Source organism: Giraffa tippelskirchi, chromosome 7, assembly GCF_054371585.1.
Source record: "Giraffa tippelskirchi isolate mGirTip1 chromosome 7, T2T-mGirTip1v1.2.pri, whole genome shotgun sequence".
In the NCBI taxonomy this organism is placed as follows: domain Eukaryota; kingdom Metazoa; phylum Chordata; class Mammalia; order Artiodactyla; family Giraffidae; genus Giraffa; species Giraffa tippelskirchi.
In genome coordinates this window covers 78,428,107-78,675,209 of record NC_137281.1, presented here as the reverse complement: position 1 = coordinate 78,675,209, position 247,103 = coordinate 78,428,107, and the positions used below count along the sequence as shown (strand labels likewise).

Sequence of the window (247,103 nt, the reverse complement as noted above, 5' to 3'; positions counted from 1 at the left end):
TTATTTATTTTAGTTGGGGGCTAATTACTTTACAATATTGTAATAGTTTTTGCCATACATTGACATGAATCAGCCATGGGTTTACATGTGTTCCCCTTCCTGGACCCCCCACCCACCTAAACTGGGTTTTTCATAGTCTCTGAAGCAAAGATTGAAGTCTTGGAGGCAATTGGACTTAGAATGGATAACTATGAAGAGCAGCGGACACTTTTCAACTTCATTAACTTATTCTTGCCAGAATCTGGTCACCAGGATTTGAATGGTGTTCTTGGAAAATTATTATTTACCATTTTCCAGGTACAATGTTAAATGCTGGAGACATAAAAAGGGGGCAAACATAGGATTCCTGCCTTCTTGCAGTTAGTCTAGAGTAGAGAAGTTTAATGATTATACAAGATAATTGTAGTCAGTTGTAATTGTGATATGCACTACAAAGAAACAGTATTAAGTCACAAATTTATATTTTTCATTGTTCAAATTTTTTTAAGTGCCTGTTGATGCTCAGATAATTTGCTAAGTACAGGGGCTATAATGGTGAGCAAAATACCAAATACTCCTGAACGAGTACAGGTTTTAAGGGAGATAGATATTCATCCAACAATCATAAAAAATGGGTCCAGTGCTTTGAAGAAGAGCTATGGTCCCCCCCTCTTTTTTTTCCCCCCAAACCGAGTGTTCTGTAATGCTTTTAGGTGAAATAATACAAAATATCTGTGTGTCACACAGTAAGTGTAAGAATTATCATTCAGTTTATGTATGTATTTACTAGGTTTCAAAGTCAAATGTATTTCATTCCATGGGTCACAGTAGAAAAAAAAACTTGAAAGCCACTGTACTAGTGGGACCAATTCAAGTTTGGGGGTTAGGGAAAGCTTTTTGGGGGACATGATGTTCCGATAGAGCTCTGAAGAATTAACTAGTGGGAAGAGACAAAGAGGAACACTGCAAGTATCTGGAATAGTGTATGTAAAGACCCTTTGTGGGGCTGAGAGGGCAATGCAGTTGAAGGCCTGCATGGTGAGAACAAGACAGCAAGTGATGGAGTAGGGGCCAGACACTGCAAGGCACTGGAATTCCTTGTCAGGAGTCTGATTTTATTCTGACAGTAGAGGGGAACCATTGGAGGCTTTTAAACATCGGAATGGCTTGGAATGATCAATGTCATCCCAGTGTGTGTAATAGAATGATAAGGCATGAGAAGATACACAGACACCAGTTGTCCAAGTGAGAGGAAGGGGGCTTGGATTCCAGTGGTAGCAGTGGAGGTAGCGTGAAATGGCTAGATTCCAGAGATTTAGGAGAGAGAATCCGGTGGGAATTTAAGATGGGTGGTGGTGAAAGGGAAGAAAGTGTTGGGGGTGAGTCTCAAGCTTTTGCGTGTATCTTAGATATTCCTAGAGATAAGGAATCCTGGAGAAGAGGAGCAGTTTGGGGGAAGGGAACATCAGAGTTTACCTTGGGTATGTTGAGTTTGAGGCAGCCTTGAGACGTCATGGAGGAGATGCAACATGTAGGCAGTTGCATTTATAAGTTTGATCTTAGAAGGGCCTAACTGGAGAATTTAATGTGTGAGTACTGGCACATAGATTATTGACGCTGTGGGCAAGGAAGAAGTCATTTTGAGAGTATAGTGGAGACCTATAATACTAATATCATTGCTGGGGCTCCATGTAGATCAATTACTACAATCCTTATCACCCAGCCCCTAGCCCAGGCTCAGAAACAGCCACGTGGGCACAGACCCATGCACTGATGTTGGAAAGGTCCTGGGTTATGCAGTTTGTCGGAGCATGCATAGACTGGCTTGCTTATTATCCCCCAAACCCACCCTCACCCCACCTCTTCAGATCCCTTCAGGGCTTTCTCCACTGCTGACTGAATGGTGTTAGCACTCAGCCCAAGTTCAGCACCCTCCCCAGCTCCACCTCAGTGCACCCATTTAGTCTTACTGCAGACTGCTTCTCAACAGAAACCATATACGTGACTCAAGCAGCCTGTTTCCTTCTCTCTCTGCCCTGCCCCTGCTCCCTGGCTTAAGCTATTCTCTCCCTGGAGTTATGTTCTCTCTCTACCTCATCTTCTCCCTGCTCTGCAGGCTTTTCTCCCACCCTCCAGGGTCCAGATCAAGTCCTATCGTTCCTGAAGTTTCCCCAACCCCCATGAGGACTGGAATACTCCTCTTCCTCTGAAGAATATCATCACTTAATGATCTGTGCCTCTTATTTTGTATTTAGCAGAGTGACTGTCACTTCAGAATATGGTCTAACTAGATCATGTCTTACGTTGTAGTCCTGGCTGCTATTAAAATGTGTTTCCAGAATCCTCAAACTGTTAAAGAACTCCAGAAGCAGATATAATGCTGAGAATATCATTAGGATGCAGATGTTGGAGTGGAGGGAAGGAAGCAGGAGGGGGGCTCTATACTTGCTCATTGGACGCGCAGTTCACACTTGTGTCTCAACGAACTGTGGTCCTTCCCCATAGCTAAAAATTCTAATGACGGCCAAAAATGTAAACAATAAATCTGAGACTGCCAAAACTTCCTCACTTTCATGTGTCCCCTACAACTCCTTATATCTCAAAGGTCCCCTGTAGGAAAGGTTGATGGGGTAGAAAACTTAGTGATCACACTGGAAGCTGTCTGAACCTACAGTATGAAGTGAAAGTGAAATAAAGAAAGTGAAGTCACTCAGTTGTGTCCGACTCTTTGTGACCCCATGGACTGTACCCTACCAGGCTCCTCATCCATGGGACTTTCCAGGCAATAGTACTGGAGTGAGTTGCCATTTCCTTCTCCAGGGTATCTTCCCGACCCAGGGATTGAACCCAGGTCTTCCGCATTGTGGACAAACGCTTTACCATCTGAGCCACCAGGGAAGTCCTTGAAGACTCACTCCCAATATGCTGGGAGACTGTCTCCCAACATGGGGTGGAGAAGCCTTCCAGCCTTCTGTACAGTAAGACAATGACAAGAGAGGGCAGACAGCAGAAATGAAGGAATTAAAGGATTTGCCCATCTGGCCTCCTTTGACCTCTATGCCCTCAGATTATCCACTCTTCCTCTTCACGGGATGTTCTGTGTGTGTGAGGATGACCCCAGTTACCCCGAACAGCAGGACTTTGAAACCATCCTGATAGGGATGATGTTGTATTGAGCCAGAGGTACTCCCTGCTAAACCCTGATTGTTGGCAAAATGCCTGTGGTCAGGAGTCTAGATTTAAGTGTATATTATAGGCAGTCATGAAACTGAATTCTTTATGAATGAATTTTGCTTTTTTTTTTAATGCAACTGCATTTAATGTGGTCCAAAATATGTAAAAAAGCAAATCCTTAGCTGCTGTATTATTAAACTGATACTGCACTTGATCTTAACCAAATGGTTCAGTGGCTATGTGTGAATTTTTAATTTTTAGATTTCAGCTTAGCAGATATTGTTGACTAATATTAATTGACTTTCTCATCAACAGTGCATGCGAGTTCCAGATGTTCCACAACATCATCAACACTTGATATTGTCAGGCTTTTTAAAATTTTAACTCTTTCTCTCTCTGTGTGTGTGTGTGTGTGTAGTGACATCTCATTGTTTCATTTTGGAACTCCCTGATGGCTAATGAGGTTAAACAACTTACATGTTTATTGGCTATTTTGATGTCCTCTTTTGTGAAGTACCTGTTAAAAATCTTGCCTACTTTGGGATCTTATTCTTATTGATTTGTAGAAATGTTTTTATTTTGGATATGACTCCTTTGTCAGATACGTGTACTACAAATATCTTCTTCCTCTATGTGATTTGCTTTTTCACTCTCTTAACGGAATGTTGTGATGAGTGGAAGTTCTTAACTTTAACGTAACCCAATTTATCAGTATTTCCTTTATGGTTAGTCTTTTTTGTAACATTTTACGAAATGTTTGCCTTTTGTAAGGTCATAAATATATTCTCCTATTTTATCTTCAAGTTTTTTTCTTAACCTTTCACATTTAGGTTTACAGCCTACCTGAAATTGATTTTTGTTTATGTTATGAGGTAGAGGTCAAGATTTTTTTTTGGAGAATATCCAATTGATCCAGAGCCATTTGTTAAAAAGACTTTCATTTTCCTCCTGCTCTGAAGGGCCAATTTTGTCATAAATCAAGGGTCTGTATATGTGTGGCTCTGCTTCTAGACTATCTTTTCTATTCTGTTGGTCTTTTTGTAAACTCTCAATATCACACTGTATTAATTGCTTTACAACATAACATATTCTTCCTTTGGATTTTCTACATATAAATATGTCATAAAGAAATAATGGTAGTTTTCTTTTTTCCAATCCTTATACTTTTTTTTTTCCCCCTTTTTGCACAGGCTAGTACCTCCAGGGCAGTGTTGAACAGAAGAGATGAGGGGGACATCTTTGTTTCATTTCCAATATTAGGGAAATCTTTTAATATTTCACCATTAAGTGGGATGTTTGTTTTAGATGTTTTAGAGACATTCTTTGTTAGGTTAATGAAATTCCCTTCTATTCTTAAGTTGCCAAGTAGAGTTTGTTTATTGTTTCTTAAAGTCATGAATGGATATTGATTTTAGCAAGTGCTTTTTCTGCATCATAATTATACACTTTTTTATTTTTATTCTATTGACATTTATCTTTATTCCCACTGATTAATTTTAGGATGTTAGACCTGTCTCTCATTCCTGGAATTAAACTCAACCTGGAAGTGTTGTATTTTTTCTATCCATAATTATTTTTGGTAAGATTTTTGCATTTATGTTCATGAAATATCTGCATCTCATTTTCTTGTCAGGTTTGGTTTTAAGGTGATGCTGAAATCAAAACAAGTTAGGACATATTCCTTTTTTTTCCTTCTTTTTCGGAAGAGTTTGTGTAATTTGATAGCTCTTTCTTCACCATTGGGGTGAATACTCTTGATGAAATCCTTTAGAACTAGTGTTGTAGACTGTTTTGGGAAACAGTGGTCTAGAGAGCAAGACTTAAACACGAAAAAATCAATTGCTCTCAGTTTGAAGGCTCTTGGTTTTATTCATTTTTCCTCCTTTATGCAGCACAAGTCACTTCACCTTTCCCTTCCTGGCTGTGTGGGGCTCGGCCAAGTCATCACACAGGAGAGCAGTGAGCCTTCTGAGGCCTGAGCCTGGTCCTCAGGGACTTGCTCTTTCCAGCCCTGCTCAGCCATCTCCACACTCCTCTGACAGAATGAATGCCCTGGATGATGTCCCCTTCAAGGTGCCCAAGGGCTTTGTGATAGATACAGAGCCCCTCCCTGGGCCAGATCTCAGTGTTCCAGACTGCAGGGAACTTCTGCTGGGTTCTATGGTAAGTGCCTCTCTCTATCTGTCTTCTCATCCCTGGGTCTGTGGGTCTGATGCTGAGCCTCATGAGGCCCCTTGTTCCTTGATTTTAAATGGCAGCCACTCCTGTTCTGATATATTCTAGGAAGTGTGAAAATAACCCAAGAGGAAAAGATATTCCATGAAGTCTAGAGACTTGGTCATGGGGCTATTTAGAGCATCTTAAGTTTAGAATAACCAGAAGGTTGCCTGTGTGGAGTTACTGAGAGTCCTAGCAAGGATACTCCAATTCCAATTCCTCTCTTCTCCATCAGACTACTGCCAAGTCTAAAGTTCCACTGTTAGAATCACTCCACTGGGCTAAGATGCTATCTTGAGATTACAGTGCAGACAGTTACACAGGACACATCAGAATGGATTACTGTTCCACAGACACAACGTACATCTATCCATGGGGCACCTTTGAAGCACCCCTTGCTCCATGGCTCACACTGAGGTATGCCCTCAGTGTATATGGTGGCATCACATACCCTCAGGATAAACATGATTATTTAACTTCTAAGTGAGTCAAATTTATTTGAAGATTTAGGAGGAAACCTATTGCATTTGTATTATAACACAGATATGTAATGAGGTAGAAGGCAAAATTTGCATGAATTTTAAAAAATGAAAGAGAAGGATTGCAAACAGCTGTGAAGCTGGTAGTGGATCTCTTGGGACTGAGTCCTCGGGATCTTGTGTGCTCATTCAGCACTGTCTGCGGGCTACTTAGTAGGAAAATTTGAGGATCTAATTCAGCTTACACTCACTTTGCACATGAGGAACCTGAGGCTCAGAGAAGGGAAAAGATCTGTCCAAAAATAGTGGCAATGGTGGGACTAATACCCAGGCCCTGGGCTTCCCTGTGGTCCAGTGGTTGAGAATCTGCCTTGCCAAGGGAAACTGGTTGGATCCTTGGTCCAGGAAGAGCCCATATGCTATGGGGCAACTAAGCCTGTGATCCACAATTACTGAGCCCATGTGCAGCAACTACTGTGCACCTGAGAGCCTGTGCTCTGCAACAAGAGAAGCCACCACAATGAGCCACCACAAATAGAGAGTAGCCCCACTTGCTGCAACTAGAGAAACCCTGCTCATAGCAACGAAGACCCAGCACAGCCAAAAATAAATAAATATATTAATTTAAAAAATTATATAAAAAATAAAACCCAGATCTTGATTCCAGATCATTTCATGATAGCTAAGAGAAGGACTGGAAAGTGAGAGACATCAGACACATAATGTTTGAGGGCAAAAAAATACAGGGTTATGGGAAGTTAGGTGCAGAGAAACCAGTCCAGGAAGGAGAGGTTTGGAGAGGGTCAGGTAGAGAGGCTTGAATAGGTTGGAGGCATAGGAGCTGGAGACTTCATCTGCAGCCCCTGGAGTTGCACTTAAGTTCCTCAGGACCCAGAAGTGGAATAAGCTTCATAAAGTCCTGAGTACAGTGTTCAGGGGCCCCCACTTGGTGCGGCAGGAGCGCTTGCTTTCCCCAGAGAACCAGTGCTATGGGCCCTTACTCTGGCAGTAGGGCCTGTATATCTGGGAAAAGGAAATTGCTTTACTAAGCTCCAGTGGAGGTAGACAAACTAACATAACTATTCCCTCTCTGCTAAGCCAGGAGGAGGCTATTCTGAAAGTTACTTCTCCTAGAAGCAGAAATAGATACCCTTCTGCCAAGTCTATGTCTTGTGTCCCAGCCCACGTGTTGGCCCTGGCCCTGCCTCCTGTTCTCAGAGTGGGCACTCCACACCCACTCATCTCCCTTGAGTCTATTTCCCTTCATTTCTTTTACTGCTGTGGCCAGCTATCAAATAGAGGAGCATGGGACTCCACGTATGATTTATAGCGTCTCTTGGTCAGTCTTCCAAGTTTACTGGGCTATACTCCCAGTGTTTGGAACTTGAAACACATTTTCCCATAGCAACAATGTTATAGATAGTGGTTAGATTACCAGATGAATCTGTAGCTGCCTAAAAAAGAAAGAAAAAAAAATACCTTCCATTCATCGAGCACCTGCTATGTACCAGGGCCAGGCTACGTGCTCTTCATACGTTCACTCTTCTCTCTCATTCTTATGACCCTTGTAGCAGGTGGGTGTTCCTTCCCCATGGCACAGGAAACCAAAGTTCCCACCCATGTGACCAACAGGGCCGTATGGCTGTGAGTGGCACAGCCAGGATTCCAACATGAGTGTGTCAATCCCTAAAGCCCATGTCTACCTCCTGCACCTACTGCTTTCCTGAGGAGACTCGGCAAGTCTGTGTTTTGTTGTTTCATCATAGTTTTCCTTTAATTAGAGTTAATTTCCCTTTTGTCAGTTAAATTTTTTAGAAAGAATATATATATATATATATATATATATATATATATATATATATATATATACACATATACACATATATATATGTATATATGTATAGAGCAAGGGTCAACAAACATTTTCTGTAAAGGGCCAGATAGTAAAAACTAGCAATCACTCAACACTACTACTATTGTAGGGAGAAAAGGCCATAGACATTACAGAAAGAAGTGAGTGAGTACAGCTGTGTTCCAAAACAGTTTATTTAAAAAACAAGGTTGGAGGTCAGTTTGACTCCCAGGCAGTTTACCTGTCCTAAGAGAGTAAAAAGCCTTCCGCTGACACTTCCTTATCTGTACTGTCCCCACATGCCCTGGTAACTTCTGTTACTTGTATTTTAAAATGTATTCTGGAGATTCTTATGTGTGTATATATAAGCAAATACAGCTATTTCCTCCTTTTTCACACCAAAAAGGTAGCATTTTCTATACATTATTCTTCTTGATTTTTTTCACAACATATTTGAAGACTTTCCATATCAATACACAGAATGCTTCTTCAGTTTGTTTTTCACTGCATGGTATTGTATTATATGGATATATTGTACTTTACTGAATGAATCCCCTCTTGATGGACACTTAGGTTCTTCCCAGTCTTTTGTCATTACAAGCAATGCCGCAGGGAAAGACTATATGCAGATGTCCTTTTGAATTAAATCACATTGCTAAATTGCCTTCCATAAGGGTTATTTTGTTTTACATCCAACCAGCACCCTACAAGGGCTTCCCAGGTGGCACTGCTAGTGGTTAAGAACCCACCTGCCAATGCAGAAGACATAAGAGATGCAGGTACGATCCCTGGGTCGGGAAGATCCCTTGGAGATCTTGCACGCCACCTACTCCAGTATTCTTTCCTGGAGAATCCCATCGACAGAGGAGCCTGCTGGGCTGTGGCCCAGAGGGTCAGAAAGAGTTGGACACAACTGAAGTGATTTTAGCATGCACAGCACTCTACAATGGGCTTATACCTCAGCTGCAGTCCTCAACAAAGAAGTCATCAGATGTTGCATCTTTGCTGAGGGATAGGCAAATGGTATCTCAGTATAGTTTTATTTTCCTTTCTTTTATTGTGAGTGAGATTGAGCAGCTTTTCATGTGTGTAAGAGCCATTTGTAGTTCCTTTTCTGTGGACTGTTCATATCTTTTGTTCATTTCCCTGTTGGGCTTGTGGTCTTTTCTTATCTATTTCTAGGCACTCCTATGTCTGTGTTATCAGTGCTGTTTTCCCGCTAGTTTGTTATTTGCCTTTGACCTTGCTTATGGGGTGTATTTGCCATGCAGATTTTCACATGTGCATGTGTGTACTTTCACGGCTTCTCAATTTCAATTCAGAGTGAGAAATGTTTTCCCTACTTGAGATTATAAAGGATTTCTCTCCTCTTTTCTGCTAGTACTTTTATAGTTTCATTTCAAACAACTGAATCTTTGATCTTTTTGGAATTTCCCCTTGTGTATGATGTGAGAATGGATCCAACTTTATTTGCTTTCCGCTAACATCATTTATTGACCAGCCCCTCTTTTTTCCCATGGCTTGAGATGCCATCTTATTATCTACTAAAGTCCCATAGATAACATCCATTTCTGGACCTTCTGTTCTTTACCTTTAGGCTATCTGTGCAGTACCTTAGCTTTAATTATTGAGGTTTTATAATATATATTAGCAGCTGGTAGGGCCAGTCCCCTTTATTTCTCTTTTTGTCCCTAGAGGTTTTTAGGCTATTCTTTTTTTTGGTGTGTGTGTGGGGGGGCTGTACAGGGTCTTCGTTGCTGTACTGGTTTTTCTCTAGTTGCGGTGGCAGGCTTCTCATTGCAGTGTCTTCTCTTGTTGCAGAGCACGGGGTCTAGGGTGTGCAGGCTTCAGGAGTTGCGGCCTGTGGGCTCAGTAGTTGTGGTGCACAGGCTTAGTTGCTCCGTGGCATGTGGGATCTTCCTGGACCAGGAATCGAACCCGTGTCTCCTGCACTGGCAGGTGGATTCTTTACCACTGAGTCACCATGGAAGCCCTTGGCTATTATTTGTTTATTTTTCATATGAATGTTAGCATCATCTTGCTTAGATTCCACAAATCACAAGTGCTGGTATTTTTATTGGGTCTTTGAATCCTTTTATCCCCTAAGTTCCACTGTCTGTTTGATTATCTCTTAGTCTCTTTCCCTCCATGATGGTCTCCTCAGCTCTGAAGTGGTCTTTTCACCTCCTCTGTCCTTCCCAACCCATTCATTTTGCTCCAGTCTCTTTGTATAATCATTTATTCTGCACACTCTTACAAGTATCCCCTCAGAGCCAGAACTGCCCTGGGCCCCAAAAACAGAGAGAAATAAGATACACTCCCTGACCTCAGTCGGGGAACCACACTTAGAACAGCTAAATTCTGTTCCTCTCCCCAACTTAGGGTCATGTCAGGAGTTGGGTGAGGGGAGAGGCAGTTCCTGTCTGCCTTTCTGCCTCCCACACCGCCCGCCCCCGACTCCCCCAGGCTTACCTGGCCATCACAGAGCACTGAAGTTGCCTTTTAAGAATATTTATATTTTTTAATGGAGTTTTATATTTCCAGTTCTTAATAGTAGTTAACGGGAATATTTTATTTTTGCTTCACATAAACCCTCAATTTACATTATTTATGTGGGCTCCACATTTATTTTTTAGGTGGCTTGCTTAGTCAGATGGACAGCAATCCCAGTTCATCTACTCACCACTGATCTGACCTCGAGCAAACTAAATTTCCTGGGCCTCCTTTTGATAATCTGGTAATGGGAATAACATTAGGACCAACTAAGTAGAGTTCAGGGAAAAAAAAACACCGAACGACTTTTACATTTCCTGGGCCCCCAAGTAAGCTGGAAGGCAGCGAATGGGATAGGGGCAAGTACTACTCCATGCAGAGGTTTGTGTGTCTGGGCCGGCCTCCAAGGCCAGCTGCTCAGTGGCAAATGGTGCTGAGCTCAAGTGAAAGCTTCTTGGTGAACGAAGTTTTGTTGAAATTAAAAAAAATTTTTTTTGGCTGCACTGGGTCTTTGTTGGGTCGTGTGTAGGCTCTCTATTTGCTGCATGCATGGGCTCTCTAGTGGTGCAGGCTCTGCAGCCTGTGGGCTCAGTAGCTCTGGGTGCCCTGGCTTCCCTAGTTGTGGTGAAGAGGCTGAGTTGCCCCCACTGGCATGTGGGATCCTACTTCTCCCACCAGGGATCCAACCCTCATCCTCTGCATTGGAAGGCAGATTCTCAACCACTGGACCACCAGAGAAGTCCCCTGGAGAAACTGTTTAGGCCACTGTTGTTCAATTATATGCAAAATGGCAAAGGGACTTAGACTTTCATTCTACTAACCTATTCCTCACGTTGTCCTGTCTGCAGAGTTTGCTATTAAATTGTTTTTGACAGCCATCCACTCCAATGCTAGCTAAAACCGATGGTGAGGGTGGCCTGCGATGAATGCCTGGGGCTTAGAATCAGAAGCTGTCTAGGCCTGGAGAGTCTATGACTGAACAGGTTCCCTGGGGGCCAGGAGGTAGGGGTGTGCCCCCAGACCCCGGTTTGCCTGGCGGAGCCTCCCCTGGCCTTGTCTCTGCAGCACGACTTCAGCCTGGAGAGAAGGACACTCTTCTGGGTGGAGGCTGTCATCCGGGAACCCTGCCCAGTCCATTGCGATGCTCCGGGGGCAGCTTCCGCCCCTCCCGCCTGGCTCTTGCTGGCCAGCCCCGAGCAAGGGCTGGAACCCGTGCCTGCCGCAGCTGAAGATCCGGAGGCCGCATACCAGGAGCAGCCTGAGGAGGAGAAGGAGGAGGAGGAGGAGGACCAGGAGGAGGAGGCAGCCTCCTCTGCTGTGGAGGAAGAGCCGGAGCCCTGCAGCCCCCAGCCCAGCTCCGCGACGAGCCCCCGCCTGGGCCAACACCGGTGCTCGCTGGACGTGCTGCGCGGCGTGAGGTCGGAGCTGGCTGGGGCCAGGCGGCGGCTCTCCGAGGGCAGGCTCGCCTCCCAACCCCGCAGCCTCTTGCACCGCCTCCGCCACCGAGCTCTGAGCCTCTGCCCTGGCCCCGCGCCGCCCCTGGGCCCTGCGCCTCCACCCTCGAGTGCTCCCACGCAGTCCCCGCCGCCCCCTGTCTCCGAGGCCTCGCTCCCCAGCGCCCGCACGCCGCCCTTGGGCCCCAAGCCGTCGCTCCCCAGCACCCCTACGCTGCCCCCGCGGCCCTCCACAGCCGGCGCCATGCCCCCGCTGCGGAACCACAAGCCCACAGTTGCGGTAAGGAACCTGCCCCCTTGGCCAAGGCCACAACTCAGCAGCGAGGCCCCCATATCTGGGTCCCCTGCCTGGTTGGGCACCTCTCCCTACCAGCTCTCACCTGGCCCTGTACCACGCTGTCCTTCCTGCAGCCCTATGCCTAGAGTATTCCCTGCTCCGAGGTCCCCTTCCCTGTTTCTCGCTGTGTCTCCTTTGTTTCTATTAGGGCATCTGTTACGATAATTGTAATTAACCAGTATTTGTCTCTTCCAATGGAATATGACTTCTCTTAGGGCAGTGATTGGATTGCATTTGTTTCCAGAGCACACTTGGCCCATAGGGGGAGCTCAGTGAATATCCCTTGAATCAATGAACGTGGCTCAGATCTAGGGCTTCCCACTGTTCAAGGATTGGGTGAGCTGGAGGCTCAATCAAGGAATCTTCACAGCGCGGTTACTTCTTGCAAGAGACTGGATTGGAAGAGACAAAGTCAAAAGCATGCGACGAGGAGATTGGCGAGGAAGTGTGAGACACGGCAGCACTGCAGAGTGGGAGGGATCAGGTACTGAGGAGGAGGCGAAGGCTGCTGCAGGCTGGGACGGCTTCAGGAAAAAGGACGTGCACCCAGAACTGGGAGCAGATGTGAACGTACGGTGAAACCAGTAAAGCTTAAGCTTCAGGCTTAGATCCTCCCAAGGCTTTGAGCATGTGTGCTCAGTTGCTCAGTCGTGTCCTTCTTTGGGGCCCCCCTGGACTGTAGCCTGGGGCCTCCCAGGTGGCACTAGTGGTAAAGAACATGCCTGAGATGTAAGGGACATGGGTTCTATCCCTGGTTTGGGAAGATCCCCTGGAGAAGGGCATAGCAACCCACTCCAGTATTCTTGCCTGGAGAATCCCATGGACAGAGGAGCCTGGCGGGCTACAGTTCATAGGATCACAAAGAGTTGGACACCACTTAGCATGTGTGCGTGCACGGACTGTAGCCTGCTAGTCTCCTCTGTCCATGGGTCTAATCCTGACAGGAATATTGGAGTGGGTTGCCATTTCCTCCTTCACGGGATCTTCCTGATCCAAGGATCAAACCTGAGTCTCCTGTGGCTCATGAATTGGCAGGAGCATTCTTCACCACTGAGCCACCTGGAAGCCCTTCCAAGGATTTGTGCACTGTTTTATGGATATGTTTATGCTCCTGTGTCTTTTTCCTTTAAGTAGTCTACATTGTATAAGTGTCAGACTCCATAAAATCTAGGTCTGGAACAGATACGTTAGGCTAGATTAGTAGCAGGAGGTGACATTTAGGCACAGCTTTCGGAAGCAACTCCACAGTCAGGCCAGGAGATGCAACAGAATAAGGCCAAGGTGAAATTAAGTCCAAAAGACAGACTCAAAGTCTGGCTTTTCCCACTCAATGCTGTGTGAGCTTAGGCAAGTCACTGAACTGCTCTGAGGCATCCCTTCTCTACCTGTAAAGCAACCCTCTACATAACACAGTTATGTAGAGCAAACAGAGAAGAGGTTATTTAAACAGTACAGGCCACACCCGCATCACCGGCTAGATGCTGATGCTAGGAGGGCTCTTCCCTGATCCCAATTAAATTTAACTCTAGCAACATCTCTGTAGTGGGGTGGGGGAGAGATGGGGGCAGATGGGACAGGTATTCTGTAGAGGAGGAAGCTGGGGCAGAGAGCACCTAAGAATCTTTTTCAAGGTCACAAGGGTAGACTCAAATCCTAACACTTACATGGTTTTCATTCTAGGAGTAAAGAGTAGATGCTAAGGTGAGGTCATGGCAGGGAAACCGCTGAGAAGATGAGGACATGTAGGGAATTCACATGTCACATGCACTCTGCTCCTGGAGCCAGGGAAGCACGTAGGCTTTCCTGCTGGAGGAGGGGACAGGGTTAGCAGTTGGATGCTTCTTCATGGGGAATGGGCTAGGGATGATGCTAGCCAAACCTATTGAAATGCCGTCAAGCCACTATAGTGTCCAGGGTCTCTGTGGGTTTCCCCAGCACCACAGCCTTACACAGTTCCTATCCTGCTCCTTGCCTAGCCAAGCCCCAGTCCAACCAGACTCAAGAAGGAAGTTCTGGCTAGGAAGCTCAGTCCTGCTACCCCGCTCCCTAAGGTATGGGGTTGAGAACCCTGCGTTGATTCTGAGTAAGGTACAGATCCCAAAAGTGTGTTGTTTGCCAGGTCATTTACCAGCTTCTCTGAACCTTGACTTCAGTAGCTATAAAATAGAATGAGCCTATTGTATTTCTCTTGCAGGCTTGTTCTAAGCAATAAATATTATCATCTACTGGAAGTTTCTTTATGCCAAACCCTTTGCTAGTCACTTTTCTCACCTTGTCTTATTTAAGCCTTGTAGCAACCCTGTGAGGTATCTGGTATGATTACATCCATTTTACACATGAATAAACTGGCGTCCGTGGTGGCTTAGTGGTTAAGAATCCACCTGCAATGCAGGAGACTCAGGTTCGATCCCTGGGTTGGGAAGATCCCTTAGAGAAGTAAATGGCAACCCGCTCCAGTATTCTTGCCTGTGAAATCTCATGGACAGAGGAGCCTGGTGGGCTTCAGTCTATGGGGTCACAAAGAGTTGGACATGACTCAGCAACTAAACAACAAACTGAGTAGACAGTAGAAAGCTGGAATTTGAACCCAGGTCTGCAGGACTCCAAGATCCTCACAATATTAGCCCCTAGTCTCTGTAGCGAAGGCACCTTTAAAAATGTCTTGCCCAGACAGGTGTCACCTCCAGTGGTAACTGACACTTCCAGCTTGTCTGTGTTTCAGTCCCTCAGCCCGTACACCTGCCTGCCACCTCCTGGACAGGTGCCCCAGCCTTGTGCTGCCCACAGATCACACCCTGATTCTGCTGACTTGCTGTCTGCCCTGAGCCAGGAGGAGCAAGACCTCATCGGGCCAGTGGTTGCCCTGGGGTACCCCCTGCACAGGGCCATCGTGGCTCTGCAGAAGACAGGGCGGCAGAGCCTGAGCCAGGTGAGTGGGGGACCCAGAGCTGGGGGGCTGTGGAACTGGAGTCGGGTCAGTGACCACATTGTTTTTATCTTCAACTTGAAGTTATTTTGTGTTTTTCTTTGGAGGCAGAATTTCAGCTTTGAATTAATTATTGGGGGTTGTGATCAAGTTTCTAGATCCTAAGGCTGCCATCTCCATGGGAGTTTAGCAAGACTCCCCATGCCTACTTGATGAGTCTCAATATTCTATTCCTGTCCAAGTCTCTGCCCCTAAAGTAGGACTGAAGCTTTGGGCAGTCACAAAACTTCCCAGAGCTGCCCAATAGCACTTTCTGCAACAGGAGAGATGTTTTATTCCTGTTTTGTCCAATATAGTAACCACTAGCTATATGTGGTTACTTGAATGTGGCTAGTATGACTGAGAATTGTTATTAATCATGTTTAAATGAAATTAAAAGTTAAATAGCCACATACAGCTACAATATTGGATGGCACAGCTCTGACCACTTCCCTCAGCAGTTAATCCATACCCATATCCATCTCTCTTTCCATCTACCCATCCATCAATCTGGTCATATGTATTTGCTGGATGCTTCCTTGGTGTTTAGATGCAGCTAGGAGCTACGAGGAAACCAGTGTTGTGGGTTGGGTTCCCAGGAAGCAGACTCCAGTGGGGTTTGGCATATGGAGATTTATTAAGAAGACCCTTGGGAACAACTTCTGGGAAGGGAAAGGACAGAAGCAGGGATAGGTAGAGGGAGAGGTTGAGCTTTATAGATCCAGTGACAGCCAACCCCATGGCTCTGAAGCATATATGGCCCTTTGGAGTTGTCCTAATTGGGGACGAGATGGTCAGGCCTTCATACCTCTGCCTTAATGAGTCACTAGATGTAGAAAGTGGGTGACTCGAGAGAAGTGACCTCTGCAGCTAAGGCAGCCCCTGAAGGGACAGATAGCTGATGATTTCTACCACCTCTACCACCATCTACAATAAGACCTTCAAGAAAGGTGTATCTAGAAGGGGTATCTCAGAGTCTACCACACCAGGTTCCATTTTTAAGGACTCCACTCTTATTGGAAGAAGAGCGGATACCAGTAATAACAAGGGTAGGTAGCACCCCAAGCTGCTCTAATATTTGGGAGCAAGTCTTGACCCCCCCCCCCGTACAAGCTAAGAATATGAGAACACCTGCAGGAGAGTGAGAACCCCTGAATTGCCAAAAGAGAGGTGCTAGTGAGAAGATGCCTGGGAGCAGAAGGAACAGGAATGATTCAGGGGTGTTTCTGTTATCTGTTGCTGTGTGACAGTCACCCCAGCACTTAGTGGCTTAATACTACAACCATGTGTTCGTTCATGAGTCTCTGGGTTGGCAGTGTGGGTGGAGTCAGCAAGGAAGTTCCTTTGCTGGTCTCACCTAGGATTTCTCGTGTGGCTATAGTTTGGTGACCCAGCTAGAGCTAAATAGTCTAGGATGACCTTGATCACAATCCAGTGGTTGGTGAAACTTGTCAACTGGACCACATATCTCCAGCAAGCTAGCCCACATGTTCCCAAGAGTACAGGAGTGGAAGATGCAAAGTCTCTTGAGGTTGAAATTATAGTCATTTCTGCATTATACTGTTGGCCAAAGCATGTCATAGACCAGATCAGATTAAAAGGGTAGAAAAATAGACTCTACTTCTTGATGGGAAAAGCTGCTAAGAGTATATGATCGTTCTTAATCTACCATGGGGAGGTTTCAGTAATTGAGAAAGGTTTCATGAAGGTATAAAGCCTTGAGTTGGACTTTAAGAATGGATAAGACCTGAATTTGAAGAAAGGAGAAGGATGATCTTCCAGGCAGGAGGAACAATATCAGCTGAGAGGTAGAGGCAGGAAGGACTTCGGAGGCCCTGATCCAACAGTCTCACTGAATATATGACGTGGGCTGGTGGGAGATAGGACAGGAAGGGGAATAGAGGGAAGATTAAGGGTGCCTTGAAGGCTGGCCTGAGAGTTTTCTCAAAGACCCCACAGCAGAAGGGAAGCGTGAAAGGACTGTGAGCAAGGGCAGGAGGTGGGCATTGAATATCATCATCTGAATCCCTTCCCCCACCTGAATGCTGCATCCCTTTTTGCGTTGTTTTCTACGCACCAGGGTTATTTGAGGTTGGAAAGCTGAGCCACAGGTATTGAATGGCACGTATTTCTTTCTCCTGTCCCTGCCACACCACCATCAGAGGACTTGGAGACCCTCTCCCTAGTCACTGATGGTGGCCATATGTTGAGTCCCTAAGGTCTGGAGCTGTCTGCTCCTGGGTGAGGGAGTGACACAGGGAGAGTGGCTCAAACAGGAGCCAGATCAGGATGTGCTGCTGCAGGTTGAGGAGATGGGAAGGCACTGGGTCCTCTTTCCCACCCACTCCTGCTCCCGCCTACTCGGTTCATCAGTCTAAGCCTTGTCCTAGAGGAAAGCTTTCGATATGGTGACCCCCACATATGGTGGCTAACATGGTGGAGGATATGGCAGAGGTGCTACTAATATTTACTGAGCACCTTTGTGCCAGTCCCTCAATCTGAGAGTATTCATTTAGGTCTTCTAATTTCTGCAAAGTTGCTTTTACTGTTCCCACTTTGCAGATGAGGAAACTGAGGTCAGGGAGGTTCACATAATTAGTCAGTGGTGGCACCAGGGTAGACGCCAGGCTGGTGTGGTTCTGAATTTTGTTACACTGTGCTTTTCTCTCATTTTCTGTGTGAAAATCTTCCAGGGAAGCACCTTAGGTTGATCTGAGATTTAAGAGTAGATTTAAAGTTGCCTCCACCTTCAGCTGCTGCTGAAAAGCCAGGACCTTGGCCAAGAAGCAGTCCAGAAGCACCGTGAGGGGCCAAGCCCATGGTGGGGACTCTGACATGCCTGCCCAACCCCTCCAGACCCTGTGACAAGGCTGAGGTCTCAGGTCATCACTGTGGGGATCTGAAGATTAGCTGGGGGCAGCACAGGGCATTGGCCTCCCTTTGGGTAGGCTGGAAGAATCTCACTGCATCAGGAACACTGTGTTTCCAGACACAGACTGACCACCTGCCTGGTGGGCTTTCTCCCAGTGAGCATTCAGGGGCCAGGCTCTATGGGGTGGGCCTGAGGGCCACTGGATGACTTTATCTTCATCTCCCCGACCACGTTAATGTTCCTCTCTGTTCTGTGAAGTTCCACCATTAACTGAACATCTCTTTTGGGTTCACAGCCCTTTTCCCCATGAAAGACAAATACTACAATAAATCATCTTTGGTCAGAGATGAACAGCAGATGGTCCGGGAGGTTGGGGATCAGGCAATGGAGACAGGTCACTTGGAAAAACCAGGGAGAGAGGAAGAAATACAAAACCTAAGCTTTGTCCATCACTCCTTCCTTCCTGCCCCAGGATCATTGTGCCCACTGGCTGCCTGCAGGACAGGCATGGGTGGCACTTTTGAGGGTCCATATGCCAGACCCAGGCTTACCCTTAGGCTCTAGACACATCATGGCCCTCTCTGAGCCTCATTTTCCCCATTCACAGAATGGAGGAGAATATGTTTATGATCAGTGATTGCTGGGGGTCCCATCCTGGGGTCTGAAAGTGACATCCTCACCCACCCTGGGGCCTGAGCTAGGCCTAGTTACTGACCAAGCAGCAGAATCCTTATAAATGCAGATTCTCGGAACCTACTCTGCAGGATCAGTAGATTTCGAGTGGGCCCAGGGGCCTATCATTTTAAAAGATCTGCAAATCGTTCTAACATGCAGCCTGGCTTGGGTCTACTGGGTTGGACTGAGTCAGAGACCCTTAACCTTGGCTGCACACAAGAATCACTTGGAAAGCTGTAAAAATCCCAGTGCCAGGCTCCCCCACACCAGTCACATCAGGGCCTCTGGACGTGGCCATCATCAGCAGGGTATGGGTAGTGATACTGAGACACCAGTGTTTCGTTGCTGTTGTTTTGTTTTGTTAACTTTTTATTTTGTATTGGAGTATAGCTGATTAACAGTGTTATGATAGTTTCAGGTGGATAGCAAAGGGACTCAGTCATACATATACATGTATCTATTCTCCCACCTAATTCCCTCCCATCCAGGCTGCCACCTAACATTGAGCAGAATTCCATGTGCTATACAGTAGGTTTTTGTTGGTTATCCATTTTAAATATATCAGTGTGTACATGACCATCCCAAACTCCCTAACTATTCCTTCCTCCATGCTTCTGCCCCTCTAGTAATCATAAGTTCATACTCTAAGACTGTGAGTCTGTTTTGTGAGTAAGTTCATTTGTATCATCTTTTCTTTAGATTTTACATATAAGCGATGTCATAGGATGTTTCTCCTTCTCTCTCTAACTTACTTCACTGTATGACAATCTAGTTCCATCCATGGTGCTGCAAATGGCATTATTTCATTCTTTTTAATGGCTGATTAATATTCTACTGTATATATGTACCACATCTTCTTTATCCATTCCTCTGTCAATGGACATTTAGGTTGCTTTCATGTCTTGGCTATTGTAAACAGTGCTGCAATGAACACTGAAGGGCATGTGTCCTTTTAGACCATATTTTTGTCTGTATATATGCCCAAGAATGGGATTGCAGGGTCATATGGTAGTCTATTTTTAGTTTTTTAAGGAATCGCCATACTGTTCTCCATAGTGTCTCTACCGATTTACATTCCCACCAACAATGTAGGAGGATTACCTTCTCTACACTCTCTCCTGAATTTATTGTTGAGGCACCGTAGTTTTAAAGCTCCCAGGTAGCTACAGTCGGCACTGAGGCTGAGAACTTGTGCTGAAGATGAACAGACCTTCAGAAACTCTGTCTACTTGCAAGCCAGCTCAAAGTTTCTCCTCTAGTGGCGGGACCCATGGACAAGGCATTGGCCAAGAAGTCAGGTGATCAGGGCCCTAGTCCTGGGACCCTGGTCAACCCTGCCTGGACCTCAGTTCCCTCAACTGTGCAAGGAGAGCTGAGTTGGTTGGTTTTCAAAATGTGCCCAGAGCAAGGTTCCTGGGGTGAGGGCCCTGGACTCTGGGCTCCCTCTATCTCTTGTGCCCAGTTCTCCCAGAGCAACTGCAACCTCCCCCTGTTAACTGTTGAAGCCCCCTGGTGCTTGGACAGTTCAGAGGCTAGAACAGTTTGAAAGCCACTAGTCTATGTGGACTGTTTTTTGCTCCATTCCGAAGGTCTGCAGAAATCCAACTTGCTTCTCCTTCACTGGTGCCCATATTTTAATCGTCTGGAGCCTTCATTTGGCACCAATTTCCTGTAAATCCTGCTTTGATTTGCCCAGCACTCGTGTTTTCCTGTATCTGGTTTATCTCCCCCAAGGAGCTATGAGCTCCCGGAAGGTAGTTCTTAATTTAGTTTATAAACACAGCTTACATTTACTGAGCTCCTTCTGCCTGCCTGCCGTGCTGGATGCTGGGACACAGTGGTATCCTCCTGTGGGACAAAAACTTGGTGGATGAGAAAGCTGAGAAAGATAGTAGGCAGTTACAGAGCTGTATGTGAGGGGAAGCCTTGAGTGCTGTGGGAACACCTGGAGGAGATGGAGGTGGGAGTGGGGGTAGGGAGAGCCTACCCGGGAAGAGGAGTGAGGCTGGCCTTGGCCTTGGCCTTGGAGCCAGATAGGCAGGAGTCTGGGGTGCTGAGGGAAGCAGCCAAGGCTGCTGACAGAGCAGGCAGGTCTTTGAACATGGGGTTGGAAGGCAGAACTTTATCCGGAGGGCAAAAGCAGCCCCTGGTGAATAAGCAGGGAGTGGCTGGAAGAGGTGCTTAGCCCTGTGGGCCCTTGGCTGTCCCCTCCCCTTCCAGCCTTGGTGCAACACTGCTGTGGGGTGGGGGCCATGGAGTCCTGGATCGCAAAGATGTTATGTGTCTGGAGGAGGGATGGGGGTGCACAGGGGTGGGTGGAAAAGGAGGCACCCTCACACGGGTGAGTGCTCACCAGGAAGGGTGAGCAGGCTGGGTGGATGGTGGATAGACACCCGTGCTTGAGGCCTGGTCTGTTCCCCACTTAGGTTCTGGGAACACCTTGACCCACCCCGACAGCTCTCTTCCTGGATTCCAGCCCCCAGCTTGCATAGTTGGTGAGGCTTTGTTGTCCACCTGTCCCCAGGGGAGGCCTCTGACCCTCTTCTGTTGGCTCATGGATCTCTGGGGCCATAATGTGTATGGCTGGTTGCCCAGTCAGCCTGGCTCTGAGCTCAGCCCTCACGAGGGCCTTGGTTACCTCCTCCACCACACCTGCTGTCCTGGTCATTCCTCTTACTGTCCTTCCCTCTGTGCCCCTTTCCTGCCCAGTTTCTCAGCTACCTTAGCGCCTGTGACCGACTGCTGCGACAGGGCTACGAGGAGGGCCTGGTGGATGAGGCCATGGAGATGTTCCAGTTCTCCGAGAGCCAGGTCAGCAGAGCCTCCTGCCCGGGCCCTCGGCGAGGGGAGGGGTGGGGTACCCATGCGGGTCTGGCGTGCAGGGGCCAACCAGCACCAGAGACAGCCTGGGGGTCTCAGGAGACAGCCTGCTTGCTGAGCCCTGGGGAGAAGGAGACAGCCTAGGGAGATGAGACATGGAGAAGGCAAGAGGACCCAAGGGGAAGGGTGGGGAGGAAACAGAAGGCAGAACTTTGTGCCAAGTCGCTTCAGTCGTGTCTCACTCTGTGCGACCCCATGGACTGTAGCCCACCAGGCTCCTCTGTCCATGGGATTCTCCAGGCAAGAATACTGGAGTGGGTTGCCATGCACTCCTCCAGGGGATCTTCCCGACCCAGGGATTGAACCCATGTCTTCCGTGTCTCTTGCATTGGCAGGCGGGTTCCTTACCACTAACACCACCTGGGCAGAGCTTTATAGCTGAATCAATACAGCAAATATTGACTGGCTCCTCTTTGTCGGACACCCAGACAGGAGCCAGGCAGGAAGCATGGTGATACTTGAATTCTACCCAGAGGTGATACTTGAACTCAAACCCAGAAGGCTTGAGGTTGTGGCCCCAGTAAGAGGACATTCTGAGCGCCCAGTGAATGTGACCTGTCTGCAATCGGCATTTGGCCCGGGCAGAGCAGACTTCCTGGAGACTGTGGGAGGGATGGTGGGGTGGGAGGGATGCTGAGGGGTGGAGGGAGAGGCAGGGAAGTTTTGAGCAGTGGGGTCAGAGGAGGCAGGCAGAGGCTGTGGTGTGTGAGGGTTTGGGCCCTGGACAGAGACCCTGTGCTGTGCATCCTCTGGGCACCAGTATGCAGCCTTCTCTTCCTGCCCCAGTGCAGGGCACCAGCACAGGGGGTCAGGAGGGAGTGGGAGAGGGGAAGTAAAGGCAAGACAGAGAGAGCCAGCAGCCAGGCTGGGGCCTCCTTCCTTGGCACAGGAAGTGAGGTTTGAGCCCATGTCACCTCATGTCATTGAGATACAGGAAAACCATAGGTGCTGGCCAGGATCAGGCTCACCTGGCCTGTGGGGTCACGGCTTTCTGGGGGTATGTAGAGTGGGTACTTGGGAGGGGACTGCCCAGGCCAGAGGCCCAGCCTCCCAGAGCGCCCCATGCCCTCTCCGCCTCCTCTTCCTCAGGCAGGGGAATTTCTACGCCTCTCGGAGCAGTTCAGCGACATGGGCTTCCAGCAGGACCGCATCAAGGAAGTGCTGCTGGTCCATGGCAACCGCCGCGAGCAAGCCCTGGAGGAGCTGGTGGCCTGTGCCCAGTGACCCCCAGGACATCTAGCAGTGTCTGTGCATCCTGGTCCTGACCCAGACCTGGCAATCCATCCTGACTGTATCATGAAGACTACATGAGAATAACAAAGCAGTGCATGCTTATTGTAAAAATGCCAAGAGAGGGAGTAAAAACTATAGAGGAGGCAAAACTTTACCTCTGAGAACTTCCTAGGGGCTCTTTAACAAAAAGACAGATTAACAAGAGAAAAACCAAAATGTATTAATGCAGGTGGCACGCGTCGTGCCTAAGACACTTCGATGAAAAGTAACTCAAGATAGCAGTTTAGACCTCTGGCTGGGGAAGATCCCCTGGAGAAGGGAAAGGCTACCCACACCAGTATTCTGGCCTGGAGAATTCCATGGACTGTATAGTCCGTGGGGTTGCAAAGAGTTGGACAGGACTAAGTGACTTTCACTTTATATAGCATTTTCAACAAACAACAATACATTTGTAGAGAAATGATAGGACAAAGGAAAATAGTTTCAGGCTTCCAAGGATGGCAAACTGTAGGGAGGTAAATATATGAAGGGAACTAATGGAATAAGATGTATTTGCAGGTTCCCTGGTGCACTGCTGGGCTGACAAGAATCTGTCTCCAGAAAAGGAGAATGTATATCCTGCCTCAAGGCAGAAAAGAGGGAAAGGGAAGAGAGAACTTTTCTTGCATTTTCTGCTTAATTGCCTTCAGCTTAGTTATGTCAAGGGTTTCCCAGATGGCTCAGTGGTAAAGAATCCACTTGACAATGCAGGAGACACAGGAGACACAGGTTCAATCCCCGGGTTGGGAAGACCCCCTGGAAAAGGAAGTGGCAACCTGCTCCAGTATTCTTATCTGGAAAATTCCTGTGGACACAGGAGACTGGTGGGCTACAGTCTGTGGGGCCACAAAGAGTTGGATGCGACTGAGCAGAATTATGTCAAAGAGGCATATTTTGGGATGACATTCTGGTTTCCTTCAATATCAGAAGAAGCAGCTTAAAGAGGTGAAAGTGGTTTCTTGTGAGGAGGGCCAGATGGGGTGCATAGGCGACGAACTGCGTGTTTTCATATAAGCCTTGTAAAGTGATCTATATTTGATTCTTTAAACTATGGGCATTGGTAACTTAAAGAAAATTAAAACAAATAAATATTGTGTAGTTCTTTGGGTCCTGGTTTCTGGTCTTGGTGTGGAAAGGATATCTCACTGTGGGTGAGAGGACCTAATTCTGATTTTGGTTCTGCTGATGACTGGCTCAAGGCCTCTTTGGGCTTAAGTTTCCCCAGGGAAAGTGGAGTGACTGGACCTGACTGCTATCCATAAGAGTGCCCTGGGGAGTTTGTTAAAATGTCCAAAGCCCCACTCCTGGATAATCTGATTCAGAAAGGCCAGCTTGGCAGCCCACAGGAATCTGTTTTGTTTTTATAAGAAGCTCTCTGGAGATTCTTTTGTTTTCCTTTTTATTTTTTAGATCACTGTTTTGGTTATGTTGTTGACCCTCTTCATTCATTTTCCCCCCGTCCCATCCCCCACCTCTGGCAATCACTATCTGTTCTTTGTATCTGTGAGCTCACTTTTGTTTAGTAGTCCACATATAAGAAAGATCATACAGCGTTTGTCTTTCTGTGTCTGATTTATTTCACTTAGCATAATGCCTTCAAGGCCCATCCATGTTGTCACAAATGGCAAGGTCCCATTCTTTCTTACGACTGAATAATACTCCGTTGTACATACACACCGCAGTTTCTTTATCCATGCATCCATCAATAGACACCCAGGTTGTTTCCGTTATCTCGGTTGTTTCTAATAATATGGCAGTGAACCTTTGGGATGCAGATACCTTTCAAGTTAGTGTTTTCATTTTCTTCAGATAATATCCAGAAGTGGAAGTGTTGGCTCATATGGTAGTTCTATTTTTAATTTTTTGAGGAACCTCCACACTGTTTTCCTGTTCTCCATAATGGCTGCACCACCTCACATTCTCACCGTGTGCGTGACGGTTCCCTTTTCTCCATTTCCTCACAAACACTTGGATTTCTTGTCATTTTGATAATAGTCATTCTGATAAGCGTGAGATGGCATCTCATTGTGGTTTTGATTTACATTTCCCTAATAATTAATGATGTTTTCATGTGCATGTTGGCCTTCTGTATGTCTTCTTTGGGAAAAACTCTATTTAGATCTTCCCATTTTAAAATCATAATGTGTGGGTGTTTTTTTTTTTTTTTTTCCTGTTGACTTGTATGAGTTATTTTTCTAAAATTTACTTTTAATTTTTTATTATTTTTTGGTCATACCATGGGGCATGCGGGATCTTAACTCCCCAACCAGGGATCCAACCGTACTCTCTGTGGTGGAAGCTCAGAGTCTTAACCACTGGACCACGAAGGAAGTCCCTGAATGAGTTATCTATTTTGGATATTAGCCCCTTATCAGATATATGATTTGTAAATATTTTCTCTCATTATGTAGGTTGCCTTTTCACTCTGATGATGGTTTCCTTTGCTGTACAGAGCTTTTTATAATAGTTTGATGTAGTCCCACTTGCTTATTTTTGCTTTTGTTGCATTTGCTTTAGGTGTCAGATTAAAAAAGTCCTCACCCAGACTGACGTCAAGGAGCTTACTGCCTATGTTTTCTTCTGGGAGTTTCACGGTTTCACATCAACATTCAAGTCTTTAATTCCCTTGAGTTAATTTTTGTGTGTGGTGTGAGGTAGTGGTGGAATTTTATTCTTTTGCATGCAGCTTCCCAGTTTTCACAGCACCATTCATTGAAGAGCTGTTGTTGTTCAGTTGCTCAGTCATGTCTGACTCTTTGTGACCCCATGGACTGAAGCATGCCAGGCTTCACTGTCCATCACCAACTCCCGGAGCTTGCTCAAACTCATGTCCATTGAGTAGGTGATGCGATCCAACCATCTTGTCCTCTGTTGTCCCTTTCTCCTCCTGCCCTTAATCTTTCCCAGCATCAGGGTCTTTTCCAATGAGTTAGTTCTTTGCATCAGGTGGCCAAAGTATTGGGGCTTCAGCTTCAATATCAGTCCTTCCAGTGAATATTCAGGACTGATTTCCTTTAGGATGGACTGGTTTGATCTCCTTGCAGTCCAAGGGACTCTCAATAGTCTTCTTCAACACCACAATTCAAAAGCATCAGTTGTTCAGTGCTCAGCCTTCTTTATGGTCCAACTCTCACATCCATACATGACTACTGGAAAAACCATAGCTTTGACTAGACAGACCTTTGTTGGCAAAGTAATGTCTCTGCTTTTTAATATGCTGTTTAGGTTTGTCATAGCTTTTCATCCAAGGAGCAAGCATCTTTTAATTTCGTGGCTGCAGTCACCATCTGCAGTGATTTTGAAGCCCAAGAAAGTAAAGTCTGTCACTGTTTCCATTGTTTCCCCATCTATTTGCCATGAAGAGATGGGACCAGATGCCATGATCTTTGTTTTCTGAATGTTGAGTCTTAAGCCAGCTTTTCACTCTTATCTTTCACCTTCATCAAGAGGTTCTTTAGTTCCTCTTTGCTTTCTGCTATAAGAGTGGTGTCATAAGGGTGTCATTGAAGAGACTGACTGTCTTTTCCCCATCGTCTAGTCTTGGCTCCTTGATTGTAAATTAATTGACCACATATATTTGTGGGTTTATTTCCTCACTCTCTAGTCTGTTCCATTCATCTGTGTGTCTGTTTTTATGCCAATATCTTGGGGGATTTTTAGTCAATGTAAAGGGCCCATGGCCAGTGTGTCTGGCTTCTGCTTTCACAGTCTGTGATCCTATGTCAGTTTTCCCTCGCTTGGGGATTGGGACCAGAGTTGTCTTCAGTCATCCCAGGCCTATCTTCTGGAGGGAACAGGGACTGAGGGGACAAATTGCTGGAGCTGCCCATGACAAGCAAGTGGAGGTCAGAGGACAGGACGCTGATGCCTCTGTCCTTCCCAGTTGCCCTGAGCACTGACCTGGAGTAGTTAGTGCAGAAGTGAAATCTCTCAGCCCCCTCCACCCAACAAACAGGGCTGGACCTGGAGCTGAGGCCTGTGAAAAGACAAAATCTTACTTGAACATGCAGTGAGGACCTTAGCAGGCCTACACAGGCCTGAAAAGAACCCGCGTCTTCTGAGGCCCATCCAGTCCCTGAGTACTTTCCACTAAGCCTCAAGGCCTGCCAAGTTGAAATTACATTAAAAATATTCTTTGCCCTTAAAAATCTGCTTTAAATAACTTGCAGGCAATATAAAACTCTTTGAGAAATCCATGAGATGGCATAAAGTTAGTAAAAATATATAACTGCACTTGGAAAAGACAGGAAAATTAAAATTCAATTCTAAGATGCAATGTTAAATCCAAAGTCATTTCTGTTTTGATTAAGGTAATCTGGCCTTCGTCTGCTGCTTTATTAAGTCCCCTTGATTAGAGGCGACCAGTTGGCTGGCCCCTCCCCCACATTGCAGGGCCTTCCCCTGTATCACTCCCCCATCCTTCTGCCATCTACCCCAAACCTTCCCATCCCTAGAAACCGGGGTTTGATTACAAATGAAACATCAATGGGCACATTGTTAGTTTACATTATTTTTTAGGAGGTAGAATAGTGTCATAGTTAAAGGCATGGGCTCTGAAGTCAAATTTGGGCTGAAACTACAGCCCTGTTACTAACCAGCTGTGTGAACTTTTGAAAGTTTTAACCTCTCTGTGCCTCAGTTCCTTATCGATAAAATATGGATACTAAAACTTCCCAATTAGAATGATTAAACAGAGAATGCACAGGAAGCTTATGACATGGTATCTAGTAGCTATTTACTTATTTATTCATATTTATGCCCTATTTTGTTCTATAATCACTACTACCTTTATTCTGTCATCCTTCCCATTATTGTTATGGTTAAAAAATCTCCAGCATTTATCATCAAACTCAGAAAACCTGGGAGAACTTCACCCCCAGTGACTTAGCCTCTTGGTCAGCAGGATTTAAGAAGGTGGCCAGAGCAGAGGATTGTGGGAGAAAAACAATCTCTACAACTAACAGAAAGGGTCATTGGTGGCCCCTTGAAACAGCAGCAGGTGGCACATTCAGCCATCTGAAGCCAGGGTTTAGACAACATGACCCTTGGAGAGGAAGCCGGGTGATGGTGGAGTCCCCCGAGGGGACCATTCTGACGCAGAGGTTCAGAATGAAGTAAGTTCTCCCTGAGGCTTTGCTTTGCTTCTGTCCCCACACTCTGTCTCCTCGTCTGTGTCCCCACCATGCTCCCTCAGAGACCCAGTGCCAGCGGTTTGGAGAGCCTGACTGATGGGGAGGGTGCGGTGCAGGGTGGGGAGGCCCTCAGAGACTATTTCAGGCTGAAGCCCCAAGTTCTTCATGTGCTCCCTTCCCAGGGAGACGCGTGCCCTCTAATTAGCTGACCCTTCTGCCTCCTCATAAGGACCTTTGTGATTACATTGGGCCTACCTGGATAATCCAGGCTATTCTCCCACTTCAGAATCCATAATCACATCTGCAAAGTCTCTTGTACCATGTCAGGTAGTTAACTCCAAGGATTAGAACATGGACACCTTTGGGGGACCATTATTCAGTCCCACACAGGGGGCAGTGATCAACCCCAAATAATGAGTGTCTAATGGTAGCCTTTCAGGCAGTCACATAAGGGGGTTTTGTTATGGTTTGCAGTACTCTTTACACAAAGAGCATTTCTATTTTGGAACAGAATGACAGTAGGGCAGGCCTTACCCAGGGGTCAGGGTCTCAGGCGAGGCCAGGCCCTCACCAGGCTCAGACCCACACAGCTGGATCTGCTCCCCTCTCGCCTCTAACAGGAACCTCTGGGGCTCTAGCTTCAACTTGAGTCAGCCTTCTATAGCTGACAGTATTCTCCTGGTACCCGGAGCAGTGCCAGCTGAGAGGCTGCCAGAGGCTCCTGTTGGCCCTGACCCTTCCACTCAGGGACAGTGGAGGGGCACACATCCTCTGGGCACAGGTGGCCTCCGGGGATCACGGGGACTCAGGGGCTTCCTCTTCCTGGGCCCTCCTCCCCTCTGGGCCCCTTCCTTCCCGCTTCCTCCCTGCCTCTGCCCCCGTCTGACCCCTCACTGCCCTGTCCTTCTGTCTTATCTAGTGATTAGACAGGTGACTGTCGGCCCCTGCAGAGAAATACTCTTTGCCTTTTATAAGAGGATTTAGGGCCAGAGCGATGCTTCCCTCATGAATAGTGGCTCATAAATGATAAACTCTAGGCCAAGTAAGAGCCGGCTGAGGGATAGGGTGGCTCCCCCCGTTTTCACCTTATTTGACTATCCATTCTGTCTCTTTTAAGACTCACTTAGTGGAGGATTTGGGGCTTTTGAGGGTGCTGGAAAAAGTCTTTCCTAATGAGAACTGGGGGAGGCTTCCAGAGCCCCTTCCTCAGGACAGGGTCGCCTGGCACACACCTCCCCCACCTTCCCACACCAAGGGTGAGGGCTTTGTTCTCGTACATGCTGAGTTCAGATGAACACTTAGACAGTCGGGAATCTCCTAGAAAGGCCTCCCCACCCCTACTCTCTGTCTTACTCTCTATCACTTGTTTATTTGGTTGCACTGGGTCTTAGTTGTGGCATATGGAATCTAGTTCCCTGACGAGGGATCAAACCCAGGCCCTCTGCGTTGAGGGCACAGAGTCTTAACCACTGGACCACTAGGGAAGTCTCTCTCTCTCTTATAACTGCCCCACCTCACTGTCCTGCAGTTGGGGTGGGGGGCGGGGTTGGAGGGGTTGGGAAATGAAGCCCCATCCCAGGCATTCTCTGGAACAGCTGTGGAGCATGCGTGCCTTCCTGCTTAGGACAAGGTAACCCTGAGTGAGGTAAGAACTGATGGCTCAGCTCGACTCAAAGGCAGGGGCACCCAAGCACCAAGTTCTTTCTTAAGCACCCACTTAGCTGTGTGCTTGTCTCCCTATGAAGGCCCTACCTGTGTTCTAGGGGCTACAGCCTAGCTGATGAGCCAAAACCACCATTGAACAACCATTCACTTAATAATTCTTCTACCCAACAAAGCTTTACTGCATGCCAGCTGGGAGCCAGGACCTGCTGGGCCACAAGTGTAGGGAGTTGGGAAGGAAAATGAGCCATGGCCCATCCTGGGGTGGAAGGGTTCTGGGTGCCAGGCTGGTGGTGTGGGTCAGCGTGGCAGCTGGCTGTGAGTGGTCAATGTCTGTGCTGCTGCTGATGGCAGGGCAGGCGGAAAGACAGGCGGGCTTTGGCCCAAGCAGGGCCTCTGGAGATGGTACGTGTCCAGATCTTCCTGTGGAGCTGGGTCCTCGCCAGCACCCCTGCTGGCCCCACTCCCGGCCCAGCGATGGGGCACCCACCCCCACCCCACCTCCCTGTCTCCTGGCGGGTTGCTCTGCCTCTTGCCCATTCTCCTCCTGAACCTGCCCTTATAAGGCCACCCACTCAGGAGACGTGTGTTCTGTGTCCTCTGGGAAGTTGCCCACACAACGTCATCTGCTGTTTTATTGCTTGAGACTGTTAACCTATGATTTTATTTATTTATTTATTTTTTGTCTTTAAGAAAATGTTTCCAGGCTGAATGGGGACATTAACTGGGTGAGGGTGGAAGGAGGGAAGCCAGGGGGCTGGGGAGCCAGGGGACCCAGGACAGGCCAGCCCCAGGGCAAGGCTTAATCACAGAGTTTGAGAGCCTCAGCAGCCAGGCAATTTCACGAATCTCAGCCGGCCCTGTGCTGGGCACAAGGAGGACATGGGGGTGGTGGGGAGGGTGTCAGGGGCTCTGCCAAGGGGACAGATGGCTCCTAAGCCATTGAGGCTGGTGCAGCGAGGGCAGCCTCCAGGCAGAGGTGAGCCCCACCTGCAGGAGCTCCCACCAGGCTGAGGGAAGAGCCTTAGGCTGGCAAGAGGCATCTTCCAGGAGGGGGCACAACTGAACTGGGTCTTGCAGGGTAGGTAGGAGTTCTTCATGTGGAGAAGGAGAAGAAGGGTGTTCCAGGCTGCTGTCACCCAGGCAGGAGACAACCTGGGGTGGGAAGGGAGAGGCGAGGGCCCCAGTGTGCCTGGAGCGTCGTGGCTGGGCCCTGAGGGGTTCGCACTTAACACTGCAGCCAGGGAGCTGCAGAGTTGACACAATGGTGCCAGCGAGGGGGATAGAAGGGAGACTGGAGTGATCACTGCTGCTTTCTGGCCACCCAGCTAGGGGCCTTTCCCCCTTCTTCTTCTTCTTTTTTTTAATAGCATACCTTTTAAAAATATTTAGCTATTTGGATGGAGCAGGTCTTCGTTGTAGCACATGGGATCTTCAATCTTCATTGCAGCATTCAGGATCTTTAGTTGCAGCATGTGGTATCTAGTTCCCTGGCCAGGGATCGAACCGGGGCAGCCTGCATCGGGATGTAGAGTCTTAGCCACTGAAATAGCAGGGAGGTCCCCCCCGCCCCGCCCCACTGCCGCCGCCGCTGCCTTATTTTTAACTGACACCCAGTGAACTTGGAGGAATTACCTCCCCCAGCTGTGGGTCATCTTGTTGTCAAAGTGCCCTGTCCTTCCCTGACCAGGCGGATGGGCTCATGTCACCCGCACTGGGCCTGGCTGACTCTGGCGTGTCACCTTGGAACCTTGGGCACACTCATTCTGTCCTTTCTCAGCCAGTGCTCTGACCTTCCCTGGGAGCCTGGAGCTACCTGATGTCCTTCCACTAGAAGCCTGCTCTCCTTAACTTAGCTAAAGGTGGGTTCTCTGTCAGAACCCAAAGCATCCTGCTGATGCAATGAGAGAACATGAGTAAAGGCAGCCCCAAATGGGGCGGAGAAAAGCCTAAGAGTATAAAGCAAGCTGAGGGAAATATGGGCCAAGGTGTGGGCTGTCTCCATCAGGGACACCCTGAGGTCTTGTAACTGCTGACAGGTGCTCCCGCCTTGCCTTGTGAAGACCTGGAGGGGGGCGGGCGGGGACTGAACCTCCTTTGTCACTCTGCCCCTGTGCCTGACACAGCTTGTGATTAGAGGAGGTGCGCCGAGTATTTGCTGAATGAAGAAGGAGGAAGGAAGGGAAGGAGGGAAATGATGAAAATTAGCCCTCTGGGGAGGGTCTATGCCAAAGGTAACTGGCTTCCAAAGAAGTGTCATCGATTTGCCAGATGAACGACTCACCAGAAGGTGTTAGGGAAGCTCTGGGTACTTGTGATGACACTCTTAGCACAGTGATCTCGGGGGACAAAGGTAGCCAGCCCCAATTCCCTAGTGCCCAGCCCCTCAGAGCCTGGAGGGACCACGTGGCTGGCACCAAAGTGAGTAAGCCATGCCGGTGGCTGCTAGGAGGGTCCCATGGAAGGGACAGAGGCTCAGGTTGGCTCACGACCCCTATGATGTGCTCCCATGGGGACTGCATGGCCCCTTTTTGATGGCAGCAGGGCTGGACAGAGACAAGAGAGGGTCAGTGTCCCTGAGCAGGCCGGAAGAAGTGGCCACACTGTGGTGGATCACGCTGAGCTCTGAGGAGAGGGTGGGCGCTGCTGGTCAAGGAGGTGACCAGCCCTGACCCTGTGATGAGGGGCTTTCTTCTGTCTACCCCAATGACAGGTGATGTGGGGGCAGGTGGCCAAGGACACAGCTGAGCAATAGTTGTCTCAGGGCTCAAGGCAGGTCACTGCTGCTGAAGCTAAGTGTTTTGAGCTCCCCAGGGTAGCAGGGCTTTCAGTACAGGGGCTGGGGTCCTAGGATCATAGGGATGACACCGTCTCAGTATCTGGTGAGAGATCTCATATGCCTGCCCTACCACCCCACCAGGTCTACGACCCTAAGATGGTGCAGGGTCCAGGTCTTACACTCTGGAGATAATGGCCAGCTGGGAGGAATGGTGGGAGAGGCTTTCAGGGTTTCCAGTCACACCACGTAGTCATTGCCTTCTCCATCTGAAGCCAGTCTGACTGCTACTGACCAGATAACCCACTGCCCTCGCCTGAGGGTGGAGAGTTTTCTGGGGTTTACTGACACTTGCTGTGGGCCTGGTACTGACTTTGGCTCCTTTTGTGTACTATTTTGCTCACCTCCCAACAGTCTTCATTGAATCCTACCACCTGAGGCTCAGAGAGGCTAAAAGCTGCCCAGGGTCCTCTGGTCAGAAAGTGCTAAAATTGAGTTAGAATTCAGAAAGTCTGAGTTAGAAGCTGGAGCACCAGGCTCCCCTCATCATGGGCCTGCACACACATCCCTTCACCTGACCATACAGCAAACATGTGCACCAGACTGGGGCTGTGTCTTCAGTGACAGATGCAAAGTGGGTCTCAAACGTCACCCAGCACATGGGTGGCAGGGCCGGGCCTGGAATGAAGGTCTCTAGGGCTCCTCAGGACCCCTTGGTTGAACCTGGTAAAAGTCAGGTGTGACCAGGACAGTGGAGAGCTAGGCCCTACCTAGAGGCCAGGGCTGCAGACCTGCCTGGTCCCTCACTTGGGAAGGGGCAGCAAAAGCTGTGTTCCCTGGAGCTCATGCACTTGGTTCTGTTTTCATTCCCAGCCACTCCACTGAGAGCTTCTAAAGGTCACTTTTTTCCCCTCAAATTCAAGTGGTTTGTTAAGCAAGTCCCTAGCTTCCGGTCACTGAGGCACCACCCCTTCTGGTAAGATGTTTCTCTGGTTCCCATCACTGTGTAATCAGACCAAGATAGTGAGATGGACGTTTTCCAGTCCAGGCATATCTTGGAGATATTGCAGGTTCTGTTCCAGGGCGCTACAATAAAGCAAATATCACAATAAAGCGAGTCACATGAATTTTTTGGTTCCCAGTGTAAAAGTTATGTTTACATTTATGCTATATACTATAAAGGGCTTTCCGGGTGGCATTAATGGTAAAAAATTCCCCTGGTTCAATCCCTAGGTCGGGAAGATCCCCTGGAGGAAGGCATGGCAACCCACTCCAGTATTCTTTTTTTTTTTAATTAGTTATTTTATTTTATTTATTTATTTTGTAATTGAAGGATAATTGCTTTACAGAATTTTGTTTTCTGTCAAACCTCAACATGCATCAGCCCTATGTTTCCCCCCTCTTGAACCTCCCTCCTATCTCCCTCCCCATCCCACTCCTCCAGGTTGATACAGAGCCCCTGTTTGAGTTCCTTGAGACATACAGCAAATTCCCATTGACTATCTATTTTACATATGGTAATGTAAGCTTCCATGTTACTCTCTCCATACATATCACCCTCTCCTCCCCTCTCCCCGTGTACTTAAGTCCGTTCTCCATGCCTGTTTCTCCATTGCTGCCCTGCAAATAAATTCTTCAGCACCATATTTCTAGATTCCATATATATGCTTTAGTATATGATATTTATCTTTCTCTTTCTGACTTACTTCACTCTGTATAATAGGCTCTAGGTTCATCCACCTCATCAGAACTGACTCAAATGCATTCCTTTTTATGACTGAGTTATATTCCATTCTGTATATGTACCACAACTTCTTTATCCATTCATCTGTCGGTGGACATCTAGGTTGCTTCCATGTTCTAGCTATTGTAAATAGTGCTGCAATGAACATTGGGATAGATGTGTCTTTTTCAATTTTGTTTTCCTCAGGGTATATTTCTAGGAGTGGGATTGCTGGGTCATATGGTGGTTTTATTCCTAGTTTTTTTTTTTTAAGGAGTATCCATACCATCTTCCATAGTGGCTGTATCAATTTACATTCCCACCAACAGTGCAGAGGATTCTCTTTTCTCCACACCCTCTCTAGCATTTATTGTTTGTAGACTTTTTGATGGTGGTTATTCTGACTGGTGTGAGGTGATATTTCACTGTAGTTTTGATTTGCATTTCTCTAATAATGAGCTATGTTGAGCATCTTTTCATGTGTTTGTTAGCCATCTGTATGTCTTCTTTGGAGAAATGTCTGTTTAGGTCTTTTTCCCACTTTTTGATTTGGTTGTTTGTTTTTCTGGCATTGAATTGTATGAGCTGCTTATATATTTTGGAAATTAATTCTTTGTCAGTTATTTCACTTGCTATTATTTTTTCCCATTCTGAGGGTTCTCTTTTCACCTTGTTTATGGTTTCCTTTGCTGTGAAAAAGCTTTTAAGTTTAATCAGGACCCACTTGTTTACTTTTGTTTTTATTTCCATTACTCTAGGAGGTGGGTCATAGAGGATCTTGTTTTGATTTATGTCATCAAGTGTTCTGCCTATGTTCTCCTCTTAGGAGTTTTATAGTTTCTGGCCTTACAGTTAGGTTTTTAATCTGTTTTGAGTTTATCTTTGTATATGGTGTTAGGAAGTGTTCTAATTTCATTCTTTTACATGTAGCTATCCAGTTTTCCCAGTACCACTTATTGAAGAAGCTGTCTTTGCCCCATTGTATATTCTTGCCTCCTTTGTCAAAAATAAGATATGCATAGGTGTGTGGGTTTATCTGTGGGCATTATATCTTGTTCCATTGGTCTATATTTCTATTTTTGTGCCAGTACCATACTGTCTTGATGACTGTAGCTTCGTAGTATAATCTGAAGTCAGGAAGGTCGATTCCTCCAGCTCCATTCTTCTTTCTCAAGACTTCTTTAGCTATATGGGGTCTTTTGTTTTTCCATATGAATTGTGAATTTTTTTGTTCTAGTTCTGTGAAAAATGCCATTGGTAATTTGATAGGGATCACATTGAATCTGTAGATTGCATTTGGTAGTATAGTCATTTTCACAATGTTGATTCTTCCTACCTAGGAACATGTAGTATCTCTCCATCTGTTTATGTCATCTTTGATTTCTTTCATCAGTGTCTTATAATTTTCTGTATATAGTTCTTTTGTCTCCTTAGGTAGGTTTATTCCTATGTATTTTATTCTTTTTGTTGCAGTGATGAATGTGACTGATTCCTTAATTACCTTTTCTGATTTTTCATTGTTAGTATAGAGGAATGCAAGTGATTTCTGTGTATTGATTTTGTATCCTGTGACTTTGCTAAATTCACTGATTAGCTCTAGTAATTTTCTGATAATATCTTTAGGTTTTCTATACATATTATCATGTCGTCTGCAAACAGTGAGAGCTTTTCTTCTTTTCTGATCTGGATTCCTTTTATTTCTTTTTCTTCTCTGATTGCTGTAGCTAGGACTTCCAAAACTATGTTGAATAGCAGTGGTGAGCCCATTCCAGTATTCTTGTCTGGAAAACCCCATAGATAGAGGAGGCTGGTGGGCTATGATCGATAGGGTTGCAGAGTTGGACACGATTGAGTGACTAAGCAAGCACACATACACTATAAAGTGTGAATTAGTGTAATAGCTTAAAAAAGACTATCAGTTCAGTTCAGTCTCTCAATCATGTCCAACTCTGCAACCCCATGGACTGCAGCACACCAGGCTTCCCTGTCCATCACCAACTCCCAGAGCTTACTCAAACTCATGGCCATCGAGTCAGTGATGCCATCCAACCATCTCATCCTCTGTCATCCCCTTCTCCTCCTGCCTTCAATCTTTCCCAGTATCAGGGTCTTTTCTAGTGAGTCAGTTCTTTGCATCAGGTGCCCAAATTATTGGAGTTTCAGCTTCAGCATCAGTTCCTTCCAATGAATATTCAGGACTGATTTCCTTTAGGATCTCCTTGCAGTCCAAAGGACTCTCAAGAATCTTCCCCAACATCACAGTTCAAAAGCATCAATTCTTCAGTGTTCAGCTTTGTTTAGAGTCCAACTCTCACATTCATACATGACTACTGGAAAAACCATAGCTTTGACTAGACGCACCTTTGTTGGCAAAGTAATGTCTCTGCTTTTTAATATACTGTTTGGGTGATCATAGCTTTCCTTCCAAGGAGCAGCATCTTTTAATTTCATGGCTGTAGTCACCATCTTCAGGGATTTTGGAGCCCCCCAAAATAAAGTTTCTCACTGTTTCCATTGTTTCCCCATCTATTTGCCATGAAGTGATAGGACTGGATGCCATGATCTTCGTTTTTTGAATGTTGAGTTTTAAGTCAACTTTTTCACTTTCCTCTTTCACTTTCATCAAGAGGCTCTTTAGTTCTTCTTTGGTTTCTGCCATAAGGGTGGTGTCATCTATATATCTGAGGTTATTGATATTTCTCCCGGCAATCTTGGTTCCAGCTTGTGCTTCATCCAGCCCGGTATTTCACATGATGTACTCTCCATATAAGTTAAATAAGCAGGGTGACAATATACAGCCTTGACGTACTCCTTTCCCGATTTGGAACCAGTCTGTTGTTCCATGTCCAGTTCTAACTGTTGCTTCTTGACCTGCATACAGATTTCTCAGGTCAGGTGGTCTGGTATTCCCATCTCTTCAAGAATTTTCCACAGTTTGTTGTGATCCACACAGTCAAAGGCTTTGGTATAGTCAATAAAGCAGAAGTTTTAAATAAATAAATAAAACTAAAGGCAACAGAGAAAAAGAAAGATATACCCAATTGAATGCAGAGTTCTGAAGAATAGCAAGGAGAGGTAAGAAAGCCTTCCTCAGTGATCAGTGCAAAGAAATAGAGGAGAACAATAGAATGGGAAAGACTAGAGATCTCTTCAAGAAAATTAGAGATACCAAGGAAACATTTCATGCAAATATGGGCTCGATGAAGGACAGAAATGGTATGGACTTAACAGAAGCAGAAGATATTAAGAAGAGGTGGCAAGAATACACAGAAGAATCTATAGAAAAAAGACCTTCACGACCCAGATAATCATGATGGTGTGATCACTCACCTAGAGCCAGACATCCTGAAATGCGAAGTCAAGTGGGCCTTAGGAAGCATCACTGTGAACAAAGCTAGTGGAGGTGATGGATTTCCATTTGAGCTCTTTCAAACCCTAAAAGATGATGCTGTGAAAGTGCTGCACTCAATATGCCAGCAAATTTGGAAAGCTCAGCAGTGGCCACAGGACTGGAAAAGGTCAGTTTTCATCCCAATTCCAAAGAAAGGCAATGCCAAAGAATGTTCAAACTTTCGCACAATTGCAGTCATCTCACATGCTAGCAAAGTAATGCTCAAAATTCTCCCAGCCAGGCTTCAACAGTATATGAGCCATGAACTTCTAGATGTTCAAGCTGAATTTAGAAAAGGCAGAGGAACCAGAGACCAAATTGCCAACATACGTTGGATCATTGGGAAAAAAAAACAGTATAGCGACCTTAATTTTAAAATATTTTATTGCTGAAAAATGCTAACCATCTTCTAAGCCTTCAGTGAGTCATAATCTTTTTTTCTGGGTGGTAGGGGTCTTGCCTCAGTGTTGATGGCTGCTGATCGATCAGGGCGGTGGTGGCTGAATGTTAGCGAGGCTGGCAAATTTCTTTAATACAGCAATGAAGTTTGCCACATCGATTGACTTCCTTTCGTGAATGATTTGTCTGTTGTATGTAGAGCTCTTTGATAGCATTTCATGCACAGTAGAACATCTTTCAAAACTGGAGTCAGTCCTCTCAAACCCTGCCATTGCTTTACCAACTAAGTTTATGTAACAGTCTAAATATTTTCTTGTCATTTCAACAACTCATTAAGTTCACCATCTTTTATGAGTGCAGCTCAAGGCACCCCCAAACAAACTTACAACAGTAACATCTGATCACCATAACAAATACAGTAACAATGAAAATGTTTGAAATACTTACTGCAAGATTACCAAAATGGGACAAAGAAACAAAGTGAGCAACTGCTTATTGGAAAAATTGTCCCAGGGCTTCCCTGGTGGTCCAGTGGTTGAGAATCTGCCTTGCAGTGCAGGGGACACTGGTTCGATCCCAGGTCCAGGCTAAGATCCCACACGCCACTAAGCCCATGTACCGCAGCTACTGAGCCATTACTCTAGAACCTGTGAGTTGCAACTACTGAGTCTGAGTGCTGCAACTACTGAAGCCTGTGCACCTAGAGCCTGTGCTCTGCAACAAAAGAAGCCACTGCAACAAGAAGCCCATACACCACAACTAGAGAAAGCCTGGGTGCAGCAACAAAGACCCACCACAGCCAAAATAGAGGTCAATAAACTAAATTTAAAAAAAAAGAAATAAAAATGGCAGCAACACTTGCTCAGTGCAGGGTTGCCACAGACCTTCAATTTGTAAAAAAAATGCAACATCAGCAAAGCACGATAAAGCAAAGCACAATAGCACAAGGTAAGCCTGTATCCTTTGCTGTTGCACACCAAGGCACTTGATGACCAATGCCCAGAGAGACGAGCGCCAGAGGGGACAGGGCATGTATCTTGGCAGGAAAGTGATGGCAAGTCAAATCAGGTCACTAGAGGAGACTTGAGTGAAGAGGCTGTTTACCAAGGACAGAGGTTACTGCTATGGGGCTGGTGCAGGGCTAGCGCCAGTGGTGCTCTCGCCATTCCCAGGCCTGCAGGGGGAGGGGAGAGGTGGCCACCACAACCAAGAGACTGACAGGGCTGCAAGGGAAGGGCCACCTGACAGGAGCTGTGACTCTGGTCAGTGGAGGAAAGAAGTAGGTGCAAGGCAGCCGGGCAGGGAGGGAGATGGCAATGAAGTCCCCAGACTCCTGCTCCCCCTTACCCCTCAACTTCTGCTGCTGTCCCCATTGGAGTCAGAGTCAAGGGAGGCAATAATACGACACAAAGGGCACCCTCCCAGGGCAAGAGACAGGAGAGGGGAGAGTGGCTCTGAAGGGTAGGTAGGACAGCCGAGGGGCTTGTTCTTGGAATTTGAGAAGCATAGCATCCATCTTCCATATTAATCACCCCAAACACATGCTGTGGCTCCCTCTTCCTATAGAATGAGACCCACGATCTCAGCCTGGTGTTCAAGGCTCTTTGCGCCCAGACTCCAACCTCCCTCCTTCCTGGGAGAGATACAGGTGCTTCACGGGATCTACTTGCACAACAACTCTGGGTACAATGAGCCTCATTATCCTCGACATTTTATAAACAGATGGAGTTTGCACCAGATGACAGAGCTGGCAAGCAATGGAGCTGGAATGTGAACCCAGGTCCACTGATGCTGAAACCGATGTGTACCCACGCTGCCATGCAGCCTCCTCACTGAGGGATAAATGCCTAGACCGCAGGACTGTGTGCATCCCACCCCTGCCTGCCTCTCAGAAAGGGTCTCAGTGGAGAAGGGGAGGGAGGAGAAAGGAACATGGATAGTGAGCATAACCTGTGCTGGCTTCTAGATCCTCATTCCACTCTCATAACCACTCTCCAGGGAAGGAATTATCCTCCCTGTTCAGAGTTGAGACATCTTAATATCAGAAAGGTTAAGGAACTTTACCATGGTCAGAAAGCAGAGCTGGGCCTTGACCTTGAAACCAGCTGCCAGCTCCCGGCAGAGCTGGCCCTCTGCAGAGCCTCAGCCCCTTGTCTCCACCCCAGACCAATGCTCGCTCCCTCTTTGAGCCCCTGAAATCTCCTCTGCTAATCAGGACCATGGAGCTAGGACTATCCACAGAAGGCCCCAGTTAGAATGAAGATATGTTACTTGAGAGAGAATGCATAGTGGGCCAGTGTCATAAGGCCACCCTTAGAGTTGTCAAAATCGTGTGTGTGTGTGCGTGTGTGATGTGAAGGGCCCAGGTGCTCAGATACTACCATTACAGACCAAGTCCTTTGTCTCTATCTGCTGAATAAAGCAGAGTGCTAAAATAATGTGACACAAGAGGGTTATATTTCCTAGAGTGAGGATGGAGGTCCGGAATCAGGGCAGACCGGATGGGTCATTTTGGAGACCTCCCTCATGGGTGTCCTGGAAGGCAACACAAGAGATGCAGCATGGTGTGATGGGAAGAAGATTCTAGAGATGTGGGTTTTAGCTCAGAGTGGTCCACTTCGTTGCTGTGTGCCTCCACACAAGCTATTTGCCCTACCTTTGCCAACTTTCCTTTCCTCTCTGTTCCAAGACCCTGTGACCTGACAGAAAGACCTCTTTACCTTTTGCTAATTGCTAAGATGCCAGAGCAGAGAAGGCAATGGCACCCCACTCCAGTACTCTTGCCTGGAAAATCCCATGGATGGAGGAGCCTGGTAGGCTACCGTCCATGGGGTTGCTAAGAGTCGGACAGGACTGAGCGACTTCACTTTCACTTTTCCCTTTCATGCACTGGAGAAGGAAATGGCAACCCACTCCAGTATTCTTGCCTGGAGAATCCCAGGGATGGCGGAGCCTGGTAGGCTGCCGTCTATGGGGTCGCACAGAGTCGGACACGACTGAAGCAACTTAGCAGCAGCAGCAGCAGCAGCAAGATGCCAGAGAGAGAATCCCCATTCCAGCCGGAGCAGAATCTTGAGGTTTGCAGGGACATTGCTGGGAAGAGACCCAGGAGAACCCCTCCATGGGGGTCCTGCATCCCACACCCACAATGTGCCTGCTCAGACGTAGCCTGTCTGCCTACAGCTGTGTCTCCCACCAGCACAGTTAACTTGCCACCGTTCCTGGGAAGTGACAGCAACTGAAGCAAAGCAATTAGGATGAAAAAGAGGCCCAGATGCTTGGGGCCAAAGGAAAATAAACAGACCAGCCCTGTGTGTATTCCACTGCCAAGAGGAGCAATTCTTCATGGGATGATTAGCACTTCAATTCCCGTCGCCTCCCCTCCACGAGCCTCTGGGCTGCTGCTGTTTTCAGACCCCACTCTTCCCACAGTGTACTGTGCACCCCACAGCGCATCACCTCATCATGAAGGTCTCCCCTAGTCACCTGCCCACGCTACCCCCTGCCAGAAATGATACCCCTCTCCTCTGAAATCTGACAGCCTCTCTCTATGGGTTTCCCTTTGATTGATCATGTGATGGATTCATTTATTCTTTTGATATCCACTGAGCACCATTCATTCATTCAATATCAATATTTATTAAGCCCCTACTATGTTCTATTCACTGTCCTGGTGATACAGGAGTGAACAAACAGACACAAATCTCTGTCCCTGGAGCTCAACTTCAGTAGATGGAGGATGAAATCAGGAGGAAATGGGACAGGGGATCTGGAACGGACTTGGCTCTCACTCAAGAGAGATGAGACACACCCAAGGGTCTAAGCAGAGAAGCAACAGTTTATGGCTGGTGGGTCATTAGGACAGCTCTGCCCATGTGAGCATGCTGGAGTGGCCAGCAGGGAAGCAGGCCCTGGATGGAGTGTGGGAAGGGCTGGTGTCTCCTCCTGCCTCTGTCGGGCAGGCTATGTAAGCAAACCAGGAAAATTCCCAGGGAGAGGAACGTGTGGGGTGCAGGGCATCCAGCGTCAGGGTCAAGGAGAAAGTTTACAGAAGACTGGAGAAAGCTCCAGAGAATGGAGCTGCAGGGCTCTCGTGGAGGTTCAGGGAAATGTACCTTACTGCATTAAGCTGTGTGTGTGTGTAGATCTCTCTGGAAGGACAAACTTCTTAGAGTGTCCCTCTGGGTGGGCACAGAGAGATTTCAAACTCAGCCTTCTGGGCTCAGTAACCCCTAATATCTCTGTAACTTGCCTTCCTGCACCTGGCCTGCTCCCCCAGACACCTACATGCAGTCTGGATGCCAGGGCATGAGAGGTTGAGAGTCCCAAATCTTGGTCACAGGTCCTTGCTCTTCCACTTTACTGACTGTGTGACTTTGCGTGAAAGCCGAAGTTCTTTCAGGATCCCCTAACCCATCTCCTCCCAGACTTCTGCTTTCTGCAAACCAGACATGGTAACCATCTTTGCCAAGGGCGGCAGGCTGTAGGAAGAAGTGATGGAGCCTGACCTGTGAGGCCAGAAGTGGAGGTTGGCTGGATTATTAAAACCGCCCCCACACTGAGGATGTCCACATATGTCAATGTGTCAATGCCCGCCCCCGGGTCTTCACCAGTCATTAACACCCTTTTGTTAATTAATTAACACCCTTTTGAGTGGTAGGAAGCCATTCACTTCCCAGCTAGATCCTAAGGCAAGAGAACCCAGGACAGTTCATTTTCTTATCTCAGGAGTTAGAGAGAAAGGGCTGAGTCCAGGGGGGCAGATGAACCGACAGTGAAGAGGTGCAGGGAGAAGGGTAACAGGGAGGGGAGTGTAACTGAGACTGGCACAACCACTCTGTCCATCCCAGTATGTCAGCGGAACAGGGAGGGGACGCGGCAGCAGAAAACAACGCACAGCCCTGGGTTCAAAGCCGGGATCTGCTACTTCCTACTCAGGCCCCTTCTAGTCCCCGTGACTTTTAGGTGTTTGGGTTTGTTTTTTTTTTTCTCTAACTTTAAGAAGGGAGTGCGGATGTTGCCCAGCTGCCTACCACTTAAAATTCTTGCAAAGCTTAAATAAGTCTACTGTGGGAAAACTCTCTGTGAATACTGTGTTATTATTACACACAAAAGGCATCTCAGTAAGGGCTGCTCTGGACCAGCGGACAACTGAACCCTGGAGCCAGCAGGCCGGTCTGGGCTGGTTCATGTGGTCAACTGCAAAAGCTGACGAAGTTCTGTGGGCTGAGAGAGCTGAGGAGCTGGTGGGTCTGGAGACTAGAAGTGTGTTCAGCACCGGTCAGGAGGAGTGAGCAAGGAGGAGAGTGTTCTGCGCTTTAAGAAAAATTATCCGTAACTTGGAAATAGGCAAAAGGAGGACTGTGTGTCCTTTCAGTGTCATTCTGGGGCAGGGTTGGAGCACTCACAGTTATTTAATTCTCCCTGGGTTGGGAAGATCCTCTGAAGGAAGGCATGGTAATCCAGTCCAGTATTCTTGCCCAGAGAATGCCAAGGACAGAGGAGCCTGGTAGGCGACGTATGGTCCATAGGGTTGTGAAGAGTCAGACATGACTGAAGTGACTTGGCAAGGGACTGTACCTTTGTTCTACAATTTACTATTTTTAAAAAATATTTATTTGGCTGCATCAGGTCTTAGTTGTGTCACATGGGACTTTTCGTTGCAGTGCAGGTTCAGTTGCTCTGCAACATGTGGGACCCTAGTTCCCTGACCAGGGATCAAACCTGTGTCCCCAGCATTGCAAGGCAGATTCTTAACCACTGGGCCACCAGGCAAGTCCCAACAGTTTACTATTGATTAGGGTCCTGACTTTGTAGAGTTATATGGTAACTTGTAACTGCATATACAAGTATGTATGTGCATGTACGTGAATATGAAAAGGAATTTAGCCCAGTAGAGAACCACAAAATTCATGGTATTATTCCCTATAAGATATTAACCAGCTTCACCTCTACCTTAACAAACTTATTTTGGTGTATCTTTTCTAACAAAATATACAGATCCTTTGCCTCTCAAATAGACCACTGAACCAGCCTTACTATTTTTTGGTTCCCTTATTAATGAGTTAGATAAATCTTTGACATATGAATAAAATTACACTTTGATAGAACAAAAAAGTGAAGGGCTCTGTGGCATGGGTCAGTCACTTGGTCACTGAACCTCACATATCTCATCAGTTGGGAGAAGGTACCCAACTCTCAGGCTGAGGCAGGGCTGGAGTGGGAAGACAGATGAGAAAGTACTCTGCACATCATTCACAAGATGTAAAAGTCAGGATTTATTATTGTGACTCATCAGATTAGGTTAATCCAGGCCTGAAAGGTCCCAGGCTTCTAAGTCAGCATTCTCCAGGGTTTGGGACATACTTCAGGGGAAAGGCAGCAAGGGGCAGCCCAGACACTAGGTTCCATGCCCAGGAGGTGCCCAGCTGATGCCATACTCGCCATTTGTGATGAAGCCAGGATTTCCCACAGGCCTTGCATATTGGAGGATGGAGACCATTTAGGACCACGCAAAGAAGTCTGCCCAGGGGCATGGAGCAGCTGGACGACTGAGCTGGGCATCTGACCAGAGACCAGGGTAGGGGTATGCTAAAGGAGAGATAAAAGTCCTAACACCAGAGGTCAGCACCAAGTCCCTAACTAGTGGTCGGTACAGCCTGGGGTCTTTTAGGACCTCATGTTTTTCTTTTTTAAAAAAATTTTTATTGAAGTATTTACAATATTGTGTTAATTTCTGGTGTACAGCACAGTGACTCATATATACATGTCTGTATATATATATATATTTTTTTTTCTTCTTATTCTTTTCCATTATGGTTTATCACAGGATATTGAATATAATTCTCTGTGCTATACATAAGTAGGACCTTGTTGCTTATCCATTTTGTATATAATAGTTTGTATCTACTAAACCCAGACTTCTAATCTTTCCCTCCCAAGCCCTCCTCTTCCTTGTCAACTCCAAGCCTGTTCTCTATGTCTGTGAGCCTGCTTCTGTTTCATAGATATGTTCATTTGTAGGACCTCATCATTTTATTCTGCAGGTAGAAAAGTGCCCCAGCTCAGCTGACAGCACAGTAAGATCTCTTGCTATCTGCATATGTGCACAGCTGCACGAATGTGCACATACACACACGGACAGTGATGTCAGCCAGGGATCCAATGAGCAATACAGGCAGTCAAGGTTGGGAAAAGCCAACCCTGCACAGAGGAGGTAGGTACAGAGGCAACAGAGAGAAAGAAAGGCATTCCAGGTCCAGGGAATGGCAGCAATGGAGGCTGTTTGTTTAGTTACTAAGTCCTATCTGACTCTTTTGCAACCCTATGGACTGTAGCTCACCAGGCTCCTCTGTCCATGGGATTTCCCAGACAAGAATACTGGAGTGGGTTGTCCTTTCCTTCTCCAGGGGATCTTCCCGACCCAAGGATCAAACCCGCGTCTCCTGCATTGGCAGGCAGATTCTTTACCAGCAGAGCCACCATCAGACCTGCTCTAAATTGGTCTCATACTTTGAGTAACCTGAAGTCATGAAAATTAACACAGTCCATTGCCCCTGGGGTGATGACAAAAAAGGCAGTGGGTAAGACTTCCGACTGGGTTCTCCCCTGTGGGCCCACATCCCATTAAATGGTGCGGGGATCCCTTTCTCCCTCACAGGTCTTACTCCAGGTGCAGCTGTTTCTCTCTCCACAGGCCAGGCCAGCCTTGATGCCTCCCCAGAGGCCTCCATCTACAGCTGCTCTGCCTCAAGGGCAGGGCTCACAGACTCTTCCCATCTGCCCAGCCTTCCCTGTCTCTCCTCTTCTGAATCTCCCCCTTTAGCAGCTAATTATCCTGTCCGTCTTAATACAGTTTGTTTACTACCCTCCTGACTGGAATAACATATTTTCCCTCTCCCTATTTTCCCTTTGTCCTGATTTCTTCAGTACTTTATTATATTGCAGGGTTTGTTTCTTGTTGTTTGTTTTTGTAAGTTGCCTCTAGCCCTCTGTGGATCCAGACAAGTGCATGTAAACCCTTTGTTGTCCTGGGCTAGACTCTAAGCTTTTGAACCCCTGTCTGGTAACTACAGTCACATTAGGCCCAGTGCCGTGCTGAGCACACAGTAGGTGCCTAATTCTTACTTGACTGGCAGTTTCGTTAACATCACTTAACCCACTCCCAGCCGGTCCTCAATTACTGGCCCTTTCACACACAAGCCTGGATTATTGAAATCCTATCCCCCATCCCTTCCACTAACATTGTGACCCACCAGCTCTCAAGAGAGCCCAAGTAATTTGAGGGTTGAGATCCCGAGTCGATGCTTCCTGAGATTCTTGGATACCTTCACACAACCAGAAGTCACAAGACCCTGGACATGTCAACCAGGGCCAGAAGTTCCCGGCAGCTCCTAAGGTCAGTCTCATAGACTCAGCCATAGCTCACAGAAGACTCGGAGCATCTAATCCGAAAGTCCAGCCCAAGGATCACAGTTCTGGTGTTGTCGAGGCCACAGGCCCCCGGGCACCGGGAGGCAGCCTCAGGAGAAAGGTCTGCAAGGAACCGGGCCGTGGGAAGCCGGCCTTCTCCCTAAGCAGCCGCCAGGAGCCGCCCTCGATGGCATAGAGCAGTGTGAACATGCGGTTGACCGTATAGACCGTGTCGCCGCGCACCACGGCAGTGAAGAGCGCGCCTTTGCTGTTGACGAACTGACCGGGCAGCGCTGTCCACTGGCCCGTGGCGAGGTTGAGGCAGTCGATGGCGCAGTGCAGGAAGTCATCCTTAGGTCCGTTACGCACCACATAGAGGCTGTCGCGGTGGGCCACCATGCAGTGGCCATAGCTCTGCGGGCGCCGCAGCTCGGCCACGGGCAGCCACTCATCAGCCCGCACAGTGTATTCCACCACGGCCGTCGTGTCTGCCGGCTGCCACAGGCACACGAAGAGGCGGCCGCGGGCGTGCGCGCAGGGTGCGCCGGCAGCTGGCTGCGGCAAGTCGGCCATGAAGCTCCAGCAGCCCGAGGCCGGGTCATAGCGCTCCACCGAGCTCATGGCTGTCCTCTGGAACTCACCCCCGATGGCATAGAGGTGGCCCTCGAAGCCGGCCAGGGCGGTGTCGTAGCGCGGCTGGTGGGGGCTGGGGAACTCGCGCCACGTTCCGCCGTCGGGGTCGTAGCAGAAGCCCAGGTCCACCACCTCCTTGTTGGGGCCCCGCACACCCCCTACAATGTAGAGCTTGTTGCCCAGCGTGGCCACGCCGGCCAGGAGCGTGCTGGCCTCCAAGGGCAGCGCGGCCAGCGTGCGCCAGGAGTCCTCCTCCTCATCCAGGTAGCACATGGTGCGCGAAGGGTCCTCCAGGAAGCCGGGCGCCGGCGCATGTGTGCTCACGGCCACGTAGCTGCTGGGCCGCAGCGCTGCCACGTAGGTGCGGGCCTCGGGCAGCGCCAGCTCTGCCTCCAGCTCGCGGGCGCCGTCGCGGATGAAGAGCGCAGCGCTGTGGAAGACGTCGTGCAGGCCGAAGGCTGCGGCCGCGTCGCACAGCAGCGCGCAGTTCTCCGACGTGAGGCAGTGCTCTAGGAAGCGCGCCAGCGCCGGCGCCTGCAGGAAGGCGGCGCACTCCACGGCCTGCAGCAGCTCGTCGGCAGCCGCCAGCGCTGGACGCTCACCGCGCAGCACCCGCAGCGTGGTGCGGAAGCCGTCCGGGCTCAGCACGCCCAGGTGCACCTCGGCAGCGCGCGCCTCCCGCATGCCCGAGCGGAAGAGGCCGCGGAAGAAGCCGCAGTGCTCCACTAGCAGGGCCCGGTCTACCTGGAAGAGTTGGCTGCCCACCCACACCTGCACCGGGGTCTCTGGGCCCTGCGGCATGGCGGGCTCGAGGGGCAAGAGGCCGCCTCCGGGGGCCTGGACGCAGCGGCCACCCACACTGGGGCTCCCCCGCAGCGACAGAAACTTCCCCCAGGGGATATAAATATCTCCCTGGCTAAAGATAGTAGGGCTCATGTGATGTGGTGGCCAGCGGGCTGGATGGCCGAGGGCCCGGAGGGCATCTGGACACCTGCCGGGTCACTCACTTCCGTGTGATAAATAATAATAATAGTGACCATACAGTGGGCACCTACGGGCCTTAGGGCACCGTGAGGACAGTTTACAAAGATATCGCATTTAACCTGCACTAAATCAGTTGTAACCCCTTGTGCAGATACCCTAACTCTGACCCTCTGCCTCCTCAAAATAGGGCCAATAATTAACACCTATTGCACGGTATTTGGACAATATCTAAAGTGCTTGGAATGAAGGTCGGAGAATTTATATGGCTTTTCAAGGTCATTCAGCTGGAAAAGTGCAAGAACAAGGTTAATACCTGGCTCATGCTTTGGTTGGTGGGGCAGGGGTACTTGGGCACCAGAGGGACAGACAGGTAGAGTTTGTCCAGGGCCAGGCTGGGGTCCAGGGCAGATTCTCCTTTGCCTTGGGTCTCTGCCCCTGAATCCGGCTAGTCCAGTCTCTTTTTGAGCCTTGATTTCCTACTCTGTAAAATGGATGGGTAACAGGTGAACGTTCAGTAAGTCCCTCGAGTGTGGAAGTGGTCTCTGACTGGGGATGGGAATGGGAAGCTGATGTCTATTCCCCACTTGGTACTCCCTACTCGTCCATTGCTGTATAGCTCAGATCTTGGGGAAGAGAAAAGTGGCACTGCTAAGGGCACTCTGTGTCTGTGGATGGAAGAAGACAGGCTTCTCCTGTTTAAGTGAAGCCTTAAACTGCGCTGCAGGCCTTTTTGTGAGCACTTTAACTTTTATAATCCTTACAACAGACTGATGAGTAGATACTGTTATTTTCCCTCAGCTGATAGATGTTATACATTTATTACTTATAGCATGCATGAGTCAAATATTATTAAACTCATAGATGGGGAGACCAAGAGGTTTGCCCACCTGGCTGAGGTGACATGGCCAGAGAGCAGCACAGCTGGAGTGCAGCCAGGCTGACCCCAGAGCCCATATCCCTAACCGCTGTGCTCTCTTTCCTCTCTGTGCTACAAATGCTGGGCAGTCACTTTGTGCCAGGAGGTCACAGTTGGAAGGAATTTCGGTCTCCTATGATTCAACCCCTTCATTTACAGTGTGGAAGTGAAAGTGTTAGTTGCTGAGTGGTGTCTGACCCTTTGCAACAGCCTGGATTATAGCCCACCAAGCTCCTCTGTTCATAGAATTCTCCAGGCAAGAATACCAGAGTGGGTTGCCATTTCCTTCTGAAAGGGATCTTCTTGACCCAAGGATCCAACCCGGGTCTCCTGCATTGCAGGCAGATTCTTTACCACCTGAGCCACCAGGGAAACCTCAGAAAGGGAATTGCCCAGGATTGTGTAGCCGGTAGCAGAGAGCCCCAGGCCTCCTGCTACCCATCTTGCCTGGACCTTTCCTGCTGCTACTGCTAAGAGGTTACCAGCTAAGACTCTGGGTTCTAAAATGTCAACCGGAGGGAGCTTAGTGGTTAACTTCTCTGCTCCTTAGTGCTACAAGTGGGTTAACTGGGGCCCAGCCCTGTGTAGGATGTATCTTCCCCTCAGGGGATTTTCAGCTGCAGGTCTTCTTCAGGAGGATGGAGTGGCTCAGTGGCTCACGGTGATAAAGCTGTACTTGGGAGGGGGGCTGGGGAACTTCCCTCCCCCCAAGACACACGCATGCATAGATCCTCACGTATCAATCTGTAGATCCAACACGAGTGTGCCTTTCTTGCCAGGGAACTCTCAGCCAGTTCACCCCATCAAAGCAGGGTTGGGGTGCGGGGACCACTTGTGTGAGCCTGGGAAGCCTGAAGCCTGGAGGCAGCAGCCAGAAATAGCCAAGACTCTCTGCCCCAGAGACCTGACAGGAAGAAGAGGAGGAGATAGGAGGGGTGGGCCAGAGTCCCCATGGATACTATACCAGGCCCTTTGTCAGCTTTTCTCCTTCCCTGAGGCTAGATGTTGGCTATAGGCATGACAGTCCCCCTCTTGAAGGAAAGTGGGCTCTGCAGTGCCCAGGCCTGACTCTGACCTTGCTAGTGGCCTCAAGGACAGGAAGAATGTCTCTGTTCCCATTTCATGGATGAGGAAAGGGAGGCCTAGAGATGGAATGGGCCTTTCCTTGGTTATGATTGAAGATGTGGGATGGATTGAACCCCGTCCACTTGACTCCAGGCCCCGGCCCAACTGCCCCTCCTCACCTGTACTAGCCTTGTCTTTGGGAAGGGTAGCAGCTGCCTCCTGCCAGGCTCAAACAAAGGGGAAGGGGCTGACCCCCAGGGGACCACAGTTCCCTCCCCAAATGGCTGATTCCTGGCACCTAGTAACTGGCAGACAGGCAGAACCCCTGCTGGCACCTCTCCTGAGAGCACAAGCCCCTCCAGGCTGAAGTTTGCCCCCAAGCCTAGTTTTTCCACAAGTCCAGCCCTGGGTCAGTGAGTTGGGCACTAGTGCACACACCCAACTCCCACCCTTACAGCCAGAGGGGAAGTGAGGAGGAGGTCACCCAAGGTGGGGGGTCTTGATTCTGAGACTAGATCCAGGATCTGCTCTCTGGCTCTTTGCCCAAGGCCCCAGTGGGGTGTTTTCTGCAGCTGGTGCGAGTTTCCTCCACCCGGACAAATGTCCCTCTGGGACTTGGAGAGGACAAGGAACTGTCATGGCTGTGGACAGCCCACGGAATTCCCAGGCCCTGCCCGACCCCACACCAACCTCCCTCTCTACTTTGTGAGGTTGGGGGTGGGAGCAAGGAATGGGGCTCTGTGTCAGACTCTGAGCTTTTCCAGAGTGCACTCTGCCTTGTTTGTCTCTTTCTCTGCAGTGACTGCGCCCTAACCTGAGGAAGAGTCCCCAGTCTGATGGAGAAAACAGAACCCCTGACCCAGGAGACCCTGCAGGCTGGTGGAGGACTGGGCTCAGCTCCTTCCATGCTGGGCAATTCCCTTTGATCCTCCACTGTAAATGAAGGGGTTGAACCGTATGAGACTGAAGTCGTTTCCAATTGTGACCTCGTGGCCTTCCTGCCTGATGAGTGACTCCTGGCCTTTGCCACCCACAGTAATGTTTCCGCACACAGGGTAGTGATGTGCTTGCCTGTGCTTGAAGAAGAGCACTGTACTAGGAGTCAGGATTCCTGCTGGGTTTTGATGCTGGTATTATCTCTGACTTGGAAAAGCTACCCAAGTTGTCCAGGCCTCGGTTCTTTGTAAAGTGGAGCTTGTATCTGACTTCTAAGGTTTTGTTCAGTTTTCACATCTGACTTTATAATTGAAAAATCACAGAAGAGGTTATCATATTGTGCCTCCAGGGAATGCAGTGACATCTCAAAGGGACCCATCTCTAGGGGTGGGGTGGGTGGCAAGGGCAAGACCTAGTCCTACCTGTCCAGACCTGTCTAGATGGGGCTCATGCGCTCTGGAGACATCTACTGAGCATCTGTCGAGCCCATTGCTGGGTGAGGAGCCACATCCTCTGCATTTTGAGCGCCTGAGGGCCCCTTGTAAGAGCCACAAAGTGGGGGAGGTAGTGATAAGGAGGGGTGGGATACTGCTTCTAGTAGAATCACCTCTCTCTTGACCTAAAGTGCCCAGACTTCTGGTCATTAAACAGTTTTGACTTCTTGGTAGTTGGGCAAGAAGTGTGAGCTATTTGTGTCTGGGTGAGTTCAGGAAACTATCATTTGCTGTTTGGGGCTATGGGCCAAGCTCTGGGTGGAACATTCTCATGTTATCTCATCTAATACTTAATATTATCCCTATTTTAAAGATGAGGTGTCTCTGTAACTCTTCCACTATGAAATGGGTGTGATAACCATCTCTTAGGATGATAATAAGGAACAGATGGATAAAAGCAGAAAGTGTATTGCAAATAATTATAGGAGATTATTAACATATTGGCTTAGTCTAATAGATATTTAATTATATTGCAGCTCTGGGAATTCTGAATGAGTTTTGGGGTCTTTGAAAAATAGACCAAGAAGGCCATCTGAAAATCAATGATGATTTCTCATTGATAGGAATTCCAAACACGTGTATTTCAAATCCTTTAACTCAAAGAGTCCTTTTAGTTCAACACTGTTCATAGATTTTTACAAAATCCCCAAGACAGGTTAATAATTTGGTGATGGTATTTGCATACACAAATAGTGAGTATTCCTATTCAATAAATTCTACCCTCCAGGGAATGACATAGGTGGAAAATGTTGAGATTTTTATATTTCAACCTGATAGGTCTCATCCAGTACTTCATATTTCCTGTGTCAATTTCCATAATTATTTGACTGTATTTTTGGTTGTTTTGTTTGGTTTGGTTGTTTTGTTTTGGCCACGAGATGTCACACTCTAGTTCCTCAATCAGGGATTGAACGTGTGCCTCTGGCAGTGGAAGTGCAGAGTCTTAACCACTGGACCACCAGGGAAGTCCCTTGACTGTATTTTTGGATAGATTTTGGAACTGCTGGTAGTGTTTGAGAATATAGTGATGTGTGAGAAAAAAACATGCAGAGAGTAATATTCTTAAAAAAAAAGAAAAATGATGAATTGAGGCCCAGCTTATTCTGTGGTTTGACAGTAAATGATGATTCCAAGGGCCTTTCTGGTCCAAGTGGGCACTTCTGGGTGCTGGACAAGCAGCCCACAGATGAAGAGGCTGAGGATGGAGAATGGGAGTGGTTGCAGCTGTGAGGTGGGCAACTGTTTTCCTCCTAAACCTCATAGGAGGGGCAGGTTTTGAGCACTTAGCAGTCATAGCTGAGGGCCTGAGCAACCAGCTGGCAACCAGTTCAAATAATCTCTGAACTAGAAGGGGATTAAGGATCATCTCATCCCATCTTGCAAATCGCAGTGGTATCTTCTTACAACAGCAGTCCCCAATATTTTTGGCACCAGGGACTGGTTTTGTGGAAGACAATTTTTTTCCACAAACCCAGGGGTGGGGATGGTTTCAGGGTGATTCAAGTGTACTACATTTATTGTGCAGTTTATTTTTATTATGATTACATCAGCTCCACCTCAGATCATCAGGCATTAGATCCCAGAGTTGGGGACCCCTGCCTTATAACACCTTGAAATCTCACCCCCCGATTGCCTTCAGTGTCAGGAGGTTCATTTCCTCCAAAGACAGTAGTCCCTTCTAACTATGGACAGCTCAGGTGGTTAGAGTTCACAAAATCACTGAGCTGGAACCTGCCACCTTGAAGCTCCCATCTACTAGTTGATCTGAGTCTTATAAGGACAGTAACTCCCCCAAAATCACGTAAGTAGAGAAGTAGCAGAGCCCAAGTTTATTCTCTGTTGTGCCTCTGGGGGTCCACAGCTTGCCCTCTCTCCAGCAGTCCTCCCGTGAGACTGAGTCTCCCCATAGCCCCAACCAGAACTAGTCTGTCCTCCCAGGACTCGGGCCAGCCCAGGGATGTGGCCAGAACTTGCCTCCCACTTTTTCTCCTTCTACAACTCAAAGGCCATTAGCTATGTGAGCGATTCTGGCCTGTGGGTGTAATCTAAACAAATTCCTCCCAACACCTTAGAGTCTTAATAACACAGCTGCTTTACCATGATCTCCCAGAAACAATTAGGCTGAGTCACTATTCATGTCCTGTCCTGGAAAATAATTTTCTCTCTTGGTTGAGAAGTAATTACCATCAGGCAGCGACTTCACTTTCACGCATTGGAGAAGGAAATGGCAACCCACTCCAGTATTCTTGCCTGGAGAATCCCGGGGACGGGGGTAGCCTGGTGGGCTGCCATCTATGGGGTCGCACAGAGTCGGACACGACTGAAGCGACTTAGCAGCAGCAGCAGCAACTGACTCCAGTCCCTCCATCTGCTGACCTGGACTTTCCTGGTTTCTTTTGTGCATAGGTGGGTAGATTAGCTGTGGAAGGATAGGGGGATTGGGGTTGGAGGGGGAAGAGTTGCAGTGAGAAGTCTCTTGAGACACCCACATCTTTCCCCACTCTGGTCTGGTGTGTATTTCAAAAGAGAGATCCCACAGGGTTCTAGAAAGTACTTAGACCTGGAATCCAGGGTTGATTTTTGTCACTCTCCATTGGGCCTGAACCACTCATGGAATTTTGGATTCATTTCCCCCTTCCTTGAGCATTATAGATGGGAATGTGTGTGTGTGTGTGTGTGTGTGTGTGTGAGTCACTTAGGTCGTGTCTGACTCTTTGCAACCCTATGGACTGTAGCCCATTAGGCTCCTCTGTGCATGAGATTCTCCAGGCAAGACGACTGGAGTGGGTTGCCATGCACTCCTCCAGGGAATCTTTCCAACCTAGGGATCTAACCTGTGTTTCCTGAGACTCTAGCATTGGAGGCAGATTCTTTACCACTAAACTACCAGAGAAGCCCATAGATGGGGTCACCAAAGCCCAAAGAAGTGAGATGACTTGCCTAAGGTCACCCATTTAGGATCTGGCGCTAGATCCTAAATGTCCAGATTCCTCACGTTGGTCCTTTGCCCTTTCTCCAGCAGGTCCAGATTTTTCCCTGAGTTTCAAGGACAATGACAGGTGACCCCTGCCAGGTTCATCCATCAGTCCTAGAATCATAGGCAAGAGGGAGTGCCAGATTTTAGAACAAATAAACGCACCTTTTGCATGCTAGGCCACTCATAAACTCCTATCAGGGAGAAAACCATAATCCCGGTTGGGTTAGGTTTCTTGAAGCTGGGCCCAGGTTGGCCATGAAATCTTAGTATGGAGATCTTCCCCTGCCCTTTCCCAGAAGCCAGGGTCCTTTACGGGTTCTGCAGTTCCCACATCGAAGGGGAGGGTAATGTGGCTGGGGAAGTTGAGCGCCAAGGCTGAGGGGCCTTGCGATCCAGAGAAAGCATATGGCTTGGAGTTGAACCCGGCAGGCTTCCCGGAGGAGGAGGCGGGGCCGATGGGTAAGACAAAGGGAGGGGTGGATCTTCTTGCTGATGGGACGTGACTGAGTGGAGATTCAGACCAGGCTGCAAACATCCTTCCCCCAGTCCCTCTACCCCTTTCCTCCCTCTCTCCGGTCCTTGCCCTTTCCCGTCGGGTCTCGGGGGGCGCTGCGGGCGGTGACGGCTCCTAACCTTCGAGGCCCAGCACAGCTGTGGGGTGCGCGGCGGGCTGGGAGCAGGGTGAGCGCGCCCCGCAGGGGTCTCCTCGGCCCTTACAAGGAGTCGGCGGCGCTCGGGGCGGCCCCGCCCCCAGGCACCCCCGCCCCCCCGCCCCCCCGCCCCCCCGCCCCCCCGCCCCCCCCGCCCCCCCCGCCCCGGCACCTCCTCCCCGCCGGGTCTGGCGGGGCCGCGGGAACGCCGCCCGCTGGGCGCCGGGCCCGGGAAGCGGACGCCGACGCCGCCGGGCCCGCGAGTGCCAGGGGGCCCGCCACTCGCTCCCGAGGCCCCGACGGGCGGGCACGCTGCTCGGGGCCCTGAGGCGGGACCCGCGTCTCTCTCCGCAGCGTCGCCATGTCCTCGGTGTTCGGGAAGCCCCGCGCGGGCGGCGGGCCGCAGAGCGCGCCCCTCGAGGTCAACTTGGCCATCCTGGGGCGCCGCGGGGCGGGCAAGTCCGGTGAGTGGGGTGCGGGCGGAAGGGAAGGGGGTCGGCCGGACGGGGGACACGGGGAGCGGTGGAGAGAAGCGGGAGCTCCGGGTGTGCTGGCAGGCTCTTCCACTGTCTGTGCGGGCTTTCTGCGCCCAGGTGAGCTAGCTGAGACACCGTGATTTTCTTCTTTGCCTCAGTTTCTCTGTTGCTTGGCTTTGTTTTCAGCTCCTCCGTGTCTCAGCTGTCTTGTGTTCCTGGCCTGTCTGTCTCTCTGTGTCTCCCCACTGACTGTGTCCTCCTTGTCTGTGATCCCAGCTGTCTCCTCTGTGTCTCCGGTCCTCTGCTGGTCTCCTCTGTGCCCTGTACCACCCTCCATCTCCTCTTCCGGGCCAGCAGACAGCCCTGGTGACTGGCTCCAAAGGGACCTGTGAGGTACTGATTCCGAGCCCCGTGCCCCTATTAGCTTAGTCGCAGCCTTGCAGATTCTTGATTTCCGCCAGGGATGAAGGGGCCCCAGACCCCTGAAGGGAGGCCATAAAAGGCACTGACTTCGGGGATTTCCCAGGGGGAGAGTGGCCACTCCCCACTCCCCACCTCAGTTCCCTGGAATTCTGGAACAAAGTGTGAATTCTTTTCAAATGTATTTGTTTCAAGCCAGACCCTTCTCTTGACTTTCTGGAAACACATTGGACTGTAATCTCAGGTGCCTCGGACTGAGCCTTGATGAACAAAGCTCTTGGATTTCCACTTAGGCCATTTCTAGCAACACTGAACAGCCTTCATCACTTCTGGTAGCTATCACCCAGCTGGAGCTCAGGTGGTGGGGATGTCACCATAGGCAAAGGTCCAGAAAAAGGGTTCACGGCCCTCTTTGCCACTCTCAGTCCCAGGCGGCTGAAGGTGGGAGGGCCGAGGGGGGCTCCTCCACTGGCTGTTTTCCAGTTACAGCCATTAGTGAATGGCCATCATGGACTCCGCTATGAGTTTCCTTCCTTCTTTGAGAGTCACCGGGGGCCTCCTTTCCACTTTTGAAGCCAGCCCCCTGACTCAGGCAGGGCAGCCCCCTGACGCAGAGGGGGCATTCTGAATCATGCTGTCCTACAAAAAAGACTTCCCCTCGTCCCTTAGAAAATCAAACTGTTATCCGCAGCTCTGTCACTGGTACATTAGCCAGTGACTACATGAATGAAGGAATTTAAAGGTTAAAATATGTATTCCCTGGATAATTAGTTTGCAAACTGACACTATTAGGAATCCTGGGATAGAATTATAAGGATTTTCTTTCTAATATTGTGCCACTTTTTAAGAGTCCAGTATAGTGGTGGGCTGGCCGTTGGGTTTATGTGGCTACAGTTCTGAAAAAAATCAGTCTTGTGAATGCATTCCACCTGGAGACAACTTCCCTGGCTTTTATGTTCTGTGAGACTTGCATGATGAGTGTGGAGGCCTTAGAGGCAAGACTTGAGGACTACGGACTAGAGTGTGTTTACTTGGGACTCAGAGGGCTCATACCCCTCCCAGAGATTACCCACTGATCAACTCAACTTGTACTCTCTCTTTGGCTTATAGCCAAGACTGGCATACATGCCCCCATGCTTCAGAATCTCTATGCCTCATCTCTGAAGGGGATGTCTCTCTTCAGTTTCAGTCTCACTAGGCTGACCCTATGGTAACTGGTTGCATGGTTCCAGACCCCTTAATTAGGGTCTTCATAAACACAAACACCCCTTAGGCTTGCCTCTCATTTCTTTTCTTGATCCCTCCCCCCAAAAAAAATGCAGCTGGGAAGGACGTGTTCCTCATATTTCTGGTTTCATCTGAGCCTCTCAAACCAGCTACCCAGCCACATTCCCTTAGAGAGCAAAGGGGTTACAGCACCTAGAAAAGTCTTCTCTAAAATGAGAGGAGCAGCCTCCAGTGTCCAGCAGCCAGACACAATGGGGATACTAAGCCAACTACTTTCTCCTTCTTGCAGCCCTGACCGTGAAGTTTCTGACCAGGAGGTTTATCAGCGAATACGACCCCAACTTGGGTAAGGACCCACCCACTCCTCCCTGTTCCTCTGGCTGTGTCCCATTGGACTCTCCCCTGCACACCCACATACACCGTGGTAGGTCCAGGCCTGACCAGAACCACGCAACTAGGGGCCAAGGGGAGGAGCCATCAGCATAACCCAGGCCATGGGCAAAATATTTTAGGTTCCAGAAATGTACCCTTCCACAGCACACGCCAGATAGCTTGGGGGTTAGCCCAATTAAGAGAACTGAGAGAAGTTGATTTGCCCTAAAATATTAGGTGTGATGAGACTTGAAAAAAAAAATCAAACATTGCAGAACATCCACATCCATTAAGTGTTATCCTTCCAGATCATCATTCAGTGTACTTTTCCAGAAAAGCTGGACAGACAATTTGGAAAATTCCCTAGTGATACTGGGTTCTAAACCAGTTTTTTAACCACACAAGAAAACTAGTCTGGTTTGGTGGCTCTCTCATGGTATATTGGGAAAAGGGATGCCCTGGTATCAGTCAGAGCTGAGTTTGAATCCTGGCTCTGTCACTTATTGGCTATGCACCTTTGAAGCAGTCATTTAACCTCTCTGAACTTTTGTTTCCTTATCTGTAAAATGAGCATAAAAATAGCTATCTCAGAGAATTACTGTGAGGATTAAAGAAATAACATATGTAAAAGATCTAGCCTAAGACTTGACCCACAGGAGACACTGAATGCATATTTTCTTCTCCTTCCTTCTTCCTTCTCAGATGGCTTCCCATCTGTGGTGGCTGAGATTCCCCCAAGTTAATCAAATCAGTGTTTCTGAAAATTAATTTTAGCAGCAGAACGCTTTCCTCAAATAACTGCTTAATGGAACCCCAATATCTAAATAAATACAGAATTTTATTAGTATAAATGTAATTTAAAGCTCACATTTATAGAATTTCTTTATGGTCAACTTTCCACTGAGAAAAATGGGGTGTCTGGATGTTCTCTGCTTTTTGGAAATGGCGACTGCAGTCTTAGATTATTTTCCCCATTCATGAGAATTGAATAAGCTTTTGTGGAACCCCTGAAGGCCCTCTGAGGAAATCCAAGGCTCTGGGAGGACCCTCGGGGTCCCACATATTGAAACCTCCACAGTGAAGCACCACCCAGAGCAGGCCTCTGATGGAATGCCCCTGTGACACCAAGAGGAAAGAGCTCTTTAGCCCTTAGGTATCCATCAGCCCCTCAGTCCAGTCTGGGATATTGAATCCCAGTGTCAGACCAGGAAGGAGGCGTCATGGCTATTTGGTCCAATGGCTTTTAGAATTTATTCCTTAAACAGCAGAATCTCTTCTTCCAAGGAGGTCTTACACAAAACCCCAGGGTGTCAAACAGAGAAAGCAAAAGGGGTCCCTGGCTAAGTCAGGAGTGCAGGGCAGGCAACTCGCTGACAGTCCCTAAGGAGATTTATTCCTCAGAGTTTGGGGTGACCACTTGCGCTTTGACACACCCCTCCACTGCAGTGGAGGAAGTAGACCCAAGGAAATTTCTGGGCCAAGGTCATCAGTAGGTCTGAGGGGATCCCATTGATTAGTGGAGGTCAGTGACCTCCAGAGTGCGACACAGGATGCAATTGCGAGGGGTGGTGTTGGGAGAGGCCGGAACCTGAAGTTGGTCACTGAGGGGAGTAGGGAGGGAGAAAAGTCACACAGCAGGGATGTCTGGGAAGGAAAAATGGAGATGCCCAAGGACAGTGCCTCAGAAGACAGATTCTGTCTGCCTCAATATAAGTATGGGGTGTACTTATAATTATTGGCTGTTTATCTGAAATTCATATTTAACTGGTCATCTTGTATTTTATTTGACAACCCACCTCCAGTCTCTCTCCTTCCTGTCCCCCAGTTCATACACTTCAGGCAGGGTCCCACCAGGGGCGCCTATTACAGTGGTAGTTTGAGCTTCCTGATTGAGTAATTTTGGAGTTCTGAGCTGGTGGAGGATGTGAAGTCAGATGGCTGAGGGGGTGGCAGCTGCGCAGTGGTTAGTCACCTCAGCCTTTGGTCTCTCACCCCACCCTCAGAGCTTCTGAGCTGGAGAGATGGCCGGATGCTCTCCTGTCAGCTATTGTGGGAGGCCAGTGCTGCTCCTTGGGGATCCTGTCCACTGTCTAAACATTCCAACCACTATCCCGTGTCTGGTTCCAGCAACAGCGGGGACTCTCTGACCAGATCCTCTTCTGTGCAGAAAGGTCTGAGCATCTAAGAGAGAGTTAGCCATGTGGAGATGTAAAACCACCCTTTCATCTTTTCAAATACCTTCTGAGAGCTTGAGCCCAAAGAGGCCTCTTGGGGGTAGAGACCTGTGTTGTTCATTCCTGTTTCCAGCTTGGAGTGCAGTGTAGGCACAACATAGATGAGATTAAATATGGGATTTGAAGTTGGGTTTTAGGATTACCCTTTAAAAAATACCTCCTATTAGTGGATGTGTTAGTTGCTCAGTCGTGTCTGACTCTTTGTGACCCCATGGACTGTAGCCTGCCAGGCTCCTCTGTCCGTGGGATTCTTCAGGCAAGAATACTGGAGTGGGTTGCCATTCTCTTCTCCAGGGGATCTTCCTGACCCAGGGATCAAACCTAGGTCTCCCACTTTGCAGGCAGATTCTTTACTATCTGAGCCACCAGAGAAGTCCAGACCTCCTATTATTATCCTCATTTTACAGGTAAAGAAACTGAGGCAGAGAGGGCTGAGTGTTTTGCCTAAGATCATGGAGAACTTCAGGTGTGAAGGAAGATAAGGCACCACTCCAGTTGTCCTCCATTAAGGGTAGCCTTATGCTCTTGAGGACTTCCCAGGTGGCTCAGTAGGTAAAGAACCTGCCTGAAATGCAGGAGATGCCAGAGATATAGGTTCGATTCCTGGGTTGGGAAGATCCCCTGGAGGAGGACATGGCAACCCACTCCAGTATTCTTGCCTAGAGAATCCCCACGGACAGAGGAACCTGGCGGGCTATAGTCCATGGGGTCAAAAGGAGTCAGACACGACTAAGCATGCATGAGTAGTATGTGATCGAGGGCCTGAAGTCAGAAGCTGGTGGGATCTCTGAGCCTCAGTTTCCCCATCTGGAAGATAGGACTAATAGACTGTGCTCTGTGTGTGAGTTGTGCCTTGTTCAGTTCAGTTCAGTTCAGTTCAGTCGCTCAGTCGTGTCTGACTCTTTGCGAACCCATGAATCACAGCACGCCAGGCATCCCTGTCCATCACCAACTCCCGGAGTTTACCCAAACTCATGTCCATCAAGTCGGTGATGCCATCCAGCCATCTCATCCTCTGTCGTCCCCTTCTCCTCCTGCCCCCAATCCTTCCCAGCATCAGGGTCTTTTCCAATGAGTCAACTCTTCGCATGAGGTGGCCAGAGTATTGGAGTTTCAGCTTCAACATCAGTCCTTCCAGTGAACACCCAGGATTGATCTCCTTTAGGATGGACTGATTGGATCTCCTTGCAGTCCAAGGGACTCTCAAGAGTCTTCTCCAACACCACAGTTCAAAAGCATCAATTCCTCAGTGCTCAGCTTTCTTTATAGTCCAATTCTCACATCCATACATGACTACTGGAAAAACCATAGCCTTGACTAGATGGACCTTTGTTGGCAAAGTAATGTCTCTGCTTTTTAATGTGCTGTCTAGGTTGGTCATAACTTTCCTTCTAAGGAGTAAGCATATTTTAATTTCATGGCTGCAATCACCATATGCAGTGATTTTGGAGCCCAGAAAAATAAAGTCTGACACTGTTTCCACTGTTTCCCCATCTATTTGCCATGAAGTGATGGGACCAGATGCCATGATCTTAGTTATTTGAATGTTGAGCTTTAAGCCAGCTTTTTCACTCTCCTCTCTCACTTTCATCACAGGACTAATAATAATAAGTTGTGCCTTGTAATAGGACTAATAAACTGTATTCTGTATGTGAGTTGTGCCTTGTTATGGGTTGGGAGCTATTGGAGCCAAGAGACTCAGTGCCTGTGTGCCTGTGCCGAGCACTCTAGGAAGGGAGCAGGGTCTCCAGGAGAACACCCTCTTCTCACAGAGGGACTGGGGGAATCTTAGCAGGTTTGCCTAGGGCAGAATGACAGCTTCTTACCTCTCTTCCCCCTCATCCTGCTCCAACAAGGATACAGGTACCATATCTGAAGCATCATCCTATACATACTCTGACAAGAGCTCTTTTGGTGGTGCTTTAAAAATTATTAGTGTAAATGAGAGAAAAACACTTTGGGGAAAGAAACTTCTCTCAGCATTAAAGTCCTCAGAATTTAATTTAGAACTAGGAGTTGTGCTGTGTGCTCAGTCACTTCAGTCGTGTTGGACTCTTGTGACCCCTTGGTCTGTAGCCCACCAGGCTCCTCTGTCCATGGGATTCTCCAGGCAAGAACACTGGAGTGGGTTGCCATTTCCTTCTCCAGGGGATCTTCCCGACTCAGGGATTGAACCTGCGTCGCTTATGTGTCTTATTTCTCCTGCAGTGGCAGGCAGGTTCTTTACCACTAGTGCCACCTGGGAAACTGTAGGAGTTATGAAGCCCCTATTTATTAAAGGACTCCAGAATGTCCTGAGAGCAGGGAATTTGTGACAGGAAGGCAGGACATGACTACATCTTGAAAAGGAGCCCCTACCCCACCCCCAGCCCCTGGAGTCACCTCACTTGCAAGGGAGCGAGGGAGCTGGATAAGATGATCTCATGACCTCTGAGCCTTCTTCACTCACCCATGTATGTTCCACAGTTGTGGCTGGACAGGGAGCCTCTGCTCTGCCCAGACAGAGCTGGAGAGCTGGCGGGTCCACTGAACAGAGGGAGTGAGAGGGTCTCACCATAGAGCCCTGAGTTCACGTTCTTTCTGATAGGGCGCTGTGTGGCTGTGAGAGAGTTCTCTCCTTCTCTGGGCCTCACCTCCTTGTCATCTCTCTTCAGCAAAGCTAACAGGAATCTCAAAAGGCTATTGTGTTGTATGGGGCTACAGTAGACCAAGCCTGGGCTGATATTTCCCCCCAGGCTGGGCACAGCAACGGTGCCTCCTTGGGCCCAGGACTTGGGAAGCACCTAAAAGGCATGCATCAGACAACTCTGGCAGGAAAATAAAGACAAATCTGAATGAGACGTAGGCATCCACTCTTCTTGCACCAAATATAGTTAAACATTTGGGGCATATTTTCCATTAGATTTTTTTTTGTCTTTGAATAAGAGCGGCTATTTATCCAAGTCCCCACAGCAGGCTGGGGATGGGAGCTGTCTGCGATTTCTGCTGGCTGCTAGTGGACCTGGCATGTGTCCAGGCCTGGCTTGTCTGCCAGTGACCCTCAGAGAGAAGTGTTTGTGAATTCTGCCAGAGTTGGGGGGGACTATTCTCACAGTGGATTCTGCCAGCAAGGCAGAGAGGACCCCAGTTCTGCCCAGAGGGTTCTTTTTGGGGGTCATCTGGAGGCCTAGGGCCCCCCAGGGAAAGGTGAGGGCCAAGTGCACCCCACATGTGGGCCAGTGGCACAGAGGAAATTTGGGGGTGGGGAGAGCAATTGCCTGTGACAGTGAGGTCCTCTTTGCAGGCCCAGCCACTTGACTCTTTCTCAGGTTTGAGGTCATGAGAACTTTGAAAAAAATATATAAAAACTAATTTGAAATCCAAATAAGATCAGTGGTTCAGTTCATAGTATGGTACCAAAGTCAGTTTCCTAGTTTTGATCCTTGTACTGTGGTTATGTAAGGTGCTAACACTGGGGGGAGAGGGGTGGGGGATAGGGTACACAGGAACTCTATGTACTGTTTTGCAACTTCTACATGAGTCAAAAATTATTTCAAAATAAAAAGTTAAAAAAATATCACCTAGGAATGTGAACCTGCCCTGGAAACTTTGGAGCACCATGTCCCCAGCATCCTTTCCCAGGCATTTGTGGAGGGCCAGGTCCGTGCCTAGGGGCCCATCCAGTCCTCCCACAGCCCTTTGAGATGGTGCAGGGACAAGCCTTTAGTACAGTGCCTGACACAGAGTAAAAACTTGAAAACTGTAAGCCAGTGTTATCACGTTATTCCTATTTACTTTTAACTTTTTTTATTTGGCTGAGCCAGGTGTTAGGTGTGGCATGTGGGATCTAGTTTCCTGACCAAGGGTCAAACCCAGGCCCCCCTAGCCACTGGACCACCAGGGAAGTCCCACATTATCCTTATTTTAAAATTAGAAAACAGAGCCTCAAAATGTTGAAAAGACTTGGCCAAGCCACACAGCTAAAAAGTAGCTGACATTGATTTCCATATCGCCAACCTAAAACTTTCAACTCTACTAGATTCCTCTGCATTTATTTTGACAAAGATTATGTGTAAAACTTGCTTGGAACTTCTAAACAAGATCTGACTCCCCAGCCTCAATCACGTTGTGTGTTTCTCCTTTCATGTCCCTTCCCCTACTGAGTGCGAGAGGATTGTCCTGACTGTCCTTGAGGGGCTTACTGTGGGCAAGTGCTGTGCTTGGAGAAGAGGGTGGAGAAGCTTGGGGATCAGGAGGAAGGGGCTAGCAGTGTAGTTCCCGAGGCCTCTGCTGCTCACTGGGCCCAGGAGCCGCACACCTCCTTCTGCAGACATGGTGGGTGGACCCAGCACACAGTCCCGTCCTCTGTGGCATGTTCTGTGAGTGACCTCTGATGCTCTGAGCCCTGACAGGTGCAGCAGCATCTCCTTGGTGGGAGGTTCTGCCCATGTTCTCTATGTGGTTGAGAGCCAATGCCTTTCCAGTGGTCCCAGCTCAGCCAGCCCCCCAGGGGTGCACAGGATCTAGCAGAAAGGCAAGCTGGGAGTCAGACCCAGCCCACCCTGGAGTGGCTGGCCTGCCTCTGACTGGGCTGACCGTCTGTGTTACAGAGGACACCTACAGCTCCGAGGAGACTGTGGACCACCAGCCTGTCCACCTGAGAGTTATGGACACTGCAGACCTGGTAACATTTTTCCCCATTACCCCTGAGGAGCTGAGAATCAGTGCATCCTCTGGAGGAGTCCTGCTTCCAGAGTGGGGGCCTTGGATGGGAATCTGTAAACCTTTTCAGCTGCAATCTGTTTTGTGTCCCTGACTGAGGTGCTGACCTCTCTGGGCCTTAATCCACTGATTTGCCAAATGAGAAGGGATAGGACAGGGCCTGGGGAGAACTGATGATTGCTGGTGTCAGCTCTGAGATCCTGTGCTCCGGGGTTTGGGGCCTGTGTTCACAGGTGCACACATGTGTTTACAGATGCTCCTCTGACTCCAACTCCCCCTCCCTACCCAGTACATACACTTCCCTATGTTCTCACCACCCCCTACCAATGCCTGATGCCAGTTCTTCTCAGAAGCCAAAGGGGCACCATGAACCTGACCCAAACCAGCAGTGCCCATGCACAGCCAAGTCTCAGTAGGGGCCATGCCAGAGTCTTGGCTCTGTGCCTCAGAGGCCAAGGTCTCCCAGTCTGTGGTTGGTGGTGGGAGTGAAGCTCAGAGACAATGTCTCCTTTCACATCAGGCCAAATCCACACTCAAGTGCCCCTTTGAAAAGGGCCCTGCTGGGGAACAATGTACAAAGACCCAGGGAGCAGGGAGGTGGGGAGAGGCAGCTCAGGTGAAGTCCTTTACCCTCACCTGTTCTGCCCCTGACTGAGGCTGCCTGCTTTGTCCCAGGACACCCCCAGGAACTGTGAGCGCTACCTGAACTGGGCCCACGCCTTCCTGGTGGTGTACAGCGTCGACAGCCGCCAGAGCTTCGAGGGCAGCAGCAGCTACCTGGAGCTGCTCGCTTTGCACGCAAAGGAGACGCAACGCAGCTTCCCGGCTCTGCTGCTGGGCAACAAGCTGGACATGGCCCAGTACAGGTGAGCACGCACTTCGTCCCACAGCCCGGAGCTCACTTTCTCCATCCAGGCGGTGTCATCTTTGGGGATTATTTGGCTGCTAAGAAGAGTGATCCCCTCTGATGTAGGTGGAAGGGAGGGGGCATGTCGTAAGAGTACAGGGTGTGCAGGTCTTCCAGGCAGTGCTGGGCAGGAAGGGAAAGGCATCCAGGCTGCATAGGGGCTGGATCCTGAAGGTCAGAAGAGAGGCCACTCCTTACATCCTCCCGGGGCTCTGAGGTCTCTCTTGGCTTCACCCTTTCTTGCCTGAGACTATATGACCTTCTGTTTCCACTCCCTGAAGCTGGTTGGTCATCCAGGGCCCAATTCCAGTTCTGGAGAGAGAGGCTCTAATAGGCGGCCTGAGTCAGGCCAGTCTGCTCTGGTTCAGCTAGCTCTCGCCTCCCCCAAGTGAGGTCCCCAGGCTCACTCCCACCGTTGGCTGTGCTGAGGGCAGGAGTCTCTTAGAAAGGGCTGGACTTCAATCAAAGGCCACAGACTGGGCGAGGGGGCAGATGACCAGTAAGTACTGCAGTCATATTTTGTTTGGCCGGCACAATGTTTTAAAAGACCTGGAACTGGAATGCTTTAGGGCGGGGTATGCTCCCTCCAGCTGACCATGGGCCTCACAGTCCCCATGGCTTACCGCTCCCCACACATTCAAGTTGCCTGCCTGGCCCCTGAGGTTTTGAGACTATGACGCCTTCACCTGATGAGTGACCCCACTGGCCCTCTCCAGCATGGACATCCATCCCTTGTTGCCGGTCTTCTTGGGAGGTAGGGCAGCCTTCCCCCTCCTCAAGGCCAGTCACCCCTGCTTCCCAGGTGCCAAAGGCCCACTGACTGGTGTTAGAAAGGAGAGGATGCTTGATATAGATCAGGGCTGATGCGCAGTGGGGAAAAGAGGTGTGGTCTCACGAAGGAGATTCATAGTAGGAGCCTTCAAAGGCAGGCATGCCCTCACACCCAGACAAATTCCGTCTCAGGGAATGAGGGAAGTTGTGTGAACTTAAAGCAAAAGGTAATCTTTGTGGAGTCAAAGAGCCCCCAGAGCCTAGAGGAGGAATCAGAAGACTGGATTGAGAATAAACCAGTTTTAAATATGAAGGAAAAAACTAGGCCACTATTTTGGTCCCAATATTTGCCCATGGGATTGTCTGAAAGTGGTTTGGGAGCAAAGAGCAAAGCAGCATCAGTTCCCTAAGAAGGAGTCATGATGATTTATCTCCATTTCCTTCTTTGGTTGAGTCCCGAGGTTGGTAGGTCAGGATTTGACAGGGACAGTCAATCTAACTTTGCTGAGCAGTGGCCCGTGTCTCCCATGATTGCCTTGCAGCTGAAGGGTAAAATGTGGGTTAGGGCAGTGGTTCCCAAACCACTGATACCATTTTTTCTAGGCTATGCCAAAATAAGCAAAAAGGGTAATAATGTTACATGCTGGGTCAGCCGTTCACACACATGCATGCGCACATGGGGTCCTTGTTTCTGAAAGCTCATTATTCAAGCCCCACAATGACAAAGTTTCAGATTCATGTTCATCACAAATACATGTAATACCAAGTATTCTTTCAAAAGGAGCTCCTCAGGAAACTGAACTGACAGGACACCAGCCTTGGATGGGGGATGGATTCTGTGCTGTGCCCTGACCCTTTTTGTCCTAGACACTCTCCCTGTCTGATGGGCTAACTTGCTCCTAGCTTTTGCTTCTGCCAGATGACCCTTGGCTCAGAAATCTTTTCCCTCCATACTCGCTCTGGGGTCTCCTCTAATTTAACAGGCTGTGCCATTTTCCTCATGGATGGTGGGTGAGGCTGCTCAGCAGTGGGATTCAGCCATTGAAACCTTGGTCTCCAGCCCTCAGGGGCTGCCCCCACTCCATCTCTTCTGGACATCTGGTCTACCAAAGGGCCAGTATTTTTCTCTCACCCGATGTCCATGCTTTCAGGACCTTCCTGAAACTTACAAATTCTTGATCCCACCATCATGAGAGGTGGTTACAAATACTTGATTCCACCATCATGAGTTGTTATTCAGTCATCCAGTCGTGTCTGACTCTTTGAGACCCCATGAACTGCAGCACACCAGGCCTCCCTGTCCCTCACCATCTCCTGGAGTTTGCCCAAGTTCATGTTCATTGCATCGGTGATGCCGTCCAGCCATCTCATCCTCTGAAACCTTCTTCTCCTCCTGCCCTCGTTCTTTCCCAGCATCAGGGACTTTTCCAATGAGTTGTCTGTTCACAGCAGATGACCAAAATACTGGAGCTTCAGCATCAGTCCCTCCAGTGAATATTCAGGGTTGATCTCCCTTAAGATTGACTGGTTTGATCTCCTTGCTGTCCATGGGACTTTCAGGAGTCTTCTCCAGCCCCACAGTTTGAAGGCATCAATTCTTTGGTGTTCTTCTTTCTTTACGGTCCAGCTCTCACAACTGTATGTGACCACTGGGAGGACCATAGCCTTAACAAAGGACCTATATGGACCTTTGTTGGCAGAGTAATGTCTGCTTTTCAACATACTGTCTAGGTTTGTCATCGCTTTCCTGCCAAGAAGCAGTCATCTTCTGATTTCATGGCTGCAGTCACCATCCATAGTGATTTTGGAGCCCAAGAAGAGGAAATCTGTCACTACTTTTACCTTTTCCCCTTCTAGTTGCCATGTAGTAATGGGGCCGGATGCCATGATCTTAGTTTTTTTAATATTAATCTTAAGCCGGCTCTTTCACTCTCCTCCTTCACCCTCATCAAGAGGCTCTTTAGTTCCTCCTCGCTTTCTGCCTTTAGAGTGGTATCATCTGCATATCTGAGGTTGTTGATGTTTCTCTCTCCTATCTTGATTCTTTGGGCGGAAAACTCCCTTGATGTTTCCAATTTTCCTGAAGAGATCTCTAGTCTTTCCCCTTTAGTTGTTTTCTTCTATTGTTAAACACTGTTCATTGCAGAAGGCCTTCTTGTCTCTTCTATTCTTTGAAACTCTGAGTTTAATTGGATGTACCTCTCCCCCTTGCTTTTCGCTTCTCTTCTTCTGCTATTCCTAAAGCCTCCTCAGATAATCAGTTTGCTTTCTTGCTTTTCTTTTTATTTGGGATGGTTTTGTTCACTGCCTCCTATACAATATTATGGACCTCTGTCCATAGTTCTTCAGGCACACTGTTATCTAGATCTAGTCCCTTGAATCTATTTGTTACCTCTATGCGAATTCATATAGGATTTGATTTAAGTCATATCTGGCTGGCCTAGTGTTTTTCTCAGTTTTCTTTAGTTTACGCCTGAAGTTTGCTATAAGAAGCTGGTGATCTGAGCCACAGTTAGCTCCAGGTCTTGTTTTTTGCTGACTGTATACAGCTTCTCCATCTTCAGCTACAAAGAATGTAATTGATTTGATTTTGGTATTGACCATTTGGTGATGTCAGTGTGTAACGTCATCTCTTGTGTGGTTGAAAAAGTATTTTCTATGACTGATGCATTCTCTTGGCAGAATTCAGTTAGCCTTTGCCCTGCTTCATTTTGTTCTCCAAGGCCAAACTTGCCTGTTTCTCCAGGTATATCTTGACTACCTAGTTTTGCATTCCAATCCCTGATGATGAATAGAACATCTTTTTTAGGTGTTAGTTCAAGGAGGTCTTCTAGGCCTTCATATAAATGATCAATTTCAGCTTCTTCGACATCAGTGGTAGGGGGATAGACTTGGATTATTGTGATATTGAATGGCTTGCCTTGAAATGAACTGAGATCATTCTGTCATTTTTGAGGTTGCACCCAAGTACTGTATTTCAGAGTCTTTTGTTGATTACAAGGGCTACTCCATTTCTTCTATGGGATTCTTGCCAACAGTAGTAGATACAATGGTCATCTGAATTCGCCTATTCCCATCCATTTTAGTTTGCTGATTCCTAGGATGTAAATGTTTATTCTTACCATCTCCTGCTTGACCATGTCCAATTTTCCATGATTCATGGACCTAACTAACATTGCAGGTCCATTCATGGGCCTAACTAACTATACAATACTGTTCTTGAAAGCATCGGATTTTACTTTCATCACCAGACACATCCACAACTGAGTGTCATATCTGCTTTGTCCCAGTCGCTTCATTCATTCTGGGGATATTGGTAATTCTTTTCCACTCTTCCCCAGTAGCATACTGGACACTTTTAGACCTGAGGGGCTCATCTTGTGGTATCATAATTTTTTGACCTTTTATACAGTTCATGAGAGGTGGCTGCAAATACTTGATCCCACCATCATGGGAGGTGGTACAGGGTAAACTGGGAATAGGTGCTGCTCCCTGCCTTGCTCTCTCTGGGAAGGCAGACAAAAGTTCCCATGAGCCCTGAGAACTCTGCTGACCACAGGCATCCTGAGTCACGACCATAGCCCACCAGGCCTCTGTAGACACCATGGTCTCACGTCCTTCTGACCAAACCACCGCTTCTCTCCAGAGCTTAACCCACACGCCAGGGCTGAGGGTGGCTCATTTCCTGACCAAGGAAATGAGCCGAAGAGACGTGGGGCTGAGAACGGCCATTTTCCTCTGGCCACAGGCAGAGTCTAGCCAGGGACTTTGGGCCAGCTTCTCCCTTCCCCTCAGTCTCATTCTGACATTCTGGCTTAGGTGACATCAGCTGCCATTTACTGTGCAGGCCCTGTGCTAGGCCCTTGACACAAATCGTCTTTCTTAATCTTCTTAACAACCCTGAGAGGCAGCTGTCATTCTCCCGTTTTACTGATGAGTAAAACTGAGCCTCAGAGAGATGAAGATGGCTCCAGGTCATGGAGCTGGTAAGTGAGGAGCCAGGAGTAGGGCCGGGCCTGCCTGACTCGGATGTTCCTGACCCTGACTCCCCCTGCTTCCTCGCCAGGCAGGTCACCCAGGCAGAGGGCGCCGCCTTGGCGGGCAGGTTCGGGTGCCTGTTTTTCGAGGTCTCTGCCTGCCTGGACTTTCAGCATGTGCAGCATGTCTTCCATGAGGCAGTACGGGAGGCGCGGCGGGAGCTGGAGAAGAACTCCCTGGCCAGGCCTCTCTTCATCTCGGAGGAGAGAGCTGTGCATCACCAGGCCCCACTCACGGCCCGCCACGGGCTGGCCAGCTGCACCTTCAACACACTTTCTACCACCAGCCTGAAGGAGATGCCTGCTGTGGCACAGGCCAAGCTGGTCACTGTGAAGTCATCCCGGGCTCAGAGCAAGCGCAAGGCACCCACCCTGACACTATTGAAGGGCTTCAAGATCTTCTGAGGGCCCCTGCCCAAGACCCCAAGCTTGGCACTGTGCAGTCTGCCAGGCAGGGGCTGGCTTCTCACCACCGGCTTTCCTTCTGATGGAATAGTAGCCCTCACCCTCTGGCAGACAGCTGACCCCTCCTCCAGTGCCAGACAGTGTCTCTGACACCCAGATCACTGCAGGAGCCATAGGGACAGATGGGAATGCTGCTCCTGTTCCCTCCAGCCTTAGTTTCCATGGTAACCACTGTATCCCTCACCCTGAAGGAAACACCAATGCGACAACGTAGAGACCTGGGGTCAGCCAGAAATGGAAGAAAATTGCAATATCCATCATGGTGCCATCACCCCCTTTCCTGCTTCAGCTACAGCCAGGCCTGACGTGGCCCCTAGGGGACGGCTCTGGGTGGACAGCTTCATGAGGCCTTCATGAGGCTTGAGAGCAGTCCACCCTAAAGTCCCAGCACCTCCTGGTGGATGGGCAAGGCAGGGCGGGGACAGGTTTTGGAGGGCTGGAGCCTGACCCTCCCTTTGTCTTCTGACCTCGCAGAACCCCCAGGCCACAAACCCCACAGTTTATTCAAGTAAAATCTAGTTGAGAAATCCTACTCAGCCTGTGAGAAGCAAAGGTGTCTGGGGAAGGGCTATTTCCAGTGCTTTGCCTCTCAGTGAAGGTGGAGGGAAAGCACTGCAGGCCAGCCAGTGCAGGGAGCCTCCAGGGTGTTTCACTGGGAGGCAGGGCCCCTGTATTTTCCAACCTTAAATCAAGGACTCTGTCCACAGACCCTCAGGACCAGCCTTCTCAAGGGACTGATCAAAACTGCAGAACAAAGTCATCCTCTCCAATGACAATCACCCAGGACTCCAGGGAGCCCACACTAGGTGTAGCAGGCATCCAGTAAGGAGAAACAGTGTTCTGTGTATTCTGTGTCTAGTCTGGGACAGCAGGACCTAGGACTTTTGGCAACGGGTCTGTGTGTTCCCCTTTTGTAAGACAGAACCTACAGCATTTTGGGTTCATAAATTTTGCATAAATTATTTGGGGTTGCCACCCCAGCTTGTATTGCAACACGGTGGCTCACACACGGGATCAAGACACTCCTTTGGGATCCCATGGTTAGAAAGAGAAAGGCCTCAGAGGCAGGGGGTTTCATAGTTTTCTAGCTCTGTTTACCACAGGGCCCCTGGCCCAAAGGAAGTCTTTCATGGACCCTCGGCAGATCAGCACGTAAAGGAGAGGGCTGCAGTGGAGGGAAGGGAGTGTATACATGCTAAGTCACTTCAGTCGTGCCCGACTCTGTGCGACTGTATGGACTGTAGCCCACCAGGCCCCTCTGTCCAGGGCTTCCCTGGTGGATCAGATGGAGGGAAGGGAGGGGAAAGGAATTCTGAGCCCAGAACCCTGCCCCTTCTTCAGTCAGCCCTTCCAGGAGCTTGGATTGAAAACAAGAGCTCCAGCCCAGGCTTCAGCCACATTCTACAGATGGAGAAGCTGAGGTCAGAGGGAGGCTGGGAACTCCTCAAGACCACGTGAGGAATCTGACCAGGCTTCCTGACCCACAGGCTGGCTTTGGATTTCGCACTTTCACTCCAAGCCACTTATGTGTGGCCCACCGCCAGTTGAACAAACTATGCAATTCCAACTGCCCACATCCAGAAGCATTTTAATAAAAAGATTTTGTTTGTTTTTTTCAAACAGGGTTTTAGTTTGATTGCAGTTCACTCACTCTGTCTGCTAACACTCCGGGGGCACTGCCCTGCACCCTGACTAGCTTTCAGATTCTTGTGGGTCTGGAAGACGGACCGGTGGCACATCCCCATATTTTGCCTCCATTTCTCCCTGGGCCAAAGTTGGCTTTTCAGAGAGCAAAGTCTCTGTTAGGATGGTCAGGTTCTTGTCATCTTTGTTTCCGCCCTCAGCCAAGTACAGGACTTCTGGAGTTTGTTTTTCCAGTGGCAGCTTCTTTTGATTTCTGGGAGGAGAGAAAACACTACTGAATGTGGGTTCCCTGCGTGGGGGTACCAAGTGGTTGGAGCAGTGGTTGGGGCTCCCAAGTGGGTTAGCAAGTTTGAGGGGGTAAATCCAGTACCCAGATCTGAGAACAGTCTGGGGAGAAAGCTGAGACGGTTTGATGGGGTTTTGGCAGAGAAACATCTTAGACTTCTCCATGTATCATCTTACCAAACCCGCAGTGCCACCTGTGAACTCAGCTACTGTTGCCTCTCTTGCAAGTGACATAATATGGCTCAGAGGGGCCTGAGGAGTCCTGTGTTCTTTTCACCAAGCTACACTTTCATCCTGCTTAGTGTAGGTCCTTATTACCCCATCCCTACCCTTACTCCACTCCATCCCTAGACAGACTGTAGCAGGAAATTCCTACCTAATCCTTCTGCCTCTAGGTGCTTATGTCTCCAAACTGGCCTGCACACACCAGCCATGATTCCAGAGTCCTCAGCTCAAATACCTTCACTGGCTCCCCACTGCCCACTTCTGGAACCTGGCATCCAAGATCTAGCCTTCCTACCAGTGACTTACCCAAATGTCTTCCCTCTGAGGTGGTTCTACTCCAAGTCCCCACCCCTAGATCTCCTAGCAATAGTGGAGGGACCCCGCCAGGGTTTGAGCTGACTGCCCAGACCATCTGTTTGGGTCACAAGGGAACATCTGAGGGTCTGCTGCTCCTGAGGACAGCTGCCTTGTCTCCGAGGTGACTTTGACAAGGCGGATGCTTCCTGACAGGCTGAGAGAGGAAAAGTCACCTTCTCAGAGGCACTGCCCCTCTGGGTCCTTCTAGCAGACTGATTTGCTAAAACATAAAATTTTCATGTCCCTTGCAAAGCTCTTCTCTGGCTCCCCAGTGCCCATGAACTAGAACCTGAAAACTCCTTAGGATGCCCCCAGGGCCTGTACACTTTGGGCCCTGCTGCCTCTTGACCTCCCTTTCCTCCCGCCCCCATAGTCCACACTACAGCCCCTTGGGCCCTCCTGCTCCTCCCTTGAACTTGGGGCGTGCTGAACCTTGGGCAGCCCAGCCTCCCTTTCTTTTTTGCCCTCAAGGCCCTAGATCCCACCTCTATATATCCCACAGTCATCACTTGTCATTCTCAACTACAGTTGTCTCCCCACCAAACTGTCAGCTCCATAAGACTGGGGCTGAATCTGTACAGTGGGAATAAGTAACTTGTGCCAGCCCCACCTTACAGGGCTGGTTTGATCAAGTGAGAGAATGTGAAAGTGCCTTCAAAATTGCAAACCATGATACAGATCTGAGGAGGGATTCTCAGTGTTACTGTTTAAAAGTTACGGCTAGTTACTAGGATATAGTAATTATTGAATGAATGAATGGGAATGAGTGAACCAAGTATTTGTTGAATAACTTCCAGAATCTGACAATGTGCCAGTTGCTTGGGGAAGCAAAGTTGAGTCAAATGTAGTTTTCGCCCTCAAGGAACTTTGAAAAGTTAGTCCTGGACTCATCCAGAGAGTTTAACAAAATGCCAGTGCCCAGGTTCCCTCCCCTGCAGACCCTCTGCATCAGAATCTTTAAGGTGAGGCACAGATTTCTGTGTTTAACATTCTTCCGCAGGTGATTTGTTTGTTCATCCAGGGTTAAGGAGTATTGTTGTTATAAAAATGTCAGAATTACCCAGGAGCCCCAAATGATCTCAGGTCTCTGTCCATGCCCTGCATTTGGCCTTGGAGTAGCACAAGGTTTTCCCATTTAACCACATCCCTAATTCTGCAAAATCCCCCACTGAGCACTCCCCACAATCCTAGGAGGAAAGAATCCATCACAGTTGACATTTATAGAAGGAGAAGCCAGCCTGGAGGTACTGAGTGTCTTGCCCAGCTAGTGAGTGACAGAACTGGAATCTGAACCCAGCCTGTATGACTCCAGAGCCAGTGATCCTGATTTCTGAGACACACCAGCCCCTGCGCTGCTTGCTGGCCAGGGAATGGTCATCGGGGACAGCTGCTAGTTTTTCTACAGCTTTGGGTTCTCAAACAAACAAAACCCTGCAGGCTGCATTTTGCTGACTCAAAGGGTGGACAGCCAAGGTCTCTAGATGACCCCTCTAGATTTCCCCACACTCCAGAGACCACCCCTAGACCAGCTCCTCACCTGTTTCCCTGGATGTTCCTTCCCAAGAGGATGAAGCTTATCATGACCACCAAGGCTGCCAGGACGAACATGGAACTATTCCAAGGGGTTGCTGGGGAGGGACACACAGGATGGAGCCTTGAGGACAGGCCAGGTGCCCCTCAGGCCCCTAACAGACCAACTCACAGCATCAGCTTCCCCCTGCTGTGGGTCACATATTGTAGAGAGAGACTAACCAAGCTGAAGATGAGCCAGGGAACTCCTGGTCCAAAGTAGGGGACAAGCGGAGAAGAGATCTCTGCTCCAAAGAAGTTCTCATCTACCTGGGGAAGACAGCACTGTAGTGGGATAATAATAGTGGGGAAAGGAGGTGTGTAGTGAAGATAAACTTCACCATCTTCAGAGTTTTGCTAGGGCCTGGCCAAGTGCAGTACAAGGGGAAGAGGAAGGGAGGGAGGAAGTGAGGAAGAGAGGGAGGAAGGGAAGAAGGAAGTGAGGGAGGGAGGAAAGAAGCAAGGGAGGGAAGAAAGGGTGGCAGTTAAATTAGATTTGACAAGCTGCCTGCAGATAATACATAAAGTAGCTAATCTGAATTTGGATAATCAGGATCTGTCTATACTGTACCCAGATGAGGCAGCATCTAGCTTCAGAGCTTTTGCATCTACTGTTCCCTCCATCAGGAATGCCTTTCCCCACATAATCTGCATGGCTAATTCTGTCACCTCCTGCAAGCCTTTATTCAAACATCAGCTTCTGACCGAGGCCGTCCTTGACCACATTACATTCCCTGGCTGCACACTTCCTATTCCTTTCTTGGCTTACATTTTCTCCTTATTACTCATTTCACCAGCACGCTATGCATTTTAGTCATTTGTTGGTTTTTCTCTTTCACTAGAAGGAATGCTCTATGAGGGCAGAGATTTTTGTGTGTTTTCATTTCTGTAACCTCCATGCTGAGAACAGTCCCTGGTGTACAGAAGGAATTTAATAAATATTTGTGAATGACAGGATGGATGAGTAAATGAGTGACCAGCCCTGAGGAAAGGAGAGTGCAGTTTAGCCAGGCCCCTCTGGGTAGTGAGACCCTCAGCCCCAGTTCTTGCCCTGGAGGAAATGTACAGCCTGCCACGGAGGAGGGGACCATGATGGGGGCTTCAGCCAGACTCTTCTCTTTGTGTTGAGAGCACACCTCCACCATCCATCCCCGCCACTTACCATCTTCTACTCGGAAAAACCAAAGCATTTCTTCCAGCAGCTCCTGAGGCACCTCGGTGATGGGTGGAGCTCCGGTTAGCTCCTCACTGTAGTTCATGCCCCTGCTCCTGGTTGGGATATGCTTCTGACAAGGAAGTTCTCAGACCCCTTCGCCCGCAACTGCTCTCCTGGCCTACTAAAGTTATGGCCCTCGGCAAACGCCTGAAGACTCCTGGAAACGAAGAACGGAGCATGAATGGATATCCCACCCAATTTACTCTCCCCTCCCTGCCCAAACCCAGCTCTCCCTGGGCCCAAAGTTATAGGACTGAAATAGCTGGAACTCCTGGAGCAGGTGGGGCCTGAAGCAGCAGAGACCATAGAAGTGGGAGCCACTCAAATCTTTATTAAAACTCATTACACGTGGGGAGGAGCACTGATGCGGGTGTGGGGAGGACCGAGCCACTGATGGGCTGTGGGACCAACCCTTGCAGGGTCTCTCCAGTTCTCGCCTGCCCAGCATCCCCTCCAACTTCTGCAGTCCACCCCACTCCTTCACCTAGTTTCCTTAGCAGCGGATTTTTCTGTGCTGGCCAATCACAGGTGCCTGTCTCCCCCACGTGACGAAGGCTGGGCCTATCACAGTCTCTCTCCCGGATATCGACATACCCAGGACCCAGAGTGGAGAATGGTGAAGTACCAGACAAAGGTAGCTGCTGGTTAAATTTGGACCATTACAGTTTAACATAGTCCTAGAGGTCCTAGCAAGTGCTATAAGGAAAGAAAAGGAAGCATAAGACTTGATAAGAAAGAGTTAAAACTCATAATTTTCAGATGACAAGATCATCTATTAATACCTAGCAAAATAAACAATACAACTAATAGACGCATTCACTGAAATTGTTGTATACAAGCTCGAAATAGTATTTCTCTCATTGTTAGTGAAATTGGAAAATTAAATAAAAATAAGATCATTCACAGTAGCATCCCAGAATCCCACAGTAGCACAGTAGCATATGAAGAATTTTTTTGGTGGGTGGGGGGGCTGTGCTGCAGGGCATGTAGGATCTTAGTTACCTGAACAGAGATAGAATCTGTGCCCCCTGCAGTGGAAGCATGGAGTTCTTAACTCCTGGACCACCAGGGAAGTCCCCTGAAGAACATTTTTCTAACTCTAGAACAAGATAATAATAATAGATGATCTGAATAAATAGAGATTTATGTTTTCAGACAGGATAAACTTACTAAGATATCAGTTATCTCCAAATAAATCTGTAAATTCAATACAATCTCAGCCAAAATTCTAACTGGATGTTTTTTGAGGACCTTGATATACTCATACTAGTATTTATATAGACAAAGTAAACTGCAGAGTCAGACAGGACTGAGCACCTAAACATCGAAAAAAAGACTAAGAGGGGAGACTGGCCCCACCAGATGTTGAGATGTTCAGTTCAGTTCAGTTCAGTTGCTCAGTCATGTCCGACTCTTTGCGACCCCATGAGCTGCAGCACGCCAGGCCTCCCTGTCAAATACCAGCTCCCAGAGTCCACCCAAACTTATGTCCATTGAGTCAGTGATGCCATCCAACCATCTCATCCTCTGTCGTACCCTTCTCCTCCTGCCCTCAATCTTTCCCAGCATCAGGGTCTTTTCAAATGAGTCAGCTCTTCGCATCAGGTGACTAAAGTATTGGAGTCTCAGCTTCAACATCAGACCTTCCAATGAACACCCAGGACTGATTTCCTTTAGGATGGACTGGTTGGATCTCCTTGCAGTCCAAGGGACTCTCAAGATGTATTATAATAAAAAATGTGGTTTTGACATAAAGTCAAGTCATTATACCAAGGCATGGGAACAGAGATTACATAGAGACCTATATTCACATAGAAACTTGATATTTCTAAGGTAAGGATAGCTCTGCTGACCAGTAGGGAAAGGAGGAATTGTTTAGTAGATGGTGTCAGGAAAACTGGCTCACTCTATGGAGAAAAGGAAGACCAGTTTGCACATCTAGGGGTTTCCCAGGTGGCTCGAATCCACCTGCCCATGCAGGAGACACAGGTTCAATTCCTGGGTTGGGAAGATCCCCTGGGGTGTAAATGGCAACCCATGCTAGTATTCTTGCCTGGGAAATCCATGGACAGAGGAGCCTGGCGGGCTATAGTCCCTGGGGTCACAAAGAGTCGGACACGACTGAGCACACATCGTGCACAGATGCACATGTAGCAAACAACACACACAAAAACAGATTCCAATATTAAAGGCCTAAATGTAAGAGGAAAAAGTGCAAAGTTAATAGAAGTAGGGTAGCACTTCTTAAAACCATGCAAGCTTAAATCGTTGAATAACAACAGAAAACTGTTGAATTTGATTATATCAAAATAAGATGATCCATTCTAATGAAGAATACTATTGATACAGTAGTAAACACATTTCTGATTGGGATAAGATACTTGTGATGCTTAAATCTCAGAAGAAACTGATATCTAAAATGTACAAAGAATTCTAACAAATTAACAAGAAAAAGACTAGGATCCTAATAGATAATATAAACAGGCAGTTTACAAAATAGGAAATTCAAAAGGCTAGCAAGCATATGAAAATATGCTTAAACTCTTTGAAAATCTGAAGAATGACAATTAAAATGAAATGAAACACCACTTGACATCTATTAGACTGGCATAGTTTGGAAGGTGGATAATGCCAGGTGTTGGTGTGGTTCTGGGGCTGTAGCCTTATGCACTGCCAGGGTGTATAGGCTGGGTCAGCCATCTAGACAGCAAATTAGTCAAAGTAAGTGTACACATGACCCAGCAGTTCTACTCCTGAGTGTATTCATATCCCAAAGAAAGTATCCCCAAGGATCATAAGGGAGTATGCAACACCATTTATGAAAATTCAACATATATGCATACAAAACAATAACACACATTTTACAAAAACACATTTTAAAAAAGACACATTTAACACATTAGATAATTATCTCTGGTGTGAGGGTGGGCGTGGGAGGGAGAGGGGAGGAAAAGGGAACAGAAAAGGAGATCAAAATAAAGGGTTTTGAACAAACCAATTATGAAAACATGTCATAGGGCTAAGAGGACAACAAGGCAAAGAGAGGCCAGAGGCCATCTCAAAATCCCCCTACTTTTGATGTCCAATCCAAAATAGCCTTCGCAGGCTCAGCCAGGAACATCCCAAAACAACTGGATGGCAAGCAGCCAAACAAAAAACCAAGGTACTAATAAAAAGACTGACATCAGAGTTTTCTCCAACTCTAAATGCTCTGAGAAAACTGAAGAAACATCTATAGATTTTGAAGGAAAATATTTTGATACAAATATAATACTGAGCCAAGTTTTTCATATATGGATCATCATTCATGTGCCAAGGACTTCCTGGGTGGCTCGGTGGTAAAGAATCTGCCTGCAATGCAAGAGATGCGGATCTGATCCCTGAGTTGGGAAGATCCCCTGGAGAAGGAAATGGCAACCCATTCCAGTATTCTTGTCTGGGAAATTCCATGGACAGAGGAGCCTGGCGGGCTACAGTCCATGGAGTCACAAGAGTCGGATGCAACTTAGCAACTAAACCACCACTAAGTCAGGGAAAAAGAAAGATTTTTTTTTAAAGAGTTTCAAGGACTCAGATGCCCACTACCTACTTACTCATTTGAAGGATATATATATATATATATATACTGAATAATGGAAAGACAAATTACAGGGATGGCCAATCGATGTGATCTTGGGTTCTAGCCCCAACTTTTCCAGAGCACTTGTTAAGGGTTGTGATCTTCTGTCCAGTCTCAGATGCAGCAATGCCTGGATTAATTAGTAATATTGGCCACAGACCCCTGTTGCATATGCAGAACACCCACCCCCTCCCCTAACATACACCTACAGAGAAAAGAACATGGAGGTCAAGATGCCAACACCAACTACCTCTAGAGAAGTGGGCTGGGGTCTAGATCCACGGGACATCCACTTTGAACCCTTCTGTACTGTATACATTTCTCCTGAGTACATACTAACTTTGTGAAAACGATACATGTAATTACATTTTTAAATGTATATATTTTGTATGTATATTCTAAACATATATTTTGTGTATTTGTGTGTATTTTAAATGTATGCCTATATTAGCCAAAGAAAATAAAAACACCAATTCAAAAGATACATTCACTCTGATGTTCATAGTAGCATTATTTACAATAGCCAAAATATGGAAGCCACCTAAATGTCCATTGACAGAGAAATGGATGAAGATGTGGTACATCTGTACAATGGACTCAGTCATAAAAAAAGAATGAAATATTGCCAGTTACAACAACATGGATGGACTTGGAGGTATTAGGCTAAGTGAAATAAGTCAAGCAAAGAAAGACAAATACTGTATAACATCACTTATACATGGAATCGAAAAAATAAAACAAACTAGTGAATATAACAGAAAAGAAACAGACTCACAGATAGATGGAGAACAAACTAGTGGTTACTAGTGGGAAGAGGGAATGGGGAGGGACAAGAGAGGGGTAGGGGATTCAGAGATACAGACTGCTAAGTCGCTTCAGTCGTGTCCGACTCTGTGCGACCCCATAGACGGCAGCCCACCAGGCTCCCCCCGTCCCTGGGATTCTCCAGGCAAGAACACTGGAGTGGGTTGCCATTCCCTTCTCCAATGCATGAAAGTGAAAAGTGAAAGGGAAGTCACTCAGTCGTGTCCGACTCCTAGTGACCCCATGGACTGCAGCCTACCAGGCTCCTCCATCCATGGGATTTTCCAGGCAAGAGTACTGGAGTGGGGTGCCATTGCCTTCTCCAGAGATACAGACTACTACGTATAAAATAAATAAGCTACAAGGATATATTGTACAGCACAAGGAATACAGGCAATAGTTTATAATAACTATAAACAGAGTACAACATTTAAAAATTGTGATCACTATGTTATATACCTGAAACATATAATATTATAAGTCAACTATACCTCAATAAAACAGTATATATCTATTGTATTTATACATTTCTGGACAACAATTCCAATTTTGAACTAATCAACATGTCAGTTCTTCCCCGTGTGATCTATAGATACAGGCAACCCAAATCAAAATCCCAGCAAGTTAATTTATGGATATTGACAAATTGAATTTCAAGTTTATAAGGAGAAGCAAAAGGCCCAGAATACTCAACACAGTATTGAAGGAGAAGAACAAAGTCAGAGGACTGATGCTACCTGACTTCAAGACTCACTTTAAAACTCCAGTTATCAAGACAGTGTGGTACTGGAACTAATCAGAAAAGTGTACACATTTGCATGTGGACTGATGCCCACAGTGGAATGTATGTTTTAAACATGCATAATATTGTTATAATAAAAATATACCAACAAATGAAACAAAATGATAAGATGGATACACGTTGGCCCTCTCTACACATTCCCCTCAAAGCACTTATCCAGTTTTTTTCTGCAGAGAGCATAGTATTAATATCTCTGAATTTTTAAAAAATTATTAGCTAAACGTCATGGTTTATTTGCATTTCCCTTTTCTGTTATTGTCTTTTTCGTGCTTCAGGTTCCCATGCAGGATATCATATTGCATTTAGTTGTCACATGCTCTTAGGCCCCTCCAGGAGATTCCTGCTTTATTTATATTTTTATGTTTTCATTTTTATTTTTCTTTTGAACTTTTAATTTTGTATTGGAGTTGATAGCTGATTAACAATATTGTGACGGTTTCAGGTGGACAGAGAAGGTACTCAGCCATACATAACATATATCCTCTCTCACCCAAACTCCCCTTGCATCCAGGCTGCCACATAGCATTGAGCAGAGTTCCCTGTGCTATACAGTAGGGCTTTGTTGGTTATCCATTTAAATATAGCAGTGTGTACAGTGTCCATCCCAAACTCCCTAACGATCCCTCCCCCAGGCAACCATAACTTCTGTTTTCTGGTCTGTGAGTCTGTTTCTGTTTTGTAAGTAAGTTCATTTGTATCATTTCCTTTTAGATTCCACAGATACGGGATGTCATAGGATATTTCTCCTTCTCTGTCTGACTTACTTCACTCAGTATGAGATTCCTGCATTTTAATCAGAGCTTAACCATCTGCCCTTGGACATGATTCCTGCCAAAGACCTGGCACCCCCCACCCCATTCCCGCGGCAGGTTGAAGACACTCACCCTGGGTCCGGGGTTCCGAGGATTTGTCTGGTCTGCTGGTGGGAGCAGCACTGATTTCTCTCTTCCTCCTCCTCTTTTCAGGGGACACTGGATGGTCTTTGCACCTGAGCTTCCTGCACAGCTGTCACCCGGGGGGCGGTGCGGCAGAGCCTGTGGCAGCCGGCCCATCTGGGAGCTCTGCATTTAGCACACGCCCAGGCCTGGAGCCTCCTCTGTCACTCGGGGGTGACTGACCTCTTGAATGAGTGGCCGCTGATGGCAAACAGGCTCCACCTGACTTTCACAGTCAGCAAGAACCAGGAGCCCAATACTTTCCTTCTCATCTGTTGGCCTCAAGTAACAAGAAAACATCCAAATCTTCCTGCCAGCCCAGAGGAACAGGCTGGGGAGGACCCTCTGTCTGGAGCTCCATCAGTGCAGGGGGATGTGTGGTATGCCCACTCTGGGCCTCTATTTCCTGGAGTTATCAATATTTAACCACAAGCAGGGAGCCAAGGCTGACCTTTTACAGCCTCTGCTTTCTCACAGCAAGGGTCATGGCCTCATGTGATATCCTCACAGGAAGCTATAAAATAAGACCTTTGGAGGGCTGGGGGTGGGGAGGCAAGGCACATGAGGCTGTGTGGGTGACCCAGAGAGGAGGAAGCAGGTCGGGCTGAACAGCGCTGAGTAGCAAGGGCTTGGTGGGGAGGCAGGAATGAGGTGTCCCCCCTCCAAGCCAGACACATTCAATTCTGATCATCAGTGGGCTTTTCTACCCACCAGCTCCTTGCATCTCCAACAACCCTTGGAGTTGGCTTAGCAAGGAGTAGGGTTCCCATTTCCCAAATGACAAAAGAGGTTGAACAGAAGTCACATGACAGGTGCAAGCTCCTCTATGAGTTAATACTGGCCACCAGTGTGGACAACAGAAAAAAGGAGGTTCAACGAGGACCTAGGGCCTGAATGGAACTCCAGCTCCTCCTCATTCCATCACTCATTCATTCAATAAATATTACTTGAACACCTACTGTGGACACAAGGTAAGCAGACAGGCAAGGTCTCTAGTCTCCTGAAGCTCATACTCTAGGGGACAGACAGCCCACAAAAAAGTAAGTAAAACATAAATAATTTCAACTAGTGACAATTTCTGTGGATAATTTCAACAGCAAAATGATACAGAAATAGATGGGGGGCTATGATTACTGTATTACTTAACTGAAAACTGAATGACGAAGAATTAACTATGCAAAAACCTGGGGCAGCAGGTGCAAAGGTGCTGAAGAAATAATGAGATTCACGAGTCTGAGAAACACACAACAAGGGGCAAGGCAGCCGAAGCACGGTGATGATGGGAGGTGGCATGGAATAGTTGGAGGGTAGACAGAAGCAGATCATGCCGCAAAACAGGATAAGGAGTACGGATGTCGAGAGAAATCACTGGAGGTGACATCATTGGACTGACATTTATCCAGGATCAGTTGGCCTACTGGGTGGACAGTGGTTTGTCAGGGAGCAAGAGAGGAGATGAGAGTCTGTTGCATTCATCCAGGCAAGAGACAGTGGTGGTTTGGACCAGGTTAATGCAGCGGAGATGGTGAGAAGTGCTCAGATTCAGGATGTATTTTGGAGAAAAAGGCGGCTCATAGATTTCGATAAAAGGACCTCAATTCTAACTTTCTTAAGCACAAAAGGAACTTAAAAGGAATTCATTGGCTTGTATAACTGGGAAGAGCAGAGTGGAGCCGACTTTAAGGATAGTTGGAATCAGGAGCCTGAAGATCCTTCACTCTCTCTCTAGGTCTCCCCCTGTTCTCTCTGGATATCAGGCTCTTTCCTACAGGCTGGCCATCTCCTGGCAGCTGGACCAGACTGTGGGAAGTCCAGGCTCACACCCTCACAGCCTGAGGGGGAAGGAGTCTCTTTTCTCAATTCCAGTTTGACAATTCCTGGGACAGGACCCTAATTATCCAGGCCTGGGTCACAAACCCTCATTTTGGATCAGTTATTGTGGTCAAGGGTGAAGTACTATGAATGCTGGCTCAAATCTCATGCCCACCGAGTAGCCATGCCCACCGAGTAGCCAAGAGAGAAAGGCTGTGAGCTGGATAGGCATGCCAGTGTGGGTCCCTAGAGTGACCCTTGACCCTAGTCGTCTGAATCTGCCCTGGGGGAGCATCACTGGGATCGTGTCCCCTTCAAGAGGTGCCTGCTCCAGCCAGCCAGGGTTTTCCACTCTCCTGCCTGTGTCTCTTTTCTTCCTCCTCTCACTTCAGTTCTTTCTGCTATAACGTATCCAATAACTATTATTCCATGTCTGCTCTGTGCCAGGATTTATGCTACTAATGAACAATCACAGGCATTGTCCCTGACCTCATGGAGACTGCAGTCTTGTGGTCACACCAGGGATGATGCAATTGATTGCTGTGTGATAAGTGTCATGAAGGAAAGGTACACACAGAGATGTGAATTCATTACCAAGCCCTCCCTTCCACATAGCGTCAAATGTCACCTCTGGACAAATCAATCTTACCTTGAACTCTCCTGACCTCTCCAGCCCCTAGTCTCCCTTCCTGGAAGATGGTGGGCAATTAGTGGTGGAAGGCAGTAGAAGGGGCTTTGGACTTTCCCCTGGTACTCTATCTGCCACCTCATAATCTGTCTAGTCTCAGCTTAAATATTATCTTGTCAGGGAAGCTTTCCATATCAGTTAAGAATTGTGTATGCCCAGCAGCGGGATTGCTGGGTCATATGGCAGTTCTATTCCCAGTTTTTTAAGGAATCTCCACACTGTTCTCGATAGTGGCTATACTAGTTTGCATTCCCACCAACAATGTAAGAGGGTTCCCTTTTCTCCACACCCTCTCCAGCATTTATTGCTTGTAGACTTTTGGATAGCAGCCATTCTGACTGGCGTGAAATGGTACCTCATGGTGGTTTTGATTTGCATTTCTCTAATAATGAGTGATGTTGAGCATCTTTTCATGTGTTTGTTAGCCATCTGTATGTCTTCTTTGGAGAAATATCTGTTTAGTTCTTTGGCCCATTTTTTGATTGGGTCATTTATTTTTCTGGAATTCAGCTGCAGGAGTTGAAACCAGAATTGAAAGAGACGCGTGTACCTCAGTGTTCATCGCAGCACTGTTTACAATAGCCAGGACATGGAAGCAACCTAGATGTCCATCAGCAGACGAATGGATAAGGAAGCTGTGGTACATATACACAATGGAATATTACTCAGCCATTAAAAAAATACATTTGATTCGGTTCTATTGAGATGGATGAAACTGGAGCCCATTATACAGAGTGAAGTAAGCCAGAAAGAAAAACAACAATACAGTATACTAATGCATATATATGGAAGTTGAAAGATGGTAACGATAACCCTATATGCGAGACAGAATAAGAGACACAGGTGCATAGAACAGTCTTATGGACTCTGAGGGAGAAGGTGAGGGTGGGACGTTCTGGGACAATAGCATTGAAACATGTATATTATCATATGTGAAACAGAACACCATTCCATGTTCGATGCATGAGACAAATGCTCAGGGCTGGGGCAATGGGATGACCCAGAGGGATGGGATGGGGAGGGAGGTGGGAAGGGGGTTCAGGATGGGGAACACATGTAAACCCATGGCTGATTCATGTCAATGTAAGGCAAAAACCACTACAATATTGTAAAGTAATTAGCTCCCAACTAAAATAAATAAATTTATTAAAAAAAAAAAGAAATGTGATTGGCTTCGGGTAACAAAGACCCAATTTCAATGGTTTAAATACATAAGGGGTTATTTTTTCATATAGAATTTGAGAGGTAACTAATGACTAATTTAACTGCTCAAAAGCTCAAGGAAATCAGTGCTTATATTTCTGAGATTTCCCTCATGACTGATGCAGCCCTTGTGATGATTTTCAAGTTCTGAGGAGAAAAAGAAAAAGAGAAAAAAGACAAAAAAAAAAAGGGCCAAGTCTAATCTGCTTTTGTAAATACAGTTTCATTGGAACATGGCCATTCCCATTTGCTTATGTAATGCCTATGGCTGCTTTTGGGCTTCCCAAGTGGCTCAGTGGTAAAGAGTCCACCTGCAATGCAGGAGACTTAGGTTTAATCTGTGGGTCGGGAAGATCCCCCGGAGAAGGAAATGGCAACCCAATCCAGTATTCTTGCCTGGAAAATCCCATGGACAGAGGAGCCTGGTGGGCTACAGTCCATGGGGTCACTAAAGAGTTGGACACAACCTTAGTGACTAAACAACAACAATATGGATGCTTTTGCATTACATTAGCAGAATTGGGCAGTTGTGACAAAGATTGCACAGCCTGCAAAGCCTAAAATATTTACTATTTGGATCTTTACAGGAAATGTTTGTGGACCCAGACAACAAGTTAGAAGGACCTGGGTCCCTGGATGACCTCATGGAAAAGAGCAGCCTACCTGCCCTGGATCAGTTGTCCACCTCTGGAGTGTTATGTGTGAGAGAGGTACACTTTGGTATGATTTGAGGCACTGTGTTTGAGATCTCTTTGCTACAGAATCTTAGTCTATCCTGTAACTAATACATACATTATTTATGCTCAGTAACTGCTTAATTAGTGAATGCAATGGCATCAGAAGAACTTAGTTCTAGTCCAGTTCACTTTTACTATGACCAGTCATACATCCTTGGACCTTGGACTTCTTCTTATCAAACCATATAAACTTCGAAGAGGAGTAAAAAGAAAAGGTATTTTATTTTATTTTATTTTATTTTATTTTTTAAAATTTTTATTCCCATTTTCAGAATTTTCAGGTAAAACGCAATATGAAGAGGGGAACCCTTTGCCTAAGAACGAGGGTAGTGAAGGTAGGGAAACGCCAATTGAGCTGTCCAGGGTCCTGATCCCTCAGTTCAGGGCACTTCAATATGCGCCCAGGATTAAAGTGCCAGGTAGGGTCCTTCCCTGAGCTCAAGGACTTAGGGGTGAACATCTTTCTGCTTCTCAGCCTCCTTACTCCTTCCTCCCCACATAAAGATGTGATGCTTGCCAAGGCTGACAGCCAGCTAAAGCTTCAAGGTGGTGGAGGCTGCTCTATATTTTCAGATCAGACTGTTCTGTTCTTTGGGGTGAGCCATTCATTATCAGCTGAAGCCAAAAGAGATGGTCATGCCCTTGACTAGCTGTTTGTTCTTTCCTTCATTTTCACAAACATCGCTTAAATTCAGAAGCCAATTTAATCATTAAAACAATAATTTTTCCAAGTCCGCCAAAGCAGCACATTCTCTTCTCAGTAAACTTCACAGAAAATGAAATGAAGTCCAGAGGGAAATGATAACACACAAGATAATGCAGTAGAGATATATGTACAAAGATTTTCACTGCAGCATCGTTTAAAGAGGTTTTTAAAAATCTAAATGTCCAAGAATAAGGGAGAGGTTAAACTATGGTACAATTGGAACCAATATTTCTTCTAAGGGCCAATGTTTATATTAAACTCAGAGGAGGGAAACACGTAGTAGAATCAGTGAGGAGATTTTCTGAAAAGACACAGCAATTATTAAATGTCCAAAACTATTGGTGCTTAATCACTGACCTGATGCCTCTATCTGCAGTAAGGTGACTAGAAAGAAGATCAGTATCCAAAGGGAAGCCACTGTTACACTGAAATAAAATCATCTCAGTGAGTAAATGCTTTTTCAACAGACATAGATTTTGCTGGAAGTATTTCAGGAACATTTACAAAGTATTGGAAGTTTGGGCAGAAACTGGTGTGAAACAATGGCACAAAGTTTATGCTTTCTCCAAGAAAGGACATTCTGTAGCCAGCACTTTTACCTTAGCTATAACACTGGAAACTTTCTATGTCATTGACCCGCAATTCTATGTCATTGACCCCTTGCTCCTGGTTATAGTATAACCAAATATCTTCTTCAGTCTCTGAATAAATCAAAGTCCAAGAGTAGAATAAAGCCAAAGTCTATCAGCCTTTCATTTTAATCATATGAGGTACGTGAAGTTTAATCATCCCCCTACACAGAACACTGAATAGCTTCATCTTGAAGAAAGGTGCTCAATAATCTGTTCAAGAAATGTCTAACAAGTTAGTCAATAAGCATTGTGTGTTACTTTGTCTGAATTTTGTGGTTCTCACCTTCATAAGCAGGTAAACATTCTTTCAGGAAACTAAGTAGAATACAGTTGAGAACTCTTGAGACTGCTTAGTTAGGACTATAGTTAAAGTTTTATCACCATCTTGCTGTCAGGGGAAAGGCCTCTGGTAGTCCCAGTTTAGAGGTGTACTTTTGGTGAGTAATTAGATAATCATTGTGAGACTAGATTTAAAACCAAAACCAAAACCATGTTCAATTAGAAAGTCACTAAGACTCTTGACTGATGTCAGTTGTGTGGGTAAGTGACTAAGGTTTCCAGAATAAGTCTTAATCCTCTTAAGTTTATCAGAAAAATTTCTAATTTTTTTTATCAGAAATTATAATTTATTTCCATAAGGAAGCTATGTATTAAATCATTCAAAAAGAAAAAAATTCTATCCTGGACCATATTTGGGACAATTTTTCTCTTGCACAACTCCTCCTTTGGGCTCAGATAAGTTTTAAAGATCTGCCTTGGTTAAAAAAAAAGACTCTATGTCCATTAAGTTTCTTACCTAGTTGATGACTTTTTACTTTTTTGAGAAAATGGAGGCAAGTAGCCATATAAAAATATAACCATTGATGGAAATATTTGTATCCACATTAACATTATTCCTTTAAACCAGCTTCCTATATTTGGAAGGAATTTCTTTTTATTTTTAATTTTTTTCTTGAAATGTAATTGATTTACAATGTGTTAATTTCTGCTGTATAGCAAAGTGATTCAATGTATATATATATTTTTTTCATATTCTTTTCCATTATAGTTTATCACAGAGTATTGAATATAATTCCTTGTGCTTATACAGTAGGACCTTATTGCTTATCCATTACGTAACACTAGTATGCATCTGATAACCCTAAACTCCCACTTGATCCCTCCCCCAGTCCTCTCCCCTTTGGAAATCCAAGTGTCCTCTATGTCTATGAGGCTGTTTCTGTTTCATAGATCAGTTCATCTGTGTCATATATTAGATTCCACATATAAGTGATATTATATGATATTTGTCTCTCTCTCTCTGACTTACTTCACTTGATGTGAATATCTCTAGGTCCATCCATATTGTTGCAAAGGGAAGCAACATCCATTTAGTTCTTTTTCATGGCTGAATAGTTTTCCATTGTATATTTGTACCACATCTTCCTTATCCATTCCTCTGTTTGTTGGTAGACACATTGTTTCCACATCTTGGTTATTGTTAATAGTGCTGCTATGAACATAGGGGTGCACGCATCTTTTTGAATTGTAGTTTTGTCTAGGTATATATATATGCCCAGGAGTGGGCTCGCTGGATCATATGGCAACTCTATTTTTAAATTTTTGAAGAATTTCCACTGTTTCCATAATGACTGTACGAACAGTGTAGGAGGGTTGAGAGGAATTTCTAAACAAATATGGTATGGTGTTTCATTCAGTCTGGTGGTAGCTACCTAATGTAGTTTATGAACCTGAATTATATAAGTATTATTCTACGTGTCAGCTCAAGTTCATCAGTGTTTCTGGCCTGCCTAGTAGTGGCAGCCTTCATGACATGTAAGCTTGTGACTCCGTAAGTCATTTCCCTGAAAGGTTTTGTAGCATCATTTCCATATATAAGATGCAGTGCTTGTTTCTTATCCATGGGAAGGTTTAAACCGCATAAAAAGAGATTAATCTCTAAATATGACCCTCCTGACTGGATTTACATATGTGGATCTTCCAATCATACTTTGGTGAGAAGGAGAAACAATTCTAATTGAACTTACTACTGGAAAGCAAGGGCCTTGCAGACCTCTCTTCTGGATGGTGCTGCAGAGAAGGACACTTTGTACATCCTAGTCTCTAATGCAGTGTGATGGTGGGCCACGTATTCTGAGGCAACTAGTCCCTGGCTTCTGAAGACTGGATGATCTGAAGTATACAATATTATTTCTTTCATGAATTTTGATGGGTCACAATAGGAATAGGATTTATCTGGGAAGTAATTAAAATGTTCTAAAATTGACTGAAATAAAACACAAACTTATGGGAAGGATTCACAAAGCTAATAATCAGGGAGATTTAGGGTAATAGTTCCTTTAACTATGTGTGTTAAGGGAGTGCATTCCTGGACTTGCTGGTTGGTCCAGTGGTTAAGACTGTGCTGCTAATGCAGGGAGCACAGATTCTAGCCCTGTGAAGAGAATTAAGATCCTGCGTGGTACAGTCTGAAAAACAAAAGAGTATATCTTTCAGTTTGAACAGTTAAAGCCTGCTAAACTGAAGGTTAGAGATGCAATAAAAATGCCCTTAATCAGTCATATGTACAGCAGAGTACAGAACAGAAAAAAAATACCAAAAACATTCCAAGACAATGCCATCCACATTCCATCACTGGTTTCATTCAGTCCTACATGATGAATTCTCTGTAGGCAAACATGGGATCACCTGTCCAAATTTACAGATTTATCTGCTTCTAGGTAAAGGAGTTTCAGAAGTTTTAGGATTTAAGTGCTCTGGTACATACTGCCAGGCAAAGTCAACTCACACCAAAAGGCCAGAGCTCATGAGTTAATTCTCTGTAGTATTAATAGTTAAAATTGCTGGCACACTATTGTACACTGCTGGTGGAAATATAAAACAGTGCAGCCACTTTAGAAAACGCCCAACAGTTCTTCTAAAAGAAGAATGTGAAACTATCATATGACCCAGCAATTCCACTCCTAGGTCTGTACTGAAGAAAATTGAAAACATACGTTCACACCAAAATTTGCACATGAATGGTCACAGCAGTATTATTCATAATAATTAACAAGTAGAAACAACCCAAATGTCCCTCAACTGATGATGAATGAGCAATGGAATATTAACCAGCTATAACAAGCAATGAAGTACTGATATTTACAACAGATGAACCTTTAAAACTATATAGTGAAAGAAGCCAGTCACAAAAGACTACATCTGATATGATTCCATTTACATGAAATGTCCAGAACAGGCAAATACATGGAGACAGAAAATCAATTAGGGGTTGCCTAGGGGCAATGGAGCAGTTGAATAGGGGTAATGGAATAGGATTTATATGGAAAGTAACTAAAATGTTCTAAAATTGACTGAAGTAGTTGGTGCACAACTCTGAAAATATACCAAAAGCCACCAACTTGTACATTTTAAATGAATGAATTGAATAATATGTGAATTATATTTCAATAAAACTGTTAAAAATAATGAGTATCTGATACAGTCCTTAGGCTTCTCTTTGTGGCTCCATGGTAAAGAATCTGCCTGCCAATGCAGGAGACACAGGTTCGAACCCTGGTTTGGGAAGATCCCCTCAAGAAGGAAATGGCAACCCACTCCAATATTCTTGCCTGGAGAATCCCATGGACAGAGGAGCCTAGTGGGCTACAGTCCATGGGTCGCAAAGAGTCAGACACGACTTAGTGACTGAGCACACACACACGATACAGTCCTTACCACCAAGGTTATAAGATTTTCCTTTGACATTTCTTCCAGAAGCTATGATCTCTGACTTACGTACAAGGGCATTTAGAGAAATGTGAAGAGAAAGCAAAACCCACATGTTGATGACAAGCCTACATATTAATAGCTCTGCTTTCATTTATTATTACAGTGTCAATTAAATACATCAGAAGGAAGAGAATGGAATTCCCTTCTGGAGAGTAGGATAGAAGCAAGGGGCTTTTCCATAACTCTTATAGAAAGACTTAATTGATCATCAGTCCCAGAGGGAAAGATGTATTACAGACAGTGAAAGTTTTGACAAATCTCCAGGATATGACCCTCTGTTTGTAAAGTGTAGAGTGGATATCACAATCACCTCCAACTGACAAAGTTATTATCATTCTAAGAGAAACCTTCTTAGGAATAAATTTATTGACAACCTTTATTCATGGACAGAAATATGCTACTATCCAACACAGGCTCTATAATAATATAGCCACAGTGATACTTTACCTGTAGAAACTAATAGGGTAGTAGCTTGTACTTCCTGGACTTCTCTTTTTAATTAGGCAGCTTTCTCCATATTCTGAATCGAATAAATAGAGAAGCATGCTATTGAGGTAACTGAAAACTCTGGAGCGTAACTCCATATGCAACTTATTCTTAGCATCTCTCTTCTCTGTGCGTGATATCTGAGGGTAAAAGGTGAAAGAGGCTTTGGTGCTGTCTAGGAAATAAAAAAGATGGTTTGGGTGTAAAATCAAGCTAGCTATTTTATTACTTCAGATGTGGGACCCAATTTCAGGGAAGAGCAACGTCAAAAAGAACCCAGGTGTCCAAGAACAAGAAAGGGCCATTGCTTTAGCTATTTTACTAACCAGACTTTTGCAATGCTTTGAACACTACAGAAGAAGACAACACAACAAACAGGAATTCCAGCTGCTCAAGAAGCAAGGAATCCTTTACAGTTCTGTTTGTTTGCTTACAGTCATTTACAGATTTTATATTTCCAAAAGTTTCATGAAAGTTAATAGACTCTTTTAGGATTTCTCCAGTGGTGCAGTGGATGGGAACCCTCCTGCCAATGCAGGGGACACAGGTTTGACCCTTGGTCCAGGAGGATTCCACATGCCATGGAGCAACTAAGCCTGCGTGCCTAGAGTCCATTCTGTGTAACAAGAGAAGCTACCACAATCAGAGGCCTGATCAGGGCAATTAAAGTGTAGCCCCTGCTTGCTGCAACTAGAAAAAGGGCAGAAAAAAGGAACAAATTCTCCAAGCCAGGCTTCAACAGTACATGAACCAAGAACTTCCAGATGTTCAAGCTGGATTTAGAAAAGGCAGAGGAACCAGAGACCAAATTGCCAACATCTGCTGGATCATTGAAAAAGAAAGAGACTTCCAGAAAAACATCTACTTCTGCTTTATTGACTATGCCAAAGCCTTTGACTGAGTGGATCACAACAAACTGTGGAAAATTCTTAAACTGTGGAAATGGGAATACCAGACCACCTGACCTGCCTCCTGAGAAATCTGTATGCAGGTCAAGAAGCAACAGTTAGAACTGGACATGGAACAACAGACTGGTTCCAAATTGGGAAAGGAGTACGTCAAGGCTGTATATTGTCACCCTGCTTATTCAACTTATATGCAGAGTACATCATGTGAAATGCTGGGCTGGATGAAGCACAAGCTGGAATCAAGATTGCCGGGAGAAATATCAATAACTTCAGATGTGCAGATGATACCACCCTATGGCAGAAAGTGAAGAAGAACTAAAGAGCCTCCTGATGAAAGTGAAAGAGGAGAGTGAAAAAGTTGGCTTAAAGCTCAACATTTAAAAAATGATCATGGCATCCGGTCCCATCGCTTCATGGCAAATAGATGGGGAAACAATGGAAACGGTGGCTGACTTTATTTTGGGGGGGCTCCAAAATCACTGCAGATGGTGACTGAAGCCATGAAATTAAAAGATGCTTGCTCCTTGGAAGAAAAGCTATGACCAACCTAGACAGCATATTAAAAGCAGAGACATTACTTTGCCAACAAAGGTCCATCTAGTCAGAGCCATGGTTTTTCCAGTAGTCATGTATGGATATGAGAGTTGGACTATAAAGAAAGCTGAGCGCCGAAGAATTGATGCTTTTGAACTGTGGTGTTGGAGAAGACTCTTGAGAATCCCTTGGACTGCAAGGAGATCCAACCAGTCAATCCTAAAGGAAATCAGTCCTGAATATTCACTGGAAGGACTGATGCTGAAGCTGATATTCCAATCCTTTGGCCATCTGATGCAAAGAACTGACTCATTGGAAAAGACCCCGAGGCTGGGAAAGATTGAAGGCAGGAGGAGAAGGGGACGACAGAGGATGAGATGGTTGGATGGCATCATCAACTCAATGGATGTGAGTTTGAGCAAGCTCCAGGAGTTGGTGATGGTCAGGGAAGCCTGGCGTGCTGCAGTCCACGGGGTTTCAAAGAGTCGGACATGACTAAGGGACTGAACTGAGCAACAAAGACCCAGGGAAGCCATAAACAAATAATTTTTTAAAATAGACTCTTTTAATAGTATACATTTGGGAAGTTACAGCAAAAACTTAAAACCTACGCAGAAGAAAAATACAAATCGATTTCACTACTTCACGTCAAGGACAGACCATATACTCATGATCAGGTATGTGACTCCTATATCAAGCTAGATTTTTTAGTAATTTATTATACGTGTGTGCGCCTGCGCACTCACTCGGTCTCATCCAACTTTTTGCGACCCTCTGGACTCTGGCCCACCAGGCTCCTCTCTCCGTGGGATTTCCCAGGCAAGAATATTGTAATCTGTTGCTACTTCTTCCTCCAGAGGATCTTTCTGGCCCAGGGATCCAACCCCCATCTCCCGCATCTGCTGCATTGCAGGCAGATTCTTTACCGCTGAGCCATCAGGGAAGCCCATTTATTACACATAAGCTTACCAATATAAGCTTTTAATGTAGCTCTATACATATATATTTTGAATGTGCAGCCTAAATGATAGGTTCAATGTTATTTAAAGTTTAAAATTTTGGCTTTAAAAATAAAATTAGCCTAATAAACATACTTTAGGACATTTTTTACTTCATTGATTTTATTCTTACAATTTGAATCTAATGAAAAAGTACATTCCATACAGACCAGAGTATGTAAAAAACATGTTTCAATAATTTTATTGAAATATAATTGATGATTATAATTGATAATAAATATATATAATCAATATATATATAAATAAATATAATTGATGATTCATTCATTTAAAATGTGTGCAAGTCAATGACTTTTAGTAAGTTCATAGAACTGTGTCACCATCAATGCAACCAGTTTCAGAGGGTCTTTTATCATCCCCCAAAGAAACTCTGTGTCTATTAGTGGCATTCCTCAACTGTCCCAACACCCACCTCTGCCCTACTTTCTGTCTCTACACATCTGCCTATTTTGGATATTTGGGTATATGGAATTGTATACTTCTTTGGTCTTTTGTGATTTTTTTGTGACTGGTTGTAAAAGGGATTGTGTAACATTCAAGAACTTGGATGCTGTCTGTTCTTTTTAATTTCTTTAGTTTTTTTCAGATAACCAAAAATAATTTATTAATTACTTTAATATGTCTAAGCTCTTAAAGTTAACTAGTGGTCTGGGAATTACTATTTAAACTGACATTAAATAATGAAGTAATCACTGTTGATATTAAATACACACCCTAACTTTTACTGAGGTATTGCAAGCAGAGCAATACTGTGGTTCCACATGGTTTGCAGTGTTGCCTAAATTTTACGTATCACACTAGTCATTATAATTGCATTTAGTTGCGATGCCATGTTTATGTCTACATAGTTTTATGTTCTTGGTGTAAAGAATAATTAGTCATGTAATCTATAAGATAAGCATGAGGAACTTAGAGAATTCCAATTAATTAGGCTTATCAGAATATAAATCCAAGCCTCCCATGAATTAAAATGCTACGTTGGCATTTTACCCACATGGTGATCAAATCTGAGTCTTTAAAAAAATTGAATTATACCACACACAGAACCCATAAATCATAAAATTAGAACTTGATGAATTTCCACAAACCACTCACACCTGCGTCATCAGTCCCCAGATAAAGAAATGAAGCCTGACCGAACTCTTAGAAGCCGCTCTGTGATCCTTCCCCAGTCACCACCACCAAACCCCCTCCAAGGGTAACAACTATCTTGAGTGTTTTTTTTGTTTGTTTAATGAGCATGCACTTGGCCAGCTTTAGTATCCAAGCTTAGTCTTTAAAAAAAATATTTATTTATTTTTGGTTGCACTGGGTCTTCGCTGATGCTTGTGGGCTTTCTCTCATTGGGGTGAGTGGGAGCTACTCACTGTGGTGGTTTCTCTTATTGCTCTAGGCACAGGGCTCAGTCGTCACTTGGCATGTGGGAATCTTATTCCTGGACCAGGGATTGAACTGGTGTCCCCTGCACTGGCATGTGGATTCTTAACCATGACCGCCTGGGGTGTTCACAACTATCTTGATTCTAACACCATGGGGTCGCAAAGAGTCAGACACGACTGAGCAACTGAACTGACCTGAAATGGCTTTACTATCTTGTCAATTTCCTTGTGGCTAAGCAAGGGTAGTTTATGAAAAGACATGATACTCTCCCTTTGTTAATACTACACAGTTGTTTTGCTTGCGGGAAGGGGCTGAGAAACAAACCAAAGATTTTATGATTTCATCTCTTTAAGCCTGTTTCAATATTTCTCTTGGTTTCCTAGGTTGACAGTGGGCAGCACAGAGAAACTTTCTTATCCCTCTCTCTTATCCCTAAGCTGCGTCTGATTCCTGTAGTGCCTCATCTGGCTTCCCTCCCTGGGACTGTGGCATTCTCCAGCTGCCATGTGACCTCTCCAGTCTCTCTCCTCCAGGGCACTCAGTCCTGTGGGCCCACGATGCTTCTTAAGCTCTCTCCCGAGGTGGAAAGACACACAGATGTTGCATAGAATAGCCTCTTCAATATTTGTGTATTATCTGTAAGAGCTGAGGGCTTCCCTGGTGGCTCAGATGGTAAAGAATCTGGCTGCAGTGCAGGGGACCTGGATTCGATCCCTGGCTCGGGAAAATACCCTGGAGAAGGGAATGGCAACCCACTCCAGTATTCTTGCCTGGAGAATTCCATGGACAGAGGAGCCTGGCAGGCTACAGTCCATGGGGTCGTACAGAGTGGGACACAACTGAGCGACTAACACTTGTAAGGGCTGGGGCAGGTGTAGGGATGTGGGGTGGTCAGCAGGTCCCCGTCCTTCCCCAGAGGGTGGCCTTGCAGACCCAACCCTGCTTTACAGAGCGGCTAGACAGATTAGGAAGTGACATCTACTAAGAACAAATGGCACTAAGAACAAAGCCAAAGCCGAAAGGGAGTCAGAAGCACGTTCCCGCACGGGAAATTAGTGCGCAGCGCACCCTCGCGGACTTCTGATGCAACCACAGGCAGTAGATGGTAGGATACGAATCTTCGCACTAAGGGGCTGCATCCCCAAAGGCACCACTGGGCTGCGTCCCTCGGTTCAGTGCGCGCCGTTCACAGCGGCGCGATGCTTATATGTGGCAAACCTCCCCCTGGTTACATGTGGCACGGCCTCCCGGGCCACAAATTCTTGTGAACTAAAGCATCGGCCACCTTACTAACCAGAGCTCTGACCATTTTCCTCTTGGGGGCCTCAGCTCCATCTTTCCTAGGGCTCTGACTGCTCCTGGTTTTGACTCTCAATGCCATGCCAACGGGCTAATTTTTACACACACGCACACAGAGTCTGTGGCAGGTCTCCTGACTCCTCAAAAACCACGTACACAATAAGAACAAGGGACATTTCCTTCAACTCCTGGATCACCTCTCCCACCAGCCATAGTCATGGAAGCCAGTCCCATATTTTAGATTTCTACCAAACATCTCCACTTGCTTGTCTCATCACTTCAGTTTCAAAGCATTCAAAGCTGAAAGGTTGTCATGGTTACCACCAGGCAATTCTTTCTCTGTCAACCACACTGCTCTCATCTTGTCACCCAGACTCAGAACTTCAAGTAATTTCACTGATTCAAATGCACACATACTCTATTCATCAGGGGAGAGAAATTTCTGGAAACTGAAGCACCAGCCAAATTAGCACTATCTGGGTTCTATTATAGCCCAGTCCTCTTGGATGTGCTTTCTGGACGTCTTAATTTATTACCTAAAACTCCTTGCCATTAGGGGCTGATGTCCTCATCTTCGTGTGCTTCAGCCAAGGATGTGTCTGGGGTTGGAAATGGATTTCACCCCCCTCCTGCCCCCATACATCACCAGTTTACCATCAAGAATTTCGGAAAGATTTCCATGTTAGCATCCTGGGAAAATGTCAGTTGTTACAATAACATCATGTTCAGGTTTTTTTTCTTTTAAAGAAATTTGCTAAAAATGAAAAGAACGCCTACTAGAAACTTAGTTGTCAGTGGTTCAGTTCAGTTCAGGTGCTCAGTTGTGTTCGACTCTTTGTGACCCCCATGGACTGCAGCACACCAGGCTTCCCTCTCCATCACCAACTCCCGGAGCTTGCTCAAACTCATGTCCATTGAGTCGGTGATGCCATCCAACCATCTCATCCTCTGTTGTCCCCTTCTCCTCCTGCCTCCAATCTTTCCATCAGGGTCTTTTCCAATGAGTCAGTTCTTTGCATCAGGTGGCCAAAGTATTGGAGTTTCAGCTTCAGCATCAGTCCTTCCAGTGAATATTGAGGACTGACTTCCTTTAAGATGGACTGGTTGGATCTCCTTGGATTCCAAGGGACTCTCAGGAGTCTTCTCCAACACCACAGTTCAAAAGCATCAATTCTTGGCACTCAGCTTTCTTTATAGCCCAACTCTCACATCCATACATGACTGCTGGAAAAGCCATAGCTTTGACTAGATGAACCTTTGTTGGCAAAGTAATGTCTCTGCTTTTTAATACGCTGTCTAGGTTGGTCATAGCTTTTCGCCCAGGAGCAAGCGTCTTTGAATTTCATGGCTGCGGTCACCATCTGCAGTGATTTTGGAGCCCCCCCAAAATAAGGTCTCACTGTTTCCATTGTTTCCCCATCTATTTGCCATGAAGTGATGGGACCATATGCCATGATCTTAGTTTTCCGACTGTTGAATTTTAAGCCAACTTTTTCACTCTCCTCTTTCACTTTCATCAAGAGGCTCTTTAGTTCTTTGCTTTCTGCCATAAGGGTGGTATCATCTGCGTATCTGAGGTTATTGATATTTCTCTCGGCAATCCTGACTCCAGCTTGTGCTTCATCCAGCCCAGCATTTCACATGATGTACTCTGCATATAAGTTAAATAAGCAGGGTGACAATATACAGCCTTGACGTACTCCTTTCCCGATTTGGAACCAGTTTGTTGTCCCATGTCCAGTTCCAACCATTGCTTCTTGACCTGCATACAGATTTCTCAGGAGGCAGGTCAGGTGGTCTGGTATTCCCATCTCTTGAATAATTTTCCACAGTTTATTGTGATCCACACAGTCAAAGGCTTTAGCATAGTCAATGAAGCAGATGTTTTTCTGAAATTCTCTTGCTTTTTCTACAATCCAACAGATGCTGGCAATTTGGTCTCTGATTCCTCTGCCTTTTCTAAATCCAGTTTGAACATCTGAAAGTTCTCTGTTTACATACTGTTGAAGCCTAACTTGGAGAATTTTGAGCATTACTTTACTAGTGTGTGAGATGAGTGTAATTGTGCGGTAGTTTGACATTCTTTGGCATTGCCTTTCTTTGGGACTGGAATGAAAACTGACCTTTTCCAGCCTGTGGCCACTGCTGAGTTTTCCAAATTTTCTGGCATATTGAGTGCAGCACTTTAACAGCATCATCTTTTAGGATTTGAAATAGCTCAGCTGGAATTCTATAGCTTTGTCTAAGGCCCACCTGACTTCGCATTCCTGGATGTGTGGCTCTAGGTGAGTGATCACACCATTGTGGCCATCTGGGTCATTAAGAGCTTTTTTGTATAGTTCTTCTGTGTATTCTTGCCACCTCTTCTTAATTATCTTCTGCTTCTGTTAGGCCCATACCGTTTCTGTCCTTCATTATGCCCATTTTTGCATGAAATATTCCCTCGGTACCTCTAATTTTCTTAAATGGATCTCTAGTCTTTCCCATTCTATTGTTTTCCTCTTATTTATTTGCATTGATCACTGAGGAAGGCTTTCTTATCTCTCCTTGCTAATCTTTGGAACTCTGCACTCAGATGGGTATATCTTTCCTTTTCTCCTTTGCTTTTCGTTTCTCTCCTTTTCTCAGCTATCTGTAAGGCCTCCTCAGACAACCATTTTGCCTTTTTGCATTTCTTTTTCTTGGGGATGATTTTGATCACTGCTTCCTGTACAATGTCACAAACCTCCATCCATAGTTCTTCAGGCACTCTATCAGATCTAATCCCTTGAATCTATTTGTCACTTCCATTGTATAATTATAAGGGATTTGATTTATGTCATACATGAATGGTCTAGTAGTTTTCCCTCAGTTCAGTTCAGTTCAGTCGCTCAGGCATGTCCAACTCTTTGAAACTCCGTGGACTGCAGCACGCCAGGCCTCCCTGTCCATCACCCAATTCCCGGAGTTTACTCAAACTCATGTCCATTGAGCCGGTGATGACATCCAGCCATCTCATCCTCTGTCATCCCCTTCTCCTCCTGCCTTCAATCTTTCCCAGCATCAGGGTCTTTTCAAATGAGTCAGTTCTTTGCATCAGGTGGCCAAAGTATTGGAGTTTCAGCTTCAGCATCAGTCCTTCCAGTGAATATTCAGGACTGATTTCCTTTAGGATGGACTGGTTTGATCTCCTTGCAGTCCAAGGGACTCTCAAGAGTCTTCTCCAACACCACAGTTCAAAAGCATCAATTCTTCGGTGCTCAGCTTTCTTTAGAGTCCAACTCTCACATCCATACATAACTACTGGAAAAACCATAGCCTTGACTAGATGGACCTTTGTTGGCAAAGTAATGCCTCTGCTTTTTAATAAGCTGTCTAGGTTGGTCATAACTTTCCTTCCAAGGAGTAAGTGTCTTTTTATTTCATGGCTGCAGTCACCATCTGCAGTGATTTTGGAGCCCCCAAAATAAAGTCTGCCACTGTTTCCACTGTTTCTCCATCTATTTGCCATGAGGTGATGGGACCGGATGCCATGATCTTTGTTTTTTGAATGTAGAGCTTTAAGCCAACTTTTTCACTCTCCACTTTCACTTTCATCAAGAGGCTCTTTAGTTCCTCTTCACTTTCTGCCATAATGGTGGTGTCATCTGCATATCTGAGGCTACTGATATTTCTCCCAGCATTCTTGATTCCAGCTTGTATTTCATCCAGCCCAGCGTTTCTCACGATGTACTCTGCATATAAGTTAAATAAGCAGGGTGACATTATACAGCCTTGATGTACTTCTTTTCCTATTTGGAACCAGTATGTTGTTCCATGTCCGGTTCTAACTGTTGCTTCCTGACCTGCATACAGATTTCTCAAGAGTCAGGTCAAGAGGCAGTAGTTTTCCCTACTTTCTTCAATTTAACTCTGCGGAGAAAAGCCAAGGGATTGGAAACGACTCTTCAGACTGAGCAGTCGCTATGTAATCAGCAGAGGGCGCTGTGAGCGACTGAAGGCAGCCCGGTGGGGCGGGGCTATCAGGTGAATTGGGGTTGCTGAAAATTAATTGGATCATAATGCAGCCTCTCTAATTCAAGGAGAAAAATTACATAAACACAAATATGAAGTCACACTTTAGACAGCAGCCAGATTCTAAGGTGAAAACCCAAATGACTATTTGACTTGTATTTATAGGTCATGTTGTATGGGAAAAGACCATTAAATAATATTAGAGGAAATTCCCTGGGTGGCTAAGTGGCTAAGACTCTGTGCTTTCACTGCCCAGGATGCAGATTAAATTCCTGGTTGGAGAACTTAGATCCTGCAAGCCCTGCAGTGTGGCCAAAAAGAAAAATAAAAAAATTCCACTTACCATGAGAGGATATTAGAAGATAACTTGATCGAAGGAATAGAAAGTTGAGATCCTATCTCCATCCCCTTCTCATATGCAAACAGATGAGCAGAATCACTGGAAAATACAGTCCTTCCCTTCCTCTTTGCTTATCTCTTTTCTATTCAGCACACAGGTGAATTTGTCAATGTCTATGCATACATCAGACAACTTCCCTCAGTAATTCCAAACTGTGAGAAGCAGAGGTCCCTACAGAGCATTAAAAGGATACATAGAGGTACTTCCCTGGTGGTCCAGTCGTTAAGATTCCACCCTTCTACTCCAGGGGACACCGGTTCAATCCTTAGTCGGGGAAATAAAATGCCACACGACCAAAAAGTAAAAACTAAAAATAAATAAATTAGGCCAAGATATTAAAAAAATACTATTAAAAAGGGTACATAGAGAAAAACACTAAATCCATACAGGCAGGAGCTCAAGGCTTCAGAGAGGATATCTGACGTTGACATTGAAGAATGGATAGCATTCAGAAAGGAAGTGGGGAGGGGAACATAAGCTAAGGCACTGAAGCAGGGATGTGCAGAGCTCATAATTTAGGAAAAAGGACTGGCCTAGGGTCATTGAGCCTGAGGTTGTGTGATGGGGAAATGTGGTGACAGTAAGTCTAGGAAGAAATCTGGTCTCCACTCTACAGTCAGGTTGCATAGGCCACTTGACCTCAGAAATACAGAATCTAAGCGCTAAAAGCTTTTAGATTCTTCTGAAGACAGCTTCCCCTGCCTATAGTCCCTGAGAATCTCTTCTGTGTTATCCCTCTGTGCGGAATGGTACCCAGAAGGTATGGGAAAAAGTGGGCCTTTGAGTCACTAGAGTGACTACAAGCAAGAATTGGGGACACTGACTTCCCTAGTACTTGGGATTGCTGTGAAGGTTAGGATAACAGATTTTGGAGCCACACGGGGTAGCTGTGAGGACCTTACATAGGTAACTACCCTAACTTCACAGAATCTCAGATCCTCTTCAGTAAAATGGCTGTAATAATATCTACCTGGTGTGGGTGATATGAAGGTTAACTAAACAAAGGGGCTCTAAGAAATATTAGTTATAATGGCTGAGAAATAAATAGAGATTTCGTCATCTGAAAACATATATGATTTGTTTCTAAAAAGAGTTGTTTGGGGAGATTGGCTAAATAGTGCAAACAAATGCAACAAATATCACGCGCACTTTTGAACCTGCAAATTGCTTTTCCAGCTCCAACACAGATGGGCCACGCCTCCAATCAGGCAAGCCACGCCCCAGTGGCGGAAAGGCCTCGCCCGACGAGTTTCCCCCCTGGCCCCGCCCCTCCGGCCCGGCGCCGGCTCCTGCACCCCTACGCGCCTGCGCAGGGTAGGCCGCCCGCGGAAGAGATGAGGGTGCTGGTGCGGTGCTGCTGCGGACCCCTGCCAGTCGGGGGCGGCGCGGGCCGGAGGCCGAACCCACGCTGGCGAGCGCTGGCCAGGCTGAGCGCGTCCGCTGGCTGGGAGGACGGCCAGGGCGCTCGAGTCCGCGAGAAGCCGCCTTGGAGGGTGCTCTTTTTCGGCACTGACCAGTTCGCCCGCGAAACGCTGCGGGCGCTGCACGCCGCCAGGTACCGGGGCCGGGGATTGGGAGGCCCGGGTGTTGAGGGCGCAGCTCTGGAAACTGCGGCCGGCCTCGAGGATTTGGGCTTCTCGTCGGGAAAAGCAGACGAGCGGGAGGAGTGTGGGCCCAGATCTCGGCGTCTCGGGCGCCCGGAAGGTGCGTCGTCCCGTCGGTCAGTCCTTGGGTGCCCGCCTGGTCCCGGCGGATCTACACGCCCCGACTCTTAACGCGCTCTGAGCGCTACAGGGCAGCCCGTGGTGTTGAGGCCTTGCTGCCTGCTTTACCTGCATCACCTCTGCCTTGTCCCATCACCTCCCTGCCCGCTTTGCATGTAAACCGTCACTCAGAGAGGTTAAGAGATTGCTCAAGGTCATCAGCTGAGCAGGTTGGGACTAAGATGGGGTCTGACTTCAAAAACCTCCCCTTTCCACTCGCTCCTACTGCCTCCTACTCAACACGATTTGTACCCTTTAATCCTTTGGGCTTCTTACTAGACACAGGCATCTCTCAGCACACGCTTGCCTTACACTTTCATTACCTATCTCCTCCCTGTATACAACCAGATCCAGTTTTCTGGGACTGAAATGAAGACACAGTCCAAAAGCGAACTGCTTTTCCAGTGAATAAATTTATAAATCAAAACTCTTAGGTACACATTTAATATTTATTCCTCAGGGGGATCCTAGTTCCCCGGCCAGGAATCAAGCCTGGGCTCCCATAAGTGGGAGGGCAGAGTCCCAACCACTGAACCACCAGGAAATTGCCTACATTTAGTATTTCCAAAATTCAACAAATTGTGTTCCCTAGAGGGAAGAATTATTTGAGATCTAGCCTGTCCGGAAAGTCCACGGTATGTGATGGCTATACCCATATACACTGCCCTGCCTCCTTTCCCCTAGTCTGCATTTTTTGTCTCCCCATTCCTTGTTTTCTCCATGCACCCAAGTCTCAGTTCTGTCATCCCCTTCCATCACGTCTTCCCTGCAAGTACTTCCCAGCAGACCCCCATGTTGACTCCTTCATGAATCCCCTTGTATTCCCCCGTCCACACACTCTGCTCTGTAACACGCCCTGAAACACTGCCTTCACGTGTCCCCTTTGTACACAGTCTGTAATGTGCTGTCTGCATGCTGCTTTCCCTGCGTGGTCTCCTGCATCTCTCACTGCATGTGTCCTGATCCTTCTGCTGTTGCGTCACTTGGCAGCTCCAGTACTCCTGCACTTTCTGTTTTGGGCCCTCCTGTCTACTCCTTTTCTCATAACTCCTTAACATTTGATACGATACCTGCTAAGTAGATGAACAGCCCCTGGCACTGGAATACTATGCAGCAGGTAAAAAATGGAGATAGTGCTACATACAGTGTCGTGGAATGATGCCCATGGTATGTGTGTGTGTGTGTGTGTGTGTACACAGAAATATATATAATACATATATATTTTTAAGATATCTATTGTTTGAATAATATGTGATTATAGTAAAAAAAGAAAATTCAAAAAATTTAGAAGATACACAATGAAAAGTCAGTTCCTTCCTTCTCATTCTCCCAGTTCCAATTCTTCTCTTCAATTTCTTATTCTAGAAATGTTTGATGCATACATAAGCAAATGTATGTTTAACCTTTTTTTTTAAAAGACTCACATCACACAGTGTTAGAGAAAAAAACAAAATGCAGGACAGTATATATAATATTCCAGTTGTGTAAAATGTCTACTGTATGTGTTTCAGTGTGCACAGGAAATTTCTAGAACCGTAACAGTCCGAACAGTAGCCAGTAGCCACTTGTGGCTCTTTGAATTTAAACAATTAAAATTAAATAAATAAATCAAACTTTAGTCTCTCAGTTGTACTAGTTTTAACATTTACCCTTAAATGCTTCGTGAATGAATCAGAAAAATGCCTTAGAAATGTATGAAGTAGTTTAACATTCTGTCATTATCTTAACCCTCTCATACTTTCTTCTAATCTTTCCACCTTAGGGAAGACAAAGAGGAAGAGTTAATTGAGAAGTTGGAGGTGGTCACAGTGCTCTCCCCATCACCAAAAGGACTGCCAGTGAAGCAGTATGCTGTCCAGTCTCGGCTTCCAGTGTATGAGTGGCCAGATGTGGGATCTGGAGAATATGACGTTGGAGTGGTAGCATCATTTGGCCGACTTTTGAGTGAGGCTCTTATTCTTAAATTTCCCTAGTAAGTTTTATTTGTAAGGAAATACAGTGCACAGACCTTGGTCTTTATATATTGGACCTGGTATCTAAGGTGCAGTACAGCGTGACTTGAACTCTAATTCTGCTTGCTTCAGTATTTTCTTACAAAGTAAAAGATTTCATTAGTGGCCTGAATTGTTTTGTTTGTTTTGTGGTTCAAAACAACACAAGTTTGTTGCCTTATAGTTCTTTAGGTTGGGAGTCTACCTATGGCTCACGAGGTTAAAATCAGAGTGTTAGCAGGGCTTCATTCTTTTTTGGAATCTCTAGGGGAGAATCTACTCCTTTGCCCTTTCCACCTTCTAGAGACCACTGACTTTCTTTGGCCCATGGCGCCCTTCCTCTATCTTCAAAGCCAGCGATGGAGGATCAAGTCTTTTTCTCTTCACATCTCTCCATTCCATTATCACTTTCTGACCTTCAGCTAGGGAAGGTTTCCTGCTTTTAAGAATTCATGTGATTAGATTGGACCTACTGGATAATCCAGGATACTCTATCTCGGAGTCTTTTACCTTAACTGTATCTACAAAATGTGTAAGGTAACAAATTCACAGGTTCTGGGGATTAGGACATAAACATCCTTGGAGATCCATTATTCAGCCAACACTGGAGGAGATGCTATGATTGGTTTCATGAGTCAGTGAGCACTGGAAATCCTAACACCACTGAAATCCTCTCTGTGTTCCCATATTTTTAAGATACATTGCACAGTAATTTGATCAGTTCAGTTCAGTCGCTCAGTTGTGTCCAACTCTTTGCGACCCCATGGACTGCAGCACACTAGGTTTCCCTGTCCTTCGCTGTCTCCCAGAGTTTGCTCAGACTCATGTCCATTGAGTTGGTGATGCCATCCAACCATCTCATCCTCTGTCGTCCCCTTCTCCGCCCCGCTTCAGTCCTTCCTAGCATCAGGGTTTTTTCCAGTTAGTCAGTTCTCTGCATCAGGTGGCCAAGTATTGGAGCTTCAGCTTCAACATCAGTCGTTCCAATGAATATTCAGGACTGATTTCCTTTAGGATGGACTGATTTGATCTCCTTTCAGTCCAAGGGACTCTCAAGAGTCTTCTCCAACACCACAGTTCAAAAGCATCAATTCTTTGGCACTCAGCTTTCTGTATGGTCTAACTCTTACCTCCATACATGACTGCTGGAAAACCCATAGCTTTAACTAGACAGACCTTTTTTTGGCAAAGTAATGTGTCTGCTTTTTAATATACTGTCTAGGTTGGTCATAGCTTTTCTTCCAAGGAGCAGGCGTCTTTTGATGTCATGGCTGCAGTCACCATCTGCAGTGATTTTGGAGCTTCCCCAAATAAAATCTGTCTCTGTTTCCAGTGTTTCCCCATCTATTTGCCATGAAGTGATGGGACTGGATGTCATCATCTTCGTTTTTTGAATGTTGAGTTTTAAGCCAATTTTTTCACTCCCCTCTTTCATTTTCATCAAGAGGCTCTTTAGTTCTTCTTCACTTTCTGCCATAAAGGTGGTGTCATCTGCATATCTGAGGTTATTGATATTTCTCCTGGCAATCTTGATTCCAGCTTGTGCTTCATCTAGCCTGGCATTTCGCATGATGTACTCTGCATATAAGTTAAATAAGCAGGGTGATAATATACAGCCTCGACGTACTCCTTTCCCAATTTGGATCCAGTCCATTACATGTCCAGTTCAGTTCAGTTGCTCAGTTGTGTCGATCTCAATTATGAAGTATGCAGTCATTGAGATTTCAATATTTGCACAAAGCCAAATGGCAAAAAAAGCCAAGTCAAATGCACAGCTGAAAATGAAAAACATGCCATAGCAATCTAAATTGTCTTACATGTCAGTTCTCATACTGACATTTCAAGTCACATGGGAAGATTAATTAACATTACTGGCATGAACTGTTAAAATGTATGATGCCCTTTATCACTATCTATGGGCTCTCACCCACCCTCATTTAAGTTCTGTATATATGCTGACAATTCCCAAATTTGTCCCTCCAGTTCAGATCTCTGTCTGAACTCGAGGCCCCTGGTACACACTGCTTCCTCTGCAGCCCTGCTGGGTGTCTAATAGGCACCTTACATTTAAGGTATCCTGAACCTTTCACCCCAAAGCCTGACCCTTCCCAAAATCTTCACTTCAGCACATGGCACATCTAGCCTTCAAGACCCAAAACCTTGGCATTGTTGTTAATTCCTTATCTCGCACCACCCATCCAATCCACGGGGAAGTTCTATCAGTTCTGCCTTTGAAATCTGCCTGGAGTGACGGTCTCTCATCACTTCTGTGGCCACCACTCTTGGCTCTCCTACTGCATAACCTCCTGAGAGGTCGTCACTTCTGTCTTTGGCCCTCTAGTCTTTTATCACCCAACGCCATGTGATCCTTTTAAAGTGTAAGTCAGTCACGTCACTCTGCTCAGAGTTCTCTGGTGGTTTTCTGTCTCTCTCATAGTAAAAATCAAGTCCTTTTGTTTTCTTCCTGTTTGAGTCACTGTTGCTTATATCCCCAGCACTTAGTGCCAGGACATGAGTTGTACTTAGTAAATATTTGTTGGATGAATGAGACTGGGCTGAACAGTGGAATTTAGAATATAGGAGTCTCATATATATATAGGGGCTTCCCTGGTGGCTCGGTTGGTAAAGAGTCTGCCTGCAATGCAGGAGACCTGGGTTCGATCCCTGGGTTGGGAAAATCCCCTGGAGAACAGAACGGCTATCCACTCTAGTATTCTGGCCTGGAGAATTCCATGGACTATTCCATGTGGTCACAAAGAGTCCGACACAGCTGAGTGACTTTCACTTTCACTTTATATATATACACATATATATGTTTGTGTATATTTACACACACATACTCTCAAGTGCATACTCATGCTGATGGAAACATCATTAAACTAATGGCAGATTTATAAATTATTAAAATTGCTTATTTATGGGTGAAAAGCATATTGGGATACCAATGGTGAATACATCATTCGATGGGGATCTAAGAAGCTTGTTTTAGGAACTGTATATACAAATTTAGTAAAGTGAGGGTAATTATGTAATTTGACTAAAAAGTATAATTTTATATTGTCCATGAGATGCATGATTTGGTTTGAGTGGTTCTTCTCATGTAGTAATAAAACACATTTTATGTTTTTATGTAAAAACTCCCAGATATCACAAGCTGTTGTGGAACATCTTTGGAACAATGAATAGTTGTTCTTGCTCTGTTATTGAGTTTCATGGGTCTCTTATGGCAAGAGAGTGTACTTAGCTCTGACTCCTCCTTTAGTTAGTTGGAGACTAGATTTAACTGTTTTTCAAAATTTCTGGCAAAGTTTAATGATGAAAAATAGCATATTAGTTTAGGTAGCAGTGAACTAAGTGGGCTTCCCTGGTAAAGAATTCACCTGCAGTGCAGAAGCCGCAGGTTTGATCCCTGGGTTGGGAAGATCTCCTGGAGGAGGGCACAGCAACCCACTCCAGTATTCTTACGTGAAGAATCCCATGAACAGAGGAGTCTGATGGGCTACAGTCCATGGGGTCTCATGGAGTCGGACACACTGAAACGATTTAGCCCACATATATGCAGCAGTAAACTGAATGGTGAAAAAGCCCACTTTCATACTGATTTCTGTCTTTTCTAACCCAGCGGCGTCTTGAATGTCCATCCCAGTTGCCTTCCGAGGTGGCGTGGTCCAGCCCCTATAATCCACACCATCCTTCATGGAGACACAATTGCTGGAGTAACGATCATGCAAATTAAACCTAAAAGGTAGAGCATATTTTCTTGTCTTGAGACTTTTTGTGATTTTTGAATGTTGATGTCAGTCTGCATGAGGGAAAGGGGAGGTGGATAAGTGGGTGCTAATCACTAATTTCTCTAACTCCAGGGTGCTTTTTTATTCTCTTTCTTCCTGGTTTCTAACATAAAGCATGTATGTTTTAGAATTTACACAGTGTCTCTTTATACTTGTTAATGAAATAATATTATTAACAGCTGGATTTCTGTAAATGACATTTATAAGTGAGAGATGGATTTTTTGCATATTAGTTGTTATAATCTTGGTTTTCTGCTGGCCTTGGTTTCTATGGACAAAATTTTTTTGGAACCTGAAGTAATACATTGTATACCAATGTGTTATATAATTGTCTTTAATATTTAATTTCTTAAATCATACCTACAATCTAAAAAACAGTTATTTTAAATTGTATCAGGGGAGTATCTTAATACTCTGCCTGTTATCACCTAATGTCTCCGGAGAAAAGAAAAATTCACAAGTTCACAAGAATAAGTCAATATCTGGGATTTGCTTTAACTTCAAAAAAAAAAAAGAGGGGAGGGTCAGATGAAACAAGCGTGGTGAAACTGGTAATTCTCAAATCTGAGTGATGTGTGTATGGGGATTCCTTAGACTGTTCACTCTGTTTTTGGAATGTTTGTAACTTTGCATAATAAGCATTTTACTAAAGCTTATAGGTAAAAAATAGAGTTAACAGACCACAAAGTTACATATTTAAAACAAAATGTATTTCTAATAGAAGTTGATTGCCGATATTTGCAGAGCTGGATATAAAATTCAAGACTTGTGGCAATGCAAATACACTTGGACCTACTTGTAACACTTGTCCTTTGAGAAAGGAAATAGCGAAAGGAATGATTATAAATTCCTTAATTGTACTTCCTTGGAAAATAAATCCTTTGTGCTTTCATTATATAGAGACTTTCTCATACTATTTATTACTAATGGTAGAATTATTTGTGATTGCAATTAAATCCCTGATATGCAACTTTATACTTTTTTCCTTTGGGAAAAAATAAAATCTAAATATAGGCCAGATTTGCTCTCCCTTCTTTCTTTGTTTTTTTAATTTGGCGGATTTTAATAGTTTAGTAAAATGACTGTATTAGAATTTAATTTTGTTAAGCTCGAATATTGACTCCATATATGCCCTATATGACCAGAAAATGGTACTTAAGAGTAAAGCAGATGAAAACGCAGAAAATGGTGAAAACTTAGTGGGCTTAAACTATCTAGTTAATAAACTCAAGTGATATTAGTAACATGCTAATGTTGCTCTCCCTTCTTTCAAACTGACATTTCTCTCTTGCCAGTGGCTAACAGTCACATTCATGGCCATGGGTAAACTACCCTTGTTGGGGACTTCCCTGGCAGTCCAGTGGTTAGGGTTCTGTGCTTCCACCACAGGTTCAATCCCTGGTCAGGGAACTAAGATTCCCACAAGTCATTCAGTGTGGCCTAAAAAATAAACAAAAACTATCCTTGTGGTATTTAAACATTCATGTAGACAAACATATTGATCTTAAGAAATAGTCAGTGATCATGTTACTATTTGCTTTTGATTTTCTTGGTAGGTTTGATGTAGGCCCAATCCTCAAACAGGAAACGGTTCCTGTGCCACCCAAGAGCACCTCAAAGGAATTGGAAGCAGTGCTGTCAAGACTGGGTGCCAACATGGTACACTTTTCCAATATCCCCCTCCTTGTTTCCTGTATGATGAAAAGAACACTTTTATGATACATAATTTTAAACTTATTTTTAAAAAATGATTTCTATCCCTGGCTTCCTAAAAATCAGCTTGGCTTTTGTGATCTCCAATTAATCTTTGAGAATTTATACAGAGGAGGTACTTAATCAAAGCTTTTGAATGAAATATGTGATTTTATATGATCTACCGCATTCCATGGAGAGGCTTTTAGACTATTCTTCCCAATTTCACTCTTCTTAGTCTCAGGGACATACCATTCATCCCTGTCAAACCAGACCAGGAGCATTTCCTAAGTAAGTCACAGCTTTCTTGCCACTTTTGTACCTATGTTCCAGTCGTCTGCATCCATGTGCTTTGGAATTCTGCTGACCCCCTTGCTGTAAATGAACTCTGTGACTTTTTCATTCAGTCTGTCTGAATAAGTGTTTAATGACCCAATTAGTGATTTTCATCTGAACTAAACTTTCTGTAGAGGAAAACGTTCTCCCCAGGTTTATAGATGGTACTTTCCATTCTAGGCACTCACCTCGGAAATGCTGTTATAACAGTGTCTGTCATTTATGGAGCACTGGCTTGTGTGCCAAGGACTGTATTAGATACTGTTATAGTTTACTATTATAGATACTCTTATATCCTTTTTTTTTTTTTTTTACCTTTCCAACAGACGTTTTTCGACTGTTTTATAGATGGTGACCTTGAAGGTCACAGACAAGTAAAATAACTTTTCCACAGAGACACAGCTAGTAGGCAGTGGAACTGGGATTTGAATCCAGAACTATGTGACTCCAGAGTACACTCTCTTTAAGTCTCCACAGCTTTCCTTCATACAGAGTGAGAGTGTGGTTAGCTGAGCTCAGGCTGTTCTAACAGCCAGTCAGGGCTCAGCATTCTCAGAAGGAAATCAGTGACCTGTAGTCTGCAGAGTAGCAACAGCTCCACTGAAAACTCCCATCAAGTAGATGGCTTTTCACAGTTTAAGCCAATTTATTGCCTGACCCCAGTTTCATGGTACTGAGTTGTAATGTTTTTCTGTTTCTGTTCTTTCCATCTTGAGTATATTTCTCTCCTCCTTATTTTTTTTTTTTAAAGCTTATTTCAGTTTTGAAAAATTTGCCTGAAAGTTTGAACAGTGGAAGACAGCAGCCAGACGAGGGGGTGACACATGGTAAGTGCAGATGGCCAAGACTCTTACACCTTTCCTGAGGTTTTGTTTGTCTTGATTGGCATCTGAATCCTCTGACTTCCTCACTTGTACATTTCCCTTAATTTGACTAAAGATCCAGTGTCCACTTGCAGGTCTGTTTCTAGAGAATGATCAGTAAGGGATCTTTCTCCTTCTTCACAAGTAGCCTTGTGAAAGATTAAAAGAATTTTCTCTATTCTTTTTATTGAAAAGTACCAGACACAAAGGTAAATTGAAAGACAGTGAATACCTGTTTAACCCAGAGTCAACAATTACTAATATTTGTTCACCTTGTAAAGTCTCTGTCTGTCGTCATATTTTCTTTATATATATGTGTATGTGTTTATGTAGTATATATATTTTAATTTCTGCTATACCATTTGGGGTCTTCCCAGGTGGCACTGATGATAAAGAACCTGCCCGCCAAAGTAGGAGAAGTAAAAAAACGTGGGTTCCATCCCTGAGTTGGGAAGATCCCCTGGAGAAGGGCATGGTAACCCACTCCAGTATTCTTGCCTGAAGAGCCCCATGGACAGAGGAGCCTGGTGGGCTGTGGTCCACAGGGTCACAAAGAGCTGGACACGACTGAAGCGACTTAGCACATAGCATTTGGAAGTATGCATTATAACTTTTTCATCCCTCAATATTTTAACATGCGTCTCCTAGGAAAAGTGAACATAGCCAGTCCATATTTAAATTTTCCTGTCTAAAAACATATTTTATAGCTGTATATTTTTTCAGACTGGGATCGAGTTATGGTTAGTTGTATGTCTCTTTAGTTTCATTAGAGTAATTCCTCCACTGCTTTTCTCTATGTCAGTAACTTTTTGAAGAGACCAGGCCAGTTGTTTGTTTCCGTTCAGTGTTTAGTTCAGTATTTAGTTTCTCTAGCCCTTAAAGTTCCTGTAACTCAGAAGTGCTCAAGACTTGATTACATTTAGGCTTAAAAGTTGTGGAAAGAGAATTTCATAGATGATACTGTGTTCCAGTGATATTTTAGTTTGTTTTTAACCTTGTGTTGCTTTTTATTTTAACTTATGATTTAATTTTATTTCTTGAATATGTGAGACATTTTCATGACTCAAAATTTAAAGCTGTTTGAAGGATATTCTTGGGGAAGTCTCTGGAATTGAACATGACTGAGCACATAATACACATGGGGAAGTCTACCTCTGTCGCTACAGATTCAGTGTGTCTCATCAGTAAGTCATACTACTAGGTGGCATCAAAGCTAGTGAAGCTAAGTTTGGTTGAGGTGATGACCACCAGATCTTTCTAGTGTAAAGCCGTTTCTCGCTTTGCAAATGCAGGTAATCTGTGGGGTAATACTTTGATAACCATGCAGATATCTGATTTCCTAGAGGCTCAGCAGGAAAGAATCTGGCTACAATGCAGGAAACACAGAGACACGGGTTTGATCTCTGGGTCAGGAAGATCCCCTGGAGGAGAAAATGGTAACCCACTCCAGTATTCTTGCCTGGAAAATATCATGGACAGAAGAGCTTGGCAGGCTACGGTACCTGGGATTGCAACAAGTTGAACGTGAATGAGCAACTAAACAGCAACATTTTTAGCAGGGATTGATGCTCCTTCCTTCAATAAATTATTTCAGTGAAAATCAAAATGGTATTTTCCAGTTCCTTCTATATTTAATGGTTGGCGTTGTTCTGTAAAGAAGAGCTTTTCCTCATTAATTGGGGGTGAATTTTAATTCATCCTAAAAGGGCAGGATAATTTCTTAATTCTTTCTGTAATTATCAATTTTTAAAGTAGGGAGTTGGCACCATAATCACCTTCAGTTATGATGGCAAGTAAATTTTTGTATCATTTGACTTGTGGATTTTTATTTGTTGTGTTTTATAGTTAATCACATTCCTAATGCTTTGTGCTGCTCAAGCTATCAAATTGGGCCAGTGGTGGCCTCTTAAAGTCAGCTCCTGCATCCTTTTGATACCCCCCACCCCCAAAATAGGTTTTGAGTGCTTTCTTGTTTTTTCACAAGATGTCCCAGGCTCACCTTATAAATTCTGTGCCCCATGTTGGAATCAGCCATCTCTCATTTGTTCATTTAGCTGGGGAGTAGTATTTAGAAACCATCTGATACCATGATGTGTTCCATAATGAGGTGTCAGAAAAGGCTAGGTGTTATATATTTTTTTAAATAATTGAGTTAATACTGTTTCTAATTCAAATTTTAAAGTACAGGATTTTTCTTGTATTTTCTCTTATGCAAAAAAGCCTTTTTAAAATCAATTCTGTACCATTTTTTATTTGCTGTGCATAAAATAATTTCAAAATTGCCATACCAATATTACTGTGAAAAATTTAAGTACTAAGTAAGAGTTAAGATCTACCTTTTTTTAATTTTTTTGGTCCTTAAAGTATACCCTTCTAAAGTATATAGTCAGAGTACTGTGTTCAAAACTTACTGGAGATAATTATTTTTTCCATGTGGCTTTGTTATCTAGTTTGATGTTAGATTATATAGTTAAGTTTCTTTGTTTCAGTTTGGTTTTAATTTTCAGGGTTGCCTTTTTCCTCTTTACAACTAAATCTTAGTTTTGAATATTTGAAACATTTACATGAGTCAGAGTTAAAAGCATTTGGAAAGGTTACACAGAGAAGTCTTACTTCCATCCCATTCCTATCTCCTTGGATCCTGTTTCTCTCCCTCTAGAACTATTAGTTTCTCAGTTAGCCTTTTAGTTGTTTCCTTTATAAAAATAAGCAAAAACACATACTTTAAAACTGATTTTTTTTCTTTTTTATTCCACAAAGGATGGCTTAAAATATACACTTTTCTGCATCTTTCTTTTTTTCACTTTACAGTTTATGCTGTTGATCATCTATCAGTAAGAAGAAATTTTTGTGTTCTTTTTATGGCAGTATAGTTCTCATTTGTATCGAAAAATCATAGTTCAATCAATAAACCCCCTTATTGGTGGACATTTGGGTTATTTCTAATCTTTTGCTATTTCCAATAATGCTACTATGAATAACTTTATGCGTATGTTGCCCCCTAATCTAAGAGATAAGAAATCGTGTCTTGGAGTAGTTTTAATTCACATTACTCCTTGAGTAAGATTGAGGAACTTTTCATGTTTAACGACTATTTGCATTTTTTTTTCTGAGAAGAGTCTATTATATCTTTTGCCCATTTTTCTATCCAGTTTTTGGTTTCTTTTGTCTCAGTTTTTAGACTTACTCTGTGTGATAGATATAAATCTATATAATAGATACAAATTGTTCCTAAATATAAATAACACACGCATATATATACATAATACTTATATGTAAATACTTATATTTATTATATAGGTATATCTCTCATGCAATATATATAAATAGATACAAAATACTGTGATATAAATTGAAAATACCTTGTTTGTCACTTGTCTCCTGGCTTTATTTGTGGCATTTCTTTTTGTCTTACAAAAGTTTTTTATGTAGTCACATTTATCATTCTTTATTTGCTTCTGGACTTTGAATCATAAAAGAACTTTTTCTGTTCTTTTTATAGAGAAATTTACCCATGCTTTCTTCTGTGCTTAGTCACTGAGGTGTGTCTGACTCTTTGCCACCCCATAGACTGTAGCCCACTAGGTTCATCTGTCCATGGGAATTCTCCAGATAAGAATACTGGAGTGGGTTGCCATGCCTTCCTCCAGGGAACCTTCCCAACCCAGGGAATATTTTCTTCTAGTACTTTTATTTATTATGTATGTATGTGTGTGTATATATATATTTTTTATTTTATATTATGGAAAATTTTAAACATACAGAAGTTGAGAAAATAATAGGATGAATTTTCTATCATTCAGATCATTCTCTCTGTCATTCTGTATCAGTGATTACCAATTTATGGTCATTGACCTGATATTCATTCTTGCCATTGGCTTTCTCTTACAGCCCCTAAGATTTCTGCTGCTACCAGCTGTATAAGATGGGAGGATCAAACTTCAGAGCAGATATTCAGACTTTATCGTGCCGTTGGAAATATAGTAAGTTGGAAGTCAAATTGCAGTTTTACCTAATTATGTATGTATATGTGTGTGTGTGTGTGTGTGTGTGTGTATTGTAATTTACTTTTGAAGTATTTTTATTTAGGAATAAATCTCATAGACAAAACCTAAGGATCTTGAAATTCTTTTTGCATTTAATTAATTATCTTATTTTTGACTGCATAGGCTTCTCATTGCAGTGGCTTCTCTTGTAGAGCATGGGCTCCAGGTGCACGGGCGCATGTGAGCTTGGTAGTTGCGGCTTTCAGGCTCAGCTGCCCCTCAACATGTGGGATCTTCCTGGACCGGGGATCGAACCTGTGTCCCCTGCATTGGCAGGCAGATTCTTAATCACTGGACTACCAGGGAGGTCCCCGAAATTTATTTCTAAATGAACTTTTTCTTCATCTCAAACTGAAACTCTATAACCATTAAATAACAACTCCCCATTCCACCCATCCCACCATCCCTGGTAATCACTATTCTACTTTCTGTTTGTGAATATGCCTATCATAGGCCCCTCACATGAGTGGAATCATACAGGATTTGTCCTTTTGTGCCTGGCTTATCTCACTTAGCATAATGTTTTCAAGTTTCATTCATGTTGTACCGTGTATCAAAATGTCATTCTTTTTTAGGGCTGAGTAACTTTCCATTGTATGTATATGTAGCACATTTTGTTTATCCATTCCTCTCTTGATGGCCATTTGAGTTGTTTCCACCTTTTAGCTAATGTGAATAATGCAGGTATGAATGTGGATGTACAAATATCTGTTTGAGTACCTATTTTAATTCTTTTGTATATCTGACGTTCATTTTTAAAATATTTGTTATATAGAATCTTTTTTAACATTTTTATTTTTTAATTTATTTTTTGGCTTCACTGAGTCTCTGTTGCTGTGCATGGGCTTTCTCTACTTGAGGCAAACAGTGTCTACTCTCTAGTTGAGGCTTCTCATTGTGGTGGTTTCTGTTGTTGCATAGCACAAGCTCTAGGGCATGTGGGCTTCAGGAGTTGCTACACTCAGGCTCAGTAGTTCCAGGTCCTAGGCCCTGGAGAGTGGGCTCAATAGTTACGGCGCATGGGCCTAGTCACCCTGCAGCATGTAGAATCTTCCTGGACCAGGGACTGAACCTGTGTCTCCTGCATTGGCAAGCAGATTCTCAACCACTGGACCACCAGGGAAGTCCCAAGTTTGGGGGTTTTAATGGACTACCTTTGTTGGTTAAAATGGAGAACTGCCTTTGAATATCTGTAACATGCCCAATTCTTCAGTGAGGATTACAACCTTATGGTATGGGTATTATCCCATTTTAAGTTGACAAATTGAGACTTAAAGCAGATGCTCAATGAATGGCTACTGAATGTTGCTGAAGGTCACACTGTTAGTGAGAGTCAGGTTTTGAACCAGATCTGCCTGACTTAAAACCTTGTACTTTTCCCACTGTAACAGAATGGCATAGGGAAAGGAACATTGACTTTAGAACCAGACAGAGCTGGATTCCAGCTTCTCTCTGCTACTTCCTAGCTTTGAGACTTGAGAAAGTTATTTAACTTCTGAGCTTTAGTTAGTTCATTTGAAAATTAGAATGACTTATTGTATATAAAGCATCTAGTACAGTATCTGATAGCTACTATTATTCATTCATTAAAAAAATTCATTTATCGAAATCCTATTATGTGCCAGGCATTGTTCTAGGTGTTAGAGGTGATGTGGGAAAGCAAAAACAAATAAGCAAATAAATAAGGAAAATATCAGATAGTGTGATAAGCTCTTCAGTGAAAATTAAAGGAAGATAATGTGATAGATTCACTGGTGGCTATTTTAGATTGGATGTCTATTTGGGGAAGGCCACTCTGAACTGACATTTAAGCTGAGGTCTGAAAGACAGTAAGGAGAAAGCCACGCCCAGATCAGGAAACGAGCATTCCAGGCAGAAAGTAAAGTTGCTCAGTCGTGTCCGACTCTTTGTGACCCCATGGACTGTAGCCTACCAGCCTCCTCCATCCATAGGATTTTCCAGGCAAGAGTATTGGCGTGGGTTGCCGTTTCCTTCTCCAGGGGATCTTCCCAACCCAGGGATCGAACCCGGGTCTCCCGCATTACAGACAGACGCTTTACCGTCTGAGCCACGAGGGAAGCCCTTAAAGAACTTTCCAACCCAGGAATCAAACCAGGGTCTCCTGCATTGTAGGCAGATTCTTTACCAACTGAGCTATCAGGAGCAGCTAATACAAAATTCAAGTAAGCTAAATCAGATAAAGATTCACAAAAAAAGAAAACTACAGATCAATAGCCCTTATTAACATAGAGGCAAAAATCCTTAATAGAATTAACAAACTGAATCAAACAACATGTAGAAAAGGATAATACACTGTGGTCACATGCAATGTAGCCCAGGAATACAAGGTTGGTTCAGCATAGAAAAATCAACGTAATACACCATATTAATAGAATAAAGGACAAAAACCACATAACTGTCTGAGTAGATATAGAAAAGGCATTTGAAAAATCCAGTATCTTTTCATAATAAAAATATTCAACAGACTAAGAATAGACAGGAACTTCCTCAAACTGGTAAAGAATATCTACCAAAAAAAAAAATCCAAAGGTAACATCATATTTAATGGCAGAAGATTGAAATTATTCCCTCTAAGATCAGGAACAAGACAAAGATATCCACTCTCACTGCTGCTTTTTTTTTTTTTTTTTTTTTTAATTGGAGGATAATTGCTTTACAGTGTTGTGTGGGTTTCTGCCTTACAACAACTCACCACTTGTATTCAATATTGTACTGGAGGTTATAGCCAGAGTAATTAGACAAGAAAAAAAAGGAACAATGTAAAACTATGTCTATAATATTATATATAGAAAATTATAAAGACTCCCCCCCCAAAACAAATAGAGCTAATAAACAGCGAAGAATTCCTAAGTAAATGGAAAGACCTCTGTGTTTGCGAATAAGAAGATTTAATATTGTTAATATGGCACTGTTGCCCAAATTGATCTACAAACTCAACACATTTCCTATAAAAATCCTACTTGACTTCTTTGCAAAAATGGACAAATTTATCCTAAAATTCATATGGAATCCCAAGAGGTCTAGAATAGACAGAAGATCTTGAAAAAGAACAAAATTGGAGGACTAATAGTTCCTGATTTTACAACTTACTACAAAGCTACAAAAATCAAGGCAATGTGATACTGAGAAAGATAGACGTAAAGCTCAATGGGATAGAATTGAGAGTCCAGAAATAAACCCATGTATTTATGGTCACTTGATTTGTGATAAGGATTCCAAGACAATTTGATGGGGAAAGAATAGTCTTTTTACCACATGGTGTTTGGACAACAGGATATTTACAATAAAAAGAAATGGATTTGGATCCCTACCTCACACCACATATAAAAATGAACTCAGTATGGATCAGAAACCTAAATGTAAGAGCTAAAGCTATGAAAACTCTTGGAAGAAGATAGATGAGTATAACTTCATGACCTTGAAGTATGCAGTGGTTCTTAGATATAATGCCTGAAGAATAAGCAACAAGCTAAAACCAGAGAAATTGGATTTCAAAATTTAAAACTGTTGGGTTTCAAAGAACACTAAGAAGAAAATGAAAAGACAGCCTACATAATAAAAGAAAAGATGTGCAAATCATATATCTGATGAGAGTCTAGTAACCAGTATATATAAAGAACAAAGAACTCTTATAGCATAAAGGTTAAGATTATTAGCAAAGATCTGATAACATGATTAGAAAATCAGCGAAGGATCTACATAGACATTTATCCTAAGAAAATACATAATTGGCCACTAAGCATATGAAGAGATAATCAATTTCATTAGTCATTAGGGAAATACAAATCAAAACTATACTGAGGTACTGCTTCACACTAGAATTGCTGTAATTAAAAAAAAAATAATCAGGGTTGATGAGGATGTGGAGAAATTTGGAACCCTCATTCATTGTTACCCCACTCCAGTACTCTTGCCTGGAAAATCTCATGGACGGCGGAGCCTGGTAGGCTACAGTCCATGGGGTCGCTAAGAGTCGGACACGACTGAGTGACTTCACTTTCACTTTTCCCTTTCATGCACTGGAGAAGGCAGTGGCACCCCACTCCAGTATTCTTGCCTGGAGAATCCCAGGGATGGCGGAGCCTGGTGGGCTGCCTTCTACGGGGTCGCACAGAGTCGGACACGACTGAAATGATTTAGCAGCAGCAGCAGCAGCAGCATTCATTGTTGGTGGAAATGTAAAATGAGGCAGCTGCTTTAGAGAACAGTTTGACAGCCCCCCCAAAAGTTAAAAACAGCTAAACACTACATAATAATCCTTATCTTCTGCAATTCACCTTTCCTCTCCACTAAGAAGTGCTTGTGCTATAACAGAAGGAACGCTCATCTTGCAACCAGAAAGTGAAATTTTATTCCTAGAGCTGCTGTGTATTAACCAAGAGCAAGATTCTTAACTACTCTGAGCTTCTGCATTTTACCTGTAAAATGGGGTTAATGCCCGGGTCCACAACTGTCAAGATCAAAGGAGATAAACTGTGAATTTAAATCCATGCCAACGTATGATTTTGGCAGTAATGATGGTGAACACAGAAATGACTGTATTCTTACTATCCCTTTCCTTTCTGCAGTGTGCTGATGATAAGGTGAAGATTAGCTTTACCTCCCCAAGAACAAGTACTATGCATTCTAATTCTGTACCTATGTCGTATTTGTAGCCCTCTGTAAATATAAACAATTTTCAGTCAATAAATGTGTTTCAGAAGTCTTTAGAGTTCTTTGAAAGAGAAAAGGTTACACACAGGAAAGCCATTTTATGACTTACTGGAAGCTGGTGAAAGAAGCAGTCAGCAAATTATAGAAGATATTATACCAAAATATGACATAGATAAAGTTGTGAATACTTTTCTTTAAATGTGTTTAATTCTCTGATTTAACCATTCACATCTTTGAAACACACTATCTTATTTTGAAAGTTAAATGTCCTGTTGAGGTGGTCATGAAAAGAGCCCTGAGCTGAGAATGAGAACATGTAGATTCTGGTCCTTGGCTCTGCTGTTAACCAGCTGTGTCTAAACGTGGGCAAACAGGTGCATTTCTCAGGGCCTCACTTTCCTCATCTAACTGCAGTCTGAAAATTAGTTTATTTACTTCAGAAATTCGAAAGAACTTATTTTCCTGGTGTATGTTAATTTCTGTTAGCCTATTTAAATCAAAGTCTAATAAAAGTAGCATCTCACCGTGGGGAAAGGTGAGATGGATTATCCAATATATAGTGTTGGGATGGCTGGTTAGCCAAAAGAAAGGGAGCCTTCAAGTCTCATCTTTTAAAATCTAAATGGATCAAGGATTAAAGTGTTAAAAAAAATGAAACCACAAAGAACTGGGAAAAAGCATAGTTTAATAATTTTGTAATATTTGATAAATGTGGATAGGCCTTTTTAAGCATGATATGTACCAATGAAGTCATGAGAGAAAAGGCTAATAAATACTACTTAATAAAATAAAACACTTATGCATGGAAAAAATTACCCAATATTAAAAGTCAACAAAGTAGAAAAATATTCATAATACATCTGAGAACTAAAGAGCTAATTTCCTAAAAATATAAAAGCCTTTCATGAATTAATGAGATGAACAACTCAGTTTTTTTTTTTTAAATGAGCAAAGGGCATAAACAGTCCTAAGAAATAAAATGTGCAAGTGGAAGTAGATATGCACTGCTCCTTAGCCTCATTAATAATAAACAGTCATAGACTGTCATTTTTTTTCTCTTATCAAGACTGTTTAACAATAAAATGTTGATGCTCTTTAGCCCAAGTGGTCCACTTAAAAAAACAAGCTATTGGGACTTCCCTGGTGGTCCAGTGGCTAAGACTCTGTGCTCCCAATGCAGGAGCCCTGGGCTCAAACCCTGGTCAGGGAACTAGCTCCCACATACTAGTTGATGCTAGTTCTTGTTCATATGAACAAGAGTTCATATGCTACAACTAAAGACCCAGTGCAGTCAAATGAATAAATAAATATATTAAACAACAACAGACTCTTCTCCAGAAACGTAAAACTCTTCAAAGATATATATGCCAGGCTATTTATTATCACATTTAAAGTTTTTTTGTAATTTTGTAATGTGTTATGAAATGTCTATCATAAAGGCATTGGTTGCATAAATTATGGTACATTTTATAAAATGGAATATTGTCATCCAGCAGATAAAAGAGTGAAATAGATAAGTGTGTACTGATGAAAATATGTCCACAGTTTATGGTTAAGTAAAAAAATTCCTCGTCAAACACTATGGTTTAGATTACACATCAGGCTACTAACTGTGGTTACCTCTGGGGATGGGCGGTAACCTCTGGGCCTCACTTTCCTCGTCTATGAACTAGAGGACTGAACTACAGTCAGTCCTTGAAAAAAATGATGAGACTAAACTGCTCATCATTTATATTACTTAGTGCCATTTGCAGCCTGGATTTAGTAAAGATGTGTTGGTTTGGGTTTTTTTTGTGTGATAAAAGTTTTATAAGCAAAAATTTACCACCAATTTTGCCATCGCTGCATTTTCACTGTTTGTCTTTTGCCCTGTAGGATGACTGGATTGGTAGTCCATCAGTGATGCTTAAGAAAATTATTCATTTTCTAGTTTTTTAACATAATTGTTGTAATGCTTGCATTTTTATAATGAGCATGATTTTTAACTAGAAATATTAATAAAGATATACATTGATTAAAAATAGCATTTAAGATTTTATAAATCCCTAGGGCTGATGCAGAGGGTCATGTTATGTTCTGTTCCGTAAGTTTAGAGACTGGGTTCCCAGTTCCACTGTAATTGGAAGAGAAATCAGGCCAGATTAACACAAAATAATAATTGAAAAGTGTTGGGGATTGAGTGTATTTTTTTATTATCCTTCTTTCATTTTATTTGCAGATTCCGTTGCAGACACTCTGGATGGATAATACCATTAAACTTCTGGATTTGGTAGAAGTTGATAGTTCAATCCTCAGTGGTACTTACTTTTGAAGAGCTGTCATGGAAAATGTTTTCAGTATAGTCCATTTGAAAATGTGTCTGTTATACCATGAGTCACATTTACTAAAAATAAGGATTCTTTCAGTTTGCTTCAGCTCAGTAATTGTAATACTTTACATTCATTTATAATATTCTTTGCAGTGTCCATTCACATGTATTTCCTCTTTTAACCATTGTAAGAAACTGAGAAGAAGATAACCAGTGTTACTACCCCAGATTAAGCTCTATGATTTCCTCTCTTAAGGTTTTCAGGGAATGCAGAATGATTAGGTTAATTTCATTCTGGTGAATATCATAATGAAACTCTCTGGGCAGCTCAGTGAGAATATTAGGCCAGGGTGGAGCATTTCATGATCTGGTCCACTCAGAGGCCCGTTAGTGTCCTGCCATCCTGGTAGACTGAAGGAATGTGAGCCACAGAGGGAGCTGGTGTGGTTCAGAGGGTGTCAGAGTTACCCAGGGATCTGGAACTGGGATTTGTTTGGTTATGGATAGAGGGCCCAGCTTAGATCCTAAGTTTCCTTGTATATCTCTCCACTTCAAGCTAGTTATTTCACCCAAATGGTCAAAACTTCTAGGTTCAAAATTTTAGACTGATCTCCGGGACACTGAGTAAAGGACTAATAGCTGCTTACGTGTATGGAAAGGGTCCCATTGGGTTCAAGATACACACAGAGCACCATGACTCTTGTAAGTTTTGGATTACAAAGTCAGGGCATCAACAGATGTGTGCTTTCCAGTATTAGTACTATCTTCCAGAATGTTTCCTTTGATTTTTAAGAAGCACTATGAAGTTGCATAATTATTTATTCTCTCTCTCATATCCCTCTTTTTCTCCTCCCCTTTCTTTAGATTCAAAATTAACAGGACAAGCTGTTATTCCAGGATCAGTAATATACCACAAACAGTCACAAATACTGCTGGTTTGTTGCAAGGTACACTTTCCTTTAGTTTCACATTATTACACTTCTTTTGCCGAGTTTATAGTTTATATCATTTGTCATTTTTAGTTGGGTCATCACTCAACTAACTGCCTGTCCATCAGATTGTGATGAAGTTTTACCAAGGTGTTACTATTGCTCAGACAATGAAAAAATGATTCAGTAACTTTGTTGTTGTTGTTTAGTTGTTAAGTTCTGTCCAACTCTTTTGTGACCCCATGGACTAGAGCCTGCCAGGCTCCTCTGTCCATGGGATTTCCCAGTCAAGAATACTGGAGTGGGTTGCCATTTCCTTCTCCAGGGGATCTTCCCAACCCAGGGATGGAACAGCATCTCCTGCATTGGCAGGTGGATTCTTTACCACTGAGCCACCAGGAAAGCTCATCATTTATGTTACTTAGTGCCATTTGCAGCCTGGATGTAGTAAAGATTTGTTTTGGTTTTTTTTCTCATGATTAAAGTTTTATAAGTAAAAATTTACCACCAGTTTTGCCAGCACTGCATTTTCATTGTTTATCTTTTGCCCTTTAGGATGACTGGATTGGTGTTCGATCAGTGATGCTCAAGAAAACACTAACAGCTACCGACTTCTACAATGGATATTTGCACCCCTGGTACCAGAAAAATTCCCAAGCTCAACCAAGCCAATGCAGATTTCAGACTCTCAGACTTCCACCAAAGAAGAAGAAGCAGAAAAAAAAAATGTTGCTATGCAATAGTGCACCAAGTACTTTGGAAGAAGATGGACAAGAACCTACTATATACTTGTAATTTGTTAAAAGCCTTATTTACAAGGAATTACCCTGACTTTCAAAGAATTTGACACTGTTGAAAGGGAAGATTATTGTCAAAAAGATGAATTACCTCACTTTGCGTTTTCCATCTAACAGTTAAAAACAGCTTTTTCTGTTTGAATAAAAAGAGAAGTTTTAAATTAAATTTTTATTTATGATATCAGACTCATCAGACTGTATCTTTCCCTGACAGCGAGTACGACTCACTGGTATGTGTATATACTGAAGGGAGTTTCTTTTAAAAAAGTGCATCTATTAAATTTTTAAAATCATGTCCCCTTTGACTGTGTTAGCATTTCAGTAGTATTCAATCCACATGTTGGATTTTTAACAGGAGTAAATTCAGATCTTTATATTTATCTACCATATAGTTCCTACCAAGTCATAAACATTCATAATATGTTATAATCTCTGTAACATTGATCTTTATAGTAAAATCACATTTTATACCTAGATTTCCTTAAAGTAGGAATATAGTAACATTCTTCAATGTTTTTGTGTAGTAAAGGTTATTGATCAGCTGGGCTGTGCAGACTCATCTTTGTGTCCAGGAGAGTCAGGCACTTCTCTGGAGGAAGGGAGGTGTGGTGGCTAGCTGTTGAATTTTTTTAAGCCTTTATATTATCAGCTTTTCCTGCCTAGATTCTATCAGTTAAAATTTTTCTGCAGTCATTAATTCAGCAACACTTACTGATAGCATGATCGGGTAATTGGTCATCTCTGTTAGGACGTGTTTATAACTAAAAGGAAGCACTTAGTTACCCCTGGATGACAGACATCAACAGGACTCTCCAAAGCAAACCAGGTTGTGTAAACATTGTATTTTTTTTAAGAATTTTTTAAAAATGTGAACCGTTTTTAAAGTTTTTATTGAATTTGTTACAGTATTGCTTCTGTCTTATGTTTTGGTTTTTTTGGCCACAAGGCATGTGGGATCTTAGCTCTCCAATCAGGGATTGAACCCACGCTCCCTGCATTGGAAGGCGAAGTCTTAACCACTAGACTGCCAGAGAAGTCCTTAAACATCCTATTTATTGAACACTTGCAGTGTAAACTAGATTTTATGCTGATTACTGGAGACTTAAGAGATTAAGTATATGTTTAATCTATTGGGGACACAAGCAGAAGCAAATAGAAGACTGTTTAAATGCCATAATGGAGGTATTGTGGAAGCACTAAGTCTCCCTCAAGGGAGTCAATGGAGGCAAAACTGAATCTGAGGTTCCGAATGATGAGGTCATTATGCTGACAAAGGCCTGGAAGAACATTCTAGTATGTGCAGAGGAACAGAGGCATAAAAAGAACACTATCTTACAGGGGGGTTTGGTAACGTTCTTAAGCTGAGTTATGGGAACACGATTGCCTTTTATTATCATTCTTTATAAATTTGCTATGGACACTCTTCAGTGTATGAGCTAGTTATATACTTGCATATGTGTCTATATAGCTGGCTGGGAGAAAGCTAATGGATCATGGAAGAGAAACAAATGGCATGTTAAACGCAGGAAGAAAGTGTTTTAAAGGAACTGGAAGAATTGATAGAAGTGGAGTAGAATGATGGAGATGAGACTGGAAGACCATGAGAATCTGGACCTTTGTCTTGTATGCAACAGACAGTCAAGGAAGTGATGCAACTACAGGTTTGCATGTTGGTAAGTAAACTGGTGGTGGGATGGAAAGTAGATTGGAGGTAAAACCTGGGGCAGGAAGATGTGTTGGGAGGTTACAAACATGATCTAAACTATGGCAGCAGTTAATGGGGGTGGGTGAAATGGTTTAGAAGATTTTTTCTGCAGAAGTAAGAACTTGGGTTATCAGTTGGGTGTTTTATGGAGAGTTTTAGCTTCACTCTTGGGCTTCCCTTGTGGCTTAGCTGGTAAAGAATCCGCCTGCAATGTGGGAGACCTGGGTTCGATCCCTGGGTTGGGAAGATCCTCTGGAGAAGGGAAAGGCTACCCACTCCAGTATTCTGGCCTGGAGAAGTCCATGGACTGTATAGTCCATGGGGTTGCAAAGAGTCAGACATGACTGACTTTCACTTAATATCTGTTAATCCCATACTCTCAAAATAGTTTGAGAATCAGTGACTGTGAAAGAGCCTTTTTGTTGTTTTCAGTTAACATGTATTGAGAACTTACTCCCCCCTCTAGAGGCTAAGTTCATGTTATGGAATTCAGTGAGAAAGAGAATCACTGTCCTTTGGGGGCTTATTGGCAAGCATTAATGGTGATTTTTGCAGCAGATCTCAAGAGGTACCCACTCAGACACTGCCATGGGGAGTGGGGAGCCTTACTGAGGGCACAGATTTATTCTTATTAGTTCTAATCTCTTACTACATGGTGGTAAGTGGTCTCAGGTCTGCCACTCTGCATTCTGGGTGAAGCCTGTCTGCTTGTTTTGCCTATTACCATTGCCCTTGCTGGTAATCTTTTGTGCCAGACCATCTCTAGCCCGTGAGGCAAGGCCCACTGCAGTCCAGTGAGTTCACCTGCATAAACAATACAGCCTAACACCAAGTAGGGGCTGTGGGTGAGGCCACATTCCCTGGCCATTGTGATTGACATGGTTGCCATACTTAGGACAATTCTGTTGTTGTTCAGCTGACTCTTTGCAACCCCATGGACTGCAGCACGCCAGGCTCCCCTGTCCTTCACTATCTCCCAGAGACTTAGGACAATATGGAATACCTTTTACACATGAAATCTTGAGGCATGAGTTCAGGGCCCATCTCGCTGAGGGCAGTTTCCCATCCAGGGAGCCTCAAGCTCATCATGGGACTGGAGGACAAACCCCAGGTTTAGAATGCCAGCTCTATGTTGACAGCCCATTCTTTGAAAAATTAAATTGTGCACATCCCAGATAGCCTTCAGGAAAGGAGATGACCCACTCTTTCAGCCTTCGATAGAGCCCGCAGCCTAGTATGATCAAGCAGTTTCTCATCTGAACCAGAATCACTTGGAGTACTTGTTTAAAATGGAGATTCCTGGGCCTTACTCCAGAGCTTGAATCAGAATCTCTGGATATGCTGCTACTGCTGCTGCTAAGTCACTTCAGTCGTGTCCGACTCTGTGCGACCCCATAGACAGCAGCCCACCAGGCTCCGCTGTCCCTGGGATTCTCCAGGCAAGAATACTGGAGTGGGTTGCCATTTCCTTCTCCAGTGCATGAAAGGGAAAAGTGAAAGTGAAGTCGCTCAGTCGTGTCCGACTCTTAGGGACCCCATGGACTGCAGCCTACCAGGCTCCTCCATCCATGGGATTTCCCAGGCAAGAGCACTGGAGTGGGGTGCCATTGCCTTCTCCAATCTCTGGATATGGGACTCTGCATTTTATCACAACTTGACAAATAATTTGTATGCTAGAGCAGTCGCAGCTATAACTACCTTAAGAAGTACCTATGGAGCCACATGCAGGGCCTTAGGTCTGGAGTCCTCCCAGAAGGGGTGGAACACAGCTCATTCTGCATTCTGGCTGAAAGGATGAGTTTGCAAACACATTGCCTCCTTATGCAAGATACTTCTTTGATTCTTGTCATTGCTGAAAACACATCAGACTCAACAGTTCAGTTACTTGTTGGTAGTTGGGTGACCCAGGACAAATGTTGAAAAGTTTAAATTCTGGGAATGTCCTGGTGGTCCAGTGGTTAGGACTCCATGCTTCCATTGCACGGGGCGTGGGTTCGATCCCTGGTTGGACCACATACTTCTCAATGGTCCAAAAAAAATTTTTTTTAATTCTGATTTCTCAGTTTAAAAACATGGATAATACCTACCTTTCAGAATACAAATACATATAGAATATGCCCAGGGAAGCACATGGCACATGGTAGGGAATAAAAGGTAGCTATTTTTGTCACTGCAGTCTAACACTGCTAGGATGCCTTCTTTGGGGCTGCAACAATATTTCCTCCTCTGGGTGGCAGCAACAGCTTGCTGAGATGCTTTTAGACTAACAGAAGGAAAAGAATTTTAGAGTGGGAAAGGCTCTGTTTTAGTACTCAAAATTCAGTTTGGAAATGATGAAATAGTGATCCAGCAACAGATAGCTAGTGACAATATTAGAAACTGAAGCCTATGGTAGCTTTTATTAAAAAAAAGATTTTATTCTTGGTTTGATTTGAGGGACGAAAGAAATGTTTCTGAGCACAAAATTGAGCTCTTGAGAAAGGCTGCTGAAAGAATGCTGATTGCTTTTAAACTCTGTTTTAAAGGTGATACAACATATTTTTACAGTTTTCTTTATCAAGCAATTTCAAGGTAAAGAGATACGATTTTGAGATTCAACCAAGGTGGCATGAGTCCTGCCACTGACCTTAAGCCTAGAATGATTACTCATCCTCTCTGAATCTATTCCCGTATCTATGAAATGAAAAATGTACCTAAGATTTGCATGGGGAATAAAAATAGTCTATGTAATGCACTTAGCACAGTGCCTGGAACACAGCAGGTTCACAATACCATTATTATTAGCCAACACTTAATGATTGTTAGTCTCCTTTCTAAGGACTCAACCTGAGCTTTCTCATTTTATCTTTATAATAACCCTATGAAGTAGGTAGTGTTATTGATCCTCCTTTTTCCAGACTGTTAGATAGCTAATAAGTGGTAGAGCTTGAATTCATACTTGAGTAGTCTGACACCAGACTGTGGGACTAACCATTCTGCTTCCCTGCCTCTGTTGCAAATGTTTTTTATCCATGATCAAGGAATTAATGTAGTAGGCTTTGGTGCTCAGAAATTAAGAAGTAGGAGCACATGTTAAATTGACTGGCCATCATATGCAGGCACTAGGCTAGACATTTCAAAAAGATTTTCCCATTTTAGTTACTATTTAATCACTGTCGTTATCACCTCTAAGAATTCATGAAATTTTCTAGAACCCTACAGATAGAAGCTGCTTTATTTTGTATTATAATAGTGCAGCTCTTGTTTCCCGGGAATTTTTAATTGCAGCTCTCCTTCTGGAAGGTAGGTTATCACATTGTTATTTATGGTAGAAACACTAATGAGATGCTAGGTTGACAGATGATACAAGATATGTGGTACCTTTGCTTCAGTTCAGTTCAGTTGCTCAGTTGTGTCCGACTCTGGGACCCCATGGACTGCAGCACGCCAGGCTTCCCTGTCCATCACCAACTCCCAGAGCCTACTCAAACTCATGCCCATCGCATCGGTGATGCCATCCAACCATCACATCCTCTGTCGTCCCCTTCTCCTCCCGCCTTCAGTCTTTCCCAGCATCAGGGTCTTTTCAAATGAGTCAGTTCTTTGCATCAGGTGGCCAAAGTATTGGGAGTTTCAGCTTCAGCATCAGTCCTTCCAATGAACATTCAGGACTGAATTCCTTTAGGATGGACTGGTTGGATCTCCTTGCAGTCCGAGGGACCCTCAAGAGTCTTCTCCAACACCACAGTTCAAAAGCATCAATTCTTCGGCGCTCAGCTTTCTTTATAGCCCAACTCTTACATCCATACATGACCACTGGAAAAACCATAGCCTTGACTAGACAGACCTTTGTCAGCAAAGTAATATCTCTGCTTTATAATATGCTGTCTAGGTTGGTGATAGCTTTTCTTCCAAGGAGCAAGTGTCTTTTAATTTCATGGCTGCAGTCACCATCTGCAGTGATTTTGGAGCCCCAAAAAATAAGGTCTCACTGTTTCCATTGTTTCCCCATCTATTTGCCATGAAGTGATGGGACTGGATGCCATGATCTTCATTTTCTGACTGTTGAGTCTTAAGCCAACTTTTTCACTCTTCTCTTTCACTTTCATCAAGAGGCTCTTTAGTTCTTCACTTTCTGCCATAAGGGTGGTGTCATCTGCGTATCTGAAGTTATTGATGTTTCTCCCGGCAATTCCAGCTTGTGCTTCATCCAGCCCAGCATTTCACATGATGTACTCTGCATATAAGTTAAATAAGTAGGGTGACAATATATAGCCTTGACGTACTCCTTTCACTATTTGGAACCAGTCTGTTGTTCCATGTCCAGTGTTAACTGTTGCTTCTTGACCTGCCTACAGATTTCTCAGGAGGCAGGTAAGGTGGTCAGGTATTCCCATCTCTTTAAGAATTTTCCAGTTTGTTGTGATCCACACAGTCAAAGGCTTTAGCGTAGTAGTGACCAAACACTAACTTGTCCGATAAGTCAAAATACTTTTTCCATAAAGAGCAGTTTTGTGTGCAGCCTACTTTTTTAAAGTTTGATTGAAGGGAAGTGATGGTGGGGGGTGGTTATCAGAGAAGAGCAGCTTTGAGGAAAGGCAATTGTAAAGAGCCATGTAATATGGCTCTCATAATTACATGGAATCTAAAATCTTAGAATTGGAAAGAACTTAGAGGTCATTTAGTCTAACTTTGGACTCATTTTACAGAGAAGAAAACTACACCTAGAGAGAGGAAGTGTCTTGTCTAAGATAGAACTCAGGTCTCTTAACTCCCCCACTCTGTCTGGTCCCTGTAATCCAGTGTAAAATACGTATGTCACAGACTGGGTCTGGCAATGAGGAAACCGTATTCTTTTTCAAACTTGGTTCTCAGCATAATTTGATATATAACTCTGCAGTCAGTTGTACCCTGAAAAACTTAAAAGGATGGCATTCCAAGAATTGGTATTGTTTTGCTCCTCTTTTACTTTTTCACACGTGCTTCCTAGGGGGCAAAAGAAGGGAAATTCCGTCTGGCGGGTAAAGTGGAGTGGGGCAAGTTTGAGACCTCATAGGGTGTACTGGGCCCCTTGAGAAAGTCAGACCCTGCTGTAGCCCATACATTTTGTGCTTGAACTTGAAGGCAGTGAGGAGCTATTGAAGGATTTAGGGCAGCATTTAAAGCATGAATATAGTTGCTTTCAAGTATTTTTTTTAATCACAATAACATACGGATTGTTGTGTGAATTCAGATTCTAAGTCTAAAGCCAAGCTCTCCTTCACCACCCCTTCTACTCTCAGTTTCCCCTCCGAGGTGGCCACCGCTCTGGTATGTATACATGCATAAGAGCTACAGCTAGGATGATTTTGCACATGTGTTTTAAAACAAATACTATCGTGTCAAAAAATCAATTTGAGGAAAAGAGCTTGGGTTTGGGCAGTTTTGAGAAGCAGCCTGGCCACCTGTTTACTTTGCTTGGTGTTCACAGAGTATTTTGTGAACATTCCAGTTTGTAAGTGCGATTCTCACCCAGGGACTTGTGCTGTGGGAACCATCTGGCAGACCCCAACCATGACAGCTGCAAACCCTCCCAGCCACACCCACCAGGCCTGCTTGCACTTTGGCTTGCCCTGGGTCCAGAGTTTGCTTCCTGCAGTTGTGCAACTATAGGGCCGCTGGAATCCACAGATATTAACTGTTCTTGTTCACAGATTAGGGAAAGGACAATGTGCTTCCCATGTGTTATGGAACAACCGAAGGTCCAAATATGACCATGAGTTCCTTTTCTAAGGGAAACAAAAGATTCATGATTTTGGGTTTGATCTTTTAACAAAAGTATAGATATAACAAAATGTATCTACATAATAAAAGGGTTTTCCGTTATCAACAGTCAAGTTAAAAGTTGTTATTACCAAAGTAACTAGAATATCCTTATTACTAGAATAAGGATTTTTAATACATTGGAGCAAATCCATAATTCATGTATCTTCAGTGCTGATACTCAAGTGAGGTCTGGGAGTGTGGGATATAGGGAATACAGCTTTAGGAATACAAGCAGATAGATTTATTTATTCACTAATTAATTCATTCAGTACACATTTAGTGCTTATTATGAACCAGGTCATAATAGTTAATGCACTGGTTAAATCTCTGTTTGATTTTCTAAATTAAAACTCCCAACCCACTGCGGGAGACAGATAATATAATGAGTACCTATAATGGGTTTTACATACAACCAGTGATTTGCCAGTTATTCTATTCATTAAACTTCTCTTAATTTTTGAGAAAAACACCCAAGGTTAAAAATCTTCCACAAAAACATTCAGAACCTATGTGGTGCATATAACAGAAGACCACTTTCTGTTGTTGTATACTCAGTCGAGTCTGACTCTTTGTGACCCCATGGACTGTAGCCTGCCAGGCTCCTCTGTCCATGGAATTTAGCAGGCAAGAATATTGGAGTGGGTTACCATTTCCTTCTCCAGGGGATCTTCCCATCCCAGGAATTGTCTCTTGCGTCTTCTGCATTGGCAGGCAGATTTTTTAACCACTGTGCCACTTGGAAAGCCCACTTTCTGTTACTGATTTAAAATTCTGAAAAGGTGATTTGGCAGGGGTTTAGGGGGATGGATATGTTACTGCATTCTTGGGAAATGTGCCTGGGATATGTCCCAATCCTAGACTGGAATCCAAGGCTCTTAAGCAGGAAGGCAGAGGTCATGACTTAGGATGCAGTTTACTTGGATTCTTTCCTGCCCTAAATCCCCAAAACCATTTGCCTGGGTAAAGGCAAAGGCCTTTAATCAGGTACAAGTTTTCCCTGAAACAGATTAGGGAGAGGTTTTTTCCCCAGGATCTTACTGTGAGATGACTAAAAAACTTCAAACAAGGAGCTTTATATGTTATTCAATATTTTCATACCTCCAACTATTTTAATGAAAAGAGAGTCGTGAACTTTGCAAAATCTTACATAAGTGATTATAAATATATTCAGTTCCGTTCAATCACTCAGTTGTGTCTGACTCTTTGTGACCCCATGGACTGCAGCACACCAGGCTTCCCTGTCCATCATCAACTCCTGGAGTTTACTCATACTCATGTCCACTGAGTCAGTGATGCCATCCAACCATCTCATCCTCTGTTGTCCCCTTCTCCTGCCTTCAGTCTTTCCCAGCACCAGGGTCTTTTCAAATGAGTCAGTTCTTCTCATCAGGTGGCCAAAGTATTGAAGTTTCAGCTTCAGCATCAGTCCTTCCAATGAACATTCAGGACTGATTTCCTTTATAATGGATTGGTTGGATCTCCTAGAAGTTCAAGGGACTCTCAAGAGTCTTCTCCAGCACCACAGTTCGAAAGCATCAATTCTCGGGTGCTCAGCTTTCTTTAGAGTCCAACTCTCACATCCATACATGACTACTGGAAAAACCGTGGCTTTGACTAGATGGATCTTTGTTGGCGAAGTAATGTCTCTGCTTTCAAATACTCTGTTTAGGTTGGTGATAGCTTTTCTTCCAAGGAGCAAGTGTCTTTTAATTTCATGGCTGCAGTCACCATCTGCAGTGATTTTGGAGCCCAAGAAAATAAAGTCTCTCACTGTTTCCATTGTTTCCCCATCTATTTGCCATGAAGTGATGGGACTGGATGCCATGATCTTAGTTTTCTGACTGTTGAGTCTTAAGCCAACTTTTTCACTCTCCTCTTTCACCTTCATCAAGAGGTTCTTTAGTTCTTCTTTGGTTTCTACCATAAGGGTTGTGTCATCTGCATATCTGAGGTTATTGATATTTCTCCCAGCAATCTTGATTCCAGCTTGTGCTTCGTCCTGCCCGGCATGTCACATGACGTACTCTGTATATAAGTTAAATAAGCAGGGTGACAATATACAGCCCTGACCTACTCCTTTCCTGATTTGGAACCAGTCTGTTGTTCCATGTCCAGTTCCAACTGTTGCTTCTTGACTTGCATACAGATTTCTCAGGAGGCAGGTCCCATCTCTTTAAGAATTTTCCAGTTTTTTGTGATCCACACATTCAAAGGCTTTGGCGTAGTCAATAAAGCAGAAGTAGATGTTTTTCTGGAATTCTCTCGCTTTTTCCATGACCCAACGGATGTTGGCAATTTGGTCTCTGGTTCCTCTGCCTTTTCTAAATCCAGCTTGAACATCTGGAAGTTCACCATTCACCTACTGTTGAACCGTGTTAATAATGTTAATAAATATATGAACATTCTCTATTCCTTTAAGGGAAATTGATGAAGGAGCTGGACAGTCAGCGGGAGCTGTTCCTAGAAATTCCCAAGACCTCAGCACAAGTCTGGAACGGGAGGTGGAGGTGTTACAGTGGAGGATTATGGGGGGCATTTGTGGCTGTGCCAAAGGAAAAATATCTTGTCAAGAAAAGGGAGTATACAAAGCCCTGTTCATTAAAGCCTGTAACTCAAAGGAGTTCCCTCAAAGCTTTATGCCGCGAACCGCAGGCCAGGCAGGTCCCAAGGATCAGGCGCCCCTTTCTTCCAGTCCTGCAACCTTTCCCTCGGTGCTCACGTCACATGAGTGACCTAGAACTGACCCTGGAGTCTCCCTGGGCCTCCTCCCCGCGCCTCCGCCCCTGCCAGAGCGGATGCCAGCTCTGCACCCCGCAGGATGTGCGGAGAACGCTGGAGTCTCACCCGGCGGTCCAACCCGCCCCGTCGCCATGGTGACCGCCGGAGTCACGCAGCTCCACCCCTTCCTCGCGACGTGGCCCCACCCCTCCGAACCCGGAAGCTCGCGGCCCGCGCCAGCTGCGCGAACAATTCCGGAGGAGGGAGGGCGGCGGTCCAGTCTCGCTCGGCCGCGCGCCCCGCCCCTCGGAGGCCGGCCCTCCAGCGCGCCCCCACGGCTCTCAGCGCTTACGGATACTGAGCGCTCAGGCCTCCAGCCCCAACCTGGGCCCCAGCAGCCTCCGAGGCCGGCCCCCTTTCTGGAGGCAAGAGCCGCCTTGGGAGGAGGGACAGGGACCTGGGGGCGGCCACGGCAGGTGAGGGGTGGGAGAGGTCCTGGGAAGCGGGGGATGTGGGTGTATGATGTGTTTGTGGCCGCAGGTGAGAGTGGTTTGTAGTGAGCACGGCTGCCTCTGTCGGTGTGACTTTGTGAGTGTGACCCTGACTGGGTCGGTTCATGTGACCATGCACGTGATTGCACGTCCCTGTGTGTCTAAGGTCGAGTCTGAGTTCATGGGGGTGATCGATGTGCCTGTGACCCTGCCTTTATGTGGCTGTCACCAGTGGGACTGGAAGAAGATGGAGATCTGTGTGTGGTTCGCCTGGGGTGGGAGGTCGGATGCTTGACCTGGACATACTCCTGTAATCCCATCTTGGGGCTACACTGCTGCAGCCCAGGAACGCATTTTTCCTATAAACTTTGAAGAACTCTGAGCAGACTAGTTATTTTGGAGATTGCACCTCAGCCTGAAAGTGATAAATGCCTTTGTCATTGCTGAGCACTGGCCAGGTATGAGGAAAGTGGCAGGGCTAAGCTCTCTCACTTTCCTCTTCTTGTCCTCTGGAGTCCTAAGTTCTGCATCTATGCTGCTTCTTTGTCTCCACCTACAATGTTCCAGCTCCTCTTGGCACAGAGCTTCAAGAGACTGAGGGGTAATTGAATAGCTGTGTGCAAATTTCCAAAAGCTTTAATACTAAGACAGAGTACAAGATGAGATGTGACCGTCGAAATGTCAAGTAGTCAGCTTTTCCTCCCATGAGGTTTAGAAGATAATAGAATAAGTTTCTGAAGATAAGGATAAATCTTCCCCCCAGGAAACCTAAACAAAGAATAGCTCTGTATTGGTGTGGTGAGGTATGGAGACTTGCATTAAAAAGCCAATGGCATCATCTAGAGACCCTTAGGTTCTAATATTTCACTATTGCTTGTGTCAGTAAAAATCATAGATTGTCTGTATGTAGACCACATGACTGAGGAAAAGGATCAGAAAACCTCTGACTAGTTAAACTGGTTAGATGACTTAAATATTTGTAAAGGCAATTTCATTGGCTGTGAATTGGCAGGGTCTGTTGAAATCCTGAGGGATAAGTGGACTATAAAGTGGCTGGTTCTGGTGAAACCTTGATGAAGAAGTGCATGTAATTCTTGGTGCACACTCAAAACTGGCAGTTTTATCCTGGAGCAGCCACAAGGGCCAAAGAGGACTGTCTAGAGCACTCTCTGAGAAGGGGGTTTCCCTAAGCAAGATTAAGGGAAAATTCCTGCCACCCATTTCCCAGCAACATGAACAGGTGCTTTTGTTTTTGTGAAGAATTGTGAGAGATCAAATCAGCATTGAGCTCCTGGTCCACATTCTTTCTTATTTAATACCGGTCAGTTGGATCACAGTCTCAGTGAACCTTTTTTTTTTTTTGCCATATGCAGAATGTTCCCCTTGTGACTTGGAAAAGTATTCCCTTGCAGTGGATGAAAGAGAGCTAGGAGAACAAAATTCCTTTTCATACCACTCACAGCTGCTTTCCCTTTGCAGCAGTTTTTTTCCCACTTAAATGTCAGTTGGTCATATGCAACATTTGGTATCTATCTTACCTTTCATGTACTGCCAAACTAGCACAAATGTTCAAATCACTTTCTTCTATAAAAATTTAGTCACCGTTTGGTGGAATCTCTCCAACCAGTGAGATTAGTTATAAAATAAATGTTGTAATATTGGGTGGTTGTGGATAATACTGAAGACTGTGGTAAGGAACCTCTTTCTACTTAACTCCTGAGGGAAGAAGTGAATGACAGTGAATGTGTGTGCCTGTGTACAATGTGTGTATGTATATTTGTATGATAGTTTGGTTTGTATGTTGCAACTGATTCCAAACTATGAATCATTTATTTTATCCCAAGTTTGGTGAATCTAGAAGCAAAATTTCTGACGTTAGTTTAGCTAAGGTGTTTTGAGTAGGTGTTTTGTTTTGGTCTGTTGGGTAGGGTTTTTTTTCTAAACATGTTTTTGATGTTTCCTCCTGTAGAACAGTGATTGTTTATAGTAATGGTATACTAGAAAATGTCTTGAGTAGGCAATAGTTAGATGACACAGGAATATTTCAAGTCTGTCCAGGTAGACAATTTTCCAGAATTAACTATACATGCCAGTTACTTTCAGTTAAAAGCAGTGACCAGCTTAGAGAAAGGCTATAGTTCAAATGGCTTCAGTTTTTTAACATGTTAGTATTTGTTAAGAGAAAATGGATATGCAAAGAATGATTTTCTTTATTTCAGTATGAATAAGAACTACATTGATGCACATTGATTGTCTGTATAATACTGGCTGATGATTTTCTTCATATTTTAGAACCACTGAAGATTTCAATAAACTTTTCTAAGAACCATCCCAGCCTTGAAAGAAAAGGCCAGTTATTACAATGTCAAGGTTGTAAACCTAGTTTAGTATTGGATGTCTACATTTACCATCTCCTTGGGGTTCAGTTTAGTAACTCCCAAGGCTAGAGGTATCAGTTGAGATTGCTGAGTGCCCTGTGTTTTGAGGGAACAGATGTGGAGGGCCAAAGAGGAAGATTCATTGGCTTAAGAATCCCTGGCACCTGACCAGCCCAGAAAAGCCCCTCTAAGTTGTCAGTTCACAATCAGCCTAGGATTCAAGTCCTGGGGTCTCAAACTCATCCTAGCCCTGCTAGGAAAATCCAGGCTTGTGCTGCAGTGGAGGACATGATGCAAAGGGGCATTTGAGTCCTTCCAAACCAATGGGTAGAATTTCTTCATTTGGCAATAAAAATCTGCAACAAGGAACTATAATTTTCAAGTTCCCGGTATGACACAACATAGATTTTTAAGCAAACAGGGGCAGCTTTAAGTTGAGGATGCCTGGCCAATGCAATGCTCATAGGTACCCAGGTTAAAAGGGATTCTAGGATTGACTAGTTCGGCCTGCTTAGGAGGCAGTCATTCATTTAGTTGACAGATGATGCCTGCTGTGTATAAAGCACTATTCTGCCCTTTAGAGAGAGAGTAGTGAAACAATCCTAGATGAGAAAACAAGTCCCCAAAGGGTCAGTGACTTTTCCCAGGTCATAGAACTATAAAAGCTGGAAATCACTAATCTCACAATAGAAGACCACCTGTTTTTTAAAGGCACATGTTTTATTTTGTTGCTAGTTATTGTGCCTTCAGGAATGTTCTGGTACCTTATCATGGATCTTTCAGAGTGCATTATATCACTTTTACCACGTCCATATGAGCAGCAAGTTTTTCCTGTATGTTGCATTAAAATCTATGTGTGTTTCTGAAGCTGTCTTTTCCTAGAGTTAGATTTATGGCATTTTATGAATTTATGAGGAAGCAGGCTTACATGAACTCCTTTTTTTAGTGTGGACTGTTCCCTAGAATTCTGTCAGACAGGAACATCTTTATTAACATAGATTCTTAAGATTTTGTTGAAAGGTTATTCAACTGCATTTGGAGTCATGTAACTAGGACAGGCAGTCAGGTGTCAGAAAAGACTGTCCTATGTCTGGTCCTGGTTTTGCAATAGCCATGGGATCTTGGGTAAGTCATTAACATTTTCTAGACCAGATTCCTCTTTTGGAGGAACTAAGGGGGTTGGAATAATTCTCTCTCAGGGTACTTCTTGCTTGCTCCATGATTACAGGATTTCACCAATTGTTTTCTGTAGTTTTAGTATATGCCGACAAGGTAAAATAGCCTGTTTCCTTGGTTTTACCTTTTAAGGTATTGTTGGTAGAACCAGACCAGACTCTACATTTAGTTCTGATGTAAACATGAATTCTTGACGTGAAACATCACATGCTTTTATTTCAGGGTTAACCTCCATTTCAGCTAACCATGGGAGAGATTAAAGTCTCTCCTGATTATAACTGGTTTAGAAGTACAGTCCCCCTTAAAAAGGTATGTATGGTTTTACTACACCTCTTATTTGCAACATCTTGTATTGTTTATCATGTGTGATTTAGATATTATGTCTTAGTAGTGTTTGAGAGTAAAGGTTATTGCCAAATATCACGACTGGATTGCAGAACATAACGTTCAACCCCTTCCCTGTCAAGTACAATCAACTTTTGAGACTCATTCAAGAGTAAAAGCGAGAATAACTGTACTCATTATTTGACAGTTGCTTTTACATATTCAAGCAAGCAAGAATACATGTACTCTATATAGTTTGGTGGAAAGCGTAAGCAACAGCAACTGTATAGTAAGTGCAGTTAGATTCTATTAGAAAGCATTTTGCTGTTCATCAAGAATGAAGATTTACAATATAGATCCTCTGTTTGCCATAACCTGTGCTCATTCTGCCATAGTCATCTTTTAGAAACTTTATTTGCCTGGGATGTCCAAAAACCCTAAACATTTATGTTGAAGTCTGTTGACTGTGAGTCTCAAATTAATCCCAAATGCTTGGGGATCACACTGACAAAAGTTGTGTCGGAGTAAAATCTTCGCTGATCCCCTTGCAGAAGTATTAGAGTACTATGATCTGAAGATCATTTATGTCTCTGTTAAAATTATTTTGTCAGGGTACATAGCTATGGAAGTAGCATGCAAGTTTGAATTAATAACAGTTACTCTTCCTATAGAAATTTGAGATACAGTTTCCACATATAGACAGAATACCTTCCACTGTTGTAGGAAGTTGCCAAATATCTTAATTATTTCAATAGTTTAACAAAATGGGTAGTGGTGTGCCCATTTTACAGATGAGAAAACCAAGGTTCATGGAGGTTAACATGTTAAAGTCACATAGTCTAGTAGAGTTTGGGTTAAAATCAAATCATCTGGCTTCAAAGCTGGAGCTACTTGGCAGCTTAGCAAAGGGAACCTGCTTTTCTTCTTCCTACCCCAGGAACTACTGCCTGTGCTAGAAGAAGAATTGCCACTGGAGTCCTCTGCCTTGTCCCATCCCCTCAAGTAATTCACATGGGCTCCTCTTGATGAACTCACTCAGCAAGCTAATCACTAGACCCAAAGCAACACAAACTTACTGAAATATACTTGGAAGTAGTTGTAGGAAGTAGTTTCATTGATGTAGTGTTTACCTTTGGTCAGTTTGGTCCATAAGTGATGAAAAGTTTGCTTGAAATTTCATAGTGCTAGATTTTAATTTCAGAAATCTGAATATCATATCTCATGTTTTATTACTAAAAGGTTAGAATTTACCGTATGTACCATCAAAGGTCACTAAGATTTTTTTACTATAATCACAGCGAGAAGAAACATGAAAAGCAAAAATGTGAGTGGCAGAATCCAAAGGGCAAAAACATAATCATGAGATATACTGTCACTTGTGGAAGTCCAGAAAGTACTGGATAGGGCCCTCTAGACTTTGCCCTGCCCTGTGTGTCTGCTAAGTGACCCCAGTTAGCATGCTGCCACCCACATTGACACCATAGGCCCCATAGCACTGCCAACTTGGAGCTCTCAGAAGATGGAACCTTGGGACTTCCCTGGTGGTCCAGTGGTTAAGACTCCATGCTCTTAATGTAGGGGGGCGTGGATTTGATCCCTGGTCGGGAAAATAAGATCCAGCCTGCCACATGGCATGGCCAAAGAAGAAAAAAAAAAATAGAACCTTGAACCTTTTAATGTAGAAGTAGGATAAGTATTGATTTAGATTGGCAATAGTTCAAGCAGTTAATGTACTTTTCCAAATACCACCAAAAAGTCAGCCAAAGAAAACGAAAATTACCTATCATGCAGTGCATACTGTAGCTAACACTTTTGACACTGTTGAACACTCAGTATCTGCCAGACACTGTGCTGAACACCTGATTTGTTTCAGCTCATGTAATGCTCATCTTTTTCCCTTACTGGGTCAAAAGCCACTAAATGAGGAAGGTTTCTGATGACCTTCCTCCTTCTCATCCCCTTTTCCCCAAAATCCAGTTTTTCCCTGAGCCCATTCCCCACACCTGACTGAATGGTTTGAAATACTCTCTGGGGACAATGACACCTACACCTGCCTCGTCCCTCCTCTCTAGCAGAGGTCTCTGTCTCAGAGGCTTGGGCTAGATCAGGCTCCTGAAGCATCTCACGAGTGGTCCCCTCTCTACCCAGTTTCTCCCCAGAGCCTGGAGTCTTTTCTTTCTCTCGTCTCCTCTTTCACACACTAACCCTGCTGATCCCAGCCAGGCCTCTGGGCCAGCACTGGAGAATGACTCTGCAAATTGTCCTCCTACATGCATGCATGCACACACACAGCCAGAAATATGGGGAAGAATTAAGATGCCATGTGCAGAGTTTACTGTTTAATGGTAAACAAAATAAACTTCAAATAATCATGACTGGAGAGGAAAATCCCAAACTCGGAGAAAAAGGAGTTCTCGGGAAAAGTATAAAGCAGTTCCATGGACTGTGTCAATTCTGAAGAAGGAAAAGGAGACAAATCTGTTTATTATATGTACTGGTCTGGTGTGATCCCCATGTTAGTGTGTAACCACCAAGTGGTATTAAAATTGTCAGCAAAATTACAGTGTTGAAATAACTATTAATATGTAAAATCAAATCCATGAGATTTTTCATTTTCTTCTTATAACTTTCCCTCTAGATTATTGTGGATGATGACGATAGTAAGATCTGGTCGCTCTACGATGCAGGCCCCAGAAATATCAGGTGTCCTCTCATATTTCTCCCTCCCGTTAGTGGAACTGCGGATGTATTTTTTCGGCAGATTTTGGCTTTGACTGGATGGGGTTACCGGGTTATAGCTGTAAGTATTATTGATTTAGGATAACAATGCAGGTTCACATTTTCTGCTTTTGTGTGTGTGTATGTTTCTGAGTATAGTAATGGGCATGTTGCTTATTGTAAAATACTGTTTTTCATTTTTAAAATGTGAAAGGGAGTTTTTTGAAGGAAGGTGGTGTGGTTTGAAAACAAACAGAGGCGCAGAGGAGACAAACTTTTATCGAAGCTTTCTCTACCCTCAACTTGAACGTGCATTTCCTGAATAAGTCTGACCAGTAGGAAGCATTGTTCTAGTTTATCGATGAGGAGGTTGAGGTGTGGACATTTTAGAGATGGCTGAGGGTCACACAGCTGGTAGGCAGCAGAGGGAGAACCCAGCTCAGTCATCTGACCCCATTTCCTCCCCCCTTTATTCCATCACTGCTTGGGAGCAGCAAAGGGAACTGATAGCTTGCTTTACTGTGAGTCTTTGACAGGTGAGGTGGGGTTCATTAATTAGCTCATATCCTTCACGTTTGGTTAAGAAGTTTTTTGTTCTAATTGTTATCACTGAGTTTGGTCTAAATCTAGTTTTGCATTGATCATTTCTTAATCTCCCTCTCGGGGAGGAGGGCGTAGGTGGGAAGGCACCCTTGCTCACCATAGAGTGTTGGGCAACGCCTTGACTAGGTCAGGACAGTGGACTTCGGTTTCCTAACTTACCCGAAGCAGAGGCCCTGGCTTTGGAGCTGGCGGTTGTTTCTGGGATCTAGAATGTTAACACGTAAATGGTACTCCCCATGGAAGTACTGCTGTTAGTATACATTTTATTTACTGCCTAGAGGAGAGAAAATGTGGACCAGGGCTCTTCTCTTAGAAGGAAACTGGAAATTCCACTGGGGCTACCACCAACTGGGGTCACACAAGACAAGCGCAGTTCCTCTTCCTCCTGACAGCCCTGCTGTTTCCTGAAAAAACTAGTTACTTTCGGCCGCCTACTGACTTTCCCCCCGGGTCTTGTCTTCTCCAGCTAAATCTCTCCAGATTCTTTGACCATTCCTCATATGGTGTGTTGGAAGCCCTGCCACGTAATCCTCCCTTGTTCTGGGTTTTCGGTAATCCCCCTCTGTGGACAGCATTCCAGGAGAGGAGGGTGGTAGCCGCCCTCATCCTAGTCCTTTGCAGCTGAAGGGGTGACAGTTTCTGTCTAGGTGATCGCTGTTGGTCAGCCAGGGAGAGGGAGACTGAGCAGCCCCCAGCTGGCTGTCTCACTTTTGAGCGTTCTTCAAAGCAGACAGCATGTTTTTGTTCTCAACTGACAGGGCACACAGCTTTGCCTTTTGCCTGGATATTTCTTCGTGCCCTCAAGCTTCCTGATGTGGGCATTCCCTATTTCTTAGCTAGATAAAGAATCAAGGAAAAAGACAGCAGTGTCTTCCAAATCACTTCATCCTTAAGATTTGATCAAAATGCCAGATTTCTGAAATTTTACTAGACATCTGTTAGTTTCTAGCAGTTAAAAATGCATGGATCCTTTTTTCATTTACATTTTTATTGAAATAATTATAGATTCACATGCAGTTGTAAGAAATAATAGAGAGATACCCCTTATATACTTTTCCCAGTTTCTCCCAATAGTAACATTTTATAAAAGTGAAATAGAATATCACCACCAATATTGATGTTAATGTAATCCACCAACCTTGTTCACATTTCCAGTTTTACTCATACTGAATTGTTTGTGTGTATATTAAGTTGTATATAATTTTATCACCTGTCTAGGACACAAATTTTTTTAATTTAAAAATTTTTTTATATTAGAGTATAGTTGATTTACAATATTGTGTTAGTTTCAGGTGTACAGCAAAGTGATTCAGTTATGCATATACATATATCCATTCTTTTTTCAGAATCTTTTCCCACATAGGTTATTACAGAATATTGAGTAGAGTTTCCTGTGCTGAATACATCTATTTTATATGTAGTAACACTACTATATATGTATATATGTTAATCCCAAACTTCTAATTTATGCTTCCCCCAACCTTTCCCCTTTGGTAATGATGTATGTTTTCGAAGTCTGTGAGTCTGTTTCTGTTTTGTAAATAAGTTCATTTATATCATTTTAAAAAATTCCACATGTAAGTAATGTCGTATGATATTTATCTTTCTCTTCCTGACTTACTTCACTTACTATGATAATCTCTAAGTCCATGATGCTGCAGATGGCATTATTTCATTCTTTTTTATGGCTAAGTAATATTCGTATATGTGTACCACATCTTCTTTATCCATTCCTCTGTTGGTGGATATTTAGGTTGCTTCCATGTCTTGCTATTGTAAATAGTGCTGCATTGAAAACTGGAGTGTGTGTATCTTTTTGAATTATGATTTTCTCCAGATATATGCCTAGGAGTGAGATTGCTAATTCAAATAGTAGTTCTATTTTTAGTTTTTTAAGGAGCCTCCATACTATTCTCCATAATGATTGTACCAATTTACATTGCCATCAACAGTATAGGAGGGTTCCCTTCTCTCCACACCCTCTCCAGCATTTATTGTTTGTGGACTTTTTGATTATTGCCATTCTGACGGATGTGAGATTATACCTCGTTGTAGTTTTGATTTGCGTTTCTCTAATAATTAGCAATGTTGAGCATCTTTTCATGTGCTTTTTGGCCATCTATATGTCTTCTTTGGAGAACTGTCTATTTAGATCTTCTGTCCTTTTTTTTATTTTTGTTTTTTGCTGTTGAGCTTCATGAACTGTTTTGTATATTTTGGAGATTAATCCCTTGTCAGTTGTTTTGTTTGCAAATATTTTCTCCCATTCTGTGGGTTGTCTTTTCATTTGTGTATTGTTCATTTGCTATGCAAAAGCTTTTAAGGTCCCATTTGTTTATTTTTGTTTTCATTACTGTAGGTGGTGGATCCAAAATGATATTGCCATAATTTATATCAAAGTGTTCCGCCTATGTTTTCCTTGAAGAGTTTTATACTATCCAGTCTTCATTTAGGTCTTTAATCTATTTTGAGTTTATTTTTGTGTATGGTTAGAAGATGTTCTGATTTCATTAGAACATGCTAATGAATGTTTTAATTTCCTTCTTTTACATGTAGCTGTCCAATTTTCTCAGCAGCACTTTTCCATTGTATATTCTTGCTTCCTTTGTCATAGATTAATTGACCATAGGCACATGGGCTTATTTCTGGGCTTTCTGTCCTGTCCCACTGATCTATATTTCTGAATTTGTGCCAGTGCCATACTATTTTGATTACTGTAGATTTGTAGTGTAGTCTGAAGTCAAGGAGCTTGATTCCTCCAGTTCCATTTTTCTTTCTCAGAATTATGTTGGCTATTTGGGGTCTTTTGTGTTTCCATACAAATTTTTAAATTCTGTTCTAGTTCTATGAAATATGCCATTGGTAATTTAATAAGATTTCATTGAATCTGTAGATTGCCTTGGATAGTATAGTCATTTTGATAATATTGATTCTTCCAATCCAAGAACATAGTCTGTCCATTTGTTTGTGTCATCTTCAGCTTCTTTCAGCAGTGTCTTATACTTTTCAGAGTATAGGTCTTTTGCCTGCTTAGGTAGGTTTATTCCTAGATATTTTATTCTTTTTGATGCAATGGTAAATGAGATTGTTTCCTTTTTTCTTTCTGATCTTTCATTGTTAATGTATAGAAATGCAGCAGGTTTCTGTATCTGCAGAAATAAAAAATTTACAGATTTTTGTATCCTGCAGCTTTACTGAATTCGTTGATGAGCTCTAGTAGTTTTATGGTAGCATCTTTATGATTTTCTATGTATAATAACTTGCCATCTACAAACAGTGACAGTTTACTTCTTCTTTTCCAGTTTGGATTCCTTTTATTTCTTTTTCTTTTCTAATTTCTGTGCCTAGGACTTCCAAAACTATATTAAATAAAAGTGGTGAGAGTGGACATCCTTGTCTTGTTCCTGATCCTAAAGGAAATACCTTTAGCTTTTCACCATTGAGTATGATGTTAGCTGTGAGTTTGTCATATATGGTCTTTATTATGTTGAGGTCATTTCCCTCTATGCCAACTTTCTGGAGAGTTTTTATCATAAATGGGTATTGAGTTTTATCAAGAGCTTTTTCTGCATGTTGAGATGATCATGTGGATTTTATTCTTCAATTTGTTAATATGATGTATCACACTGGTTGATTTGTGAATATAGAAAAATCCTTGAACCCTTGAGATAAATCCCACTTGATTATGTTGTATGATCTTTTACTATGTTGTTGGATTCAGTAGTATTTTGAGGATTTTTGCATCTATGTTTGTCCGTGATATTGGCCTGTAATTTCTTATTTTGTGAAATCTTTGTCTGGTTTTGATATCAGGGTGATGAGGGCCTCATAGAATGAGTTTGAGAGTGTTCCTTCCTCTGCAATTTTTTGGAATAGTTTTAAAAGGATAGGTGTTAACTCTTCTCTAAATGCATGATAGAATCACCTGTGAAGCCATCTGATCCTGGACTATTGTTTGCTGAAAGTTTCTGAATCATAGTTTCAATCTCTTGTAATAGGTCTGTTCATGTTTTCTATTTTTTCGTGGTGCAGTCTTGGAAGATTGTACCTTTCTAAGAATTTGTCCATTTCTACATTGTTCATTTTATTGGCATATAGTTGCTTGTAATAGTTTCTTATTATCCTTAGTATTTCTGTTGTGTCCATTTAATTCTCCTTTTTCATTTCTAATTTTATTGATTTGAGCCCTCTCTTTTTTCTTGAGTCTGGCTAGAGGTTTATCAATTTTGTTTATCTTTTCAAAGTAATAGCTTTTAATTTCATTGATCTTTTTGGTTGTTTTCTTTGTCTCTATTTCATTTATTTCTGCTCTGATCTGTATGACTTCCTTCTTTCTACTTACTTTAGACTTTGTTTTTCATTTTCTAGTTGCTTTGGATGTAAGGTTACATTGTTTGAGACTTTTCTTGTTTCCTGAGGTAAGATTATATTGCTATGAACTTCCGGCTTTTGCTGTGTCCCCTCAGTTTTGGGTTATTGTATTTTTATTTTCATTTGTCTCTAGGTATTTTTTGTCTCCTCTTTGATTTCTTCAGTGATCCATTGGTTGTTTAGTAACATACTGTTTAGCTTCCACTTGTTTGTTTTGTTTTGTTTTTTACAGTTTTTTTTTGTGTGATCAGAGAAGATGCTTGATCCAATTTCAATTTTCTTAAATTCACCAAAGCTCACTTTGTGGCCCAGCATGTAATCTGTCCTGGAGGATGGTCCATGTGCACTTGAGAAGAATGTATATTCTGCTTTACGATGGAATGTTCTATAAATATCAATTAAGTTCATTTGGTCTAATGTGTCATTTAAGGTTTGTGTTTCCTTATTGATTTTCTGCCTGGATGTTCTGTCCATTGATGTAAGTGGGGTGTTCATTTCCCCCACTATTATCGTGTTCCTGTTGATTTCTCCTTTAAGCAATTGCCTGTATATTGAGGTGCTCCTACATTGGGTGCATATTTATTTACAATTGTTATATCTTCTTCTTGGATTAATCCCTTGATCATTATGTAGTGTCCTTCTTTGTCTCTTGTAACAGTCTTTATTTTCAAGTCTGTTTTGTCTGATAAGAGTATTGCTCCTCCAGATTTCTTTGATTTCCATTTGCTTGGAATACCTTTTTCCATCCTTTTAGTTGCAGTCTGTATGTGTCCCTAGATGTGAGTGTATCTCTTATAGACAACATATATATGGGTACTTATTATTAATTTGTTTATTTTTGACTGTGCTGGGTCTTCATTGCTGCGTGGGCTTCTCTCGAGTTGCAGCAAGCAGAGGCTACTCTCTAGTTGTGGTTCGTGGGCTTCTGATTGTGGTAGTTCTTGTGGATTCTTTACCACTGAGCCACCAGGGAAGCCCTGGATCTTGTTTTTTTATCCATTCAGCTAGTCTGTGTCTTTTGGTTGGAACATTTAATCCATTTACATTTAAGATAATTATTGATATGTGTGTTCTTATTGCTGTTTTGTTAATTGTTTTGGATTTGGTTTTATAGGTCATTTTTTCCTTTTCCTCTGTTTTTCTCTTCTAACCACTCCAGTATTCTTGCCTGTAGAATTCCATAGACAGATGTCTGGGGCTACAGTCCATGAGGTCACAAAGAGTTGGACATGACTGAGTGGCTAACATACTTCCACTTGTGATTTGATGACTATCTTTAGTGTTTTGTTTGGATCAATTTTTCTTTTCTATGTGTATCTATTGTAGATTTTTGGCTTGCAGTTACCATGAAATTTTGATATAGCATGCTCTCTCTCTCTCTGTCTGTCTGTCTCTATATACACACACACACAAGATTGTTCTAAGTGCTGGTCTCTTAATTTCAAATGCATTTCTAATGTCTTGCATTTGTACTCTCCTCTTCTCATGATTTCTGGGTTTGATATCATATTTGTGTGTGGATGATTTCCTACTTTTTACTGTATGTTTGCCTTTACTAGTGAGCTTTCTCATTTGTAATTTTCTTGTTTCTAGTTGTGGCCTTTCTTTTTTGTCTAGAGAAATCCTTTTAGCATTCATTGTAAAGCTGGTTTGGTGGTGCTGAATCCTCTTAGCTTTTGCTTGTCCATAAAGATTTTGATTTCTTCATTGAATCTGAACAAGAACCTTGCTGATTAGAGTATTCTTGGTCATATGTTTTTGCCTTTCATCACTTTAAATATATTGTGCCACTCCCTTTGGGCCTGGAGTACCATCATTACTCCGAATTCTTTTTCAGGTTGAGTGCCTATCTTCACTTCATTTGTTCTTCTCGGGTTTTATCTTGGAACATATTTCTTCGCATATCATTTTATCTAATTTTCTGTGTTTGTGGCCTCTGTTCCTCAGGTGTCTCATTATGGTTTCTTCTTTGGGTATAGGCTTTTTTTTGGTAGGCTTAAGCCTTTTTTGTTATGGTTGTTCAGCAATTAGTTGTGATTTCGGTGTTTTCATGAGAGGAGTGTAAGCTCAAATCCTTCTACTCTGCCATCTTGTCTCCAGCTTTTTTTTTCCCCTTTGTGCTTACAGTCTTGCTTGCTCAGAGTGCCAGATGCAGAGACCTTCCACCTGGCCCTTCAGGCCAGAGTTCGTAGAGTGGAACCACCACACTCAACACCTCAGCTCTGGGACACTCCTTAGGGCACAGACATTTTTAAGTTAAAGGATTCATAAAAATGTCATCTCCTTTCTTTTAGGCTATCATCTGACTCAAATTCTCAAATTTTTGCTAGGAAGAGTCTGTTCTCCATCCTGCCTCAGAAAAGTGGAACTGTATCCATGAATGGAATTTTAATAGTAAAACTAACATATTACATCATATCTGAAATTATCCCATAATTTACATGGTGGTATCTATCCCAATGATTTGCCATTAGCCAAATGAATCTAAGTGCTTAAAACAGCAAGCCTTTAAGATGAGTCTTACATTTATTAAAGGGCACTCTTCGGTGATAAGCCTGAGTCCCCTAGAAAGGAATTAGTGACTTGTGTTTCTTTTTCTTCATTATTGTCAACATTGATGGGTTACCTAGGGTCAAGCACTTGAAATGTTTGATCACAAACAAAAGTACTACAAGAAGTCAGATAGAATGACTGAGTCAATAAAAGGAGAGGAACAATTTTATTGAATACTCCCTTAAAGAAATGCTACCAAAAAGAGAGGAAACTCTCCTTAGAAGGATTTCTAGTTCTGAGCCATAATTCAGAATGAAATTGGTTTAAGGGGAAAACAAAATTTTCTCACTTGAATAGGTTCTGCTCTGTTCATTCTTGAACCTCAGAGTTTCTTAGCTATTTGGAAAGGAAATTGATGTGAATTGAAATTGTTGTATATGTAGTATCACTAGAGTGATTTTTATTTTTATTTTTTTAATTGTTCTCTTAGTTAGAATTAGAATTTTGAAGTCTAGGATAAGATGAGAGCTTATTTTCCCATGTTTTGAAAAAGGAGCAGAGATTGAGCAAATGAGAAATACTGATATGAGAGCCCTAAATTTTTCAGATACATATGAGTTGTATTTTACCTTTATAGTTTTTAAAATAAATTTTAAAATTGTTATATTCTAGTTGCAGTATCCAGTTTATTGGGACCATCTTGAATTCTGTGATGGATTCAGAAAACTTTTAGACCATTTACAATTGGATAAAGTGAGTACCTTGAAACTAGTTACTCACATGTGATTTTAATGCAACATTTACGTCATTGTCTGGTGTTGTCTTTTATTTTTTAATAACAGCTCTTTTGAGCTAGAATTCACATACCATATAGTTTACCCTTTTAAAGTGTATAATTCACTGGTTTTTAATATATTCAGAGATATGTGCAACCATCACAACAGTCAATTTTTGAACATTTTTTCCACCCCAGAAAGAAACCCCATACTTAGCAGTCACCACCCTTCTTCCTCCCTGGAGCCCTGTCTGTGGATTTGCCTGTTATGGATATTTTATATAAATATAAAGATGTAATTTGTGGTCTTTTGTGACTGGCTTTTTTCACTTCACACAAGATTTTCAAGGTTCATCAATGTTGCAGATTCTATCAATAATTCTATCAATAATTCCTTTTAATTGTTAAATAAAATCCCATTGAATGGATAAAACACATTTTATTTACCCATTCATCATTTGATTTGTTTCCATTGGTTAGTTATTATGAGTGATGTTGCTATGAACATTCTTACACAAATTTTTGTGTAGACAGATGTTTTCAGTTCTCTTGAGTACATGTCTGGGAGTGGAAATACTGAATTTCCAAATTAAAATTTGTTTTCTTAAACAGAAAATGCAAAGTAGTTTCATTTTCTAATATAATCTGTGAATAATGTTTTGTTAACTAATATATGCACCGTGTATTTTTTCTTGACAGGGCATAGACATTTCATTTAAATACTGTATTTCCTAAGCTTCTAACTGCTGTAAATATTTCAGTCTAATGACTGGTGATAACATTATATTCTGTTCAGTTCAGTTCAGTCACTCAGTTGTGTCCAACTCTTTACGACCCCATGAACCGCAGCACGCCAGGCCTCCCTGTCCATCACCAACTGCCGGAGTTTACCCAAACCCATGTCAATTGAGTCGGTGATGCCATCCAACCATCTCATCCTCTGTCGTCCCCTTCTCCTCCTGCCCTCAATCCTTCCCAGCATCAGGGTCTTTTCAAATGAGTCAGCTCTTCGCATCAGGTGGCCAGCATATTGGAGTTTCAGCTTCAACATCAGTCCTTCCAATGAACACCCAGGACTGATCTCCTTTAGGATGGACTGGTTGGATCTCCTTGCAGTCCAAGGGACTCTCAAGAGTTCTCCAACACCACAGTTCAAAAGCATCAATTATATTCTGTAGTTGGTGATAATTAAAACAATTTTTTGATACTTCAAGATAAGTCATTGTTTTTAGGATCCTTCTGTTTGGTTCCAATTAGGTTCATCTCTTTGGGGCTTCTTTGGGAGGCTTTTTGGCTCAGAAGTTTGCTGAGTACACTCACAAATCTCCCAGAGTCCATTCCCTCATCCTCTGCAATTCCTTCAGTGACACCTCTATCTTTAACCAAACGTGGACTGCAAACAGGTAAGAATGTAAACATTCAACCAACAGTTTTGTTATTTTCAGTGGAATTAAAAATGTTGATGTTTGGTTTTTTGAAGCATTAGGGAGGGAGGGGCCATATATACTTTTGTTTTCTGAAACCATCCTGGCTTTTAGCTTTAGAAACAGTCACCCTTGAAAAGAAAAGACTTGAAAGAATTCTAACTTCAGTGGTTCCTGTTACTCTAAATCATTGTCTGGCTTTGTTTATTATAGTTCATATGCCTTTACAGTTTCCCTTCAGTGCATATCTCACTGATACTGTGTTCTGCTTGCTCCACTTAGTATTTTGTGTATGGAGTTCTGTGTAATGACTGTTACATTTTTTTTTAAGGCCTTCAGCTTCTCTCAGTTTTTCACCAGTTTCTACTATAAACCTTTGCATGTAAATTACTTTTGTTCCTCTCTTTCTGGGTTATTTCCTTGAGATAGGTTCCCTGAAATGGAGAGACTGTTCAGTTTGCTGGCACTTTTACAACATTAGTCCACTTTTTAGAAAGATGGAGAGGGCAGAATGCTTTGCAAGGCAATCAGTGGGGTACCTGCTTTCTCTGAGCCATTCCTTCATTGATTTTATCATTTGAATTAGTTTTATAGATGTCTAATGGTACCTTAAAGCTGACTTCACTATATTTCTTTCATTGCTAGCAAGGCTAGGCTCTACCCCCCAAAAGCAGCCTATTGACTTAACTTACCTGAGTGATCAGATTGGTTTTCAATAAATGTTCTAGGTAAACATTGTTCTCATGGTTTTCACAACTATTTACTGTTGCATTCTGATTTTTTAAAAAATGTTTCCTGATGTTTTCTCACTTGTTTACTCAGCATTTGTGCAGCAGTTTCTTGTATGCATTAGACAGATACTTCATGTCCAGATGATGCACCAAAAGTCATTCTTTTTGATGATTTTTTCATGTTGTTTTGATTGTCACAAGCCAAGACTTCCCCCACTTGGTGTTCTTGCATATCAGGAATTTTTTATCAGATGTCTGAGTACTTACTATGTGCCACACAGAGGCTTCAGGGGTGAACAGAGCCAAGAGGATGAGCCCCGCCCCCCAGCCACACACACACAGAAAACACCCAGGCAGCATCCCCTTTAGAAGTTAAGAAGCTGTTGGATGGGTTGGAGTAGAGAACTTAGATCACTGAAGGCGACTGAAAGATGGCCAACTGGTCCTTGTAAGGGAAGTTTACTGAGAATGTACATCAGAAGGTGGTCTGTACCTTTTATAAGTCATTTTCAGCATAGATTTAAAAAAATTCATGTTTACCCTATATAAGGGCTCCCAATGTAATTAATGGAGTAAACCCTAACAAAAGGTCACATATAGAAATACATGAAGATTGAATTGCCTTGAATTAGCCCAAGAATCCACTAGTAGCAATAGTAGGTATAATAACTCTGTGATTTTACCATTTTGAAATCTATCCTTTAATGTTAATCAAAAGGTGATATAAACCTTAAGGTTGATATGGTAGGGGTTCAGTTTTCCACAAGTAGCTTAGCCATTGAAAATAAGACCACCTAGAAAATAAAATCTTGGAATTATCAGAATACCTATCTCAGTAAAAGCATTTTGAAATATTGTTTATAATTATTCCAAATCCTCAAAAGTTTGATCATATGAAACCATAACTCTTTGGGAACTTGAGAAAGCATTTATAAAAACTAGATGCTTCAAAACTAGCTCTTTGAAGGAAGAGACTAGGTTTTTTAAATCTCTAAATCCCAAATGCCTAGCTAATACAGAGCTTCAGTATTGAATGAATACTTGCCACGCATGTATAGTCTTGTAAGTTTAAATGATCAGGTTTTTTTTTTGTTTTTTTTTTTACAGCTTTTGGCTGATGCCATCATTTATGCTTAAAAAAATAGTTCTTGGGAACTTTTCCTCTGGCCCAGTGGACCCTATGATGGCTGATGCCATTGATTTCATGGTAGACAGGGTAAGGATCATGACCTTGGGGAGGGGACACCTTGTCCTGGGAATTTCCATGTCTTCTTGGTTCCTGAGAAATACCTGTCTCGCTCAGTGTGTATTAGAGGTGTTTGTTAAGCATTTTTCTATATTAACTTTAATATATCCAGACGGTTATTATGGCTGCTGAGTAATTTATCAGAATCATTTGGGGAAATTTAAAAAATACAGATTCTAAGGCCTCACACTAGACCTTGAACTGGAATCCCTTGCCGAGGGCTCTGGGAACCTGTTTTTACCTCACTCCTCCACTTCTACCTCCCCAGGTAAGTGTGATGGAGCAGGTTTGTAGATGTGCATGTAGGAACTACTGGATAGATGATTTTTTCTGAGGCCTCTTCCAGCTCAAAGATCACTGAAATGTTTCTCCGTCTTCATTGAGCTTCTGGAATGGGCTTGCTGCCCACAGGCACCTGGCTGAAAAGGCAGCTCAGGCTGAGTTGTGGAAGGCCAGGTGTCCAGAACAGAAAAATATCACCACTTCCAGGGCCCAGTTATGGTCTAAATACATTATGTCTCCCCAGTGGTTAACTTACTGACCCCACCACACATAATGCCACCTTTATAAATAGGATATTATCTGTGGATCTAATGTAAATGTGAAAATTTTGGAAAAACAAAATTTTGAATAAACTTTACCTGTGTTTTTTCCTGCAGCTGGAAAGTTTGGGTCAGAGTGAACTGGCTTCAAGACTTACCCTGAACTGTCAAAATTCTTATGTGGAACCTCATAAAATTCGGGATATCCCTGTAACCATTATGGACGTAAGTTTTCTTTAAGTAAAACAGATGCTTTACCTTTTTTATATGTATATGTCAAGATCCACCTTACAAATCATTTTACGATTTTTCAGTGTTGCTTCAAACACTGCCTTGAATTTGTTTTTACCACCTGCCCCCCACATAGCTTTCTCAATTTCAAAAAAATCTTTTATTGCTTATCCTGTATTTTTCCTGGAAGGAATAACACCATTGAAATAAAAATAAATTTAAACAAACATGATAGTCTTTACCCATTTTGGTTTGCTTTGCTATTCTTTATAAGCTATTACAAATCTGGGCAGCAAAATGAAGGTGCCAGAATTCCATAAAGTGTAGTTAACACAAAAGCTTGCTTCTTACATGTTTTTTAATTGTAGTAAAATACACATAACAAAATTCACCATTTAAACTACTTTTAAGTGTACAGTTCAGTAGCATTAAGTATATTTATAGTGTGATCCAACTGCCACTGTTATCCATCTCCAGAACTTTCCATCATCCCAAATTGAAACTCTGTACCCATTAAACAATAACTCTTCATTCACCGTTCCCCCTAGGACCCTAGTAACCTTTGTCCTGCTTTTTGTCTCTATGAATTTGCCTGTTATAGGTACCTCATATAAGTGGAATCATACAAATATCCTTTTGTATCTGGCTTGTTTCACTTAGCATATTTCCAAGCTTTATCCATGTTAAAGCATATGTTAAAAAATATCCAGTTATCCTCTAATTAAAAATAAATTTAAAATTTTTAAAAATCATTCCCTTTTACAGTTGGATAATATTGCGCTCTATGTATATACCACAGTCTGTTTATCCTTTCATCTGTTGATAGACATTTGAGTTGTTTCCACCTTTTGGCTATTGTGAATAATGCTGCTGTAAATATTGGTGTGCAAATACACATTCAGGGTCCTATTTCCAATTCTTTTGGGTGGTGCATACCTAGAAGTAGAATTGCTGAATCATTTGATAATTCTGTTTAACTCCTAGAGGAACTGCCTTACTGCCTTCCACAGGGGCCATACCATTTTACATTCCCATTAGCAGTGCATAAGGTCTCCAATTTCTCCATAGCCTCGCCAATATCCTTGTTATTTTCTGTTTTCTTTTTTTTTTTATAGTGGCCACCCTAATGGATGTGAAGTGGTATCTCACTGTGGCTTTGACTTTTTATTTTAATCATATAACTGTTCTGTCTCACAATAGATTTATTCCTAAATGCAAGTAATATGGTATTTAAATTAAGAACTGATTTTTATCAATTATTATGAACATGTACAATAACTTAACCATTTTCTACTATAATTGCTACATTCCAACATTCCCCATGACACAGAGTAAGCTTGTCAATACTCTCAAAGAAATATATGGTCCTCACAGTGGATTTGCTCTGCCTGCACTTTCAAAGTTATGTTCACCACTCAAGTACATGGTCACTTAAAGTGTCTACAAGTTTTAGCAAGTTGGAGATGCACCTGTCTTTATTTTCATGTTTTTTTTGTTTCTTTTATATTATTTGAATAATTTTTGCATGGGTTTGAACATAAATTTGTATGAGTATTATATGATTCTTGAGTCATATATTGCAAACTTTCAACAGTGGCTCCCCCAGGAAAGGGTCTGGACTTTTTATCTTGTATTCTTAATTTTTTAGAAAATTATTTTCATGGAGCATATCATACATATAACTGTTTTAAAATTAATACTAAGTTCTTTTGGAGTTTCATGATCTTTTTGAAATTGGTGTTTTCAGTGATTGTTTGCTATTAATGTTCTGTTAATTAACTATCTTTGAGGACAAATGAAATTCATGGTAGAATTTTTTTCCCCTAAACAATGCAAAAGACATTTGGCAGTAAAATCTGTGTTTTTTACTTTGGAGTTAGAGTCACAAGGGATGAGCAGAAGGGGGCAGCCCAGGCTTCAGAAAGGTTCAGCAATGTCTCCTGAAAGGAGTGCTTGGGGGGGGACACTTTGCTTAATGTGAAAAGAACACATTGAAATAACAGTTTTGTCCTCATGTTCTTTTAAAGGTGTTTGACCAGAGTGCACTTTCAACTGAAGCTAAAGAAGAAATGTACAAACTGTATCCTAATGCCCGGAGGGCTCACCTTAAAACAGGAGGCAATTTCCCATACCTGTGTAGAAGTGCAGAGGTGAATCTCTATATACAGGTAGGCCTTAGGTTGGAACTCAGAGCATTTTGAATCCAGAGTCTATGGTTTGAAACATAAAGCTTTTTGGTGGTGGTGGAGAAAGAGAACTACAGAATTCTCTGTAGGAATGAAGCACTAACTTGATAAAGGTGGTCTACATGAATAATTTATAGAATTCAAGCATATTAGAGACACCTGGATGACTATCTGCCCACCCTCTCTTTTCTATGAACCACAGGCCTGAACTCACACGCTGAAGTAGCCATTTGGTTCCATGGGACCTTGGCTCCCAGATTCGAGGAATTCAGTCAGAGCAGGACACAAGACTTAAAACAGAGTCAATCTGAGTCCCATGAAGTGACTTTTTGGTCTAATTTTAATGCATTAAAACACACACACGATCTAACACACACCACCTCTTCAGATACCTAAACTGATATTAGAATAGTGGTGAGAAATGGCTGCTTTGCAATTTGGCAAATAGTATCAAGAGCCTTAAAAAACCAGTCATGTTCTTTGATCCTGTCATCCACATGTGGCTACAGATCCTAAGGAGAGGATTGTAAATACAAAACAACCTGATTCCCAGAAACAGTCATTATGATATTAGAACAGCAGAGGATGGGAAGGACCTGATTCATAACAGCAAAGGAGAAGGGTAAACACCTGCTCGAGAAGCAGCATGCTGCAATTTAAAATGTTAGTAAGAATATGTAGTTGCCCAGAAAAACTGGTTACATAATGATCTTTGACTTTTTTGTTTTCTAATTTCCCTCTAGTTAGTATGTATTACTCTAATTTTTTAGTGTTTATATATTTGTTTTTATAGAGGTATAATTGGTTTTTTGGGCTTCCCTGGTGTGTCAGATGGTAAAGCATCTGCCTGCAATGCAGGAGACCCAAGTTCAGTCCCTGGGTCAGGATGATTCCCTGGAAAAGGGAATAGCAACCCACTCCAGTATTATTCCCTGGAGAATTACATGGACAGAAGAGCCTGGCAGGCTATCATTCACGGGGTCGCAAAGAGGCAGACACAACTGAGTGACTAACACATACATAGTTGGTTTATAATGGTAGTTTCACGTGTTCTATGTAGTGATTCAACATTTTTAGATTACAGATTATATTCCATTTAAAGTTATTGTAAGATATTGGCTATATACCCTGTGATGTACAGTATCTCCTTGTGGCTTATTTTATACATGGTAGTTTTTACCTTTTAACCCCATACCCCAATCTTGCCCTTTCCCTGAGTACTCTATAACTTTAGAAGTAGAAATTATTAATATACGACAGTGATGTTTAAAATAATCATTCTGCATTTCTGCAGATACATTTGCTTCAGTTCCATGGAACCAAATATGCAGCTATTGACCCGTCGATGGTCAGTGCTGAGGAACTCGAGGTGCAGAAAGGCAGCCTTGGTGTCACTCAGGAGGAGCAGTAGCTGTCAGTGACGAACGGTCCAGCGTGTTTGTACAATCAGTGACATCAGTGCCCACCAGTCGGCCTCTTTTCAGCTGGTCAGGTTCACCGGTTATCACTGTGGAACTAGGACTGATGGTCATCTTCGTGACAGGCGGCAGCTCTTCTAAGCCAGTGTAACTATTTCCTCTTCAGTTTTTTTAGCTTTTGAACTTAAGTACTTTTGGAGACTCCCATTTTAAGAACTGTGAAAATTTTGCTACCAAAAGTATTCACCCACTATGTTTTAATTGTTAATTTCTTAGTTTGGGGGTTTTGTAGATTTTCCTTTTCTTTCTGTCTTCCTCCCTTCCTGTTATTTGCTGTAAATGCTGCACAGCCACGTTATGTATCAGCACATTTGTTTTTTTTATGCTTTCTCGGTTATAACAGTTATTAGAATGCCAAGGCCGTCACCCACTGTTTGCTCTCCTACAAATCAACTACTTCTAATTTCCAGTTAAGCCAGTTGTTTTTAGTTTTGGCTGTTGTCTTTCTACCCATTACAGTCTTTGGAATAAAAATTCAATTTCAGTGAGTTGAATTTTATGATTTTATGATTTTTATGATTATCGCAGCTGCCAAATGGGCTGCCTACACATAGGACTCTGAGAAGCAGACCGTGGTGTTTGCCAAACCTGTGTGACTTTTGGTAAGTGACTCTAAAGCACACTTTGCTCATCGTTAGATTACAAAAACAGTCATTTACTGAGCTGCTGCTCTGGCAAGGTACTTTTCATACCTGCTTTTTGCCCCCTCGGTGGAAAATTTTAAACACACATAGAGAAAATAGTATAATGAACTACATCCCCATCAGCTTCAAAAATTATCAACTCATGGACGGTGTTGCATCATCTCTTACCCCACCCTCACTTTTTCCACACATACTCGTATCACTGGATTATTTTAAGGCAATTTCTGATATCTTATTTCAGCTGTAAATATTTTTCTATGTACCTCCAAGAGATAAAATAATGCTGTTATCACACTTTAAAAAATTCAGCAATAATTCTTTCATACTAATATCTAGTCAGTGTTCCTATTTGTGATTCTCTCATAAATATCTTTTTACAGTTGACTTGTTCTACTTAGCTTCCAAAGTTCATGCTTTGGAAAGACCAGAGCCAACCAAAAAGATCCTCCATGACAGAAGATATTAAGAAGAAATCACAACCAAATGGGTAGGAGGGGCACAGTTGCAATATAGCCAAGTCCTATACCCCCACATACAGGAGAATTATAATTGCAGAGGTTCTCCCAAAGAGGGTTCCAAGCCCCAAGTCAGGCTCCCCAGCCCAAAGGGCCTGCACTGGCAAGATGAGCCCGCAGAGCATTTGGCTTTGAAAAGCCAGCAGGGCTTACTTTCAGGAGTCCCAGAGGGCTGGGGGAAATAGATACTCCACTCTCAAAGGGTGCACACAAAACCTCACATGTTCTGGGTTGCAGGGCAGAAACAGTAATTTGATAGGAGCCTGGGTCAGACCTACCTGCCTCTGAGAGTCGGGAGGCAACTGCAGCTCACGCTAAGGGCATAGACACTGCTGGCAGCAATCTTGGGAGCTCATTCTACCACGTGGACACTGGTGCTGGCAAGTGCCATTGTGGAATCCTCCCTTTAGCCTGGCCCTGGCTCAACAGCCTGCATGCACCACTGCTGGAATGCCTTAGGCCAAGAGTTGAGAAATACACTAGAAGAAATCAACAGTAGAGCTAATGCTACAAAGGAATGGATCAATAAGCTGGAAGATGAAGAAGTGGAAATTACTGAAGCTGAACAGAAAAATAATGAAGACAAAGACACCTCTGTGGCAACATCAAGTGCACTAATATTCACATTATAGAGGTCCAAGAAAGAGAAAAGAGAGCTGAGAACATACTTGAAGTCATAAAAGCTGAAAGTTTCCCTAACTTAGGAACTGAAACAACCAACCATCCTAGGAAGTGCAGAGTCCCTGCAGGATTAACCCAAAGAGAGACAAACCAAGACACGTTGTAGCCAAAATGGCAGAAATTAGAATATTAACCCATTACTGACTGGAGGAGTTTTGCAGAAACTAATACCTGGGCTATAGTGTGTCACTGGTCAATAATATGTTAAAAGCAGCAAGAAAAAAACAATGACATTAAAGGAAGTCCTATAAAGCTATCAGCTAACTTTTCAGCGGACTCCACAGACCAGAAGAGAGTGGCGTAATATGCTTAAAAGTGATGAAAAGGGAAAACCTGCCACAACCAAGAATACTCTACCCAGCAATGCTGTCATTTAGGATTGACAGAGAGATAAAAGCCTTATAGAAAAACAAAAGCAAAAAGAGTTCATACCACCAAACCACCTTTACAAGAAACGTTACAGGAACTTCTCCAAGCAAAAAAGAAAAGACCACAACAAGAATTATGAAAGGAAAAATCTCATCAGTAAAGGCAAACAGTAGAAGTAGGAACTCATCCTCACAGAAAGCTAGTAGGAAGGTTAAAACACAAAAGTAGCAAAATCATCTACATCCACAATAAGCTGTAAAGGGATACACAGAAAAATTAGATGTAAAATAATATCAAAAACAAATGTGAGGAGAGGAGAGCACAAATGCAGAGTTGTTAAAAGGCACTGGAAATTAAGAGTTCAGTAACTTAAAACAGGGCTTTCCTTGTGGCTCAGATTATAAAGAATCTGATCCCCTGGAGAAGGGAATGGCTACCTGCTCCAGTATTCTTGCCTAGAGAATTCCATGGACAGAGAAGCCAGGTGAGCTACAGTCCCTGGGGTTGCAAAGAGTCAGACACATCTGAGTGACTAACACTTTCACCTTATAACAATCATATATGTGTACAATTGCTATATAAAACACTCATGGTAATCACGTACAAAATCTATAATAGGGCTTCCCTGGTGGCTCGGTGGTAAAGAACTACCTGCCAATTCAGGAGACACAGGTTCGATCCCTGATCTGGGAAGATCCCACATGCCACGGAGCAACTGAGCTGGTGTGCCACAACTATTGAGACTGTGCTCCAGAGCCCAGGAGCTGCAACTAATGAGCCCACGTGCTGCTCCTACTGAAGCCTGCATGCCCTAGAGCCAGTGTGCTGCAGCAAGAGAAGCCACTGCAACGAGAAGCCTGCATGCCCTAACTAGAGAGTAGCCCCTGCTCACTGCAGCTTGAGAAAAGCCCAAGCAGCAACAAAGATCTAGCACAGCCTAAAATACATATTTTTTTAAAAAATCTATAATAGATACACAAGAAAAAGGAATTCAGAACACCAGTCATCAAATCACAAGATGACAAAAGAAAGGAACAAGAAAGAACTATAAAAAAAGCCCAAAACAGTTACCAAAATGGCAGTAAGAACATGTGTATCAGTAATTACTTTAAATGTAAATGGACTTAATGCTGCAATCAAAAGTCAGAGTAGCTGAATGGATTAAAAAAAAAAAAAGACCCATATATATGCTGCCTACAACTGAACGACGCACAAACTGAAAGTGAGGGGATGGAAAAAGACATTCCTGCAAATGAAAATCAAAAGAAAGCCAGGGTAGCAATAGTTGTATCAGACAAAATAGACTTTAAAATAAAGACTCTTACAAGAAATAAAGACATTACATAATGATCGAGGAATCAATTCAAGAAAAAGATATAACAATGCAACCAATATAGGAGCACCTAAATACATAGAGCAAATATAAATGGACATAAAGGGAGAAATTGATAGTAATAGAAGAATAATAGGAGACCTTACTACACTTACATCAATGGATAGAGCATCCAGAGAATCAGTTAGGAAACATTGGTTGACATGTTAGGCAAAATGAACTTAGTAGATATATGTACAGAATATCCCATACAAAAACAGTAGAATACACATTCTTTCAAGTGTAAATGGAACATTCTCGAGGGTAGATCACATGCTAGACCAGAAAACAATCCTTGGTTCAGTTCAGTCGCTCAGTCGTGTCCGACTCTTTGCGACCCCATGAACCGCAGCACGCCAGGCCTCCCTGTCCATCACCAACTCCCAGAGTCCACCCAAACCCATGTCCATCGAGTCGGTGATGCCATCCAACCATCTCCTCCTCTGTCGTCCCCTTCTCCTCCTGCCCTCAATCTTTCCCAGCATCAGAGTCTTTTCAAATGAGTCAGCTCTTCGCATCAGGTGGCCAAAGTATGGGAGTTTCAGCTTCAACATCAGTCTTACCAGTGAATACCCAGGACTGATCTCCTTTAGGATGGACTGGTTGCACCTCCTTGCAGTCCAAGGGACCTAAGGAAACTGAAATCATATCAAGCATCTTCTCTGACTACAATGCTATGACACTAGAATTCAAGTTCAAGGGAAAAAAAAAAATTGCCAAAAAAAAAAAAAGAAAATGTGGAGGCACACACAAATGTGGAGGCTAAACAAAATGCTACTAAACAATCAACAGATCACAGAATAAATCAAAGGGGAAATAAAAATACCTAGAGACAAATGAAAATGAAAGCACAACTATCCAAAAATCTATGGGATGGAGCAAAAGCAACTCTAAGAGGGAAGTTGACAGCAATACAAGCTTACCTCAGGAAATAAGGAAAATCTCAGCCTGACTTTATACCTAAAGGAACAACAAATAAAACCCAAAGTCAACAGAAGGAAAGGAACTGTAAAGATCAGAGCAGAAATAAATGAAATAGAGACAAAAACATCAATGAAATCAAGACCTGGTTCTTTGAAAGGGATAATATTGATAAACCTTTGTGTGTGTGTGTGTGTGTGTATGTGCTCAGTTGTGTCCAACTCTTTGCAACCCTATGGACTGTAGCCCACCAGGCTCCTTTATTCATGGAGTTTTCCAGGCAAGAATACTGCAATGGGTTGCCATTTTCTACTCCTGAGGATCTTCCCAACCCAGGGATCCAACTCAATCTCTTGTGTCTCTTGCATTGGCAGGTAGTCTTTACTACTGTGCCACCTGGGAAGCCCTGGTAAACTTTTACCCAAACTAACCAAGAAAAAAAGAGACAAGACCCACAGCAATAAAATCAGAAATGAAAAAGGAGAAGTTGCTACAGACACCACAGACATACAAAGGATCATAGGGAATACTAAAAATAACTGAATGCTAATAAAATGAACAACCTAGAAAAAATGGACAAATTTCTAGAAATATACAATGTCCCCAAACTGAACCAGGAATAAACAGAAAATATGAACAGATAAATTATCCATAATGAAATTGAATCAGGAATTTTTTAAAAATCCCAACAAATAAAGTCCAGGATCAGGTGGCTTCACAGGAGAATTGTACCAAAGATTTTGAGAAGAGGTAACACCTATCCTGAAACTATTTCAAAAAAATCATAGAGGGAGGAACACTTCCAAACTCATCCTATGAGGCCAACCTCACCCTGATATCAAAACCAGACAAAGATGCCACACACAAAAAAGGAAAATTACAGGACAGTATTACTGATGAATATAAATACAAAAATCCTCAACAAAATATTAGCAAACCAGTTCTAATGATACATATAAAGAATCATACAACAAGATTAAGTGGGATTTATCTCAGGGCTGCAAAAATTTATCTCTACTCACGAATCAATGTGAGATAGCACATTAACAAATTGAAGACTAAAATCCATAGATCATCTCAATAGATTCAGAAAAAAATTTTGATAAAAATTCAGTATCCATTTATGATTTAAAAAAACTCTCCAGAAAGTGGGTATAGAGGGAAACGTACCTCAACATGATAAAGGCCATATATGACAACCCCACTAGTAATATCATGCTCAACAGTGAGAAGCTGAAAGTATTTCCTCTAAGATCAGGAATAAGACAGGCATGCCCACTCTCACCACTTTAATTCTATATAGTATTAGAAGTCCTAGCTGTAGCAGTCAGACTAGAAAAGAAAATAAAAATAATCCAAATTGGAAAGGAAGAAGTAAAACTGACACTATTTGGAGAAAACATGATACTATATATTAAAAATCCTAACGATACCATCAGAAAACTACCAGGGCTCATCAATGAATTTGCTAAGATTTGAGGACACAAAATTAATATACAGAAATCTGTTGCATTTCTATTCAGTAAGAACAAACTATCAGAAAAGATATTAAGGAAACTGTCATTTACCACCACATCAAAAAGAGTAAATAGGAATAAACCTACCTAAGAAGGTAAAAGAACTATACTCATAAAACTATAAGATACGGATGAAAGAAGCTGAAGACGACACAAACAGATGGAAAGACAGACCATATTCATGTATTAGAAGAATTAATACTGTTAAAATGACCAAAATCCACAAGCAATCTACAGATTCAATGCAAACCCTATCAAAATACCAGGGCATTTTTCACAGAACTAGAATAATTTTAAAATCTATATGGAAACACAAAAAGACCCCCAAAAGCCAAAACAATCTTGACAAAGAAGAACAGAGCTCATAACAGCTCAACATCAAAACACACAACTGAAAAATGGGCAGAAGACCTGAATAGACATTTTTCTAATGAAGACATGCAAATGACCAACAAGCACATGAAAAGATGCTCAACATAATTAATAGAGAAATGCAAATCAAAACTACAATGAGATATCACCTTACACCTGTTATAATAGCTATCATCAAAAAGTCTACAAATAACAAATGTTGGAGAGGATGTGGAGAAAAGGGAACTCTAGTATACTGTTCGTGGGAATGTAAATTGTTCAGCCACTATGGAAAACAGTATGGAGTTTCCTTAAAAAACTAAAAATAAAGCTGCTATATGATCCAGCAATCCCACTCCTGGGTATGTATCCAAAAAAGTTGAAAACTCTAATTTGAAGACACATGAACCCCAATGTGTCCCCAAAATCTCAAGCCGGCCTTCAGCAATATGTGAATCGTGAACTTCCAGATGTTCAAGCTAGTTTTAGAAAAGGCAGAGGAACCAGAGACCAAATTGCCAACATCCTCTAAAAATGATCATCAAAAAAGCAAGAGAGCTCCAGAAAAATGTATATTTCTGATTTATTGACTATACCAAAACCTTTGACTGTGTGGATCACAATAAACTGTGGAAAATTCTGAAAGAGATGGGAATACCAGACCACCTGACCTGCTTCTTGAGAAACCTGTATGCAGGTCAGGAAGCAACAGTTAGAACTGGACATGGAACACCAGACTGGTTCCAAATAGGAAAAGGAGCACGTCAAGGCTGTATATTGTTACCCTGCTTATTTAACTTATATGCAGAGTTGCTGCTGCTGCTGCTAAGTCGCTTCAGTCGTGTCCGACTCTGTGCGACCCCATACACGGCAGCCCACCAGGCTCCGCCATCCTTGGGATTATCCAGGCAAGAATACTGGAGTGGGTTGCCATTTCCTTCTCCAATGCATGAAAGGGAAAAGTGAAAGTGAAGCCGCTCAGTCGTGTCCGACTCTTAGCAACCCCATGGCCTGTAGCCTACCAGGCTCCTCCATCCATGGGATTTTCCAGGCAAGAGTACTGGAGTGGGGTGCCATTGCCTTCTCCATATGCAGAGTAAATCATGAGAAACGCTAGGCTGGATGAAGCACAAGCTGGAATCAAGATTGCCGGGAGAAATATCAATAACCTCAGATATGCAGATGACACCACCCTTATGGCAGAAAGTGAAGAAGAACTAAAGAGACTCTTGATGAAAGTGAAAGAGGAGAGTGAAAAAGTTGGCTTAAAGCTCAACATTTGGAAAACTAAGACCATGGCATCTGGTCCCATCATTTCATGGCAAATAGATGGGGAAACAGTGGCTGACTTTATTTTTCTGGGCTCCAAAATCACTGCAGATGGTGATTGCAGCCATGAAATTAAAAGACACTTACTCTTTGAAAGGAAAGTTATGACCAACCTAGATAGCATATTAAAAAGCAGAGACATTACTTTGTCAACAAAGGTCTGTCTAGTCAAGATTATGGTTTTTCCAGTAGTCATGTATGGATGTGAGAGTTGGACTGTAAAGAAAGCTGAGCACCGAAGAACTGATGCTTTTGAACTGTGGTGTTGGAGAAGACTCTTGAGAGTTCCTTGGACTGCAAGGAGATCCAACTAGTCCATCCTAAAGGAAATCAGTCCTGGGTGTTCATTGGAAGGACTGATGCTGAAGCTGAAACTCCAATATTTTGGCCACCTGATGTGAAGAGCTGACTCATTTGAAAAGACCCTGATGTTGGGAAAGATTGAAGGCAGGAGGAGAAGGAGACAACAGAGGATGAGATGGTTGGATGGCATCACCGACTCAATGGACATGAGTCTGGGTAAACTCTGGGAGTTGGTGATAGACAGGGAGGCCTGGTGTGCTGCGGTTCATGGGGTCACAAAGAGTCGGACACGACTGAGTGACTGAACTGAACCCCAATGTTCACAGCAGCACTATTTACAATAGCCAGAACATAGAAGTAACTCAAGTGCCCATTAACAGATGAGTGGCTTAAGAAGTCGGGGTATATAAATGTATATACTATGGAATATTATTCAGCCATAAAAAAGAATGAAATATTGCCATTTGCAGCAACATAATATGGATAGACCTAGAAAATATTATATTTAGTGAAGTCAGAGAAAGAAAAATTCTATATAATATCACTTAAATGAGGGATCTGAAAAACAGTACAAATGAACTTATTTACAAAACAGAAATAGACGCATAGACATAGAAAATAAACCTGTGATTACCAGAGGAGTGAGGGAGGAAGGGAAGGACAAATTAGGAGTACGGCATTAACAGATATAAGTGAAAGTCGCTCAGTCATGTCTGACTCTTTGCGACAACATGGACTATAGAGTTCATGGAATTCTCCAGGCCAGAATGCTGGAGTGGGTAGCCTTTCCCTTCTCCAGGGGATCTTCCCAATCCAGGGATCGAGCCCAGGTCTACAGCATTGCGGGCAGATTCTTTACCAGCTGAGCTGCAAGGGAAGCCTAAGAATACTGGAGCGGGTAGCCTATCCCTTCTCCAGGGGATCTTCCTGACCCAGGAATCGAACGGGGATCTCCTGCATTGCAGGCAGATTCTTTACCAATTGAGCTTTCAGGGAAGCCCTAACAGATATAAACTACTATACATAAAATAGATAAGCAACAAGGATTTACTGCATACAGAAAACTATATTTAGTATCTAATAAATACCTATAATGGCACATAATCAAAAAAAAACTGAATAAATATGATGTACACTTGAGGCTAAGACCATACTGTAAATCAACTATGATTCAATAAAAAATTATTGATCTAAATATTTTCATAGGTTTAGAAAAACATTTAAAGATTTTTTAAAAAATTGTTTACAGATTGAATAGGCAACAAATCATTCATGGGAACCCTATAAATCAATCTTGTTAATCTTGGCTGAAGGAAAAGAACAAACCCACAACAAATTGTTTGAAATTTTCCCATTGATCTCCCAAACAAACAAAAGTATTGAATTTGAGAGATCTATTTCAATATTTAAACTTTATTTAAGGACTTGCTTTTTTGTCTCAAAAAAATAAAAATTCATCCAGGTAAGCGATCCAAGTCCTATGAAATGCCTTTCTCATATGGAGTAGATGGTGGAGGAGTGTTCTCTATCTCGACACAGCATGTGTGATGAAGGGTGCCACGGGGGAGGGAGGCTGTGTGCTGTGCTGAGGGCCGGATCCCACTGCAAACTCTGGGGCCTCGGGCAAAACACACCTCTCAGATCATCAGCCTGATGAGTTGGTTTCAAAACCTCTTTTTCTTTCTGTGTATTTTAGTTTCGGTTATTTTAAAAAATAGACTAGTTTCTAAAAAACTGAACAGAGAGTACAGAGTTTCCATACACCCTTCTCATGGCCTCTATGCTCACTTGCATTCATGTTAGTATGTTTGCAAGTTTCTCTGTAGGATAAATTCGTAGATGTGGGATTGCTAAGTCAAAGGGTAAATGTATTTGTAGTTTTGGTGAATAATGCCGAACTGCCTTTCAGAGGATTGTACCACTGTGAACTCCCACCAGCCATGTGTGAGAACTGGATCCCCTTTCAGCTCTAGCAGTTTTTATTCTATCTCCTTCCTAGGACTCAGGTCCAGTGGGTAACTTTGTGGCAAGTTTTTCTAAGTTATGGGCTTCTAAACCGGCCATAGCAGGAGAATACACATTAGACAGAAACAGCTTTCAGGCAGCACTTTCAGGCAACCCAGCACAGATCCTCTTCACATGTGAAATTTCCAGAGTCATATTTCCTCAGAACAATGCTTTCCAGCTGGTGTGGCTGAGCTGTGCAGTCAAGGCACCTAAACGGCTTCAGACCAGCCCAATATGGTTGCTACTTGCCACAGGTGCTCTTTAAATTTCAAATTAAATCAAAAGCTCAGTTCTTTATTCCACTAGCCACATTTCAGGTGGCAACCATATTGGACAACGCAGATCTGAAACATTCCCTCCATCGAAAAAAGTTCTATTATATAGTGCTGGTCCAGAGAGGTGACCCTTTGTATGGCCCAAAATGGGAATGATGACAACCAAATGCAAGGTATAATCTTGGACCAGATCTTGGTCCAGTAAAATGACATGAAAGGCCCAAATGACAAAATTTGAATCAGGTGTGAAGGTGAGTTAATAGTATCCTTTCAACGTTAATTTCCTGGTTGGTTAACATTTGGGGAAGCTGAGTGAAGAGTATTTGGAAATTCTCTGTACTATATCTGCAACATTTTTATAAGTCTGAAATGATTTCAAAATTAAGAGTTGACAACTTTTAAAAATTCTTTTTTAAAAAGAGGGAAAAATGAGACTGTGTGCCTCTGGGGACCATCAAAATATACAAGTAAGCCATGAATGGAAACAGCTGTGCAGTAAGCACACCTTTTGTAAAAGCCAGGGACTGAATTAAGGGCAGTCCTTTCATAAGGGATGGATGGAGACTTTCATCAGATGGGGGAGACAGATGGTGAATTTGACTCCAGACCTCACCACTTGATTAGCTGCTTATCCACCCTGAGCCCAGCGTCTTCTCTGAAAAGACATCCCTTGCATCTCAGGGGGCTGTTGCAAGGCTCCAATGAGATGCAGGAGATGAAATTGAGCTAAGAGCTGCCAAGGACTATACCTGTAGGAAGAGACTACCTACAAAACCTGAGACTGGCCCGTGAACCAATCCTGTGAAAAATATGACAGGCATTTGCCTGCTGGTCCTGCATAACTGTGGGTTTAAGTGGAAGCAGCTGGAGGTCTCTTTACAGTGACTATTTTTAACCCTTAAACAGTGGTCTTCCTCTGTTCAGCGGCCCTCACTCTGCAGTCCCATGTTCCTTCCAGTTACATGGCTGTGCACCTAAGGTCCTCATTTGCTTTCTTCCTGAAGATTTCTGCAAAAGACAAGAATCCTATTGCCTCTGCCTCTTGTTGCCTAACTGCTGCCTCACAGGGCTGGTTTGATGTTTTAATTGTCTGCCAGAGCTTGTGTTAAAAGAAGATACAAAACAATAATATTTAAGAATATGTTGGAAAAAGAACCAAGTCATCTCTAATTCTTCCCGTCTGAAATGACTGGTTTCCCACTTCGCATGTGGCAACTGGTGAAGACGCACCATGCAGGGGACTTTCCCTTTGCCCCTCAACAATATGCTATGAATGCTTTTCGTGTTGTTGTGTTCCTTCATCACTATGGATGAATGTCTAGTACTCCATCCTGTGGTTGCTCTGTATATATATAAAACACAGCAGGCCAACAGAGGTTACAGAGTTGAAGCCTTTTCATCATGAGCTGATTTTGTTATTAATGAGGGATCATTACTAGAACCTGTTTCACTGCTTGTCTCATGGTTCCACATGGTGCCCTGAATCCCAAATCCCCTAAAAACCTTTTGGGATTGACAGACTCAAATAGGTTGTGATGGCCTCAGAAATCTTATTTGATCAGATCTTAGTAGTTCAACTCATCTTAAACCAATTTTGGCCCATAGGTCTTAACGTTTGTGAAAAACAACCCTGCAGGCTATTCTCGCCTTACTCCAAACTGGGTGAGGGGTGGGGTGGGGTGGGGTGGGGACATGGGATCAAAGCAGTATAGAGAGCCGGCTAGGAAAAGATTGTAGCTTCAGTGACCTTGGGGCTGTGAAGGTCACAGGGACCATCTGGGCCACCCTCATTGCACAGATGGGGACCCTAGGGCCCAGAGGTACTGTGAGTTGCCTGAGGCTCTGCCTGGGTTCCAGGAGGAGGAAGGGCTAGGACCAGCAATCTGAAAGGTTCAGAGCCAGTGCTATGGCACTTTGAGCAGCCTTGGAGGGCCTTGCTGCATTCCAGCGGGGACTTGCAGCTCTGACTCTGGGGCCCAGAGCAGCCCTGAGCAGGAACCAGGTGAGAGGGAGACACTTACCAGCCAGGTCCCTCCTGCCAATGGTCATGAGGCCCTTGAATAGCGCTCTGGTGGGGTTCTCACCGCACTGTGTGGCCAGATGGGCAGCATGCGGTGCCCGTGTTCCCCATAGCTCCTGGTTCCTGAGGACCAGGGAGGGAGGGAGGAAGAGAGAAAAAAGATGCCCACCCTGTCTGTCTTACCAGAGCCAGGTCTGAGCCCGCCCTTCCATCAGAACACCAGCCCTTCTCCAGATTTCAGCAGAGCTCAGCCCAGAGATGGGAAGGGGAGTGGAAGGGTGGAGAGGGAGGGGAGGAGCAGCAGCCTCAGATGGTATGTGGGTGGGGTTTTGGGTCTGAGACACCAGGACCTCCCCAGCCCCAGACTTTCTCCTGATCATCCACCGTGTATCCTATTGCTGTCACTGGGAAGAGAGAAAGAACTAGCACTCACGGTGGTACCAAGATGCACTGTAGAGCTCATCTCTCTGACTGCTCACAATCATCTCTGCTTTGCATGCTGTTCTTCACCCTGCAGCAGTGGTTCTCAGCCATTAGTGCTCACTGGAAATACCTGGAGTCCTCAGCAAACACTCACACCTGGGCTCCTCTCCGTCTCTGAGATTCCTATGTACTTGGGAATGGGTGCGCCTAGGCACTGAGCAGTGTTAAGGCTGCCTAGGTGATTCCAGTGTTTGGAAAATAAGTGCATACTCTCCTCAGTGCCTGTGGTAGCATTAACTTGTTATTAAACTGTGACCAGGTCAGCTCTCCCAGGTCGGGACAGATGCTCTGGCACAGCCCTGGGGGCACAGTCATCAGGTCCAAGTCAGTCATCCACTGCATCCCTGATGTTCTGGTGTCTGTGGGCCCCCGGCAGGCACCTCCTCCTGGTGTTGTCTGTGATATGCCCGTGATATGTTTCATTTGACCCATTTATTCACTAGCCCTTGTGCCAGCCTTGTAATTCATCAGTGCTCTTTAATCGTCTAAGAAATCTGCATCTGTAATAGAGTTTACTTTTGGACTCCCGCTTCCCTGATAGCTCAGTTGGTAAAGAATCTGCCTGCAATGCAGGAGACCCCGGTTCAATTCCTGAGTCGGGAAGATCCACTGGAGAAGGGATAGGCTACCCACTCCAGTATTCTTGGGCTTCTCTTGTGGCTCAGCTGGTAAAGAATCCACCTTCAATGCGGGAGACCTGGGTTCGATCCCGGGGTTAAGAAGATCCCCTAGAGAAGGGAAAGGTTACCCTCTCCAGTATTATGGCCTGGAGAATTCCATGGACTATACAGTCCATGGGGTTGCAAAGAGTCAGACGCGACTGGAAACTTTCGGACTCCGTGCTCTATCCACTCCCCGATTTACACGTGTGTATGTCAGGAATCTCTGTGTTAAATGTTTAGCTTTCTATGTTGAGTTAGATCCTTTTTGCCTTTTTTTCCCCAGAATATTTATATAGTCCCTGTCTCTTCTTTCAGGGAATCCTGAACTATAGAATCCCCAGGTGGCGCTAGTGGTAAATAACCTGCCCCAATGCAGGAGAACTAAGAGATGTGGGTTTGATCCCAGGGTTGGGAAGATTTCCCCTGGAGAAGGAAATGAACCCACTCCAGTATTCTTGTCTGGAGAATCCCATGGACAGAGGAGCCTGGCAGGCTACTGTCTGTGGGGTCGCAGAGTCGGACACGACTGAAGTGACTTAGCACGCACACATGTAGAATCCTTTAGTCAAGTTTCAAAAACTTCCTATTTTGATTTGATTAAAATTGGTGAGGGACTTCCCTGGTGGTCCAGTGGCTAAGACTCCATGCTTCCCTTGCAGGGATGCCAGGTGTGGTCCCTGGTTGGGGAGCTAGATCCCACATGCCACAATTAAGACCCAGTGCAGCCAAATAAATAAATATTAATAATAATAAGTAAAACAAAATTGGATCAAAGCTTTAGTTGGGGGAAAATTGATATCTACATGACACTTTTTTTAGCTGGAAATACAGGAATGTTGTACCACTTACCAAGTCTTCTTTTATAGTTCAAATAATTTGTATTGTCTTACTCATGTCATTCATATTTTAGAAACACACTACTGTGAGTGGAATATATTTTTTAAAATACCTCTATTTTGTCCACTTCTTGATGGTACAGAGGAATACTATGGCGTTTATATATTTAATCATATTTAGCCATTTCATTGAATTATTTTTTCTAAGAGTTTTTCTGTTGACTCTTCTGGACTTTCTATGTATGTAATTACAGCATCTGAAATTAATAAATCTCTCTTCCTTTTCAATATTTACACTCTTAATTTCTATTTCTGTTTCGTACCTTAATACCAGGGCCAAAATTTCCAAACATGTTAAATAATAGTAGCAACAACAGCTCCTTTCCTTTTTACAGGAAGTAAAGGAAGTACTTCCTTTAGCTTTGTGTGTGAACGATGGGTATCAGCTCAAGCTGACTCATGAGGCATGTGAAGTTCACAGGTCAGTTGTGGAGGGAAGGGCAGAGGGCTCAGCCCGTGCAAAGGCCTGGGGAGGGGAAGAGTACATGGTGTGTTGGAAATAGCATGTGACTTGGTGAGGATTTTCCCCTAGAAGCACTGAAAACTGAACACACCCCATGTGCCCCCACCCCTCCTCCTGGGTTGCTCTGGGGCGCCAAGGCAAGGTGGTACCTGTCCACTGTTGCTCTGTGGCGTGAACGTGTGCCTTGGTGAACTCCCAGCACTACGCCAGCTTCTTCCACTTGTGGGGCCGCAGGTACCGGGAAGCCAGTTGCCACAGCACCGAGCAGAGAGGCTGCATTTCCCACTGATGGTCCTGCTTAATGGTCACACTCTTCCCACAGGGGTTACAGAGGTCCCTGTACAAGAGGCGGTCCTGTGGGGCAGATCCCAGTACAGCAGCCACCTTAGGGAAATCCCTGCCAGGCTCTCCCTCGCTCCATGAGCCTGGACCCAGAATAGGCATCATCACAGACCTGGGGCTTAGTGTCCATTACTCTGGTTTTTGACTCTATGCCTGGCTTTGAGTGCTGGAACCTGAGCTGCTTACATATTTTTCCATCCAGAATTCCTTTCCTTACCTTCCTGTCTCTCAATCCCATTGCCATAGTCAAAAGACCACCTGTGTGCCACCTCTTCCAGGAAGCCTTCCCAATTTTTCCTTTTATTTGTGTTCTTATAGCAGGAGTGTCAGTAGAACAACTCAGCAATTGTGGCCAAAACTAGGCAAGCCAAGAATCAGGCACTAACTAGACTTGCTGAATGCCAACAAGTAGAGAAGGGTGGGGTTACAGAATTCTCTCCATGCAAAGCAGGTGATAAAATAAGAGGCTGCCAAAATTATGTAGTAGCACAAGTTAAACCCACAAAAGCCTAGACTGAAGCCAAAAAAAGCCCCTTGAAAAATGTGGATACTTAGTTCTGGCTGCTAAAAAGCTCAAGTGAGTCCTGGCGTCTGCAGCTTTGAACCTCACATCCTGGTTAACAGTGTCTGGGAGGTGATGACCTGGGAGCTTTTCTCCCGCATAGGGTGGTAAGAATTGTTTCTATAGAAGAGCGTTCTCAGCTGCATCTTAAATTGGAATCATCTGAGACCTTTAAGAACCACAGAAGCTAGGCCTTTACCTCAAGATTTTAATTGAACTGGTTTAGGGGTAGGAAGGAGGGATTTGTGATTCTAACTGCACTACTGCCTTAGTGTTGAGAACTTTTAAAGCCTGAGGTGGATTAAAATTATGCATAGAGATGAATCAGTTCATTTAACCATTTGTGCTAATATTTAGGAGTAATCCGTTGTATGTAACGAAGTTGTAATGTTGACGAGATGTGAAAGAGAAAAATCTTCTGATTCCTATGGAAATTTGTGATTGAGTAATTGGTTTTGGGACAGTAATTTTTTTGAGAAGCACAAGAGAGTTTTACTGTTTGTATATTGGAGGGCTCTCCAGGTGGCTCAGAAGTTAAGAGTCTGCCTGCCAGTATAGGAGACGCGGGTTTGATCCCTGGGTTGGGAAGATCCCCTGGAGAAGGAAATGGCAACCCATTCCAGCATTCTTGCCTGGGAAATCCCATGGACAGAGAAGCCTGGCGGGCTACAGTCCACGGGGTCGCTAGGAAGAGGACACGACTTATTGACTAAACAACAGCAATGATACAATATCAGAATGTCTACGACATTTAAGATTCACTTATAGGTTTAATATACTGGATTTAATGGAATAATTTAAGAATTTAGGAAGCATTTGAAGTGCTTAAAAAGTGAACCTACTATATTAAATGTATTAATTCAGTTTAATACGTTTAAGATAGTTTAAACACGGGACCAAACTTTAAACAAAAGACTTCCTTGAGGGACTTACCTAGCCGTCCAGTAGTTAAGACCCCATGCTTCCAATACAGGGAGTGCAGGCTTGATCCCTGGTCAGGGAACTAGATCCCACATGCTGTGTGATGCAGCCATTTAAAAAAATGTCTTCCTTGAAAGTGACTATTAAAATTTACTAGTTGTATAAATACAATAATAAGAATGTAAAAATACAGTTTAAAGTTTAAGGAAAACTAAGATTTAAATTTTGTAAAAAAAATGGTATTAATTTCAAAACTGAAATAAACATAAACTTTTATTTTCTGTATATAAAAACAATCACCAAAGGTAAACAAAAAACTCTCCACCCACCCCCATTTGCTGATGCTGGAACTGCAAATGCCTGACCTTACATTTGCTACTACTCTTTCCTGACTCCAGAGCAGCTATCCCTAATCAATCCCAGCACCCTTGACCTCTGAGCTCAGAAAGTTGCTTGAATAGAACACCCCAACCCACAGTTCCAATCACCTGGAGCTGACAGTGAGCTGGAACCAAACTGTCGTTTCTTTATTCATGCGTTTATGCGTTCATCCATCAACGAAGAGCTAGAGCAGTGTCTACCAGTATCTCCACACTGGTATGGACCTCAGTCAGCCTTATTTCAGGTGGTTTGGGTGCTCACCCATCTCTTTATAATCCCAAAGAACCCTTGCATTAGGTAAGGCAGCAATTATCATTCCCTTGGAAACCGAGGGGTTTCTGAATTGGTCAGGGCTGAGGTTCAAAGCCAACGCCACCTGAAGCTATGGCTACTCCCTTTCCAACAGAGAGAGACCAAACACAGGGTCTCAGTACCTTCTCCCATCTGTAGAAGTGATTGGCTTTTATGATCATGTCCACCAGGCTGCTGTGGTTGCTGCGGGCAGCCACTGACAAGGCAGTTTTTCCTTGCTGCAGGTGAGAAAGGAGAAGGGAAGCCAGAGTCTGTACTAGAGGGTGTGTGGTGGTCTCTAGCTCTGACACCAAACCTTCCTGTCCAAAGCTAACAGTTTCCAGCAGTCTACACTGGAGAGCAGAAATGTTTTCTGGGAGTAACTCCAGGTATGGAAAGTCACAGTAGACTAAGGCAATAATAATAATTCTAGCAACCACCCCTTATGTTCCTTTAGAATAGGAGGCCTTAGAGCTTATAAAACTCAGCCTATGGTTCATGTTGATGTATGGCAGAAACCAACACAATATTGTAAAGCGATTATTCTTCAGTTAAAAATAAATAAATTAAAAAAAAAAATCCAGCCTACATAACTCTTCAAGGTCATCTGTGAGATTATGTTACCAGTCCCATTTCTCAGATGAAACTGAGACAGGCCTGGGACCTGGAAGACTTTGCTGCAATGCTTGCACCTGGACACACCTCTCCTAGAACAACAAAATACAAAGAAACTATATGAGACTAAAAATAACTGCCTGCAGGCACAGTTGGGGCAAATTCTGGACCCCAAAGATCAAAAGAGACCAAAAAACCCAGCTACCACTTTTGAAGACTGTGGAGCTAAAACAGAGGGTCGGGAGCAAAAGCAGGCTACTGTGCATGCCCTCTGCACACAGCACCAGCTAAGGGGTGAGCCAGATACCTAAGCTACCCCTCCAGCCCGACCTCTGGACACACCCCTACCCTCAGCTCGTATAAGGAACAAACTTGCCCCACCTCACTTACCCCTGCTGTTGCAAGGGCCCCAATATAGCCTTGTCTGAATTTCTTGTCTGGCCTCTAATCAATTTCTATCCATTGGGAAAGGCCAAGAGCCTTTGTCAGTAACAAAACCAGAACCCAGAGAAGGGGCCTGGGCTCGTATGTCATATTTGCTTCCTCCCCTCAGTCTCCCAGCCCTTTGCTCCGGGCCTGTGGCACAATGCTGGCCTCAACCACCTCCGGGGACCTGTGGGAAGATGGGACGCTCTTCTTCGAGTTTGGCCAGCTGTCTGGGGGCCCAGCCCAAAGCAGGGAGCCCTGCCCATGTCCAGCCTCCGGGCTTGTTCCCTGCCCCCACCTCTTCCCCACACCATCCCAAGGGCTGGGCCATGTGAGCAAGGGCCCTTCCCCTTGTGAGCCCGTGACCTCCTCAGCCTCATACCAAGTCTTCAGGTCTTCTTGACCTCTGGCCATCTGAGGAGTTGGCCACCCCAGAGGCACCACGACCCCAGAAACTTCTGCCAACCTTGTTTCACATGTAGGGACTTGTGGGGTGGTGATGCACTGTCCCTCTAGTCTTCTCCCCATCTCCCTAGCAGACAACTCAAGGAGCTCAAAGTCTGATGGAGCCCATGAAACAGAAGACAACTGTATCACAGACAAGGACCAAGAGAGGGGCAGGCCAAGTGCTGAGAGCCCTCAGAGGAGGCAGGGGAGGGTGATGGAGGGGCAGGAAGGCTGCCTGGAGGAGGCTGCCTTTGAGCTGTTGTGTAACAGTGATATGAACACTCTGGAAGCAAAAGGCAATTGCCGCAGGGTCTCTGGTGAAGTTGTGAAAGCTGGAAAGGGAGGCTGGTTGTGAGCAGAGGTACCTTATCTCTTAGGTTTAAGTTAACCCCAGTGATGAAGAGCATCTCTGCTGTGTCCCACAAGGCGTGCTCCATGGCAAGTTGGAGGGGTGTCTGCTTCCCCTGGAGAAGAAGCCAAGGGAATGAAGAGAAGAAAAGCATGAGGCATGGTGTGTAGCTCAAAGCCGGGAGAGGACCAAGGGGGACCCACTCCCAACTGGGTCTTAACAGAATTTCTAAGAAGTTATAAGGAAAGGTAAACTGGGTTTAATCATAAACACACTACTCAGGAGAGAAAACTTAGTAAAAAACAAAAAAGTAGAAAGAACAAAGAAAAAATACCACTCACTAGCCCACCCAAGTCAACCTCTGTTACAGTCTTAGCACATTTCTTTTAGTCTTTTTTTTAATGCAATTATTATTAGTTTTATGGCTTTACATATTTGAGATCATTCTATATTGCATTTTGTATCTGTATAACTTTCTGCATATTATAAACTCAATAAACACCATTTTTCATAGCTCCATAAAAGCCAATCTATGTCTGTACCATAATTTTATGCAGGAGACCGGGGTTCAATTCCTGGATCGGGAAGATCTCTGGGAGAAGAAAATGGCAACCCACTCCAGTATTCTTGCCTGGAGAATCCCATGGACAGAGGAACCTGGCAGTCTACAGTCCATGGGGTCGCAAGAGTCAGATACAACTTAGCAACTAAACCACCACCACCATAATTTACCCAATTACTCCTCTGTTATTAAGTATTTGGGCCCTTTTTGAAATGAAAACTCATACGGTGCTACAGTGAATATCTTGGTGCATGAGCTCAATATATTTCTTGGGGCTCAATTCTCAACTGTGCAAATACTGACTGTTTTAAAGATATATGTTATATTCTGTCAAATTGCTTTCCACTACTAGTGGTTGTGGATGGTGGCCCTGAGGATTGTATGATTGGGGGGTAGATTGTGGGGATGGGGGTTTTAAAACGATTCTGACTGATCACAACTTCAGGACTCAGAGGCCTTTTATTATACAAGATGAACCCAGTCACTGCTGCCCTGGTAATTTTCCCTAAGGGGAAAAAAAAATCAATGACAGGAAAAGGTTAAATATAAGAAGATGTTTAATTTAGTGTTCTATATATCATGACAAAAACTTGGGAATACCCAAATGCTCAACATAGAGACATGGTTAATAAAATGTTGCTACCTTCAACAAATATTCAAACAGCTTTTTACAAGCTAAGAAAGCAATTCCTTAACTCTGGGCCAGGTTGGTAGACCACAGCCAAACTCTGCCAGCCTGGGAGGGTGCCCAGAGGTGCCATCAGGCCCAGATGGTTTCTGTAGCCATTTACATTGTCAACAGTGTCCAGATCACTGTGGCGTCCATAAGGACCTGCAGCAGGCCACTGACGTTGTGCCTCACAGCGAGGTGCACAGGAGTGGCGCCCTGCTGCAGGGGGAGACACACAGATCGAATGATGGGTCCCTCCCAGGACTGCCCAGCTGCCGGTTGGTGCTAGAAGATGGGAGTTAGGAGGAGTATTAGACAGTGTTCTGAGTTTGGCCTCTCTCGCTTCTCGGGCGACATGAGTGGCCTAAAGCATTTACAGCCCAAAGCCTGAATTCCTGGGGCCCACTGCTGATCTCAGGGTGGGAGGGAGCCCGAAGTCGCACATTTGAGACCTTGATGTGCCAAGCATTCACCACACAACTTTGGGCAAGTCATCCTGCTTCTCTGGTGTTCTCTATCCGGCAAGTGATGCCTGCTACAACAAGCAGCAAGGTCCCTTCTAGGATCACCACCTTAAAATTCTCTGGTAACTCATTTACTTTCTAGGAACCTAGCAAACATAGGAATGGTATTCTTATTTAGTACTTTCATCTCACAAATGAGAACACTTAATGAGTTCATAAAACTAACATGACTCACCCAAGGACATGTAACTAATAGAGACCTTGTATTATTGGACTTTCTACCCCCAGGGTCTAGGTAGGTGCCTAACAGCTACTTATGTATGAAATCAATGAATGAGAGAGCCAGCCAGGACCAGAACATAGGTCTCACTCCAAGCCCGACAGTCACCCAAGGCCTCACTCAGGTCCGGAGGACCAGTGAACACTGACTACGTGACAAAGTGGGGATTCTGCCACAGCATCCTTCTGTCTAGGTGTACGGTGACACACATATAGTGGGACAGGACAAGACCAGAGAAATCAATGGTGTAGACTGATACTATTAATAACTGTGGAAAACACCCTCACATAATGAGCAATAAAAGGTTATAGAACAGAACACACACACACGACAAAAACGCCCATGACTACCATTACTAGTTTTGGCCAGGAAAAAAGCAGTTTATGGATATCAGAAGATTTAACCTATATGATTATTTGTAGGCAATGTGATTGTACATCTAGATGCGTTAAAATAGCTACTATACCCCAACCAAAAAAAAAAAAAAACTCTAGCAAAATTAATGAAAAGTCATACCGAAGATAAAAATACCAGAGTCAATGACATTCCTATATTGAATGCCTACAAGAAATGACATGTTTTAAAAAGATAGTCTATTCACAATGACAGTCAAAATATATAAAGTACCTATGAAGAGTGTAATTGGAAATGACTATTACAAAGGCAAACGAAAAACCATAGGACACCACTGAAAGATATAAAACAGGACATAAAGGAAATGGCAAGACATGTTCCTAGTGAAAAAATAAAATATTGCAAAGATGACCATTTTATCTTATATTATTTACAGACTTAATGTAATCCCATACCCAAACTGCAAATAAATGCCAAAAAGTATTCTAAAATGGGCTTCCCAGGGGGCGCTAGTGGTGAAGAACCTGCCTACCGATGAGGAGATGTAAGAGATATGGGTTTGATCTCTGGGTTGGGAATATCCCCTGGAGGAAGGCATGGCAACCGACTCCAGTATTCTTGCCTGGAGAATCCCATGTACAGAGGAGCCTGGCGGAATATGGTCCGCGGGGTCACAAAAGAGTCGGACACGACTGAAACGACTTAGCACATCACAGCATTCTAAAACGCATCTAGAAAAAAATTAAAACACCCAGGAAAAACTGCCACAGACTTTCAACAGATCATTGCTAGATAACTGTGAAATTAAAATAAGGTCAAAAGAAGGTTTGCTGTGTGAGTGCATGGGCGGACATGGGAAACTGGCTCAAAGAACTGTTCAAACGAGCTGGGAAACCTGGCGAGCTGTAATGGCGGCTTTGCAGGAAGCAGCAGACCACAGAGATAAAGTACCAAGGAGGCTGTTTTCGGCCTTCATCATCCTAGAAGCAGGTGCAACGGGTTGTAGTCGAAAAGGGGAGTGGCGAGAGATCAGTATTGCTTTTCACTGTTTTACACATTATTTATAAAAACCAAAAGAACCAAAAAGAACAAAAGGATCTAGTGAGATGCCTTCTTCCCACCATTATCATCCATCTGCTCGGTTCTCCCCACTCCCATGGTAACATCTTATAAAGCCTCTGTACAATACCCTACCCAGAATACTGACATTGATAACACCCATCTTACTCAGATCTCCCCAGTTTCACTCCCAGTCATTTGTATACACCTGTATTTTATGCAATTTTTTCATTAATGGATACACATGTAGGTTCATGTATCTGTTACATAGTCAAGGTACAGCAGCGTTCCATCACCACATGGGTCGCCTGTGTTCTCCTTTTATAACCACACCCTCCTCCCTCCTCTGCCCCCCGTCCCACCCTCAGCAACCACTAATCTGTTCTCCATGTCTATTTTGAGCAGCAAGTCATGGGAGACTCTTCAATGTGCCGCCCTTTCATCCACGCCCCACACTTACGTGATCAATCACATCAGTACCTCCTCCTGCCTGGATGAGGGCCCAGACCATGTCCTCTGAGCCACCAAGGGCTGCATAATGGAGGCAGCTCTGATTTTTTCTAGAGGGAAATAGGCATCAGAGCAGCATCCCCAGGACCCCTCACAGTGGGGTTTACAAAGCACTCTGGGATTCATTATTCCATTCACAACTCACAACCCCCCGTCCTGGGACTATTATCTCCATTAAACTCAAAGGAGGAAGAAATCAGCGACTTGCCCAGGCCTGGTGACTAGTAAAAGGAGCACGCTATGGTTTCAGGATTTTCCTCGCCTCCAGTCACAGACTCTGGAACAAAAGCCAAAAGCCTTCACAATTCCAGAACCAGTGAAGACACTCAGAGAAAAGACTCTGAGAAGATGATTTTCAAAGAGGGGACTGATAAGATTTGCAGTACAAGGCAAACCCAACCCGGCATGTACTATCCAGCTGGAGCTGGTGTCAGCGGGTCCACAGAGGAGGTCGGCAGGGCCAGAGTGAGGGCTTTCATGGGCCTTCTCTCGGAAGGACCCGCTAAGTGACCAGCTTGCCCTGAAATGAAGGCTCCCTGGAATGTGAGACTTTCTGTTTTAAAATCGGGACAGTATGAGGCAAACCAAGATGAGCTGGTCACCCTGCCAAAGTCTCGTCTGAGCGAGTACATAAGGTGGGTGGGAACCCATCCACCTCCCGGTGGGAAACACAATCCCTTTGCGTTGGCTGCTCCTCTAAGACTCTGCTACATGACCTTGCGAGGGATGGGAATGTTGGAATGGATCACGGCCTCAGCCAGAAACAAGTCAAGACTGGAGCACGAGGCCCAGGGAAGTGGGCATCTCTAACCCACCAATGGCCACCAGCTGGACTTGACCTCCCGAGTCTCTTGAACTCCTGTGCTGTTACTGCTGGGGAGGCGCCATGGCATGTAGCATTCCTGCTCCTCCCAGTGCCTAGTGCTGGGCACAGAGAAAGGGCCTTGCTGATGGATGACCAAAATTGGGTGCCTGGGGGCAGCCACGTTCCTTCTCTGGGTTGTCCTGCTCCCTCCGACACCCCTGGGGTAGTAGTCTCCCTACTTTCCAAGGGAATTCTGCAAATTAAATGTTTCGTGGCTTATAAAGCATTATTGGCCAAAAGAAAAAAGGGAATTCCTTGGTGGTCCAGAAAGACTGTGCTTTCACTGCCAGGGCCGTGGTTCAGTTTCTAGTTGGAGAACTAAGATCCGGCAGACCACATGGCATGGCCAAAATAATACTAATACTAATAATAAAGCATTATTACATTCAAGGGAAGTTATGGTTGCTATTATTATTAAATTTACATTTGCCATTTTGCTGTTTGTTTTCAGAATGTCTCCTCTCTTTTTCATTCTGTTTCCCCGATACTGCCTTCTTTTGTGTTAAATATTTTTTAGCATATCCCTTTCATTCCTCTGTTTTTGCTATTATTTATATTATTCACTACTAATGTTATTTTTGTCGCATTATTGAAATTTAGAACAAAAGAGAATTCCAGACCCTCAGATTCTCAACCATCCAAGAAAGATTATTTGTCACTGATCGAAAAATAAAAAGCAAAACAAAACAAAAAAAACCAACTTCCTACTTCAAGAAAGATCACAATCCTTCCTCTGCCCCTGCCCCTTTTCAAGGACACAGAATTTCTAGTGGCCAACTCAGAGCACAATGGGAGGGGAGAAAAGAGGCCTGTCCCAGAGTCACACCCAGGCCTCAGCTCTGATTGCCGGGGTGGGCGGGCACAGCTGGAGACACGCACACCCCACACCCGCCCCCACTGGGCAAGGCAAACCTGTCTGGCCCTGAGCTCTGGAGTCAGAGAAATAGGCTTCTCAGACTCAGCTTTGCTTCTTACTAGCTTCTGCCCTGGGAAAGTCACTGAACATTTCTCATCTGTAAAATGGGGGAAATTTTTCTGAGATAATATTTGTGAACTATCAGGTGTCCAACAATAAGACTCTAATGGGTACTGAGCTCCTATTAAGTCCCAGGCACTACACTAGGTATTTAGTCCTCACGGTAACATAAAAAAGTAAGTATATACCATGGGCTTCCCTGGTGGCTCAGACGGTAAAGAATCTGCCTGCAACGCAGGGGACATAGGTTCGATCCCGGGGTCAGGAAGATCCCCTGGAGAAGGGAATGGCTACCCACTCCAGTATTCTTGCCTGGAGAATTGCATGGACAGAGGAGCCTAGCGGGCTACAGCCCATAGGGTTGCAAAGAGTCAGACCCAATGAGCAATTAACACACACACAAGTATGTATCATTTATAGCTGGGAAAAGAGGCTCAGAGAGGTTGAGTAACTTGCCCAGCGTCACAGAGTTCAGCAGTAGAGAAGCCAAGTCCAGGACCTGAGCCTGCTGCCTCATAGCTTTGTTCACACGACGTTCAGGAATCACTGTGGCTGCTACAGTCACAGCTGACACAGTCACAGCTCGGCAACTGAGGACACACACTTGTCCGGAGGGGTCCCAGATACCTGGGTGAGGGTGTTCGCACTACTCCCCGCCGCTAGGAGGAGCTGCACACAGGTGAGGTGGGTCCCTTCCGCAGCCCTTCCTGACACACAGAGGAGTGGTGTGAGGGCAGCAGGAGGCTGAGGCCGGAGCCCCAGGCGGAGGTCACCATTCTTGCCGGGGCTGCCGGGCTCTCTGAGCTCTCCTCTCCCTGCTCCTGCGGACGATGACCTGGCTGTCCGTGGTGTCCTGAGCCCCGAGCCCGATTCTCACCTGGAGGGGAGTTTGGTGTGTTCAGTCCCTCCCCCACAGCTCTGCTGTGTCTGCTCACCCTCCCGTCTCTGTTCCCTCCGGCTCCACCCTGGCCGTGTGACCTCGCGCTCCTTTAAGCACACAACGGGGTTAACTGACTTCTCCATAATCCCTGATGCCCAGTTTTCCTCTGGGCCTGGAGCTTTGCGCTGCCACTCATCTTTTCCTGGCGGGCGGTTAGTCTGAGAACATGTCCTTGTTCTAGGTTCCAAGGCCCCCGCCAGGAGAAATCAGACAGCAGCACGGGCTGTGGGCTCCTGGAAGGCAAGGGACAAGTCAACGTCACACATCTCAGCCTCTTCCAGGTGGTGACTCACAGCATTCTGTTCCTTCAGGTCCAGCCTCATGTCCACGAGTCACTGCAGCACAGCCAGGTGGGTGGCCAGGTGAAGGGCTGTGTTTCCCTACTGCAAGGAGAGGGGCTCCTGAAGGGTCGGTGGGATCACGGACCCTTGCAGGTCCTGGGGACCTGCTGGAGCTGAGGTCCGGAGAGGGGTGACACGTCCAGGATGACAGAGCAGGTCTGTGACAAGCTATAGCTCTGCTGGGCCAATGCCACCCTGCTCGGAGAGCTGTGCCCCAGACTACCAAAAACCAGGGGCATTTTCATGGACCAGGTTCTCATCTCTTTTTTTATACTTTAATATAGACACATTACTTAAAAAAAAAAAACAAATCTCTATTTTCCATGCTCCAGGTTAAAGCTGGTCCCAACTCAGTGAGCCCAGATCCATGCCTTTCCTCTGCTCAGGCCACCGCCCTAGAGACTCTCCTTGTACTCATGCTGTGCCCGGCGGCCGCATGGCCCAGTCTCTCGCCTCCTACATCTGTTCTAGATGTTAGCTTCTTATTGAATAGCACAGCCCACTCTGACCATGCTATTGAAAACTGCACCTTCCTCCTGATCCCCTTATCCTGCTCTACTGTTCCTTTTCTTCCATAGCACTGACCACCTAACACCCTCTACCAGTTACTTGTATACTATATTGTTTATTGTCTGAACCTCTTGGCGGAACAGAAGTGCCACAAAGGCAAGGATTTCTGTCTTATTTTATTCTCTAAAGTTTTCCCAGGTGCCTAGATTAGGGCCTGGGGCACATGGCAGATATTTGTTCTGTAGATATTTGTTCAATAATAAATAACGGAGATGCAGAACCTGACCTGTGTTTCCGGGAACTTGAGAGCAGCCTCACCCTTGAGAAGTCTAAAGGTGACAGTGACAGAGCCATGACAGATGACTCCACTGGGCGGGCAAAGGGCACAGTGTCCCTTGTGTTGGAAGTGGCCTCACTGAGGGCAGACTGTTTGGGGTCATCCTTAAAGAGATCTTGCTTCAGGAGGGGAAGAGGCCCCAGGGAAGAGGAAGCAGCTGAACATGGCTAGCCCAAGGTATGTCCCTACAGGGGAGCTGCAGATGGAGCCAGGGCGAAGATCCTGGAGTTACAAACAAAGGCATCCAGAAGGGAAGACTAGCTTCAGCCATTCCTCATGTCCAGGAGGCTGTGGGAACAATTGAGCTGAACCAGTTAAGGGGGCCTTTTGGCTCAAGGGCTCCCCTCTGCCCTGGCCTGTCTCAGTACCTTCCCCAGGAAGGAATTCAATTTAAGGACTTCTCTGGTGGTCCAGTCGTTAAGAATCTGCCTTTTCCAATACACAAGACTCGATTCCTGCTTGAAGAACTAAGATCCCACATGCCATGGGGGCCATTAAGCCCATGTGCCATAACTACTGAGCCTACACACTCTGGAGCCCATGCACCACAACTAGAGAAGCCCACACACTGCAACGAAGACCCAAAGCAGCCAAAAGGAGAAAAAAATAAAGACACACAAAAACAGACCTTCAGTTTAGGCACAGATCTTAAGGACCCAGTGAAGATGTGACCACATGTACTTAAAGTAATTAAAACATCCCCCATCCCCATGATCGATCCACACATACATAAACTATCTTATGGGGTCAAAGATGAAACATTTACATTTCCTTTGTGATCATCATCAGATTTTATTAAAACGTAAAACTAAGTTTAGAAAATCCCCTTGACCACTTGGTTCCACTCCTCTCCCACGTGCTGCACGGTTGGCTCATGCTGCATGGTTGGCCTCGCCGCAGGCAAGAACCAGGCTGTGGGTGACGTAGCCGCAGTGTGAAGCCTCTGTGTTCAGAGAGGCAGGAAGGAAGTGGGTGAACTGTGGGGGCCTGGCACGTGCCCCAGGGAGCAGGGCTGTGGAGACAGGCCAGGGCTTCCCTCTTCCTTCTGGATTATAAATATCTACTTCCTGTCCTTTGAAGCTGCAGGTGGCAGGGAACCCCCACCAGGGCCTCACCCTCTACCCAGGCAGGGCAGGGAGCTGGGTGGAAGGAGGCTGTGACCTTGTGCCTGAACTCTCCCCTCCACTTGAGGGGACGTCCAGCTTCTCCTCCTCTATGGGGCCCTGTCAGCATCTCCTTGCTGTTTCCCTAGGAATTAATCACTCTCTCTGGGCTCTCAAAACCTTCCCACCACAGCACCTGCAGTGTGAATTGTTGTCATCCGTTCTAACAGGTCTGTCCTGCTACGCAGGCTGGGGGGGTTGTAGCAGGAGTCAGACCTCCAGTGGCTCAAGGCCTTGAAAAGTTTACTGTGCCCTCTCCCCCAATGAAATTAAAAATGAGAACACTCCTCACTGGAAAATATTAATACAACACTTAACGTGCATGCGTGCTCAATCCTGTCTGACTCTTTGTGATCCCCATGGACTGTAGCCCACCAGGCTCCTCTGTCCATGGGATTCTCCAGGCAAGAACACTGGAGTGGGTTGCCATGCCCTCCTCCAGGGGATCTTCCTGACACAGGGATTGAACCCATGTCTCTTATGTCTCCTGCATTGGCAGGCGGGTTCTTTACCACTAGTGCCACCTGGGAGGCCCTACAACACTTAACAGGGGCATGCAATTTTAAAAGCTGCTTTCTAGAATTTCTGATTGCAAGATTCTGTAAGATTCATCAAAGCTGAACTTTTCTTGCTTTCTGGTTTTGGTGTTCCTGCTCTCCTGGGGCCCTGAAAGCATCTTTTTTTTTTTTTTTTTTGGCTTCCTGGGTAGATGTGTCCTGGCAAAAGTTGTCCTTTACTCTTCTCTGTACTCTACCTTCCTGGTGCAGGGCCTAGCCCAGAGCACAACCCGTATTTCTGAAATGAAGTACATCCACCTGACCTGAATCCTGGAATCTGACTTGGCTTCTTTATCCTGGAAAAATTAGTGTGGGCAGACAAATCCAATGCAGATCCCCAGGGCTCAGGGCCCCAGGAGGCAGCACAGTGAGAGGGAGGAGCACAGGGGCAGGCATCAGGACGCTGGTTGCAAACCCAGCTAGACTCTAGTTTTGCTGTGTGACCTTGGTTAAAGTACCCCCTCTCTGCGCCTCAGTTTCCACATCAGTAAAATGAGAAGGTTCAACAGGCCCTTGAAGGACATCTTCCAGCTCTAAGATCCTGTGGTCCATTGGTCTGTGAGCTTTGTCACTGGCTTATAAACAGAACTGTTTGTATCCTGGCCAAGCATATTTATCAGAAAACTAACAATGGAATTCCTCCCTTTGTTGGAAGCACTGTTTAGAATTTGCCGCAATGTATTTGCCTATTGATTCACAATGGTCCATTGATACAAGACATCTGCAGAGTGATCACCTTAGGTCCCCATCCCTTATGCCTTCTCAGGTTGAACTCTAGTTAAGAATTATGCATGCTGATGTGTTTAGAGGGAGGTACCCTGAAGTCTGCAATTTGTTTTGAAATGTATCCAAAATGTATAAAAAACTCTAAAAACTCATCAATAATAAATTATCCCAATTAAAAAATAATTTGCACACCAAATAACATATAGGAATGACAAGTAAGTACATGAAAAAATATCTGACATTGTTAGCCTTTATTGAAATTAAAACCACAAAGAGTTTCTAACAATAGAATATGAAAGGGAAAAATATTAACATTCCAGTGGAGAAACCTGGCACCATTTTAACCGAGTGCTCAAGCTTGATATTGTGATTTACAATAAGAAATAAATATTTGATCTTTATCCTGGTTCCTGGCACAGAACTCCAAAAACCTAGGAATTTCCTAAATGGTCAGAGTGATAAAGGTGTCTTTTATGATGTTAATGAGGTGACTTGAAGCCCCTATGTAACCTAAGGATGGAAGCTGGCTGCCCAGGGAACCAATGGTGATTAGAGGTGGAACTTCCAGTCCCACCTCCCCACCTCTGGGGAGAGGGGAGGGGAGGGAGGTTGTCAGTGACCAAGGGCTGAGAATTTAATCTATCAAGTCTATGCAATGAAGCCTCCATAAAAACCCAAAAGGACAGGGCTTAGAGAATTTCCAGGTGGGTGAACCAGGTCACATCCATGTGCCAGGTCCCAAACTCCATGGGGACAGAAGCACCTGCTTTTGGGACCTTGCCCTATGCATCACTTGATCTGGCCATTTATGATTCATATCTTTAATATCCTTTGTAATAAACCATTTATAAAGTAAGTCAATGGTTACCCGAGTTCTGAGAACTGCTCTAGCAAATTAACTGAACCTAGAGAGGAGGTCGAGGGAACTTCTGATTTATAGGCTATCATATAGCCAGGCAACCATCTGCACTTGTGACTGGTATCTAAAGTGGGGGCAGTCCTGGGACTTCCTTGGCAGTCCAGTGGTTAAGACATCATCTTCCAATGCACTGGGTGCAGGGGGGTGGGACGCAGGTTCAATCCCTGGTTGGGGAACCAGGACCCTGCATGCTTTACAGTGCAGCCAAACTAACTAAATAAATAAAGTGGAGGCAATCCTGTAGGACTGAGCCCTTAACCTGCAGAATCTGACACTATTTCCAGGTAGTGTCAGAACAGAATTAAATTTGTGAACTCCCAGTCAGTGTCCACAGGGAATTGAGTTGACGGCTTGGTGAAAACACACACATCAGAATTGGTGTTAGAACTGGCTCAAGAGAACATCCCCAGTAACAAATCACAATGGTGTCAAATCCTCTCTGATAGGAGGTGATGAGAGGACATTTGACCTCTGTGATCTTCTTCCCCAAATTCCATAACCCAAATTTAATCATGAGAAAAACATCATGACAAAACCAAATTGAAAGACATTCTACAAAATACTTGACCAGTACTCGTCAAAAGTGGCAAGGTCATGAAAAACAGGACAGTCTGAGAAACTGTCACAAGATCAAGCAACATGATTGTGCTACTCTTCTCATCAAGAGGAGGAATCTGGTATTTTCCTCCCCCTGAAATGAGGCTGACCCTGTGATGGACTTTAACCAGTAGAACAGGACGGAAGTAATATCTCAAGAAACCTTGGGACTTCCACTGTTGCTTTTTTGATATCCTGGTCGGGGGAGAGGGAGGGAGGTGGTCAGAGAAGGAAGTTTCTGTGAATATCGGCTACCACCTGGAGACGTACCATTCCTGACATTCCTCCTCCCTGCAGAGGCCCCAGTGAGACTGTGTTCTCATAAGTGAGCCTAGGCCAGGCCAGAGGAAAAATATATAAAAAATATATACGTTATAAAAAATAATAAATCACTGTTACTTTAAGCCACTACATTTTAGGATGATTTGTTCGCCAAAATAGATAAGTAATATGGAGTGCATCTGCTTAACTAGAAGATCCCACTATTCAGAACCCTGCTTTCCTCATACACCTAAGACCTCACCTCCTTCATTCTAGAACACTGAGGCTCATTCTGTGTTGATAGCAAATATCATCTTGACAGCTACTGGACTCCCCAGAACCACTGAGATTCTAAGGCTAAGCCAGGACTAGACAGGAAGATCCTCAACTTAAACCTGGGTATCTTCACAGGTGCCCTTCTGAAGGCCCTTCTCTCACTCCTACACTCTTGGCTCAGATCCTGTGGCCCATAAACTAGGGACATCCTTCACTGGGGCTGTCTGGGAGCTGTCAGACATGTCCACTATTGCCAACAAAATCCTGACAGCTGGACTTCCCTGGTGGTCCCGTGGTTAAGAATCCACCTGCCAGCCATCTGGGAAGCCCAAAATGGTAAATGTTGTGTGGTAAATATAAAGAGACCCTGCTTCTCATCTAAATATTTTATTTTACTGCTGCTGCTGCTAAGTCGCTTCAGTCGTGTCCAATTCTGCGACCCCATAGACGGCAGCCCACCAGGCTCTTCTGTCCCTGGGATTCTCCAGGCAAGAATACTGGAGTGGGTTGCCATTTCCTTCTCCATATTTTATTTTAAAGATAGTCATTTAAGGCAAAAATAATAATAAAAAATACTGTGTCTATACACATTGTGAGGTGTATAACATACATGTAATGTATAAGGAACAACAGATTGGTTCCAAACAGGAAAAGGAGTATGTCAAGGCTACATATTATCACCCTGCTTATTTAACTTATATGCAGAGTACATCATGAGAAACGCTGGGCTGGAAGAAACACAAGCTGGAATCAAGATTGCCGGGACAAATATCAATAACCTCAGATACGCGGATGACACCATCCTTATGGCAGAAAGTGAAGAAGAACTAAAGAGCCTCTTGATGAAAGTGAAAGAGGAGAGTGAAAAAGTTGGCTTAAAGCTCAACGTTCAGAAAACTAAGATCATGGCATCTGGTCCCATCACTTCATGGCAAATAGATGGAGAAACAGTGGAAACAGTGTCAGACTTTATATTTTTGGGCTCCAAAATCACTGCTGATGGTGATTGCAGCCATGAAATTAAAAGACACTTACTCCTTGGAAGGAAGGTTATGACCAACCTAGACAGTATATTTAAAAGCAGAGACATTACTTTGCCACCAAAAGTCCGTCTAGTCAAGGATATGGTTTTTCCAGTGGTCATGTATGGATGTGAGAGTTGGACGGTGAAGAAAGCTGAGCACCGCAGAATTGATGCTTTTGAACTGTGGTGTTGGAGAAGACTCTTGAGAGTCCCTTGGACTGCAAGGAGATCCAACCAGTCCATCCTAAAGGAGATCAGTCCTGGGTGTTCATTGGAAGGACTGATGTTGAAGCTGAAACTCCAATACTTTGGCCACCTCATGCGAAGAGTTGACTCATTGGAAAAGACTCTGATGCTGGGAAGGATTGGGGGCAGGAGGAGAAGGGGACGACAGAGGATGAGATGGTTGGATGGCATCACTAACTCGATGGACATGGGTTTGGGTAAACTCCGGGAGTTGGTGATGGACAGGGAGGCCTAGCGTGCTGCGATTCATGGGGTCGCAAAGAGTCAGACACAACTGAGAGACTGAACTGAACTGAACTGAATGTATAAGGAAATGCATTGTGAGGACTTCCCTGGTGGTTCAGTGGTAAAGAGGCTGCCTGCCAGTGCAGGAGACATGGGTGGGATCTTCCCAACCCAACAGGGAAGATCCCTGTTATCATTCATTTATTCATTCATCTCAGATTTGGAACCTACAACATTCCAGGCACTATAATTCATTGTGGGGAAATAAAATGAGAAAAGCATCACATTTGCCCACAAAGCTATAATCCTGGGGGTGCCAGGGAATGACTAAGGCCAGAAGAGAATTTAGAAAAAGAAAGGATTAACTTCTAATTGATAAAATAATAATATTACCTAATTTCTGAATTATTATTCTATGCAAGGAATTGTTCTCAAGGTTTTACTCATCATATCTCTTTCAAATTTCGTGACAGTCCTGGAAGATAGGTGCAATTGTCTCCATCGTATAGATAAGGAAATGGAGTAACTCTCCTGAAATGTCAGTCAGTGAGGGGATTCAATCTAACCTGGATAGTCAGACTCTAAAACTGATGAGTCAATCCTAAAGGAAATCAACCCTGAATATTCATTGGAAGGACTGATGCTGAAGCTGAAGCTCCAGTACTTTGTCTACCTGATGCAAAGAGACAACTCATTAGAAAAGACCCTGATGCTGGGAAAGATTAAAGGCAGGAGGAGAAGGGGACAACAGAAGACACCAAATAAAAAAAGAAAATACTGGCGAAATGACCAAAAAATATGCAAAAAAAGACTCCATAATGTTTCTCTGACCTCTGATTCTCAGATCTTTTCAGTTGTAGCGTAATCACTGACATCTAATTCCCCAAAGCATGTTATCTGTAATGTTCTCAAGGCAGTTACAACACTTCTGTTCAGACAGCCATCACAGTTCTCTATTTCACATGCTCAGAGTATTAATGGCAGTGAGGAGCCTTTGGCCCATGAGGGAAAGATGCTCCCCTAGATGAGCTGCTTCTTCATCCTTGTGCAGATGCTTATTGGGCCTAAGCCTGACAGTTGTTTTGTTGTGAAAGAAAGCCAACCAAAGGGCATTCATTCCCAGAATAGCATTACAAGAGATTATGACTAAAGGGAAGCTTTCATTAGGAAATTAATTATCTTTCTAGCTTTCTGTAGAATAGAAATCTCCATTCAAATATGTAAAGCTAGTTTTAAACTTTTGTAACTTGAACTTTTATATATTTTTAGAAATACATTCTATGTTTCATCTTCCTTTCTAGGCTTCAAAATGTTTGAGGAATAGATAATCACTTTTTTTGGTCTTTTCCCATAATACCCTGAACAGTGAAAGGGCAAAAATAGATTATAAACATGCATTGAATAAAAGGTTCTCTCTTCCATGATTTCCCAAAAACATAAGTATACTCAATAAGAGGCTGCTATAACTTGGTCAGAGATTCCTCTGTATCTGAGAGGAATACTCTTACTTCAACATATAAAGGCTTTATTCTTAGGCTACCCAAAGGTGAAAATAATAAAATGCAGGAGGAAATATTTTTGTTCTATATTTTTCCTATTGTCATAGACATTGTGGAACTTAACATTTTAGTTTTATCCAGAAACTAGAAATTCAAAAATTAACAATGTGAAAAGTTTATTAGGCAATTTAAAAGTTGTAAAGACAACTTTGTCTTATGGACACAGAATTTGGTGAAAAGATTGGTGCCTTCTCTTACAATTCCTCTCAGGAATGAGGCTGTTATTGCCCGCCTGGGGATTCCAATCACAGCCTCTAGGTGGAGGAAATCTGAGCTTACAGATAAGGAGTGGTATGTGATCAGGGCTTGCTTTCCTTGTTTTTTCATAGCTGCCTAACTTATTGAAACAAGTCATCAGATCTCAGCTGATAACAATGAGGTAAAATTTCCAATTTGCCAGATTATTAAAAAAAAAAACAAACTACATGGACTCAGAAGTCAGTCCAGCCTTAAAAATTTTGCAATGTATCCATCCATGCTCTGTTACAGAGAAATGAAATCCAATATAAAGAGAAGAAGGAATGAACTTGGTTGTTTTTTGCTTTTACTTTTTGCTATTTAAATCCTAAAACCAGTGAGAATAATAAAGCACAGTCAAGTCAAATCTTATAGAAAGTATATTTTTATTCAAGCTCATAGGACCTTTGGAGAAGGCAATGGCAACCCACTCCAGTATTCTTGCCTGGAGAATCCCAGGGACAGCGGAGCCTGGTGGGCTGCTGTCTATAGGGTCGCACAGAGTCGGACACGACTGAAGCGACTTAGCAGCAGCAGCATAGGACCTTATCAGCTCAGTTCAGTTCAGTTGCTCAGTTGTGTCCGACTCTTTGCGACCCCATGGACTGCAGCACGTGAGGCCTCCCTGTCCATTGCCAACTCCTGGAGTTTACTCAAACTCATGTCCATTGAGTCGGTGATGCCATCCAACCATCTCATCCTCTGTCATCCCCTTCTCCTCCTGCCTTCAGTTTTTCCCAGCGTCAGGGTCTTTTCCAATGAGTCAGTTCTTTGCATCAGGTGGCCAAAGTTTTGGAGTTTCAGCTTCAACATCAGTCCTTTCAAAGAATATTCAGGACTGATTTCCTTTAGGATGGACTGGTTGGATCTCCTTGCAGTCCAAGGGACTCTCAAGAGTCTTCTCCAACACCACAGTTCAAAAGCATCAATTCTTCGGCACTCATTCTTTATAGTCCAACTCTCACATCCATACATGACTACTGGAAAAACCACAGCCTTGACCAGATGGACCTTTGTTGGCAAAGTAATGTCTCTGCTTTTTAATATTCTGTCTGGGTTGGTCATAACTTTTCTTCCAAGGAGTAAGTGTCTTTTAATTTCATGGCTGCAGTCACCATCTGCAGTGATTTTGGAGCCCCCCAAAATAAAGTCTGTCACTGTTTCCATTGTTTCCCCACCTATTTGCCATGAAGTGATGGGACCAGATGCCGTTATCTTAGTTTTCTGAATGTTGAGTTTAAAGCCAATTTTTTCACTCTCCTCTTTCACTTTCATCAAGAAGTTCTTTAGTTCTTCTTATAGGACCTTATAATGACTCTTAATTCATGTGACCTCAAGAGAGACCCAGTGGACGTGGCTAAGCAGCACCCAGACTCACCCAGAAATGCGGGAGAAACATTTCAAGTCACTAAATTTAGGGGTGATTTTCTCTGCAGTCATAGGTAACTAATGCAGTCATGCATTAGTGGGTATACAAATCATACACAAATCCATAGCATACTTTGTTGATAAATGTTTAAAGAATCTTCCTGCAGTGAGGGAGACTGAGGTTTGATCCCTGGGTTGGGAAGATCCCCTGGAGAAGGGAATAACAACCCACTCCAGTATTCTTGCCTGGAGAATTCCATGGACAGAGGAGCCTGGGGCCTGGCGGACTACAGTCCATGGGTTGCAAAGAGTCGGACACCACTGAGCAACTAACACACACATGTGATACATGCTGCTGCTGCTGCTGCTGCTGCTAAGTTGCTTCGGTCATGTCCGGCTGGGATTCTCCAGGCAAGAATACTGGAGTGGGTTGCCATTTCCTTCTCCAATGCATGAAAGTGAAACGTGAAAGTGAAGTAGCTCAGCCATGTCTGACTCTTCTCGACCCCATGGACTGCAGCCTACCAGGCTCCTCCGTCCATGGGATTTTCCAGGCAAGACTACTGGAGTAGGTTGCCATTGCCTTCTCCGATGTGATACATGAAACACTTACAATGGTCTATTAGGCTACAAGGGAAATCTCAACAAATGTAAGCAAGCAGAAATCCAACAGATCATCTTCTCTGATTAGGAAACACATATTTAAGGGAAACCAAGACTCTCCAATTACTTGGATATGTTAACTTTTTTGTGTGTATCATTCACACTAAAATGGTGCATAAAACATGCATATATTGTTTAAATAATAAAGCGAACATTCAAGTAAATGCCAATCAGGTCAAGAAACAGAACCAGAGGTGAACATTATCCTGACATTTGGATAACCATGCTTTCACTTTTTGTTATTTTACCACCTAAATGTATATCACAAAATGTGTACTCTTTTGTATCTTTCTCCCTAGCTTAGCACTACGTCTCAGATCAGATTTCTCCCACGCAGACAAGAGACGAAGATTCAGTGTGTATGATTTGTGGAGCTTGTGCTCTTGGGAGTAAGGCAGTGAAGGAAGCCAGGACAGGGCAGCTATAAGCGCCAAGCAAAGAAGTTGTCTCAGAGGTAGCCTGCTCCCTGAACAACCCTGGAGTCTGGAAAACACCACAGTGCTGGGCCCAGATGTCATAAGCAGTTTTTGGCCAGGGCGTACTGGGGGAGGGGGGGCCTTCAGATCAAGGGCAACTTTACAGGGGCTTCTCTGGTGGCTCAGTGGTAAAGAACCTGCCTGCCAATGCAGGAGACAGGGGTTCAATCTCTAATTTGGGAAGATCCCACATGCCACGGAGCAACTAAGACCATGCACCACAACTATTGAGCCTGTGCTCTAGATCCCAGGAGCTGCAAATATTGAGCCCACGTTTGGCAACTACTGAAGCCCATGTGCCCTAGAGCCTGTGCTCTGCAACAAGAGAAGCCATAGAAATGAGAAGCCTGCGCACTGCAAGCAGAAAGAAGCCCCTACTCGCACAACTAGAGAAAAGCCTGTGTAGCAACGAAGACCCAGCACAGCCATAAACAAATAAATAACAATTTTTTAAAAGAGGGGACAATTTTCCAGAGCAGAGACCAGTGGGTACCCTGGCCTGGAAAGAGGAATCTGGGGAGTTTCCACTACATAGTATGTTTGAGATTCACCTCACTATATAGCTGCAGTTCATATGATATCTATGCCAAATAATGTTCTATTGTATGACTATATCATATGCTGCCAATGTCAGACACGTCAGACATGAAAAGAGTATATCTAAGGCATATGCCTAGGAGTGGAATTTTGGGATTGTAGAGTATGTGCATCTTCTATTTCATTATATTATAAAAATTGTTTTCCAATTTACACTACCACCTTAGACTACCACTATCACTGTTTGGTAGCTCCCATCATTCCATTTGTAATTTTGGACTTTTTATTTTAGCCATTCTGGTACCTTTGTAACGGTATCTCACTGAGGTTTATAATGTGTTTTCCTTGTTATTAATGATGCCGTATGCCTTGCCATATATTTATTGGCAGTTTGGAAATTCTCTTTTTATAAAACTTTTGTTCAAGTCTTTTGCCTAGGTTTGCCATGTGATGTCTGTCTTTTCCTACCAATTTGTAAATGTCCTATCCACTGTTACTTTAGTTATATGTGTTGCAAAAATATTTTCCCATTCTGTAACCTGTCTTTTCAGTCTATTTATGATGACTTTTAATGAATAGAAGTTTTATTTATAGAAATCTAATTTATTAAGCTTTTATTTTATGGTTAAGCTTTTTATGTCCTGTTTGAGAAATTTTTTTCCTAAGCTGAAATTATTCCACATTATTTTATAAAAGCTTTATAGCTTTGCCTTCACTCTTGGGTTTTAACCCACCTATAATTATTTTGTGTATGGTGTGATATAGTCAATTTTGTATTTTTACCACGTAAATAACCAGTTGTCTCCAGTTGAACTGTTATCAAAAAAATTCATCCTTTCCTAGGATGATGGTGCCTTTCTCCAGAGAGGATTTGTATTTGCCGGACACCTAGAGTCAGTCTAGGACTACTTTAGACCAGTTCACAGCATAACACTTTTTTGGACAAACCAGGAAATGTGAACTCGCAATCTCCACCAGGTTTTAACTTCCTGGGGGCAGGATTTTTCTTTTCTTTACTCCCTCTGCACTGTTCAGCATCAAAGGACTTTATTTTCCCCTTGTCTCTTGGGGATGAGGATTTGATAGTGAGAGGATTTTGATAGTGAGAGGTTTTCTTCTGGTTCATTCTTAACCTGAGGAAATAACCCTTTGGGATCCTAGACTTAGGGGGGAAAGTTTCCTCTTACGCTCTCCATTTTTGCACAACTAAGCCTTTAATTTCTTAACTCATGGGCCATCAGAGGACTTAAACAATTATAACCAAGTTTCCTTAATTGGCAGATGTCTTCAGAGGCAAAAACAACATCAGTGTTCTACTTTCCCTCCAAATTCCCTTTTCATTCAGGTTTTGGCTGGATAAATGCCTACTATCTTATCTTTTTTATGCTTTTCAGACTTGTAATCTTTGAACAACATTTTTTAGTTGCTTTCATCTGGAGAGTTAGTCTAAACAGTCTAGTCTGTTACATTACTCAAAATATGACTTCTTTTAAGTTTTCAGACTATCAAACAACCGTGGGAACAGGGAGGGAATCTCTTAAATGAAATAACTAAAATTGTTTGGGTAAATAATTAAAGCAAACCAGTGAATGTAAAAAAGAGTACAGGAGCCTGTATTTTAGAGGGAAAGCTATAACAGCAAATATTTTTATTATGAAAAGAAATTACATTATTTACAATTTAATAAAAAGAACACAATTCCTAAACAAAATGGGATTTAAAATGATAAAGACAAACAAATGAAAGAACGATAGAAAATATAAGTGAGCCAAAAGCGGAGTCTTTGGGGAGGGAGGAGAGGTAGGAGAGACAAATTTAGCTAACTGGGAAAATAACATGGAATGAAATTAAAGATGACAGAGATATGACACTGATAAAATTTGCAGTTGTAGAAAGATACTAGGCACCAGTAGTTTTCATAATCCACTTTCCAGAGCCCCAGGGAGGGAGGGTACAGGAGATGAAACCAGATAAGTTAGGGGGTCCAAAGGGGCCTCCCAGGTGGTGCTAGTGGTAAAAAACCCGCCTGCCAATGCAGGAGATGTAAGAGACTCCGGTTTGATCCCTGGGTCGGGAAGATCCCCTGGAGAAGGAAATGGCACCCCACTCCAGTACTCTTGCCTGGAAAATCCCATGGATGGGGGAACCTGGTAGGCTACAGTCCATGGGGTCGCAAAGAGTTAGTTAGACACAATTGAGCGACTTCACTTTATACATATACATACATACATATACCCCCTCCCTTTTGAAACTCCCTCCCATCTCCCTCCCCATCCCAACCCTCTAGGTTGATACAGAGCCCCTGTTGGAGTCTCCTGAGCCATACAGCAAATTCCCGTTGGCTATTTATTTTATATATGGTAAGTTTTACATATTTCATTTTATTTTATACATAGTTTATGTTTATATTTATATTTATTTTATACGTAGTTTATTTTACATATGGTAAGTTTCCATGTTACTCTTTACATACATCTCACCCTCTCCTCCCCTCTCCCCATGTGCATAAGTCTATTCTCTATGTCTGTTTCTCCATTGTTGCCCTGTAAATAAATTCTTCAGTACCATTTTTCTAGATTCCATATATATGTGTTAGAATACAGTATTTATCTTTCCCATTCTGACTCACTTCACTCTGTATAATAGGTTCTAGGTTCATCCACCTCATTAGAACTGACTCAAATGGGTTTCTTTTTATGGTTGAGTAATATTCCATTGTGTATATATACCACAACTTCTTTATCCATTCATCTGTTGATGGACATCTATGTTGCTTCCATGTTCTAGCTATTGTAAATAGTGCTGCAGTGAACAATGGGATACATGTGTCTCTTTCATTTTTGGTGTCAGGGTATATGCCTAGGAGTGTGATTGCTGGGTCATATGGTGGTTTTATTCCTAGTTTTTAAAGGAATCTCCATACCATCTTCCATAGTAGCTGTATCAATTTACATTCCCACCAATAGTACAAGAGGGTTCCCTTTTCTCCACACCCTTTCCAGCATTTATTGTTTGTAGACTTTTGGTGATGGCCATTCTGACCGGTGTGAGGTGATATCTCATTGTGGTTTTGATTTGCATTTCTCTAATAATGAGCGATGTTGAGCATCTTTTCATGTGTTTGTTAGCCATCTGTATGTCTTCTTTGGAGAAATGTCTGTTTAGGTCCTTTTCCCACTTTTTGATTGGGTTGTTTGTTTTTCTTTTATTGAGTTGTATGAGCTGCTTATATATTTTGAAAATTAAGCCTTTGTCAGTTGTTTCATTTGCTATTATTTTCTTCCATTCTGAGGGTTGTCTTTTCACCTTGCTTATAGTTTCCTTTGCTGTGCAAAAGCTTTTAAGTTTAATCAGGTCCCACTTGTTTACTTTTGTTTTTATTTCTGTTACTCTAGGAGGTGGGTCATAGAGGATCTTGCTTTGATTTATGTCACTGAGTGTTCTGCCTATGTTTTCCTCTAAGAGTTTTATAGTTTCTGGTTTTACATTTAGGTCTGTAATCCATTTTGAGTTTATCTTTGTGTACAGTGTTAGGAAGTGTTCTAATTTCATTCTTTCACACGTAGCTGTCCAGTTTTCCCAGCACCATTTATTGAAGAGACTGTCTTTGCCCTATTGTATATTCTTAACTCCTTTGTCAAAAACAAGGTACCCATAGGTGCATGGGTTTATTTCTGGGTTTTCTATCTTGTTCCATTGGTCTATATTTCTGTTTTTGTGCCAGTACCATACTGTCTTGATGACTGTAGCTTTGTAGTGTAACCTGAAGTCAGGAAGGTTGATTCTTCCAGCTCCATTCTTCTTTCTCAAGACTGCTTTGGCTATTCGGGGTCTTTTGCATTTCCATCTGACCTGTGAAATTTTTGGTTCTAGTTCTGTGAAAAATGCCATTGGTAATTTGATAGTGATTACATTGAATCTGTAGATTGCATTTGGTAGTATAGTCATTTTCACAATATTGATTCTTCCTACCCAGGAACATGGAATATCTCTCCGATTGTTTATGTTGTCTTTGATTTCTTTCATTAGTGTCTTATAATTTTCTGTGTACAGTTCTTTTGTCTCCTTAGGTAAATTTATTCTTAGATATTTAATTCTTTTTGTTGCAGTGGTGAATGGGATTGATTCCTTAATTTCTCTTTCTGATTTTTCATTGTTAGTATATAGAAATGCAAGTGATTTCTGTGTATTGATTTTGTATCCTGCAATTTTGCTAAATTCACTGATTAGCTCTAGTAGCTTTCTGATACTATCTTTAGGGTTTTCTATGTACAGTTTTCGTTCCAATCCCAAAGAAAGGCAATGCCAAAGAATGCTCAAACTACCGCACAATTGCACTCATCTCACATGCTAGTAAAGTAATGCTCAAAATTCTCCAAGCCAGGCTTCAGCAATACGTGAACCGTGAACTTCCAGATGTTCAAGCTGGTTTTAGAAAAGGCAGAGGAACCAGAGATCAAATTGCCAATATCCGCTGGATCATCGAAAAAGCAAGAGAGTTCCAGAAAAACATCTATTTCTGCTTTATTGACTATGCCAAAGCCTTTGACTGTGTGGATCACAATAAACTGTGGAAAATTCTGAAAGAGATGGGAATACCAGACCATCTGACCTGTCTCTTGAGAAACCTGTATGCAGGTCAGGAAGCAACAGTTAGAACTGGACATGGAACAACAGACTGGTTCCAAATAGGAAAAGGAGTGTGTCAAGGCTGTATATTGTCACCCTGCTTATTTAACTTATATGCAGAGTCCATCATGAGAAACGCTGGGCTGGAAGAAACACAAGCTGGAATCAAGATTGCCAGGAGAAATATCAATAACCTCAGATATGCAGATGACACCACCCTTATGGCAGAGAGTGAAGAAGAACTAAAGAGCCTCTTGATGAAGGTGAAGTAGGAGAGTGAAAAAGTTGGCTTAAAGCTCAACGTTCAGAAAACTAAGATCATGGCATCTGGCCCCATCACTCCATGGGAAATAGATGGGGAAACAGTGGAAACAGTGTCAGACTTTATTTTTTGGGGCTCCAGAATCACTGCTGATGGTGACTGCAGCCATGAAATTAAGAGACGCTTACTCCTTGGAAGGAAGGTTATGGCCAACCTAGATGGCATATTTAAAAGCAGAGACATTACTTTGCCAACAAAAGTCCGTCTAGTCAAGGCTATGGTTTTTCCAGTGGTCATGTATGGATGTGAGAGTTGGACGGTGAACGCTGAGCGCCGCAGAATTGATGCTTTTGAGCTGTGGTGTTGGAGAAGACTCTTGAGAGTCCCTTGGACTGCAAGGAGATCCAATCAATCCATCCTAAAAGAGATCAATCCTGGGTGTTCATTGGAAGGTCTGATGTTGAAGCTGAAACTCCAATACTTTGGCCACCTCATGCGAAGAGTTGACTCATTGGAAAAGACCCTAATGCTGGGTAGGATTGGGGGCGGGAGGAGAAGGGGACAACAGAGGATGAGATGGTTGGATGGCATCACCGACTCGATGAACACGGGTTTGGGTAGACTCCGGGAGTTGGTGATGGACAGGGAGGCCTGGCGTGCTGCAATTCATGGGGTCGCAAAGAGTCGGACACGACTGAGCGACTGAACTGAACTGATGTATAGTATCATGTCATCTGCAAACAGTGAGAGCTTTACTTCTTCTTTTCTGATCTGGATTCCTTTTATTTCTTTTTCTTCTCTGATTGCTATAGCTAGGACTTCCAGAACTATGTTGAATAATAGTGGTGAAAATGGACACCCTTCTCTTGTTCCTGATCTTAGGGGGAATGCTTTCAGTTTTTCACCATTGAGAATAATGTTTGCTGTAGGCTTATCATATATGGCCTTTACTATGTTGAGGTAGGTTCCTTCTATGCCCATTTTTTGAAGAGTTTTAATCATAAATAGATGCTGAATTTTGTCAAAGGCTTTTTCTGTATCTATTGAGACGGTCATATGATTTTTATCTTTCAATTTGTTAATATGGTGTATCACATTGATTTTCACATATTGAAGAATCCTTGCATCCCTGGAATAAACCCAACTTGATCATGGTGTATGAGCTTTTTGATGTGCTGCTGAATTCTGTTCACTAAAATTTTGTTGAGGATTTTTGCATTTATGTTCATTAGTGATATTGGCCTGTAGTTTTCTTTTTTTGTGTTGTCTTTGTCTGGTTTTGGTATCAGGGTGATGGTGGCCTTCTAGAATGAATTTGGAAGTGTTCCTTCCTCTGCAATTTTTTGAAAGAGTTTTAGAAGGAAAAGCATTAGCTCTTCTCTAAATGTTTGATAGAATTCTCTTGTGAAGCCATCTGGTCCTGGGCTTTTGTTTTTTGGGAGATTTTTGATCACAGCTTCAATTGCAGTGTTTGTAGTTGGGTTGTTCATAATTTCTATTTCTTCCTGGTTCATTCTTGGAAGATTGAACTTTTTTAAGAATCTGTCCATTTCTTCCAGGTTATCTATTTTATTGCCATATGGTTGTTCATAATTGTCTCATAATCCTTTGTATTTCTGCATTGTCTGTTGTAACCTCTCCTTTTTCATTTCTAATTTTGTTGATTTGATTCTTCTCCCTTTTTATCTTGATGAGTCTGGCTAAAGGTTTGTCAATTTTGTTTATCTTCTCAAAGGACAAGCTTTTAGTTTTATTAATCTTTACCATTGTTTCTTTCATTTCTTTTTCATTTATTTCTGCTTGAATCTTTATGATTACTTTCCTTCTACTAATTTTGGGGGTTTTTTGTTCTTCTTTTTCCAGTTGGTTTAGGTGAAAAGTTAGATTGTTTATTCAATGTTTTTCTTGTTTCTTGAAGTAAGATTGTATTGCTATCAGTTTCCCTCTTAGAACTGCTTTTGCTGCATCCTGTAGGTTTTGAGTTGTCATATTTTCATTGTCATTTGTTTCTGGAAATTTTTTGATTTCCCTTTTGATTTCTCAAGTAACCTGTTGGTTATTTAGAAACATGTTGTTTAATCTCCATGTGTTTGTGTTTCTTACAGTTTTTTTCTTGTAATTGATATCTAGTTTCATAGCATTGTGGTCAGAGAAGATGCTTGATATGATTTCAATTTTCTTAAATTTACTGAGGTTTGATTTGTGAACCAAGATGTGGTCTATCCTGGAGAATGTTCCATGTGCACTTGAGAAGAAGGTGTATTCTTTTGCATTTGGATGAAATGTCCTGAAGATATCAATGAGATCCATCTCATCTAATGTATCATTTAAGACTTGTGTTTCCTTATTAATTTTCTGTTTTGATGATCTGTCCATTGGTGTGAGTGGGGTGTCAAAGTCTTCTATTATTGTGTTACTTTTAATTTCTCCTTGTATGTCTGTTAGTGTTTGTCTTATGTATTGAGGTGCTCCTATGTTGGGTGCAATAGATATTTACAATTGTTAGGTCTTCCTCTTAGACTGATCCCTTGATCATTATGTAGTGTCCTTCCTTATCTCTTGTAATCTTCTTTATTTTAAGGTCTCATTTGTCTGATATGAGGATTGCTACTCCAGCTTTCTTTTGCTTCCCATTTGCATGGAATATATTTTTCCATCCTCTCACTTTCAGTCTATGTGTGTCTTGAGGTCTGAAGTGGGTTTCTTGTAGACAGCATATATATGGGTCTTGTTTTTGTGTCCATTCAACCTGTCTATGTCTTCTTGTTGGGGCATTTAATCCATTTACATTTAAAGTAATTATTGATATATATATATATATGTTCCTATTGCCATTTTCTTAATTGTTTGGGGTTGATTTTGTAGATCTTTTTTCTTCTGTTGTGTTTCTTGACTATATAAGTCCATTTAACATTTGTTGTAAAGCTGGTTTGCTGGTTCTGAATTCTCTTAACTTTTGCTTGTCTGAAAAGCTTTTGATTTCTCCATCAATTTTGAATGAGATCCTTGCCGGGTACAGTAATCTTGGTTGTAGATTTTCCCTTTCAGTACCTTAAATATATCCTGCCATTTCCTTCTGGCCTGCAGAGTTTCTGCTGAAGATCAGTTGTTAAGCATATGGGGTTTCCCTTTTATGTTACTTGTTGCTTCTCCCTTGCTGCTTTTAATATTCTTTCTTTGTGTTTAGTCCTTGTTAGTTTGATTAGTATGTGTATTGGAGTGTTTCTCCTTGGGTTTATCCTGTATGGGACTCTTTGTGCCTCTTGGACTTGACTGGCTTTTTCCTTTTCCATGTTGGGGAAATTTTCAGCTATAATCTCTTCAAAAATTTTCTCATACCCTTTCTTTTTCTCTTCTTCTGGGACCCGTAGAATTCAAATGTTGGTGCATTTGATATGGTCAAATATCAAAGTCTCAGAGGTCTCTGAGACTTTCCTCAGCTCTTACCATTCTTTTTACTTTATTCTGTTCTTCAGAAGTTATTTCTAACATTTTATCTTCCAGCCCACTAATTCATTCTTCTGCTTCAGATATTCTACTATTGATTCCTTCTAGAGTATTTTTAATTTCAGTAATTGTGTTGTTTGCCTGTGTATGCTTATTCTTTAATTCTTCTAGGTCTTTGTTAATTGATTCTTACATTTCCTCCATTTTGTTTTCAAGGTTTTTGATCATCTTTACTATCATTATTTTGAATTCTTTTTCAGGTAATTTTCCTATTTCCTCTTCATTTATTTGGACTTCTGTGTTTCTAGTTTGTTCCTTCATTTGTGCAGTATTTCTCTGCCTTTTCTTTTTTTTTTTTAAGTTATTGTATTTGAGGTTTTCTTTTCCCAGGCTTCAAGGAAAATTGAATTCTTTCCTTGAAGAAGGTTGAATTCTTTCTTCCTTTTGGTTTCTGCCCTCCTAAGGTTGGTCCAGTGGTTTGTGTGAGCTTCATATAGGGTGAGGTTTGTGCTGAGTTTTTGTTTGTTTGTTTTTCCTCTGATGGGCAGGCTGAGTAAGGTGGTAATCCTCTCTGCTGATGATTGGGTTTGTATTTTTGTTTTGTTTGCTGTTTAGATGAGGCGTCCTGCACAGGGTGCTGGGTTATCCCGGGTCTTGTATTCAGGTGTTTCCTTTGTATGAGTTCTCACTATCTGATACTCCCTAGGGTTAGTTCTCTGGTAGTCTAGGGTCTTAGAATCAGTGCTCCCACTCCAAAGGCTCAGGGTTTAATATCTGGTCAGGAATGAAGATTCCACTAGTGGTTTGCTATGGCATTAAGGGAGAATAAAATAAATATTCAAAAATGAGAAACCATAGATGAACTGCAGACAAATGACAGTTACAAAATCAGGCAAATAACAATCAAAATAATGGAATATACACATATACACCCATGAGCAAAGTGAAAACAGTCCAACAAAAATAAAGTACAGTAGGTTGAGCCAGTGAACAAAGGAAATCAAAAATTATATTTACCAGTTAAGAACAAAACTAACTTAAGCACAAACTGGAATACAAAATTAAAACAAGTTGCCAAGTGGGGAATAAAGCAATGGAAACAAAACTAACAAACATGTTGAGAGGAAAGGAAAGAAAGAAAAGGAAGAAAGAATAGATATGCAAAGTTAGATAGAGGTAGGTGAAGAAAATTTATATATGTTTAAGATTAACTGCAAGAGGAAAAGAAGAGTAGGAAAGGCAAACAAAGGAATAAATGTAGGAAAATATATTAGGTTTAAAAAATTAAAAAGTAAAATTATAAAAAAGAGAAAAAACTGGAAGAAGAAAGAAAAAAGGGGGAAAAAAAAGGAAAACTCCACAGAACTGCAAAAGCCCAGTGTACAGGCAGAGGTTTGTAACAACAATAGAAAGTGTGACTGAATATACACATATACATACACACCCATAAGCATAATCAAAACAGTCCAAAAAAAATAAAGTACAATGGATTGACCTGGTGAACAAAGGAAACCAAAAATTATATCTACCAGAACAAAACTAATTAAAGCAAAAACTGGAAAACAAAACTAGGTGCAAACTGGGGAATAAAGCAATGAAAATAAAACAAGTATGTTGAGAGGAAAGGAGAGAAAGAAAAGAAAAAAGAATAGATATGCAAAGTTAAATAGAGGTAGGTGAAGATTTATGTACGTTAAAGATTAACTGCAAAGGGGAAAGAACAGTAGGAAAAGCAAATAAAGGAATAAATGTAGAGAAAATAAAAATAGGTTTAAAAAATTAAAATTAAGAAAAGAGAAAAGAAAAAAAGAGGGAAACTCCACATAACTGCAAAAGCTCAACGTAAGGGTAGAGGTTTATGACAACAATGAAAAAATGTGACTGAGGAAAAAAAAATAAAGCTCAAAAGCTTAATTGGATTTCTTAGCGCCAATAAAATCAACAACTACAACAGATGGGGGAAGAAAAAGGAAAAAATCCAAAAGAATCTACAGAACAAGTCAAAAAATAAGAATAATAAATGTTTTTCTTGAGTCACTGCTGTCAGAGTTCTTTCCTGCATTGGGAATCACAGCCCACCTTACCTCCCTAGGATGCCCTCCAACACTGTACTGATCTCTGGACCTGCTGTGAGGGCAGCTCAGATTCTAATCTTGTCCTATTCCTGTGTGTTCTTGCCTCCAATGTCCACAGTTATCAGAGCTAGTGTGTTTTCTTTTGTGGGAGCTCTCAATGGCCTTTTATATATTTCATAGTCACAGAGTCTGCTTAGTTGATCCTGTGGATTTAATCTGCAGCTTGTACAGCAGATTAAGGTGGGAAGGTTTTGAGTCTTCTTCCTTAGCCACACTGCCTCTGGGTTTCAGTGGTGGTTTTATTTCCACCTCTACATGTGGGTCATCCACTGGGGTTTAGCTCCTGAGGCTGCCCTGGAGGGCTTGGTTTTATCCCTGTAACGGCCAGATGTGGAGGTGGTGCAGCTGCTTGGGTCGCAGGGGTTCTGGCAGCACCAGGTACTCAGAGGGGTTGGCAGTTAGGGTAGTAGCAAATACAGAGCTCTAGAAGGATATGGCAACCAGTATTGGCCAATACACTTCAGTATTCTTGCCTGCGGAACCCCCTCTCTGACAGAGAAGCCTGGCAGGCCACAGTCTACAGGGTCGCAAAGAATCAGACAGTGACTCTGTGCCCATAGACGTGAGATTTTTTTTGCCTGTGGCAGCTCTGCCCCTGTGAGAATTGAGCATGAAGGTGGTGCAGCTGCTTGGCTTGCGGGGACCCTGGCGGCACCAAGTGTGCAGGGACATGGACTGCCTCTGCCGCAGGAGTTACGGCCCCATCAGAGTCTTTTTTTCGAGCCTCTGTAGCTGGTGATCAAAAAGTCTCTTTGGTCAGTCTTTCTCCGTAACTCCACCCGTTCAGGCACTTAGAGGGCTCCCTTGCCAGGGGTCCTTCTCAGCTGTTCAGTGGGTCAGGGACATAGAGGGGCCCCTCCTGATTGGGGTCCTACTCTGTAGTTCAGTGCCTCAGGTGTTTGATGGGCCAGCCTCTCTATAGTTCAGCTGTTGATGCTGACATGTGGAGAGAGAGAGGCTATGGTGATGGCTCCACCTCTTATGTGTGACTCAGCAGTATCGCCTTGCTTCCATGGCTGCCTGGCTTTCCTCCACTGGCATGTCCCAGGACAATCTCCTCTCTCACATCCCCTTGATCCGTCTCACCACAGTCAACAGCAGCCCTCGCCCAGGAATTGGTCCACAATTCCTAAACTTCAACTCCCAGCCACTGCCCCTTCCAGGAGACCCACATTCCCAACCGGTGTATGTATGGCTGCTGCAAGGACTGTCTGATTCTCTTTCCATTTAGGCTGCCACAGAGCAGCTGTTTCACTGTCAGCCTTAGATGTTTCTCTTCTGACTCAGACAATTGCCCCGATGTGGGGATTGGACCCCTGCTTCAGTTCCCCTACCCGCCCAGGGCAGGTCCAGTCCTACAAACACTTCTGTTTTTCCCCCTAGTTGCTTTCTCTTACTGAGTTTTGCGTGGTTCTATACATTCTTTTCCACTGGTCAGGTACTCCTGTCCACTCTCAGCTGGTGTTTTGCATGCACTTCTATGTCTGAAATTGTATTCCTGATGTATCCATGGAGAGATGTACCCCACATCCACCTACTCCTCTGCCATCTTGTTCTCTTCCATGTCTCTGCTTTAAAACATCAAGCCTAGATATCTTAAAGATAAGATCTTTTGGATCTCTTCAGGTAATGCATGCATGGGAACATGACGATCTATAATTTCCCCAAATATACTGAAGGAGCTCTGAAGTAAAATAATCTAACCTTTGATTCTGCCGGGTGCAAAACGGCTTTCCTGGTCTCCCCAGGAAGCCATATTTTTGCACAGTCTAAAAATATTATACCATCTTTATCACTTAGAAAATGATGGCTGCTGCTGCTGCTAAGTCGTGTCAGTCGTGTCTGACTCTGTGCGACCCCATAGACGGCAGCCCACCAGGCTCCTCTGTCCCTGGGATTCTCTAGGCAAGAATACTGGAGTGGGTTGCCATTTCCTTCTCCAATGCATGAAAGTGAAAAGTGAAAGTGAAGTCGCTCAGTCGTGTCCGACTCCTTGCGACTCCATGGACTGTAGCCCACCAGGCTCCTCCGTCCATGGGATTTCCCAGGCAAGAGTACTGCAGTGGGTTGCCATTGCCTTCTCCAGAAAATGATGGAAACCCTCCCAAAGTCCAAGTTTCCAGAAACCAGCCAAGGGCCAACTATGCAAGCAAGTCTGTGTAATGATAGCAGACTCAGGCCTATTTTGTTAGCTCTTTTCTACACACAAATTTTCTAAGATGAAAGAGAAGCATCATTCTAAACTGATATTGTATATACATAAAATTAAAAGAATCATCTGATAAACTATTAAAATGAATAAAAGTTTACAAGTATGGCTTAATATAAAAGCAATATAAATCAATAACATTTTTATGTACCAGAAGCTCTACAAAAACAAACCAAATAAAAGTCCTGTTTGCAATAACTAATAAAATATGCATATTGCCTGGGAATCGTCTTAATAAGGCACATAGTGATGTTATGAAGAAAAAAATGTGTATTATGTTAAAAACATAAATTAAGACTTAAAAAAGTGACCAGTTAATTTTCCTAGTTATATTCCTAGTTAGAAAGACTGAATATGAAAATAATTAATTTATAGGTTTAATAAAAATGTCTGCTGCTCTGAGTTACTTCTTTAAAAGAACGGTAATTTTTGCCCACATTGACAAAATGATCCTAAAGTTCACTTGGAGAATAAAAAGGGAAGAAAGTGCTGAACAAAAATTAATTGTGAGAGGATCAATCCTATTATGTTTTAATCATATAAGATATGGTAATTAAAACAATATGATGTATGACAAAGAAAACGCTAAATTAATGAAAAGTCCAAATATAGATCTTACTATATACATGACAAAGAATGCATCTCAAATCAATGAGGAAGAGAAAGATTAATCAATACAGAATGAAGGCGTAACTGTTTAACAATTTGGAACACACTAATCTAAGCCATCAAATTAAAAGACGCTTACTCCTTGGAAGGAAGGTTATGACCAACCTAGATAGCATATTTAAAAGCAGAGACATTACTTTGCCAACAAAGGTCCGTCTAGTCAAGGCTGTGGTTTTTCCAGTGGTCATGTATGGATGTGAGAGTTGGACGGTGAAGAAAGCTGAGCGCCGAAGAATTGATGCTTTTGAACTGTGGTGTTGGAGAAGACTCTTGAGAGTCCCTTGGACTGCAGGGAGATCCAACCAGTCCATCCTAAAGGAAATCAGTCCTGGGTGTTCATTGGAAGGACTGATGTTGAAGCTGAAACTCCAATACTTTGACCACCTCATGCGAAGAGTTGACTCATTGGAAAAGACCCTGATGCTGGGAAGGATTGGGGACAGGAGGAGAAGGGGACGACAGAGGATGAGATGGTTGGATGGCATCACTAACTCGATGGACATGGGTTTGGGTAAACTCAGAGAGTTGGTGATGGACAGGGAGGCATGGCGTGCTGTGATTCATGGGGTCGCAAAGAGTTGGACATGACTGAGCGACTGAACTGAACTGAACTGAATCTAAGCCCTAATTAGTCTTTAGAGAAAACCAAGCATGTCTTATCTTTTTATTATCTCCAATGGCCATCATGTAACCTAATTAAAAGCCCAGATATGTGTTTGGCTTTGTAAAGTATTTACAGTTACAGTTTATATGCTGCTCTCTATGTAAAAAAAAAAAAAAGTTAAAATAAGAGAGCAGACAGTCCTGGGGAATAATCTCCAAGGGTTAATATCTTTATTATTCTTGTCTGACTCTTTATGACCATGGACTGTAGTTCCCCAGGATCCTCTGTCTGTGGAATTCTCCAGACAAGAATACTGGAGTGTGTTGCCATGCCCTCCTCCAAGGGATCTTCCCAACCCAGGGTTGAACCCGCGTCTCTTATGTTTCCTGTATTGGCAGGTGGGTTCTTTACCACTAGCGCCACCTGGGAAGCCCCGTGTAATACTGTACAGAAGACTAAACTGGAGGGACATATTTCAGATTAGAAACAGGACTCATATTAAAGTGATATGATTATGGAAAATTGTTACTTTTAAATTAAAAATTATAATTAATTAAAGCTAGATTTTCCTCACTACTTCCAAATGAGTTCTCTCTTTTAAATGACACTAAAATTTAACTTCAAAACTCTTAACAAAATCTGTCTACTGAGATGGATGAAACTGGAGCCAATTATACAGAGTGAAGTAAGCCAGAAAGAAAAACAACAGTACAGTATACTAATGCATATATATGGAATTTGAAGGATGGTAACGATAACCCTATATGCGAGACAGAATAAGAGACACAGATGCATAGAACAATTTTATGGACTCTGAGGGAGAAGGTGAGGGTGGGACGTTCTGGGAGAATAGCATTGAAACATGTATATTATCATATGTGAAACAGAACACCATTCCATGTTCGATGCATGAGACAAGGGCTCAGGGCCGGGGCAATGGAATGACCCAGAGGGATGGGATGGGGAGGGAGGTGGGTGGGGGGTCCAGGAAGGGGAACACATGTAAACCCATGGCTGATTCATGTCAATGTATGGCAAAAACTATTACAATATTGTAAAGTAATTAGCCCCCAACTAAAATAAATAAATTTATTAAAAAAAAAAATCTGACAGACCTGATTTATTTACATTTCTCCTCTAGAGGGAGCAGAAGTACTTGAAATACATTCTCTCCAAACCCAGCTAGCTCGCTGTAGTCAAGGGTCTTAGAATTGCAAGCAACTTAGTCGCCCAGTAGCGTCCAACTCTTTGCGACCCCATGGACTGTAGCCCGCCAGGCTTCGCTGTCCATGGAATTCTCCAGGCAAGAATACTGGAGGGAGTTGCCATGCTCTCCTCCAGGGGATCTTCCCAACCCAAGTATCGAACCCAGGTCCCCCGCATTGCAGGTGGATTCTTTACAGTCTGAATCAGGGAAGCTCAAGCACGTTCCCTTATTGGCTATATAGCCAAATAGCCCCAGTTGATCTATTTCTTATAGGAAAGAGTGTATAAATGCTTACTTCTTTCTCTTTAGCTACTAATTGTCAAAGTAAAAAGTCAATTTACAAGCCATCTCAATGGTGACGTATGAGTTCTTTCTATCTTGATCTTTATATAGACACATGAATTTTTATAATTCAGTTTGATTCAAATCTGTTAAATATTTTCCTTCTTTTTTGTTCAAATTGTTGCAACTTTGGGCAGTGGCTGGGTTCCCTATTTTTTGAACTTAGATGTACAGATAATATTCCCGCCTCTGGACACCATCCCACTCCTCAATTTATGCTTAATATTTTTTTACTGATGTTCTTTTCTATCATCAGTTTAGGTGAAATCTTTATTATACATATCTCCGTGTGTTTTTGTCTAATATAAACAACTTCTTGCTTTTTAATTTTCAACTTAACAATTCATGACCATAAAAAGTATTCATCCCTGGCCTACCAAATCAGTAGTTTGTTCACTTTTTTTCCAGTTTTTAAACTTTTATTGTTTTTATCTCTCCCATTGTCATTGTCTTCAGGGAGGGTTGGCAGGAGCCAGGTCATGGTAGGTATTCTATGCCAAGTGGGAGAATTTAGACTTTAATCTGAAGGCAGTGGGGAAACACTGACTAGTTATAAACAGGGGAGCATCATGATCACGTCTCCTTTTTGCAATGATCACTCAGGCCGTAATATAAATAACTGAACAGGGGTGAACAGGGCTAGAGGCTGGAAAACCTGTCAGAAGACTCCTAACCTACAGTCATTCAAGCTAGTCACATAGTTTTTTTTATTTCCCAGTGCAGATAAAAGTTATGTCTATACTATTTTATACTCTATTAAATGTGAAATAGTATTACGTCTAAAAAAGTGTATATAACTTTATTTAAAACTACTTTATTGCTAAAAAAAAAAAAAAAGTGCTAGCCATCATGGAGCCTTCAGCAAGTCACACTGTTTTTGCTGCTGGAGGCTCTCGACCTGATGTTGATGGCTGATGACTGATTATGGTAGTGGTTGCTAAGGTTGGGTTGGCTGTGGCATTTTTAAAAATAAGACAACAGTGAAGTTTGCCATACTGATGGACTCTTCTTTTCACAAATGACTTCCTTGTAGTATGTAGGGCTGATAGCATTTTATTCACAGCAGAATTTCTTTCAAAACTGGAATCAATTATCTCAGATTCTGCTTAACTAAAATTAGGCAATATTCTACATCCTTTGTTACCATTTCAACTATCTTCACAGAATCTTACCAGGAGCAGGTTACATCTCAAGAAACCACTTTCTTTGCTCATTCATAAGAAGCAACTCCTTATCCATTCAGGTGTTTTTTTGTTTTTTTTTTTTACCTTTTTATTTTATATTGGGTATAGTGGTAGCACAGAGAGTAAAAATCCACCTGAAATGCGGGAGACCTGGGTTCGATCCTTGGATTGGGAAGATTCCCTGGAGAAGGGAATGACAACCCACTCCAGTATTCTTGCCTGGAGAATCCCATGGACAGAGGATCCTGGGGGGCTACAGTCCATGGGGTCACAAAGAGTTGGACATGACTGACCGGCTAAGCACAGCAGCACATAGTCGATTAACAATATTGTGTTAGTTTCAGGCGTACAGCAAAGTGATTCAGCTATACATATACATGCATCTATTCTCTTTCAAATTCTTTTCCCATTTAGTCTGTTACAAAGTATTGAGCAGTGTTCTCAGTGCTATACAGTATGTCCTTGTTGGTTATTATCATGAGATTGCAGCAGTTCAGTCACATCTTCAGGCTCCGCTTCCAATTCTAGTTCTCTTGCTATTTCCCTATATCTGTAGTCACTTCCTCCACGGAAGCTTTCCTCAAAATCATCCATGAGGGTTGGAATCAATTTCTTCCAAACTTCTGTTAAGGTTGATATTTTGACCTCTTCCCATGAATCACAAATGTTCTTAAAATAAACCATGTTGCAAACAGATGTGCTGCTTCTATAATTTATTGTTCCATTTATAGAGCACAGGCAGAGTACACAATTATTACGGATTCTTAAGAATTCTTACGGAAATTCTTGGGAAAAATCCCTAGTATTTCTGGAATGGTAAATGAGCACTGACTTCAACCTAAAGTCACCAGTGGCACGAACCCCTAAAAATTCAGCCTGTCCTTTGAAGCTTTGAAACTAGGCATTGACTTCTCTCCAGATGTGAACGTCCTGGATGGCATCTTCCTTCAATAGAAGGCTATTTTGTCTACACTGAAAATCACTGTTTAGTGTAGCCACCTTCATTAATGATCTTAGCTAGATCTTCTATCAGATCTTAGCTAGGTCTGCTTTACTTTGTACTTTTATGTTATAGAGATGCTTCTTTCCTTAAATCTCCTGAACCAACCCCTGTTAGCTTCAGACTTTTCTTCTGCAGTTTCCTCACTTCTCTCAGCCTTCACAGAAGAGAATTAGTCCTTTTTCTGGACTAGGCTTTGGCCTAAGAGAATGTTGTGGTTGCTTTGATTTTCTATTTTAGTCAGCAAAATGTCTCCATATCAGCAAATAACGCTGTTTGGCTTTTTATTGTTCACGTGTTCACTGAAGTAGCACTTTTAACTTCCTTAAGAAGTTTTACTTTTCCTTCACAACTTGGCTGTTTGGGTCAAGAGACCTAGCTTTAGCCTATCTCAGCTTTTGATATGTCTTCCTCACCAAGCTTTGTTTAAACTGAGAGAATTGCAGCTCTTCCTTTCACTTGAACACCTACAGGCCATGACAGGCCATTGCTAGTAACTGGCTTAACATCAATAATGCTGTGTCTCAGAATGGGAGGCCTGAGGAGAAGGAGAGAGATAAGGTATCAGCCTGTCAGTGGAGCAGTCCAAACATAACATTTGATCCACTTAGTTCACTTTCTTATATGGGAGCAGTTCGGACCAACCCCAAACAATGACAATAGTAACAGCAAAGATCAGTGATCACACATCACCATAACAAATAAAATAACAATGAAAAAGCTTGAAATACTATGAGCATTACCAAGACGTTGGTACAGATCAAATGCTGTGGGAAAAACAGTGCCAGTAGACTTGGTTGATTCAGGGTTGCCATGGAACTTTGATTTGTAAAGAAAAACCAAAAAACAAAAAACACAGTATATGTGAAGCACAATAAAATGTAGTTTTTACCGAAATATGCCTGCCTTTATAAATGCCAAGTTCCATGGCAGATTATCTTAATTTGGATCTAAAAGGCCACGATTTCCCAGTTAACGTACTTTCCAACTACTGGAAGTGATTATGCACTGTTTCTATTTGAAATTGCCCATGTCCCTTCTTCCTTTTCTCTTGGACAACCTCCTTATCCTCTCCATCAATTCTGCCAACATACCTGCATCTGTGCCCACATACACTGACTCATCCAGGAGGAAATGCACCTGATCCCCTTTATGACACCCCCCCAACTTGTCAAAATTCTCAAGGTGTTTGCACTGGCAATTACTGATTTTTTTTGAATCATCCTTTTCTCCTTCTGTACAGGACAATTTCCATCTATACACTAATGCCCATTTTATAAGGGGAACTCCATGATCCCTCTTGTTACCACTGAATTTCTCAGCACCCCCCCATAGTTCTCCAAAACTCATCCATACTGTGATCTTCATTCCTGTGTTTTCTCATCATCAGTTCTCTCCTCCAGCTCCTCTCTAATTAGGTTTTGTCCCTGCCACTTCACCAAAAGAGCTCTTAGCAGGGTCACCAATGGAGTACCTTCTGCAAAAGCCAGTGACCTCTTCTCTGCACCCATCAGGTTAAACCCTCAGCAGCACCAGCTCAGTCCATTGCTCCACTCTTTGTTCATTCAACACATATTTATCAAACACTTAGTGATAGCTCAGTTGGTAAAGAATCTGCCTGAAATGCAGGAGACCCCAGTTCAATTCCTGGGTCAGGAAGATCCGCTGGAGAAGGGATAGGCTACCCACTCCAATATTATTGGGCTTCTCTGGTGGCTCAGATGGTAAAGAACCTACTTGTAATGTGAGAGACCTGGGTTCTATCCATGGGTTGGGAAGACCCCCTGGAGAAAGGAAAGGCAACCCACTCCAGTGTTCTGGCCTGGAGAATTCCATGGACTGTATAGTACATGGGGTCGCAAAGAATCGGACACGACTGAACAACTTTCACTTTCACTACTCTATGTCAGGCACAGTTCTAATTCCTGGGATGATGCATTACTGAATTAAAGGGACCAAGATCCCTTCCTTCTAGGAACTGAAATTTTTTCAGAGGGAGATAGTCAACATGCAAATGACAAAAAGTAACAAAATCACATGGTGTGTTACAAGGCAGTAGGGCTATGGAGAAGAGAAACCATAGAACTTAGCCATGGCCTGTGGAACTCCTCTTTGACACACAGATATCATCATAACAAAACACACTCTATGTGACAATATTTAATAATATCAAATCAAATTGTAGGATATGTCTATATATCTATATATGCCCACATGATAAAATTAACCACATTTTTATCTGCTGTCTTTCTTAAGTCAGTACTCTTCTCCCTCCTATTTCTCTTGGATTTGATGTGATACTGGAGAGAATGAAAAGTAGAAAATCAGGGGCAGGGGTAGCGGGGAGTTGCAAGGTCTTAGTTTGTTTTAGTTGCAAAATATTCCGTTGAACAGATACATCTAATATATTTATATGTCTCTTTTCCTTGACATTGAGGCTAGTTCCTAAGAAAAACATACAAATAATAATGAAAGGAACTTTCTTATACATAGAACTTCAAGCATGTATCCTTTCAGTTTGATCATCTGTAAGAGGAGGATATCTCTGATCTTTCCTATAGAATTGATAGAAAAAGTAATGAGGTAATGTGTACTAAGCCTTTAACAGTTTAGGGAATATAATAAGCCGTTGGGCCTCCCTGGTGGCTGAGTGCCAAAGAATTGATGCTTTTGAACTGTGGTGTTGGAGAAGACTCTTGAGAGTCCCTTGGACAGGAAGGAGATCAATCCAGTCAATGCTAAAGGAAATCAGTCCTGAATATTCATTGGAAGGACTCATGCTGAAGCTGAAGCTTCAATACTTTGGCCACCTGATGCGAAGAACTGACACATTGGAAAAGACCTTGATGCTGGGAAAGATTGAAGAAGGGAGGAGAAGGGGACGACAGAGGATGAGATGGTTGGATGGCATCACCAACTCGATGGACATGAGTTTGAGCAAGCTCCAGGAGTTGGTGACAGACAGGGAAGCCTGGTGTGCTGCAGTCCATGGGGTTGCAAAGAGTAGGACATGACTGAGCAACTGAACTGAACTGAATACATATTTCAGTATAAGGTATTCATTATACTTTAAAAAAATGTATTGGAGTATAGTTGCTTTACAACATTGTATTAGTTTCTACTGTACAGCAAAGTGGATCAGCTATATGTATACATAGATCCCCTCTTTTTGGATTTTCTTCCCATTTAAGTCACCACAGAGCACTGAGTAGAGTTCCCTGTGCAGTACAGTAGGTTCTCCTTACTAATCTCTTTTATACATAGTATCAACCCCAATCCCTCAATTCATCGCACTTCCCTTTTCCCCTTGGTATCCATACATCTGTTCTCTACATCCATATCTCTATTTCTGCTTTGTAAATAAGATCATCTATACCAATGTTTGCAGATTCCACATGTGTGCGTCTATATACAATATTTGTTTTTCTCTTTCTGACTTACTTCACTCTGTTTGACAGTCTCTAGGTCCATCCACGTCTCCACAAATGACCCAGTTTCATTCCTTTTTATGGCTGAGTAATATTCCCTTGTACATATGCACCACATCTTCTTTACCCACTCCTCTGTTGATGAACATTTAGGTTTTTGCCGTGTCCTGGCCACTGTAAATGGTGCTGCGATAAAAACTGAGGTGCATGTGCCTTTCTGAATTATGGTTTTCTCTGGTTTTATGCTCAGTATCACTATACTTTCATGGGTTTTTAAGAATAAGTGTAGAAAAATTTACATATAATATCACAAGTAGGGGGAAAAAGATGTACGTAGCAGAAAAATTGAAAGAAACACATCAGAATGTTAAGAGTGGCCAGTTTTGATGGATACTCTCATGGATGACTTTTTTCTTCTATTTTTCCAAAATCTCTATAATGAATTGATACTTTATACAAACAAGGTGAATAACCATAGCCTTACTCTTGTGTTATATGTGCTTTTCTACCTTATAGTTGGTTCTGTTCCTAGATAGAAAGCTTTCTGGTAAAAGAATGTTCATGATTATATTAGACTCTTTTTCCTCTATCAATCTTAAAAAGGAAATTAGAATCACAGGTAATTTGACTTCCTAACATCATTGGAGTGACTCATTTAATCTAACCCCTTGTGCTAATAAACAGTTGTGGATTTACCTTTCTCATATTTCCTGAGGACAAGAGAACTGTTGTTTTCTCACATCCATTTGTGAAGCACTTTTTATTGACTCTGGTTTGCAAAGACTTATCAAGTTGTTTCTCAATCCTGTGAGGATGTAATAAGTCCCACCAAGCCCTGGTTACACACACAGGCCTACATGAATGTAAATATAGCCAGGCATTAATTTGGCATATTAACTCATGCTTGTTTGTTTTCATTTTTTTGCCCAGTACTTCCTGATACTGCAGACCATCCTCTGGTTTTAGCAGTAGCTAGGGAGTTCTGTGCTGACTGCCTCAGAGAAAGGACAGTCTTAGCGGAACACAGGCGTCAATTCTTAGCTTATGGCTTTTAAAAGTCAAGACCCAGATCAGAGGAGATAAGGAAGAGCAGAGTTTCACCATTTCTCCCCTAGTAGTTTCATGGGATGTGAATGAGGGAAGGTGAAGTTCAGGAGAACTGGGTAAGCTTAGATGTTAACGAAGGGTTTCCTAGATAAGGTTGCTCTGTATCTCTCAGAGATTTGAGGGATATGAGCGGCTAGGAAACCCATGCTTCTCTTCTTGGGTACAAATAGGGCAAGCAGCAGGAAACTAGTGTTCTCTAAGCCTTATGTGGTACGGAAAAAGTGAGAATATTTCCCGGGAGCACAAAAGTCATGATGACAGAAAAGGAAGGTTTGACTCTTTAATCTGTCAACCTCAAGCTGCTGTAAATTTCAGTTCTAGAATTTCCATTTTGTTGTTTTTTTTATAATTTCCATTTCTCTATTAAGATTCTCCACCTGCCCTCTCACAATTTCCCTTAATGTTGTGAATGAGTCTTGAAGTTAGTTTCTATTCACTTCATTTTTTTTTCTGACCCTTTAGTTGACTTTTTGCTACCATGTTTATGACTTCCTGGTAATGATAGTGTCAGAATTGAGCTAGTAATGACACTAGCTAGCAGACACCAAGAGTCTATTGTCATATCGGTCTCTTCAAGTAGGGCAGGGCACCATGTCATTAGAAATGCTGCCTAATGTGTGATGATTTCCAATTTTCGAGTAAGAAGGACAATCTTCTTGATCAGTTTCAAGAAACTGATAAGACCTTCCTATTCATTAAGGAACAGAATGGGAAGAGAATTGAAAACATTAGCATTTAACTCCCTGCCTTCCACCAAGTAGAAAAGAGTCCTCTAACAATTTTTTTTCTAAATAAAAAGCAGCTTCCTTGCATTTCCTGATATAAAGGTAATACATAGAAAAATTCACCAAGACAGAAGGGCATAAAGAAAAAAGTACTACCCAGAGAAATTACCATTAATATTTTGCTGAACATCCTTCTAGATGCTGCTCTGCGCAAATACTTATGCACATAATTTTATATGAATGGAATGATTTACATGCTTTTAACTCCATATTATCAGTAAATACAGATACTCATCATCCTTTCTAATGATTTTTTATTGTGTTGCATAGGTGTATCAAAATCTATTAGACCAGTTCTCAATGGTAGGACATTTGGATTCTTACAAGGATGAACAGTATTTCTGCTTTCTCTGTATATGTGTAACATCATTGTGTACTTTCAGATTCCATCTTCTGGAAGCAGTACATTATTTCTATAATATTATTTCTGGGCTGAAGCATATGCAATGGACTTAATGCCTTGGACCAATGGGGCAGTGTGGTGACTTTGTATTGTGTCAGTTCAGCTAAACAGGATCTGTTTTCTAGAATCCTGCATGGTTTTAGTGTTGCGTGAGCTCTGGAAGACAACAGTGAAGCAGTGGCCATGGTTTTCACGCTCTGAAGGACAGCACAGAGCTCCAGGCATGGTGGTAACTCTAGCACATTGTAGCTGATCTGCCGGCTCTCCTTGCTGGCATGAGGCAGCACCCAGACCTCAGCTCCTGCCAGATCTTCAGCTTCACCAGGTCATAAGCCAAGGGCATGCACAGTTCCATGAAAGGTACCAGCTTCTCCAGCAGCACCTCTGCATTATCAGAGTTTCGAGTAGTGAAACACATACTCAGATCCAGTCTGCCTTTGAAGATTACAGCTGTTCATGAATTCCACTTTGTCTCTTCCAGTTCTAAGTCTCTTCTTGCTCCAAGTCACACCCAACTTTCTATCCTGGCTGCCTCTGGCTGATCTGCAGTGACTTCATTCTCAACCCTAGAACCAGAGATAGCAAACGGCCTTGCATACACTCCTCTACCTTCTCCCACCACCACGTAAGGTCTAAAGCAGCCCTGTCCAACAGAACTTCTATGATGATGTAGTTCTGTTTCTCTTGTTGAACCCTGCTGACCACTAGAGAAGAGCATGGAGACAGAAAGCCAGCATGCTAGGAATCACAGCCCTGGAGAAAAGAGACCTGGAGCCACACCAGCCCACCACTACTCACGTTATTATATGAGAAAAACATACCCTTGTGAGCTTGCCCTGTTGGGACTCCCATCCCCAATCCAACCCACTGTTAAGAGCCCCCATCCCCCAATCCAGAATCATCAAAGTGAGCTAAAATAGACATAGAGAACAAGCAGGCTACAGGAAGGGGTGGGTGATCTTCAGCAGGCAATCTTTCCTTTACTCCCACAGGATGACTTCCCATTCTTGTCCAACCCCCCCCACCCCCCCCACCAGTTCCCTAGGCAGATACATCCCCCTCCCAGGCCTCCTCCCTTCCCCAAGTGATTATGACCCTCCTTATAGAATGTAATTACCCACACAGGCTTCCCTGGTGGCTCAGAAGGTAAAGAATCCGCCTGCAATGCGGGAGACCTGGGTTGGATTCCTGGGTTAGGAAGATTCCCCTGGAAGAGGACACGGCAACCCACTCCAGTATTCCTGCCTGGAGAATCCCACGGACAGAGGAACCTGGTAGGCTACAGTCCATGGGGTGGCAAAGCACAGCACATGTTGGCTGTCAAACTGGTGTTTGTTTTAAATATCAGCTCTTTTTCATGACTGCATATATGACAGTAGGCAGTAAGAAACTACCAAACCATATTTGTCAGCTCCAGTCTCTGAAACTGTCACCAACCAATAAACTTTACCAGGCATGGGTTTTTCCGTAGGGCTCCTGAATGGTTAACTGAACACGGAAAGAAAAAAAAATGTATGGCTGAACAACATTTCTCTTTCGCAGCTGAGCTTGGGTAGAGAACAATGTGCGGTGGTTTCAAGCTGTACCCACAAACACAATTCTACACAATTACAAAGAACTTTTTTAAAAAAAATGTTTGCTTAAGCAAGTGGTTATCCGTTACCGTGTTGACATAGAAAAAGGAGAAATGCTGGGAGCCGAATCAAAGCGACGGTGCAACAGACAGCTTGGCGTGTACACATGGCTCGGTTGCCACGCGCGGGCTTGCTTTTCACTTCCTCCTAATTTTGGTCCCGCCTTCCTGATGTGTCTTCCTGAGAATGTTAAAAACAAACAAACAAACATATTGGTCTTACTGCAAGCCGTCTTTAGTGTCTGTTGCTCCCTTCTTTTTCACGTCTCACGGTGCTGGGTCCTCCCAACTTCTCTATTGCTTGCTGGGTCGCTTTACTCTCCCTGGAGTTGCCTTCCGCGAATGCTGTACGGACACAGTACCCCACACTGTGCCCCGCACTCCCTCCAAGCCCTCGGCCAGGGCTAAAGGCGTCCCAGCGGTGGTCAGCCAGCCTGTGGGTATCGAGCAGCCTCCTGAGCCAGGGACCAGGGCCGCTGCTTGCACCGGCCACCCACGCCCCTCGCCTGGCCGGTCTCCGCCCCCGCGCGCCCGGAGAGACTCGTAGTGTGACGCGTCCACCTCCCGGCAACTCGCCTGCTCTCGCCCCTGGACGGCCGCCACCCCAGGAGACGCGGAGGAGGCGGCGGCGGGTCCCCGGCGGAGCCTGGAGCACCGTAGGATGCGGCAGCCGCGCGGCCTCTCCGGGAGCCGCAGGAGACCCGAGCCGAGCCCGCCCTCCGCGAGCGCCGGGGACCGGCAGGGGGCTCTGGATTTGGGTCCCTCCCCTTCGCTCAGAGTCTCGTAGCACTCGGGCTCTCAGACCCCACCTCCTGCCAGGTGCGCGCCGGCGGGAGAGGAGGACGCGCGTCTCCTCCCGGCACCCCACCATGGGCAATACTTACAATGACTCCCAGTCCGAGAACCGCGACGAGCCACGGTGGCTCCCCTCGGGCGAAAGCCCGGCCATCAGCTCCGTGATGTTCACGGCCGGGGTGCTGGGGAACCTCATTGCGCTGGCGCTCCTGGTGCGCCGCTGGCGGGGGGACTCGGGGCGCAGCGTGGGCCGCGGGAACTCCATCTCGCTGTTCCACGTGCTGGTGACAGAGCTGGTGCTCACCGACCTGCTTGGGACCTGCCTTATCAGCCCCGTGGTGCTGGCTTCGTATGCGCAGAACCGGACTCTGGTGGCCCTGGGGCCCGAGAGGCGCGTGTGCACCTACTTTGCCTTCTCCATGACCTTCTTTAGCCTGGCCACGATGCTCATGCTCTTCGCCATGGCCCTGGAGCGCTACCTAGCCATCGGACACCCCTACTTCTACCAGCGCCGGGTCACCCGCCGCAGTGGCCTGGCTGTGCTGCCCACTATCTACATAGTCTCCCTGCTCTTTTGCTCCCTGCCGCTGCTGGATCATTGGAAGTATGCCCAGTACAGCCCAGGGACGTGGTGCTTCATCGGACACAAGCAGACCACATACCTGCGGCTTTACGCCACTCTGCTGCTGTTGCTCATCATCGCCGTGCTCGCCTGCAACTTCAGTGTCATCGTCAACCTCATCCACATGCACCGCCGGGGCAGGAGAAGCCGCTGCGGACCCTCCTTGGGCAGCAGCCACAGGAGAGCGGAAAGGGTATCCATGGCGGAGGAGACGGACCATCTTATTCTCCTGGCTATCATGACCATCACCTTTGCCGTCTGCTCCTTGCCTTTCACGGTAAGTCACTCACTTGGTTTCTACAGCCGAGCTCCGTGCAGCCTTCTTACACTCTCTCCTCTTACTCCCACCCTTTCCACCGCCACACAGATTTTCACAACTTGTAAAAATATGACCTAATTTGTGAAGGTCTATCGCCTTCCCCTCTCAAGTCTCACCTTTACTCCACTTCCTGCTTCCTTAACCACAGCAAATGGGCATCTCTATGCTAGTGTTTCTCATACAGTGACACAGCACCCCAGAAAGGAGGTCTTGGCGCTCCACTAAGCCAGCCCAGACCCCATCCTAGAGCCAGTTCTGGTCTACAAGGCTAGAATGGCTTCCTATCCAAGGAAGAAGTCTCTTCCACCCTTGGACAGTTGTTAGTTACAATCTGACTTCCCTGAGCTGTAGTTCTCCTCCTGTCCTGTCCTCCACCCCACCCCAATCAGCTGGTGCCAGTTCTCTAGGCTCTGCCTTCTGTTTCTCTCAAAGCAAAATGTGATGCCCAACCCATAGCCTTCCAGCTGCCATTAAGAACCCCAGGTGAGAAGGGTCCACATTGCAGAAATCCAGAGCGTTCATTGTCTTGTTCAACAAAACCTAGTTTACAGGCTTCCCAAATTACATGTATATTGGAAGTATAACTCTTGGTTGCCATTAAAATTCATAATATGTTCATGATGATAAGTAGAGGAAAGAATGGTTGCTTGGAGGAACCCTTTGCCTAGGTTCTGGGCTGGGTGCTGCCCTGGTTGGAGGCAATACCAGCAGTTAGTTCCATGATGCTGTAAGTTTGAACCTCCTAAGATGTAACATGGGTAGCAGAGCCTGGGATGTATCTGAGCAAGTGCTGACCTCTTACAGAGAAAGGAGAACTCTGAGTTTTAGCATCTTCACTTCCTAATCTTCAGAAGCACATGATTGCTCCTATAGGGAATAAACAGTTGACTCTTACCTGCCACAGTCTTGGTAAAAAGAAAGAGATGATGCCTGTCACAAAACAGATATTTGAACTGTACCTTAAATGGGAAGTATCAAGTCATCTCTTAATAAGGACATTTACATGGACCATTAACTAATTTTATTTTATCCATAGATTATTGGTACTTGTAACTTTCATTTATACAGCACTTTAAACGTTATGAAATGCTACACTGTCCAGAATTAATTTATTTCTTGGAAGGCTTATCTGACAATTCAAAAGTCAAGGCTGTGGAATGGTGCTTTACAATCTGCTATTTCAGAATGCTTGGCATGGGTCTCTGGGGGGTGCTTTCCCCCATGTCCTTTTATTCTACTTGGTGCACATGAAAATTGTGCTCAGAAATGGCCTACACCCAGTCACAGAAGGACAAATACTGTTTGATGCCACTTATAGAAGGTAGCTGAAGTAGTCAAACTCATAGAAACAGAAAATAGAACAGTGCTGCCAGGGGCTGGGGGAGGGTAGGAGGAGTTGTTCTGTGGATGTAGAGTTTCAGTCATGTAGGATTGGGATTGGAGAAGGCAATGGCACCCACTGTAGTACTCTTGCCTGGAAAATCCCATGGACGGAGGATCCTGGTAGGCTACAGTCCATGGGGTCGCTAAGAGTCGAACACGACTGAGCGACTTCACTTTCACTTTTCACTTTCCTGCATTAGAGAAGGAAATGGCAACCCACTCCAGTGTTCTTGCCTGGAGAATCCCAGGGACAGGGGAGCCTGATGGGCTGCCGTCTCTGGGGTCGCACAGAGTCGGACACGACTTGAAGCGACTTAGCAGCAGCAGCAGCAGCAGGATTGGGATGAGAGATTCTGGGGAATCTTTTGCACAACAATGTGCATGTGGGTGACAGTATTTTATTATACACTTAGAAATTGTTGAGAGGGTGAATTTTATGTTATATGCTTTTTTGCCACAATAAAAAATTAATAATAGAAAAAGAAATGGCCTACATCAATCTCCCACCCAAGGCAGGAATCATTTCCACACATCCTAACAAGGGCTCTGGTGGACAAGGCAAAGGCCTCTGGTTGCCTCCAGAAATTCTCCTGTTTTTCCAAGAGAGCATGCACAGCCCAACAGAAATACCCTGTGAACCACAAATGCCAGCCACAGAAGGAATTTCCAATTTTCTCAGTTAAGTTCGGTTCAGTAGCTCAGTTGTGTCCAACTCTGTGACCCCATAGACTGCAGCAAGCCAGGCCTCCTTGTCCATCAGCAACTCCCGGAGTTTACTCAAACTCACGTCCATTGAGTTGGTGATGTCATTCGACCATCTCATCCTCTGTTGTCCCCGTCTCCTCCCACCTTCAATCCTTCCCAGCATCAGGGTCTTTTCCAAAGAGTCAGTTCTTCGCATCAGGTGGCCAAAGTATTGAAGCTCCAGCTTCATCATCAGTCCTTCCAATGAATATTCAGGACTGATTTCCTTTAGGATGGACTGGTTGGATCTCCTTGCAGTCCAAGGGACTCTCAAGAGTCTTCTCCAACACCACAGTTCAAAAGCATCAATTCTTCGGTGCTCAGCTTTCTTTATAGTCCAACTCTCACATCCATACATGACTACTGGAAAAACCATAGCTTTGACTAGATGGACCTTTGTTGACAAAGTAATGTCTCTGCTTTTTAATATGTTGTCTGGGTTGGTCATAGCTTTTCTTCCAAGGAGCAAATGTCTTTTAATTTCATGGCTGTAGTCACCATCTGCAGTAATTTTGGAGCCCCCAAATATAAAGTCTGTCACTGTTTCCACTGTTTCCCCATCTATTTGCCATGAAATGATGAGACCAGATGCCATGATCTTATTTTTCTGACTGTTGAGTTTTAAGCCAACTTTTTCACTCTCCTCTTTCACTTTCATCAGGAGGCTCTATTGTTCTTCACTTTCTGCCATAAGGGTGGCAGCATATCTGAGGTTATTGATATTTCTCTCAGCAGTCTTGATTCCAGCTTGTGCTTCATCCAGTCCAGCATTTCTCCAATTTTCTAGTAGCCACATAACAAAAAGTTAAAAAAATAGAGAAAATTAATTATTAACTAAAATATTTTATTTAACCCAACATATCCAAATAGCATCAATGAAAAATGTAATCAATGTAAAATAATTCTTAATGAACTATTCTAACTAATTTCCTGTGTTCCAGAAAATTCTAGCAATCTGCCCTCTCTCTTCTGCTTTCTTCCTTGGGATAACAGAACTGCTCTCTGGGCCTTCAAAGTGGGCCACAGGTCTTTCCTGGTGGGCTACAATCTATGGGGCCACAAAGAGTCGGACATGATTGAGAGACTAACACAACACACAAAAATTGGGCCACACCATTGGCCCAACAAGGAGAGCTCATAGCTGTGTACCCAGTGGGACTCCAGCCTGCTCAGCACCCCAGGAATGAGGAAAGTAGGGTGGGAAATTGAGGAAACTGGAACTGCTAATGTCAACCATTGTCCCAAAGTATGGGCAAGTTACAATTACTGCTGCTTCCTCCAAGAATGCCAGCCTAAGACTTCTGAAGTTTGGGAAGTGAAACTCAGAATGTAAAATGCTCAGTACGCTGTAATGAAGTTCAGGTCATTATTACCACCATCAAAATTGCTAACATTTTTGAGTGCTAATTTTTACATATATTAAACCATTATCTTCACAACAACCTGTCATATAGGTAGCATTTTTATTCCCATTTTACAAATGAGGCAAATAACTTACCCTGGGTCCCAAGCTAGTGAATACTGGAGCCAGTATTCAAAGGCAGGTAGTTTAAACACAGAGCCTATGCTTTTAACCACAATACCATCAGAGAGAAAATACTTATTCAGGGGTAACATGTGAGAAGATTGTGTGCTTGTGATTAGTTAATCAGTTGTGTCTGATTCTGCAACCTTTTGGATTACAGCCTACCAGGTCACTCTGTCCATAGGGTTTTTCAGGTAAGAATACTGGAGTGGATTGCCATTTCCTCCTCCAGGGGATCTTCCTAATCCTGGAATTGAACCTGTGTCACAGAATCTCCTGTGTCTTCCGGGTAGCAGATGGATTTTTTGCCCACTAAGCCATCAGGGAAACCCATGAGAAGATTAACCCAAAATTTATAAGAGAGTTGTGAAGATGTTATAAATATCTGTACCACTTTGTCTCTTAATTTCAACTTTTAGCTGTAAAAATACAGTGGCAAAGACCTTTTTCTTCTCCATAGCAGATCAAGGGGCCTGCGCTGGGACCAAGTGTGCAGTTTTTTTTTGCTTCTGCACAGACCTATGCATTAAAAGGCCGAGTCTGAGATTTTAGAAGATTCACTAGTGTAAATAGCGGTCTAAATTAAGAAATAATCTGATTACTTCTCACATAAAGTTTTGTTGTTAAACATTTTTTTAATTGATCTTTGAAAAAAGCATTATCTTGGCTATCCAACATAAAATCATGCATAGGACCAATAAAATATTCCATATGGTTTTTGCATTAAAGGAATATTGTATAAATTAATAAATTCCTCATATTAATCAGATGTTGTTATCATTTCACAGAGATAAATAGAAACTTTCTTTCTTCCTGAAACAAGACAGGATACAGGAAACACATCAGACGTCCATTCTTGACTCAGATACTGTTTGTCTCTTAATTTCCAACCCATATTTAGCTACTTTCTCACTGCTTTACTAATAACTGTTAATAGCCTCTGGTCATTTTAAACTGTTTTCCTCATGCCATTAGGATAAAGTGCTTATGCATTTTATTCGGTTCTAAAATTTCAAGAGTGAACCATTGACTCATTCTAAAAATTTCTTCATCTTTAGAATTCTTTAGGGCTATAATTTTTAGGTAAATCTGATTAGTGGAAATCTGATCTTTCAAATACAGAACAAATGTAAGTGAACAGTACTGGAGTTTCCCTCATTCATTCCTGGTACTCTTTATGTAAAATTTAACATGAAGGGGGTTGTAAAACTGATTTGAAATTTGTTGATTACATACTTGCACAATACCACAATTCTAGTAGTAATGAAAGGGAAATTCAGAAATATCTATGCATAACCACAATGAACTTTGCCTGGTGATATTTTGAGTTAATATGCATGCAATACTAGAAGGCCCTTTATCATTCAAACATCATCAATGATGTATTTGGGGATTTTTTAAAACTTTTTATTTTATATTGGAGATGGTTAACAACCTTGTGATAGTTTCAGGTGTATAGTGAAATGATGCAACCATACATATACATGTATCCATTCTCCTGTTTGGGGATTGTTAAAGAATTTTAATACACCGTACCTTTTAAGAGAAAGTTTTTCTACATGAGTATTTTCACTTGACACCTTTTCCTTCTCCATATGATATGAAATGGTGGTTGTAAATACTGATATGATTACACTGAGTTTTAAAAATTTAGACAGCAAGAACTATAGGCCATTTCCCTAAAGAGAAGTGATGTGTTATGTCTACACTCTTGGTCAAGGTGATTGTCACTGCCTACCATTAGGCTGTGGAAAGCGTGGAGGAAAGAAAAGCCCCAAAGAAAGCCAAGAGCTTCTTAGATAGCCATGGTTTTTAAATCTGTAAATAGGAGCAGTAATACCCATAAATCTTTGTGACACATTTAGAAAGAAATCTCCTACAAACCCATAATCAGTCGGTGGTGAATTTCATGTGACACTTCACATCATAGGGTATTTATGCAGATGGTGCTAGAGTGTGTAGTGGCTAAGAAGAAAGTCTGGATCCTGCTTCTGTGGCTGCATGGCTTCCCTAATTACCCATGGTGTGATTTGTGTCAATGTAACTAATTTTCTAAGCCTTGATCTCCTCCTTACAAAAATGGGACTAATAACAGGTTTACAGATTTGTAGAAGGATTAAATACAACAAGGCACAAATTGTTTAGCACCAGACCTGACACAAAAGTATTCAGTAAATATTAGCTACTTTTCCCATAAGATTCAGTTTTCAAAAGAAATCATTGTATGTTAATCATCAGGAACTGAACTCTGGAAACTCCAAGTCATGTTTAATTGGCCAGGCCTCAGTAGGTCTTTTGTTGTTAAGTGTGATAAATGAGTGATTTTAAACTATTTCGGGTATTGGGTAAGTGTCTAAAGCAGTGGGTCTCAACTTTGCATATTAGTATCACCTGTGTATGTGTTTATGCTCAGTTGTGTCTGATTCTTTGCCATCCTATGGACTGTAGCCCTCCAGGTTCATCTGCCCGTGGGATTTCCCAGGCAAGAATACTGGAGTGGGTTGCCATTTCCTACTCCAGGAGATCTTCCTGACCCAGGGATTGATTCCGTATCTCTTATGTCTCCTGCACTGACAGGCAAATTCTTTACCACTGAGCAACTGGGGAAGCCCTAGTATCTCCTGGGGGACATTAAAAGCCCTGACAGCCAGGTTATAGCCCAGATTAATAAAATCAGAGTCTCTGAGGGAGGGAGCAAGCCATCAGAGTATTTTTATTTCTTTATTATTTTTTTCCACCAGAGTATTTTTAATGATCCTCAGGTGATTTCAATAAGCAGCCAAATAAGGTTCTCATTTGCTCTAAAATTCTGAACGTGCTATGTAGTCGCATTAAAGGTAGGGAAGTAGCTGAAACAAACAGCGCCAGGTCAGTGCTAAGATGAAGTTTACGTGGAGGCTGCGGGGATTCAGTGGAAGACAAATCTAAAGAACACTTTTACTGGTGCTGCTTTGTAGGTATCACAACAAGCTCTCTATTCTTAGCAAAGCCCTGTACAGAGTCTGTCCTAAGGAATTAAAACTCACTTGACTGGTTTACATTTGTCCTTGATATTTTTCTCACAGCAAATTTATTAGTAGCATGTACAAAAACATGTATGCAGTCTACCAGCCTCTGAAGCTGAATTCTAGAATGTAATTGAAACATTATTAATTTAATTGACCTATATCCATTGAGTCAGCCTTTAATTAAAATCCAGGATTGGCTGAAGGGAGAGGGGAATGAGGAGTTAGTGTTTAATGGGTACAGAGGTGGCTCAGTGGGTAAAAGAATCTACCTGCAATGCGGGAGATGCAGGTTTGATCTCTGGGCCAGGAAGATCCCCTGGAGGAGGAAAGAGCAACCTGCTCCAGTATTCTTGCCTGGAAAATTCCATGGACAGAGGAGCCTGGCGGGCTACAGTCCATGGGGTCGAAAAGAGTCAGACACGACTGAAACGACTAAGCATGCACATACTGGCCACCTCCTAAAATGCAAATTTTAAGCATTTCTAAAAATTACTCAGTATAGTGGATGAAAAGGAAACGAAGTACAGAATTGCTTCATCCTCTGAAACCATTTTTTACTTCTCATTGGTCAGTCACACTCTAAAGAGATCAGGAACTGTGGTCTGATCTTGCCACTGAAAACCTGACTCATCTTCACATGTGACCCGTGACACTGTAATGCTGAGCCCTCTCTACGTGGCCCACTAGACAGTCCAGTGTTACAGATTTTGGGTGAAATTAGGTCATAAACCCAGCTACGAACTTTTTCTATGACAGAACACTCAGTTGTATGTGTGTGTAGTGACTAATATATTTTAATCTATCAGGTTTATGTACAATGTCATCCTGAATTCCAAAACTCTAAAATGGCTCTTTGAGTGAGTGAAAGTCGCTCAGTTGTGTCCTACTCTTTGTGACCCCATAGACTGTAGTCTACCAGGCTTCTCTGCCCATGGAATTCTTCAGGCAAGAATATGGGAATAGGTTGCCGTTTCCTTCTCCAGGGGATCTTCCTGACCCAGGGATCAAACCCAGGTGTCCTGCATTGTAGGCAGATTCTTTACCATCTGAGCCACCAGGGAAGCCCTCAATTTATATATATATATATATATACATATATATAATTTATATATATATATACTTTATATATATATATTCCGAATTGTAGCTGGATTCAAGACCTTATAGACAATTCAGTGCCATAATTAGATGCACAATTTTAAGAGTCACAATTTAAAGAGCAGTATTTAAATTGCTCTTTAAATATACCATACAAGTACTGTAAATTTCTCATCGAAAATAATTTAGCTGACAAGAGAAGTATTGCCCCCTTGCATATCTCCACCTAACTTTTTTCTTCTCTCTATACTCAGGGACATCCACCTTCAGTTTTTTTCTTCCTTTGCTCATCTGCCAAGTCTCTTCTCCATTCCCTTAAGCCAAGATTCTCTGGCATAAACACCTACGGCTGCCAAACCTTCCCGATATTGTCCTAACATAAGCAACCCGAAGATGACTACTATTTCCCTCCCTGCAGTTTCCTTTGTATATGCAGTTGCCAGATGCCTGCAGAGTTAAGTATCAGGGGGATAGGAAAGAAACTATTCCTTCTGGTGAGGGAGAGTGGAGGAAAGAAGGAGTAGCTCTCTAACTCACCTGCTGCAGTTGGTAAAAAAGCCCTGGAGCTCTATCAAGAACTGGTTTCAAACGACGGGGTATGATTTACATGTTTCACTCTTTTCTGTAAGCTCTGTGGAAGTGTTTGATCTTTATCAGGTATGTGCTGTTCCATTCTCTGCAATCTGATCAGATTGGTTTGTTCCCTAAATACCTAAGGAATCAGATGAGAGCTGGTATACCACTTTGAGAACATTGGCCAACGTGTAATGATGTGTCAGCTTTCCAGTGTTTAAGACTCTTCCGAAGACCTTTGGCCTGCATAGGCGACCTGGATGTAGCAGACAGTGAGCACTGCTGAGGCATCAAGGGACTTGGAATTTGTGTCCTGTTGCTGTTCAGTCCCTCAGCCATGTCCGACTCTTTGTGACCCCATGGACTGCAGCACACCAGGCTTCCCTGTCCTTTACCATCTCCCTGTGTTTGCTCAAACTCATGTCCATTGAGTCGATGATGCCATCCAATCATCTCATCCTCTGTCACCCCCTTCTCCTCCTGCCCTTAATCTTTCCCAGCATCAGGGTCTTTTCTAATGAGTCGGTTCTTCACATCAGATGGCCAAATTATTGGAGCTTCAGCATCAGTCCTTTCAATGGATATTCAGCGTTGATTTCCTTTAGGAATGACTGGCTTGATCTCCTTGCAGTCCAAGGGACTCTCAAGAGTCTTCTTCAACACCACAGTTCAAAAGCATCAATTCTTCAGCACTCAGCCTTCTTTATGGTCCAACTCTCACATCCATACATAACTACTGGAAAAGCCATAGCTTTGACTATACAGACCTTTGTCAACCTTTGTGTCCTGAATTGTCCACTAACCAGCCCTGGGAACTTGGGCAAATCCCTTACTGTCTCTGCACTATGGTGCCCTCACTGGTAAAATGAAGATAATAAGGACTATCATTGTGGCGCACGTTTTAAGGGAGCACTATTTGCAGTAGCTGACACGGATGACTTCCTGTCATCTTCCCACTAATCCCAAGAATAGGTATTGTTATCATTATCGTTCATTTTAAAGATGTAGAAAGGGAGACACAAAGAGGTTAGTTTTCTTACCTATGGTCCCAGAACTATTTTTGGAGCCAGGATTCAAACCCAGGCAGCCCAGTGGCCAGAACATAAGCTCTGTTGTGTGCCCTCTTTCACTGAATTGTCATAATTCAGTATTTGAAAGTAAGTGCCACACATTGTTATTCCCTCACTTCCCCATCAATCAAAAGGAGACAATAATTCTGTTTCAGGGTGTCCCTAAGGCATAAACTTGAGAGGGGTGAGAGGGGTGAGATTTTGCAACTTCCCTCTCAGCACCACAACCACACACAAAACACATTTTGCTTTTTAGCCTTAAGAAATTGCACATGGTCTCAGCCTGTCTACTGCTATAATATAAAACTAACATCTTTTCCCCCTTTTGCTTCTTACAGATTTTTGCATACATGAATGAAAACTCTTCCCGGAAAGAAAAGTGGGACCTTCAAGCTCTTAGATTTTTATCAATTAACTCAATAATTGACCCTTGGGTCTTTGCTATCCTGAGACCTCCTGTTCTGAGAATAATACGTTCAGTCCTCTGCTGTCGGGTTTCATTAAGAACACAAGAAGCAACACAAACTTCCTGTTCTACACAGTCAAATGCCAGTAAACAGATTGACCTTTGAGGATGGTAGTTAAGAAGTGCTAGTTAACCACCATCTGGAAGATCATTTTGAAATGGTTTCTTAGAGAAATGGAAAAAAGTTAGTTTATAAACACAATGACGTTACCCTAATGAAACAGAGTAAACAAACATTTCAGGAGTGGTTTGGGCTACAGATGTGCTGACAAGGCACTTCTTGGAAGGTGTTGGAAGGATCTATAAAATCTACCCTCAAGGAGCATGTTCATGGTCTTTGGAGAAACAACCAACTGTATTTATAATCTCGTGCCTTTTGATTTAAGCTTTCTTGTTGAATGGGAAAGCATGTAGTTTTGTAATTTGTTTAAAACTCTAAATAGTTACTGTGTTTTCTATTTTAATCTTCTAGGCTAGTACCATTGTAAACATAACAGTGTACAGTCTAGCCAGATAAAACTTATGTATTCTCTAGGAAGTGGATATGGGCAAGCAACCAAGCCTGGTGTCTTGTGATTGCTTATCAAATCCTTTCTTTGGACAATGAGTTTGAAAATCATAAGTACTTTGTACTGTATGTTTGTATATGTGGGAGCATCCTCTTGTCACGATAGTATTACTCATAGAAGAGTAGGCTCAGGTGGTTAACGTCAGCTTTTTTCACCATCCATGAGAAGATGTGTGTCAGAGTGTCAGGTTATTTATTTTATAACATCTGTCGAGCTAATGGTAACTAAAAGGACTTTAGGAACTTTCCTCTCAGCGATAAATAGTAGACTATTAAGAGAAGTAATTCTCATTAATATTCTACTTTTTATTTCCAGGGAAGGGTGTATGTGGCTATGTCTGAGGCAAATATTAAAATTAAAAACTGAAAAATCTGGTCAGTTCTTCAGCTACACTGAACTCTTTTAATGCTGATGTTGAGGCTGTGACTAACGTACTTTATAGGACGATTGTGTTGTAGCAAAATTCATCTGTCTGTATGTTTATCTGGGAAACATGGCTTGACTCATGCTGTATAGGAAATCATACAGTGAGTCATATCTTAATATATTTCTAAATCTAAATGTTTGGCATTGTATAAACTCAGCAGCAAAATATTTCAGTGAATTTGCACTGTTTAATCATATTTTAGTTATAGTATAAACTCATCTGAAGTGTTATAAAAATAAGCTATAAAACAAAAATTTGAAAATGGAATAGTATGTGATGAATTCCCCCCAAATAGCAATTTATAGTTTGTGTGGATATACTAATTTTAAAAATTAGATAAAAGTGGAGTTTTTAAATTTAATTTAGCAGATTTTTAAAGTATGGTTGCATTGCAAATTAGAGTTTGAAATATTCAATACAATACTTGATATTAGAGGAAATTTTTTCCCTTATGGCATGATCTTCAAAATAGTGGACACTTTATTCATTTTATTTTTTGCAGTGAGTGTTATTACAACATAGCTGTAATAGAAACCAAAAAAGAATATTAGTTTTTGCAAAGTCTCATTGAATTGCCTACACAAAACTATTTCCTATAAATAGTTATCAGACTAGATGATCATTTAAGAGTGATTCCAAACCAATTTAGAAATCAGTGTATTATGACAGCATCTATATCAAATTAGCCCTTATTTTAAAAAGAATAAATGAATGGTTTGCTTTTGTACTAATTTAAACAAACCAGGCTAAGTTTAACTTAGCTAAAATCTGGACATGTAAATAAAGCTTCCCTGTCCACCAAGATAAGGAATTGTTCTAAATAAGACTAATTAGGCTCATGGGTAATTCCTGAACTTAAAATGCTAAAGTTACTCTGGTTCTAGAAGATTAATTTCTTTTATCAGATGACTTTTCTTCCTCCAAATAAAAATGTTACCTACAATCATTCACCCTACCTCATCATCCTCCCAAATTTTTGAATAATGCCTGAGAACTTTAAAAAGAAAATAAAAGCACAAACTTGGACATAATATCACTAGTGGAAACAAAATTATTCACTCTGTAGTCCCAAAATATGAGCTTAAGCCATTGAAGAACTGATAGATTTCCAGAGCTTTGTTTCCTAGTATATTCCGGTTCCTTGCACTGTGTTAAATGACTAAATCCTGAAATTTTATTTGCACTGATATTTACATTGAAGGAATTGAAAATTAAAATCCTGTGTAATAGTAAACTACTTACTATTAATGGAAATTTCAAGGTAATAGAAAAATTACTTTTATTGGATATCACATCAGACGTACCTGTTTAAGTTTGCTGACTCTTTTTCAAGTAAATAAAATACACAGAATTTAGTCTGGTATATCAGAAAACTGAATTATAATAAAGGATGACCTAGATTTTATTCTTTGTCCCCGACAGTCAGTGGAATGAAAGGAGAGAAAAACTATAGTGGATATTCAACTCAGTATGGCGCAACTGAGACCTGGCCCAGCTAAATAAATAAATAAATAACTGTCTTTTAAAAAATCCAGGATAAATGCACATGCATAGCTGATTCCCTTTGCTGTATAGCAGAAACTAACACGATACTGTAAAGCAACTCTACCTAACTTTAGGTGTCCAGAAATGGGATGGGCTGAAGCAGTTCTGTTCTTAGCTGAATTGTTACTGGATGGCTCACTGTGGGGCTTCCCAGGTGGCCCTGTTGATAAAGAACCTGCCTGCCAATGCAGGAGATGGGGATTCGATCCCCTGGGTCAGGAAGATCCCCTGGAAGAGGACATGGCAACCCACTCCAGTATTCTTGCCTGGAGAATCCCATGGACAGAGGAGCATAGTGAGCTACAGTCCATAGGGTCATAAAGAGTCGTACACATCTGAAACAACTTAGCACGCACACATGCACAATTCACTATGGCCCTGGATCATCTTTTCCAAGAGAAAACTGGGAAATTCTGGTACTAAATTGTGGTCTTGAATTTCCTAAGATCCTAATAAGGCCTGTGTTTTCTCAGAAACTATAGAAAGCCTCCAAAAGACCTGACTGTCAAAGTGGTCTGGACCCATGACAACCCAGAGCCAGAAACAGCACCAACCTCTAACCACCATACTGGCAGAGACTACAAGTCCTGGGCAGGTGGAGGGCAAATCCAAGCCTCGTCACTACATTCTCAGTGTGATTCAGCTCAGCTCTTGGTGCCCTGGCCTGCTCTCAGCGGTGCACTTTCAGAGACAGATTGCCCTCGTGCTAATGTAAGGTCAGCTCTGCTTTGAACCAAGGAAAAATTAACATCTTCAAGTTCAGAATTGATGACTTTGAAAGGCAGGGGAAGGCAATTAGTTCACATTTAAGTAGAGGTTTGTTTACTTCCCTTGGTTTAGTTGCTCAGTCATGTCTGACTCTTTGGGACCCCATGGACTGTAGCCTGCCGGGCTCCTCTGTCCATGGGATTCTCCAGGCAAGAATACTGGAGTGGGTTGCCATTTCCTTCTCCATTACTTCCCTTAGTCAAATCTAATATTTTAAGCCAAAAATAATGGTTTTCTGAATTTGAGAAGAGCCCCTACTTGAATCATTCACAGAGAAACAGTCTTCACAGAAATTTAAGTGTGGACTTAGCATGCCTGCTCAGGATGGCCATCTTCTGCCTTTATCAGACAGGACTCTGTTGGAATTCCTCTTTGATTGCACATTTAAAACATACTTATAATCATTATCCTAACAGCATTATCATTGACTTTCTTTTTAAATTTACAAAGCGTTTGATCACCTGAAATACACACTATGGAAATAAATGTCATTTTAGCAATTCACAGAAGCTACAGTCTAGTGTATACATGGAACAAGGCCATGTGTTGGGCATTAATTTTTATTTCAGAAAGTTACTTTTTTTATGGTAACTTTTGTGACTTTTATTTGTAAGTAAATTTGCTTGAATTATATTTTTGTATTTCCTGAAAAATGTATGTACCATTAAAAGTTGATTTGGGTGGTTTAACTCTGTGATCCGGGTGTTTCATTTTTCTTTTAAATATGCCAAATCAAACAGATCAAATGATCATTCCAGCAGAAACAGCTGGCACATTCAAAAGAGTAACTGAGGACTGTTGACTGAAGGAGATATTTACAGAGGGAAGGGCAGGGGAGTGTTATTGCAGTGAGTGTTATCAACAAAGGAATCAACAAAGGGATCAACAAAGATGGTGGAGGAGCCCTTGGAAGCTGTTACCACTCCCAGGGCTGAAGGGACAAGGGAGGAGACATGAAAGCTGTGTCCCACCCAACAGAAGCTGTCCTTGAGCAGGGAAGCACAGCTGCCGCTGAACCACCTGGAGGGAGGGAGGGAGAGAAGGAGCAAGGGGACCACCTTCCTGGAACATTTTCCTGCTCTTCTGCCTGTTCCCCACCACTGGCCAAACCCAAGTGTAACCCAGAGAGTAAAAAATCGTGAAGACCACAGTGCAGGTGGAGAGTAGACTTAGGGGGCAGAGGGAGAATATCTAGCATAAGGAGATTTAAAATACATTCTTTTAAAAATTACACCAACAGTTCTATGGTAACCAAAATGGGAAAGAAATCTAAAAAAGAGGGGCTATTTGGGGACTTCCCTGGTGCTGCAGGGACTAAGACTGTGCTCCCAATGCAGGGAGTCCGGGTTCAGTCCCTGGTCAGAGAAATAGATCCCACATGCCGCAACTAAGAGTTCGCACTCTGCAACAAAAAGATCCCCTGTGCCGCAACTGAGACCTGGTCCAGCTAAATAAATAAATAACTGTCTTTAAAAAAAGCCAGAATAAATGCACATGCATAGCTGATTCTCTTTGCTCTACAGCAGAAACTAACACGATACTGTAAAGCAACTCTACTCCAATAAAAATTATTAAAAGATAAAATAAAATTACACCAACACAAAAGCTGAAATCACAACATGGGCAGCCTTTCTTCCTGCCTTCTACTCCAAATAGATATCCTCCAGCAAGCTTGGGGAATAGGCATCAGCCCCAAGTGTATGGAGAGGGGTAAAATACTATAGATTCCCCCACCATAATACTGTCCTAGGCCCTGCTCCCTTGAGGCTCAGCATCTACATTTATCCAACCCTGAAGGAGGTTTATATGATTGGAAGAGAGAAAGGAGACCAGGCTGAAGCATTATTCTTCTTTCCTCACCCACAGCAGTACAGCCTAATAGCTCTTCTTAAGCAGAACAAAGGGTAATAGTCACACATACTGGTCTAGCAAGGAACAGAAGCTTACTTTTAAGAAAGACCAGAGGTGGAGGGGGTGAGAAAAATCTAGAAAAATACCAGCAGTTAGTGCTGAAGGTAGGCCATATCCCCAAACCTAACATAAGCTGGGCTGTGTCTACACAGCTATTGTAGAGAAAGAGTATATATAACACTTCAGCAAGTCTACATAGTTTAAGATGCTGGTAAAAATATATATTAAAAAAGCAAATTTCAACAAAATGGAAAAAAACTGGACAAAGCATGGCTCCCAAGGCCATCTGTCCATGTCGCCCTTTCTGTTATCACAGGATTTGTCTTTATTCTGTCTTTACTCTCCTCTCTCCATCCCCTTATGGAGCATGCTTTTCTTAGCAGACTGTTCCCTTTCCCCCTTCCACTGGGTCCTGTCATCTTTGATGCACACATTCAACCTTCCCCCTTTCAGCAAATTTTAGATTTATCTGGGGCATATTAAACAGGTATCAGACCGCTGGTGGTTTTATCAGACAAGTAACTCAACCTCTCTGATTCTGTTTCCTCCTCTATTAAATAAAGATAATAAAATTATTGTTGTTGTTTAGTTGCAAAGTTGTATCTGACTCTTTTGTGATCCCATGAACTGTAGTCTGCCAGTCTGTGGGATTTTCCCTGGCAAGAATACTGGAGTGGATTGTCATTTCCTTCTCCAGGGGATCTTCCCGACCCAGGGATCAAACCCTAGTTTTCTGTGCATCTCCTGCATTGCAGGAGGATACTTTTTACCACTGAGCCATTGGGGAAGCCCAGTTAAGTTATACATCTCTGTAATTATTGTGATTATTTTGAGAATTAAATAAGTAAGTGCAACCAGGACATTCAGCACAGTGCAATAAGGTTAGGGATTAGCATTTTCTTAGATGCTTGGTTGAATGTCCCCTCTGACCTCTTCATACACATCTGACCTAGATTGCTCATTCTTGGCCGGTCATGGTATCTGCCTATTAACTCTGGGCAGCTGTCAAGAATGAAGATGATAATATATATGCAGGATGAGTTGTATTTCAGAGAATGCAATAACAACTGGTTCACGTGGACAATGTAGAGGAATGTGTGAGCATAAAAGAGATCAAGAGAGACAGAAAGACAGCAGGACACAAAACATGGCCCCTGTTCCCTCAATGCAGCCAAGGAAGGGAGCGAGAGGGGACAGCACCTGAAACATTATTCAAACAGGGTGTGTTGAGTGCTGGGAGACACAATTCGGTTACATAACTGAAACTGAGCAGGTTTCATTGACACATCATGTTCTCAAGATCCCCAAATCCAGCCTCGGGCCACAGCTGACCTTTCATGTTCCAGAAACCGGCACCCAAGACTTCTCTAGGCCAAACATTCCTGCTTTCTTCAACTCTCCCTTACGTGACAGCTCACCATTTTGGTACCCTTCTCCTAATATCCAAGTTACCGATGTCCCTCTTAATGTGTTGGGTCAGAACCAAACACCAAGAAATAATTCTAAACCAGCCTTATCAGCACTGAGTGCTGATATGTCAGTCGCTGGCTTGATCTGGACATTATCTTTCCATTAATGCAAACTGAGATTACAAAGCTTTGTGAGCAACTGGGTCATACCTTTATATCCTTCAACAAATGAAAGAAGTATTGGCTTTCTACTTTACAGAGAGGAAAAGTGGGTATGCAGGAGGGAAATGAGTTGCTCACTAAGGACATCCTTGTTAGATACTCTTTGGATTGTGATTATGGTGCTGATCTTGCTGCCTGAATCCAGAGTCCTTGGTTTCTCGTTAGTCACTGGCCTATGGTTCTTGGGTTGGCTCTGTAGACAAGGGATGGAGAGCTTTGAACTTACCGGTTGAGCTTGGTCTTTTGTGTTAACAAGTGGCCCTTGATGTAGAACTAAACTGCCAGTGCTGCCCAAAGAATAATTTTTTCCTTGAAAATGGAATTCACACTTTTAGTTCTCAAAAGCTATTTTTACTAGAATTAACTGGTCAATACTCATCTCAGTTTCAAGATTCAGTCCTCACGCTCATCTCAGTGCCTGAAATGTCATGATAAATTAAACATTTAAAAATTCAAAAGCTGCACAATTAAACCTTTAAAGACATAGTTGAGATCATCTTTCAGCTCTTAAAAAACTTAACATGTCCACATTGTAAAGAGCTCAGAGGTACAAGCCAAAAAGCCCTAGATTTTGAAAACCCAGCATTAACTTTTTATGTTTTTAAAAACAAATGTCCTCGTGTTACTTGTAAAATGAAAGACACAATAACCAAAACACGCCAGGCTGAGTACTGTGGTGTACTACTCTTTGACCTGTAAAAATGAATACTTCTGGTGTGAGTAGGCGTTCTGATAAAAGGAGAGCTTAACTATAAACTAGAGATCCTCATTCTACTTACTGCCTATTATGGTGACTGGGGAGTCAGAGGCCCAGTTCTGATAGGAAACACTCGTGTGTTCACATCTTCCTGTGAAACACCAGCTTGGAAAACTAAGGAAGGTGCGGAGAGTCAGATTTCTGTCTTCCTTCTACAAGTTTCTTCTGTGTTCTCGATTAAGTTATAGGGAACCACAGTGGCTGCTAAGAAAGTGAGGAAACACAATTATCTTGTGTTATCAGTATTAAAGCCTTTTAAAAATAATGTCTTGCCTTTAGTTTATCTACTTGAGCCTGTTAAAATATTACTGTTTAAAATGCTCTAGAGGGGACTTCCATGGTTGTCCAATGGTTAAGACTTGGCCTTCCAATGGAGGGCATGCAGGTTCAATCCCCACCCTGGGAGCTAGGATAAACAGAAACAGTATTGTAACAAATTCAATAAAGACTTTAAAAATGGTCCACAAAAAAAGACCCTTAAAAAGAATACTTTGTAACAGGAATTTTGGATTAAGACACAAATAATATGAGGAAAAAACCTGATTACTATGTTTTAAACCAACAGCCTGAAAGGTTAATTAAAAGTGGTGATGCTGGGATTGGAATGCAGATATCTGATCAATGAGCTCTTCTCTCTGTAGGACACAACCCTCTCCTCCTGAGGCCCCTCTCTCACCTCTCTGCCCTGCTCCTAACTCCAGCCAAGCAGCCCATGTACTGTGCCTGGCGCACACCAGAGGCTCCTATTTCAGGCTCATTGCCCTGGCTGTTGTCTCCATCTGGAATAGATGCTCTTCCCCCAGACAGCCATGGCTCGCTTCTCTTCCTCACCTTCAAAATGCTAACCCAGTGCTGGTTTCTCAGTGAGGGCTTTACCGACCCCCTTCCTAAAATCCCTGCCACCCTGCCTTATACTCCCCATTCCCTTTACCCTCCTCGATCACTTTCCAGTGTAAGCAACCTCAAACATACCTAAAGTTAACATATTTATAACGTTCATGGGCTGTGTTTTTGCACTAAAATGTGAGTTCCAGGAGGTAGAGATTGTTGTCTATTCTGTTTTGAGGCCTAATGTTACAGTATCTTATAGAGGCCAAATGTCCCATATATTTGTAATTTCATCTTACAGATTTCAGGGCCTTCTTCTATTTTAAAAATTTACTCTGCAACACCTCCAAAACCTAATCTCAAATAACTCAGAGGAAAAGGGTCATGTGTACTATACTTTCAGTGTTTCTGTGAGCTTACAATTGTTTCAACATTTAAAAAATTAAAAACAGCAGCCACACTCCCTGCAAGAGGAAGAAAACAAAAAAGCATGTCATATTTGCTGTATACAGAGAGACATTAACAAGGCAAACTAAAATCAGAATCTAATTTCTATCACTCTGATTCATTTTTCCTCATATATTCTATTTTTGAGCTATGAGTAATTATCAATGAAATGAAAACCAAAACTAAGACTAATGGTACCGAATGTTAATGACAGCTATCTTACAGGCTGAAGAATGATGTGGTCCATAATGCTGCTCTTTCCAAGAACTGTTATCTTAACCTTTTCAACCTGCGCACCAACAAGTCAGACTAAACACTAATATGATGCTAATGGTTTGGTGTAGAGAATGTATATGCCTATCATCCTGTTCCCATTAGGAAAAAAGAAACCAAATGCATCTGCAGTTATGAACTGTTATTTAAATTTATATGAGTTATTTGGAAGGAAAATGCAGTTATTTCAGCATCACCTAATGACAATTTTAAGTGTCATAGGAGAAAATTATTCTGCCCCAAAGAAGACATGGTTCATCCATCAGAGGTTCAGCCTCATACTGTGATTATCTGGATTTTCCCAGCTTCCTTAGAATCACAAGTTCATCCTTATATATAGGGTAGTTCTCCAAACTTCTTATTTCTCAATTCAACCTGCACAAATACAACAAGGTTTGGAACTGCACAAATGGAAATTAATTATTCTTAAAGACGAATTTCCACAAGACCTTCTCCTCATGGGAAATCTGTCTGTTCACTTTTCCTGTCAATAGCAAATCTCCATTCAAAAGTACAGAAGGACTGTGTTTACTCTTGGACTATGTAATAGGATACCCAGGTGAGGGAAGAGGTTGTCAGGAAATTAGTCAGAAGTGCTGTCTCCTTCTGCTTAGCACTCACATCCTCGCCTGCCCACCCTCCATGCTGCTGCCAGCACGTTGCCCTTGGAGACTGAATTACACAGTGGTTGGTATAAAGTTTGTGCTGTGATGCTAGACAGACCACATTTCAGACCCCGCCTTTGCCTCTTACAGTGCAAACTTTAGCAAGTTACTAAGAGACTTTCTAAGTCTCTTTTCTTACTGTATCATGAGGTACTTGCCACCTCACAGAAGCTCAGAAGGAATCGAATAATAGGTCACGTAAAATACTTAAGATAACTTCTAACACATGGTACATGCTTTAAAAAATGCTGGTGATTATTATCATCATTGACTTTTTAAATGATCATTTTATTAAGATCCCATATTTATAGTATATTGAGTTCCAACCCTCTGCTGTTCAAAGCTTTCTGATCGTAAGAGGCGCTCAAACACGCAGAACACCAGCGCCACCAATACCAACACCAACCCAGCGTCATCCTATTTGTGCCCACTCATGACTTTGACAGATGTTACCAACAAGGTTGAGGTTCACTCGGGACCCTGAAGAGTCCAGTGGGGTCAGAGGTGATGTAGCTGATTGGAACTACATCTGTGTTCACAGCAGAGAATCACCAACGAAGTAGTGACTTGGGCACCTGCCCCGCCGGTTTCCATAACACTCAGATTTGGAGGCATTGGGGCAGGTCTTTCCCCAGACAGTCTCATTTCATTCAGGTTTCTGCTCGAATGTCACTTCCACAGCAAAGTCTTTCTTGACTTATATAAAATAACTTTCTCACATATTTCTCTCACTTTTCCTCCTCCCCACAGTCTATTCATTTTTCTTTACAAGTCTTTTCACGCTTCTCATTACCTAGCATTACTGTGTGTGTTTATGTGTGTGTGTGTTTATTTTCTTTCTCTTCAAGTAGGAAAAAGAACTCAATGATGGAAAATTTTTTGTCTTTTTTATCATTAAAACAATATCTCACATGGCAGGGAGTTCAATAAATACTTCTTCAGTGAATGAATGAATCTGTCAGCTAAGTTTAGGCACAAAGGACCCTAATCTTTAATTGAGGTCAAAGGTCTTTGGAAAAATAAAATATTCCCATGTTTGCTACAAAGAGATTTTCAAAGAAAAGAAGACAACTTTAGCACAATTCATGCAAAAAGACCAAACAAAGCCCAAAACCCCTAAAAGTAACCTTCACTACAGAGTTCTTATACACATTTGTAAAAGCATATCTTTTGTACTATTTCTTTTCTGTTTATTTTCATGATTGTTATTTCTCTTCTCATGAAATACTTTTCCATGAATAGAACCCTACTCTACAACATACCTGTAGGACCTAGGAGTCCAATCTGTGACTACAGTCCAGAACCAATTTGTTCCTAAATCATCAGTTTCCTTACATCATTGGCTCCCTGTTATCCTGAAGGTGCGATCCAAGCTCCTTAACGGGTGAACAAGGATGGGCAGGGTCTGCTGCTTCCCTCCTCTTATCTCACACAAGCCCTGACTCCTGTCTCAGGGCTGAGGTACTTCCAGTTTTTCCTCTCCCTACCTTGGCTGACCTTTCCCCTCCATCAGCAGTGCTTCTGTCTTCCCGTCCTGAAGTCTCTGAGGAAGGGATTCTTGACCTCTTCTTCCTATCATGACACTAATGAAAATCAAACTAATTCAACACAACCATCATAACTAACCCAGCCAGTAATAATTAAACTAACCCAGTAATAACTAAAACTAACCCCCCCTCTGCTTTTTCTCTAAAACTATAATATATCTCTGAAGGCATGCCTGTAATATTTTTTTAATTTACTAAAAGGAATCAATCCCATTCCATATCAACTGTAATTTTGTTGTTGTTGTTTAGTTGCTAAGTCATGTCTGACTCTTTTGCAACCCCACTGGACTAGGGCCCGCCAGGCTCCTCAGTCCACGGGATTTCCCAGGCAAGAATACTGGAGTGGGTTGCCATTTCTTTCTCAAGGGGTCTTCCCGACCCAGGGATCGAACCCGTGTCTCCTGCATTGGCAGGTGGATTCTTTACCACTGAGTCACCAGGGAAGCCCCAACTGTAGCTTGCAAGAGCCCAGTTAGGGTAATATGCATTTCATTGCTGCCTGTGGAATCGTATCATGATCCAAAACCAAATCGGCAAAAGAAACCGAATACAGATATAAAAACGTACCTGAGACTAGTTGTTTGTTCCCCTGCAAATAATCTTACAAACGTTACCCAAGTTTTAAGAGCAACAACAAAAAACACTTAACCCCAATTCAGTCTCACAGATGAATCTCTGAGAATCCAAACTCAGCAATAACTTTAAATAAGGAACCCGCAAAATTACATATTCCAGGAAGATCTTCAGAGTATGTCATGAAAGTGAAAGTGAAATTCACTCAGTCGTGTCTGACTGTTTGTGACCCCACGGACTAGACAGTCCATGGAATTCTCCAGACCAGAATACTGGAGTGGGTAGCCTTTCCCTTCTCCAGAATCTTCCCATCCCAGGGATCCAACCCAGGTCTCCTACATTGCAGGTGGATTCTTTACCAGCTGAGTTACAGGGGAAGCCCAGGGATACTGGAGTGGGTATCCTATCCCTTCTCCAGTGGATCTTCCTGACCCAGGAATTGAACCAGGGTCTCCTATTTGGCAAATTATTTTATATGAAGTTTTCTCAAGGCAAAACATAAAACAAAACTGATATCTGATAGACATTTGCATTCCTTATGCCAAAGAACAATAATACCCAGGGGTTAAAACTAGAAGCTGCGGTTTGAATTTCTTATGGATTCAATCTCAGAATAGTGACATAAATAATAAACTAGGCCAGATACCGTATACAAAAAGTTTTTAGTAGGCTTCCACTTTAAATCTTTATCTAAAAGTTTTGTTTTGTACTCAGACTGTTTTGAGAGAAGAATTAACTAAGAATCAGGACCAACATGGACATTTAACTTTGACTAAAAAAAAAAAAGAGAGAGAGAGAGAAATTAGGAAATGCATACATAAGAAAGTAACTTCTGTTTTCTTCATGAAGAGATCGCTATGACTGTATATCTTGTTTCCAAATATCAGTAAATAAAAAGTGTTCACTGAGAGGTTTCTTCTCTGGAAATGCAAATGTTGGTTAAGAGGATTCTTCTTTAGACTTTTCTTTGGAAAGTCCTGTGGAAACCAAATATACTCGTAGGAATACTGTTTATTTTTTCTTATCCAATGTATTTCCAAAAAAGGATTTTAGTATTCTGGAAAATATAACGGATAATGTCCAACGTTGGAACACAAGAAATATTTTTCAAATGAAAACTTAATAGACTTTTATTAAAAATTTTAAAATTTGGCCCAGATGATGTGGTATATGTAAGATACTTTTTGATTATCTAGCAAGACCATATTGTGGTGACTTTTTATTATCAGTGTAGTTAAGCTAGAACTGTTTCCCACAGTTCCCTTCTCCTCACGACTCTGTTGTCAGGCTGGTCACGAGAAAATTTTTTGCCAAATATGAAAGGCAGAAGTGATGCAGCAGCCACGTTTAAGCTCAGAATATTACTGTTGGGTCAGGCACCATTACAGGTCACACAGTTGCTGAGGATTTGCTGGTTCACTTTGTTGGCATGGAAAAGCAGTGGCTGGACCCACTGTGCCTCCAACAGAGGGCTGGATTTCCTTATTCAGTTTGATCCAATCCTGGGCCAAGCTCAAGTGCTGCTCCAGAGCACGCAGGTCTTCTGCAGGTCATTCACATCACTGAGAACATGGTAGGAGCCCCATAAAAGGTATTGTTGTTTAGTCCCTAAGTCACGTCTGACTCTTTTATGACCTCATGGACTGTAGCCTGCCAGGCTCCTCTGTCCACAGGATTTTCCAGGCAAGGATACTGGAGTCGATTGCCACTTCCTTCTCCGGGAGATTTTTCCAACCCAGGGATCAAACCGGAGACTCCTGCCATGTCTCCTGCATAGCAGGTGGAGTCTTTACCTCAGAGCCACTGGGGAAACCCCTCACAAAAGGTATCCTGGATATCTACTCTAGATTTCCTACACTGATAAAAGAGATCCTTTAAAATAATAATACTCTGATTAAGATTTACTTGGCTTCTAACTTCCTTTGGGAGTATTTTTAACTTCATACCATAATTAGACTATGTAAGAGTGAGCCAATCAACTTGCCCAAGAGGGCTGTCTTTTGAACTGAGGAAAACAAGTGGTACACAGATGGAGGCTCGTTCTAGAGAGATCTTTGTAGAACTGATAGTGTAAGAGAGGTTGCTAATCTCCACGGTGTGGACAGCCTATCACCAGAACAGTACATGTTGTTTCATTATTCAAAATAGAGGGAAAAATACATATAACTACAAAGCTAGTTGACTAGAACAAGAATGAAATACTATCACTACCCTACTCTATTGGCTTGGAAGCCTGACCAATGTAGCTAGACAAGAAACAGAAACAAGAAATATGAGAATTAAAAAGGAAGACACATTGTTTGTAGGTAATGACTGTCTATATGGGAAATCCAGCAGGCATTTTAGGCAAATTATTAGAATAATTATTTTAAGATTCAGCAATTTTCCTGGGGAAAAAAATGATTAGTTTGGAAAAGCCTACAGTGTTCCTATATACAAATGATGACAAAGAGAAAATAGAGTTTTAAAAAATTAAATATATAATATTAAATTAAATTATATATAATTTTTAAAAATGAACAACAAAACTCAGAAGAAATCTATTAAAAGATGTGAAAGACTTTTATGGAGATAATTATCATACTTAATTGAGAGACATAAAAGACTGACTAAATGTAAAGATATATTATGCTCATGAATGAGAAGACTCAATAAAGTACAAATATCAAGTCCC

At 43.4% G+C, this 247,103-nt stretch overlaps 9 protein-coding genes across 27 annotated transcripts; 5 read left to right on the top strand and 4 right to left on the bottom strand.

The window, feature by feature from the left end:
• Window positions 1–5,051: 5,051 nt before the first annotated feature.
• UBAP1L (ubiquitin associated protein 1 like) lies at window positions 5,052–23,742 on the top strand. 2 transcript variants are annotated; one of them, XM_081513756.1, is made up of 6 exons: window positions 5,197–5,316; window positions 11,260–11,724; window positions 11,797–11,928; window positions 14,708–14,914; window positions 21,207–21,308; window positions 22,467–23,742. In XM_081513756.1, exons 1-6 carry the CDS (start codon window positions 5,197–5,199, stop codon window positions 22,599–22,601), a joined length of 1,161 nt encoding a protein of 386 aa, XP_081369882.1. In that variant the 3' UTR covers window positions 22,602–23,742. The 2 variants fall into 2 exon arrangements, with proteins under 2 accessions (XP_081369881.1, XP_081369882.1); XM_081513755.1 differs by having other exon boundaries at window positions 5,052–5,316; window positions 11,260–11,928.
• A 20,244-nt stretch (window positions 23,743–43,986) lies between these two features.
• Window positions 43,987–47,664, bottom strand: KBTBD13 (kelch repeat and BTB domain containing 13). Its single transcript, XM_081514217.1, has one exon. It carries the CDS (start codon window positions 47,576–47,578, stop codon window positions 46,202–46,204), a length of 1,377 nt encoding a protein of 458 aa, XP_081370343.1. The 5' UTR covers window positions 47,579–47,664; the 3' UTR covers window positions 43,987–46,201.
• A 6,906-nt stretch (window positions 47,665–54,570) lies between these two features.
• Window positions 54,571–72,029, top strand: RASL12 (RAS like family 12). 6 transcript variants are annotated; one of them, XM_081505773.1, is made up of 5 exons: window positions 54,571–54,608; window positions 57,212–57,268; window positions 64,118–64,191; window positions 64,905–65,095; window positions 69,974–72,029. In XM_081505773.1, exons 1-5 carry the CDS (start codon window positions 54,605–54,607, stop codon window positions 70,347–70,349), a joined length of 702 nt encoding a protein of 233 aa, XP_081361899.1. In that variant the 5' UTR covers window positions 54,571–54,604; the 3' UTR covers window positions 70,350–72,029. The 6 variants fall into 6 exon arrangements, with proteins under 6 accessions (XP_081361899.1, XP_081361900.1, XP_081361897.1 ...); XM_081505774.1 differs by lacking the exon at window positions 54,571–54,608 and adding an exon at window positions 55,050–55,263 and having other exon boundaries at window positions 69,978–72,029; XM_081505771.1 differs by lacking the exon at window positions 54,571–54,608 and adding an exon at window positions 55,050–55,263.
• SLC51B (SLC51 subunit beta) lies at window positions 71,978–102,622 on the bottom strand. Of its 3 annotated transcripts, none has more exons than XM_081505778.1 (4): window positions 101,377–102,622; window positions 75,652–75,862; window positions 74,458–74,548; window positions 71,978–72,306 (listed from the first exon to the last, which is right to left on the bottom strand). In XM_081505778.1, the coding sequence occupies exons 2-4, from the start codon at window positions 75,746–75,748 to the stop codon at window positions 72,102–72,104; spliced, it is 393 nt and encodes a 130-aa protein (XP_081361904.1). In that variant the 5' UTR covers window positions 75,749–75,862; window positions 101,377–102,622; the 3' UTR covers window positions 71,978–72,101. The 3 variants fall into 3 exon arrangements, with proteins under 3 accessions (XP_081361904.1, XP_081361903.1, XP_081361901.1); XM_081505777.1 differs by lacking the exon at window positions 101,377–102,622 and adding an exon at window positions 76,190–76,218; XM_081505775.1 differs by lacking the exon at window positions 101,377–102,622 and adding an exon at window positions 76,117–76,206.
• A 132-nt stretch (window positions 102,623–102,754) lies between these two features.
• Window positions 102,755–124,789, top strand: MTFMT (mitochondrial methionyl-tRNA formyltransferase). 2 transcript variants are annotated; one of them, XM_081506079.1, is made up of 9 exons: window positions 102,755–102,988; window positions 104,959–105,168; window positions 108,810–108,932; window positions 110,535–110,637; window positions 111,758–111,833; window positions 115,761–115,852; window positions 122,808–122,886; window positions 123,762–123,844; window positions 124,382–124,789. In XM_081506079.1, exons 1-9 carry the CDS (start codon window positions 102,768–102,770, stop codon window positions 124,619–124,621), a joined length of 1,227 nt encoding a protein of 408 aa, XP_081362205.1. In that variant the 5' UTR covers window positions 102,755–102,767; the 3' UTR covers window positions 124,622–124,789. The 2 variants fall into 2 exon arrangements, with proteins under 2 accessions (XP_081362205.1, XP_081362206.1); XM_081506080.1 differs by lacking the exons at window positions 122,808–122,886; window positions 123,762–123,844.
• A 1,133-nt stretch (window positions 124,790–125,922) lies between these two features.
• On the top strand, window positions 125,923–158,491 carry SPG21 (SPG21 abhydrolase domain containing, maspardin). 8 transcript variants are annotated; one of them, XM_081506082.1, is made up of 9 exons: window positions 125,923–126,296; window positions 139,098–139,184; window positions 141,838–141,999; window positions 150,057–150,137; window positions 151,417–151,562; window positions 153,422–153,530; window positions 154,220–154,327; window positions 156,361–156,501; window positions 157,814–158,491. In XM_081506082.1, exons 2-9 carry the CDS (start codon window positions 139,122–139,124, stop codon window positions 157,928–157,930), a joined length of 927 nt encoding a protein of 308 aa, XP_081362208.1. In that variant the 5' UTR covers window positions 125,923–126,296; window positions 139,098–139,121; the 3' UTR covers window positions 157,931–158,491. The 8 variants fall into 8 exon arrangements, with proteins under 8 accessions (XP_081362208.1, XP_081362210.1, XP_081362212.1 ...); XM_081506083.1 differs by lacking the exon at window positions 125,923–126,296 and adding an exon at window positions 135,077–135,255; XM_081506081.1 differs by lacking the exon at window positions 125,923–126,296 and adding an exon at window positions 135,077–135,306.
• An 11,659-nt stretch (window positions 158,492–170,150) lies between these two features.
• ANKDD1A (ankyrin repeat and death domain containing 1A) lies at window positions 170,151–219,670 on the bottom strand. The gene is given in 14 exon segments (XM_081510763.1): window positions 170,151–170,164; window positions 170,303–170,371; window positions 170,374–170,424; window positions 172,955–173,159; window positions 175,446–175,541; window positions 177,156–177,254; window positions 178,493–178,518; window positions 178,521–178,590; window positions 180,989–181,088; window positions 183,484–183,586; window positions 183,815–183,866; window positions 184,113–184,199; window positions 184,957–185,038; window positions 219,546–219,670. Coding segments are annotated over 14 exon segments (1,179 nt in total).
• Window positions 219,087–221,756, bottom strand: LOC145513806 (uncharacterized). The gene is made up of 4 exons (XM_081510762.1): window positions 221,462–221,756; window positions 220,916–221,066; window positions 220,370–220,411; window positions 219,087–219,818 (listed from the first exon to the last, which is right to left on the bottom strand). Exons 1-4 carry the CDS (start codon window positions 221,754–221,756, stop codon window positions 219,758–219,760), a joined length of 549 nt encoding a protein of 182 aa, XP_081366888.1. The 3' UTR covers window positions 219,087–219,757.
• On the top strand, window positions 221,107–236,486 carry PTGER2 (prostaglandin E receptor 2). Of its 3 annotated transcripts, none has more exons than XR_014059091.1 (3): window positions 221,107–222,579; window positions 232,361–233,136; window positions 235,962–236,486. XR_014059091.1 is itself a non-coding variant. In XM_081508191.1 (3 exons), exons 1-3 carry the CDS (start codon window positions 221,755–221,757, stop codon window positions 236,023–236,025), a joined length of 930 nt encoding a protein of 309 aa, XP_081364317.1. In that variant the 5' UTR covers window positions 221,729–221,754; the 3' UTR covers window positions 236,026–236,486. The 3 variants fall into 3 exon arrangements, 2 of the variants coding, with proteins under 2 accessions (XP_081364316.1, XP_081364317.1); XM_081508191.1 differs by having other exon boundaries at window positions 221,729–222,579; window positions 232,361–232,401; XM_081508190.1 differs by lacking the exon at window positions 235,962–236,486 and having other exon boundaries at window positions 232,361–234,497.
• Window positions 236,487–247,103: the final 10,617 nt, after the last annotated feature.

Excerpts from the sequence above, each read along its gene's own strand:
- UBAP1L (XM_081513755.1), top strand. The coding sequence starts at position 5,197 with ATGAATGCCCTGGATGATGTCCCCTTCAAGGTGCCCAAGGGCTTTGTG. Across the intron at positions 14,915-21,206 it reads GGCGGCAGAGCCTGAGCCAG|TTTCTCAGCTACCTTAGCGC; the intron begins GTGAGTGGGGGA and ends TTTCCTGCCCAG. Across the intron at positions 21,309-22,466 it reads TCCAGTTCTCCGAGAGCCAG|GCAGGGGAATTTCTACGCCT; the intron begins GTCAGCAGAGCC and ends CCTCTTCCTCAG.
- KBTBD13 (XM_081514217.1), bottom strand. The coding sequence starts at position 47,578 with ATGCCGCAGGGCCCAGAGACCCCGGTGCAGGTGTGGGTGGGCAGCCAA.
- RASL12 (XM_081505769.1), top strand. The coding sequence starts at position 55,161 with ATGTCCTCGGTGTTCGGGAAGCCCCGCGCGGGCGGCGGGCCGCAGAGC. Across the intron at positions 55,393-57,211 it reads TGCGGGCTTTCTGCGCCCAG|CCCTGACCGTGAAGTTTCTG; the intron begins GTGAGCTAGCTG and ends TCCTTCTTGCAG. Across the intron at positions 64,192-64,904 it reads TTATGGACACTGCAGACCTG|GACACCCCCAGGAACTGTGA; the intron begins GTAACATTTTTC and ends GCTTTGTCCCAG.
- SLC51B (XM_081505778.1), bottom strand. The coding sequence starts at position 75,748 with ATGAACTACAGTGAGGAGCTAACCGGAGCTCCACCCATCACCGAGGTG. Across the intron at positions 74,549-75,651 it reads GTTTTTCCGAGTAGAAGATG|CAACCCCTTGGAATAGTTCC; the intron begins GTAAGTGGCGGG and ends GTCCCTCCCCAG. Across the intron at positions 72,307-74,457 it reads AGGAACATCCAGGGAAACAG|AAATCAAAAGAAGCTGCCAC; the intron begins GTGAGGAGCTGG and ends CTCTCCTCCCAG.
- MTFMT (XM_081506079.1), top strand. The coding sequence starts at position 102,768 with ATGAGGGTGCTGGTGCGGTGCTGCTGCGGACCCCTGCCAGTCGGGGGC. Across the intron at positions 111,834-115,760 it reads AGACGAGGGGGTGACACATG|CCCCTAAGATTTCTGCTGCT; the intron begins GTAAGTGCAGAT and ends TTTCTCTTACAG. Across the intron at positions 123,845-124,381 it reads TACTGCTGGTTTGTTGCAAG|GATGACTGGATTGGTGTTCG; the intron begins GTACACTTTCCT and ends TTTGCCCTTTAG.
- SPG21 (XM_081506082.1), top strand. The coding sequence starts at position 139,122 with ATGGGAGAGATTAAAGTCTCTCCTGATTATAACTGGTTTAGAAGTACA. Across the intron at positions 142,000-150,056 it reads GGGGTTACCGGGTTATAGCT|TTGCAGTATCCAGTTTATTG; the intron begins GTAAGTATTATT and ends GTTATATTCTAG. Across the intron at positions 153,531-154,219 it reads TTGATTTCATGGTAGACAGG|CTGGAAAGTTTGGGTCAGAG; the intron begins GTAAGGATCATG and ends TTTTTCCTGCAG.
- PTGER2 (XM_081508190.1), top strand. The coding sequence starts at position 221,755 with ATGGGCAATACTTACAATGACTCCCAGTCCGAGAACCGCGACGAGCCA. Across the intron at positions 222,580-232,360 it reads TCTGCTCCTTGCCTTTCACG|ATTTTTGCATACATGAATGA; the intron begins GTAAGTCACTCA and ends TGCTTCTTACAG.
- LOC145513806 (XM_081510762.1), bottom strand. The coding sequence starts at position 221,756 with ATGGTGGGGTGCCGGGAGGAGACGCGCGTCCTCCTCTCCCGCCGGCGC. Across the intron at positions 220,412-220,915 it reads CCTTTTTCTATGTCAACACG|GCGGATTCTTTACCTTCTGA; the intron begins GTAACGGATAAC and ends CCCGCATTGCAG. Across the intron at positions 219,819-220,369 it reads CACCAGGGAAGCCTGTGTGG|GGTTGAGAATGAAGTCACTG; the intron begins GTAATTACATTC and ends CTCTGGTTCTAG.